Raw genomic sequence first — 271,112 nt, 5'->3', positions numbered from 1 at the left:
AGCATTATAACAAAATTCAAGCTTGCTCTTCTTAGCCTTTCCCTTCTGCATTTTTCATGCAGTCTGTACTGACAATTAGCAAAGGAGATTCAACAGCCAGCACTCATTCATTCATTATTTGCTACCTATAATTTCTACTTAAAAAGATCTAATTGTCTTGCAATTGGTCTGTACAGAAATCTATGGCTCTCCATCAGCTACAGCCCCAACACCTCAGCTTTTTATTTTAACATTTTTATGGTGATTTTTTTACCTTGCATCTATGCACCCATTCACTTTGCTAATGTTATAAGTTTGCATCTGTCAACCAAAGCTAATCTTCATGATCCCAGAAAGCATTAAAACATTCAGCCTACAATTTCAGAAGTGGTTGGGAAAGGAAATGGGCAAAGATTCTCTCCACTATGCATCCCAATGTATTTTCAAAGCACTCATTTCCAAATACAACAAATTAAAATGAATAATTGAGAACACATTCAAATGAACGATTTTCAGGGGAATTTTTCTCAATGGGAAGTGTTGACTATGAAATATAACGGACACTGAAGGGGCCTATCTACTACATCCCAAAAGTCAGCCATGTCTGTCTTTATTATATCTCTAGTGTATCAGAAAGATTGGGTTATAAAGTAGATATCATTTTTTTTAAAAAAAATATGTTAGCTAGAAAGGTTATGCTTGGGAGGAAACCAGAACTTATCATATAGCAATATTTTCACTTGATCTCCTTATTTCCTCTGAAGACTGCTCACTTACTGGGATGCAATTATTCTATTTCCAAGGGCATTGTATCAGGTAAACACGGTGTATTAGAAATTTTGCGCAAAAGACTAGATTGATATGTTGGTTCCAAGAGTAGATACATTTCCCCCTTATGCAGATGCTGTAGTGGTTAAGAGCAGTGGACTCTAATCTGAAGAACTGGGTTCAATTCCCCACTCCTCCACATGAAGCCTGCTGATTGACCTTAGGCCAGTCACAGTTCTCTCAGTAGTCTCTCTGCCAATACAGAAGCAGGCTATGGCAAACCACCTCCGAATGTCTCTTACCTCAAATGTCTCTTACCACAGGGTCACCATGTCAGTTTGCTAGATGTGCACATAATATGCATTCACTGAAATAGAAAACAGATTTTTCCCCCATGGAACTGCTTCCAAATCATATTAGAACAGTCTGAACGACATAAGAACATGTTTAGAAATCTACACAATCAGGAGACAGCTGCAGCATGTGTGAGGCGTTATATGATGTATTTATCTTGTGCGGAAAGGGACAAAAATAGATAGATATGCCTATGAGGCTAAGCAGAACTGATGTCTTACAACAGTGAGAACAAGCAGATGGATTAAAGTTTTGTGGACAATTACATGAGTACAATGGATAAAAATAGCAAAGAAAGGATAAGATGCAGCTGCAGCTCATAACAAATTATACTAGGGAGTGCAAGCTCATGTTATTACCTGAATGATTATGTTCAACTGGTTAATGTGGTGTTTCACTGGTACAGCATTACCTAATGAGCAACAGTGTTGCCTCAGTTACTGATTTATACCAAGACACTAAACATTCATTTCTGGCTGAATTACTCCTCCTGCCATTACACACATATAGCTATATTCTTTTTCAAAAAGATATCAATTTAGTGGTTGAGTTCATGGTGTGTTGGGATCTTTTTCTCCTGGTCTGCTTAGTATTCCAGTATTTTGGACTACTGAGGATATGCAGATTGCATGCTGAGCCACATGGGACTAGACACAGGGTCAGGAGATCCACCCATCTGCTTGGGGTACCAAGTTGAAGAAAGCACTAGGCTCAGGGTACATCCGTCCTGGTGATCTACTCAGTCATACACTGTACCAGTTAAATGAATGGTGTGGTGGTAGAAAGTGCAGCCAAGTCACTACTATCTTATGGTGACCCTGCAGTGTAAGCTGTTGAGCCCCTCCTCCTCCTAAGGGGTGCCATGAAGGCATGGGGACCAAAGACTGGCTTAAGAACAAAGCATTGCTTCTCACAAAATGGATGCCTCTCAGAAAGTTTTGGGATTCATTTTGTGTGTCAGGCATGGTCAGGAAGGCAGTTGACTGCGAACTTTCCCCCTGGCCTGAAGGTATGCATGGCTGAACAATGGCAAAATCAATAATTTGTCAACATGGGAAAGTCAAAAATTTTCTTTGGCTAATATCATGTTTTGGCTAATATAATAATTTGATTATTACTCAGACCTCAACACAAGTTCTCTTTGTAAATAGTTTGGCTGGGTCACCCTAAGGCACAGGTGTCAAACTCGTGGCCCTCCAAATGTTGTGGACGACAGTTCCCATCATCCCCTGCCAGCATCATGTACTGTAGTCCATAACATCTGGAGGGCCACAAGTTTGACACCTGTGCCCTAAGGTGATGTAATCAATGCTTTGAGCAGACCCAATCTGCACCCATTCCAGCACTCAATCAGTATTCAGGAGACTATCCCAAACATTCTCTTGGGTTCTCCAGACTCATCAAGCCTATCTTATCTTATTGTTGGAACCTCAGAAAAGCAATCAATTCTTTGTCGCTGGCTTTCTTGCCAGCTTATCTCATACCACTTTGGAGTATAAATTTTGGTTTGGCTATTGTTAGTGTGTGTGAGCCTTAAGTCCGTGTATGGGTGGGCTTTTCCTTTCGCTCCTGGAAATGCTAGTCACTTTCCTCTTCAGCACTGCTTTTCCTGAACATCCCTTCATGACTGGTAACTATCACCCACTCTGAAACCCTATCCACTTTCCTCCTTTTTCTCTTATTCATCTCATGTATGCTTTGTGTGCATATGTTCATTACTTAAAATATATTTATTGTTTTATTATTTTTATTCTTTAATATAACCATATTTTAATTATACAACTAGCTGCTCATTTCAGAGTTTTCACCTAAAACTACACTGGTATACATAAGTTATAGATCCCAATCATTCTCTCTCACTCTCTGGCTGTTTCCACACAGGCGGAATACAGCGTCCCAGGGACACTAAAAGCAGTGTCCCTGGGGTGGGGTTCACACGGCTGCCACTGCTGCATTGCAGCAGCGGCGGCCTCGCAACCCCCGAGCGACGAGAAGCCGCTGTTTCCGAACCTCGCTGCCTGAGGAGCGGCTGGAAGGCACCATTTCCCCCCTTTCCCGAACGCCTACCTTGTCTCCTGGCTTCCGGCTTGTCGCAGAGGCCAGGAGACATGCCCCCCTGGCCTGCGACTCCAGAGCTGTCACTCCAGGCTGCAGGGGCGTGTCCCCTGGCTTCTGCGATGAGCTGGAAGCCAGGAGACAAGGTAGGTGTTCAGCGACGGCACAGCCTGTGTGAAGGCTGCGCCGCTGCTTGCCACCCTCCTGGGACTGTCCATGCAAACGGGCCCTGGGGGTGTGTGTCGGCATTGTTTATGCTGACGCACCCCCGCACCGTTGCAGTGTGAAAAGGGCTTTCTGTCTTAAACTAATTCCTACAACCAAATTTGAGACTTCCTACTTCGCGTAAAAGTAGAGTTTTCAAGGCAAGAGATTCAGAGGTGGCTTGCCATTGCCTGCCTCCATGCCGGCTGAGAGAGTTCTGAGAGAACTGTGACTGGCCCAATGTCACCCAGCAGACTTCTTGTGGAGGAGTGATAGATTGAACCTTGTTCTCAAGATTAGAGTCCACGACTCCTAACCACTACACCATTCTGGCTCTTGAAGTAAATAGTACGAACAAATTGTTTTCACTCATAAAGCTGACAATGTTTTGTTAACTTAAAAAAAATTGCATGAAATTTTACAGCATCATCCATTCAATAAAGGGTGTGTGGATGAATAGCTGTGATGCCATCAATACTATAAAATAATTGCATCAGGCTCCATCCTCTTCTCAGCTGAGACACTCCAATTTAATCCCCAATCTGCTCTTTTGAAGGGCATCTCCTTGAAATGGGAATAGGTTTCAGAGAGTGCATCTGATCTGCCATATCTAGATCACATTCCAGCATGGAGGCTGAATGAATAAAGTGTTTACATATCCCACCCCCAGCTCCAAGGCATGTGTAATACAATCATATCCCTACTTCAAGGGATACTTCATCAAAGCAATATGAACCATTTCCAGTTCACGGGCAACCCGTAAATATCACCTCCAATCCATCAAAGCAGCCTAACATCTGATCAATTCAGAATGAGTCGTTTTATCATCATTTCACACATGGTTATTTGATGATATGCTAAAACTTTCCCACTTGGGAATGTCAGGTATTACTTTCTATCTTCCCATCAGTTCTTTATGGAAGTTACCTTTAAAGAGCCTAGTATAATTTAAGCTTCGCTTTCTTGATCCATTCATAGTCCTGGGAAAGCGGGTACTCATGTTGAGCTAAGGATTTTTCCCCCATAAAAGGACTATCTCTGGTCAGTGGAAAATGTGCCAAGTTCTCTCACTCCCTGAATACCCTACACAGCCACTTAGCTGGATCCCCTTTTTCTCCTTAACATTCTGCAGCCTAGGACTTCTGCTTCATGGACTCAGCATGATCCATGATCCCCTTCTTCTTGCAAACTTTGGATCAGGTAACATCATACTTCTGAACCTCCTTCCCGCCCTGTACTTATATTTCCCCCTCATCTTCACCTGATGCTTGCTGTGTGTGTGTGTGTGTGTGTGTGTGTGTGTGTGTGTGTGTGTGTGTGTGTGTGTGTGTGTGTGTGTGTGTGTGTGTGTTCTATGGAAGGAAGATTTTATCCTTGGTTTTACTTGTGGTTGTATTTGTGGTTTTAAAGGTTTGCAATTTTGATTTGCTTCTAGTTGTGCATTTGAGTGCTAGTAAATAAATATTTCACAGAGTTTGAATCAGTTGATCTCTGTTACCCTTTCTCTGGAGAATCCTTCATGGGAATAAAATGTCTGTATATCTGGCCATACATCTTTTGTCTGGCTGCAGACCCTATAACAGGCTAATTTCCCCCTTTCTGGATCCAGTATGGGTAACAATTAGACATCATGAGATTAAAAACCATGCAACAGTATTATGAAATCAGCTACAAAAGATATTGAGAAGGGGGGGGGATTAAAGATTTTACTTAATTTCTTTTTGACATTAACATTGCCCTGAACAGGAAGGCAACGCAAGAATGGACATAGTACACTGGTTAAAATGGTTTATTTAATTCATTGGTACACTGCTTTTCTTGCCAGTAGGCACCAAAAACAGCTTAAAGTATTCTCCTCTCCTCCAGTTTATTTTTACAACAACTTTATGGGGTAGTTAGGCTGAGAGAGTGTGACTGGCCCAAGGTCATCCAGCAAGGTTCCATGGCATAAGTGGGAATTGCAACCCTGATCTCTTAGATATTATTCCAACACTCTTAGCTACTATACCACACTTATTTTACCTATATCAGTTGAATGTTGTTATTTATGCTATTTTGGAGTGGTGCACAAGCATTCTAGCAAACAGGAATCCCTAAATACCTTTTGCCTTGGAACTCTGTTCAGAGAATGTACAGTTCCTCCAGCACATACATGTGTATGTGACGGTTCCATCTAAAGATGAGTTCCACCTTTCTATACCTGCCACAAATCAACAGAATTATATTTTGCACACTTTGCATGCCTGCCTCAAAAAACCCATGTGTTTCATTGATGTATCTGTAGCAAACACAAGTGCCATTTAAAGAATAGAGCTGCTTTTACTGCAAAGTTGTAGAGATGTAAACAAGCCCTGTAAACTTGCAGAGTGGAAAAACCAAGCCAAGTCTGTGTCAATGTTTATTTCTTGATGCAGTAAGAGGGACCTTTTGTTTCTGTGCAGTGTATTTGATCAGCTGAGACACCATTTTGAAATGTTTAATCTCCCTATTGATATCACCCAGTACAGTGCATTGCAATGGCACTAACACGAGCAACTTCTTAAACAAAACACCGATTGCTTTCTGAAATATTTTAAACTTTTCCCTGAAGAACTGACCTCCAGAACAACATTTTTAACTTAAAACACTGGAGGATATAGTTTACATGAATGTCAAATAAAATAAAAAAGTCATATGAGAAATTATCACAAGCATTGAGACATTTTAGTCTAAAATTAGTTTTTATGACATTTCAAGTACAATAACATATTAAGATTGTAGTAGACCCCTCCCGAAACAGATTAAAAGTTAATAGGCTGAAAGCAAAGCATTGGGGGGGGGGGGGGTTGCTTTTGATCAGCTCACTTTTCTGTGTGGTGTTTTAGGTCTTTGGATTGTTGACATGACTTTGCTAGTAAGTGAACAAATACTAGCTTAAACCTACCGTAACTTTTGTTATAGCCTGTTATTTCCATGCTTTTCTCTTCCTCTGTTTGTAACTCATAATGGGCAATAACCAAAAGGCCTGCTGGGAGACCTCTCTAGAATGTTTTCATAGGTTTTTTCAAAGGTCTGCATTATTTTGTAACTTAGTGAGGTAGTGCTGCTTCTGTCAATCAATTCAAAAAGGTCTTTTGTACAAAAATTATGAGTCAGCACCTCATATTTAGATCAGTGATTACATTCAAAGAGGATTGTTTTCTCATAATGGATTCCATTCTGTTGAACCCTATAAAAGGGTACTTGTTTGTGTGTAATACAATTACCCTGGGACTTTTGAAGTAGCAATTGTAAGACTAAATGAGGCTGAAATTATTTGAATCAACCAATTGATGATGCAAATGATTTTATTCCCATTTTGTTATGTCACAGTGCTGATGCTGCCTTGACTAAAGTTTATAGTTGCATCAGTTGCATATCACTGCTTATATGGTAAATGAGTCTTCTGCTCAGTGGAAGAGGAACAAATACTGTATTTTACATAAAAACTGTGCTGGATACTCTGAAGGAGTACATTATGATATCTTTTGGCCTAATATTTTAGTGATGGTTTACTGGAAGATATGTCCTCTTAATATTTTGGGTATTATTCCATTCATATAAGTATACAAAACAACTCAAGGAATAGAGACATGCTTCAAGAAAAGTTTTTTTTTCTTGTACAGGCAACAGTTAGGTTTTGCTTACAGACTGAGAGCACAATTCGTCTTCAGCCCCTGCTGACAACCAAAGGAGAGAATGAAGGGGATTTGGCAATGAGGTTTGCTGACAGATTCATTTGGGGGGCAGGAATAGGGTTTTGCCTACTAATCTCTGTCCAAAGTGGTCCTCAGGCAAAACTAGTTGCTGACTACAACAACACATTTTATTATGGTCATTGACCAGCAATATACATTCTGTTGCACCAAGTGGAAATACTCCCAATATAGAATATACTCCCAGTACTTCCAATAGAAATACTCCCAATAGAAAAATACAAAGAAGTTGATTTGAAACATATGTATAATTTTAAAATGCTAAAACTACCTACAGCCAGCCTTTGGGGTACTATAAAATTAATCATATTTAAATATATGTTGTTCCTTAAAGCAATTTATTTCTAATTTTGAAAACTGTCCAGGTGAACCTAGCTACCTTTACAGTAATATCATAATTCTTACCTGAAAGTAAAATGGACGTTAGAGCCTTTCTGTCTCTGCCTGGATATCTCTCTATAAAGGAATCAATTAATGTCTTCCTAATGCAATCATATTTTTCACATTTGTATAGGATATGATCCTGTGTCTAAGGCTCCTTTCTTGCATGGACAAATGTAAGTTGTTATTGAAGAGCCATTATATTTATTCTGAAGAGTTGTTGTAGGCAAGGCATTGTATTTTAGAAGAGTTAACCATCTCCAGTATTCAGGATTATCTATTTGCCTAATATATGATGCAGGGCCTGTTTTGGATAATGAACCTCAATCAAACATGCCCTGTTTGACTCTATTAGTGTCGTTCTGTCTTTCAATATAATGTATTCGTTGGGTAATTAATTGTTTACCCTGACAGTAGTCTTGATTTAACAGGGCCTGCTGGACAGGCCACCATACTGTCTGATTTTAATTTCTACCATTTTTCATTTGCCAATAAACCAATCAAGGCATTACTTGAATTGAACATTCTTTTCCAATAAAGAATGCTCTCAGTCCAAATTTTTGCCTCTATGGAAAGCATTCCTGTCTCTAATCTAACAGAGACATTTGAAACTATGATGGCACACTCATAATTGAGCTTAAGAATTTGGATTGAACCCTCTCGACTTTCTGTAAGTTAATGTCGATACAAAGCATACCTCCATATAAAATTTGTGCTAGGGGTTTGGCTACAAACATTTTAAGAGCAGCTTCAATATTTTGGCCACCCTTAGACCAGAAGAACCTTTGAATGGCACTGATGTTTTTAAGGGCCTTAGCTGCAACATGTGTCACATGATCTTTCATTTTTAAAAAATCCCTTTATTTAAACAGTTTTACTTAAAACATTACAGAAATGGAGAAGATTCACATTAGTGTAGAAGTTATGTAGGAATTATACAGAAATATAAAAAAGAAAGAAGAAAATAGTGACTAAAGACCTTCAAACCCCTCCTAACCTCCCCCGTGAATACCTTAATCATAAAAAAGCTAACTAAATTAAAAACTATGAAGTGAGCAAAATAAAGGCAAAGAAAAGACAAGAAAATATACATACACAAAGAACTTAATAATCCTCATCTAAAACTTAGCCTCTTTAAGCTACATTATTCAAACATATAATCTATTAAACAGGTATAATATTCCTTAATTCTATTATAACATATTGTTACATCAAATTGTGCTATTGTCATAATTAGCATTTATATAATATCAATTTTCTACAGTAGGAATTCCTTATATATTATATCTTTGTTTTATATAGTCTGTCCAGGGGTCCCATTTTGATTTTTCAATCTTAAATGTTTTAACTTCAATATAGTTGGTGCTAAGGTGCTGCGAGATTCTATCTACTGCATTGAATTCTTGTACTTTATGCACCCAGCCTTCTATAGTAGGAATTGCCAGCAATCTCCAATTTGTTGCTAGTAATAGTCTTGCAGACAATGTCAAACACAGAAAAGATATACGTTATTTGTGGAGAGTTTAAGATCTGTAAATACAGGACTCAAGAGGTAAGTTTTCATGGACATCTAAAATTGCAATCTAAAAATTCTTTGAATTTGTATATGAATTTTCTTTCAAAATCTTTTTACTCTTTTACAGGACCACCATACATGAATTAACAAGCCTATTTTTAAAAACCACTTTTCCAGCACATCGGTGAGCACCCTTTATACATTTTGGCTAGTTTTTTTTTGCAAAGTATGGTACCATCTTTAAAATATTTTTAAATTATTCTGTCTCAAAATAACACATGGAATAAACATATAAATATTTATCCAGTATTTCATCCAACTGTCCAATTGTATGTTTCTTCCCAAATTGCCCACCTATTTAATCATTGTTTGTTTCACCATTTCTTGTTCAGTTTTATACTCTAGTAGAACCTTGTATATTTTACTAATTTGTTTTTTCTTCTTTTAATAAAATTCTATCCAAAGTGTTTTCCTTCATATTAAATCCCCATATATCTTTGTCTGATTTAAAACAGCTTTATAGTTGTTTGTACATATACCATTGACAAACTTTGTCATTAAAAATGATTAAATCTCTGGGTTTAAAAGATAATCCTCCCTTTTCTTTCTTTATGAGGTCTTTATATCTTGGCTAGTTTTTGCCTAAATTAGTGTCTCTGATTTGCAGTGTTTCCATCCTAGAGACCCAACTAGCTAGCTTATTGTAAAATGTATTGTCAAAGGCTTTCACGGCCAGCATCACTAGGGTGCTGCTGTGTGGTTTCCGGGCTGTATGGCCGTGTTCTAGCAGCATTCTCGCCTGATGTTTCGCCTGCATCTGTGGTTGGCATCTTCAGAGGATCTGATAGTTGGAAAGGAAAGCAAGTGGAGTATATATACCTGTGAGTAAAGGTCAATAGGTGAGGGCATCTGAATAGAAGTAGTCTGGCCTTTGTTCCCTTTGATTGTCTATAGTCATCCTGTGTCTGTGGAGCTGATTAGTCACTGTCTTGACTCTAGTGTTTTTCAAAACTGGCAGCCAAATTCTGTTCATTTCCAAGGTTTCTTCCTTTCTGTTGAAATTGTCCATGTGCCTGTGGATTTCAATGGCTTCTCTGTGTAGTCTGACGTAGTGGTTGTCAGAGTGGTCCAGAATTTCTGTGTTTTCAAATAATATTCTGTGTCCAGGTTGGTTTATTAAGTGTTCTGCTATTGCTGATTTTTCTGGCTGAAATAGTCTGCAGTGCCTTTTGTGTTCTTTGATTCGTGTCTGAGTGCTGCGTTTGGTGGTTCCTATGTAGACTTGTCCACAGCTACATGGTATGCGGTAGACTCCTGCAGTAGCTAGAGGATCCCTCTTATCCTTTGCTGAATTTGTTGAATTTTCTTAGTGGGTCTATAGATTGTTTGTAGGTTATGCTTCTTCATCAGTTTTCCTATGTGGTCAGTGGTTCCCTTGATGTATGGTAAGAACACTTTCCCTCTAGATGGCTCTTTATCTTTGTTCATGTGGCTTGTTCTTGGTCTTGCAGCTCTTCTGATGTCTGTAGTAGAGTAACCATTAGCCTGTAGAGCCCAGTTTAGGTGATTCAATTCATCTTGAAGGAGGTGGGGTTCACAGATTCTGTTTGCATGATCTATTTTTATGGTGCTCCTTTTTTGTCCTGGATGATGATTGGAGTTTTTGTGTAAATGTCTCTCAGTGTGTGTTGGTTTTCTGTATACTATGTGGCCCAATTGTTGGTTTGGCTTGCGGCTGACTAGGACATCTAGAAATGACAGTTTTCCTTCATTTTCTTTTTTCATAGTAAATTGGATGTTTGGGTGGATCTTGTTGATGTGGTCCAGGAACTTGTTTAGTTCTTCTTTTCCATGGCTCCAAATGGTGAATGTGTCATCCACATAACAGAATCATATGGTGGGATTTTTTGGTGCTGTTTCTAGGGCTTGCTCCTCAAAGTGTTCTGTATAAAAATTTGCTATTACAGGGCTAAGAGGACTACCCATGGCTACCCCATCTTTCTATTCATAGAATTCATTATCCCACTGGAAGTAGCTAGTAGTGAGGCAATGTTGAAACAGGGCTGTGATGTCTTTTGGGAATTTCCAGTTGTTGAGTGTCATGGTGTCTGCTATGGGGACCTTGGTGAATAGGGAAACCACACCGAAGCTGATCAGTTTGTCATTGGGGTTGAATTTAAGATTGCTGATTTTTTCAATGAAGTGCACTGAGTCCTTAATGTAATGTGTAGTAAGTCCAATATGGATTTGTAGTTGTGCAGCTAGGAATTTTACCAAATCATATGTAGGGGATCTGATTGCACTCACAATGGGTCTGAGTGGAGTGGAGTCCTTGTGGATTTTTGGGAGTCCATAAAGTCTAGGAGGGTGAGCTTCAGATTTGCAGAGACGTTGGCGTATGAGGAATTCTTAATCAAGGTGTTGGTTTTTCTGGTGATTTTGTTGATTGGGTCCTGTTTTAGCTTTTTGTATGTTGTGAGGTCCAACAGTTGTCTGATTTTTTCTTTGTATTATGCTGTTTTCATTATTACTGTGGCATTACCTTTGTCTGCTGATAGAATGATGATTTCTGAATCAGAATTGAGGTCTTTGATGGCTTTTCTTTCTTTCCTTGTTATGTTACTGGAGGGAAGTTTTGCCTTTCTCAGAATCCTTGCTGTTTCCCCTCTTACTTCCTCTGCTATCATCTCAGGGAGATGATAGATTGCTGATTCTACATTAGCAATGATGTTTTCTAATTTTGAAAAATACTAGAGTCAAGACAGTGACTAATCAGCACCACACAGACACAGGATGACTATAGACAATCAAAGGGAACAAAGGCTTCAGATGCCTCACCTATTGACTTTGCTATCTCCATTGTTACTCACATGCTACACTTCATTGTTACTCACTTGCCAGGCCACTTCTATTCAGATGCCCTCACCTATTGACCTTTACTCACAGGTATATATGCTCCACTTGCTTTCCTTTCCAACTATCAGATCCTCTGAAGATGCCAGCCACAGATGCAGGCGAAACGTCAGGAGAGAATGCTGCTAGAACACGGCCATACAGCCCGGAAACCACACAGCACCTTATTGAGTTTGAGATCTGGAACAGCTAACCCTCCTCTTAGTTTATCATCAATGATATTAGTGTATTTAATACGTTGTTTTTTCCCATTTTGCATGAATTTCATAATTTCTTTATTCCAATTAGTAAAGGGTTTTCCTGTTTCAATTAATGGGATATTTTGAAATAGGTACATGAATTTCAGTGGTATACTCACTTTAATAAATGAAATTCTTCCCAATACAGATAGTTTAATTTGATTCCATTTATTTCACTCCAATTTAATCTTGTTCCATAAATTTATTATTATTATTATTATTATTATTATTATTATTATTATTATTATTATTATTATTATTATTATTATTATTATTATTATTATTAATTATATTTCTAAACCGCCCTCCCCCGAAGGGCTCAGGGCGGTGAACAAACAGACAGATAGAGCACAATAAAATCAATCATTAAATAACGGCTCTATATACTTAAAACCAACCCAATTAAAAATGCAGCGTTCTAACATCAATATATCGATGGTGTCCTATTAAAACATCCCCTAACGGAAGAGGGGAAGAAGAGGGAAAGAAGAGAGACAGCAGGGTCCACAGATGTTAAAAGGGGCCATCAGCGGGTTGACTTCTCCAAAAGCCCGGTGGAACAACTCTGTCTTGCAGGCCCTGCGGAAATCATTAAGATCCCGCAGGGCCCGCATAGCTGGAGGTAGAGTGTTCCACCAGGCAGGGGCCAGAGCTGTAAAGGCTCTGGCCCGGTGGAGGCCAGCCGCTGGCCATTGAGGGGCCAGGGATCACCAGTAGATTGGCCTCTGCTGAACGCAGAGGTCGCATTTGGGACGATGGGGCAAGACGGGTCCCTGTGAGGTACGGAGGTCCCAGGTCGCTGCTAGGCCTTAAAGGTCAATACCAACACCTTTGAAGATGATTCGAATTCAACCGTAACCAGTGCAGGCTTAATTTCCAACACAGGTGAAATATGATCTCTGGCGGCACCTCCTGTGAGTAGGCAGGCCGCCGCATTCTGGACTAGTTTTAATTTCCGAATCAGCCGCAAGGGAAGGCCCGCGTGAGCGAAGTTGCAATAGTCCAGCCTGGAGGTGACCGCTGCATGGATCACAGTAGCCAGATCCGCTTTGGGAGAGGAAGTGCCAGCCGCCGGGCCTGCCGGAGATGAAAAAACGCAACCCGGGTTACATGGGCCACCTGGGTCTCCATTGAAAGAGACGAATCCAGGTGGACCCCCAGGCTACGTACGTAGGAGGCCGGTGCCAATGTAGCCCCCCTCCCACACCGGGCGGCTGGAAGTCCCCAACCCCTCCCCCCCGCCCCAGCCAAAGGATCTCCGTCTTTGATGGATTCAGTTTTAGCCTGCTCTGCTTCAACCAACCAGCAACCGCTTCCAAACAATGCTGGAGAGCTACAGGGGCGGTGGCTGCTCCCCCCTCCATCCACAGAATGAGCTGAGTGTCATCAGCATATTGATGGCACACCAGCCCAAAGCTCCATACCAACTGAGCAAGGGGTCGCATATAGATGTTAATAACATCGGGGACAGCAGCGCTCCCTGAGGTACACCACACTGAAGTGGGCACTTTCGGGAGGTTGAGTCCCCGCGACCACACTTGCTGGGTCCGATCCCGGAGAAACGAGGCAATCCACTGAAGGACAGTGCCTCGCGACCCCAGAAGCGCCAGGCGGTGGGTCAAAAGATCGTGGTCGCACCACATCAAACGCCGCGGTGAGATCTAACAACACCAGCAGCCGATCCGCCTTTGGTCAAGTTGCATACGGAGCATGTCTGCGACGGCGACAAGAACAGTCTGCGCCCCCTGCCCAGCACGGAAGCCGGACTGGAAGGGATCGAAGGCCGATGTGTCCTCCAGGAAACCCTGAAGCTGCTCCAACACCACTCTCTCAATTACCTTCCCCAGAAACGTAAGATTCAAACGGGCGTAATTGGCCAGGATCTCCAGGATCTAACGATGGTCTTTTAAGAGTGGGCGACCACTGCCTCCTTCAACCCAATTCGAAAACTCCTGGCTCAAGGGAGCCATTGATGATATTCAACAGGTGGGTCGTAGCTCCGCCCGGCACGCTTTAATAAGCCAGGAGGGGCACGGATCCAGAGGACAGGTAGTAGGTCTAACAGCAGCCAGGGCCCTGTCGACAGCGGCTTCAGAGAGCAGGGAAAACTGGGCCAAACAAGGGCCAGAAGACGGCAAGGGAGCCTCCAGTTCACTCATTGTCTCGAAGGCGGAGGGAAGGTCCCATGGAGCGACGCGACTCTTGTTCGCTAAAAGCTCATAAATGCCTCACAGCTGATAGTCAATTGTTGATTTATAGAGCCCTCAGACAATGAGAGGTGAGTGACCGAATAATACGAAATAATTGTGCTGGGCGAGAGCTAGTAGATGCAAGAGAAGAGGAGAAGAATGCCCTTCGCTTCTTTGTTGCCATCTCATAGGCCTTCATAAACGCTCCTATAAGATGTTCGCTGCTCCATCACGAGACTTCCTCCACACTCGCTTCTAGTCCGCCTGAGCTCCCGTTTCATGCAGCGTAGCTCCTCAGTATACCAAGGAGCCAGCTTTGATCGGGGGCGCAGAAGGCGCCGGGGAGCAACAACCTCGATGGCATCGGAAAGGCGGGAGTTCCAGTCTTCCACCAGGCCATCAAGGGTGCCGGTAGGTTCAGGGTCCCGCAGAGCATTCAGGAAACCAATAGGATCCATAAGTCTCCGCGGGCGGGCATAAATCCGCCCGTCGCCTAGACAGGGATGTCGTGGCACGTCCATCCGGACCTTCAGGGCATAATGGTCAGACCATGGCACTCTGTCTGTAGAGGATATGACCATATCAATCCCCGTCCCAAAGACCAAGTCAAGCGTATGCCCAGCCTCATGAGTGGGGCCAGAACTTACCAAGGAGAGGCCCAGCGTCGCCATGGATGACACTAGGTCTGCAGCCGCCACACACGAGGCGGTGTCGACATGGACGTTGAAGTCCCCCAAGACAATAAGCCTGGGGAACCGCAACGCCCAGTCAGCCACCACCTCCAGCAGCCGCAGCAGGCTGTCCCCCGGTGCGCTAGGCGACCGGTACACCAGGAGGACTGCCAACCTCTCCGAGGCCATCCACTCCAGGCCAACACATTCAAGACCCGTGATCTCTGGGACCGGGACAGCCCTAAAGGGGATGGTATCACGAATGAACATTGCCACTCCACCCCCCCGGCCCTGTGTTCGTGACCGGTGGAGGCATGCGAAACCTGGTGGGGACACCTCGCCTAAGGCGGTGGGGACACCTCGCCTAAGGTGACGGTCTCCCCTTCTCGCACCCAGGTCTCGGTAATGCAAGCCATTATATAATTGTTCTGAAATATGTGGTGATTGTTACCGGTCAAAATATATATTTTATTTATTTATTTATTTATTTATTTATTTATTTATTTATTTATTTATTTCTCAGTCTTATAGACCGCCCAACCCCGAAGGGCTCTGGGCGGTGAACAACATAAAATAACAGTTACATAATAGACTGTAAATAATTTAAGTTAAAATGCAGCAATTAAGAACGACTAATAACACCAATGCCCGCAACAATCCCTGTTAAACTCTCCCAGAAGGGGAGAAAAAGAGTGGGCCCATAGATGGTAATGGGCCCAAAATGTAGGAGGAGGCGGGGGCACTTATATCAGCGGCTGGACACTCCAAAGGCCCGGTGGAACAACTCTGTCTTGCAGGCCCTGCGGAACTCACCAAGATCCCGCAGGGCCCGGACAGCTGGAGGAAGAGTGTTCCACCAGGCAGGGGCCAGGGCTGTAAAAGTCCTGGCCCACGTGGAGGCCAGCCGCATCATTGAGGGGCCAGGGACTACCAGCAAATTGGCCTCCGCTGAACGTAGAGGCCTAGTAGGGACATATGGGTTAATGCGGTCCTGAAGGTATGAGGGTCCCAGGCCGCGTAAGGCCTTAAAGGTAAGTACCCATACCTTGAAGATGGTCCGGAATTCAACCGGGAGCCAATGCAGGCGGCGCAGTATTGGTTGAATATGATCACGGAAGGCGCCCCCCGTGAGCAGCCGGGCTGCTGCATTTTGGACCAGTTGTAACCTCCGGATCAACAGCAAGGGCAGGCCCGCGTAGAGTGAGTTACAATAGTCCAGCCTGGAGGTGACCGTTGCATGGATCACAGTGGCCAGGTCTGTGTGGGAGAGGAAGGGAACCAGCCGCCGGGCCTGCCGAAGATGGAAGAACGCCACCCGGGTTATATGGGCCACCTGGGTCTCCATCGAAAGAGACGAATCCAGGTGGACCCCCAGGCTGCGAACTGAGGGGGCCGGCGCCAATGAGGCCCCCTCCCACACCGGCGGCTGGAAATTCTCACCCTCCCCCCCACGACCAAGCCAGAGGATCTCCGTCTTCGATGGATTAAGTTTTAACCTGCTCTGTTGCAACTAACCAGCAACCGCCCAAACAGTGCTGGAGAGCTGCAGGGGCTTATGACCACTCTCCATCAACAGAATGAGCTGAGTATCATCAGCTGCATTCGATGACAGATCAGCCCAAAGCTCCGCACTCAGCTGAGCAAGGGGTCGCATGTAGATATTAAATAACAGCGGGGACAGTAGCCCCTGAGGCACCCCACAATGAAGCGGGCGCCGCCGGGAGGCTTGGTCCCCACACCACACTTTGCTGACCTCCGATCCCGGAGGAACGAGGCAATCCATTGAAGCGACAGTGCCCCATACCCCGGAAGCTGCCAGGGCGGTGGGTCAAAAGATCGTGGTCGACCATATCAAACGCCAAGCGTTAGATCTAACAATACCAACAGCCGATCCGCCCTGGTCAAGCTTTCGCATACGGAGCGTGATCTGTGACGGGCGACGAGCGGTTCTCCGCCTCATGCGCCAGCACGGAAGCTGGACTGGAAGGGATTGAACGCCAACGCATCATCCAGGGAAACCCTGAAGCTGCTCTAACACCACTTCTCAATTACCTTCCCCAGAAACGAAAAGATTCGAGACGGGCGGTAATTGGCCAGATCGCCAGGATCTAAGGATGGTCTTTTTAAGAGTGGGTGGACCACTGCCTCCTTCAACCCACCGGGAAAGACTCCTTGCTCAAGGGAGTCATTGATGATCTTCAACAGGTGGGGTCGTAACTCCTCCCGGCAAAGCTTAACAAGCCAGGAGGGGCACGGATCCAGAGGACAAGTAGTAGGTCTAACAGCAGCCAAGGCCCTGTCAACAGCGGCTTCGGAGAGCAGGGAAAACTGGGCAAAACATGGGCCTGAAGACGGCAAGGGAGCCTCCAGTTCACTAATTGTAGATAAAGAGCGGGGAAGGTCCTGGCGGAGTGATGCGATTTTATCCGCAAAAAAGCTCATAAATGCCTCACAGCTAATAGTCAATTGAGAATTTGCAGAACCTTCCGATAAGGAGGTCAAAGACCGAATCACACGGAACAATTGTGCCGGGCGAGAGCTAGCAGATGCGAGAGAGGAGGAGAAGAAAGCCCTCTTCACCTCCTTCGTCGCCATCTCATAGGCTTTCATAAACGTCCTATAAGATGCTCGCGCCACTTCCAGACATTTAATTGTCACATGATCTTTCTTATGGCCTTTAGTATGGAACATTACCCCTAAATATTTATACATTTTAACTTGTTCTACCTGCTTAGAATTGATAAACCAAGGGTGGATCCTGTTGCTTTTAGAGCATGCTGTGATTTTAGACTTTTCATAATTAATTGATAGATGATTCACCTGGCAGTAACTTGTAAAAGTGGTGAGCGCTCTCTCAGTCCAACCAGGGTTCTAGGTAGGATTCCTGTACCATCTGCATATAGCAGAAGTGATAGATGTTGGTCAGCAAGCTTAGGTGGATAGTGTGTGATCTTATTCATAACTTCTACTAAATCATTGATGTAAAAGTTGAATAGTAAGGGGGCTAGAATGCAACCTTGTTTTACCCCTTTGTTATGTTTAATTGGCTCAGTTATAAAACCCTGAGGGTTGCACCTTACTTTTGCAACTGTATTCTTATATAGTGTTCTCATTAGGAAAAGCAATCTTCTATCAATATTGGATTCAGCTAATTTGGCCCACAACCTTTGTCTTGAAACTGAATCAAAGGCCATTTTAAAATCAATAAACGCTATATACAGCGAAGTAGTTGAAGCAGCAGAATCTCTGGCAATGAGGTTATCAAAAATGAAGCTATGGTTGGCACAGGAGCATTTCTTTTTGAAACATATTTGTTCCTTCACAAGACCTCCCTGGCTTTCCAGCCAATCTTCTAACTTCCAGAATGCATGAAGTCTGCTCATAATGCTTAGCAGGTTGATTGAGTGATAGTTTGATGGAAGATCTTTATTTCCTTCCTTGTAAATCGGCACTATTATAGATGTGCCCCAGTCATTTAGTATTTTACCTGATCTATCGATTGCTGTAAAATGGACCGCAAGAACAGGTGACCACTATTCCATATTTTTTTAGAAGGTCAGAATGTTGATGCCAGGGGCCTTTCCACTTTTCAGAGAACCAATAAGTTTTTCTATCTCATCCGGCATCACCAAGGGCCACCTAGGCAGGTTTTCGATGTCATCGTTTAGATTTGAAGGCGGTTCTTTGGAGGTGTAATTTGGGTTAAATAGTTTTACCAGATTGATACCTATTAGGATGAATGGTATCTATTAGTTTGTTAGTTGGACTATGGCACATTATGGAAGTTAACTTCCAAAATAAGGAGTTCTTATTATCTATTGATTCCTTTAATTGGCACTATGCTTTCACAGAGGCTTCTCCCCCTCCCCCTTTACAATTATTCTACATCTGTTTTTGAGAATGTTCAATTCCTGCAAGTCTTCCTCTTTATCATGGAGTCTGAAACTTCGATAGGCTTCATGATATGCTTTTTTGGCTTCCAGGCATTCTTGGTCAAATTGCTTTTTAGAGCACTGTTTAGGATCTTTTTGAGAGTTTATTTGGGACCTAGTCATGATCTCTCTGAGATCTTTTGTTAATTATTCTCAGTCTTCGAGGCAAATATTAATGCCATCTTGTTTTGTAATTTTCCAGGCTAAGGCTTCAGAGTCAGGAGAATTTAAAATGTTCTTGGTTAGTATTTCTAGTTCCACCTTGTCCAACACCTTTTATTTTTGTATTTAACGTCACTTATGTATCTATCAGTTATAAACTTGAAATTTGATATATTAAATTTCAGTTTAATGGGGATGTGATCACTGTCATAAAAGGAGCAGACTTCAAATTCCATTTTCAGGTTGATTACATTATCCAAGACTGTTATATAATCAATCAGACCTTTCCTATCACTAGCCAGAAATGTATATTCTGCAGGGTAATCTGTTGGGAGGGCGCCACTGAGTATATATCCTTTCATCATCTTCGCCACTTTTATGAGTTTGAAGCCAGCAATGTTTTGCTTTAAATCTTTAGAACACCTTTTGGATAGGAAGAATTTTGTTTCACTATATGTTGAGTGATCTTGTGTTGGGTTCTTGAAATTGCCAGTTCTGGCATTGAAATCATCTCCAATAATAACAGAGTAAGATTTAAACAAGTGGTGAATATAGGTTTCAAAACTACTCCACAATTAATCTAAATTATCTTTTAATTTTAGCAGGGGCAGGTATACATTTACAATGAGGTATGTATGCCGAATTTGTTGTATCAAGATTGACATAGCATACTGCCTGAAGGCTTCTAGTTCAACTACCTGCAATTTAATATTTGTGGCCATTATAATACACACACACACACCTTCGGCCATTATAATACACACACACACCTTTGGCCTTCCTTTTTTGGAACTTTCTGCTGGAATATCATAAGTTATATATCCTTCTAAGAAGGGCTTCTCTAAGCATTACGTTCCTTGGAGGAGTAGCACATTAAGAGTTGAGAAGAATTCACATGTATCCTTGTTGAGGTATCTGCTACTCCAGTCCACAACGTTCCAAGAAATAAGTGAAACTGGAAGGTCGGAGGAATTGATTTCAGAAGTAATCTTGCCTAGTCAGTCTCTGGTTATCAGATCAAGAGACCCTGTCCTTTCCAGAAATACACAGTTGTTACCTTCTGTGGGGATTGGCTGTGGGCTGGTTTGTGGATGGGTTGCTCGGTCCTTGTGCAATAAGTCTCCGTGGCAGATTGTACCCACAGTTGTAGCAGGCCATTATCCCAATTCAGCTAGTTCTTGTGCCCAGGTTTTGTCTTCATGTTGACCATTTTATCTTGAAGAGCTTTGGTCAGACGAGTGTCAATATCAATGTCTACCAGTAGAGGCTATGAAATATTCTGGCCAGCTGTTGTATGGATACGATCTTTGCCACTTGTGTTACTGAGGAAAGGTGATCCATTTTGATCACTTTTACAAGTATGTTTCCAGTAACACTAGGTTTAAGAGAAAACTGGTCCCCCTTGTTAGTGGAACTTGTTAGTGGAACTACTTAATAAAAGGCTCCTTGAGGTGTTACTTTCACTTACAACAACATTATCCCGCTCCATGAAGGTTGAATATTGACTCTTACTATCAAGTAGACTTTTCTTTAAAAGGGTCAATCTTTCCAGGATTTCCCTTTGTTCATGTTTCATGAGTTTCAAGAAGGAGTTCCTAAGATTATCTTCTATCCTTTAATTATCTGTTTCTGCGCTGTTTAAATGGGGGTTTGTTGAAGGAAGGTCTCTCCATTAACGTCCTTATTTAAGGAGTCTGCCTTTTTCTGCGAGGGTCAAACATGTTGCTTTCTTGGTTGTTATTAATGCTAACAAGGTGTCATTCTTGAACACCCTAGTTAAAAACTGACCTTTAGAAGCGTGGCAGGCCCTTGAGCATAACAAGACTGACAGCAAATACTCTGAATTAAAAGAGGATAACCATCTGAGCCTGAGGAGGGGAATTCAGTATTTCTACCTGTCTTAACTCCCTGGAATTAATATTCCTTTTTAAAAGAGTTCTTAAATGCCGCAATGCTGATTGCTTTGTATTTCAACTTGGAATGCACCCCCTGTAATTGCAGATTGTTAGACACACGGTTTCAGCTGATTAAATCAATTTAGTGTTAGTGGAAGCAAGCTGCGCAGAGAGGGGGCTAGTTTTATGTGGGAGTTAGAGGTTTAGAGGAACCCTTAAGTCTGTGGATTCAACAGCAACATTGTTGGAAACTCCACTTGAGATGGCATGCCCTTTATCCATCTCTTTTGTCTGCAGCTGCAGTTTCTTAGCTAAGAAGGCTATTTGTTCTTTAATTTGTCCGATTCCACTGTAGGCTGAATGTAGTTCCTTTCAAATAAACTCTACTGTTGTACCAGTTAGTTGAAGTATGTTAAGGATTTCATTGGACCTATGGTAGGGTTCTTTCACTTGCTCTTCTGTGGCTGTAGTTGGAGAATGGTGGTTGTGTGAGTGCTGCTGTAACAGATGATCATCACTATGCTTAACAGCCACAGACATCCTGTCTGTAGCTCAGGGACGTAGGTATAGATTTTTTTATGGGGGAGGGGTTTTGGGGGTGGGGCCACCCCCCACCCCCAGGGCATTGCCATGCCTCCCCAAGCCCCGCCCCTGGCCTAGCACTTATGAAAACAGCTCTCCGAGACCAGGGAGGGCAGACCCCCCTCCCCTGTCCCCCCCAGCTGGGCTCCCAGCTGGCAGCCATCAGTTCCTTCTGCCCTCCCCCCCTGGGCATGGAGGGAAAATGGAGCCTGGTGCAAAATTTGAGCCCCCCCCCCCAGGCAGCTGCTGTGATGCTGGAATCCATCTTCAAAAAGCATCACTCTCAATGGTGTTTAAACTAGAGAGCCCAAATTCTCCTTTTAAATCCACCTTAAAGGGAGAATCTGGGGTCCCTAGTTAAACAACATTGAAAGTGATGCTGTTTTGGGGTGAATTATCCCCCACCCTGAAACAGCATCACTTTCAATGTGGCATAGTGGTTAAGAGCAGGTGCATTCTAATCTGGAGGGCCCGGGTTTGATTCCCTGCTCTGCCACTTGAGCTGTGAAGGCTTATTTGGGGAATTCAGATTAGCCTGTGCACTCCCACACACACCAGCTGGGTGACCTTGGGCTAGTCATAGCTTTTCGGAGCTCTCTCAGCCCCACCCACCTCACAGGGTGTTTGATGTGAGGGAGGAAGGGCAAGGAGATTGTAAGCCCCTTTGAGTCTCCTACAGGAGAGAAAGGGGGGATCTAAATCCAAACTCTTCTTCTTCTTCTAAACTAAGGACCTCAGATTCTCCCTTTAAATCCTTGCTGAAGGGGGTGGATTTAAAAGGAGAATCTGGGGAAATTTGGGGGGTGCCTGCTGTCAGGGGTGCAATTGTTAAGCTAGAAGAACTAACCTTCAGAGTATCGTTAGGAGACTCTCCTAATGATAGCACCCAGGTTTGGTGAAGTTTGGTTCAGGGTGTCTAAAGTTATGGACCCTCAAAGATGTAGCCCCCATCTCCTATTAGCTCCCATTGGAAACAATGGGGGATGGGGGCACCCCCTTTGGGAGTCCATAGCTTTGGACTCCCTGGACCAAACTTCACAAAGCCTGGGTGGTATCAGTAAGAGACTCTCCTGATGTTACCTCCCTAGTTTGGTGAAGTTTGGTTTAGGGTGTCCAAAGTTATGGACCGTCAAAAGTGGAGCCCCCATCTTCTATTGGCTCCCATTGGAAACAATGGAGGATGGGGCACCCCCTTTGGGAGTCCATAACTTTGGACCCCCTGAGCCAAACCTCACCAATCCTGGGTAGTATCATCAGGAGAGTCCCCCAAACAATCCCTGAAAGTTTGGTGCTGCTAGCCCAAATAATGTGCCCCCTGCAGGCCAAAAATAAAAAAAACCACTAAACGTGTTTTGAAAACCCACAAACGGAGGGGCGGAGCTTCGGACAGGAATGGGAGGGTTTTGAATCTGAGAACCCACCCCCTTACCTACGTCCTTGCTGTAGCTTTTAGAGCTCTCTTTAGAGCAATTCGCTAATACTTCAAAACGGTTGGCTACAGGCAGTTGAAACTGAAAGAAGTCTGTCATTTTTGACTATTTAGGAGAAGGTAAAATGAACTCCTCATTTTCTCTCTGCTGCTTCCCACCTCCCATTAGAAAGCAGGCTGAGGGAGCGGTCAATGTACTCAGCAGTTAAGTTGCAGTCAATTAGAAAATTTTGTAGTTGGGAAGCAAAGAAACTCCAACAAAAACTCAAAACAGCAGATAACAGAGTCTCTAATCATTTAGGTTGCAATTTTTTTTCAATTCAATTTTATTACGGTCCAAGACCAGTAAATACAATAGAAGAATACCACAGTATGTCCATATCCTATTCACATAGTGTAAAATAATATAAGTAAAGTGAGATAAAATTTGATAAACCCACCCCTTCAAAGTTTAACATCGGTATCAAGTTACATAATATAAAAAGTGTAAAATAAATTACACAAAATAGAATAAAATGAATAATTTCTAATTCCACCCCTTATTTAAAACTTTGTCATTTAAAATTTTAGGTTGACATCCATAAATGAGATTTCTTTCTATCTTATTGTCTCAATAGTTCTCTCTTGGCTTGATAACAGATCTTAAGCATATAGGCTGAATAGCTTCCTATGTTTCTTTATATGAGGAATTGTACTTGAGCTATCAGTAGTAATTATTTAAAATCTGTAACAATTGTGACATATACCTTTCCATTTATGTATCTTAATAATAAAGGCACTAAATTTGGCAACTGTTCTGGTCCAGCTTGGATTGTTGCCTTCTAAAAGCTTCCTTATGCACATCCTATTTTATTTAATGTGGGGTCCGGAAGTTTAGATCTCCTTTCTTTGAAGAGTAGAAAGTGAAGAAGAGTATGGGCTACAGTGTCCATTTCAGCTAGTTCACATGAGCAGATTCTTTCTTCTTTAGGGATATTCCTGTATCTGCCCTCCAAAAGCGCTGATGGCAATGAAGCGCATCTCACTAACGCAAATGATTTTCTTAGAGTTTGTTTTTCAGTATTAAATAGATATGGAGCTGGGAGTTGTATCTACATGATGCTGAAAGTATGAAGCTGGGATGATCATTCAGATCATGCTATCTACCCATATCTTGTATTCTTTGTTTGAGTATCTGTTTTGCAGTAATTGTATTTTGCTGTATTATTGTGTCTAGTGATAATCCCATTTTGATGGCTTCTCACTTAACTGCACACTTTCCTCTGGGTTGAAAAGAATCATTGATAATAAGTGGCCAGAGATCTTTTTCGTTGCTGTGGGCCTTTAGCCAAAGATAAGCTGTTTGTAGAAAAAATTCTATTTTTGATTCTCATTTGTCCTGTCTCCAATTATAAAAAAAGCATTAGTAACTCCTGGAAAATGGCTCTTAAAAATTCTGTTTGGATTCTTTCCAGGATTTTTATATTTGCTTTTGAGGAATTAGAGTAAACTCAAAAGTAAGTTGGGGTAATATCTTTGCCTGATACAATTTACATGCAGCTGGTAGGTAGAAACCTCCCTTTGATTGAAAAACTTTTAGTACAGCATGTGAGGTTCTCTCAGCCTGATCTACAAGTAATGTTAGATGTTCTCCATTTGAGCCTGAGGACTGTAATACTACTCCAAGATATTTAAAATTGTTGACTTGTTCAATTTTATTTCTTTTTATTGTCCAGGTCTTTTGTGGTTTTTGCTGCCAAATGCCATAACTTTTGTTTTAGTAGAGTTTATCACCAATTCCTCATTTTCAAAGTATTCTATGAATGACCCGAATGCTCTCCTAAGCCCCACTTTAGTTCTGGATAACAATACTGCATAATTAGAGTAAAGCAATATTGCCAGGTGTGAGATACCAGTTTGGGTGGATATGTATCTATTGTACCCAAATGTTTTACAATTCCATTAATGTAGTAGTTAAACCAAGTGAGAGCTAAATTAAGATGTTCTAAAGACTTTTGTCTCAAAGAGGAAGAACATAAATAGTGAAGATATTTACTGCGCTTGTTGTTACTGCTGAGTCCTTCGCTGCCGGAAGAGTCTTATCCCAAAAGTATTGCTGACTAAGAACTCAGCATCTGACAGTGTTAAAAACTATTTAAGCCATTTTAATTGGTTTTGGAATAGCCACCACTGTAGTATGTGAAAAGAATATTAAAGTTGTGAATGACCATGACCTTTGAGCTAATCTGCCATTTGAGGCTAACACTCAAATTCTGGAAGTGGAATTCTCTAATCTTTGCTTTTAGGAAGGATAAGTTTTCATTTCATGCACTTTTCATTTGTGAACAAATTCTGGCAGTTGTTTGACAATGTGCTAGCAAAATTTTAAATGGTGTCTCAGTTTTGGATGGCATGAGAGATAGGAAAGACTATAGGAATGAGGAATTTATTTTATTTGTATTAATTGAAAATATTTTTATTGTGGTCTTCTCTTCAGTTCAGGGTCACCAAGGCAGCATACAGTCAAATAAATAGTATATAGATATAGACAACAAAAGCAATTCAATATAACACAAACACATAAACATATGAATTTGAACTGGAAGGTGGTTGAGTATGATGGCATTATACTCTGTATTCATTTCTCATTTATGCAAACTTGATGCTAATCTATCTGACATTTCCATGAGACCCAAGTACTCATTAGCCTACTGATTAAAAACAAGTTGAATAGAGAAGGCCTTTCTGCATGTTTTTTTTCCTTTGGGGGTGGGATGGGTTCTGGCCCAATATTTCTTTGGGTTACTCCCCCATTTCCACACAGATTTTTGTGCCTTTAGTTTTCACTTCAGCTTTTAACATTTCATTTTGTTCCCCCCTTATTCGTTCCATTTCATTTGAGACCACTTTTACCCTGATGCTTTTCTGATTATTTTCTGATGTGTAATGTTTGTGTCAGTTTTTTTTTTTTTTGGGGGGGGGTTCCTTCTATTCCTAACCACCTCCAGTCCACTGTGGTGGCCAAACTACTCCCTCTCCTCCACCAAGATGAATAGTTGTTAAAAGGTCCTAATGTATCAATATATCTGTGTAGTGTTATATAATAATTTAAGCAGGATCTCTGAATTCCCAGCTTACTTTTCTCTAGCCTGTTCCCTTGCAGTAATATAAAGAAAAAGGTATATCTCTGTGATAGAAGGAGACAGAGACTTTTAAAAAATTGAGCCACCAAAAAGAGATCACTGGAGGAAAAATTCCAAGGGCCCAAACAAGCTGAAGCCAAAGTCTTGCCACATCCAGCTGAATTACTTTCTAGTGATTTTCCTTTTGATGCAATTCTGGCTGCAGCCACTGGAATGCAGGGAAATCTGAGCACTGTAAAAGGCACTCTTTTCTGCCAGACTTACCTTTCTGCAAGACTGAAGCAATGTAAGAATTACTGTGTTGCAGCGAGATAAAATAACCTTTCCCTCTCTTTCCCTTAATCTCTATCCCTCTTTTCCACTCTTTTTTCATTTGTCTGCCCCTCCACCTGATTTTGCATGTCTGTTCCCCCACTCCCACTCCATTTATTGGCCTCTTCTCATCTCTATCCTTCTTGTCAACAGAAAGTTCTGAATGGTATTAAAATAGCAAACTTTTGTCAATATTATGAACAGAAAGGACCCATGATCTAACAAAGTTGAAAAATGATGTTTTCCCTCTCCTCCACCTTTTATATGTATGGTATTAGGATATTAATCTATTTTAGTGGTTATACATGTGAAACAGAAGTTAAAAGTCACAGAAGTTAAAAGTCACCGTTCAGGCCTTGGGTTATTATTTTGTGGAAGAGATAATAGTCCATTGTGAAGGCAACATTTTTATATGACTACTGATGCAACTTTTTAAAAGTCACTAAAATTAAATATATAACAAATTAGCGGTACCCGGCCATGTGTTGCTGTGGGTTATTGTGGTGAAATGGGAAAGGAACAGTAGCAGCAAGTCAATTGCAGAGGCCAGCAGTACGTGCTCATGGAAACGCGAAGCCTACTGTGCGATGTCATTGATGTGTGTGACTGCATTCCTTGGGGGGGAATGGAAAGGCACCCCTCCCACACGTCTAGGCTGGCTGGTCATGATCCTTTACCTAGGAGTAAGGTTGGTTGGTGGCAATGGGTGTCGCTTCTGAGTAAACCCTCTGAGGGGTGCGACTCTGCCATTTAAAGTATGTCATGGTTGCTTTACCAAGCTTACTCCTGAGTATCGCGTGCCTCAGAGGCAACCTGGTTTTCTGAACTGTAACAGCAGTATTCAGGGAATCTAGGATGGCTGGCTCCTCCCTCCCCTCCCTTGCATGCCACCCCTCACTCTCTCCCCTCCCTCACTTCTCTTCCCTTGCATGCCCCCCCTCCATCCCTTCCCTCTCCCTCCCTCCAGCTGTCTTTTACATTCAAGCTTGTTCAATATAGGTGTGGAATATGGGTCAGGAAGTAGTTAAGTGGTGGTTGGATGTGAGGAAGGGTAGAGTGAGGAGTGTGAGGATGAGCTGAATGTGTATGAGAGTATGTGTGTTGGGTGGTAGAAGTGGGTGAGGCACAGAGAGTGAAAAGTACCTGTGTGTGAGGGGGGGAACCCCACCTGACGTCTCACATGGCAACGTGTGTATGTGTTTCACTTCCACTCGAGTTATAACCTATGTACTGTTTCCACTGCTCATATCTGGCCATCTGAGCAAACATTCTAAGGGCACGAACATTCAAAGGGTGACAGTTACACACAGGCAGCTGCATGTCCTTCACCATTGAGCACCAGGAAAAAGGCATTTTACCTGGGCCAGGTGTGAAATTTCAGGTATGTGAACATCTAAAAACACTCTTGCCTGGCTGACTACAGTGGCTGGGAATTTTCAGAGGATTTGGCCCAGCAGTTCCTGTGCTAGACCATCAGGAACTAACTCACGGTTTGCTTTATATATATATAGATATCATAATCAATCTTTCTCCTCATTGGGAATCCAAAGCTGTATTGTTCTTTGGTCTTCCATTTTATCCTTACAAAAACCCTGTGAGGTCGGTCTGACTGAGAATGTGTCACCCAGCAACCTTCTATGGTGGATTGGGGATATGAATATTAGAGACACATGACAGGTTGCTTACAAGCTTGTTGTTACAAATTGCCTGTTGTGAAGATAACTTGGTTCAAGGTTAAGGATGCAAGCCCCCAGGTGGGACCTGGGGATCCCACAGAATTACAGCCTATCTCCACAATAGAAAGATCAATTCCCCTGGAGAAAAAAAGAGTATGCTTTGGATGGTGGACTCCATAGGATTGAACCACATTGAGGTCTCTGTCCTTCCTAGGCTCCTCCCCCAAATTTCCAGGAGTTTCTTAACCTGAATCTCACAATCCTATTTAGGGTGTTCCAATTCCCTTCAATTTTTTGGCACTGCAATTTTGAGTCTCCTAGCTTCAGTTTCTGATGAGTTACATCTGCCATAATTGTAGAGATGAACCGAAAGGTCCATTCTTTTATTACTAGAAATTTATGGTAACAGCAAGCAAAGTGGTTTGTTTTGTTGTAATATTGGGCCAGGATCAGGGTCATATTGTGTGTGTGTGGTGGCGGCGGCGGCAGATGGAATCTTTGTCCAGGGGCTCTCAAATGAAAACTGTGAAAATTCAAAGAATCTGCTTCAAATATCATTAACTACTTAAACTATTATTCACAACACTTAAAATCACAGTTTAGTGAATTACAGAAAGCCCCATGAAATGCCACCATCTTATATGCCCTGCAAAGCACCAGCAAGTGTATGGCATTCTAAGAGCAAGTCTAAACAGGTCCACTAAGAACCCTACTCAGGCTTATAGTGGGGTGTGCACTAGGAAAGTGTTCCTAGGACTGCATAATCTATGTAGCTTCTCCAGCGGATTGTCAGGCCACACCTCGTGTATGGCCCTGTGCAGTTATGTTTATAAAGAATGGTAAGGAAATAAACCCAAGAATCAAACTTTAAAACAGAAAGAATTTTTTTTTTTACTGTGCAGAATGGGTATTTCACACACCGGGTGAGCTCTCTAGAGGAGAGTCACACCACACCATACAAAAGACCTCATATTTTATAGTTTCCAAGAATACATACATCATAATTCATAATCATACCTGCATACATAACCCATATAATCATTTTTTCTCATACATGCTTTCTTTCTTAGCATTAAAATCAAATTGGCTAGTTTGCCTATTTCTTGTTACACAAATGCCGCCATAAACTGAATTCTGTCTTTCTGGTTTTCAATCAAGATAACCAGTTCCCAACATTCCTAAGTATCTGTTCTCCGAGAAAGAGACCTCTCCAGGGTAAAAAGATTTTACATACAACTTATTCACTTTAAAAGTTTAAAAATGATTCTGACAAATATACTGTGTGATTCTAGTAGAATAGTGTTATATAGATATCTCATTATCATTTCAGTGTTCATTAAAATATAGGAAAACACATTTTCAATTATCTAATCAAATTCCTTTCTATTCTGATTTCTTTATTGCTATGTTTATTTCACGCAGACGATCCTATATAGCTAGTTATGCCAATCAAGTCTACAAGATATGTCTTCTGTCATGCCTTGGCCCTTAGTGACAAGATCTTTATAGATATAATATTTTGCTTGCTTGCATAACTGCTATATAACTGCTGACAAGCTGACCTAGAGAGAAAACCCTTTTAAAATCCTTTTGTTTCTATAAATCCCTTATTCTTTAATATCAAATACAATTTTTAGACATATGGTTCTCCATCCTCACCGGACCATTTCACATAAACAGAATTAGAAATGGAGAAAGTACAGGCTCTAGCAGTTGATACATCACCCAGCCAAATAGAAGATAACATCAGAAGTGCCAGCTAGGAAATTAAATGCACAGCTGTACATATTCACTTCAAATTATTCTCATATTACAGGGCAAACTGTGTACTGAACTCAGAGAAGCTTCAAAAGCAGTTTGAGGGTTCAATGGACTATCTTCTGTATGGGGAAAAAACTAGAAAATATTTGTGGGCAGTTGGACAATACGGTGCAGCCCTCCAGTTTTCAGCTTTTCATGTTTGTTAGCTATGCATATCTGGTAAATGCATGGGGATAAGAATAGTTCAGATTATGAAAACAGAATTGAAAGAGGCCAGTTTTTTCCATCAGTTTTATACCCCTCGTGCTGTATTTAAAATATATAATTTTCAGAGGATAAAGAGTGCATCTGTCTTTCCTCCCCCTCTTTATTTATAGTAATGGTTATTCATTATGGGAATTTCCAGAAACACTCAGAATGACTGTCCTGCAAATTCAAGATAATCAATTCCCCCCCCCCCCCAGCATATTTATAAAGAATTACAATTTGTTTACAAATTGGTATGAGTGTCTTATTATAAGAGGCTAATGTAACTTGCCATCTTTTATCTGTCTTCATTTGTTTGACGGATACCAGCAGTGACTGTGGGATGCTCTTCAAATTGACCCCATAGAGGCTGATATTTTTATTTAATTCTATACTTCATTCACTCATTTGGTAGGTCCAACAATCTGTAAGTGTGCTACATGGCTAGTGATTCAGATACTACATAAGAGGAAAAGTGGAATGTTTTCTGTTACCCACTTGCTCTCACCTCGTTTCTAATAAAGACAAAACCAGGTATTTGTTCATGGACAGAAATATGCTTTCTAGAATTGTTTCTAGACCATACTGAACACAGCTGTATTTCTGACATCGTACAGAATTTGTGTAGTAGAATATATTTGGCTTCCTTTGTGTTTGAAATGCAAAATGCAATGCCTTTTTATTTTCTAGAGCTGATTACATTTCCCAGTCTTTATCATTCTCTCTTCAGGGACTTGCAGAATTTGTTAATGCAATTACTGCTGATCACTTTGAGGAAAATAACAATACTGGTCTTTTTATTAGCAACCCGAGATTGTTTACAATCATGCCCCCTGTATTCTAGAGCTGTTCTCTATATCTTTTACAATTCTTAAAACACTGGTACCTGTCAACCAGGTTTCATGAGTACACTGCCAAGAGCTGTGGTGGTGGAAAGTGCCATCAAGTCACAGCTGACTTATGAGGACCCAGTAGGCATGAGAAAGAAAAATAGCAGTTAAACCAGCAAGCCTCATCAGGCCACAAGAGTACCAGTTTAGCCTGCGGTGATCCATGGCCTGTAGGGATCAGGGACCTGAAACAAAGGTGAAATGGCATCCTGGGAATACATTCTTGCTCTCAGCCATGTGAAGTTCACGTGTCAATTCATTGCACAGGAAGGAAGATAAGGCAGTGTTCAGAAGGTAGCATTCCCGATCATGGGGAGGAGGCATATGCCTGGGCATTTTCTCTGTGTGTCCCTGTCCTGTGCAGATGACAGCAGTTGAACAGAAGTAGGGCCTACTGATTCTCCCTGCACAGTGAGTTATCACAGGGTTTCCCCACAAGTGTAATTTCAATTAGCTGTGTGCCTATACTGTATTGTTGAATTGTTGTTGTTTCCTTTTCCATAAGTTTTTCTCCCTCTAGTGGTCACTTTGATCTTTCATAGCTGTTTCTCTGGGTTTTTTTATGAGCAAGTACATGTCTGCAGTGCTAAATATGTGGAGGTAAATTCCACTAAAATTAATAAGACTTTATCCTGAATAAAAAGTTAGGATTGGACTGTAAGCATTTTACTTGGAAGTGAATGTCACTGAACTTAAGAATAACACTCATTTACTAATACCATATTTTTTTCAGATAAAGGCATAGGTTAGTAGTTTTATTTTAAAATATTAAAGTTCTATGAAAATTTGCAAGTTATTCGGAAAAAGATTGTTGCCTAGTTAAAAAACAAAACACCCCCCCCCCCCAAATGAAACAGTATTTGATTCTTATAAATGCTCTAGTGCTGGGATTGATATCTAATAGCAACATACAGCTTGATTTTTTGAAAAATCTTCAAAAGACATCAAAGCATCTCAGAGGCTGAATCACAGAGGCTGAATCTTTAGGTTAAAAGTGCAGTTACAGTAGCTCCATTTCTTTGAGTGTCTGGTTTAAAATATTGATCTCTCAATAACTTAGGATGATGGCCAAGAGGTTTTCACATTTTTAACAAGAAAAGTGTGCAGGCAGTATGCATAATTAGACTTCTAGTTCTTGGAAGAATAATAGCATATACCATTGCATATCTACAGCCAAACTTATTTGGTCCTCAGAGTCTAAGAGAGTTTTCTGGACCTGTAGAAAATCCTTCCCTAATTATTTTAAAATTTCCATGTGTCGGATAACATTAGGCCCATGGCACCAAGGTAAATGTGAGTATACCTGTAGTCCAGCAGGGGAATATCAGAAAAGAGTCCAACTTAGATGACCACCAGAAATCAAAGAAGAAGATGGCATTCTATCTGACTGAGAAGAACTTCTGCCCTAGAAGACACACTTAGACTTGGTTGGCCTTTATAGTTTTATGAAGATCCAGAATGAGGAACAAAGCAATGAACACATTCTTGAAAATTAAGCAGGTGGAAATTTGATAGGTTTCAACCCAGAACAAGAAGAGGACCCTGTAAATGTAATTCTTTCACAGCATGAAGACAGCCTGGAGGAGAGAATTCCCTGGATGACAGGTGTTTGATTAGTGAAAGGAATAACCCGCTGAGCAATTACAGCCACTCTGTACCATCTATTCTCTATCTCAGTTTATACTTCTTTCCTCAAGGAGTTTTTTAGGTGATCCCAGCACTGGAAGGATATTTCTGTGGGCAAATCCATTACTACTTTTCTCTATACCTCAAGCATCCTGAAGGAATAGAGCTGGGAGGGTGATTTATGAGGATTGATGAGAAGAACTAAAATCAAGGTTTAAGAATTCTGTAACCCCCCCCCCCCCCCCACCCCAAGTCTGGGCACTTAAGTAGTTCATAATGCTCTCATGTATTACATAACAAATATCATTTGAATTATTGTGATTAATGTCATTACAAATCAAACATCATTTCCCCAAGAAATTTTGCTACTTGAAATGTAAAATGAAATTCAACACATGTACAAACTGACTTTTAGTTTAAGCTTACTGTTTGTCCAAGTCACAGACACTAACCCAGAGCTAAGCAAATGCCCCCAAAGGAAAACTTTAAAGAAGGAACAGTGGGCAAGCTCAGGGGAGCTCTGAAACCTAGACGGGGTGGTGGGGGTGGTCTGCAACCTCTCAACATGTCTGAGCCTGCTCCTTGCAAGAAGCTTCCTAACCCAGATCACCACAAGGCAGTATTATGTTTTCTGTTCTCTGGGCATATTTTCTCAACCTTTTAAGCTTATGTTGCAGAGGCAAAAAATGTTCTTCCCCAAAATCCCAGCAAGATTTTCTATTTTCTGTCCAGTTATTACAATGAAGCATATGAATCTGGATGAAATTGGGAATTGTCACATCAGCTGAGTATCCACTAAGCATGCTTAAAAGCTTTTGGGTCATGGTTCAAAGAACTTTCTAAGCTATTCTTTGCTGCTTGGCTCTATTCCCATTGAGCAATCTCATCACTCCTACCATCAGTTCCCGAGAATAGTCTAGTGACAAATTTCTGGAAGGAACTGCACTGCAAGTCATATGCATGAGGGCATTGCAGTGCAGCTCAGAGAAATGCATGACTGAAAGACAATGCTGGTGCCCATGAGCATCTAGGCACGTGCATTCATAGAGGCATTAGATAACATAGAGATGTCTCTCTTGACTTCCACATCTCACTTTATGGCAGAAATAATGATGCCATACTTTGACAAAAGGTTATACTTGGGTGGACCATCTACAGTTAAAAAGATCAGGAAACATGTGATATGAAAGACCTTTACCTGAGATTTTGCAGAGCTACTGAATCAGAATAGACTATTCAGCATACGGCAGCTTCATGTGTGCAAGTGGAGAAGTTCTAGGATGGTCTGCCTCATTGTCTTTTATGGGTAAACATATGAAATACTTTACATTTTAATCCTTTTATGGCTTTACGAGTGGTATAATTTTAAGAACTTTATAAGATGTCTTTATTAATGACACTTTATTTTTAGATTCAAAAAAGGGAACTGATACTCTTTTTGAGTATAATGAGATTAGTTAAAGATGTTTTTCTGGAAGCTAGCTGTAGGTAAGTTTTCCAACCAAGTAATTTGTCAGAGGAGAAAAAACACAATTATTCTATTTTTTCTAGTGCACAGTTGTCCATGAGAATGACATTTTTTGTCTTTTTGTCTTTATTTGACTGAATTAGAAAAATTGATATGGTTGTTAGAGTGGAAAGGAATATTAAGAATATATTTTCCACTTCATTTATACTTATTACTAGCGGAGCCCAGCCACGCGTTGCTGTGGCAATTGTCCTTCTCATCACAGTCCACAACCCACACAGATGTCCATGCAGGTCCAATGATCCGCAGCATAGCCTTTTGGGGTGGTCAAATGGAATCCCTCTTTCCCTTTTCAATTCACATTGTTATATGGTGGTGCCTTGTGTTTTTAGTATAAGGTAACCCTTTCCATTCCACAATGGAACTGTCCAGAGTGCAAATCCCGCTGTCCATGGGGCAGGTTGACATGCACAGTCCTGGCTTGGGTAAGGCAGAACTGGGGCAAGGAGGCTATCCCAGTCAGGCAGCAGAGGTGCAGGGAGTGGTGAGGCGCTCAGGATGTCGAGGCCAGCTTCCCCTGGGTTCTTAAAGGGCCATGTGCAAAAAAGAACTGGAGCCAGTAGTGTTGGTTCGATCCTCAATCCCCTGTGGATTTTCTTAGAAGAAAAAGGCAAACTCCAGCCTCAGCTTTTAGTAAAAGAGAGCTGTGGTGAATATAGGTGAGGAAGTGGGTAGAAGTGCGGGTGAAGTTTGGATGTGAGGGAGGGCAGAGTGAAAGGGGACCAATGTGTGTGAGGGATGAGCTGGGATGTGGGATGAGAAGTATGTGTGTTGTGTGGTAGTGAGTGGGTGAGGCACAGAGAGTGAAAGTTGCCACCTTGCACATGTGAGGGGGGGAACCCCACCTGACATCTCACACGGCAAAGTGTGTATGTGTTTCACTTCCCCTCGTATTACCTAACAGTATTACCTATTTACTGTTTTCACTGCTCATCTCTACCCATCTGCGTGAACATTCTAAGCCCTCATACCAACCCCTCAGGCCACAGACAGACAGGCTGCACGAACATTCTAAGGGTGACAGTTAAACAGAGCCAGCTTCATGGCCTGATGCGCCAGGAAAAAGACATTTTACCTGGCTCAGGTATGGACTTTTGGTGATTTGAAGGTCCGATTACCTGCCCGCAACAGGGAGGAACGTCATGTGAAAATTTGGGGGCGATCTGTCCAACCGTTTCGGCGTTAGGGAGTGACTAATAAAGTCACTGTTTGCTTTTTATATATATAAATAGAAGCTACATGATAAGAGATTTAAAACAAAATTGATTTGTATTAAGCTGTACAATTAACCATTATAAAATGAAATTAGTATATGACCCAAATATAAGCTGAATAAAATATGCAGAAATGTCACACATGTGAAGGGAATGTAATCCAACACACACTCTTTTTTTACAGCACAACAAACTGGATCACCTGTGCCTGAAAATTTTTCATAAGTCCAGTTGTACAAAGAAAAGGAAAGAAAACATTTTCCTATATGACTTTCCTACAGCTTTCTCCATCTGGCACTTAAAGAATGTTCACAAAGCACTAACATTTCACAGTTAAAGTGTAGTCCTAAACAGAGTTTAGATCAACTTCAGTAGGCTTTGAAGCTCATTTATTTAGGATTACACTTGCAGTGAAATCCTAAGAGCAGTTTCCTCAGAGTAAGTTCCATTGAATAGATCTGAGTGAGATGGGAAGCCCAATCCAGAGCCCTGGGCAGGGGTAGGGCTTGCTGTCATGCTGCCTGTCACCTCCAGAGAGCTTTTTGGAAGCATGGGGAGGCAAACAATAAAACAAAACTTCCCCACTACTGGAAAACCCTCCATTGGGATACATGGACTTACACCACTCAAAAGGGCGGCATGTCGGAGGCCTGGGGTAACTGGAGGCAATGCCAAGGTAGAAGTCAACTAACGTCTCTGGAATACCCCCACTATGCTGATGGGGCTGGCAGTGATGCAGGAGTGCTGACATGGTGCTCAGCACCCGTCTGGGCATCCTGGAAGGTTATGGCAGGCACTCACAAGTGTATTTGCCCCTGGCAAGTAAGTGCCCTGGGGAGGGCAAATCAACCAGCACAGCCCTGCACTACCTCCAGGAGTTGCTTCAGCCTCCCATCTGGATTGGATTATCAATAAACAAGTTCAGTAAACTTGTTTAGGATTACCTCCTCAGTGACTTGTAGGTCTGTTCCTTTTGATTGTCTGACTCCATGTTTGTTACAGGCAAAGACAAACCGACTGTCTAGATCCTAAACCATTTGTACGGGCATATTCTTGTTCTGTGACATAGGCGCTGTAGTTATTTTCAGGGAAAGGCCTAACTTTTCTTAAGCAAGCATGTGGGTCTTGTCCTATATCATGATTCATGCTGGAAATATTTTTGCCTGTTTGCCTTGTCATGAAAGTCAATTATAGAGTGTCTACTATATGAAAATTAGAGCGATTCGAAATTGTTCTGTCTCCTAAACCTGGCAAAGGAAATGGCAGAAAAGCTGGGAATACGTCTACATTGACAAAAGGTATTCTTCAAAAAGCCAATAGTATATTGTAACTTACTTACACCTTCTTTTTATCCCCTCCAAAAAGCTGACAAATAGGAGCTTTCTGTCTATTCTTCGAGTTGCACAAAGAGATGATGGAGTTGGAGCCAGCAGTTGACACCACAATTTTTTACCGGGTTAGAAAAGGCAACAGATATGGCCAATCAATGCTTTTTGTTACCCAGAAGGCACAAGGATATTAAGAGCATCATTGCCCAAGCTATTGATTCCAATAACTTGCTAGCTTACTGCGCAAGATATAAGAGCTTGGCTGGATATAGGGGCTCTCTCCAGATTTAATCATAGCAGAGCTGTAGTTGTAAACAGCAGCTTAACAGTCAGTTTCAATTAAAGAATGATGTAATGAGAAATAAAATGGGAGGCTTTCCCTCATTGGTTTTTCCGTGAGAAAAAGATATCTAGATAAATCAGATCTACTTTTACTTTTTTTAATTAGGATAATCAGGCAATGAAGAGTAAATCTTGATTAGCTGAAGCAGAAGGTTGATGGTGGCTGGCATTTTATTTCTTATTGATTAAGCAATATTCACAAATGGATCCAGCACCCACATGTGAAGGATATTATATCTGAACACCTAGAGGATTTGTGTGAATTATTGTGGCAGCCAAGCTTATAGATCTATAAATGCAGCCCACTGTGAAAGTGTGTAGTAGATGTTGTGAAAGGCAACGACAGCATTCTGCCACAAACAGTTACTTTTATCTCAAAGAAAAGGGCTAGTGGCTTTTAAGGTCAACCATTTTTAACTCTGCTGCATATAAACATCTTGCATGTGATTAGTGCAATAATTTTTCTTTTGACCCACACGTGAAATGTACCTACACTATACAGAAGAAGACAGAGTGTTGTGCAAAGATATCAGCTATGGAATGTGGCTCCTTAGTTAATTAGTGACCTGGGAAAATCTCATTTTGTAAGCATAAAGAGAATATTCTCACATTCAATATTGATGAATTTCTTCATAATATTCATAATATTCTATATTCTTCAGTCTGATGAAGTGGTCAAAAATTTTCAAACTCATTCCAAAGATTGTTTAAAAATTTGAACAAGCAGAATAAAACATACAACAATGTTCCCATGGACATAGTTGAAAGAGTGACAAAACCCATATTTGGTTTATACCTTTACCATCTTGACAGTATAAAGGGGGAAAAAATTAAAGAGGTGTACACATGAATGCATCATAAAATGCAGAGCTGTGATTTGATTACATAGTGATTTGTATAAGAGCTCATTTGCATATTGTAATTTCTGTGTGACACTGGCATCCATTATAGTTCTTTAGGAATAATTTACCCAAGAGCATATATGTCAAAACATGATCAATTTGGATAACCCACCTTTTTTACTTTTTTCAGGTTTTCTTGACCTATCTTGATAAGAAAATCCTATGATTGTTCTGTGCCAGTTGTTGTTACTCAATGGATACATCACCATAACGTAATTGTAATCCTTCCTCTTCCTCAGCAAAAAACAACAACAAACAGTTGTGACAACTGCTAACTTAATAACATTGACAGCCACTCTCACAATATCTATGCTAACTTCATCACCACCCATCAAAAATAGTACGGTACGCTTGAAAATATATCAATATTTTCCACATCTGGAATAAATCAATTAATGTAGGGTGATGAAACAATGTCCCTAAGATATCACTCTACCCTGCACAAACTGCTTTCGCATGAGCTAACAGTGAGAGACCACAGTATCTGCACCCTACAGGAGAGATGACAGCAACAGCAGATATCTGTAAGTACACCTTCTAGGCTTTTCCACAGACAGCAGTTCTGGCAACTCATACATTTAACAACCAGTATTTGAGTACTAGACAATGACAAAGAACTGACATTTTAATTCAAATAGGCAACCTAGAAAGTCTTCCACATATGGGGTTACATCTTAGCTAATTCTCACACTATGTAATGAAGACTTAAACACTTGTTTTGCTGAGGTGAACTCTAGAAAGTGCAGCTTTTTTATTCTTAGTGGCTAATTTTCTTTGGACAAGCTGAAGGCCTGCCTAGTCATGCATGTTTAAAGTGCTGTCAAGTAGCATCTGACTTACAATGACCTTATGAGATTTTCAAGGCAAGAGGCTAACAGAGGAGCTTTGCCATTGCCTGCCTCTGGCCCCTCCAGCATGAGCCAATAAACCCAGGCTGGGGATGGGGGAAAACCCATTTTGAGAGGAACTTCAAATGGCTCCTGCCGCTAAAGTGAGGCTGCCCTATGTTTTTACCCCTGGGACGGGTTGTTCGAGAATTGCGCTATCTGCGATTCTCTCATTTTAATGTGGAGTGCAGCCACTTGTGAGTGAACGGCTGCCCTGGGAAGTGCTTACTTCCTGGTTTTTAAAAGTCCTCCCCGTGCAGCTGCATAGCTATATGGGGACACAGGAACATCTCGCAGCATTGCGAGACATCAGCATGGCTGTGGGGACCATACTTGCCCTCCCACATAGCTACGCAGATTGGGAGGTGAGTTTTTTAAAAAGATGCACCTTTGTGCAAAGGTGCAATGGGACCCTGCAGTGCTTCTATGGGACAGCAGGAGAGCGGGTTACTTTATCTCGCCTGATACCCGCTCTCCCTGTGCTGTGCGGAAGGGGCCTCTGTGGAGCAACCCTGGAGTTCTTTGATGGTCTTCCAACCTAGTACTAACTATGGCCAACCCTGTTTATCTCTGAGATTTAATGAGATCAGGCTAACTTGGGTCATCCAGATCAGTGTGCTGCCTACTTACCCTTGGAGATATAAGATAGACATGGATGCGTTCTGCACAGCATAAAAAAATCATCCAAAATAAGATGGCCAGGGACATCTTAAAAAGAGGTTCCGTTGTGCTTTCCAGACACCAAAAGCATCAGAGGGGAAAAGGAGTGTTTCTCACAAAACCATTTTGCTTTCTGATCAGTTTTATCCTTCACTTGTGCCCAAGATTTTGTGTGCTAGTGAAGGGATTTTCGCTGCCTCCATTTGCTGAAGGTTGTCCTAGGATGTTTGCTCTGCTGGTCTGATTCTGGGCTCCTTTTCAGCCCCCCAAATACACAGTATTTGAAGATATACAGACATACATAACAGAATCTATCTTGCGGGAACTCCCATTGAAAAGCACTATCAAGCAGATCAACTTGCAACAATGGAACTAAAAACAGTGTGTGAAGTTCCCTTTTAAATACAAACCAAATAGGACATAGCAGCAGCAATGACTATAAACAATTGCAATAAAATCTGTGAAACAGTGGAAGGGAAGGCTTTTTGTGGACTTGTCACACCCTTTAAAATGGTAGTTTTTGCATCAAAAATCAACTAATGTAGAAAATTAGAACAGCACAATGGTATCTCTTCAAATTCTGCCAGTTCAGTGGTATTTAGTTTCAAGCCCAGTGGTGGGATCCAAAAATTTTAGTAACAGGTTCCCATGGTGGTGGGATTCAAACAGTGCCGTAGTGCCAATGGGGCTGGGCGGGGCACGACGGGGACGTGGCCGGGCATTCCGGGGGTGGGGCATTAATAATTTCTCTGTTACTGAAAAAAAACTCTTACTGTAAAAAAAAGTTCCTAATTTCCATCTGGTATCTTTCTGTCCATAATTTAAACATTATAGCAAGTCCTATCGTCTACTGCCAACAGAAACAACTACTTCTCCTCTAATTGACTGCCTGTCAAATACTTAATACTTTCAAATACTTAATTTTGTTTCTAGAATTCAAAAGAAGGATACTTTCCTTAAAGAAGGAACTTTACCATATTTCTAAAACATGTTTTTAAAACAGCCCAACAGGGAGAATTATCCCGTTTTCTACCTTTGCTAACCAGCCACATAGGAAACAACAGGACTTTATGATTTTTGGACCTAATGGAATTTCTAACGGAAAAGCAGACCCAATTAGTAACCCCCTCTCGGCACACACAAATAATTAGTAACCCACTCTCAGGAACTGGTGAGAACCTGCTGGATCCCACCTCTGTTCAAGCCTATCCTGATTCAGTAGTTGTAATTTAAAGTGATATCTAGGCTACTTGTGCTCTATTCAGGAATCTTTTCTGAAGATGACCAAAGTACCTATACAGAGTTTGAGATGTCCATGAGTTACAATGAACAGGCACATTTAAATGTGCAAAAGATTGTATTGCAAGACTCAGAGCCGAATGGGAACATTCAGAAACACTTTGAATGTGGTCCTTCTTGAAGCCTACCAGCTTACCCAAAAAGTTGGGAACTGCAGGTTGGAATGGTCATTCACCTGAAAACTTTAGAGCATGTGATGCTGAGAATTTGTGGATCTCTGAAAGTGAAACTGATCTGCAAAATGCTGTAGTGGCACGATGTTGTAGTATGGGTGGGAGGAGGCTTAATAATTCTCCCTTGCATCATTTCCAAATCAGAAATGTCCATATCTGGTCTGTGTTAAGTCTGGACAGGAGAGAAAGAGCAAGCAAAATGTGGGTAACCCCCCCCCCCCCCCCAAGCTAGAAGAAGCCTGAGGGAGGATTTTTGATTAGAGAAACAGTTCAGGGCATCACCATGGCACCAATATATATTGCCCTCTTGTATTTGCTGTTTGCAGTTTAGTTCTACACCTGGAGACCTGAACATGGACATCCGATGTCACATACTATTTATTCTTGTGCTTTACCCTGATGTGTTTTGTAGGCAGGCAGGGGTTTTTTTTCTTTGTGTGTGGTGGTGACATCATTTAGACAGGCAATCTCCCTGCCTGGATAGGCTCAAGGGCATCACTGTGTGTTATTCTGAATATGTAGCATAGCTGTTCTTGAAGTGCAAACACAGGTGCTCATGAGTGACCTTCATCCGATTCAGGTATTGACAAAAATTAAAAAGGCTACGATTGGGAAATAGTTGTAGACACAAAATTTTATTGAGTTTCATTGAGGTCATTTAGTTCATTAATATTTTTATTTGTTATGATTATTGCATCTGTAAGAATTCTTTCTTCTGTTCTCATTGGTTTGAATGGAACAAACATATCAGTTGCCAGGTGTCTACTGCTTTAACAGGCAGAGTGCCCTTCCTTGCTTCTCCTTGGACATGTAAACCTTTCAACTTTATTAAATAACACTGATGCCCATTCTCCCAGCCCTCCATTCGATCTTGGTATCTTCCCGCCCTGGATCAAGTCTCATCCAGTTTCCAGTTTGATTTAGCCCCAAGGATTCACTGTCAGTCCTTTGAATTCCCAGACAGTCTGCAGAATGTTCTGGCCCCTTGCCCTTTGGGCCCTTACTCCTCTCCAGTGAGTTCTCCCTTCTGCCATGGGGGCTTATGCGTGCATGCCTTCTTTCCCTTCTCTAGCACTGAGTGACCCTCTAGTTTTACAGTAGCTGTTTTGGACATTGGAAAGATGGCTCCTTCTTTTCAATCTCTTGGCTCCATCATTGCTCTCACTGTTTCCTGAGAAGTGGTTCTGTTACCCTTCAAGGCTGCCAGTATTCCCCTCGCAAACCTTGTCCCTTGACTGTCTGCTCCTGGTTCATTGAGACAGTCTTTACCACAGTGCCTACCTTTCTTGCTGTGGTGCTCCTCACCAAGTTAGTGACAGCTTTTGCAGCAGCTGCCTTTCTGACCCTGGCCTCTACTTCAATGGTTACTTCTCCAAGCTGCAGCTTGCACCACTTTTGCTGGTCTTCCTGCCAGCTTTTAAACTTTCCATCCATCAGGTCAGTTCCTGCCCTTCTATCATTATTAATGCACCACTTCAAGCTTGGCCGTTTTTACTTATGATCAAGATGTGAGAGGCCCCCAGCTGCTGACCAAGTCCTGCAGGACTACCTGGTTGGCCACACACCCCTTCCCCTATGGTGTGACCTCCTCCCAACATCTGTAGGTGCCATTTGGGAAAAAAATCTGCATTTGCTTAATGTTGCCCAACTGGATGCTGCATTTTAAAGGCATATGACTGAAGGCCCAGCATCCACCCTTCCTCAGGAAGTCTGACGATAATATCCTACTAGGCCCAGCAGTTGTTGAATCCATCCCTTAATTGAGAAATAGGATACCACTGTAAGGCACTTACTTTATTTCACTTTTCTTCCTGCCACTTGACAAGCCAGGTATTGGGTCTGGAATCTTGCTACTGTGCACTTGCTTGCATTCAAATGTAATCTAGCTTCCCCCTATGAAGTGAAATACTGTGTATAGGTGTTGGAGACCGAAGCTGAATCACATAGTCTATAAAGGCAGCCACATAACTAGCCTCTGAAAGGTTGCTACTGCCCTATAGAGTTCAAAAGCTATGGTGATGAATTTGTATGGGCCACATAGGGTTGCAAATGTGGTTTTCCCTCTATCTTGTGCCTTTAAGGGGGCTTGTCACTATTCCTTGATCATATCCAAAGTTATTAAGAATTGGGCCTCAGTTGTCCCAGCAGCTGTGGTATGCAACCCAGAGCTATTGGGTGGGTACGGATGGTGCCATTCTGGCACTGCCCTGCCCCGTCCAGGGGGCTTTCCCACGGTGTGGGAGTCCCTAAAAAGTTTTTTTAAAGGGAAAATTTCCCCCTTAGGATTTTTGGGGAATAGACTCTGGCTCTCTGTGGATGATCTAATCCTTCGTTATTATTTTTGGGCTTTTATCTGAATCCCTGCTCAGGGAGGGAGACTGCCCAGTCTAATGGTAGGAGGGGGTCAAAGCCCCACCCCAGCCTCTGCCTCTACCCACTTCCCAGCCCTCTGTATCCCTGCCTGCCATCAGCCAGTACAGGAAAAGCACTGCCAGTGCAGCCCCAGAAAATTTCAGAATTGGAGACTCAAATTCCTATGTCACTAAGACAATGCAAGTTATTATTAGTGGAAAGTAGAAATTCTGTGGATGGAAATGCCAATTGGAGTGATCCTGATCAACAGGAAAACTGGCATATTTTGATCAAATGATTTCTTATCTGCTGAGTCCCGCTTTCAGCCTTCATTCTCTCTTTCCCCCTTGCTGCATTATGCCTCATGAAACAGAAATAACATCAACAAGGGATCAGCTAATATATAGTTAAACTTTCCACCATTATTTCCCAATGTTGTTTATTATTCCTTTCATATTAGTTACAATGAATGGTGTTCGGTTGGATTTGATTAATTTATGTCCAAATACATAACCTATTCAAAGTCATATATACTTCTGTCTTCTAAACATGTATAAGACTTCTGCTGATGGCAAATTTCACACTGGTATCATTTTGCTTCATTGGGGAGATCAAATTTAACACATATGCGTATGTAAGTTCATCTTTGCATCTTCAATACCTGCAGCTGTTATTCTCCTTTCATTAAAATGTCTGTAAAATACATAAACAGTACTTTAATTTATTAAGAGTGCAACTAACTAAGACTATTCTGTGTGTATTATTTGAATTATTTCTGTTTATGAATCTGTGAGCCATCTAGTGGAGTTAGTTTTTGTTATTGTTAGAAATTCCTCAGCACAGTTTCCTAAAGGAAGTGCATGAGAAAGGGAACTGAGCTTTATTGGAGAAGATTACTACTTTCATATAGACTTCACTACAGAAGCAAATTCATTCATTCAGGAAACGAAAACTAAATTAGGTTAATTTGAGCATTCAAATTAATCATGATGCTTATTGTTATAGGCTCTTTTTATCAGCTGAAGGGACTCACACACGCTCTGAGGATTTTGGGAACTAGGTTTGTTTTGAACTGTAAACCTTCCCCTCAGTTGTAAGATGTTCTTAGGGTAGCAAGTGTAAAGGCTGTGCACTCACTTTTGTGAGGTAAGGCTTGTAGTGAGCAAGAAAAAACATGGAGATCACTGAGACAGGTGTTGTATACAAATAAAAAAGAAGATTTAGTTATTTACAGTATTTTTTTAAAAAAATAAAGAACAGATCAGCAAAACAGATCTCCACATAGTCGGAGGAGAAACCTGGCAGAGGCACATGAATTTAAGCTAGTTATGGCTTCAGAGTGTGGTCTGAATTCTTTTTAATGCTTTTGGGTACAATTAGAAAGATCCATGCATTGAGCGTGATGGACAGTGAATTATGAGTTGTTCACTTGAGTGACAGGAGGTTCAAAAAGTAACCCCACCCCCCAAACCTGAGAATTATACAAGTGGCAGTTAAAAGAGACCACTAAAGAAGCTGGGACTTGATAACTGACAGCTGAAGTTGACAATTGAGGCTGGCAGATAGAGTGAGAGGAATACAGTTGGTTAGGATCAAGGAAGATACTATGTGTGATGGAAGTTCTAAGGGAAATAGTTAGGGATCCCTAACCAGTTTTAAGGAAGAAAACTGGGGGAAATTGCATTTGTTCCTAACTCCTTCAACTTCAGATATATCTCAGTAGTCATCCAAAGTATCAACACCTGTCTGTGAACTACATCAGATCAGTCCTGATTACAAAATATCTACTGTTTATAAACATTTCCTCATTCCTGTTGCTTTGTTAATCTACCCAGTTTATGTTCTGAAATCTCCCTGCAACCCTGACTTTGCAATTTCCCCCAAAGAAACAAATAAAATAGTTTTGCGTTTTTATTTCTTTAAGCCTATGCCATATGTCTCACTTTCATAAAGAAAGAGGGGTTTGGGTGGGGGCAGATCCCCAATCATCTTAAGTGTGGAACAGAAAAACAACAAGATACAAACCACAGGTTTCTTGAGTAGTAGTAGTGGTTGGTGAAGAAAAAAACAATTAAAACAAAAGCAAATCCGTCATATGGGGAAAATAATACTAAGGTGGTGTCTGGTGAATTTTATAAAAAAGAGTTACTCTAGGATTAGAAGTATTAGAACAAATAGAAATGAAAATCATTTTAGAATTTTTTTTTGTTTTCTGTAACATAGGCTTCGCAGTGGATTCATTTAATCTCATAAATAGTAGTGTGATGGACAGGAGGCTGTCCTGTACCTGAACAGGAAAACAGCCACTCAGCTATTTCATTTCTGACCTTAGGAGTGTGCTGCTCTAGCATCAACCTTTCAGAGGGGAATGGAATGATGGAGGGAGGCTGCCTCAGGGAGAGAGATGTCACAGTTTGAGTCTGGCCCAACAAAACAGCAGACAGTTTGAAGTCTAGCTCTGCTTGGTAATTTGGTAAGATGTTTAACTCGACATGTAGGGAGAGTTTAAAATACCGGTACCTGGACGGGAAGCCTTTCTTTCCTCTGTGCCATCTTCCGAATCAGTCTGCTGCCTCCCAACCTGCATTTTCTACTGTTCATTGGAGCCCCAGTTTCATTGGCTTCTTTGTTGCTCAGTTCCCCTCTATTTATCATATATACATTTCTATTTTCCCATGTTTCTAGTTCTCATTTGTGATTGTGGAAATTCTGAAAATCTGAGAACAGACTGTGGCCCCTTCCGCACACGCAAAATAATGCGTTTTCAAACCACTTTCACAACTGTTTGCAAGTGAATTTTGCCATTCCGCACAGCTTCAAAGAGCACTGAAAGCAGTTTGAAAGTGCATTATTGTGCATGTGCAGAATGAGCCTCTATCATTAAACAGCATTTATTCAAGCTTAACATTATTTTTCTTTCCCAATTTTCTTTCTCTTCTGCAGCACATTCCTTGCATAATTTGTAGTGGAAGCCCTTACTCTTCAAACTAGGAGAGTTTAGTGAAAATGCTTGTTAGCTCATTCTCTCAGCATCTTTCCCTCCCAATTACTTTTGAGCATACATAGAGTCTACCATTCCAGATGCCTGTGTGCCTCTGCACACAACTCTTATAATTTCCCCCTTCTGCCTCCCAGCTTTGATGTCTTGAACTCTAAACAAATAGATGGAAAGAGGGTGACCTGAGAAACAGGAGAGTAGCAAGGCTTACTGAGTTCCACAGCTTCTTGGCAGTGGTTGGAGCAGAATGCTAACTTCCATCAACTGGACCAATCAGGCTTGTATTTGCCTACAGCCCATCTGAGGTCAGGCAGTTACTTCTTGATGGTCCCTGCTGGGTACATGGTCACCATAAACCTCTGGAATGTAACATTTTGCCTAGGTTCATAGGCACTTAGCAGAAGGAGAAGGTCTACTGTGTGGAGCAATGGTAGGATTTCTGAGTAAAATAATTACTGAACTTGCACTTTGGGATCACAACCAACAATAGAGGGGTTGGGAAATGTGTAGGAAGGAGAATCAGAAGTGAGTCGATTTCACTGGGAAATATCTACCTTTCTTGGTCATTGTCAACTAGAATTAAAATATGATGTATAAGGATCTCTTCTAAATTAATTATGGTCTCTATCTACAAGGAATGCATTAAAAGTGAAGTCATGGAGTGTTCTATTTTCAGTTGATGGAGATACTAGTCAATTACCATATACCATTAGGACTATAGAATGTTTTGCCAGGGCTGGTTTCCCAGTTCTTACTTCACATTTGTAATGTGGCCCAAAGCCAGTGTTCCAAGGACGTATTACAGGGGAGCTTCCAAGTGGGTGTTTTTTTTTTAAAAAAACTATGAGTCTATACATAAGCATGCAAATATAACATAGAAAGAGTGATCCATAAATTTCTCTCTCAGAGAAGATGTGTTTCCAAAAATAACTTCAAGTAAGTTATGAAAATGTCCCTGCTGTCCTAGGAATAAATGTATCATACTTCCCACACTACATTCGGCAGAGCTTGGTCAGTGGAAATAGTCTAAGATAAAAACCGATTTATGATGGGAAGATTGCAGCTACACCTTCCCACTTAAATACAAGTCTTTTTTTTCCAGGTATGTATTTTATTTCAACTTTGCAGGAGCCATATAAATATATGTATCACATTAATTTAATGCAGTTTAAAAAAAAGTTAGAACATTTTACAAAGTTCAAGAACCTTGTAAGTGCACACAGCAGTATGTTTTTCTGTATTTTGTAAATTATAAATTTATAATAATTTGACTGAATACAAAATTAGTCCTTAATAGGATATAAGCATCTTTTAAAAATAGCTCCAATTGCTCTTTTCTGTGACTCAGCAGAAAGTATTCATCATCTTTCCAAGGAGCCTATTTTTTAATGCATTGTTATTTAAATGCTGCAGCTGAAATTTGTAATTTAAAAGCTGGGCTCAGGAGACACATTTCCATTTAAAAAAACTTTGCCTTTGATTTGGAAATAAGAATATTGATGTGTTCAAAACATGGAAAAGGAGAACAGTCTGCTTCTTAACTTCATAGCCATCATTAATTATTTCTTCCAAAATGACTTAATTCTGATCAACTCAATTTTCATTAGGCTGCAAATGAGTTCATTCCAACTCAGAAGAAAAACGGCATTGGAAATTGACTTTTTACAGGATCTCTATTCTTATTGAATTGTCTTGTCAAGTTTTGTCAGCATAGACCTTGATAGAAATGAAAAGCCATGTTAAAATACTACATATATATATAAATGGCTTGTAAGGCCTTTTGAACCATTGAAGAATGATAAATAAATCCTTCTCTTCTGTAAGAAAAATGCATTGCAGGACAAGCAAAATGTATAAATTCTTTCAGCAGAGTGGTAAATTTATGACATTCCTTAGCCCACTGTTCCATAGGGCTTGGAAGAAGCTTTTTCAAGAACTGTAGATACTTAGGAGGTTACCAGTTCAAATTTGCTAGGTGGCCTCAGGTAAGCCAGTTTCTCATCTGTGGTTCAAGTTTGATGATAATGGTCCAATTTACAGGGAACTTGCTGTAATAACAGCTCACTTCCAGAAAACAGTCCTCAAAGATTAAATAATGTCACTGCAGGACACAGTTTTCAGAGGGAGGAAATGGTTCCAGTCAGGCCAGTGGAGACAGCAGGAAAGTATAGTCTTATCTTGGAGGCTGTGGACATTTCTTGCCTCCTTTCTTAGATGGAGGCTGTATTTAGCATAATTTCTTGACTGATACTACTGGACGTTGTAATTTATGTTTTATTATGTTTTAGGGTTGCTTTTTCTATGTAAGCAGTTTTGAACATTGAAAGAGCAGCATATAAATATTTCAAATAAACACATAAAAGTTCTTTCAAATTTGCAATAATATATAAATCATGCATACAGATTAATAGCAGAGCATTTTCTGTTTTCTTTGAACAATATAGGACACATTGGCCAAACCCCCCCCCCTTCCTTAAGAAATGTATTCAACATTATAGAAAGCACTTTTAAAATATACTGCATCACTAATACATTATTGTTCCCTTTTCATTCCCCTGCTATTCTAACATAACATAAATTTGCAAACCAGGAAAGTATGATTGCATAATGAAAAAACCTTGTTTTTTCCTCACAGTTTGACTTGTGCTTTTATAGTTTGCTATTGAAGCTGGGCATTCTTAGAAATAATTTCAAAAATAGGAATGGTGAATGTCAGGATAGCTGCAGGGCTCAGCCTAGCACCATGCTTCCTCATTCACGTTCAGCCTGTCACCATCAAAATAACAACACAATCCTCAAGGGGGGAGCTGAAAGTGCTCAGGAGGCTGTCTGATCCTGGTGCCAGTGTGAATGTCCCTTGTGCCAGCATAAGGGGCATTTATGACAGCCCTGGGACACCAATGATGATACCAGGGAGGAGTGCAACAGCATGATATATGGATATCAGTGCAGCCACCGAGGTAGAGCATCCCCTCCAGCAGAGAAACCTGTGCCAGCACCAACGGGAGTGGTTCTGGGGCCAGGGCTGACATTAGTTGGCATCCTAAGCCCTTTTGGGCCAGGACTGCAACTTTTCTGAGTACAAACATAGACCAAAACCATGGTGCATCCCATTGAGGTATGCTAAAAGTTTGCAAAAATAACTCCCCTCATCAGTACAGCCATGCCTCCATGGTCCAAGGCAGGTATGGGGGTTGACAAAGTGTCTGGCCAATAGGGCATGGCCAGAAGATGGCCAAGCCCCAGTATCAGAACTCAATAGCAGAACCCCACCACCTTTAAAAACACCAGTCCCTCCACACACACCTTCTGACAGGTATGGTGTGCAGCTCAGAATGCTATCTAAAATCCATGAGAAATTCCAAGTTGGAACATGAACTGGATATTTGTGGTGGCAGTATTTTGGTGTGGAGGGTGCATTTTGCTTCATCAGTCTGACCCACAGTACTTTGTCTGAAATAGACCATCACACCCCTTCACAGAAAGCAAAGTCCTCACTCCATGTGTCGAAGAGCCCTTCCAGAGGGTTTATTTTACAGATTGAGACTCTGAGCAGTCAGCAGGCAGTGCCCACACAAAGCCACCTGACAAGTGAGATGCCCCCTTCTCAGACAACAAGATGTGCCACAATCAGCTGCCCCACCACATAGTGCCACTGACTCAGCATCCAAGGCACCCACAATAGACCACAGAGCAGACCAACAGCCAATGCAAGCACCCAACAGCCAGGTCATAAACCTGAGTACACATCTTGTGAGCATTAGCCAGTTTCCCAAACAGATGCCACACTATTATCCATTAGTGGAGGCTACCAACTATAACCTCCCAGAGCAGCAGAAGTGGAAAGTGGACAGAAGATCAGGAAGGTAGGAGGGCAGTGTTGAGCTGACAAAGGCAGACATGGGGCCCTGGGAACTTCCATAGAGCAAATCCTATCAAATAAAGATTTGATCAACCTGCCAATGATAGGGCTGGGGGCAGGGACTGGAAGCATGTGGCTGGAGTGAGGTGGGGTGGGACAGAATAGGTCACTGACTATGGAGGGGGTGAGAAATATGACTGGAGGTCCTCACCAACCGCAGCTGCAACTGTCAGTCTGCTGCTGAAAATCTGTGACACCTTTGACAGGGGGAAGGAGAAGAAGAGTACCATAGGACAATGGACAGTCCCCAAGAGGGCAGTCCAATTGCCAGTCGGCCAAGGGGCAAAGGCCAGTAGGCACCCTGACTGAAGGGAAAGTCCAGCCAATATCAGGCAGACTTGCAGGACTGGCAGCAGGGTGGCCAGGTGGCCACGGCAACCTCGGTCCACACAGGCAAAAATAGTAGTTGAAGCATAGTGTGGAGGTAGGTGGGGACAGTCCCTAGACCACATTAATGGACCACTTCCACCAGGAAGACAGATCACCCATCAATGGAGACACCATCCCAATGCCAAGGAACAGGGGACGATGAATACACAACATTCCATCCCCCACCAGAATGGGCAGCCTCCTCCTAGAAGCCACTGTACTATGTATTGTCAAAGGCTTCTACAGGCAGAATGAACTAGCTACTGTTTCTGGGCATGTGGCTATGGTCTGGAAGTTTTAGCTCCTAAAATTTCACCTGCATCTATGGACATCATCTTCAGAGGCATGTCATGGTAAGATGGGTTTCTCTCCATAGCACTGTGTGGAGTCCATTGTGGGCCCACTCTTCAGCCTATTTTGCCTAGTTTCATCCATGTCCTCCCCTCCCCTCTGGATCTCCCCCTTCCTCCAGCCCGCTGGTGACCACCTGTCACCCTGATTGAAGGGCTTCTAGCTCCATCCCCTGTGCTCTGGTGCTGCTGCACCAGCATTCCAGCTCCTGAGGTTGTATGGTTTTACTGCTATTCTGGGGCTGGCCAAAGCATATATATCCAATTTGGAGATCTCCATTATGATATTTCTGCACCATCCCTGACCATGGTATAGTTCCCCCTCCACCCTCTGCTAGATTCCTCTGTAAGTCATCTGGTCTCAACTCAGTTCCTTGAAGCTATTAGTTTGCAGCAGGAGAACCATCACACAGAACAAGAAGTCTCTGTAGAGGAAATGACTAGGATCAATCAAGCATAAAGACTGAATCATCTGTACAGGTGATGGCTTAGCCAGTTCAAGAAGAAGGTCACCTGTAAGGCAATCTTGCATTACACAATTGTTTGGTGCTCAGTAAATCAGAGAACAAATAGAAGTGTCCTCTATCTATACCTCAGCTTTCATAAGCAAGATTTTTCCTGATTTTTTAGAAAATTGTTCCCTACACACAGAAGAAATTTCTCCAGTGTTAAATTGTTACTTACTATTCACTCTTGCATGAATTTGAGCTTCTGAGATAATCCCAACACTTTCTGAATGCTGTGTGCTCTATGCACAGACACATTGACCCTTCCCCCTTTCATACAGAGCTCCTGAAATGTTTTCAATCCACCTCTTTTGTTCACATTCACCCCCTCAAAATGATTCCTGGCTGTCATTGGTCGAATCCCCACTTGAAATTTGCACGCAGATCCAAACCTGTTTGTTGTGAAACCATGTCCTCTTCATCAGAATTTCTCCCTCCCCACCACAGCGAGCACACAGAAGACACACCCAGTTGCAGAACTCTTAGCAATCCCCACTACTAGGCAAGCTTGCTTCGCCAGTCTCCCCTGATTGGCTGGCGTGCCTTGATGGGGCGGGACCTTTTCCCACTGCGGAAATGTACATTGTAGGGGCATGATAAAAAAAAACCAGTGTGTAAAAGTTTAATGTTTAACTGTTTAACTGTGCAAACAGTTAATTGTTACCTGTGTAAACCATTAACGATTCAAAGTTACATATTTGACTGTTTAATGTTTGTGCCCCCTTCTGCTGGTCGATCACAAAAGCGGAAATGAAACCAAGGAAAGGCTGCGTGCGCATCGCAGCACTGATTGGTTGCCCGAATTCTGCGTCACACTCCAGGGTGGGAAACGAGTCAGGGTTTCAATCCTCATCCCTCCCCTTGGATCAGCTCTGAACCGTGTTAATGGGGTCTATGCCACTTGCAACGAGGTCCTGCCAGAATGCAGATTAACAGGGAGAACGAGCACCAGAAACGGAATCTGCCACACAAGCAAGGGGGAGGTCATCCCTCAAACCTGGTTGGTTTGTGTTCTGAAACCTGGCTAAGATGGTAGTGGGGATTCGACCATTAAGTGATTCCCTGCCCCACATTTTGTTCTGTGTTGAATTGATGCCTCAATGCTTCACAGTCTTGTTCTGTATTCTATATTCTTTCTATACTTGATGCTTCGAAGATTGCCCCTCCCCCAATACTGCAAATAAACAGGTGAGGAGGAACTGAGTCGGCTCAGAAAATGCTGCTGAGGAGGAAGTTCAGGCAAACAGGAACATGGGAAATGTAGTCAATATGTAGTCATCAGCACAACTGATGATGTTTTCAAAATGTTTCAGCCAGAGAATCATTTTAAAAGGAGATTCATTTAAAATGTTTTGAGGCTGGAAATAAAACTTTTGGGGGATAAAAACAATGGAGAACTCCATGGAGGAAATGTTTTATTTCCTGCCAAAATTTTTTTTAATGAATTTGAAAAGCCCATGATCATCCCCTAGAATGGGTCCCTGCTATTGGAGGTCAGGTCATTCCAAAGGAAAGCTGAACCAGAGGACAAAGTACTACTCAACCAGTTGTTGTGATATTAGAGTAGCATTCTTGAGGAAGCAAACAGATTGTCAGTAAGCATAAAATCAACTAGATTATTGCCTGCTGCAAGTGACTTGGAAAAGGAAGAGCATCTTCATCTGGAATCTAAAACTCAAAATAGTAGGCTTCTAGTGAAGAAATGCAGGGGGGAAATTCCTCAAGTTAGATGTCACAACACAGAATATTTAGTGTCTTTGCTGATTTCCCACTGTAGCGTAGAAGCTGAGGGCAAGCCTCTGCCAGAGATCAGTCAGGCCTCTACTAGCAATCAGCTTATAATATCTTAAATTTCCTGTTCTGTTAATCTATTTTACATATGTGGTGTATACTGAGACTAAGAATATTTTTAAATATATTTATACATTCTGTTGTGGGTAGGTTTGTCCAGTATGCAAGTCTCTTCATAACCAAGGATGAAATTTTAATATTTTTGAACTACTTCTTTTTACAGTGTTGTCACTCTGCTCTGGTGATTTTACTGCAGTTTAGCAAGGAGAAATGAAGCAGATGATGTTCTCTTCATCACTTGTTTCTGTGCCAAGAAAAGCTTCATTTCTCTATTTTGGATTACCTTCATTGCCTGGGCAATTTTGCCCGCTGCCTGAGCCCACTTCCATGCTAGAACCATCATCAGACCCACAGTTCCATCTAGCAATTCCAATACCGCCCCCCCCCCCATCAACTGATCCTTCTCCTCTACCTGCATAGGTATATGAATGGCATTGGGTGAGTCACAGGGGGGAAGTGAACAACAAGCTCTTTCAGCCAATGTGAGGAAGGGGTAAGAAAGGCTTAAAAAGACCTGTGCCAGCATGTTGGCATTTTTGCCTGGTAGAACTGCAGCTGCCTTGGTAAGCAACATTTTGCTGCTGTATGCTTAGAGAAGAGAAGGATTTAAATCTAGGCAAGCAGTACACTTTTCATTATATTGATGAAAATATTTCATGAGTTAAAGGTTTTAAACTGTTTTCTCTATTTTAAAAACTGTATCTTTAAGAGTCCCCATGTTTGCATCACACAACATCATCTTTGTGTTTGGTTTGTTTCCTCTTTGTACAGGAGCCCATAAAAGAAGCGCCACATGGTGGCACTCTGGTTGTGTTCCAGTTAATGGTCACTTCCTTTCAAAGCCACAAATTCCTTATAGTACAAGCAAAAACAAATCCATTATCCCACTTGAATGTCTTGCAAGGTTACAGCAAACACTTATGCTAAGCTAGTTTTCTCGTTTTCTTAGAGTGTACCTTCTCCTCCAGCCTTCCCGGGTAGCAAAAGTCCTTTACTTTTCTGCCAGCAGTGGCAGCTGCTGGTGCTAAATGAGAAGCCACACTGGTGCTTCTGACAATAATGCTTTTCCAGTGTTGAACAATGGGAGATGGCTTTCATAAAGCCCAGAGCCCCTCCCCTTGCACTTTATTTCTCTCCAAACACAACGAGCCATGTACCATGGACAGAGGAAGGCCTTTTGCTTCCCTTCTGACATTTCCTGCAGTGCCAAGGTTTCCTGATTTTTTTCCAGTGGACTCTTGCTGCTAAATTAGAAACTGTAATTAGCTAAAGGGGACTTTAAAAGGCTGATGATCACCAGAGATCTGGGATGCAGTTCGCTTGATTTAAAGCTGAGTGACATTTAACTCACTCCTCTAGGAACGACCAGTCCATATGCTTCCCTGAAGTATTATCAAGTTCTGTCCTACTTGTTTTTGCTTCAGGGTGCAGTTTTAAGGACTCTTGTGAAGTGAAGATAAGGTGCAGGGACACAAATTCCCTTGAAAATTTAAGGGAGAAAATTTGGTGCATGTTTCATGGTAAATGCATTTAAGGTAGGTGAGCAAGGAAAGGGGCAAGCCATTTCTGTAAAGGTGTCAAAGAATTGGTAGTAAATGGTAGGGATTATTCCATTTCTACAAATAAAGCATTTAAATTTACCTTTTTCATAACATTTTTCTTTTGAGTCAAGCACCTCATCCAACCACACTGTAGATTTGTCTACAATTTATTACAAGTAGTTTCTGTCTGGTAATATCCATCATGGTGGCTGGCAGAATACATTTTATTAACATATGCATGTTGGACTCATATATGTTAAAGGATAATCATGTGCAAATTATTTATTATTTAAAATTAGGTCCACATTGAATGCTTGAACTTATACCTCACGGAGGTATAAGTGAGGTATAAGTGATATTCATCATGTTTGTGAATGTTCAGCACTTAGTTGATAGAACTACAGTTCCCAGCCAACAGCGCAAGAATACAAAATATATTTACCATCAAACAGAACCCTAGATTGACATGAGCATACTTGGCTTTAAGAGTCAAGCTGGTATTACTGACCAGGCTAGGATGCTATAACTTCAAAGTAAATCTGTAACTAAGAAAACACATTGTCACATATAGATGTCATAAACATCTTTACATGTCTTATATGTTTCAAAAATATTTTAATATTAATATTTTAAAACTTTTTACACACCTGCAAAGTGACCTCTAATGCCTACATGAGACCAACTGTTTTTTTCTTAGCAAATATGTATCACTGTCAGATGAATCACAATATTAGATTTTTAGTTCTCATCAGTATGTATAATGGTTACCACTGCAGAGACCCAGATTCAGATTCTCATTTGGCTCCGAAGCTCATTGGGCAATCTTGGACCAGTCACTCTCTCCCAGGCCCTTTCCGCACAGGGCCAAAAACAGCGGCCCAGGGACAGAAAAACACTGGTCCCTGGGCAGCCGTTCGCACAGTCTTGTGCGGCCCCGAGCGGCATGAAGGCGCCACTTTCCATCTCCCTTCCCAAGGGAGGTTTTTGGAAAGCGGCGCCTTCCCATCGGCGCTGCTTTCCCATCCCCCCCACTCACCTCGTCCTCCAGCGTCGGTCAGGAGGGCTGCTGAGACCCGCCCACGCTGCCCTCCGACCCCTGGAGGTTGGAGGGCAGCATGGGCAGGTCCTGCAGCCCTCCAGACTGATCCTGGAGGACGAGGTGAGTGGGGAGGACGCAGAAGAGGTGGCTCCGCTGGCCTCTGCAGGAGCCGCTCACACACTCCCGTGCGAACGGCCCCCTCCCCTCCACCGGCATAATTCCTGCCGGTGGAGGAGCGCCCTTTCCGCTGTGTGGAAAGGGCCTCAGTGTAAAATCAGAGCCAAATCATACAGTTGGATAAGCTGTCTGTTTCTCCCTGAGTAGATATTGTTGTTGCAGATAGATGCAGCTGGAAGAGGAGGTGGCCAATGATTTGCCAGGTTCAAAGAGAAGCTGGAATAGTTCAAGGATATCTACTGAGCACACTTATTCAATGCACACTGGGGATCAAACTAGATGTTACAGTGACCATGTGTCTGACTCATGGATGTTGACAGCATTTTAGAACTGCACTAATTAAAAATGTTGCAAGGGCCCAATCTGGATTGGTTGCAGCATGGTAGGACCAGGTGATTGTTTCTCCTACTCATATATTTTCAAGTACCACTGTTTTGGGTGCTGGCTTAGACCCATAAATACTATCATGTTTAGTTTGACTCTGCATAGAAGGTGGAAGAAAGCAGTGATGGATGGAAGTGGTGTCACTAAACTGGATCAAGGAGCCCCAAATGCTATGCCTGGTTTGAGTTTGTTTCATTTTGGTGTCTTAAAAATTGAGACCTATTATGTCTTGTTGAGAACAGGAAGGAAATAAACTCCGTATCTTGTCTATGAAATGATGAAAAAAGAACAGACTGATTAGAAACAGTTAGTTGTGTCCTAATACGATTTCTATTTGGATGTTTCCCTATAAGTTTTCAATAATTAATTTACTTTGAAGTATCCTTATTATTTAATTTGGAGTTTCAGGGGAAAATATCTAAGATGTTAAGCTTATTATCTCCAGACTTTCCAGGTGAAAAGATGTTATTTCCTAATTGTGTGTTGCTTAACATTTGTACTTCGTATTGGCCAATGTGACTGTCCACATTTCTACAAATATTCAAGATGAGGCTATTCATCATACAGAAAGCAGACGATATATCACAAATATGCATTTGTACTTTTGGATGGACGGTTTCTTTTTGCAAGAAATGCAATGAGAAGAAAGCTTTCAATTTCTGAAAGTCAATTAAGGAAACAAAAGGGTAACCCACATAAGTGACCTGGTCCAATAGGACAAAATACCTGGCAAACATACCTCCGCATAATTTCCATGGCTGGAAGGCCTGGTTTACAGAGTTTACAGGAAGGCCTTACATGGCTGGAAAGCCTGGTTTACAGAGACCTTTAACAAATGATTAACATGAAGATAATATGAGCTGCTCCAGAGCCCTTCGGGGATCGGGCGGTATAAAAATCAAATAAATAAATAAATAAATAAAATAGGCTACGTTTTTTTTGTCCAGAGAAACACCTGTGCAACATTCATTGGTGCATGTGTTTCATACAGGGGCCATGTGTTGTTTTATTGTTGTAGAATGGGGTTAATTCATCTCTAAAATAAAAAATAAGACACTAAATATGGAATAACATAGTTACTGAACTACAAAAAAATTGCTAAAAGTCATTTTTATAGTTTTGTGGTCTGCAACTTGATCACAATGTTTAGTCTCAAGTGACATAGCTTAGAAGCAAATCTGTACAGTTTAAGAGGAAAGTCACATATTCCTAGTCCTCTGAAAGCTGAATTCTTTTCTCAGTCCCAAGAAGATCTTCCTCTCTCAGAGGAGGAAAAACCCTGGCCACTGCTCATTTGCATGTTTTAATTCACTTAAAGAGCTGCAAATTAAAAAAACTGGACTACTGACAACTTCATAGAGAAAGCAGAAGGTTTCTTTCTACATTTTGTATATCTTTATTTTAATCATTGGAACAAAGTAGAAAGAACATCACATATACAGATTCTTAAGTGCTGGTCAGTGGCCACTGCTATCACTGTTACAGCACAATTGATGGGGAGGGGATACTAAAAGAATTATGGATGCAGCATGGGGGTATATCAACTTGAGTGCCCCTTATGCTGGCAAATGGGACAAATGAATCGGGGGGGGGGGGCGGAATATGCCAGTGGTGGGGTGCTGTGCAGCTCTGTGGTACCCAAACATGGAAGATGCCACTAGTGCTCTTCCACCACAGACATTTGCTTAAAGGATATTTTCACTCCGTGCATCATCAATGCTATCTGTACTCTGTGTAATGATGACTGAATACAACTTTATGACTTCTAAAAATAAAAGCTGATAAGCACAAAACATAAATTGGTGGGAGAGAGGTGTATACTTTGAAATGGGATTGCAGTATTCTTTGGAATCCCACTTACTGCTGCAGAAAATCAGGTGTCAAAGACCAAAGTCCAGTATTAAGATTCATTGCAAATATTCCAAAGAGAGAGTCAGTATCTCAGTATCTCTAGGTCATTTCTGAAAGCAAATGACTATTCTTGTTTCAGCCTACTAGACTAAATATAAGCTGTCAGTCCTACAGATTAGCTTTTTTGTTAACATGGAATGTGTCCTGACATATTAAGGCATGATGGGAGAGGGTTGGCAAATGATTGAGAACATGCAGCCATAGTGAGTGAGTATTAAAGACTCAAAGAGAAAGCAATTAATCCAATAGAGATGAGGAGTGAAAAAACACTGATGGAGATTAGCATGATTTACTTTTAAAGAGGCTTGAAAGAAGAAACTCTTTAGGTTCTGATAACACAAATACCTCCTGTGAAAATCATTCAGTGTGGGTCCCCAGAGGGCAACAGGACATCATAATTGGCTTCTATATCTACCTGAGACTCAAAACCAGATGCAATGGTTTTCCTTGAGAGCCAGCATGGTGCAGTGGTTAAGAGCAGGTGGATTCTAATCTGGAGAACTGGGTTTGATTCCCCACTCCTCCACCTGAGTGGTGGAGGCTTATCTGGACTGTGTGTTTCCACACTCCTGCATTCCTGCTGGGTGACCTTGGGCTAGCCACAGTTCTTCAGAACTCTCTCAGCCACATCTACCTCACAAGGTGCCTGTTGTGGGGAGAAGAAAGAAAAGGATCTTGTAAGTCACCTTGAGTCTCCTTACAGGAGAGAAAGATGGGGTATAAATCCAAATACTTCTCTTCTTCTTCTTAATTGCCTCTTTATTAGATTTAGCAAAGTCTACACAGGTTTTCTCATCAGGACAGTTCCATTCATTTACCTGCTTGTGCTCTCTTGGAATCTTAGGGGTTTGAGCTGTGCCTCTGCCTTGGGGGAGTTCTCCTAGGCCTGCCCCAGTTTGGTGCCCTTCTCTTGCTCCAGATCCTAGCTCATTCCCTCCCAGTTTTGCTTGGCTTGACTTCCTCACCTCCCCCCTTGTCTCTTATGACATTTTCCCTTTTATCCCTGGGGTTCTGCCCACCCTGGCTATGCTTAGCACTGCCCTCCCTTCTCTGAGTCTTGTCCCACCATGTCCTGGAGCAACTGCTGCCTTGAGCCCAGTAGGGAAGGCCTTCTCTGGGGGCTCTGTGTCGCACAGAGAAAGGTCTATATTGAAATAGAAGTATGGAGTATATTGAAGTATATTGTTGGAATATATGGAGTATATGGAATATATATTGAGTATATGTTGGAATATATGGAGTATACTCCATGTGGATTATATGGAGTATATTGAAGTATATTGTTGGGCTCCACATCCCAGAATCATTAGCTATATCCTTCAATGATATCTGAAATTTTGATATCATAGGCACTCTGGACAAGTCTTGTGGAAAGCACTTGGCAATATATCAACTTTTTAAATGTCATGCGAGTGAACAGCCATCACCCAGAGCATTTTAAGAAGCCCAGAGCAGGGAAAGCCCATTCTCATAACCAAATGTTCCACTTCCAACTAAATATGCCACATGTGTTCCATTTGAATAGCTCATGTAATTATTCACTAGTTAGTTATTTACTATTTGCCTCTGAATATAGAAGTTCCTTGCAGTTGCCATGGCTAGCAGCCACTGATAGATCCATCCATGAATGTGTCTGTCTACCCTCCTTTTAAAGATGTCTGTGCCTATGGCAATATCCTCCAGCAGCAAATTCTAATTTTAATCATTCACTGTGTAAAGAAGGATTTTCTTTTGACAATTCTGAATCTACTGCCCATCAGTTTCATTGGATGGCCCCAAACTGAACTTCCTTTGCTACATTATTGCCTACTCATCCAATATGAGGAGATTCTCCTGGAGCTCTTCATATTCAACCTTGGTTTTCACCATCTGCAAATGTAGCCACTGCACTGCTTGCCTACAGCTCCTGACCACAGCCAGGGAACCCTACTTGAGCTGAAAGGCAACATAGGAATGTTTAACATAAAATAAATAACTATGTTCTGGCTTTTTAAAATTTCAGATAGATGGAGGTTCTTGTTTGTTATCCCCAACTTTTCTGGAGTTGTGCCTGCTAGGAAGGAGTGAATACAATTGTTTTGCTTGTAGTCTCTGAAATGCAAGTGGTAGGGATGGAATAAAGGTAGATGCTATATCCTGTTAAAGGGAGCCATGAGGTCTCAAATGTACATTGAGGCTGTACACTGTTATGCCTTGATCTGCTTGGCCCAAACTAGCTTGATCTGATCAGATCTCATAAGCTTAGCAATGTCAATTCTGGCTAGTACTTGAATGGGAGACCTCCAAGGAATACCAGGAATGTGGACACACGCAATGGCAAACCACCTCTGTTAGTTTATTGCCTTGAAAACCCTACTGAGTTGTCATAAGTCAGCTGAGACTTGACATGTATATTTATATTTTTGCACCAGATTTCAGCTGCACTTTATAGTTTAATGGCAATTAAGATCCTGGACAAGAAATGAGGCCGAAGAGATTTTATGCTTCTCCATCATCTGTAGCATTTCTCCCCATGTTCCATATTCAGCATCAAAAGAAAACATTAGAAGAATAATGGGGTTAATAAGCAGGTCAGATTTGCCAAATGGCATCTTGCTTTAGATCTTTATTCATATTACTACATGGGACAAATTGTAAAATATCTGTGTGCAATTTCTATTTTTTATAAGGAAATAGAAACACAATGCAGCACTGGGAAAGAGTGCTTGCTTTTGGTTTCAATATTCATCCACACATTGTAAAACAGGAATTAGATCAACTCATAACAGAGCTCCAGGGAATAATATGTTGGATTAAAAGGTGTATTTTACATTAAGAAAGACTGAGATTGTTTGTTGTGTAAATTCAAGACATTTTCTAAGTATTTCCCTCACTAACTAATCCAGGGACCGCATAGTGATGCAACATATATCATATACGTTAAAATCCTCAGCAAAATTATTAGCATCATATATGAAGAGAAACTTCTTATCTAGAGAGGAAGAAGATATTCTGAAATTCTCACAATTGTCTATAAATGTTGGAAAACTGAAAAATGACACAATTATTGTTTGTGTGTATGGGAGAAAATCTGAAATCTTCAGTTGTTTTTTTTACTTGGAGGGCCTATAAACCCTCCCTAAAATTTCTGAACAACTGCAAATTATGTTCCTGCCCTACAAACACAGTTCAGCAGTGGGTTGCTCAAATATTGCTATATGTATGCACCTGTGCAGTGAATGTGTGAAAGGTGCTACCAAATCCCCTTCCCTCACTGCTTATGGTGCTGTCAAAGATACAAATGTGCCAGTGATGACCAACATGCTGTGTGTTATAGTAATCCAACCAAGGAGTTACAAAAGCATGGATTAGGGTCAGCTGAGTCTAGGTCAGTTGAGTCTAGAAAAAGACAGAGCTGGTGAACAAGGAACAGCTAGTAGATGGCATACTTGGTTATCTACTGACCTCTTTGACAAGCATCAAGGCAGGATCCTTGAGCATGTTCTCTTCACTTGTTCTGCAAAAGGCAGCTCTTCTTTATCCAAGGCAAGTTGGTTTAGTCCCTTTAAAAGATGCTTCACATCATGTTAGTCAAAACAGAGGTGTTTATTCCCAAGCAGTAATTCTTTATTTTGTATGTAAATAGTTCCTCAGTAAATATGTTTGCTTTATTTTCTCTGGAGTCCATCTGGAGGAATAGTATTACTACTTTTACTATTTTTACAGATATGTTCTGAGTACAAAAAATCTATTCGTTCTGAATTAAGCACCTCACAGATTTGTTGTTTTATGTTTGCTTCTATTTTGACAAAGTGAATACTAACTACAATGTCCTTATTGTAATTTTTCTTTTTTTAATGCATATTTGTCCACTTCCTTTTTCTTTATGGTTTAAAAAATTAATAATATTTTAACCATAAAATGTTTATATGTTTACAAAAAAACTTTTTTATTTTTCTTTTCCTCTCCTTCCTCCCCTATCACATGCTTACTGTATGTACTGATTGTCCCTGCATAAGGCTGCTGCCACCAACTTGCAGAATCAACTGTCATCCCACTGTGGAAATGAAAGTATTTCTGGCTGGTTACTAGCTTCTCAGAAGCTATACATCTGTGTACACGTACATATTACATTTCTTTGCCCTGTTAGTGCAGAAGTTGGGAAAAGGTTGCTGCCTACCTGTTGAATTAATCTGTTTTTATGAAGCAAAATTCAAATCTTTGCAAAGAAATGCTCCAGTCCTCAAAATACTACACAGTCTTAAGATGCTTTTAAGCAGATTGCTTCAAACCCCAAATCATACTGGAAGAGAGCAAGAAATTCAAATTTTCACATTTCATGTAGGCTTTTATTATTATAATTATAATTAAATTTCTAACTCTCCCTACCTCAGCCAAAGGCTGGGCTCAGGATGGCTTGCACGTTGTCAGCATCTACAATCAATATATCAATGCAATAATGAATACAATAATAATACAATCAGTATAATAATCAATGCAATCTATAAATAATATATAGTACAAAAAGCAATGTAACTACATATGGATAAATTTAAATAATAAATAAGAATTCCCATTAAAATATACTAGCTTCCCCCACCTTCCTTCTCCAAATATAACATGTCAGACAAAAAAAAATGGGAAGGAGGTGGCCCAAACAATCCCCCAATGGGCAGTCCCCCTTCAGCTGCGGCCTTGATTTGCTTCTGCATCATAAGTGGCTGCCCAGCCTTGCCCTCTCCAGGTGTTGCAAATTGGCCAGAGTGGGACACCCAATACTTCTGGCTTCTGGCCATAGTTCCATAGGTCTTGCAAGCAGGTCTTCCATGCAGGCAGCAAGATGGACCACTCTGGCAGGCAGGCACGATGGAAAATTCTTATTGCCTGAGCAGTCCTTAAGATTTCTTTTAACTGGAAAGTTACACTCTGCTCTGAGCAACATGTTATTTCCATGTAAAATACCTACTTTGCCATTTGTAAAACACTTTGGTTATTACATTTGGTTATTACATAACCAACTTTAAATTTTTTCTCATAAGACAGGTTTGTGATGCTGTATGGGACTATTTGTGGATTTTGATGCTCTTCAACATCAAGCTAAGAAGAAAAAAATCATGGGAGTTATTTGAAGTGGTCAGTAGTGTTCAAAACCCAACTCAGATCTTTGTCTTTAATTTGTTCAAAGGCGTAGGATGAAAGATAATTCCTTTTAAAGAGCTTATGAATGGTTTTGCTGAAGCATAGTGCAATTAAGAAAAAGAAGGCCTTCTTTTTTCTCTTTCATATCAACTAATGTGCTTAGTATTCCCAAAGGAAAGCAAATCAAAATACTGAAGCATTAGTTTGTTCCTCAAAAGCTCAATTATAGTCTCTTGTTTTTAGTTCAGTACTATGATGAAGACATGAACCTCTGAGTATCTGTTAGGATTCTTGTTAATTTCCTGACACATAGCAACAAAAAGTGTAAATGGTACTGATGTGAGAGAGACTGAATATGCACCAAGGGAATAATTTCAAGGACAGATAGCTGCTAGAGTAGCAGGGAGGTTTATGTTAATAATCTGGAAGCCTGCTTCACGGCTCAGCTCAGCTCATCCCAAACCAACGATAAGCTTTCTGTGTAACCATAGATGTCACTGTATGGCAGATCTGTTTACCGTTTGTAAAAATGGAGCCGTGCACCAATTAACAGGGCTTCTCGTTCGAACAGGCTAAACTCAAGTCTCATTCAAAACCATCAAGAGCAAACATCCTTTTTGGAGGGTCTGTGCGGTGTGCCATTCCCCTCTCAGTAAGCAAGGGTAATGGGGCAATTGCCTTTGGCCTCACACATTGAGGGAACATATCAGCATTGACAAACTGTACTATGTAAATGATCAAGTCCTTGTAGCTCTAAGGTGGCAACACTGTTCAGTACAGTCCAGGACCAGGAGTAATTTCAGACTTTTGATGTGCCTGGTGCTCCATTTATTGACCATTGATAGTAGTGGAAAGACTTGCTTGTGCAGGTCCTGTTTGATCTGTGAATTTCATCAATACATTTCCAGGGACAGGGCTGCCTCCAGCAACTGGCAGCCTGTCCCACCCCCTCTTTGTCACAAATGCCTCCCAGGGACCCTGGAGCACCCCACAACTGACAGGCCCACCCTTGGACTTACCACAAAGAGCAGGGACCTCCAGGAAGCCAGCAGCAAGAAGGTATAGCAGAGAAATGACAGGAGAACCTGAGCAACAATAGCAAGCTTCAGCAGTTCCAGGGAACAGGGGAGAGGCAGCTCAGCCCTGGCAAAGCTTCAAACAACAATCCACAGCAGCTGTAGAGAGGGTTGTGGGGCTGGCACAGTCCCAGCCAGGCTGAAATGAAGCAGAGGGGCCAGGTAAGCTGAAGAGCCAGTCTCAGACTGACAGGGCAAGACTGACAGCTCACCAGCCACTAGGAGGCTGGAGCAGGGAGCTCTCAGGAGGGAGGGAACCTCCTGGGATGGATAAAAAGGAGGCAGGGCAAGAGAAGGGAGGTTGGTGTGGTGTTGGAGCTCAATTTTGCAGGGGTGCTGTTTACTACCTGGCAGAAGTAATGAGCATATGAACAGAAGTCAGAGTCATGTCCTCTTTGTTCTAGAAGGGTAGCTGAGCTCCTGCAAGGCCGAGGTGCATACCCTGCAGGATTGGCTGGCAGAGGGGATGCTCACAATACATGATCCATTAATTCCTTTCCTCACGCTCCCAGGCACACCTATAGTTTGTGAGGTTGGGCATATTAAGACAGATCAGGGTCATGACAAGAAATGTTACCCCCCCCCTTCCTTTTCAGAAATCTAGTAATTTTGGTGGGGGGCATTCCATTTGCAGAAGCAGTCTTGTGAATCTGATAAAATTGTTTCCTGCAACTGCATAGAACTGCTATGAACATGTTCTGCAGACGAGCAAGCTATTTTTGCCACTGTGATAATTCAGGAGCCAAGCCTCAGATCTCCCCACCTTACTGCCATCCAACTTGAGCTGCTGTTGAACAGCTTTGAAGGCTGTATGTTAACCCTGTGGTGATGGAGTCCAATTTCTTTCTGCCTTCTGGTTGTTTTTATATCTGCATTGAAGGTGAAACCGATTCTCTCCTAGGATAACGTATGGCCACAGACAAGCTTATTAAATGGCAACTGGGTGTATTACTTTTATAAGGGTGAACAAAACCATGCACGTCTGAAATAACAGTGACAACATGGTTTAGATGAACACCAAACAGAATGTTTAAAAGCACATGGCTGACTGCTTTGTTTGCTCTTTATTATGACTGGCTGTGAGCAGCTTATAGCAATGACAAGTCTTTGTGTGGGAAATGAAGGGAGCAATCCTAAGCAAGCATTCTCTGAAATAAGTTTCATTTTCCTCAATGGCACTTACTTCCATGAATCAGCTTTCAGGATTGCACTGTAAGACTCTCCTTGGCTTTATAAGCTCTGCAGTGTTACAGACTGCATTGTACTGTACTTTTAAAACATGCTGAAAGTGATAAACTTCACAGCTGCTGCTCATGAACAGCTGAACTAGTCAATGAAAAACTGGCTTCCATTTTGTAACTAGTAAGCAGAATGTGAGATAATCCTGGGGGCTTTTGAGCAACCCCACCATTCTGCTCAGCTAATGACAACATGCTCTTCTGGTGCAAGGGCTACAGTATAGTTGCACCAAAGAAGAACATTACAAATAGGAAATTGCCTTGGTCCAAATGATATAAAAAAAGCAAACATCATTTGGACACAGTCAAACTTATCTTCTTCTTCTGCCACTATCCTTCCCCTGGGTGTCCGGTTTGTCACCCTGAGGGTAGACCTTGTCTCTCTTTATTGATGTGAGCCACTCTGGAGACAGAAGGCTGAAGTTTAGGATCACAGTATGGAATAACACACTGGCTGGCTCCTGTGTGGATACTAAAAGCAGCAAAACAAAACTACCCACATGCAAGGAAAGGATCTCTGCATGCTCAAGGGATTCCCTAGGTATTCAGAAAAATATGACTGTAACCTAACCAAGAGAAGATCTTGTTCAAAAATCTTGATGAGGATCAAAAGTGTTCCTAATAGCTTAGAGCAGTGATGGTGAACCTTTTAGAGACCAAGTGCCAGGGGCGGAGCAAGGGGAAACTGCACCCAGGGCACGCGTGCATCCTAAGCCCCTGCCATGCCCCTGTCCACCCCGCCCTGCCCTGGAATGCCCCCGGGATGCCCTGAAACACTGCTACCATGCCCCCGGAATGTCCTTGCCATGCCTCCGCAGGGGTGTGCGCCCAGTGCATCGCACACCCCTCATCCCCTTGGTGCTATGCCATTGCCGAGTGCCCAAATTGGGGCGACGCCATGCGTGACCACAAAGAGGGCCCTGAGTGCTACCTCTGGCATGCATGCCATAGGTTCTCTCCCACTAACTTAGAGAGTTCTGTGGGGGGAAATTTGGGGAGGTGTGAGATTTCAGTATTTGTGGCTAATGTAAAGCATTCTATCACCTTCTGCAGCAAGAACTGGAAACTGTCAATAATAAACAATGCACTTATTTTCTTTTCTAATAGGGATCCCTTCTCTGCAGGATAAAAATTATCTCCCCATGTTTATCTGAAAAACATTTTTTACTGTGGAAGTTGTGCTAGTGGCATTATAGATGGAATAACCCACCACCTCCTATTTTGGGTATATTTAACAACGATCTCTTTTGGAAAATGTTTAAAGCCTGTCCATTTTTTGTTAAAGCTGAATGAGTCACTTACTGGAGTCTGCATGTTATTAAAGCTGAAATTCACAAGATTCTTTCAACAATGTTACTTTTCTTCTCTTACATGAAATTAAACGTAATTTTAAAAATCAATGGACCACTAGTATCCTGATAGTAAAATTTTGAAACCACTCATCACACATCCCAGATTTCATAAGAGAAGAACCAGACAATATGAGTGAGCACCAACATAGGGCTTGGGGAGGCATTCAGAGGAGAGGAGGGAGTTTCCCTTGTCCAAAGACTGGGGAATCCAAGGTCCCCTAATCAGCAAAAGAAACATATACCCAGATTTTTAAAGGATCCTTTAGCATACTAAACATTTAAGTGCATTCTATTTTAATAAAAAATAGATTTGTCACGTAGCCTTAGAATTCCATGTGCTAGTGCTTCACTACATCAGTGATGTTTAGTTTAGGGTATCAATGTTATTAGACTTATTTTGAGACCCTTCTTTAGTCCAGTTGAAGGAACCTTTGCCATCATAGCTAGCCACATGTAAAACAGACCTTTAGATGATTGATGGAATCAGACAGGAGGAAGTTATGATCTCTGAGGCAATAGTGAAGCCAACGGAGATTTTACAGGGAGCTCTCTACAGAGAGAAAGTAACATGCCAAGGTGATTTTCAGGACTGTGGACAGCTCCCAAGTAGACAAGTTTCTTCTACCAATCTACAAAGCAAAACTTCCTCTTAGATTGCCATATAGTCTCTGCAGCTTACCCTGCCTCACCATACTGAAGAATGGCTATTTTAATAAATTTTGTTATGCTCTGCAGCCGAAAGTATTCTGATCTGTCTTGGTCAACTTGTTGGCTCTCAAGAAAGGGAAAGGGTGAATGTGTAATCTTGGAAAATTGTAACTATAAAGCAGATCTTAGTGGGACTTTTTCATTTTTTGCTGGAGTAATTGTACCATTGGCCAGATATCCATGGCCCAGGCTAGTCAAATCTTGGAAGTAAAGCATGGTCAGTCCTGGTTAGTACTTGGATGGGAAACTACCGAGGAAAACAAGGATTGCTAAGAGCCAGGCAATGACAAACCACCTCTGTCCATCTTTTGCCTGAAAATCTGATGGGATTGCCATAAATTGGCTGTGACTTGATAGCACTTTCCACTACCACTAGTTTGGACATTGCAGGAGTTTTGTGAGATACAGCTAACTATCTCTTTCCCTTTGTCTGTACTAGGATCCTCATTTATCTCCTTGTGCTGCTGTAGTTACAGCAAAGAATTAGGGGAGAATGATTAGATACTTCACTTGAATCATATTATCATTTCCATGATTCTTAATCTGACAACAATCTCTCTCTCTCTCTCCTCTACTTCAGTCTTTTATATTAGTACCATTTACCTGTTATATATTTACAGATGGATTAGTTCCCAAGTTGGGAGACGAGGTAAAAATAAAATCTGACATGAAAATATGAGTCTGAGTTGATGAAAATCCATGAAATTTGGGTTTTCAAAATGGATTTACTGTTTCACAGGTTTCATTGTGTTATGAACTTCTCAGAAGGGAGTCATGCTGGGAACTGTGATTCATCAATAAGAAACTGTGAATAGTTAGACTCTGGAAATACATAGTACACAGACAGTCTGTTCTTTACAGTTACAGTGCAATCAATTTGTGGATCTGCACTGTGGGGGCCCAAGGTGGTGAGGCACAGGCAATGCCATGCCACCTCCATAGGGGCAGTTGGTGGTGCACTAGGGAGGAAAGCTTGAAATCCCTCCCACTGCCCGAATCACCCCATTGGCCACAATGGCTTTCACCACACATAAGTGCAGTGTAACTTCTAGAGCCAGAGGTTCATTGTTCCCAGCTGGAACACCGGTGGAAGCTGACTAATGTTGGCTCCGCCACCAGAACCACCCTACCCACTCCCCCATGGTGGTGTCTGCCCAGGATGCCAGAGCAGCTGTGTGGTGCTCTAGAACCATGCAACACTGCCCCTATCATGGTGGAAGGGGCAAACATATCAGCATCACCCTTCATCATTTTCTCTGTAGATTCAGCCCCCTCATCTGGACTGGGCTGCCCATGATGTCAATGGAATTCTGTACCTCCTTGAAACACACAAGACTCAAGGTCTGTCCTTCTGGTACAAACCTACAATTCTTGAGATATCTTTCAGCATACTGGAGTTCTTTAAATTATGGATTCCCTTTCCCTTAATGGGAACAATTTCATGTTTCATTCTTTTTTCTGCCATGTGAATGTATACTTCCTTTTCTTTCTGAATGTATACTTCCTTTTCTTTCTGTCTTATAATTGCCAGCCATTTTTTTGGCTGGCAATATATCTGAAAAGACATATGCAAATGAATAGCAACTAGATTTTATAAATTTATTTTACACAATAGTTCGTTGAAACACCTGTTTATTTTACAAAGGTATGATTACTAACTACCTACATTACTAACCGAGCAGCAAAAAAACCCACTGGTATGCCAGTCAGGCAGCTGATAAGAAGGTTGCTTCATTGTTCCATGGACTTGCAGTTTAACCTGGATCTATAATTTAGAGAGGGTGGGCTGATATAATGAAGCCTGCTGGATGCCCTTGGGCTAGTCACAGTTCTTCAAAACTCTCTCAGCCCCACCTACCTCACAAAGTACCTGTTGTGGAGAGAGGAAGGAAATGAGTTTGTAAGCCCCTTTGAGTCTCCTTACAGGAGGAAAAGGTGGGGTATAAATCCAAACACCACCTCCTCCTCCCAATATACATTAAAGATTTAATGTGTGGAGTGCCACATCTTGCATGACAATCTGAATGACACTTCCCTTTCAGCATTAAACAAAAAACTATACTCAAGCTTATGTAGCCTTGGTGTAGGTTTTTTTAATGATTGATTGTCTAGGTACCTGTTGTGAGGGGGGGAAGGTGATTGTAAACTGATTTGAGACTCCTTTCAGTAGAGAAAAGTGTGGCATAAAAACCATTGTTCTTTTACTTTCAGGACTATCATCCAGAATGTGCCTTAGTACTCTGCTTGCATTTAGAATGATGCTTAACAAATCCATCCTTTTTTTCTTGAAACAGTAGCATGCAAGATTTTTAAGTGCCCCCTAGTGGAAAACCCTTCATGATAGAATTTCTCTTATTGTTTTACTACTGTCCAAATCTATTTTAAAATACTTTTCATATCTTATACAATACAGTGCTAATTACTACATCAATAAATACAATTATATATAGCATACATAATATAACCAACTCAGCTGTCAGAGTAGACAATAATAAGAAAAGATGGGCCCACTATTCTAACTTAGGCCGTTTCCGCACGGAGGCGGAAACGCCCGGGTCGGCGTTCATGCGAACGGTCCCAGAAAGATCTGGGACAACGGCGCCGCAGAGCGCCGTCGCCCGACCGACCCGGCATGTCCCCTGGCCTCCGGCACGTCGCCGAGGCCTGAGGACACGCCCCCCTGGCCCTGCGCACCTGCTCCAGCGTCGCAGGGCAGGGGGGCGTGTCCCCAGGCCTTCGTGATGCGCCGGAGGCCCGGGGACAAGGTAAGTGCAGGGAGGGAGGGGGGGAAGCGCCGGGAAGCTGCTGCCGTTCGCACGGCAGTGGCTTCCAGCCGGCATTTCCAGAAAAGTGCACTTCCCAGCGCACTCTGGAAACGCCGGCTCAGCGCCGGGCGGGCGGTGCGAGGGCGGTGCGGCTGCGAAGCAGCTGCACCCCCTGTGCGAATGGCGGCCTGGGGACGGCGTTTTTGCCGTCCCCAGGCCGCCATATTCCGCCCATGCGGAAACGGCCTTAGTGTAAGGCAGCTTCAGAGGACTTCAGCATTGATTCAACCATAAGCAATAGCCTTGCTGTATTGTGAGAAGTGGCACAATAGCCTATTACTCAGGTAACATTTACCTCTGGTCTTTTAGCTGCATGGTGGGGCTGAAGCGTGGTCTCGTTGCGTTTCTCTGTTTACACACGAGGAGGTGGCCTAGTCATCCCCTGCAGCTAGTCTCAAGGGGCCTCTGTTTCCTGATTCTCTTAACTCCACCCCTCTTAAAGGCACAGATCTCATAACACTCAGTTGTCCCAATACATAAAGCTGGTGTTCTCTCCCCCACCTCTCCTCTCCTCTCCCCTCCCCCCCTCTCTCACTCTGCTGCTGCAGGAGAGAGGATTGTTTTTAAAAAGAGGCTTGTCTGAAAAAAAGTTTTTTAAAGCCCTCCCAATCATTAGGGAGGTCATAAGCAGAGCGAGGGAGGTGGGCAGAAGCCAGAAACAGACATTGCTTATGCTGTTCCTTGCAAAGGCCAACTCTGTTATATTGCTAAATTGAAATTAGTATTAGAGAAGTAGCATGGAATGGGGCAAGGGGGAAGGCATGGACAGCAGTGCGAGTGGGAAGAGTGGAGCTAGGTAGCCTGGCTGTGGGCAGAGGGAAGAGCTCCAAGGCTAAGCTGTGCTCACTGGCAAATCTCCCCACCATGCCAGTGAAGCAAAATTAAATTTTGCCAACAAGTGGTCTTGCTTGTTGTGAGGAGACTAGAAAGTGAAAGTGCGGCTTGAGGAAATACATCCCTACAAGAAATCTTGCTGTGACAGACATTCGCGCCCATCGAGCAGCAGATGTGCATAATTGGCCAATATTTCCTTTCAAATTTCCACTGGAACTTATTATTTTCTCATTTTCACTTTATTTATTCTACTCCTCTTCACATGAAGGGGATACAGGGGATACGGACTACTTCTGTATCAAGGTTAGTATTGCATACTCAGGTTGATACCAATTATCTGAAGTCTCAAGTCAAGATGTTTCATGGGAATTTAATGTGGTACCTTCTGCAGGTAAATTTATCTATCATCTATTTAATATCTTGCCTTTCTCCTTGATGCAGACTCAAAGTGGCTTACATCATTCTTTCCCCTTTCATTCAAACCTGGCGCTGTGCGCTGTGTCAGCCCTCCTGCACTGCAGCTGGCCCAGTTGATACGGGTGGAGTGGGGCAGGGCATTCCCAGGGTTGGCTCCCACCTAGGCTTTTGAGCCAGGAACTCCATGACCAGGGCTTCAAACTTACACTGCCCTCTGCTAAGCCCTATGGAGGACTTTTCTGGTGGCTGGGTTTTCTCCCCTTTTTTGCTGCGCCACTGCACCACTTGAAAGCCCTCTGGAGGTGATGTGGTGGTGGAGCCATCCCCAGCCACAGCAGCTTCCGGAATGGACTGCCTGTGATGCATGATCCTTTACAAAATACTGCTCTGTAATTTATAGATACTCTCATGTAATTTCCCCCCACTTTGTCACTTAAAACATATTCAGAACACATTTTTATTTTTTGTATTGCTTTTTGTAATCCATCAGCATTCAACTGTATCATTGCCTCCTGAAGCACATATCTTAGAGTGAAGTAGTTATATTGTAGTTGGAACTACTGAGAAAAACCAGATGTTTGACCAGTATTTCTATAATTTACTGCATATATCTGATAGGCTCAGATGTAATCTCATAAAATAGATCACAAAGCCAATGAGTAGAATCTAGAGGATTCATCATGTTCCAACGATGAAATGTGTTGGGAATAAGCAACAGTGATTTGAACAAATCTCAGACAGACCAATTACATATTCAAAATCATTGTCCCAGCCTCAATTCTCCATCAAAAACTAGCTAATCTATTTCATAAGATTTTTCCAGGGCTAGCTAAGATAAAGATCTGTTATAGATTCATACTATGCCTTGGGTCACAATACTTCACAAGCTGTGTTGTAGTAGCCAGACAGGATGATGTTGTCAATTCTTGGAAAATTCTCTGTGGGCAAACATGATGTAAATCTAGAGACAAGACCAATGGTTTACTAAGCTCTTCATTCTCTGGAATGTCTTTCCTTCTGATACTAGTTTGATGCTACTCAGGATAACAGCTATATGCTGTGTGGTTTCCGAGAATCAGATCCTCTGAAGATGCCAGCCACAGGCGAAACGTCAGGAGAGAATGCTGCTAGAACACGGCCATACAGCCCGGAAACCACACAGCACCCCAGTGATTCCGGCCGTGAAAGCCTTCAACAATACATTTAACAGCTATATGTTGAAATAAACCTTGTAGAATGTATAACTGAACAAAAATGTTGGAATTGTAATTACTGATATTTCTGATATATGTTGATTTATTTCATGAGTCTTGATTTATTCCATTAGTCCATGAGGGAAATGTTTGTAGGTGGGTTTAACTATCAATGAACTTTGGAAGACGTACATATTCCTTAGGAATAAAGAGTACAATGAAGTCTGTTTAACTGATGAAACAGTTGGCAGACACTTTTGTAAAGAGGGGGGGACATAGTGAACAAATCCTATACTACATTATACTATACTACATTCTATACAACACAAATATTTATGAAGGAAAAATAAATGGTCAAATATTTCCGAAAATAGTAAATTGTCTTCAGATGCCATATTTGCTAAGGATCACAGACTTGATAACTATTAATATTACATGGTCAATCATTTGAAATTAGCTCAGCCGTCTAACAGTAGCCTCCAATGCAAAGTTAACCCTTCTTAATCCACTTAAATCAGTGGTTTTTAAATGGTATAGTAGCTTTAGATGACCCTGACAGACTCTTGATTTACTTCAGCTATGTTTTTAAAATGTGTCGCAATGCATTAGTTGGGATGTTTACCAATGTGCCAATATACTAAATTATGGCAGTTAGAAAGCAGTTATAATTAGAAACTTTTTTTACTGTTTAGATTTACTAGTGAATTTTCAGAATTCCTGAAATTTCCTACCAAATGAACACTTCCTAAATTTCTGACTTGCATGTAAGTATTGTTCAGTTTATTTTAAAATCTTTATCTGTAGTATATGCACTAAGGCTATTGCACTGTTTGGGAAATCTCATTTGTTGATCTAATGTGTCTTAAATCAAACTGATGATCAAATGATATGAAAGTTCATTTGATACATTGTGCGAACACTATCATCATATTCGGGACTAGAAACATATTTCTTTTAAAGTATAGCTTATCTTGTAGAAAAGATGGTAAAATTTGTCAAAAAGAATGAATGAATGAGACATTGGAAAATGAGTTTTATTTAACACAAGTTTCATCCCTTTCCATTTCCCAGATATATTACCAAACTCAGTGAGGGCCAGACTCAGTGAGGCTTGATCTTCTATTTATTTATTACTGTTCTTATACTCTGGTCCTACCCAATTTATCTGGAAGTAAATCACATTGATTTTAGTGGAACTTATTTTCAATTAAACATGCTTTTTTAAAGCCTTATTCATGCAGTGGGGAAACACAGGTCTAACAACAACAAAAAGCAACCCCTTCTCTTTATTCAAAGTAGATACATAGCTTTTTATGCTATTATTTAAAGAAGAAGAAGAAGAAGAAGAAGAAGAAGAAGAGTTGGATTTATATGCCCTCTTTCTCTCCTGCAAGGAGACTCAAATGGGCTTACAAACTCCTTTCCCTTCCCCCTCACAACAAGCACCCTGTGAGGTAGGTGGGGCTGAGAGAGCTCTGAAGAACTGTGACTAACCCAAGGTCACCCTGCTGGCATGTGTTGGAGCACACAAGCTAATCTAGTTCACCAGATAAGCCTCCACAGCTCAAGTGGCAGAGCGGGGAATCAAACCCGGTTCTCCTGCTTTTAACCACTACACCACGCTAGCTCTCATATGTGAGAAAGTATGGATATTAACTTAACAACAAATTCAAGTCTTCACCTCATTGTTTTCCTTATTTAGCACCCACCTGTCATTAACAAATTGTTATAGATAATCAGAAAATAACAGTTCTTTTATAAGCATTATATTCTGGAGTTCTTGATGTGGGTATAGTGACCTGTTTTCCTGATACTAATATTCTGTACTTCACTTTTAAAGGTGCTTACAGTGACCATGTATACAATATTTATGGATATAATGTTCCTGTTTTCCATTCTTCACTACTCTGTGACCTTACATCTGTTTTAAACATAAAATAATATCAGCATTGTGTGGCAGTGCTGAGAAACACCCAGCTAGAGATCATTATGTTGCTGTTTCTGTAAAGGCACAGTGTGGCTGCATACCCATATTTATTTAATGGCTTTAAACATCACATCAATACATTCAAGCTGGTTGGGAATGTCACTTGTCTACAAGGCAATAAATTCCAAATAGCAAGTAGTACATGTTCCCTAGAAAACAAAAAAAAAGGATTAATACAAGCGACCCATTTCACTGGAGATGTGGGGAAGCTTCATTCACATGGAAGTGGAGATAGCTTTTCCAGAAGAAAACACTATTCACCTAGATGACCATTTTTGTTCATTGACTGTGTCTGCCATAAATCTGTCTCTCTGAATTCTATGGGTTTTTTTTCCCCAAATAGTCCGTAGAAAACAAAGAAGAATGAACATGAGCATATTTGTTGCTAGAAATACTAGTTAAAAGTTTACCAATCACTCATTGTGGTAACTTGCTCCAAGTCTATCATTCATTTCTTTACAATATCTTTACCCCACCACTTCAGAGCCCTGCTTGAGGTGGCTTGGAATTAACACCAGTGTTTACAAGCCATTAAAAACACAAGCCATGAGACATAAGCAGCATAACACTGTCCGTAAAACAAAGACCAAAGTTGTTTCCATTTCAAAACCAGGACTGAATCCAGATTGAAATGGGCCTTGGTAATCTAACTTCTCAGAAATAGCCTGAAGTAGCATAGCTACTACCCACTTAAGCACTTTGTTGAAGAATAGAATGTTAGCTATTAGCCATTTTAGTATTTGTTTAAGTCATTTGGGTCCAATGTCTTCTTCAGGAAGGGTTTCACCACTGTTTCTTTCAAAATGGTTGGAATTTCAAAGTGGCTGGAGCCCTCCCACAGAGAAGTGAGCTGTGACTCATAAAAGCTCATATTCTACTAGAAAATGTCAGTCTTTAAGGTACTACTGAACTCTTGCTGTTTTCTACTACTACAGACTCCTGGATTTTGTCAATCAACCCTGCTGGGCATGATACAAGGTTCAAGACTAGATGTGGTGAGTCTCACACTTGTCTACCCTATCAGCCCTCACTGAAAGTCATCCTCCCAACTAAGACCAAACTGCTCTCCAATACCATTCTAAGACTGAACCAATCCAAATGTGGTGTCTAAGTCACGGGGGACATGAGCAATTTTATCTGCAAAATGCATTGCAAAGGAATCACAACAGGCTTGTATGTTTTCCAGTTCAATGGTCTCTGGGGCATGAGATAAAAGCCCCCGGACAAGTTGGAAACACTTTGCTACATGGCACTGTGCCAATGAAATGGTGGCAGAAAAGTAAGCTCACTGTATTGCAATCACCACCTCAGAAGAGACATAATAATGTGCTCTCAACTATGTTCAGTAATATTTGCTTTGAGTTTTTCTCCACTTTTACTTTGTCTGCCCAACTTTTTGTTGCCCAAATTTTGCATCATGTGATGATCCTCAAGAAACCATTAGACATTCTGGCCTCTATGGAAGGAGAAAGGGCACTCAGGAGTCATCCATCTCCAAATTCCACAGGTCAACTAGGCCAGTCATGTTCATGTCACACAGGAATCATGTTTGCCTATTGTTATGCCAGTGTTACATTCAGGGCTGGCCTAACCACTAGGAGGAAAAGCCAAAGCAGAAGTATAGTGTGCCAGAACAGCAAAACTTAAAGGGAAAAACCAGAACCACTATACAATGTTACAACCAACTGAGAAACGTGTATGCTAACACACAAATATTTAATGTATATAAACAATAAACATACATGCAAACATTGCAGGTCTGAATCCTGTAGGTCTAACTAGTATACAATTATATCAGCAATCCAAAAATTAAAGACAGAAAGTGACCTCAGGGAACAAAATCAAATGCACACCGTTTTGGAATCAAATGCACAAGTTCAAAATCCAATGTATGCAGTTACACAGTCAAATATGAAAATTCAAAATTCAGACCGGTTTGTGATGAGTTCCTATTTTGTGGATTGAATAGTGGTTCGGGTTTATCCCCTTTAAGTTTTGCTATCCACTAGGGGGCCACAGGCAATTGCTTATGGTACCAGAGCCAGAAAGGTGCACCTCTGCTCATCCATGGCATTGTGGTCTACCTCAAAAGATGCCCCTGGCCCCATCCGGTAACCATTGGACTCTGATCCCTCCCTGTGCTAGAGATGATGGGGTGGGAGCAAGGAGGGTAGGATCAGCCTGATCCACATCCCTCCACTGTGCCTTTCCTGATGGTGATGAGTAGGGAGTGATGAGGTGGGCTGAAGCTTTCTGCTGTACCATGAGGTTGACAAGGATGGGCATGCCCTAATGCTGGGCACTGCCAAACCCCATAGTGAGGCCTCACCCCACTGCTGGGGATGAGGAGGCTGGCAGCTGCTTCTCACCATGGATCAGTGGAGGAGGGGTGAGTAGGGCAGGCACTATCTTCCTGCCTCTCCAAAGTGCAGCAGAGGGAAGGGAGGTGGGTGCTCTAGTCTAGGACTGGCCTTGAATACATCTCTTTACATCAATATTCCCTGCAGTAAAACACATTACATTTGGATGTCAGATATGTATTTCAGAGCTCTAGAGTACAGGGCCACAATTAGTTGCAGCTTCTCAGTGTCTGTTTACCATATGATGAGAGATGTTTGTCATTCACATTTTATGTTACTGTATGAAACACCAGTGTCACATCAATGTAGCTCTGGCAAGTTGCATGAAGTGACAGTCATTTGCCCCAAAAGATCTAAAAGAATTTTAATCATCTTCAGAAACTAGCATCTAGTTCAGGATCCACATCCTGACTAGTTCAGGATCCACATTAGCTATATCCATTGTTCTTCTACCAACAAACAGTTGACTATACAGCACTTACAAAAATACAACATACTGTATATTTTCTTAAACCTCCCCAACAGTATGCTATAGAGAAAACATTTTTCAGCTTGATTGACCATGGGGACAAACATCTTATCTGAGTTCCTGTTATCCCTGGCCATGGGTAGACACTATGAAAGCATGGAAATTTCTGGCCCTACTTTAAGTGAGTACTTAACTGCAAGTTGACTACAAATCCACAAAATGTCACCCACTGGCTTCTTATATGCATATAACCATAGGAGAACCATAAGATGGATCTTTGTGGGAAGATGCTAGGCAGGAGTAGGGATGCTGTGAATTTTACTATTAACACATTTAACTGTCGAACTTACCAAAGCTGGTGATCAGATGTGAGCTGATAATTCAATTTGTTTGTTTCATGCTGAGCAACTGTGAATGCCTCTCAAACCAGTTTGCATGGGCTTTCCCAAAACTGAACATGCACAAAGATGGTGCTGATTCAAACTGATTGGCAGCCATTAGCATCACTGAGGAACACCTGAGGGTGGGATTTTATTGGAACACAGTATTTATTGATGACTGATTTGTGAGTGATCTAATTGTCCATTTAAACAGTAGTCTGCCAAGTAGGCCAGTTACACATTAAGGTTGGGAGGAGGCATAGCACTCAATTGGGGTGTATAAGAATGCACAAGTGCAAAAAGCCAATTGCTGTGTATGACATGGCAAGTAAGGAATACAGTGAAACAACCAGCTGATCACCCACAAACATATCAAGAAACTATTGAACAAAACACTGAAATATCAGGTCTCTGTTTGCACCTGGCAAACAAAATCCAATCCAGCCTGACAGGCAGAGGTGTTCCTCCCATTGGGCAAAGTGGGCAGTTTCCCAGGGCGCCTCCTTGTGGCGGGCACCAAAAATGCAGGTTTGTTTGTGGGTTTTTTGTATTTTCAGTGTTTTTTCGTTTTTGGCCTGTAGAGGGCGCAGTTTCTAGGCTAGCAGCACCAAAATTATAGGGATTTTTCGAGAGACTCTCCTGATGATATCACCCAGGTTTGGTGAGGTTTGGTTTAGGGAGTCCAAAATTATGGACTCCTAAAGGGAGTGCCCCCATCCCCCATTGTTTCCAATGGGAGCCAATAGGAGATTGGGCTACACTTTTGAGAGTCCATAACTTTGGACCCCCTGAACCAAACTTCACCAAACCTGGGTGGTATCATCAGTAGGGTCTCACAAAGATACTCTGCAATTTTGGTGCTGCTATCTTAATAATTCCACCCCCGACAGTAGGCACCTCCTAAATTTCCCCAGATTCTCCTTTTAAATCCATCCCCTTCCTGCCAATGCTTTTCTTTCTTTCTTTCTTTCTTTCTTTCTTTCTTTCTTTCTTTCTTTCTTTCTTTCTTTCTTTCTTTCTTTCTTTCTTTCTTTCTTTCTTTCTTTCTTTCTTTTATTCCCTCAATGCCTAATAAAGGTTGTTGTTGTTGTTATTGTTGTTGTTGTTGTTGTTGTTGTTGTTATTAAATCCACCCCTTCGGCATGGATTTAAAGGGAGACTCTAAGGTTCCCAGTTTAAACATTGAAAGTGATGCTGTTTCCCCCAATTGGGGGAACTGGATACAACACCATAAATTTTTTTCATAGCAGTAATAAAACATTTTGAAAGCATTTTGAAAAATTTTTCAAAAAAAATATTTCTGCTGTGTGGCATGGCTCATTGATGTTCAGATTTGTGAGTTGGGGCATGTTCTATAATGTGATGGTGACTTTGAAACGACCTGGTGGAAAAAAATCATTGTTTCATCACGGTGGGGGAGGGCGGCTGCCCATGGCGGGGGGGCATCAAACTCAGGTTTTGCCCAGGGCTCCAGTTTGCATAGGTACGCCACTGCCAGCAATTATATGGCATCTCTGGGCAGGAGAAGAATAAGAACTACCCATCATAATTGTGTAATCTCATCACTAGGAATAATGATAAACATGCAAGAAAAAAGTCTATGAAAAACCATCCTCTCAAAATTGTTCCACCAATATCTTGTGATCAATATCCCTGTTTGAGAGTTACATGAATGCACAGATGGATTGTACCAGCAGGGTTCAGCTCTTACTTCCATGCATTCAGGGATTGCACAGACATGAGATCTTTGATTGAAGGCTCATATTCATGTGACTGAACAATAGTGAATCCTGAATCACTTTCATAGGAGCCTACATGCATTTGGCTGTAAGTGCATGGAACCTTCTGAGGACACATGCAATGCCATTTCTCCTCCATGTACTCATTTGTCTTCATGGCTAATGGCAAAGGCTGTGGAGAGATTTTACAGTGTGGTTTAATTTTCTCTGCCAATTTCTAGGCACAGATCACTGGCAAAAAGCTTAAAGTCTCAGTTTCATGCCTGGTTAAAAAAAACAGCAACAATTCAATGGCTGGAGTTCTGGAAAGCAAAAAGCATCTAGAACTGACCACCTGTTGAGCAATCTTTCCCAAGAACAATAAAATCTGAGATGGTGTAAGATGTAGTTTATGGCACATAGATTTTTAAAAACAATTATCCAGACTCAAATGACTATACTGCCCTTCCAAAGGGAAGCAGAAAAAGCTCCAGCAAGAAAAGCATTGAGCTCATTCCAGCTGGCTTTCACCAACTAGGATGGGCAAGAGTCCACCTCACAACTGGCCATTCACATCCTGCCAACAGCTCTGCATTGGCTGATGACTTAATGGTCTCTCCTCACTGCATCCCAGGACAGCAAAGTCTTTTAATAGCATCCCTATGGAGGCAGAGGATCAGAACAACTGAAACAAATACATGATTGACACTCTCTCCTCCCCACTAACTGGCTGTATAAATCAGGAGGAGGTGGGATGTGTATGTGCATGCAGCCATGGCTCAAAGCTTTTCTGAACTGGAAATGTCTGCCAGTTTGCCATGAGAGAAGTTAAACAAAATCCACAATGAATTTCTCCTATTCAATTTCTTTATTTTTCTTTGCACTGCTTTCTATTCATCCTTAATTCTCATTTAATTAGAACATTATAAAAAAAAATTAATTCCGAATGATATCACATGAAGGGTGCTGGATCTTTTGGTTTCTTCAGTCCATTTATACCTTCATATGTTCCAGAAGCACATATTTGCATTCATAAAACACAGCACCTTGCCCCCTCCCCAATTGCATCATGATTCTTTTAGTAGATAGTGCTGGGGAAGAATCAGTGGTCATGGTGCATGTTGTGATGAATGATATGGGGAAATGTAAAGGATCTTTACAAAAGACAAGAGAGAACCCCTCATTTCTGCAGGAGTCTATCACATACCCTGCAGCTGTGGAAAGGTCTACATAGGAACCACAAACACAGCATTCAGACTTGTATTAAGGAGCACAAAAGACACTGTCGGCTTAACCATCCTGAAAAATCTGCAGTTGCAGAACATGTCTTAAACAAAACTGGACATAACATTTTATTTGAAAACACTGAAATTCTGGACAATTCAGAAGGTTACTTTGTCAGACTGCACAGGAAGGCCATTGAAATTCACAAACACCAAGACAACTTTAACAGGAAAGAAGAGAATTAACAAAGCTTGGCTACCAGTACTTAAAAATACCAAAAGCAAACCCCTTGGGCATGCTAAATTCATGAACAATGGACTCCACCCAAACACAGGATTTGCATTCATCAATACTGCTGCTGCTGCAGGGCATGAAAAGGTGAATTACTCACTGGACTGATAAGCCCCACCTGCAACACAATACTATCAACCACATCTTTGCATAACAAGTTCTACCTAAACATTCTCTGATTGGTTCTCCACCCTGGGACATGGACAATATATACCCCAAACATTCCCTTCTCTCTGGACACAGTGTGTAACAGACTTCCCTCTGTGATACACCTCTGAAGATGCCAACCTCAGATGCAGGCGAAACGTTAGGAACAAGATCCATCAGACCACGGCCACACAGCCCAGAAAACCAACCACAACCAGACTGGAACATGTTCTGTCATGGCTGAATCTGAACACAAACCAGAATATTATTAGAATAATAACAGCTGGTGTCTGAGATATGTTCAGCAGAAAGAATATGAGAATGATAGAGAATCCTTAAGTGGAGAGTGACAACAACAATTAACTTTATTCTGAGTTCAAACCTTGACCAATCATGACCCCACCATGTGGCCCTTGTTGAGAGGCTAAAAATTATCAGAATGGCCAAAATCCCACAATGGTCAGTGAGGCTTCCATCCTAGTAAGTGTGAATAGGGTCACAGCCTACATTCCTCCTGTCCTCCTGCCCCCAAGGAAAAAATATTTAGTTTTTCTGGCCTTTCAGGTTATATTGTCAATGTTTTTTTTAAAAAATCATGTGTATTATTGCTCCATTCAAAAAAAGATAAAGAAAATTGGGATATATTATCAAGATTTTTTCCACCTCAGTTGCATCCAAAAATTGATTTAGGAATAGGTCCCCTCAGATTCACTGGTATTGTCTTCTGAGGAAGCATGGGCTCCTCACTAGTGCAAAACTCACACAGCATTTTGTATAGACACTCATATACCCAGTGATATCTGGAAGTTCCCCCTCCTCAGCATGCAACTGGCAAGGAATATCCTGCAGCACGTGTGGAGTGATGGTATTTTGTCACACTCTCAGCCACAACTGTGGAGCGGATCTGGGCTAGGGCTGAGGCAACCCATGAAAAACCCTTTCCCCATTTGAAGCGACAACCGGCCAACTTGACACCTGCTGCCACGTGTTCTTGAAGAGAGCAGCGAAGACAGGCGGGCTGCGCTCAGTCCTTCTAGCTGCAACAGCCTTTCAGGTCCAGGGCCTGAAGAGAGGTCCAGCTTGTGGCAAGAGGCATCATCTGGTCCCCTGGAAGTCAACAAAAGTGGCAAGGCAGAGATGGGCGGGGGAGCAGCGTTGCCACGGCGGCGGCGGCGGCGCTGCCTGGAGCCACTCGGGACTCTTCGCTCTTCGGGCTCAAGGCGGGGGGAATCCCCCCTCCTAGCCACCGCCTCCTGCAGCTGGCCCTGTCGCTCATTTGTTGCTCCAATAAGCAATAATTAGGTCCTAAGCTAATGATGTGTCAGCTGATCTGATGGGAGGCTAGAAGAGGCAGGAAGGTGGAGGGGGGAGAGAGGCTAGGCTAGACCGGGAGGAGTCTCCATGGAAACGCTCCCCTTGCACGCCCCTCCCCCTCCTCCCACCTGGCTGTGGCTGAGAGGCTCCGGAGCTGCCTCATCCTCCCCCTGCCTCCCCTGCGCCACCTTTGCCCGCCCGCCGCCGCTCCGGCCAGCCCCGCCCGTGCGGCGCTCTCCAACCTGCAGCCGCCCGGCTTGCAGCATGCGCACTGCCCGGCATCCCTAAATGGGACAATTCTGTCCGTCACGTCGCCGCTCAGCCGTCTCCACAGAAACTTTTGTCCCGCTGGCCAATCAGAGGAGGGCGGGCGAGGAGTGGGGAGGGGGAGAGGGGTTTAGCGGGGAGCTTTGCTCGCGCTCCGCTCGCGCTGCCGGCTGTCAGTCCCGGTTCTTGCGCCGCGAGACCTTCCAGTGGAGTCACTGAACAGAGAGAGGCGGGCAGGGAGGGAAGGAAGGAAGGAGGGAGGGAGGGAGGGGAGGGGAGGAGGAGGAGGAGGAGGCGGGTGAAGCAGGCGGGCGCGGACCATTTTGCAAGTGCCTGCCTGGGACAAGACTGAGGCGCGGCGCGCGCAAGGTGCCCAGACCATTGCTCAACCTCACGGCGGCTTTCGGATGGAGGGAGACCCGCCGGGAGTGCGGCAGAGCCATCCCGCCCCTGCCCCTGCCCGCCTGTGAGCTCGAGGAGGCTCTGGAAGGGATCCGGGATTGGGAAGCGCGCGCGTGCGCGCGAGGAGCCGGGGCTGGACGGGACCGCGAGCCATGAGAGAGCCCGCGCCAGGGAGACCGAGTGGGAGTGTGTGGCGGCAGAGAGGAGGATGGGAACTCCCTTCTCCGGGCGGCAAATAGATGTCGGATGGGGCAGGCGCCTGCCGCCGCCTGCGTGGAGGGTGGTCGAGAGGCGCTAGCGATTGGGCTCCCGAGGCAGGGGGGCTCCGTGGCCTGGGCCCGAGGGAGAGACAATAATCCAGACAGCCGGGAGGCGGGGGCTCTGGGCGCGCCTCCGGACGCCAAACTTGCTCGCCTGCCTGGCCGCCGCCGGAGAGAGGCCACAGGATAGTCCAGGCAGGAGGAGGCTGACGTGAGCCAGCGCCGCTATTAGGCACGCCGCCCCAGCGACAGCCGACAACCGCCTCCTGGGGCTGATCTCACCCTCCTTGAGTCCCAACCAAGCCTTTTCCAAAGAGATCAGCGGAACATCAGCCGTCCCTTCAGAACAAACAGTCCCCTGAGCACATTTTCCGATTTGGAATCGGACGACCCTTCGAAGGCTCCACCGAGGAGGACTCTCTCCATGCTGCGCGTTGGATTCCTCGAGCACAGAAGAACTTTCTATCCCACCGCCGTCGCACCTACCCGGGGCCCGGAGACCAGATCTGGAATAATCAAGGGGGGAGAGACCCATTTGCCCTTCAGCGACGCCTCCATCCTGCGCTGAGAGGTTGCTTCAGGGAGAAGCAGGGTCCTCCAGGATAGACACGGGAAGGCGGGCGAGGGTTGGCTGGCTGGGGTGGAGGGTGGGCTTTTCCCCCCCCCCCCCCCCACCCAACCTGCACCATCCAGGCTGAAGCGGATGCCCGAGAGAGAAGAATCCGACTCCATGATATTTTATTTTCTCCCGCTTCTCTTTCGCGATTTCTGAGCCGCCGCCGCCGGGGGCCGGGGCTTCGGCACCACGGAGGCAGACCCCTCGAGAGCCGCTGGCCGGAGACGTCGGGATCGTCCTGCTTGCTGGCACAATATTGAAGGGACCGGTCACGTACCGTAGAAGGCACAGGCGAGCCCGGCCAGGTCTGCCCGCCTGCGTTGGGAGGCACCGAGGCGAATGGGGGGTGGGGTGGGGTGGGGTGGGGGAATCAAGTTGACAAAATGATCCGGACTGCTGGGGAGCCGCTCTGGGACTGATCGCGCAGCCCTCCGGGGAGTGGTTGCCGCGGGACTTGCTCCTCGGCGGTGGCGGCGGGTGCCTCGGCGGGATCCTTTCCCCATGAGCCCGGGCTGAAGCGGTGCCGCGGAGGCGTGGGGAGCCGGCCCGGGTCTGCTTTGGGGGTGTGTGTCGCGCGCAGCAGGGATTATGGAGAGCGGCGACCGGGACATGTACCGCCAGTTTCAGGACTGGTGCCTCCGGACTTACGGGGACTCGGGCAAAACCAAGACGGTGACCCGCAAAAAATACGAGCGGATCGTCCAGCTCCTGAACGGCTCCGAGAGCAGCTCCACGGATAACGCCAAATTTAAATTCTGGGTCAAATCCAAAGGCTTCCAGCTGGGCAGTCCGGACGAGGTGGCTGGTGGTGGCGGTGGTGGTGCGGCCGGTGGTGGAGGAGGGAAGCAAGTCCTCTACGTGCCGGTGAAAACCACGGTGAGTAGCGAAATTGTCTGCCTTCGCGTGTAGCCACAGCAGGGAGGAAAAGTCGGAGCGGCGGCAGAAGCCCCGGAGCGGCCACCTCCACCCCCTGGCTGGCTCAGGCTGCCGGCTCCATCGCCTCCCTTCCCAAGTCGCCCTCCCCCGAATGCTTCATGTGGCTTGGCACCTTTCCCCCTCTCCTAGGGCTTTGTGATGCTTCCTTCCTTCTACACAGCAAATACACAAAACACACCCCCGTGGAAATGTTCTTGCCTTTCCCTCTCCTTGCTTTTGGGGGGGGGGGAGGCGGGGGGGGGGAGGCGGGAAGACGGTCTTATGCCGTCGGTAGTTCTAGAAGGGGGAGGGGAACGGTGGCGGTGTCCTCCAGCCACGCTTTGCCCAGGCTTAGACGATTTGCGATCGATAGAGCACAGTAGATCCTTTTGGCACAAAGCCAAGCAGGAAGGGCTGGTGGTGGATTTGGGAGGGGGATTCCCCAGGATATCAGCTTCTTCCTTTTCATTGTTAGCCCACATCTCTGGGCAGCAGGGGCATGCCTGGCTGAATGCAGAAAGAGGAGGGCAGGGTAATCAACAAAAGAGCCAAAGGCTTGCACATGACCAAATGGGGAAATCGCTCTCTCTCTCTCTCTCTCTCTCTCTCTCTGAGCTTGCTCAAGTCTCTCACTTGATGCCATCTCAGAAGTAGAGCAAGCCTTCCAGAGGCACAAGCTGAAAAGCTAGCTATTATGCTGGGTTGTATTGGTGTCAGATGCTACAGAATTTACGGTTTTAGAAGATGGGAACTGTTGGTTACAAGTAGGTTGCATTCACATCTCTATTCTTCACTAATGCTTGCATTTTGGATTTTATATTCCGCTTTGGTTTGTGAAAAAGTCTGCAGTGGGGGAAAATGCAAGGGTTTGTTAAAACAGTCAGGTGCCAGTTGAATTTTCACTTTGGACTAGGGGAAATGTTTGGGATGATAAAAAAGATTGCTTTTGGCTTATTGATAATGTAGCTAGGTGAGTGTTATAGAGGAAAATGCCATAATCTGATGCAAGTGCCATGTTCAGTCATAAGTTCAAGGTACTTTTCTATGTATAAATGTATTGAAAGTATAGATATGAAGCTGTATTGAAAAATAGTTTACATTTTGAGTATGGACTGCAAAAGTGAATATATAGAATGGTATGTCTCTTTTTTTTGCTGGCTTTAAGATTTAAGTTTACCTATGAGAACACACTTTGAATACTGAACATCATATTAGTCTGTGTAAATTGCTTGGTTTGAGTCCATTAACTGAGCACAGCTCCTGTGCAAAAATAATTTATTCCAACAATGAACTTCATCAATTATAAAGTTCTGACTACAATATTTAACATGGTCGAAATATCACTAGTCACAACACTAAAACCATAGATGTATAAATTTGTTTTAATCAGATTTATTTTATTGAATTTTCCATTTATTGGAATAGGTTTTTGTTTGTGAGGAACAAATTTTATTTTTCTTAGTGGGTCTCTTTTTACTACTATTTAAAGCTACCAAAAGACTTATTTTTCAGGGACAAGATGTAATAGATAATTTGGTTTTAACAATAATGTAACAAGATGAATTGGTATTTGGGGTCTTCAAAAGTTGTGTATGTCTGTGCCAATTACATATTTTGTGTCATTTCTAAAAGTATATGGAGTGACCCAGTATTTAGCCTCTTGATCCTGCCACATTTCTATGGACAGACTCTTTTATGATTCACCCAGTACTTGCTGTTTCACCTAAGGTTTATCTTGATGGGCTGCAAAACTATGTACTTGTCACACACATTTCAAGAATGTATTCTTAACAAGAAGAGCAATCCTGAGCAAGTTTACTCAAAATCCTATTCAACTCTATCCAGTGGGGCTTACTCCCAGGAAAATGGTCTTAATATTGCACTGATAGTTTTGCAAATCACCAGTATTGTGGAGATACAAAATACTAATAATATATCCTGAAAAATTTTCACCATTTTTGTACTCTTCATTTATTGGCCATCATCTAGTGCAGTCATGCATGCAAACATGCATATTACTCTGTATCATGCTCAATATGTGGTTCAGCATTCCTTGCAAAGGTTTAAAAAACCCTGATTTCATCCATTTCAGCATTTAATTTTTATAATTTGTTCCATTACAGCATAAACTTCAAACAGAGTGCATAGCACACAATTGGCTACTGAAACACAAACTTCATACCTTTGGGCACAGCAAGCTCTAGTATGACATTTTCAGCTTGATCTAAGGCAGGGGTAGGGAACCTGCGGCTCTCCAGATGTTCAGGAACTACAATTCCCATCAGCCCCTACCAGCATGGCCAATTCGCCATGCTGACAGAGGCTTGATAAGGGTGGACCCTGGTCCTATTTCTCACCTGGAAATTCTGATATCTAAGAGCATACTGCATATGTTTGATTTTCCAAAGTAATTTTAATTCCTTCTTGCAGTCAAAGTGTATGAGAGTTATCTTACATTACTCTCTGGCACCATGGACAGTTGCTTTAGCTGCTTTCTCATTCATCCCACAGCTGCTATAGAAGACTTTAGTCATTTATGATCATTCCTCGTTGAAGTCAGCTGCTGGTTACTGCATTTAGCTACTACACTGCACAGGACAGTTGACTGGCACCATCCTAAACTTATGATTTTTTAAAAATCACAATTTGAAAAGTCAGTGTGACTAAAATATATTCCAGTTTACAGTAATTCGCTGTTGACACTTATATTTAAAACAGACACACCCCTCAAAGTTCAACAGGAGACATGAAAGAACAATTTTAACACCCGCATTTGACTAACAATAAGCAAATGGGCTTAATTTTCATTGTCTGGAATTTTTCTTTCCTTGAAGCTTTAAGGTTTGTTGTTAAGCTTTGCTGTCAGCCAGAGAGATTTGTTCCTGAAAGTTCTGTAATCCACTGCTGCTGGTAATTAGACATCATTACTGCTGCATTAAAAGGAAAGAGAGAAGGGGAGAGGACAGGCTGAGGCTAATTAACTACTTGATTCTAATGAAAGAAAGAGAGACTGATAGCAGGTGGGAGTTTGCACTGGAACACACTAGACATACAACCCAGACTTCATTGAAGCAAGGGCAACTTGCAGGTTTTCAGTAGCAGACCTCTAGTTTGTTCACTAAATGGCTGGACAGTTAATAAATCACTTGCTCATAGAGTTCATCTTTCTTTGCCTTTTCCTGCTTGGATAACAATCCACAGTTACAGGGTTATGTTACCTTTAAGGAACATACAGAGGAAGGGAACATCTAGTTTGTTAAATGTAGATTTAATCATTTCAATGTCTTGCTTTTGGAGAGCAACAGAAGCAAGTCAGTCTCCCAGTGCTCACATCCCTCTGTAGTGTAGGAGATGCACAGTTGGTCACCAGGCAACGACATCCTGCAATACAGCCATTTTAGGTCTACAGTGGGACAACACACAGTGGAGTATTCATATGTACAGCTCAAAGAAAATATATCTATGTGACTGTTTTCTTTTGGTTATATTTGTCATCTATTCTTTTTAATTAAGGCCAAACTGCACTTTATAACAATGGTAAAACCATGGCTAACCAAAAGGCCTTACACTAAAGTATTAGACTGAGAAATGTGCCAAATGGTTGACAAGGATTATTATTATTATTATTATTATTATTATTATTATTATTATTATTATTATTATTATTATTATTATTATTATTATTATTATTATTATTATTATTATTATTAATTCGATTTGGTAAACCGCCCTACCCCCAAAGGGCTCAGTAAAAAGTTGGTATTCACTATCACTTAGCAACATATAGCACTACCATCACTTAGTGTAAGTAACTGACATTGTGCAATGAGCTTCTTTGAGATCTCTGATTGTTCAGTGCATTTTCGTCTGAAAATAAATCTAGAAAGAAAGAAAATTCAGTAATGTTATGTGGTAGAGGCATGAATTATTTTGTCAGTTTGAAGCCAAATGTTCTGTTTAAATCAGTGAAGTTATTCTTTAAAAGGCTGTAAAATGTTGTAGCCTCTATGTAGAACATACCTAACATAAATAACAACTATTATTTGGTCTTTATTTAATATCTTTAGTGTCAGTCTATAGAAACTATGGAAAGCCAGTTTGCTATATTATTGAGATCCACAAATATCAGAAGAAATGTACAGGTAACAGAAGAATAAGTCTGTATCAATACATTCAGAATCTTTGCAAGCTGGGCTAGAACTTTCTCATGTCTTTATCCATGCTGTTCTCACTCAAAAAAACAAGAGTGACCTTTACTTAAAAATAGTCTCAAGAAACACTTGGGCGGATTCCGCATGGACCAAAAACAGTGGTGTGAAAATGGTGTAAAATGGTTTAAAATGGTGTAAAAGGATTTACACTGTTTTCACACCATTTCACACTACTTGTTTGGCCCATCTTTGAGGAGATCCTATATCTATACAACCAGTATAGTTCTTTCCTGACAGTTCAAATATTTTTAAAATATGTGTGTAAGAGACAGTGAGGTTATCATCTGGTTGTCAAATACAAGGGATGGGATAAGGGGCAGGAGACAAGGCAGTTTTCTTGATCCTCCCATCTGGGAAATAGACATGTGTCTTGCTAAGGGAGTTAGAAGACTTGTTCATTGTGTATAATGAAGGTAAAATTGATACATTTGTCATTTTGAACACAGGTTTTTGTTCTGGTACATGCGTTGGGAAACTAAATCTTTAAATTGTGGGCTAAAATGAAACATATGCATTAATGCTATACAATTAATGGTCCGGGCCTAAAACTTACAGTGTTTAACATGAGAGGTAGTAGGTACACAATCAAATCTAACAGTACACATGAAATCATGATGGTGTTGCTGCTATTATATGATGCTATTACAGGCAGCCACCCCCTTAAATGTTTAGGATGGAGTATTAGTCATATACATAACACCATATGTCAGTGTAAAAGCATGGGTTATAGAGTTGCTCATCTGGAGACCTCCCAGAATTCTAACTGATCTCCAGACTACAGATAAAAGTTTTCCTCAGAGAAAATGACTGCTTTTGAGGGTGGCATTATACCTTGCTGAGGTCCTTCCCCTCCCCAAGCCCCTCCCTTCCCAGACTTCACTTCCAAATCTCCAAGAATCCTTTAACCAGGAGTTAATGACCAAAATGCATGATTATTATAAACTTTCATATATAACTTCCAAATATAGCACTAAAGACTGAAAGAACGTGTGAAATGCATATGCGTATAGAGAACAGTGGAACCTTAGCTAAGGACTGTTCATGCCATCAGGCTTCACACAACAAGAAGGAGAGCAATTTCACTGTGAAAATATTTCTGAAGATTTGTGTAAATATATCATAGGGCTCACACACAAAATCTACTCAACTCAACTTTACCTTTATTGGCATTGAGACAAAAAAGTCAGTACAATTATTATAAGGTGTTCAGTTAAAACATCAAGGAGATTAAAAACTGGCATGCCTAGGTCTGATAAGGATAATCAGGAAACACTACATTCTACTATAAGTTGGGGCTATATGGCTGATAATTTTTCTCACAATATCTGTTGTAAATAAGCCTTTGACTCTCAGAAGAAGCTTTATTAATTTATCTTCTTTTAGACTTTTGAGGCTCTTCTCATTTGTACATTGTTCCGGTGGCAAACATTGATGGACAAACTGTTTGCAATTGAGCAATAAATGTAATAAGGAATCTGGAGTATTGCAGCTGAATAAGCATAATCACTGCTGGAATAGTATCTGTCTGTATTTTCTACTTGTAGCATTTGATGGCAAAACATTAAGCCAGGCAAGCGTAAATGCTCGTTGATGGAGTGGGATATCTAGAGAAGCTAGGTAAGGCATTGAGCAATTGTGTAAATAAGACCAAAAAAAAGTAGAGAGCTCAGATTTTTGGAGTAGATCCTATGAAAGTTTGCCTCTCATGGTCTACTAACCCAGGGATCTGCAACCAGCGGCTCCGGAGCCGCATGCAGCTCTTTCAGCCTTATACTGCAGCTCCGCATGGCCTGGAGGTCGGAGGGTAGTGCGGGCGTGTCCCTCCTGGAAGGAAAGGTGAGTGGAGGGGCAGAACCGGAAGCGGCTCTGTGCGTGAGGGTGCCACTTTTCGCATCCCCTCCACTCACTTCTTCCAGTGCTGCTCTGGAGGGACATGCCCATGCTACCCTCCGACTCCTGGAGGTCGGAGGGTAGCATGGGCGTGTCCCTCCAGAGCAGCTGCCATCTCCCCTTTGCCATCCCTGCAGCCACCCCCCCTTTGCCCCATGGATCAGGTGGCTGCCGGCTCCATGGATCAGGTGGCCCATGGATCAGGTGCCCCATGGATCAGGTGGCTGCCGGCAGAGGGGCTTTCCCTTCCTGATGCCTCCGCCTTCCAGCGCTGGAAGGGTAAGTGGAGGGGCCGAACCCAAAGAGCCATTTGGACCCATTTTCCACAGCCCCGAAGATCTACCAAGCTGAAGGCTGGCATCCCGCTTGAGCAGCTTCTTCAGCAGTAAATCAGAGCTGTGAAAAATGAGTCATCTTTCTTTGAGATTCTAACTATTCAACAACTAGCCACAGAATAAGCTTTTCTTCCAAGCCAACCAGGGAATTTATATCCAACCCTAAATGAAGGAGCATCTTCAAGACAAATTTATACCAGCCAGAAATAAAGGAGTCACTCAACATACAGAACAAGAAGCTTGTTGGTTGAGAATGGAAATGAGTTCTTAACTGATAATGAAATGTTGAGGTCCATGTTCCGTCTCTAAACTTTGTTGATCCAGTTACAGATTGCGGTGTTCATTTAACGCTATTAGGTATGCCCAAGAGCTTTTGAAGTAGATGAGATTGTAGATTTTCCATTAAAAATCTTGATCCAAATTGGAATGCCATAGAGCCGTGGTGGCGAACCTTTGGCACTCCAGATGTTATGGACTACAATTCCCATCAGCCCCTGCCAACATGGCCAATTGTAGGGGCTGATGGGTATTGTAGTCCATAACATCTGGAGTGCCAAAGGTTCACCACCACTGCCATAGAGCATTTTTGGAGTCATTTTTATTGAATAAATTTTGAGCGCAGCTCAAATTTTGAGGCAGATTTTCCCACCAGAGACTGAGCCAGCTTTGGTGATGTGTAATGGCCTTTTAAGTTAATGTTATAATACTATCCGACCCTTAAGAAAATATTTTTCTGGCTTTTTACTCAGTTTCAGGAACTGCTGGAAAGATGTTGAGTGTTTTGTAATTTGAAAACTCCCCTCCCCCCACCCCCGGTAATGGCAAAGTCCAAATAATAAAAATCTTCATTAGATAACAAGAATGGTATTTTTTTTAATGGCAAACATTAACATATGCCTGGATTAAAATAAATAAAAATCAGTTATTTTCACAGGCTTTACAGTCCCATCTGGCGTGTGTGTGTCTCTGTGTGTGAATTCGCTGATGGAAGCAATGCATGGCCATTCTGGCAGATTTGCCCTCTCTGGGGCACTTGCCCTGATGGAGAGGCAAATCCATCAGTGTGTGGCTGCCGCTGCCCTCCCTGGTGGTGGGAACCAGTGCAGGATGCAGTGCCAATTTCTCTGCACTCCCACCACTGACACAGCAGGGGTGGTCCAGGGACATGACTGGAGAGGAGCCAATTATTTGGTTCCCTCTTAGCCATTGGCCCCACTGTGCTGACAGCCATGACTTATGCAATTGAAAAGGTGGCATAAGTCTATTCAGCTCAATGGGGGCTTCCCGGAGGCAAGGAGGCTTTTCAGCATTTTAAGCCTCTCCACATCACCAGGAAACCTCCTTGAGGGGGGTGGGCAGGCTTGGTAGTAGCGCTGCAGCCAGGCACCCAGCCCCTTGGATGAAGTTTTTAAGAATAATAATTAACAATTTGTTTCACAGTTTCTTATTTTTATTTGTTGGTGCTATAATTTCATTAATCAATTCATTGTTTCTATTTAATGCTTCTCAAACGTACTGGGTTCTTGAAGGCTGGTCCCCTTATTTCAGTATCCTGAGCCATTAGAAACCCAATTTACAATCCCGCTCCCGAGTTAACCTTTACAGGTCTTAAACACAACAGACCACGGAATCCTCCTCAGAGCACAATTCCCTTTCTAACTGGTTTAAGGTTATTCTTCCCTGACTAGAATATACATCTCCTTCTTTTCTATTTTTGGGTCTGAGTAGAAAGTTACTCTGCATCCCCACTTCAGCCTTTCCCAATCTCCCAGTTCACATGTCTGTGAACCACTGCTATCAGCATATGCTGAACTCAAAATACTTCAGTTCAGACTCTGTTCCCTTGGATTGAAAAGTCCCTTAGAGTAGATTTCACACACAGGTGAGACTTTTGATGCTCATAGGCAGGATACCAAATTTGTTCTAACTTTCCATCATAAAGAACAGTCTTTTCTAGGTTTTTTTTGTCAGCTGTTTGCTTAGCCAATCAGAGCATAAAGCAGCTTACCACCCAGAGCTGTCCAGCTCTTCACTCTCTGGCTTGTTATTTCTGGCTGCACTGTGAATCTGATTTACCTGTGCAGTCCAACACAGGCACTCTTCTCAATAACCTCATATCCTACAGAATAAGCCTAATATGCTCTATGTTTTGTGACCCACCCTAATTTCCCGTTTCTCAGTTCTAGAACTTTTCATTTAAAAATAAAATAAAATATGGGGGTATGTTTGATCAACTGGTAACTTTTGATTTAACTTGAACAAAAGTAACACTTTATTATGTAATTAAATTGTTTACTAAATCATCCAGGTCCTTCTAAAGCTGTCTTTTAAGATATAACTTACCAAAGGAGTCTTAAAAATGAGAGCAGATTTTCTGAAGAAAAAACTACATTAAAATCTTTCCTCTTCAAAAAATTGCTGTCATGTTTTTATATTCTGTAGCAATCGCAGTTGACCCATAACTGATGATAAATGTTGGCAGAAATACAGACAAAAAGTTCTAGGAAATCAATATGGCAGTTCACAATTACGCTAGCTGAGCTCAGATTTCTGGTATAAGATCACTGCGATGGGAAGGGTCTTGAGAAAGATATAATCACTACATCACTTTCATCCCTATCTATTCATGGCTGATGGGGACAGAAACAGTGTTATTATCAGCCTTTTCCTCAATTCAAAGTGGATGCACAGTGGGAAGAACCACCTGTTTTGGCAATTTTTGTGTCCTAAATATTTACTTCTGATATTGTTAAAATGTAGACCTTTTCCTACACAACATTTCTTTGACATTTGCTGTTATCGCTGCATTCATAAATTACCATGAGGGTATACAGAAATAAGGAATTTTGTATACAGAGAATAGATGTAATCTGAAGAAGATATTGTGAGAATATCAACCTCAGTATGTACTCATCAATGTTTGATTCCTCATAATTCATATCTTATATATGCTCAGTTGTAGAAAGATAATTTGTCTATACTACTTGCTTTGTTCATATTGTTGGTGGATCGTATATCTTGCATTTGCAAATACACTTTGGTAATTCTACTTCTGTGTAATCTGTTAGTCTTACTTCAAGATACTATGTTATGTTGAACCATATGTTGCAGCCACAGTTGGTCATTCTTGTACCTTTTATACCTATCAGCAGAGGCGTACTGGGAGAAAATGGTGCCCGGGGCAACACCTGCCCAAGAGCCCCCCTGCGCCTGCACTGCACCCCACTTACGGCAGCCAGTGCATCTCTCTCGGGCTCCAATGGCTAGCCCTGTTCCCCCACCCTTTCAAGCTTGGGGGGGGGAAGAGGGTCAGCCTTGGACCCAGCTTGAGCCCCTAATCATTGGTAGGCTGGGCTATGGGGGGATGGGGGGAGGGAGAGGGTTGCTCCTTCAGCCGGTGGAGGAGGGTGGCAGTGGTCCCAGGATGCCTGGCAGGGTTGTGCCGAGGGGTGGCCAGTGGCCTGTGGCAGGCTCCCAGCCCGGCCGGGCTACTACTTCAGCTGGTAGAGGAGGAAGGTAGCGGTCCCGGGCAGCCTGGTGGGGCCTGGCTGAGGGACGCCCGGTGGGCCTGTGGCAGGCTCCCAGCCCAGCAGGCTGTTCCTTCAGCTGGTGGAGGAGGAAGGCAGTGGTCCTGGCCGACAGAGGGGGGAATGCCAGGTGGGGCTGCCTCTCCACAGGAGGGGGGGTGTGGGGGGGGATTTTGCACTCCCCACATGATCTAATGGATGGCATCCGGGGACATATGACCCCCACATGTCTCTCTGTTGCACTGGTGGTTTGGACCAAAGGGCTATTTCGTTCAGTATATGAATTTCCAGCCATGAAGCTCACAAGTAATGTGTATGAAAGTTCAATTTTCAACAGTAATGGCTACAACCATTAATAGAGATATCTTTCATATTTTTTTCTAATTCATCTATGGTAGTAGCCATTATAGTACCATGATCTCAGATCACATACATGGACTGTGTGTTGCTTGAAGTGTTATTTTTGTTATGATTGCCAATCTTCAGGTGGGGCTTGGATGTTTCTCAGAATTACCACTATCTTCAGATTGTAGACATCAGTTCCCCTGGAGAAAACAGCTGCTTTGGATGGTGGAGTATATAGCATTATACCCCACTAAAGTCCTTCCCCTCATCAAACCCTGGCCCAGGAATTTCCCAACCTGGGATTTGGCAACTCTAGTTTTTGCTGATCATTACTATCAACAATTAGTTCAAAGATTCTCAGTTCTCGAGAGTTTTATTTGAAAGGCAGTAAATATTTTCTGTTTGTTCCATTCTTCCTAACTTTTTTGTTTGTTATATTAAGACCCCTTCCCCTTGTTTCAGCTTATTTATTATTGTAACCCCTCTATTTCTGTGTTGTCTCTTTTGTGATGGGGCAATAAGGATTTGGGAGAGTATTTCAGATGTGGTTACACTATGGATTGTGTTATAATATTAAAGAACTTGTGATTTTGATTTTAAAATAAAAAAAATTATAGTGCTCAGAGCTAGCATTTTGGATTGTAACTCAAGTGTTATTCCTGTTTAAACAGTTTATACTCCAGAAGTATGTTTGTGAAATGTATTGATTTTTGACCAGTATACATCACTATATTTAATTAGATTGGCTCATCTGTGATTTTTATTACCCAAATATCAAGTTTTGAAGAATAGATGTGTCGTTCACACTTGCCTAGGAATTTTACTGTCCTGAATAATTGTATCTGCAACTCTACTACTTAACTAATCATCCCTTGCTCATTATAGTTTATTAAAGTTAAATGGCATTAATCCCAGTATATATCCTTGAAAGGACACACAATTGACTTCCCCCATTTATCCTTCTCTATGGTTCCTGAGCTTTCAAAACCCATGGCTGATACCTACTCCCTCAATTCAAAACTGCTAAATCTAATTTAGAGATCTTCATGAGGAGCATTTTTAAACACTTTTCACTAGTTCAAGTATATAATCTCTAAATGTTTGTAGACACATTCAAAGATATTCTGCCTCATTTTATACCCCCAATTAGAGATAATGTAGTTAAATACCAGCAGACTGAAAATAGATCTTTGGGAAACTCTAGTGCTTAATTCCCTTAATTGTAAAAACTGGCCATGCATTCCTGCTACCTACTTCCTCTTTTTAAAATCTGTTATGGACCCATGAAATGACTTTTGATCTTATTCAATGTCTGCTAGGTTTTATATATATGTAAAGAAAGGCTCCTAAAAACCTAGCAGACTTCATCACCCTGTCAACAGGCTTGTTGATATCCTCAAAAATTTCCAAAATGTTAATGAACAAAATTTTCCTTTTTCAGAAGCCAGAATAGTTCTTCCACACTAGCCAAATGCCTGTCAAATCTGAGGGAGATGGAAGGAATGAGGATGTCTAGCAAAACCTGCACTATCTTCACTATGTGTGTGTGTGTGTAAAGTGGTGTCAAGTGGCAGCTAACTTATGGTGACCCCAGCAAGGAGTTTTCAAGGCAAGCACAGGGTTGGGGGTAGGGGTTTAAATTCCTGATTGGTGTGTATCAGTGTTTGCATGTGAAGGAAGGACTTCCATATTGCAAAAGCTTGATGCCCAGAGACAAATCACACACCCCTGTCGAATTTTTGTAGGTATGGACTAGACCATTCAGTGTCAGTGATGCAGGAGGGGAAGTTCAAAGCTGCTCTTCTATGCTTAAAAGCATGATAGATTTTCATCAAACCACTGAAGACAAGAGCCACAGAAAATTGGTGATAGAACATGAATTGACAGCAGAACAAGTTGTAAAATGGATTTTGGGTACACGGAAGACAGTTACAAACTTTCAGCACCTTCAAGATCTATGTAGTTTTTAAACTGTCTGTAATTCTGCTTTTTTACATTAGATGTTTCTAAAATTTGGACAGATTAAATCAATTTACAGGTATATTTCCAAAGCCAAATATCAGAAAGTTGAGAAAAATTATCCTGACTTTGGCTGTTGTGGGTTTTCCAGGCTGGTGGTCATGGTCAGGTATCCTGAATTTATATGATGATTTAATTAATTAGTTAATAAATTAATTAGCATATTTATTTATTAGGAATAAATCCCAGGTTACTTTGCACACCAACCTCATAGCTGTGCTCTCAATATTATTTTATATGGGCTCTGCACCTGTATGCTTAATGGGATTAGCCTGAAAGTGGCATTTGACCATATTTTTCTCCTATATCAATAAGTTATTTTGAATATGTTTTGTTTGACAAACAATAAAACTTTTCTTTAAAAGAAGTCAGTAAAAACAATAGAACTGAAATAACCTGCCTTATCCATCTGTGGAGCTGTGGCTGAGGTGCTCCAGCTTGCAGGAAGACTTCAGTCTCCACAGAAGTTTCTAAAATGCCTAGCAAAATTTCAGTGGTTGCCAGGACAACCATTAATTTTAAAAAGTACACTGTCACAGAGAAAGGATTGGTTTTTAAAGTATAGTTCAGAAAAGTTCTCATTTTTTTTAAACTGTCCCATTTTTAAAGGAGGAAATATTATCCACCTTCTGTGTCCATGCCTCCTTCACCTTCCTGGGTTTCTAGTGGGCACTAGAAACTTCCATTTTAAATAATATATGCTTGTTCTGGATTTAATCTCTTCAGTTTTGGCACCGCAATTCCTATGTTTATCCTGATGCTGGCAGCCAGTTTTGAGACCCTAGCTTTATTTTCTGGTGATACTTGTCAGAAACTAACAGATAGACAGACATTCTTGTGTTGTCAAAGGCAGTGGTAGGATTCAAATAATTTAACAACCGGTTCTGGTGGTAGGATTCAAATAATTTAACAACTGGTTGTTTACAAGCACCATTTTAAGAACTGGTTCTGCTGAAGTGGTGCGAACCTGCTGAATCCCACCACTGGTCGAAGGTGTTCACGGCCAGAATCATTGGGGTGTTGTGTGGTTTCCGGGCTGTATGGCCATGTTCTAGTAGCATTTTCTCCTGATGTTTCACCTGCATCTGTGGCTGGCATCTGAAGATGCAGGCGAAACATCAGGAGAAAATGCTACTAGAACACGGCTGTACAGCCTGGAAACCACACAACACCCCAGACAGCCACAGATACCAGCCACAGATGCAGGTGAAACGTCAGGAGAAAATGCTAGTAGAACACAGCCATACAGCCTGGAAACCACACAACACTCCCGACATTCTTTTATTATAATAGATTCAGAGAGCTGTTCCATGAATCTCTTATTAGGCCCCTCCAGATAGGATATGCTTCCTTGGCTGGTCATCATGAGCAGATCACTGCAGTATAGAAATGTGGGCCTAAATTCCAGTATTCAGGGGTTCCATAAACAGATCTGAGTTCCATTTTGGGGAGGATTCAGGAATTATTTGGGTTCTATTATGCTTTATGGAGATTCTTTTCCAAAGGGCAGGAATCACTGCCCCTCTTCAAACAATTCCAAAATTGCAGGAGGTAAGTGCTACCAATCCACTAAAGACTTATCAAGTTTCAAGCAAATTGGACTGAGCTGTACAATTCTATGGGCTAGGCCGGGGTTTGCACTTGGTACAGCCAAACTGAAAAAATTGCCATTAAGTTTTAGCCAACAATTCTAATCCCCCCCAGAAGCAAAAAATAAAAAATAAAATGGTTTTTTTGTGGGGGAGGGTCATTTAGGTATCCCTAGATACAGCAGTAGAAAGGGAAGAGATCTCTTTAAAAAGGAAAAAAAATCCTTTTTGGCATGTTTGGGTCAAATTTTATAGCGCCCCATTTTTCTTCCTTTGTTTCCTATGGAGGATGGATGGAACACCCTATTTGGAGGCTGATAAAATTGGACCTTCTGATCCAATATTTATCAAACATGGGAATCCTTCTAAGGAGAACCACCAGCAACTATGCTAAAAAATTGGGGTGTCTATCTTAAAAGAATAGCCTTTCAGAGCCACATTTTTTGGATTTTCACTCCCCCTCCCCCAAATCCCATACTGGTATGGGAATTATGGAATTTTTGGGAACTCTGAAAAATTTGAGCTCCAATATACCCAAATCCAAATTTCCCCACTTTTTTTGCACACCCCTAAATAGGGTCCCTTAATAAGGTGCCCCCAGACATCCTACTTGTCTCCATTATTTTCTATGAGGAACCATTTAAAAAGCTGACATCAAACACACAAGGGCAACTGCTGGCAAGAACCAACAAGCCCAACAGCCATCATCAAATCAGAGAATCCCAGAAGAGGCATGGGCCAAAGTGGCAAGCCCAACCCAACAAATGTCAAACCAGAGAACTCCTGAAGATCAAACTTAAATCAAAGGACAGTGTTGAAAGATCAACACAACTAATTGTCAAACCAGAGAATCCCACTGGAACCCAAGGCCAATGTGACAAGTTCAACACAATCAACAGCACTTCATTACTAGTGCTCCTGTTCCTTCTCACCCATTTAATGAAGAAATGCAACAGTAATACAGCACACATGAACTTTATTTTTTATGTAATTTTGTGAGATCTGCTTGTGTTTGTTAAAAATTGAATTGCCTGTATACTTCCTAATAACCCTTGTTCAAATTATTTGCAATTTTTCTTAGAGTGGCAAGAACAACATTTTTGGCATTGTGTTTATTCTGTGCACTGAAGGGCTTCCTCTAGCATCTGCTCCCATCGCCTGGAAGAGCTGAATTCCTCTTCCCTCCCATTGGCTGGAAAATTTGTAAATTTGAAGAAAACCAGGCCTGGGAGTCTTAAAATGCCAGTCCTGAACATTTAAAAAAATCCCAAATATTGCCAGAATTTTGGGGAAATGATAGTCTTTATTCCCAAGAACCCTAAATATCATCCAGATTCCTGAAAAGATCTGAAAAGTACCTATTATACGTATGTGTAAATACACACACACACACACACACACACAGAGTAAATATAAATATAACTAGGTAAGAGAAGCTGATGGTGGCAAAAAACTGCTAGCCCTATTTTCTTCATTTGAGCCTCCTTGACATTTGACATACTGTTGTGTCTGCACCCTCTTCTCAGGATATAGTGAGTGCTGAGAACTTGTCTATGAAAGAAGTGAGAGACCAGGGAGGAGCAGAAAGGAGTAGCAATTGATCACTATGAGGAGATCACACTGTCTGTGCACATTCACTATTTGCCTGAAGCTTTTAGAAGTCAAAACCAGGAGATGGTCTCTCTAGAGGAGCATAGCTGAACAGTGTGGCTTTAAAAAACACACACACACACACAATCCCTTCTTCAATTCATTTGAGGTCAGAGGAACTGCTGCCATTGCAGAGGAAGGAATAGTAGATGAAATCAGAATGCATATGTCTCAGAAGTCTCAAGTTCTACCTTTCTTTCCTCTTGTTCATGTTCTGCCAGGAAGTACAGCTAGACACAGCAACCTATCATTCTCTCTTCCCTCTAAGAAGCGACAATCCCTTGGTCACCAAAGAATTCACTTAGACACCCTTACTAATAAGGTATTGGCATGCTCATGTCCCTACTTCCCACCATCATGGACTCCTTGCTTCCTAAAACCAGGGATGAAAAGGAAAACATGGGTTGAAGAAAGAGGCAGTATTGACCCAATCCAAAGGGTGGGAGGAAATCACCATTTGGATGCAGCGATAGATTGATAAATTGATATATCCATCTATTGATAAGATTAAAGATAAAAATTAAAGATTATATCAAAAATTAAAGCACATATACGTGATAGAGAATCTATGAAACATTGGCCTACCAGTTGCAAGCAAAAAGCCAGCTAATGGGTAAAGGCCTCGATGATACGGCTGGCCTCCACACGGGCCAGGGCTTTTACAGCCCTGGCCCCAGCCTGGTGGAACACCCTTCCACCAGCCGTCCGGGCCCTGCGGGACCTTACTGAATTCCGCAGGGCCTGTAAAACGGAGTTGTTCCGCCGGGCTTTTGGAGGATCCAGCCGTTGATGGTGCCCCCCCCCCCCCGTGGCCTTTACATCTGTGCCTCTGCCATCTGGGGTTTGCTGACTTTCCCCGAAAGAGGGTTTGGGAATGGATCTGTTGGACGCCATTGCGTGTTAGTCTTAATCTCTATACCAGTTATTTTACTGCTGCTTTTAATGGTTTTAGTTATTTTATTTGTATACGTGCATCTTTATTTGTATACGTGCATTGTATTGTACACCGCCCAGAGCCCTACGGGGATGGGGCGGTATAATAAATCGAAAAAATAAATAAATAAATAAATAAATAAATAAATAAATAAATAAATAATGCCTGTACAACTGCAAACAGGGCAGTAGGTAATAATGCAGGACATGCCCCAACCAATTTTCTTTGAAGTTGCAGGAACCTCACTGTGCAAAATCATCCACAGTCTTCTTAGTCCACTTAAATGAATGGGTTTAGGATAGTGTAACTCTGTTTAGGATGTCACCACATTTTATTTAAATTAATCTGCTGTGATTTGTACAGGGCTTATCTTTGTATGTGTGTGACAGGAACTATGAAGCTGATATCTCTGTTGTGGTGCTGTGATTCCTCTGACTTGTTGCTAAGGTGACATTATCTGCCTCCAGAAGAAACTGGCCTGCTAATTGTAGTGTTCCTGATATATTATATGGTTCAGGTTATAGTGTGGCTCTAAAATGAATCAGACAAGAAATAGTGAGCAAGCATCTGTTTTGTAAGTGCCACTGGAAAGTGCTTCACCTAATTTCCCCCCCAAACTTCTTGTTTTTGTAGTTGGCAGTTGATTTGTTTATAGAACTAAATACTGCTTAGATTCTTTGTACTTTTAAACACGCTTGATATACTCTTTTTCACTGAAAGATTGCAGTGTGGTCAGTTGTGGTGCGACAGGAAATGGTATGCATCCATAGTAGAAAACTGTCCAGAATGAATATGATAATTATCATTCATTTTAAAGCACTGCCTTTTTCAAAATCATTGTATGCATATTTAAAGACTCGGCAGGCAGTGGGAGCAGGAACCCACAGGGGGAAGGAATATCCCTTGCCGATGACATGGGAGGTGATAATGGTGAGGGTAAAGGAAGCAGGAAGATGAGAAGGAGTGCACAGGAAACTGCCAAATTCACCCACAGCCAGCCCCATGCTGTGGCAGAGCCAGGAAATGCCCCACACCCAGCCTCTTAAAGGGGAAGGAAGGATGTCTGAAGGGGAACAGGGTGGGAGGAAGCAGAACTAGGTGGACACTAGGACCCATGCAGAGAATTCTATGACAAAGAAAGTTCAACATGTGAGGAATTAATATAAAACTATACTTCAAGCTTTCAGTGGAAAAGGGTATAGTCATTTTCATAGTATATCATTTGTTCTTGCATTTGTTCTCTAAGGATTGTACATTGTATTTTGGGGCTCTCTGTTCATGTTTCCTAGAAAATTAACATTATAGTAATTCTTTGCTATGATTGATCCAGTATTTGATGCATCTGAGAAATGGCAATATGTAAGATTTTAAAGAAAATCATACAAATATTTTAACAATTTTTTTAGAGATTTCTGTTCCAGTTAAAGAATTTTTTTCAACAAATGTGTCTAGTCAAATTAAAAGGTTTTGCATATGTTTCTATGCTATACTTCCTGCAGGGCTAAATTAATCACTCATGAAAACCTAAAAAAATCTCACAACATTGCTTACACTACTGCTGAACAGTTAAAAAAATAACTTGGCATATTAACAGTGCCAACCTAATGGTGGGGGGAACACAAATATACTCAGAGAGCCAAATGAGTTTTATGCAGGCATATATCCAAGATACATTGATTAAAGGCCAGTTATGCCAGCACAGGCCTCCAGCATTGCTCCACTACTGTTGAGCACCAGGGTGTACCTGCTTGTCAGTGCAACTGAGGCATAGGCCCCTGCGCTGGCATTGTGGGAAGTTCTGGGGTTGTGGCTGGAATTAATCAGCTTGCCAAGCCTTTTCAACCATCAGAGGTGCAAAGTTGCAGCAGCAGCAGCAGCAGCAGCAGCAGCAGCAGCAGCAGCAGCAGCAGCAGCAGCAGCAGCAGCAGCAACAAAAGAGACATAACCCATGGGTACTAATTGTACTCAAAATCAAGCGCCTCCCCAACTGCCGTGGCCACTCCCATAAGACCCAAAGCAGTTCAGGCAGTCAACTACTGACATGAACAATAGTCTCTCTCCCCTGTATCAACAAAGGCCCTTCACCAGCACCCAACTGCACTCTCCAGCTATGCAAAAAGCCCGGATAGAATGACCCAAAACTCATGAAGCGCGCCCGGGCGTGCGCCCGGGCATCCCCACGACCCCGTGCTCTGCACGGGGTCATCAAAAGGTGCCCTTAAGAAGAGCGCTAGGGATGCCTCGTGCTGAGGGGGCGCAACAGCAGCAGCGTCGGGGCGGCTGTGCTGTTGCAGCCCCTGACGTGGGGAGTGCCGGGGGACCCCGCGGTACTCCTCAAGTAGCGTGGGGCTTAAGTAAGTGGAGAAAGTTTATGGCACAGAATGTTGCCAAGGGACGGGCCCAAGTTTTCAGCTCAATACTGGACTGTAAGCTCATACATTTGCCAGGCTCCCCACCAGACAGTGCACTTTGTTTTTTGGGGGGAGGGTAATAGAGTTCCACCATTTTAAGTGGAGTAGTTTGCCACACAACTCTTGAATTCATTCTCTCATAGGAACAGAGCCCTGGGCAGCAGCTGCCATGGAGGAACTGTTTGGTTCTGACTGCATGACAGAAGCTTCACACTCTTCCCTGCCCCACTCCCTTCCCACTCTATCTGTGGGCCTTTCCCCACTCGTTAGGTCGATCCCTATGCAGCGCTGCTCTCCAGCGTCACGGCATCCACCTAACTGCGCCAGGGCGTCTACGACCCAGCACGGGGTCATCAAAAGGTGCCCTTAAGAAGAGCGCTAGGGATGCCTCGTGCTGAGAAGGTCGCGATTTAGCAGCTTTAGCGTCGAGCGGCTGTGCTGTTGCAGCCCCTGACGTGGGGAGTGCCGGGGGACCCCGCGGTACTCCTCAAGTAGCGTGGGGCTTAAGTAAGTGGAGAAAGTTTATGGCACAGAATGTTGCCAAGGGACGGGCCCAAGTTTTCAGCTCAATACTGGACTGTAAGCTCATACATTTGCCAGGCTCCCCACCAGACAGTGCACTTTGTTTTTTGGGGGGAGGGTAATAGAGTTCCACCATTTTAAGTGGAGTAGTTTGCCACATAACTCTTGAATTCATTCTCTCATAGGAACAGAGCCCTGGGCAGCAGCTGCCATGGAGGAACTGTTTGGTTCTGACTGCATGACAGAAGCTTCACACTCTTCCCTGCCCCACTCCCTTCCCACTCTATCTGTGGGCCTTTCCCCACTCTCGTCGATCCCCCCTATGCCGCGCGCTGCTCTCAGCGTGCGGCATCCCTGGTGCGCGCCCGGGCGTCCCCACGACCCAGCACGGGGTCATCAAAAGGTGCCCTTAAGAAGAGCGCTAGGGATGCCTCGTGCTGAGGGGGCGCGACAGCAGCAGTGTCGGGGCGGCTGCGCTGTCGCAGCCCCTGACTTGGGGAGTGCCGGGGGACCCCGCGGTACTCCTCAAGTAGCGTGGGGCTTAAGTAAGTGGAGAAAGGCCCTGAAACTCCCCCTTATGGCTGCAAGAGGAAGGGCTCTTGGGTGGTTGGATGGATGTGGATAATTGTGCAGGTGCCACTGGTCCCATGTTATGGACATCTGCTACACATAGCTGGGACTCAGCATCACACCCAGGGCTGACCTCACAGTGGATTGCCCCCGCGCACCTCTCCCCAATTCACCTTGTTGGCTGCTGTGTAAAAGGGGAATGGGCCAGTGGATGGTCTGGTGAATAAGTCACAGAGGTATAGTTGTCAAAATGTCAGACAAGGATTTGAGAAGCTCAGGTTCAAATCCCACTCTTGCCAGGAAAACTACCTTGATGCCCTTGGACCAGTCACACGGACTCAGCCTAACCTCCCTTGCAAGATAGATATGAGAATAAAACAGAGGAGAGGAGAATGATGTAAGCCACTTTGGGTCCCCGGTTTGGAGAAGGGCAAGATATGAACACAGTTAATGAATCAAGTAAATAAATGTATGTCTGCTCTAAAAAAGGAGGACTCTGTCACCTTGTGGAAGAGACTTTAGGAGGCATCACTGAGGAACCAGAGTATAGCAGAGTCCCTGGAGTCCACAGCTTGGGGGAGGCAATGCAGTGGCACACTCAATATATTTGGAGGGTGGGGGAGGGCACTGGTAGGGAGGTGAGCAGCTGACTCAGATCTTGGATGCTGTTACAGGGGACTTGAAGCCCTTGTTGGGACCCTGGCAAGCAAGTGGAAGCAGTTGGAGACCTTTCATGGGGGAGGGATGCTTTCTCCCAGGGCATGGAGGAGTTGGCAGCAACTATGGCAGAAACCACTAGGTACCTGGGAGAGGATTTGGATGTCACAAGGAACATCCAGGAAAGTTAGGTATGCTCCAAGAAGGGATATACTAAAACAAATGACAAGATTGCCTATTGGGAACAATGAAAGATGTTAAAATCCCCACTGGATATACTGGGTGCCAGGAATGCGAACTGATTTGCATGAGCTCCACTGAAATACATTACTTTATACTGAAATTGTTAGTGCCAAATGGATTTAGATTAACTGTTCTGTGACTGGAATGACAGCAGTGTGTGCATGCCACAGGCATGAATCCAGCATCCCTAGCCACACACACCCATTCCTGCCCCAAGCTTCTGACAAGCACAGGGCCAGGGCTCCAAGCCTGCCAGCCCCTGATTGATTCTGCCTGCCCCATCCATCAAGGCCCATCCATCACAACACAATACCTGGGACACAGTGGCTAGAGATGCTGATGCACCTGCAGCCTCAAAAATCTAACTACAGCTTCTTTTTCTTGTCAGCTGCAGCCTAACCAAACCGTTCAGGGAGCAAATTGGCTGTGCCACAGTTATGCCATGGCCAGCTGTTGCAGCACAGATGGCCCTTAGGATTGCTCTGCCTGAGTACTATACAGCCAAAGTTAAGGACTTCTAAGGAATGCTGGTCTCAATGGGATAGCGTGAATCACATTCTGGTTTTTCCCATTTAAGTAAATTAGGATTTTAAAGTATACCATGTTTGCTGGATTGCACGCCTGTAGGAATGTGATTTTTTCATACATGTAAAAAAAATGTTAATTTGATAGGACCAGTCCCAAGAACAGGAACAGTCAACAATGATATTACTTTCTTTTCTTTTCTCTGTTGATCAAATATCTTTCCTCCTGCTTTTCTCTTTTTTTTTTGCCAGTAAGTCACATCTGGCTTATGGCGACCCTTGTTGGGGTTTTCAAGGCAAGAGACCTTCAGAGATTGCTTGCCATTGCCTGCCTCTGGGTAATAATCATGGTATTCCTTGAGAGGTCTCCCATCCAAATATTTCAACCTTGTTTAGCTTCTGAAATCAGCTGCGATCAGGTTAGCGTAAACTACTTACTTTTAATTAATATTTTTATTTGGTTTTCTATTTTCTGAACAGACAAATAATACAACAGTAACTCTCCCCAATGATCTTCCCAACCATCCTAATGCAGCAACCACTTAGAACAAGAACTTTAAGAAGAAAGATAGCAATAGAAGTGAAGGGAAAAAATGAAAAGGGTGTCAATAATGGTAGTCTTGCCTTGAATGTCAATAGGAAAGATGTGAACAAATTCTGCTATTTTAGTCTTCATATCATTCCAGAAAACTTCTCCTTGTGCTGAGGAATTTATTCTCCATTTCTTAATAACCAAATGCTGTTCTTTCTTCTGCAGCAAAGTCAAGAAGTTTTCCATCCATGTGGGATAAATTATTGATTTCCAGGTCTTATACTCCCTATTGCATTCTTTGCACTCACAGTTTTTGAGCTGAGTGCAGCTTTCATAAACCAGGAATACTGTCCAACATAAGGATTATAATATAGAATTCAAACACAGATTCAAAAAGAAAATTAGTATATTTAATGACTAATGCCCAGAAAACTATTGAACATGACCATAATATATAAACAAGAGCACTGATAGACATCTTACAGCTCTGACTTTTAAAAAAATCATTTTTAAAACATGGCTGATATCCAGCAGACTTGCAGAAGCATTTTTTAAAAAAAATCTACAATCTCAGGTCTAATGATATTTGCTTAAAATTTTACACAGTTTAGTTCAGACAAATAGTTGAATCTAATTCATTGGACCGTCTGTGGCTTTCTATATGTTGCCCCTAAAGTGAATCAATATGGTATCCTCAAAATTACACAAAATTCTGTCAAGACTTCAGTGAAAGTGTTATGATGCTGATCTAGACACAAGAAAAAATGCAGATGCTAAGACACCTAAACATTTTATGGCAGTGCAAGGGAATGTTAAATATTTAGTAAGTGTTATGCAGAACTATTGCATAAATATCTGATTCTGGCTTCTAAGAATTCATACTGGTTCCTGGGATTTTGGACACCCCCCCTCCCCCTGCTCTTATGTAAGTGGTTCATGATTTATAGGCCACTGATGAAATTCTTTAGTAGTGATACTGTACCATCTTCTGCAAACTTTATACACAGTAATATTTAGTCATGTTGAGAATCATGCTGCAAAGATGCCAGGGGAAAAAAACCTTCTTTGAATTCACTTGATTACATGTGAGCCAAGCTCCTAACTGTGTTACCTTGATGTTCCCTGGTGAAGTTCACCTTGAACACTCCCTTGGTCTGCTGCTTTTACCTAGTCTAAAAACTAAATAATCATTTACAGGAAAATAACAATGATCCCTCGGGATGATGGTCCTTTTAGTTGTTACACTGATTACCTTGTATAAATCTAGTTGGATGTATCTGTAAATGAGCAACATCAACTACCGGTAGATTGCTTTGCGTTTTGCACATCTGCAGACAATGACACCTATCTGTCAAGGGATCACAAAAACTGATCACAAGATTCATCAGGTTCATGGGCAAATACTAAAGGCAGACAGAGTGACTAAACAGGAAGGCTCAACTTAAGAATATTTATTTATTTTGTTCAGTGTATTCCCTTCTTTCGAAGGACTCAGAGCATTGTACAACATCAGTATTACATTGGGCTGTAAAGCTCCCGTTTGGCTTAATGGACTTATTCCACTGAAAAGGTGTTCTAAGTCCAAAGCTCCAGGCACAGGTGTTGAGGCACCAGCTGTATGGAAGCCAACTAGTGTCAGCTCCTCTCCTGCACATGCCTCCGGACTGCTCCTTCTATGACAGCGTTAGGGGTTCAGGAATGCTAGTGCAGTGCTCTGTGTCACATTCGACTGCCATGGAGGGCCATGGCAGCTGCTCACTGGCTGACCCAGTTCAAGGGATTCAAATAATTTCCAGGGATTCAAATAATTTAACAACTGGTTCCGGTGGTGAGATTCAAATTATTTAACAACTGATTGTTTACAAGCACCATTTTAACAACCTGTTCTGCCGAAGTGGTACGAACCTGCTGACTCCCACCACTGGATCCATCCCTCCACCAGGGCAAGTGCCCCAGGGAGGGCAAATCTGCCCTCAGCAGCAGATTTCTCCCTCTCCTTGCTTTGGATAGGGCTGTAAGGGAGAATAAGTAAAACAAACTCACCCTAATTGAGCCCATTCATATTGGGAAGGAAGAAAAAAAGGCAAGAAAGGGGAAGGGTAGGCCCACAGATGAAAACCTCATCACTGTCTTCAAGTATAAGCTTGGCAGAATAGCTCTGTCTTGTAGGCCCTATGGAACTGTACTTAATTCCACAGAGCCCTGGTCTTGCTTGACAGAGCATTCCACAAGGTTGGGGCCAGAGCCCCAAAGACTCTGGCCCTGCTCAAGGACAGCTGGACAGCCTTTGGATCAGACTTATTAAACTTATTTTTTAATTTTAACTGTGAGACTTATTTGAGGAGATGGCAGCAGCAGTGTGGGAGTCTGCTGTGAGAGAGCTGTCTGCCTATGCAGTACAACATGCAAATGGATGCATGTTAATTCATTCTGATGCAACGTAATAGCTTGCTGGACTCTGCTTGTGACTGGCAAATAGGAAGTTAGCCAAAATGCATAATTAGTTGTGGTGTGGGTGAAATATGTCCATAGCTTTGATAATAAGCAATATAAGTAAGCTAACATTTAAAAAATCCATGGGCTAGGAAGAGCAACAAACATGCAGAAACAGGTTGCTAAATATGCAGCTGCTCTAGCAAGAGCACAACAAACACAGCGAAGAGCACATCAAAGTAAACATCTTCATCAGGCAGCATCTTTGCATAAGTCACATTCTCATGTCACCCTGTGAGTTTGTCACTATGGATGCTTGAACACTTGGGCCTCACCCTGTTTACTGGTCATGAACAGGAACTGATCCCTACATAGGTTGCTTCTCTTTTTGCAAATCCGCCCCCCCTATTTATTGGGCTATTTCTGGCATGTTATAAAAGCACGGTACAGCATAGTACAATTAACAGCATTTTATGCCTACATGTACTTCTACGGTCCCTCTCACTACTGATCCACTATTGCTATCTGTAACCAGCCACACAAATGAATAGTGAGAGAATTGTTTGGTCAGCCAATAGGCACAAATGAACATGACACTTCTGAAGGGATGATACTATTCAGTGCGTGACAGTTCCATGTTGTCAATGAGGTTGTCAATGAGGCATGTGCACTCTTCTGGGCCATGCAGCCTCCTAACGCAACAGTCTTTAGATCTGGGGAAAGAGAACTGATCCAACCACCTGTGTGGGCGTGGGAGTAGTCTGCAAGGCAATATGAGATGAAGCAGGACCACCACAATTTGTGTAAAATTGCTTGGCAGCTGCCCAAGATGAACCACAGCAAGGCACAGAGATCTGAGGTCTGGCCCACAGGTGCTCATGGCTGTTGAGCATAATGCCCTCACTTTTCTATTGTAAGATTCACAACATTCCTATTTTTCACTATGAGGAAATAATACTGACACTTGTGCAAGATGGTGGCAACCCCTTTCCCATAAACAATAGACTATTGGGACAGACAAAGGATAATGCTTTGCTTACATGTCAGTGACCACAAATGGTGTTGCAGAAGCTTTGGTGATGGTTCTGAAGTCTGTGATGTAGTTTTATCCCTGCATGCCCAGTATACAGATGGCCCCATGCTCCTTCTAAACATGATGTCTGATGTAATTTTATTTATTTTTTAAATATTATTTGTGCCCACTTTGCTCCCTCCTTGCTTGGGTTGTTAAATGTTTTCCCTGCAAGTTAAAAAAAAAACAGCTACAAAGGTCAAATGTTTCCTGGCTGAAACAGGGCAAGTAGAACCCATACAAGTGCTGTAAAATATCATCCTTATTGGGGGTAGGGTAGAATAGCTAGTCAGAGTGTGTTTCCCTTTGAAAACAATAGAAGCAAAAAAAAAAAACCCTGAATAACTGAAACTATTAGCTTTAATAATAAATGATTCATGTGGTTAAAAAAGAAAAAGAAGCCTATGGTACACCCCAGCAGGAAAGAGCCACTGGTGGAAGGGGATACAGAGAAGGGAGAGGCAGCACAATCACAATGGAAGACTATGTGAATGGTGTGTCAGAGAGTAGTATATGAATGAGTCATGGAACTGGTAAACAGGCATAAGGGACATTACAAACAAACAAAATCTGTGAATATTCATAGGTCTTCATATATTCATAAACATTTTCTTTTAGTATCTTACATGTATGTTTCAATATCATTAATATTAGTATGCATATTACCCATTCTTCACTTCTAAATATTTTATTGCTATCTAAAAATATTATTGTTATTATTTATATTACGAATGATATAATTACTGCAAATTGTCATATGTAGGTACTCTTTAATTCAAAGGTAAATGTCAGGATGTAAATCTAATTAAAAGTTATCTATCTGCATGTTAATTTTTAATTATTTTGCTTAAAATCATATTATTATTGTGCCTAAGTAAATGGAACTTGACCAAATGTTGGTTAAAACATCACTTCTCATATCAGGCCCTGTCTACACACAGCCATCTGTAGCAATAGTACATCTTTCTCTTAACAAAACTTTAGGTCAGCTGAAATAAAGAACATTTTTTATTTCATTAACAAATTAGGACTGAAGATTAGAGAAAAATTATGCAGGGGTGGGGGAAGTTGGAATGGTATAATAGTATTATTGTTGTCCACAATCCTAAAACAAGAACCCCTGTAATATTTTTATTAGAGTCAACCTAAATATCACAATGCAGAATGCTAGCTTTTCTCCAGAATTCTCCATCAAAGAGGATGTTAAGAAAGGAGGGGGGAAAAAAGAAAGAAAGATATCCCAGGTCATAATTTAAAGACCTTTTCATCGGTATCGTATGTAGAATGCTTTGTTGACGTCAATGGTAGTGAAGCTGGTTCCAGATTGCCCCTTGGCATTCTTTCATTTTTTGCTTCTTGTTTATTATTTGTTTGTTTGTTTGTTTGTTTGTATCTCGCCTTGAGTCTTCAGAGATATGGCGGGATACAAATGTAAAGATAACACCAAACATGGGAGTGGCAAATACAATGAAATCCAAATACAATTCACTCCCTGCTGCATACATAAAACAACCAAATCTATATATATAAAAAGCTAACCATCCGTTTGTTGGTGACTCCCTAACACCGAAAGCGGGTAGCTGGGATCTGGATTAAGCCCCCAAATTTTCACATGACGTCCCTCCCTGTTGTGGGCAGGTATTCGGACCTTCAAATCGCCAAAAGTCCATACCTGAGCCAGGTAAAATGTCTTTTCCTGGCGCACCAGGCCATGAAGCTGCCTCTATTTAACTGCCACCCTTAGAATGTTCGTGCAGCCTGTCTGTCTGTGGCCTGAGGGCTTGGTATGAGGGCTTAGAATGTTCGTGCAAATGGGCAGAGATGAGCAGTGAAAACAGTAAATAGGTAATACTATTAGGTAATACGAGTGGAAGTGAAACACATACACACTTTGCTGTGTGAGATGTCAGGTGGGGTTCCCCCCCCCACACACACACATGCAGGTAACTTTCATTCTCTGTGCCTCACCCACTACTACCACGCAACACACATACTCTCATCCACATCCCGCTCATCCTCACACACCTCACTCTGCCCTCCCTCACATCCAACTACCACTTACCCATATTCGCCACAGCTCTCTTTTAGTAAAAGCGAGCTGGATTTTGCCTTTTTCTTCTAAGAAAATCCGCGGGGTGGGGTCGAACCAACACTACTGCCTCTGCTTCTTTTGCACGTGGCCCTTAAAAAACCCAGGGAGCTGGCCTCGATCTGAGTGCCTCACCACCCTGCCTCTGCTGCCTGACTGGGATAGCTTCCTTGCCCCAGTTCTGCCTTACCCAAGGCAGGACGGTGCATGTCAACCAGCCTCATGGACAGCGGGGATTCGTGACTTTGGACAGTTCTTGTTGTGGAATGGAAAGGGTTACCTTTATACTAAAAAACCAAGACAGCACCATATAATAATCGTGGAATTGAAAAGGGAAAAGAGGGATTCCATTTGAGGCCACCCCTAAAAGAAGAGGAGGGAGGGGAGGAGGAGGAGGAAAGGAGGAGGGAGGAGTGAGTTTCGGATTTATATCCCCCCTTTCTGTAGGAGACCTCAAAGGGGCTTACAACCTCCTTGCCCTTCACCCCTCACAACAAACACCCTGTGAGGTGTGTGGGGCTTACAACCTCCTTGCCCTTCACCCCTCACAACAAACACCCTGTGAGGTGGGTGGGGCTGAGAGAGCTCCGAAAATCTGTGACTATCCCAAGGTCACACAGCTGGTGTGTGTGGGAGTACACAGGCTAATCTGAATTCCTCAGATAAGCCTCCACAACTCAAACTGCAGAGCTGGAAATCAAACCCAGTTCCTCCAGATCAGAGTACACCTGCTCTTAGCCACTATGCCACTGCTGCTCCCAAAAGGCTATGCTGGGGGTCATTGGACCTGCATGGACATCTGTGTGGGTTGCGGACTGTGATGAGAAGGACAACTGCCACAGCAACGCGTGGCCGGGCCCCGCTAGTGTATATTTATGAAATTTATAGTAAAGTATCACAGGGCAATTAAAAACAGTGATCACCTACTATATTAAGTATTCAAAATACATTAGAACTGAAAACATAAGTTTAAGATAAGTTCTCATAATATTCTAATCTCATTATAAACAAGATTCTGAAAATCAAGCATAATTAGTCCAATAATAACAAGATGCTGGAAGCCAAGCAGATTCTGTGATAAGATGTCCACTTTCAAGGATTTTCTTCAAGGCACAAGGTCCCCTTATCAACGTAACTTTTGTTGAAGTCACATTGTTTATCAGGATGGTTTGCAGTCTCAAACTCAAGAAAGCATAGGAAGATGATTCATCATAAGTTATGTTATGTATTAGATCAATGTAAACCAAATTTTAGTAATGAAACTTGTTAAGGGTTTTTTTTTATTCACAAACCAAACATATTGGTTTAAAAGCCATGACCAAACAAAAGACCAAACAAAATAGCACCATACAGAAGTTTTTGATTCTTCCAGAATTTTTCAGTGGGCTAGCTGTTCCTAGTGTATAATTTTTTTATCTGTAATAATCTGTAGTCAAATAGGTTATTCTGTAGTCAATCTGTGGTCAAATAGGTTATTCAGATTTTTGTTGTGCTTCAAACATCTGAAAGCTAGTTTGACCCATGATGACAAGTGAATCAAGAGAAATTGTTGTGTACATGACAGTCATCTGTAAATCGCTTTAGAACTATTATACATATCTAGCCTTTATCTAGCCTTTATCTCTTTGGGGCCAAATGATTAATAGGAAATACATATCCTGCTGAAGTCATATATAATCAGATCCCAAAAGATGGATGTTAAATGAAGCAAAACATTTATTTACAAAATTAATCAAGAAGTGTTGTTCAGATAAACAGAACATTTGAGGGCACAGGCTCAGGCAAGATTAAACTCCTTGCACATATGAGAGGGAAGCTTGAAAATTGCTCATTGAATATGGGGGCCCAAACAGAGTTTTAGCCACAACCAGAGAAGAGAGCTGCAACAGACTGCTCCCAAGGGACTGAAACACAACTGTAGGAAACTGCTCCTACAATTTCTCATCCCCCCTCCCCCCAACTATTCAAGTTGGTCTTTGATAGTGAATAACTGAAGAAACATTTGATCTTGTCTTTGTTCTCTCTTCTATTTTCTTATTTTTAAAACACTAGGATCAGTAAAAAGGAGTAATTTCAATTGTTCTGCAGAGCTGTCATCAGCTTCCTGTTACAATAAAGCAGGTCAATTTAATTTAAAGGAATGACGATAGGACTCTCTTGTACAATTTGGCTGGGTACTGTTTAATCTGGATTAATTCAGGGGACTCCTGCTAGATATCCCAAATTAGGGGTCAGCAATATTTTTAAAATTAAAGAGCCAAAGTGCTTCAGAATTCAGAGCAAGAAATCAATTAAGGTCGTTTTTGCATGGTCCAAATATCTCAGGTTGAGCAAGGGAAATATCCCAGTTTGGCCAAGAGTTTCCCATGGTCCCCGGTCCTAAAGTGAGGTTGTCCCATGATATTTACCTCATCCCAGTATTTTCAAAAATCCCACGGTGAACCTGCTACAGTGCAAACACCATGGGAGCAGAACACACTTTATTTTTCCTGCCCAGCTGCCTGATCTCACTGCCCTGCCGCCTGCTCCCCTGATCTCCTGATGTCATGTCAGGCTGAGCAGTTGACTGTTGCAGCCCGCCCTTTCTGAAATGTTCCCCCAAGCATGTTTTCTGCTCATGGTATCGAATGGGTGCCATTTTGCCTGGGTTAATCAGGAGTCCCAAAATGTCCCAGTTTTCTTTTCCATATATGTACTGGTTGCTTGAAGCACAAAGCTAGGGAGATGTGCATGTTGGGCTGAATGTTAGTAGGCATATCACAGGAAGGGGAGTCTCTCGTTTCCCACAAAAATATGAGAACATGAGTGGAAATGTGATGTGATGCTGTACCCCATTGTTTTTTGCTGCCGCTTGCTGTATTGAGGCTTTTGTCGGGCCCTATCCTGAACTGGAAAAAAGAGGGGCTTTGTTTCCCCCCACTCACTGTGGGTCAACCAACCAGAAGTGCAGCCTTTTTGTGGGCCAGCAATTCAAAAGGCAGGGTGGAGACGTACATTCAAGCTGCTGCCCCAAAACAACAGCCAATCAGAATGCAGGAAACGGGGATGTTTGCACATGCGCAGATATGCTTGCGATGTAAATACAAAAGATCTAGGCTAATGCAAAACAAACTGGAGTATTTCCTCCTGGTGTTCATGCAATTACTTCACAGAAATGGGCAGCCATATGAAGGGAAAAACTGGGATAAAATAGACCCAGATTGTAAGATACTAATTGTAACCAACTCCCCTTCCTGTGATATGCCCGCATTGTGCCATGCAGAAATGTCCTAAGAGCCACTATAGTGAATTCTGCACTGCATATTTATGAGTTACAATCATTATACGTTAATCCGTTTTTCTTTTTTCCATTCGTATGTGTGCCATTAACATGTTCAGGAAGCAATTTGAGCCCATGAAAACAATTTGGACAAAAAGACTTATCTCTCTCCCTTTTGTACAACACATGCTTAGCTGCAAAGGCATACAGAAATGAACCTTCATAGGCACACAGTCCAATTGACTGCACCTGCATAGTTTCTCTTGCTCAACACACAAAATTAAAAATAGAGAAAAAAAGGGACTTTCTTGCAACGGCCAGACAATAATGAATGTGTTACTGTAGATCTATGACTGAAATGGCAGTCATACTGCCACAGGGAGAAAACATGCTTGGGGGACTTGTAAAATGGTGGGCAAGCAGAATCTTCCTGACATGGGAGATGGTGGCGAAAACAAAAATAAAAGGGTGGAAGAGTGGAGGGGAGGGGGAAATTGGCCATTGGGTGGGAAAAATAAAGTGTCTCCTGCCTGTTGTGTTCGTGCGGGAGCATCTTCAACCAGTGGCATATTTACCTAAGGGAGATGGGGTACTCTACGTCCCTGGGCACCCCCTAGTGGTTCATTTGTGTGTTTTTGTGTGTTTTTGTATTTTTAGTGGGTTTTTTCAGTTTTTGGCCTGCAGGGGGCGCAGTTTTTAGGCTAGCAGCACCAAAATTTCAGGGATTTTTCAGGAGACCCTCCTGATGATACCACACAAGTTAGGTGAGGTTTGGTTCAGGGGGTCCAAAGTTATGGACTCCCAAAAGGGGTGCCCCATCCCCCATTGTTTCCAATGGGAGCTAATAGGAGATGGGGGCTACACCAGTGGTGGGATCCAAAAATTTTAATAACAGGTTCTGATGGTGGTGGGATTCAAACAGTGGCACCGCCACACACACGCACCTCCAATCCCTGTTGGGTAGGGAGATTGCTTTAGTAACCCCTCCTCGGCACTCAGAAAAAAATTAGTAACCACTTCTAGAGAAGTGGTGAGAATTGGTTGGATCCCACCTCTGGACAAGTCCCCACCTTTGAGAGTTTAGTGATTTTTTGAAAAACCTGGGTTGAGAGGAATATAATGGACTTAAGTTGTTTTGGGCAAGAGAGCTGGGCGAAATTCTTCCCCAAGCAGTTATTTATAACGTCCTAAAAATGTTATATTTGTACTGTGCAGAATCCACCTATGAGAAAGCTCATTTACATTATGGAAAATATAAAACTTAACATTGTTGGAAATTGACATGTTCTTTAATAATATAACTTTATGCCATAATATCTTTGTCCTCTCAGACCTTTTTCAATGAGACTTCTGCAACCACATCATTTTACTCATTCTTTGAAACATATATTGCAACTGGGCAAGCTCAGTTTCATGCAGGCATTGAATTCTCTTCTGTCAATCTTGACTGCCAGCTAGTCCCTCATGGGCAATATCTCTCCACTCCTCAGCCCTCTCCCTATTACAAGCTTCTCTTCCTCCCTCTTGTCAGGTGCCTGCCTCAACTTCCTTCTCTTTCTAGTTCATAGGGCTTAAATATCCCTGGACACTCCAGCCCTCCAGTTTGCTCACAGGTAGCCACATAGCTTACAAGTCTTCAGGTAAATTGAGGGAACACTGCAAGGACCTTCCATGCAGGAAGTGGCTTCTGTGACTTCCTGATGTAACTATTCTCTGTCCCTACCTTATGTGAGTGCCTAAGATTGCCCCCTGGTTTACTGCCATGGTGCATTGACTGAAACAGTGGGACCAGTGCATGTAGTAGGGAGGTAAGTTTGCTTGTCTGCTCGTTGAGTCATATTTGATTCCATACTGCGACACATTAGGAATCCTCTTCTATAAGCATTCAGCACTGTGCAATCCTCTAGTCAATATACAATCCGTATACACACTAGTACAAGCTAGACCATTGCTCAGAGAAAACTGAGGATCATCCCAGTTATGCAAATTTTAAAATACAGAATGAAGCAGTATGGGTAATATTTGGACTTTGCAGTTTTGGCAATCATATTTGTGCTTATGTCTGCTATAACTTTTTTATACTATTATGCTTGCTTGAAAACTTGCAAATGCTTTCAAGGGATAAAATATGTGACCCGTTATATTTAATTTGAGAAATTGATTCTGTATGGGGAAATCTGCCTGCCATTGGTCCAGAAACTAGTAAACATTTCTTTTTCCCCTCCCTTCCTCAAGCCATATGGTCTTGTAAATAACCCCTTTAGGGCTTTGTATAACTATCATTCAGATCCTTTGTTCGACATGCAATTCCAACATGATTGCACTGCAAAAACAAAAGCAAACATTTATCTGTCCCTTACATCTCACCTGCTCTGCTTTCAACATTCAGATAATAACATAGAAGTATTTCTCACACAGCCTGAGTTTGACATACACCTTAGGAGAGAAACAACAGGATGAATCAAAGGGCTTATTGCTGGCAGCTTAGAAGGGGGCCATATGCCACACTTGGCTGCTCCAGTAGTTTCCCTAGGCCAGTCTGACCCTCTGTAAACCTCACAGAGACTTTGGCAAAACAAAGGAAGAAAGATGGCAGTTATGGAACCCACAAGTCTCTAGCACATGAAATGTACAGTGAAGGAAACCAGTCATTCTGGTGTGTGTATAAGTGTGTGCCTGGCTTGGCTATAATATACAAAACTGCTGTGGTGTGACTTGTTTGAGGAGAATGGGTATCTTTATACTTCAGCAGCACTCCTACGCACCTTTGTTTAGGAAGAGTTTAGCGGGATTGAAAACAGACATGCATAGTATTAGGCAGAAAGGGTGTGAAGTAACTGTGAAAGTAGAAGTGTCCCTTCCAGTGGGGGCAGATATATGCATGCTTGATGCCACTGTTTGCCCCTTCCCCTGGGGCGAAAGGAAAGGCTCAAGCTGTCTCAAGAGTGTTTCCATATCCAATTTTGAAAACGCTGCTACCCCATGCCCCTGTTCCCGTTCATTCCATCCCGGTAGGAGCTCCTCTGCAAAACCGAGCGCTTTGGGGAGCTCCCAGGAAGCAAGTCACGGTTTCCCCGAAAGCGTCCCTGATGTCTGAATTGGTGATTTACCCGGCATCATGTGCCTCCCAACTGTGGCATCCCTCCTCGCCTCGTGAACAGCAGCACCCTGCGCGGGGGGAGGGCAGCGAACAGACGCTCCTAATCCACTTCCCCGACACCCCTCCTCCTCCTCCTCCTCCAGCGCGTGGCAAGGCAATGGGCCTGCTGGGACGGGTCGCTCTCCTGGACGGCGAATGCAGAAGCAGTCGGGCTGGGATGGCGGGAGGAGGATGGGATGGTGCCTCCAGGCGTGTGTGCCCGGGCGTGGAGAGGCTCCTGCTGCAGGAGCCAGAATGGCAGCTTCTTTCCCTCCTGGCTCTCCAACCGCATTAATTGATTCCGGGCCTGCACTGGCACTTGAGTCAGGGCATGGAGGAAGGGGTGGGATACTGGGGAGGGGGAGGGAAAGAAGAAGAGCAGCTTTCTCCCACTCGTCTTCACTCTCCCCCCCCCGCCTTCCCGTTCCTATAGTAACCCTGAAATACCTCCAGGACACACTTAGCTGGGCTCCGAGGCTCCTCTCCGGATTGGTGGAGGCAAGGGAGGGGAGGGGGGAGAAGAGAGGAGAGGAGCGAAGCAAGGAGCGCGCGCCGCGCTGGGGCAGGCCCGGCAGCAGCGGCAGAAGGCAGAGCGCGCCCCCCTCCCCCGCACGCGGGTTCCCATGGAGACTGGGGCTGCGAGCAGCAGGAGCCAGCTGAGCAGCACCTGCATGGGCAGCGAGCAACCTCGGCCGAGTCGCTACAGGGAAGAGACGCGCGGGCTGGCAGGAAACACTCCCACGCGCTCTCCCAAAACACACACGACGGGCCGGCACGACGCTGATCACCCCCACCCCTCCTCCTCCCACCACGCAGAGAAAGACAGAGTTGGTGGCGTTGACACGCCGAAGCAGAGAACTGAGCTGATGATGGGCAGACTGGGCCGGAAGTTAGTTGCTCTGCCCCCCCAGTGTCAAGGCAGCTTCACGCCTCATGTTTTTCCCCCTCCCCACATTAAAAACACTTCTGTTTAGCAAAAAAGCGTGAGATCCATCAGTTGATTTCTCAGTTTGATGAGTACACATGACATGGTACACACATGCGTATGTCACTGTTCACATACACAGCAAAATACACTCATGGGTAAACGATGGGCTTTACGAGAGTTTCAGCATTTATTCTTGTTTCTAAGTGCTTTCCAAATGAGAACTATCCTGGGTATTAATTGTAACAATTCAGTGGAACTTCCCAGTTCACAGGCAGTGTGTGCCTTTGAAGACCAGATACAGGGCAGGAGACAAACAGCTTGAAACGGTTGAGTATCTGGCTGGTCACTGTTTGAGTAGGATGTCTGGCCAGGTAGACTTGGGACTGGTACAGCAAGGCAATTATTACATTAATCTTTAAAAGTGTGAAGCAGCCCACACATACTTTGATACTAATTACCCCAAGGAACTGTGATTGAAGGACAATTCACACAAATACAGATGAGAAATATACATGAAAAGCAAGCTTTATTAGTTTTTTGCCACTGATATTGACACCAGTTCACCTGAACTGATATTGGCAAATGCACAAACATCCATAAAGAGACGGTGAATTCACACCCACTCGTTGGTTGAACGCCAACAAAGAGAAGAGATGCAACATCAAATATATTGTTGCTTACAGGGCAATTACTATACAATGTGCACAGTGCATACAGAGAATGTGATGTAGACACAGATCCAGGTATTTATGCTAATACAGATCAGCATAGGAATAAGAATATATCCATCACATGACAATTCTGATCCATTTATGCTGGTAATAGATGATTACGTCAACCCAGACACAGAAACACAAAGTGAAGTGATACATAGAGGCAATGAAGTACATATGAGCACAGAATGAGCCTGTGTAAACAGTAGCAGGATTCAAGTCTGCTTTTATACCATAAAACCAGAAAATCCTCCCCCACTCATCCAAGATGTGTGTGGGAAGTTTGGTTCATAACTACTGAGGGATCTATAATTTGCATGTGCTCTTTATTACTTCATATGTTGAAACCAAATATGTCCTTGCTCAAATGTGTTCTGGACACAAATACAAGTTGTGTTCACAAAATTGCAAAACACACACACACACAGCAACCCCCTTTTATTTGGTGTAAGTGTAAAATGCAATGTTGTCATAAAGGCAAACTGCTAATGTCTGTCTGCATTCAATCTCTATCATGCCATGATGGGAAGACTCTACTGTACTAGAGCTTAGTAGAAAAAAGGTGGCTCTGAGTGATATGACAGCCACTTCTTGAATCAGGATTCATCATGACTAAGCCTTTTTGTTTGTTTGAGCCACTCATCTGGTGATTCAGAGCCTCAGCCTTCATACCATCATTATCACCATCCTTACTTTTTAACAGCCACAGTTTCAAATGTTGTTGGTGTAGGCTTCATCCTTGTGAGCTAGGTTTGTACAGTAAAATCAGGTTTCCCACAAGCCATTGCTGATTGTAAAGGAAGATGTGAGATAAGTGCAAACTTGTCATCTCCTTAGGTTCAAGGATAGGTAGGTGACATAGATAGGGGCAAGCTGAAGGTATGCTACACAGGCAGGATGAAGGTCAGTAATCTAATGTGTAATTACAGAACCAGGCTATATTCCTACAAGCTGTCAAGAGTAACATGGAGTGCTTAGCCTCTTCAAGGCAATATCATGTGTTCTACACTTCCTGGCTACCCTTGTAGGATAGACTGAGTAAGTCAGCAAGCTTTATGTTTGCCTGTACACGAGATTGGCCTTCTACATCGGTTGACTTCTCTGGCCAGGAAGGATTGAGTTATGCGAACCTCCCATTTGGAACTGCCAGCAATTCCTCCCTTCTGCTCTGGGTCACAATAGCAGAAAGTGGGTCCCAGAGCTTTCTGTTTAAGAGCACTGCAGATCCTGGCACCACCCTCAAGGTACCCTTTGGCAAAGAAAACAGTAGTTATGAGTGCAATGATTGTGAAGATCCATAGAAGAACTAAACTAAATGCATGAGTATAGATTGTTTCACTTCACATTCTCCATTTTATCCTGGGTGACACTTTGGCTGAACCCTAATCCTGATGCATCCTTTTTTACTTTCAGTTACAGAGGCCTTTCTGAGGCATAGAGCCAATTGACTCTTTACTCTGAGAATAACAGTGATGGGCTTTCTTCTGATTCTGATGTGAACAGAACAAGGTATATCAGATGGCCATCACGTGGTCTGGTGTAAAGTGCTGCAGCTAGGTTTCAAGATCCCTTCAGATAATTCTTCATGTGGAACAGAACATAGAACTCATCCTTGAGGGATGAGTGATGCACTACTCCATTATGATGACCAGAACTGTAAATATGGAGTAAAACAGTAAATATGATCATTAAATATGGAGAACAGAATTCAGAAAGGCAAGTAGGTAAGAGCCTGGGTTGATCATAGATAGTCTATATTCCTTGCAGGCTGCCAAGACTAACACCGGGAACTCAGCTACTTCAAGATAATGACACCATGCGTCATATACTTCAGGAATTGCTGTTAAGCACTTATCTACAATTCTACAGTTTTTCTTAGATAGAAGCTTTTGTGAGAAGTAGGCTCATAAGTATAATTCTTAGGACTTCCCCACTTGCAGTGGTATGGCTCCAAGGGAGTAATCATTATAGGGTTAGTGTCTATTATGAAGAGTCATTTTGGATCAGGGTGAATTTAGAATAAGAGCAGAAGTGAAAGGGTTTTTTTGTAATTATTAAGAGTATATTGTGTGTGTATGTAAAGTGCCATCAAGTCACAGCCGACCTATGGTGACTCTAACCAGGGGGTTTCAAGGCACTGAGAAACAGAGCTGGTTTGCCACTGCCTTCCTCTTCAGAGTCTTCCTTGGAGGTCTCCCTTCCCAAGTAGTAACCCAGTTTAGCTTTTAGGATCAAGTAAGATCAGGCTATACCATGCTCCTTTCCCTCCCAAAAGCAGATTGTACCCGCAAGAATAGTTGGAGCACTGCTAGGCTTTAGAGAATGGTAGGTATGGATGCTGTTATCTGGGAGAAGCAAGGGCCTTCTACAGAAGCTGTAAATCCCATACAGTGCAGAACAATCTTGACAGACTGGGGGAATAATCAATCTTGCACCATGCAAATTTGCCTGGAGTGGGGAGAGAACTGAACATAAATGTGATACCATAGAGTCCATCCCCCCAATCTGCTATTTCCTCCAGGAAAACCAGTCTCTGTGTTCCAGAGATCAGTTAAAACTCCAAGAGAACTCCAAACCCCTCCTAGAGATTGACAACCCTAGTTGTTCCTATCCAGCTTTCCCACTCAAACCTTCTCCTTACTTCAGCCCTCAATCCACATAGCTTTTGTAAATACAGGTCCCATGATCCACGGCATAGCCTTTCTGGGGTAACTAAAAGAGAGTCTTCTTATTTTCTTACCAGCAGAAATGCTGGTTGGATACAACCCAGTGCTTCCTGGATATAGATATTGTTAGTGTATTAGTTGGGCATCAGAAAATATCAATATACAACATAATGACTGAGATCATGACTGAAAACACAAAAGACATAGTGATGGAATATTGGGTTACACAGGTCAAATGGCATGACTGGATGAAATTGTAAGTCTCTTACAAGTTCAGCTTTTGTGAACACATAATGACATCGTACTTTGTCCGGCAGTTCTGTGAGCGAAGTGTAACTATTCTGAATAGTAATCTGGTTCAGCTAAGCTTCATGTGTTGCTTCCATACTTTTTGTTCTATGAGTAATATGGGTGTCAGGGGGATGCTATCTGGGTGATTGAGATACATTCCCGGAACCATGCAACTGCTTAAAATAACAAATTACTGCTGCTAGAAAGATGGTGTTGGAGCAGCTTCAGGGCTTCCTGGAGGACGCATTGGTGTTCGATCCCTTCCAGTCCGGTTTCCGTGCTGGGCATGGGACGGAGACCGTCCTCATTGCCATCACAGATACACTCCGCATGCAGCTAGACCAAGGCGGATCGGCGCTGCTGGTGTTCCTTGATCTCACAGCAGTGTTTGATATGGTCGATCATGACCTTTTGATCCACCACCTGGCTGCCTCTGGAATGTGGGGTACTGTCCTTCAATGGATTGCCTCGTTTCTCCAGGGTTGGGGTCAGCAGGTATGGTGCGGGGATGAGTCCTCCCATAGGGCTCCACTCAGCTGTGGGGTCCCTCAGGGGGCCTTGCTTCTCCCGCTTTTATTTAACATCTACATGTGACCCTTTGCTCAGCTGGTGCGGAGTTTTGGGCTGGTCTGTCACCAATATGCGGATGACACCCAGCTCATTCTGTTGATGGAGAGGGGGGCGGCCTCTGCCCCTGCAGCTCTACAGCATTGTTTGGAGTCGGTTGCTGGCTGGTTAAATCCAACGAAGTCGGATTGCTGGTAGGTTAAAACTTAATCCTTTGGCTGGGCTGGGGGGAGAGACCGAGGGAATTCCAGCCGCCTACTTTGGAGGGGGTTGTGCTGGCCCTGACATCCCTGGCTTGTAGCCTGGGGGTCCGCCTGGACTCTGCATTATCGATGGAGGGCCAGGTGGCCCATGTTACCCAGGCTGCGTTTTTCCATCTTCGCCAGGCGCGGCGGCTGGCTCCCTATCTCTCCCAGTCTGACCTGGCCACTGTGATCCATGTGACGGTCACCTTGAGGTTGGATTACTGCAACTCGCTCTATGCAGGCCTTCCCTTGCGACTGATCTGGAAGTTGAAGCTGGTCCAGAATGCAGCGGCCTGGCTTTTGACAGGTGGTGATTATTTAGATCATATCACCCCTGTGCTATGCCATCAGCACTGGCTCCCAGTGGAGTTCTGGATCGTTTTCAAGGTGCTGGTATTGACCTTTAAGGCCTTACGCGGCATGGGGCCCTCATACCTACGGGACCGCATCACCCCTTATGTCCCACATAGACCACTGCGCTCGGCGGTGGCAGAACTGTTGGTGACCCCTGGCCCCACGACGATGCGGCTGGCCTCGACTCGGGCCAGGGCCTTTACGGCTCTGGCCCCTGCCTGGTGGAATGCTCTACCTCCAACTATCTGGGCCCTGGGGGACCTTGGTGAGTTCTGCAGGGCCTGTAAGACAGAGCTATTCCACCGGGCTTTTGGAGGGGCTGGCTTCAGTTCTACTGCCCCCCACTGAAACTGCAATTGCAACTGAGGCTGCCTGTGTCCACCTTTTTCCATCCCAGTTGGGCCTGATTCTCTGATACCATCACAGGCCCTCTCGCTCCCTCCCTTTCTTTTTGGCCTTTGGATCGGGTGCTGATTTTAATTAACTGTTAAACAACTTTTGTTGTTTAATTTATATTTGTGGTGTGTAACTGCTGCTCAAGTTTTAATCGGTTAATAGGTTTAAGTTTTATGTTGTGTGATTGCTGTCTCGAAGAACAGCCGTGTTGTGAGCCGCCTCGAGCCCTTCGGGGATGAGGTGGCTTATAAGTTGAATAAATAAATAAATAAATATATGTAACCAACCTGCTATATGTATCCACTGCCATCTGTGCATTCTTTCCTTGATCTTTACTTTATGGCTTCACATGCTTGTAGACAACTAGGCTTCCCCTGTTACCTCTGTCCCATGAGAATTGTATTACATCTGATCTCATAGGGCAGGAAGTCAGGTGGCTTTCTCTTGCTGCTGCTGACCTTGGGGTGCCTTAGTTCCAAAGACTGTTTTTCACAAACTCTTGGGGAAACGGGAAGGGGGCTTTCTACGTGGGATAAAGGGAACTGTGAATGGCAGTTTCATCAGAACTGGCTTTGCCAGGTATGGTGCTTTGATGCCTATTCAATAAACACTACTGGTCAATACTTCAGAGTCCATTTATTGGCTTAAGGTTGCGAGACCTAATGGACCCTTTCTCTAAGTTTTCCCTTTAGAAATTCTAGTTCTGGTTCCAACTTAAGTTGAGTGAGAAAGGTGGATGATAAATAACATAACAACAACAATAATAATCATCTGATGTGTACAATCACAAGATATCTGTGTTTTGTCTTTCAAATACATCTTAGTAGTCTTAATGCTTTGTAGGCTGCTGAGGAATATTTGTGTGGTGAAGTGTCCCTTAGGCCCTTTCCGCACGGGCCAAATACAGCACCCTGGGGATGGCAAAAATGCCGTCCCCAGGGAGCTGTTCGAATGGGGGTGCAGCTGCTTCGCAGCCGCACCACCCTTGCACCTCCCCAGCGGTGCGAAGCTGCCATTTTCCCACCTTGCTCCCCGAGTGAGGTTGTTGGAAAACGGCAGCTTCCAGCTGCTGCCGTGCGAACGGCAGCGGCTGGAAGGCACCATCCCTCCCCCCTTTGCCTGATCGACCTACCTTCTCTGCGACTGTCCGGCACATCGCCGAGGCCTGGGGACACGCCCCCCGGTGAAGCGCCGGATGGTCGCAGAGAAGGTAGGTCGATCGGACGATGGCGCTCCGCGGCGCTGTCTTCCCGTTTGTTACCGGGACCGTGCGAACGGTCCCGGGGGGGGGGGTGTTGGGTCGGCATCATGTATGCCAACCCAACCCCCAGCATGGCCGTGCGGAAATGGCCTTAGAGAAAAGAACAACTGCAGGCTTGGCATCATGAAGGGGACCAGGGGGCTGAAGCCCCAGGCGCAACTTGAGGAGATCAAGTGGGGTGTCTGTTCAACTACCCCCTCCATCCCTTCCCCTGCCCAGGAGTGAGGAGCTGGAGTGTTTGCGCTGTCTGCCACCACCTCCTCTTGCACCCTCCCAGCCCCCCACCTCCCATCTCCTTGGGTTACTGCTGCTGGGGCTGCCACCCACCCACCCTCCTCTGCTGCTGCCAGCCAACTATCCTCCACTCAAGTTTTTGCCGAAGACTGGGCAGGTGCAGCAGGTTCAAGCAGTGGCTGGAAAGAAGCCTTCCTTCCTTCCAGTTAACACAACTAGGATGGCTTGGCATTCCTCTGCTCAGATTCCACTACCCCACTATGGAGGCTGTGCTGGATCAGCGGAGTCTGGGGGACTGCAATTTCAGTGTGTGCTCTGGGTGTCATTTTCTGTAGCTATGCTTCTGACCGCAGACTGTTACTTACACGGCTATTTCAATCATAGTCTGATGAAGAATCTGCAGCAGCAGTAGGCACTTGTGAGGGCAGAGTAGTCTGTAGCATGCCAAACCAGGATAGAAGAGGTTTGGATTTAAAGCCTTACTCTGCCATGAAGCTTACTAGATGACCCTGAAGCAATCGCTGTCTGTCTAACCTATCACAAATGGTGGTTGCGATGATAGGACAAAAAAGAGAGAATTATGTGCACTGTTCTCAGCTTCTTGGAGGAACAGCAAGATAAAAATGTACTACAATGATAAAAGACTAGGACATCCAACAGCAGATTACTCTTTGTGCTCCATGAATTGTTCAGAGACAAATGTTTCAGGGCTCCTGATCTGATTCCTGTTGCACTGGCAGCTGGCTATATATTGATGTCTTGTTTCACTTTTCTAATGCCTTGTTAACAATAGGTTTGTCTCTGATACATTGACTCCTTCTTGAGTGTGCCACCCTTATAACAACAAAGTAAACTCTTGAGTTAGCATCCACAATGGGGAAAACAATGGGGAAAGCATGTACAGGAGCAAATCAGAAGTAGCAAGACTGGCTCAAAACATCTGTGGGGCCACAGACAGAGATTTGCAGTGTGTCGTTCCCATGCAAGGCAATTATCTTTGCCTTAGAGAGCTTGCCACTATCTTCACTTCCACAATCTGTATTCTATCCTTCTTGCTATTTCAGAGCTCACTTTGATGAATCCTTCAAACGCTCATGATCTCCAAAGTATGATCAGCAAGTGATAAAGAACCATGTGATCAACCCTGTCCTGGCTTTTGGATCCAAATGTCATTCAGAAGGAAGTGGAAAGAAGTCACCTAGAAATGTCTTTCACATTGTTACAATTAACTATGAATTGAACTGATGTTGCAGTGCTATACCCACTTACTTGGGAGTAATGCCTGCTGACTACTGGAGGTTTTACTTGCAGACAAATATGCACATGCTTCTTAGAATAAACAACCTAAATAGACTGTTTTCCTTACATGATTTTATATCCTGGTGATATATTTAACAGCGTTCATGAGAACACTACGCTCCCTCCCCCTCTTCCCTTTCTGACTTCTGTATCATCCTCACAGAGACAGTAAAGCTTCTTCAATGAATTTCAGCAGAACAGCCAACTCCCTCTACTGGAGGTTGCCTGTAGGCTAACAGGGAAAAATGTAAAATTCTGCTGTTATGCATCTTATAATAAAATCAGTTGAAGGGACCTTAGCAAAAATCTGAAATGAAGTCTAATGACACATGGTCATGTTCAGGACTATATTTATTAGCGGTTCTGAATTGTGATTTTAAATCTTGGTTTGTAGGTTTCCCAGCGTATTTTGTTTTATGTGTTTTATCTATTCTGCAAGCTTCTTTGAGCTCTATCAGGAAGAAAGGTGGCTAATATAGGTTTTTAAATAAACAAATGTATAAATGTGATCAAAAAGCCACATGAAGCCCTTTCTTGCACACTGTTTGCATCTACCTTTGTTTGGTAGGGGTGGATTTTTTCATACGTTCAATTACCATCTTTTTAGTTGGTTAACTAATGAAACAACGTTGAGCTACATTAGCAAATGTCTACATTGACAAACTAAATTATACATTCTAACAGTAATAGCATTATATGTTAACTGTCCTTACAATGATGTTTGAGACATACATCACCAGCTCTTTTTTTTCTCAACTACTGTTGGTTTGAATAAGCATCTACATCATTTTCTTAAAAAGGGCTTTCTCTGAAGCTAAACTATTATGGTATAATACTAAGCCTGTGGTCACCAAGGATCTTTTAACACCACCTATTGAAAAAGGTTTCATTTCTTTCTTTGTGAATTGTAGAGAGGGAAAACAAGGCTGTAGTTTCCTTTGTCATTATAAACACCATCTGGTTAGAATCACTTGTCCAGTGTCTAAACTGTTGTTTTGTGTGGCAGGTGTACTTCATTGAAGATGCTATATTTCCCCCCTGTGCAGAAAACTTAGCATTTTATAATGCTCATGCACTTAGCATTGTTCTAAGTTTAGGATACATGATAGGATGATAAATATGATGGCCTTTTCAACCTAGGAATGATAAGTGATATTCTTCACTAAGCAAACAATTCTGGAGTTCAGCTCTGTTCTAATCTAGCACATGTATTCATAATTTGGATTTTGCATCAATGGAACACACAAGAAAGCAATATAATTATGAGCTATCTGTGTAGTTGTGCAAGAAGAAACCATTTTAAGGGTAACGTTGGAGCCTCATCCTCAATTTAGACCAATGGAGGCTTTTCAGTGGTGGCTCACAGTTACACTCAAACTGAAGCCCAGTGTTACTTTAAAGACATAATTTATTTCAACATAATATTTCATGAGTCAGAATTCACTGCATGGATTGTACATCCATAAAAGTTATATTTGTACTTTGAGTTACAAGTGAGAAACAACAGAAAGTTGGGAATGGGATTACAGAGACAGGCCAGTTAGATACAACAACCAAGAAATGAGAATTTGCTACATTCAGAATGGGTGAAGGACACCGCCAATGTTAGGTAAAAGGGCATACTAGGATACTAGGATAAAAATAAAATCAGATCTAATCAAGGAAGCTACAGTGGGAGACATGATAGGCTTGAATGGAGGGAATTCGCTTTGTTGTTTCTAACTAGCTTCTCATTGTAGCATCTATTTTAGGATGAATAGATCTTCTTTACATTTAGTAGAACCAGGGGGCATACATTGAAAATGCTGGGGGAGGGGAATTAGGACTAATAAAAGGAAACATTTCTTCACGCATTGTGTGATTGGTGTTTGGAATATGCTGCCACAAGAGGTGGTGATGGTCACTAACCTGGATTAAAAGGGGCTTGAACAGATTTATGGAGGAGAAGTCAATCTATGGCTACCTATTTTGATCCTCCTTGATCCTCCCCAATAGAGGTGGGGAGGCTGGCAAAAGCCGGTGCTGGGCTGGCAGCCTGCCACAAGCCCACTGAATTGTTATTGGCATGAATGTTAGTACTTCTGTGTATACTTGCTAATGCACAACATGGTACTTTGAAGCTGTTGTCACAACCATACTGCTTTGGAGAAGTGGGCTGTTTACCCGAGTTGTTCCTCTTGACCATAATATAATATGGAAGACTACTTTTGATGAAATTGCACTCCACATTAAATGTCAGGTCCAGAACTTGTGACTGCTACTTATTTGATAATGTGCTGGATGTCCAAGAGGCATCTGTGACTCAGAGTGCCAATTTTATCAATTTTGATTGTCCAAGTGTATTCTTTCCTGGAAAAGGGATATCTTATCATTAACTATAACTACAACAAAAGGCAGTGATTATGTTGTGAAGTAGGCAGATCTTACCACTTTGAACATATTATCTCTCCAGTTTTCCTCCAAACATAATTGAGAATTTCATGTAGACAGGTGAGATAGAAATGTTGTAAATAATAAAAGCAAGCTATAAATAGTCAGATGCAGCCACTTATATAGCATGGTGCTTTAGCCAATCATTAATCTACACATAGCACATTGTTTGCTTAAGCAGTTCTCAGAACTGAGCCTCAGAACCTGATTGCAGTAGAAGATGTACAGTGCAATCCTAAACAGAGTGTTTCTACTATGGAATCAACAGTATAGGATAGCATATGTGTATCATGTAGAACAGTGAGTCAGCATGATGTAGGGGTTAAGAGTGGCAGACTTTGCTCTGGAGAACCAGGTTCAGTTCCCCACTCTTCCACATGAAGCTTGCTGGGTGACCTTGGATCAGGCACAGTTCTCTCAGAACTCTCTCAGCCCACATAGAAGCAGGCAATGGCAAACCACTTCTGAATGTCTCTTGCCTTGAAAACCCTGTGAGGTTGTCATAAGTCAGCTGTGACTTGAAGGCACACCCAGACACATGATGTAGATCAGACTGTACTGGCTAATGTAGTATAGTGACAAGATTACTTCCACAGTTTACGCTCTGCTCCTTTCCCACATTTTATTCTTACATAACCTGCAAACTAGGTCTGTGTGAGAGTTACTGGTCCAAGGAAGCTCAGCGAGTTAAATGGCAGAATGGGTATTTGAATCCAAGTCTTCCCATATACACCCACGTTCTATATTGCTGTCCTCTTTGTCCTGGAAACCGCAGAAACTATACTGTGTGAATATGACACAGATGACTAACAAAACTCTAAGCACCCTTGCCAAGCTGAATTATCAGGAGAACATTAGGACTATGAAACAGAAAAAAACCAACCTGATAAAAACTTATAATGCAGGAGTACAAAATATCTGTTTGCCCAGACAGTATCAAATGAATGGCACATATTTCCTCTTTATGATGATGTCAATTTGTTCTACTTAACCACAGGAGAGCTGGGGAGGTTCCTCAATGTTTATTTGAGGAAAGTATTCTGTTAGATCCGCACCTTGAAATTCATATCTTTTCCATCGTGCTTACTAAGAATATATCCAGGATGTGTAGTAGTTTAGCAGTCACTGCCAACATAGTCCCATTTTCATCTAATTCCAAAGTACAGCAATTGCTTCCTGTTGTATCAGTAATAAAAGCAGACCCTGTTGAGAACCAGAATCAAGGGTGTGCCAAACACACAAAAGGTCACTTAGATCCTTTGTCTTCCTGCAGCTTCAACTATGCTAGATACTGAGCTGATTGACATAACGCACTGCCCTTTTGGTTTCTTTGAGACTGCAATCATAGGTGCCAATTAAGAGTTTGTTGCAGGAGTAGTTTTGAGAAAGAGACAGTTGTCCACTGGGAACAGTGCTGAGACAATGAACCTGTTTACAGCAAGCTGCCAAGCAGCTGCTGCATGACAGAATCATAAATGGAGATGATTAAATCATCTGGCTCTGACAAAACAGGACTTATCCCTCCAGCTCAGCCTTGCCAGAGAGGCAGCCAAAGAAAATGTGCTGTGTAGAAGTTTGTGACCCATCCTTGCCACATTTTTGTTCAGAGTGCTCAAAATATTTTGCTGTGAAGGTGGATCTGGGGAGAAAATCTGATACTTACCGAGACCCTGCCTAAAAGTCGAACAGTTTAAAATGGATATTTTCTAGGGAGGAGTCAGAAGACCAGCTTGTCAGAAAAGTTTCTTTGCTGTTGCTGGACAAACAGCCATTGATTCTCTCACAAAAGTTTGATTCCTTCAAAGTAATTAACATTCTGTATATACTGATAGAGGCCCAAAAAAGAATGGGCAGTTAATGTGTTTTGCTCCTATTTTTTATTTTGTTAGCTTACAACCCCCTTTTTTCTTTGTACTAAACAAAACAGTCTTTTGAGTTTAAACATTATTTTAAAACTTCTGTTTACATTGATGAAGCAAGATGTTTCTTATTTTGGGTGTATGTATGTCAAATCTATTTACAATTTGTTAGCTGTTGCTTTTCTGGAGAGTTTGCACTGCTATCAATAAGAGTTGTGTTTTTCCTTCAGAAGATTTCTGTTTAGATTTGTATTGAAATACTTAATTTCTTGGACACTTTATCTATGATTTTCTATTTGCCAGTACCCATAAGTTGTTGACTTTTAAGTTATACTTTAAAAAACCATAAGAATAAACCCTGAATAGCAGTGAACCTAATTCTAACATTCGTTTTCTGTACCTACCCATTCATTACATCATGTCACTTCTAGTGTTTTTTCTGAATCGTTCTGGCTGAAATAGAATATATTCCAATCTCTCTTTCTTTAGCTCCGTTTCTGAAAATGGCAAAAATAATTCTGCACATTCACAGCTAAAACAGCAAGCACCTCATAATGTCTTTAATATAATTAAAAACAATAACAACCCTAATACTAAATCATCCAACTAGGATCCATTTTAAAATATCTCTGTCCACATCAAAGATAAAAACAGGCAAAAGGTGTCTAACTGGAGAACTTCAGGAATGTAATCTGGATGTGCACTCCTAGTTTATCTCACTGCCATGAGGTAAGAGGCAAATCATGAGCTGTCAAAGCACTATTGATTTCTCTGGATGCTTTAATTTATGCCTACTGAAGATCCAATGGAAAGTGCATAGTTCTTTCTGTTTCTTGCCTACTGGGATGGGTTATGTTCAGATAAATCTGACAAAATTCCAGCCATCATATATATTAAACAATCCCAATTCATGTGGAACATTATTCACCTTAATTGTTTCAGCGAAAACAGAAGAAAGAAAAGACCAGTTAATGATAATTTTATAAGTCATGTTTGCAGCTGTATTTGAGCTGGTATCAATAGTGAGACAGGTAGATACAGAAAAAAAAATGCATCAGCAAATCCATATTTTAAAATGTTATGGACCATGATAATTTCAGTTTCATCTGTTGACTTAACTATGGTTTAAAGTTCAGTTCACTGAAATACGTGAGATTGTCTGGTGGAAATGACACTTCCCATAAGACCTTGGGGTTCACAAGGTCTCCTGGGAAGTGTCATTCCCGAATCCCACCAGGTCATTTTCAGCCTGAAGGGAACAGGCCGCTTCTCCAGCCTGCACTGTTTCACTAAGGTAAGTGGGGTGGGTTGTCGTGAGGGGTGGGGGTGATTTTTTGCCCCCAAGGCGTGCGCCCGATGCAACGTGCACCCCCTCCCCCTGGTAGCTCCACCTCTGCTATGACAATTCAGCAGTTTAATGAGATTAAATAAGTTTTTCAAACCAGTAAATCTGAAAGGACATGGAGATATTTCTTAATAGATTTCAGTCATGTACGCTGCATGTGCATTAATGAGCACCTACTCTGGAAATTTGCATAGACAAAAGGTCAGAGTTTTCAACATGTTCAATTTTTTAAAAGTTTTATTCAAAAACAGGTACCTGTGTTGTATGTTCTTTACAGTTATATTTGAAAATAAGCCTCATGTTCTAAAATGGAACAAACTTCTAGGAGAGTTCCCTTTGGATTGCACCCTAGCAGCCCAATTCTGAGGGACTGTGGTGGACATGGGTGGCTGCCAGTCCAGTAATGCTGCCACTGGTTGGTTCCCTGAAGACATTCTGTACAGAGGAAAACAACCCATGCCTTTCTGCAAGGCATAGACAGAGCGAGTGTGCTGGAGCCCAGTGCAACACCCCCAGTCAGGCAGTGGCACCTGATAGCTTTCCTCAGAGTGGCACACACAGGCTCAACCAGCCATTACTTCCTGGTATGGTCACTGCCCCCCACCATAGAACACCAGAGGAAAGGAAGGAAAGACGCAGTGGAAGTGCAATCCCAACAGAGGCATGTGGCCTGAAGAGCCTCCCGTAGCCCATGAAGAGTGCCCACACAGCAGAAAGGATGCCCATCTGTCCTGTGGCAGAGGTCTGACCAGCAGCAACAGTGCTGGCCACATGTAATCATGGCTGCTCCAAGAGACAAAACACCACCACCACCACCACCCAAAAAAGAAAAGAAAAGGGAGAGGTCAGGCTTGAAACTTCAGCCCCGGACCCAGAACCAGCAACCAGGAAACCAGGCATGCCATCAGGAATTAGATCTGCCTAACTGAAGCCCTGATATCACTACAAGCCCTTTGGGACTAGGAATTCAGCCCAGCTGAAGAGTTGCCTGGATAACAATCAATGTGGCTGAGATACTTTTTCCTGTCCTTCCATGTTATACCCAATACATCTTACTATCAACCTGCATGGCTCATCAGATGCTGTGGGGAAGTGTACAACTCAGAGACCTGCCCCCTCTGTTACAGCAGAAGCATCTCCCCTTGGGTCATCCACTAGCCTACTCCTAATGTAAGCTGTACACAGTAGTCAGCAGAGTGTGTGAATTCTGTGTGGTTCTATGGGCAAGTGGCTATATCAGCCTGTTGCAGTTATCTCACTGTGACACTAAGTGCATTTCCCACCACCACCATCACAGTGGAATGTTGTGTGCTCTGTATGTTCATGTCAAAAACCTCAGAGACAGAGTCATGTGATGTGCCCCTAGCTATGGGACATCCTGGCTCAGATTTATGTAGTGCTATAGGGGGACACACAATAAGCAGATCTATTCAGGAGTAAGTATTTTGTTATTCAATGGAGCTTACTCCCAAGGAAGTGTTCTTAAGATTGCACTGTTAATTTTTGCATTTATTTTAAGGCCAGAGAATATTATCTAGAAAGGGACGTTTAATAAAGCGAATGGTCATTTTAAAGAGAAAAACTTTTTTTCAAGTACTATGTACAATACTAAGAATATATTTTAAAATTCTACAAGTGTTTCACAAATTATGCTTGGGGGAAGATAATTTTTATGAGGCCTATTTCAAATAGATATACAAGCAATATTATAGCTTTATTTCAAGGGAAAGCAAACACATTTTTAAGCAATTTTTTATTTTTGTATTTTTGTATTTTGCTGGAAGAAACAACCTGTTGAGTTGTTTAGTCCACAGTCACATTTGTCCACTCTGGACCAGAAAAAAGTGAATCCTAAAGATTTACATTTGGAATTCATCGTATGTGTGACTCTGCCAGGAAAAGGAATTCAGAGTAGATATAATGGGAAAGTGGCATAGTATAGCCCATCTCATCAAATCTCAGAAACTAAGCCGGATTGGTATTTGGAAGGGAGATTGCCAAGGAAGACTCTGCAGAGGAAAGCGATAGCAAATCACCTCTGCTTCTCATGTGCCTTGAAAGCCCCTTGCTAGGGTCACCATAAAACAGCTGCGACTTGGTGACACTTTACACATACATCTGCCATTACATTTCATTATTGTCCCAATGCTGGCTCAGCATGTGTTGAATTCTATTTTGAACACCTTTTGGTTTAATATGGAGAATTTCTAAACTTAATTTTGGAAATGACTTATGTGTTGTTTGCTGTTTTCATATCACTTCTTTTTCTCCCTTACACATTTCCAAGGTGTGTGAGCACATTTAGACATATATATAATAGAAAAAGGAATGAAGAAATGGTAATATCAAGATATTTCCACCATGAACCTTTTTTTTTCAGAAAGAAGTATCTGACGAAGTTAACATACCAGCACTCTTTAAAAAAATTAAATGTGGAGAATGGGGAAAAAGAAATGAGATTTTTTCTTCTTCTTCCCAGCTGATTGGTCACTACCACAACAGTGTAGAACAACTAAGTTGTGTTGGAAGTTTATGAAGCTCCATGAAACTTCTGATGGCAACATGTGGAGCCACATAGGGTTCCAATCCACTTGAGTACTCATAGTCAGAGCAAGGCACCTTGAATAAGCCACCTTGAATATTATTTGAACAGAAAGACTCTAAGCAAGCATTGTTTCAGCAAAAACATTCATAATTTTCAGTGTCTTAACCATCTTCTTTACTTTGTGTTGTGTGTATAAATAATGTTTTTGTGAATCTATTAAAGAAAAGAGAGTTTGTGGCTATTTTTTTTGTTGGTCAAGGACCTTTTTTGTTGATCCAAGCTGAACTTCTCTGTATTGTCGGCATTATCGAGAGGCTTTAAAAGCACAGTAGAATCCAACAGGTGCTATGTGGGAGCTTTTCTGGGCTGTATGGCCGTGTTCTAGCAGCATTCTCTCCTGACGTTTCGCCTGCATCTGTGGCTGGCATCTTCAGAGGATCTCTGAAGATGCCAGCCACAGATGCAGGCGAAACGTCAGGAGAGAATGCTGCTAGAACACGGCCATACAGCCCGGAAACCACACAGCACCCAACTGAACTTCTCTGCTGGAGGAATATAAATATGAAGACTTGGGAAAAACTAGAAAAAAGTTCCTTCCAGATTCCAGGGGATAAAAAATTAAACATGTATCTAGTTAGCCACCATGTGAAAGGCTACAATAGATGGATAGTTGATTTGATCCTGCGTGACTGCTGTTATGTTCTTAACTGAAGGAGGGGAGAGTAGATATGTTTTTGAACCCTTAATTTTTTACCTAATATTTTTAATTTTTTTTGAGATCTCATATTGCTGTACAGCAGATTAAAAACTACCTCGGCAAATACATACATACAATAGAGAATAACTGAAAGAGGAGGGGCAGGATAATGGTCTGGAAGTTTAAGGCTTCTGTTTCTTTAATGAAGTTCATGCACTTGATAGGGAAGAAAACAGGAAGCAAAGCCGAAACTCTGTTCCTTTCCAGTAGGGCACATGAAACTTGTATAGCTGGAATGGATGCATCATCAGGGTTGAGCGCTCCTGCGGCCAAGTGAAACATGTATGTGCATGTATGTTTCACTTTCTCAAGTGAAACATGTATGTGCAAGGAATGGAGGAACAAATTTAAAACAAAAACATCAAGACAGAATGAAGATGCCAGCCATAGATGCAGGCGAAACGTCAGGAGAGAATGCTGCTAGAACACGGCCATACAGCCCGGAAACCACACAGCACCCAAATCAAGACAGAATGTTTTCTGATATATTTATTAGAGATTTACATGTTTATCCTTAGAGGTTAATCAGTGGTGTGAATTTTGTATGAGAAATGCATGAACTAGTTACAGCACTATGTAGAAAAATGAAGGAATGAATAGCTGTCTTTGCTTGCTAGGTGGTTATAATATGAGCATCAGTTGCAAGGTTTTGAGATGTAGGTGGCATTGTTAAACATGAAATGTTCAAAGTACTTTTCTCATAAAAATGAGTGATGAAAGAAAGCTCCTCCTTATTGCTGATGAAGCGCTGTGTGGATTACTGTGAATCCAACAGCCTGACAATTAATTATGAAAAACCAAGGTATTGGTCTTCTCTAGGCGCTTTAACAAGCTCACATGGGCAATGAAAAGGACCCAAATTGAACAGGTTAAGTGCTATAAATACCTTGGCCTCTCATTCTCCTTTAACCTTTCATCGGCAAACCAGAGGAAAGCCGCTCTCCTAGCTACATCTAACAGTATGTCAGCATTACTACATTTCTTTTACAGCAGTGGCCACTCCTTTATCCCTCCTGCCCTCAAATTTTTTCAATGCCAAAGTTAAGCCTCGAGATTGCTTCTTTTATCGAGGAGTCCCAATTTGGATTCAAGCTATTAACCACCTCCTTGAATTCTCTTCAATCCAATTTTTTTTCTACAAGATAACTGGACTCCCCAAATTGCGTACCCTATATGCAGCCCTTTGTCTGGAGTTAGGGTCAAAGAAACTCCTTGGAATCAGCCACTGACTGAGGACCTTTTAGATTCTGGCTGCAAATTCATTTTCTCTTGGACTATAATTCCCTGGTCCACTGTCTGCTCTCTGACACCCATTCCAACCCCTGGTTTTCCATAATTGAAGAAAAAATTGCCTCTATTGGACTGTCAGTGGATTCACTTTGTCCCTTGTCCTATTCAGAAGCTTATAGGGAATTAAAAGGTCAACTATTGGATAGAGAGTTCTCTACTCTAATCACTGCAGCCAAGAAAACGTGCTCCCCCCTGTATTTTTATCTCCCATTTGAATGGGGCATCTTGGCACACTACCTGTATTGCTTAATAAACCCCGTTCAAAGGAGAGCCATAATGCTTGCCAGGTTTAATGTTATGCCTTCTGCCTTGTTGCATGGCAGATTTAATAAGCAAGAAAAGGCTAAAAGATTGTGCCCATGTAACGACGGCTCAGTTGAATCTCTGGCCCACCAATTACTACACTGTCTCAGATTCAAGGAAATCAGATCCAATTATGTGAATCTTACTCCTTTACATTTACCCCATCTCCCTGATTTAATTAGATTACACTACTTTTTGGACAACCCTGATCCTTCTCTTTGTATGATAGTGGCAGACTTTCTCCTGGAAATTACCAAACGCCAGTAGATATCCTTCGACCTAACATTTATTTGCTGTTTTGTATATGCTTTTTAATCCATTTTTTATTATTGTTGTACTGTTGTCTATGCCAATAAAGGCTTGCTAGCTAACTCCTTATTGCTGGAATTAGAGAAAGGCTGTAAGGTCAGAGATTGGCATTTATAAACAGATTTGAATTCTTCTCTACAAGCCAAGCAGATGAAATTCAACACACTGTGAAAATATCTGTGGCAACATGAAGGCAAAATTTTTGTTCAGTTTGGTCTGATATTATTGTACAATTCCTTTCTCTTTATGCCCATAATGGATTTTATACATGCTTGTGGTAAAATATTCTTTCACTATTTTTATTGTTTTGCATGTGTTGATTTAAATACTTGTATAATATATCATTACTATGTAGGGTTACCATTTGCCTGCTAATGGCAGAAAACCTCCAGTTAGCCAGCATGATGTAGTGATTAAGAGTGGTAGACTCTAAGCTAGAGAACTGGGTTTGATTCTCCACTCTTCCACATGAATGGTGGTCTTGTGAATCCACTGGCGTAATGCCCATTGGGCAAGGTGGGCAGCTGCCCAGGGCATCACCTTGTGGGAGGCATCAAAATGCTGGGTTCGTTTTTGGGTATTTTAGTGGTTTTCCATTTTTGGCCTGCAGGGGGCGCTGTTTTTAGGCTAGCGGCACCAAAATTTCAGCGTATCATCAGGAGACTGTCCTTATGCTACCTCCCAAGTTTGGTGAGGTTTGGTTCAGGGAGTCCAAAGTTATGGACTCCCAAAGGGGGTGCCCCTATCCCCCATTGTTTCCAATGGGAGCTAATAGGAGATGGGGGCTACAGTTTTGAGGGTCCATAACTTTGGGCCCCCTGAACCAAACTGCACCAAACCTGGGGAGTATCATCAGGGCAGTCTCCTGATGAGGCCTGGAAAGTTTTGAGACTGTGCCTTCAGAAATGTGCACCCCCAGCCTGCAACCCCCCATTGACAGCAATGAAGAAAACTCAATGCAGAACAAAGATTTTTGGGCAAATTTCTAGGATGTTCCTGCAGGGGTTGCATTTTTTGATGTATTGGCACCAAAATTTCAGGGTATCATCTGGAGATGATGGCACCTCCCAAGTTTGGTGCAGTTTGGTTCAAGGGGGCCAAAGTTATGGACCCTCAAAACTAGCCCCCATCTCCTATTAGCTCCCATGGGAAACAATGGGGGATGGGGCACCCCCTTTGGGAGTCCATAACTTTGGACTCCTTGAACAAAACCTCACCAAACTTGGGGAGTAGCATAAGAACAGTCGCCTGATGATATGCTGAACTTCTGGTGCTGATATGTCTAAAAATGCACCCCCTGCAGGCACCAATGTTCTGGTGCAAAAGGAAATTTGGTCGTGGTGGAGTGGCCGCCCATGGGGGGGGGGGCATCCAACTCAGGTTTTGCCCAGGGCTACAGTTTGCCCAGGGCTGCCTCGTTACGCCCCTGTGTGAATCAGTTTTGTTTCCCCACTCATACACATGATGCCTGCTGGGTGATCTTGGGCTAGTCATAATTCTCTCAGAACTGCCTCAGCCGCACCTACCTTACAAGGTGTCTGTTGTAGGGAGAGGAAAGAAAGGAGTTTGCAAGCCATTTTGAAACTCTTTACAAGAGAGAAAGGCAGGGTATAAATCCACACTCTTCTTCTTCTCTTCTTTCTGGAATCTCAGTTCTTTCCCAGCAGAACTGGAACCAATATTGGAGCTCTTAGCAAAACTTGATTGGAGCCCCAAAATCACAGTCAGCCTGGTGGGGGGAATCAGCTGAAGAACAGATGGGAGGCACCATCTTACAACTGATCTCTTTCCCTTGTACTGTCTGAGTTGTGGGCTGGGACCAGCTAGAGGTCAGTTAGAGGCCCCACTGCCCTATAGTTGCTTACCCTCTCCCTACCTGATTCTTAGGTGGTATGGAGGATCAGAGATGACTTCATGATGGCAGAAGCTTCATGGGAGCAGTTGGGGCAGCCGGCTACAGGGAGGTGAGAGCTCACAGCACAACCCTCTCAAGCATGGGGCCCAGGGCAGCTGCCTCAAAAACCCTGTGGATCTTCACTGGGCAGACAGCTAAAACCTCTGCTTTTTTATCCTTTTCCACACTTTTTGGACTCTTGCCTTCATCGGTGATAATCTGTTGCACAGTGTGTGTGTTTCTGTGTGTGTTGGAGGAAGAGGGAGAAATATGTACCTAAATGGAGGCAGTTTGCTTGGCATCAACAGTTTCCAAATGCTGTTTCTTTATTTGACAAGTTTGAAAGTATTTAACTTTTTTCCTTTGAAATTATTACCATAAAACCAAATTATGTATTTTAAAGATTAATTCTATACTTATTGTCTAAAAATATTGTTTTGTTATTGATTGAGTTACTAAATACTAGTCTGGAATAGTGATTTCCAGCTGTCAATACAAAGGTCTTGATCTAATCCTCTAACTAAAGGTATGTGTGTTTCTTGGTAGTTTATTCAACATTTGCTTGCTATCATTTGTTTTCTAGGATGGAGTTGGTATAGATGAGAAGTTGTCTTTAAGACGGGTAGCTGTTGTTGAAGACTTCTTTGACATTATCTATTCCATGCATGTGGAAACGGGGCCTAATGGAGAACAAATCAGAAAACATGCTGGACAAAAAAGAACATACAAAGCGGTAAGTAGAACAATCTCAACAAAAACATTGATATGCCTATTTTTGCAAGCCTTGTGTATTTTTTTCTGAACGATTCCCATTTATTAGTCATATGATTAAAAAAACTCTTTGTAACATTTCAGGTGTAACAGGTTTTTTTTCTGGAGGAATGTTCATAGTTTTTTTCCTAGTTGTAGCCATCTGAATTTAACTTCCAAAAATTAATAACTAATCAGCTCACTAGTCTTCAGCAACCACACTGATTCTGTGGCTTAGTTTGTGTACATTCCAATGATCACCAGGCAACACAGTCTTGGAGCTGAGTCTTGGTTTACTTTTTCCAATGTTCCTGTAGCCTCTTTTACCAGGCAAAAAGAACCATCCATGTATATCTGGGCTGATCTTTACAAGTAGCCAACTTCTTCCAAAATCACTTTTGTATGAAAAAAACAAATATAGTAACAGACCTCCCTTTTCTTTCTTTATCCCTTCTTGTGTTTTCCCTTTAATCCACTTTTTGCCAAATTTTCTTCAGTTCTTTAAGATTCCACTCCATTTTTATAGCTTCCCAGAGAAAAGAAGTATCTCACCACCAAGCTGTTTAACTTCAGTGTTGATAAAGTCTCTATAAGACCTATAAGATCTTTATAAGATCAATTATCCTTCAGGAGTTAAGACATGAGGGTTGGTCATGCTTAGTTTCCAAGGTTAGCTCTATTGTAGCCATGAGCAATGAATCTCCTCCCTGTTTTCTGGCTCTCAATTCCAGAGTGAGTGGCAAAAACCTCCACTTTCTACGATTTACTCCAGTGGAGAGCATCTTGAAGCAATGTGAGTTATCTCCCAATCCCAGTTAAGTCCAGAGTGATTTGCTCATCTGAAATTACCTTTCATGCTGGCCTTCTCAACTATGATGTTCTTCTGCAGCTTCCCAGAGACATCATATCATCATATCATTTCAATCTTTAATTTCTGTCAAACCCCAAAATGATATAATACCAGTCTAGGGCCCTTTCCTCATGGGCGCTGAGGGGGTGTGCGTCGTTCATATGGACGGTTCCGCTGGAAGCGGTGCCGGCAGTGCAGCCTTCGCACCGGGTGGAAGCTGGCGTTTTCCCCCCAGCCCTCCCAAATGCTGCTTACCTCCAGTTGCCTTCTGTCTTGTTGTGGAGGCCACGGGACATGCCCCCCCTGGCCAGAGCGACGACCCTGGAGAATGAGGCCAGGAGGACGTGTTAGGTGGTGTTTGCAAACACCGTTGGGCGGGAACCGAGCGCTGCTGCAGCGATTTGGCAGTGGCGGCTGTGCAAACGGTCCCCACCAAAACGGTGTTTTACCAGCCCACCGCCGCCACTTTTGGCCAATGCGGAAAGGGCCCATTGGAAACCACATGGTAGTTTCTGCTCAATCCTAGAACAGTGTTATATTACTTTGGTTTCATTTGGCCTGGAAATGACTCATGTCGTCAATGTGACAGCACTTTCTTCATGTCTCTGCCTTCCAGTCTCTGGTTGCCAACCACTGACTGGCAGTGGCAGCCCTAAAGCAAACAGAATTTTAGGTCAGGGAGAAAACATTTTGACACAGGTATTGGATTATATGCTTTATCACTACATTAATTGCCTGATCCTATATAGTCCACTATACCAGGTGGCTACACAGCACAGACTGCCACCTCGAAACTTTAGAATTGGTAGTCATGATTTTAAATTATATGTTTAAATTTGTATCGTATGCCTATTTACTGTTGGGAACTGTCCTGAACCCAGCCTGGCTGGGAAAGGTGCAGGGTATAAATCAAATAAAAAATATAAATGGATACAAAAAACTAGAACACTAGGATTCTTAACACCTGGGTAAAGATAAGGTAGAGTTCTTTGTCACTTTAGGGATCCCCTGTGTATGCACAAGCATTTGACATGATAAATTATCTGAAAGGGATACAATTTGAAAACACTTCAGTGTCAGTTAAAGGAAGAAGGGCAGCATGAGAGAGCAGCCTGCTGAATCCCCTGAGGTATTAAAAATCCTGGAGGGGAAGGGCTGGGGATGGTGGAATGGGATTTCCAAATTGTTCCTCCCCGCACAGAATTCTTCATGAGCCCCCAGTTTGTAATAGCTATGATAATGACTGGGACTTTTAAAATTATGTTTTTTATTAGTTAGTAAACAAAGTCTTTCATTTGCAGTTCTGACATTAGTAGAATCTTACCAGATCCAACAAGGTTTTTATATGGCAAATTCATATTTTCCCAATATGAACGTAAGTGCTGAAAAAAATGTTGCGTGAAGGTCTGACACTTGTTGCCACAGCTGCAATGATTGTTCCAGCTACTGAATAGAAAGGAAAATATGGAAACCACTTAGAACTGGAATCTGAAAGTTTCCATTAATTGTAAGTTCTTCAAAATTTGATCACAGTTTGTGATCAAACAAATAACTGGACAGTACTGTTACATGTGTCAGATAAACTGATTTGATAGTGTTATATGGGAACTGTCATGCCTTCTAACAATGTGCCTGCCCTAACAACTGAGTTTCTCTGTTTGTATAGCCAAAGTGCAAGCAACACACCTGCTTTTTCAAATCAGACAAGCTCCTTTATACAAATTATGTCTGACAGGTTCAAAGGGAAACAAAATGGGTTCTGATTAGTAGACAGAGTCCTTTCCATTCTCTCCTACAGCTTTCATTGTCTGGCAAAAATCAAAAACTTGCCCATTTAATTCCAACCTATACATTTTTATTCTGGCTTCCTACTACCTATGGATTTTGAAATTTGTGACAACTAGGCTTGAAAACTCTAGCTTGGAAAATTTCTAGAGATTTGAGGACAGTACCTGGGGAGAATGGAGTCTGGGAGCAGTAACGTAATGTTCTCAAGTCTATCCTGTAAGGCTGCCATTTCCTCCGGGGAACAAATCTCTTTCATCTGGAGAAATGTGGTAGTTCCAGCAGAACTCCAGGCTCCACCTAGATGTTGATGACCCTACTAGGAACACTTTCCTGGAAGGAAGCTGCACTGAATACACTTAGTAGGTTCCTAGTATTGCTCTCCCCAGATGCAGTCCATTCCTTTCAACTTATTTGTGTGAGTGCTGCAAAAAGAAAATGAGGATATTCTTCCTGCTTTAAATCCCATGTGAATTTTAGCAATGCATTCAAAGCCCACAGTGCTAGTACAATGCATAATATAAAGATATTACCTCTGTGTTATGATGGCTGTTCAACACCTTACAGCTACAACATAGAAACATAGAAATTATTCCGCACCTATCTTATGGTAAACTGCTAAGATGGAGCAGCTCACTGTATGTTCAAAGTTGTTGGCAGATATTATTTAATATTTTTCAAACTCAAAACAAATATTTCAGAAAGGCTCAGATGTATGTGGCCACTTATTTTTACCTATGATAAATGCTCCTATGATAAATAAATATGAAGAGTTTACGTGTGTGTGTATGTTTTATATGCTGTCAAGTCACTTCTGATTCTTGGCGACCCTATGAATTCATGACCTGCAAAATCTCCTATCATTAAAAGCCATTACTGTTCAGTCTTTCAATTTTCCCAAACCTACCTCTAGCGTAAGTCAGCTTGCTTCTCCCCTACAAAGGCATAGGATGAAAAAATAACACCTGGGGCAAAATGGTGGGGCAAGGGGAAAGGGGGAGGGATCAGCAACGGCTCCCCCTCCCCCTACCATTTTTTTTTGCTGGTAAAGCAGCTGGCTAAAAAAAGCTTTTTCAGCCAGCTGCTTTGCCGCCTGAGGAAGCAGCCTGGCTGGGACGGGGCGAGGGGAGAAAGGGAAGGGGTTGAGGGGACCTTCTGTTGTGCTGAGGCCCAGCAAATTCCAGGAAGGAGGAGGGGCGTGGCTGGGCCTCGGTGTGACATGCACATGTCATGCTGAGGCCCAGCCACACCCCTCTTCCTTTTTGGAAGTGTGTGTGTGGGGGGAGATTTTTGCACCCCCACGTGACTCCCACGGGGCGCCTGGGACGTTTGTCCCCAGATGTTCCCGTGGCAGCTACACCGCACTGAAGATGAAACAATGAAAACAAAGTTGCACTTCCTGTAACTGTCGTTCATCAAGTGTCTTTTATGCAAACACGCATCCTTCCCTCCTGACTTGCTGTGGACTTCTGACTGTTGATGTTCCTACAGTGACAATTGGAGAACTGAGAAAGAACAGCTCTCCCCACCTCCGTCACATGATGATTTGGGCAGGAAAAAGCCTGTCCTTAGCCGAATGGTGGAGAGGGGGAATATTCCTAAGGCACTGAAATTTCTGGAAGCTTGTAAACCCTGTGGCTGGATGCACCTATACAGTTGTATGCCTGCCTGCACAGAAGACACTCAATGAACAGCAGTTGCAGATGAGTGCAACCTTGGGCCACTCCCCACTTACCTCTTCTGATTGCAACCCTGCAGGGACCCCGCGTAGAAAAGCCTCCGTGGCTTTTGACCACGGAGACATTTGTTTCCCATACTGTTCAGGCTCCCTGGCTTAGGCGAGAGGGGTGCCGAGGGAGAAGCGCTCCCCCAGACCTGCTCTTGCGGCCGCGCACGCGCCCCCCAGCCTGGCCCTCACCCGCCCGCCCGCCCGCCCTCTTGCTCGCGCGCCCACCGCGGCCCCCACCGACCTGCCAGGCTGTTGTAGCAGTCGGCCTCTGCTCGTCGCTGAGTCCAGCATCGGTGTCGCAGCGCTCCTCCTGGGCCAGCAGCAGCAGCAGCCCCTTCAGCTCCAGCAGCGCCCGGTGGTACTTGCCGCGGGGTTTTTGAAAAGGCTGCTCTTTCTTGAGGACCTAATTTGCCACTCGGCAAGGAGGTGGGAGAGCGGCAATTCCAGGCAGCTGCGCAGTGGGCGCTGGTGACGTGGGGAACGTCCAGGATCCCCGTGTCTTTTAAAGGGGTGACCCCGCGGCTTATGGTGAGTGGGGAGTGGCCCCTTGTTTTCTAGGCTTTGTCTTGGGAAGAAGGGGCAGTTGGAAACATTATGTAAGCACCAAGTCATTACTGACCCATGGGGCGATGCCACTTCATGATGTTTACTAGAAGATCATGTAGCAAACTGGGTACTAATTTTACCAACCTTGGAAGGCTGGAAGGCTGCATCAACACTGAGCCAGCTACATGAGCCAGCTACCTGAAACCAGCTCCCATCAGGATGAAACTTAGTCAAACTGCTTGGACTGCAGTACTGAAGCTTACCATTCTGAAGCTTACTGAAGCTTACCATTCTGTTCCACAGCTCTTTTACCTTGGGAATATTACTGTACTTTATAATTTGACCCACTTGTGATTGTAAAGCCTTTTAAAGAGCTTTTGAGGTCATGAAGAATCCTGCTCTCATTACAGATGGGTAATACAGCAAAATTTTAGAGAAGTACTCTGTTTTTACTAAGGAGAAGCACATGTCTTTTCAAGCACTGACTTCCTCAGCATTCCAGAGTACTGGAGAGGAATGTATGTAAATAGAGGCTTTGCCTCCAATTCCATTTCCCTGTCACCACACTTTTATCTGGTAAAGGGCAGCCCAATCCAGATACGTGGGGGGTGGGGAGTGATGCTGCTGCATTTGTCCCATCCTCTGGTGTAAGAGGGCAAGGATGCCAGTGGCCAGGTACCTCATAGCTCAGAGATGTTGAACTCCAGAAGAGGCTGTGGAGCTATGCTGGCATCCAATTGGACACCAGTGCAGGGAGGGTGGGCTGGAGCATTCCTAGGGGTGGAGCCAACTGTAGTCAGCTTCCACCTGAGTTTTAGAGCCAGGAATGCTGCAACCAGGGCTTTGGGCTTATGCCTCCCTAAAAGGTGGCATAACTCTGTTAAGTCCAATGGAGGACTTCCAGGTGGCTAGGTTTTTTTTCTTTTTGCTGACTCCCCTCGCTGCCTTGAAGACCTCTGGGGGTGGCAGTGCAGCCCAGTAGACCTGCTGTCCCGGCAACCTGAGCCTGTGAATTGAGCTGTAATTAGCAAATGCATTGAACACATCTTGTGTTCACTTGTATATTTGTATCTGTTGTGTTGGTTGTGTGCAGAGAGTGGAGAAATATTACTCTGGATCATTTAAAAAACCACAAAAAATTATTCCAGAATTGTTAGGCTGACTGAAATAAAACATGAAAATACTGAAAAGGCTCTGTAGTTCTACAGAATGCTTCTTTAATGAGCTAAGTAATATTCAATGTTACAGAGAGGGTAGTTAGCCAAGGGTAGCGTTGTTCAGAAAAGAACCCCTCTGTGTTTGTCTGAAACTCTTTTTTTGAATTCAGAAATTCTTTTTTTTGTGTGTGTGGATAAATTTAATGTAGTTAAAATGTAAAAGCAGGTTCCAGTCAATTGGAAGAGATATACACTGGTTGTAGTCATGGATCTATTATTTCCCATGAAGGATGTCTATCCTATTTGAGGATCCCAAATAAATGCTTGGTTAAAATAAACTATCTTCCCACCCCAAATCCATAGGAGTTCTCCATTAATTTCAATACAGCCAAACTCTGAATATGTTGAAACTCAGTCAAATAATAAGAACATAAGAACATAAGAACTAGCCTGCTGGATCAGACCAGAGTCCATCTAGTCCAGCACTCTGCTACTCGCAGTGGCCCACCAGGTGCCTTGGGGAGCTCACGTGCAGATGTGAAAGCAATGGCCTTCTGCTGCTGCTGCTCCTGAGCACCTGGTCTGCTAAGGCATTTGCAATCAGAGATCAAGGAGGATCAAGATTGGTAGCCATAGATCGACTTCTCCTCCATAAGTGTGTCCAAGCCCTTTTTAAAGCTATCCAGGTTAGTGGCCATCACCACCTCCTGTGGCAGCATATTCCAAACACCAATCACACATTGTGTGAAGAAGTGTTTCCTTTTATTAGTCCTAATTCTTCTCCCCAGCATTTTCAATGAATGCCCCCTGGTTCTAGTATTGTGAGAAAGAGAGAAAAATTTCTCTCTGTCAACATTTTCTACCCCATGCATAATTTTATAGACTTCAATCATATCACCCCTCAGACGTCTCCTCTCCAAACTAAAGAGTCCCAAACGCTGCAGCCTCTCCTCATAAGGAAAGTGCTCCAATCCTTCAATCATCCTCGTTGCCCTTCTCTGCACTTTTTCTATCTCCTCAATATCCTTTTTGAGATGTGGCGACCAGAACTGAACACAGTACTCCAAGTGCGGTCGCACCACTGCTTTATATAAGGGCATGACAATCCTTGCAGTTTTATTATCAACTCCTTTCCTAATTATCCCCAGCATAGAGTTTGCCTTTTTCACAGCTGCCACACATTGAGTTGACATTCCCATGGAACTATCAACTAAGACACCCAAATCCCTTTCCTGGTCTGTGACTGATAGCACTGACACTTGTAGCGTGTATGTGAAGTTTGGATTTTTTGCCCCTATGTGCATCACTTTGCGTTTTGCTAAATTGAACTGCATTTGCCATTTCTCAGCCCAATCACCTAATTTATCAAGGTCCACTTGGAGCTCTTCGCAATTCTTTGTGGTTCTCACCACCCTACATAATTTGGTATCATCTGCAAACTTGGCCACCACGCTACCCACCCCTACTGCCAGGTCATTTATGAATAAGTTAAAGAGCACTGGTCCCAATATGGATCCTTGGGGGACACCACTCCCGACATCTCTCCATTGTGAGAACTTCCCATTTATACCCACCTTTGTTTCCTGTTCCTCAGCCAGTTTTTAATCCATAGGAGGACTTCCCCTCTTATTCCTTCATTGCTGAGTTTTCTCAACAGTCTCTGGTGATGAACTTTGTCAAAAGCCTTTTGGAAATCCAAGAAGACAATGTCCACTGGTTTCCCCTTATCCACATGCCTGTTTACACCCTCAAAGAACTCTAGTAAGTTTGTAAGACAGGACTTGCCTCTGCAAAAGCCATGCTGAGTCTTCCTCAGCAGGTCTTGCTTTTCTACATGTTTAATAATTTTATCTTTAATGATAGATTCTACTAATTTACCAGGAACAGATGTCAAACTGACTGGCCTGTAATTTCCTGGGTCCCCCCTAGACCCTTTCTTAAAGATTGGTGTGACATTGGCCATCTTCCAGTCTTCAGGGATGGAGCCTGATTTCAGGGATAAGTTGCATATTAATGTGAGAACGTCAGCAATTTCATGCTTGAGCTCTTTAAGAACTCTTGGATGAATGCAATCTGGGCCAGGGGATTTGGTAGCATTTAGTTTATCAATGGCTGCCAGAACTTCTTCCTTGTCTACCACTATCTTCGCTAGTTCCTCGGATTCACCTCCTAAGAAGCTTGGTTCAGGTGCAGGAATTTTCCTCACCTCCTCTTGGGTGAAGACAGATGCAAAGAATTCATTCAGCTTCTCTGCAATCTCCCTGTCATCTTTTAGCACACCTTTTGTTCCTGCATCATCTAACGGGCCTACCGCTTCCCTAGCTGGCTTCCTGCTTTTGATGTGCTTGAAGAACTGTTTGTTGCTGGTCTTGATGTTCACAGCCATGCATTCCTCATAATCCTTTTTTGCCTCCCTTACAGCTAACTTGCTTCTCTTTTGCCACCACTTGTGTTCTCTCTGGTATTCTTCATCAGTTAAGTTGGACTTCCATTTTCTAAAAGACATCTTTTTTCCCTCATAATTTCCTCAACCTCCCTTTTTAACCATGGTGGCTTTATTTTGGACTGGGCGCTGCCTTTTCTAACCTGCGAAACACATTCCAGCTGAGCTTTTAAGACTGTGTTTTTAAATAACCTCCAAGCACCTTGGACATATTTGACTCTCTTGATTTTCCCTTTCAGCTTCCTGTGCACTATCCCCCTCATCTTTGAGAAATTTCCCTTTCTGAAGGCAAATGTAACTACATTAGTAGTTGTCACTTGTTCGCATGCAGAGATACTGAATCTGACAGCGTTGTGGTCGCTGTTCCCTATTGGCTCAATAACACTGACTTCCCGCACCAGGTCCTGGGTCTCACATAGAATTAGATCTAGGATCACATCTTCCCTGGTTGGTTCTACAACCATCTGCTCTAAGCCACAGTCATTTAGCATATCCAGGAATGTTCTCTCCTTACTATGACCTGAACATGCATTTTTCCAGTTTATATGGGGATAGTTAAAATAGCCCATTACCACTACATTTTTGCTTTTGTTGACCTCTCTAATTTCTTTTTCCATCTCAGAATCCTCTTGTGCGCTTTGGTCAGGGGGATGATAATATATTCCTAATGTTAAACTATGCTTCACCCCTGGTATTGATATCCACAGTGCTTCTGTAGAGGAATCAGCTCCCCCTGCATTGTCTATTTTATGTGACACTATGCTCTCTTTGATGTAGAGGGCCACCCCACCCCCAATATGCCCTGTCCTATCCTTCCTGTAGAGCCTGTAACCTGGGATAACAGCATCCCACTGGTTCTCCTCATTCCACCATGTCTCTGTGATGCCCACTATATCAATGTCCTCCTTCAAAACTCTGTACTCCAGCTCCCACATTTTAGGTCGAATGCTTCTACTATTAGCATAGAGACACTTGTATACTCTGTCTCTGTCCCTGGGATTTATGTGTTTTGCCCTCTAGCCTTTTGTAGACACTATCACTTATCACATTGCTATGATCCTCGCTTGTATGTGGTTGATTTAGAAAAACCTCCCTCTCTGTCTGCATCCCCATGGACTCTGTATTCCAAACCGAAGTCACCTCAGCTCCTGTCGGCTTTCCCCCAAGGATCAGTTTAAAAGCTGTTCTGCCACCTTTTTAATGTTGAGTGCCAGCAGCCTGGTTCCTCTTTGGTTAAGATGAAGCCCATCCCTTTTGTACAGGCCTGCCTTATTCCAAAAGGTTCCCCAGTTCCTGACAAATCTGAAACCCTCTGCCTTACACCACCTTCTCATCCACGCATTGAGACCCTGTATTTCCGCTTGCCTAGCTCGCCCTGAGCATGGAACAGGTAGCATTTCGGAGAATGCCACCTTGGGGGTCCTGGATTTTAACCTGTTTCCTAGCAGCCTAAATTTAGCTTCCAGAACCTCCCGGCTACATTTCCCAATGTCATTGGTACCAATGTGGACCACAACTGCTGACTCCACCCCAGCACTGTCTAACAGCCTATCTAGACGAAGCGTGCCATCCGCAACCTTTGCACCAGGCAGGCAAGTCACCATGCGGTCATCACGCCTCTCACAAACCCAACTCTCTATATTCCTAATGATCGAATCACCCACTACAAGGAGTCCTCCATCTCCTCGAGGGGTATCCTCAGTACAAGAGGATATCTGACCACCAGCTAAGGAAGGGGTCCCATCTAAGGGAGCATCTTCCACCACCTCAGACTGGCACCCTCCGTCACCCAGACTCTCATTCTCCATGACATTTGAAGAGATGTCACCTTGGGAGTGGGACCCGGCTGTTAGGTCCTTAAAAGCCTCGTTTGTTGCCCTCTCTGCCTCTCTCAGCTTCTCCAGGTCTGCCACCTTGGCTTCAAGAGAACGCACACGTTCCTTGAGTGCCAGGAGCTCATTGCAGTGACGGCACACCCATGACTTCTGTCCTAGTGGCAGATAGTCATACATGTGACACTCAGTGCAAAACACTGGAAAGCCCCCATTCCCCTGCTGGCTTCCTGCCTTCATATCTAATTTTGTTTAGATATTCAAATACTGATTTTAATTAGTGCCTCCCTCTTAAGGTTTCTATACCTTCTACTATCCTTTAAAATATGTTCTTATTAAGTAAAACAACTGCGCGCGCCATTAGGCATGCGCCGCTGGTTCCAGAGACTAACTAATATATTTGGGCTCTAACTAAGTTCAGTCAGCTTTATAGGTGTGAAGGTGTAAATAGCTGGCAGAAATATGTCAGCATACACTGTAGCTTTTGTAATTGTTCCTTGCTAGTTTGGAACTGGCAGGATAGATGCGTGCTTGGAGGCCATTTCCCCTACTTTTGACATCAGCATCTTTGTGATGGCTATTGCTTAGTGAAGGGAAGGGTTTATCTGCTCAGGTGTGTTCCAGGCATGAGGGATAGAAGCCTGGCTGAACGGTTTTTTAAACCATAGCATCTTCAAGAATGATATATAAGATTGTCAGAATTTCCTGGTGAATACTGACAATCTCCATCTTGAAACTTTCACAGTAAAATATGTCGGGTACAGGAAAGAATTTTACATAGTCTTCCTTTTATATGAAGAAAACCAGATTTTGGAAAACCCACAAATGCCCATGACATTGCTGATATGCATGCATGCATGCGTGTGTGTGTGTGTATAAACAAAAGCTACGTCTTTTTGAATTATTGGTGTGTTGTTAAGTATCCTTATTTGATAAGCAGATAAATTAAATTGCTGTTTATTGAAATTCTGTGTATCAAGTAGGGCATGCTTTCATGGTACTTTCAGGAATTATGATATAATATCCCTTATTCACAAATATAATGATGAGTTCTGTTAAATCATGTTCAACCAGTTTATATAATGATTGCTATATTTGAATATTCGTTTCAGATTTCTGAGACCTATGCCTTTCTACCAAGAGAAGCGGTGACACGTTTTCTAATGAGCTGCTCAGAGTGCCAGAAAAGAATGCATTTAAACCCAGATGGAGCAGATCATAAAGGTATCTTCAGTGTCAAACAGTAGCATGTAAAGCAATTTTATTCATAAAGCCCATTTATATTTTCTTGGTTTAAGACTAGAATGGTTCAACAAGTCTTATAATCTCATTTAATTCAGAATGTAGAGGTTTCCTGCATTATCTGAAAGGATATGTAATTACATGTTTCTCTGGAAAAGAAGATTTTACCTAAGGGAAACATTCCGTTTTTCTCCTCCCTTTTTTATATGTACAGTTAAAAGGAGGATAAACTTAATGGATAGCCTGCTTTCAGATTATCAAAAATTGTACATGCTTTCAAAAGATGCATTTTTTACTACTGGTATTTTTTTTCCTATGGGTTGGGTCCAGTGGGATTCAAGTGGGATTCAAGTAATTTAACAACTGGTTCTGGTGGTGGGATTCAAATAATTTAACAACTGGTTGTTTACAAGCACCATTTTAACAACCGGTTCTGCCGAAGTGGTGCGAACCTGCTGAATCCCATCACTGGTTGGGTCTTATGAAATGTAAGTATATGGGTATGCATGGAAATGGATTGTTACTTCCCTCAGAAAAAAAGCTGTGACTCCCCCAAGTTGATGCAAGGGATACATAAGAAAATAAGAACTCAAGAGGAGCCCTGTTGGATTAGTCCAGTGGTCCATCTTGTCCAGAATCCTGTCTCATACCCAAAGGCCACCTCATACCCAAAGGCCACCAAAGGCCACCTGGAAGTCCAGCAACAGGGCACAGAGGCTGAGGCCTTCCCCTGATTTTTCCTTTGACCATGGTATTCAGAAGTTGACTGCCTCTGAATGTGGTAGTTCCTTTTAGTCACTATGGCTAGTAGCCACTGATAGACCTATTCTCCATGGATCTGTATAATTCCCTTTTAAAGTTTCCCTTTGGCCATCACTACATCCTCTGGCAGTACATTCCACTTTTTAATCACTTAATCTTCTACCCATCAGCTTCATTGGATGCCATCAAGTTCTAGTGTTTTGGGAGAGGGAGCAAAAGGTCTCTTTGTCCACCCTATCCACACTATACTAAATTTTATAAAGCTCTTTCATGTCCTTCTTTAGTCTTCTCTAAAAATTCCAGACTCTTCAGTCATTTCTCGTAGGATATTTGCTCTACCTGCTTAATCATCCTGGTGATCTTCCTCTGTACTTTTTTCAGTTCTGCAATGTCCTTTTTGAGATATGGTGACCATAACTGCACACAGTATTTCAAATGAGGCCAGCCATAAATCTATACAGGGGCATTTCAGTTCCTTTTCTAATTCCAAGCATCATCGAGGGATTCGACTCTCTTGTGTTCAACTTTTAACTTCCTTTTAACAATTTCTTCATTTTTCAAAATTCCCTCTTTTGAAATCAAATTTTTTTTTGGACTTTAGAGGTAGCTTTCTGTTGACCTGATCTCTGAACTTAATAGCATTGTCATCCCTGAACATAACAGCATTGTGGTCATTGTTCCTAGTTGGTGTAACAACATCTGTATCACCAGGTCTTAAGTCACACTCAGAACCAATTCCAAGGTTAGTACCCCCCTCTGACTGACTCTGTTTCAATGCACAGACTAATTTTAAAAGCATGACTTAAGCACATTTTAACCTAGTCAGTGCAAGGGTAGTTGAAGTCTTCCAGGCCATAACATTATCTGCTTTAGTCACTTCCCTTATTTCCTTGTCCATCTCATGATCAGTCTCTAGGGCTTGATCAGGTGGATGATGTTCTATCCCCGCTTTCTAGTAACTTCCCTTAGGGCCCAGTAGTTCTACCATGTCACTTCTGCTTAGGGAATTCATTCTCCTAATGTTTTCTAATGTATTTGATTCTACGCCCTCTTTGTAATACCATCCCCCAACCCTTCTTTCCCTGTCTTGTATATGGAGCTTATTCCCATGAATGACTGTATCTCAATTATTTTTCCCACTGATCATGTTTCAGAGACACTGACTATATCTAAATTGTCATTTACCACCAAGTATTCCAGCGATCACATCTTGACTTAGAGGCTTCTAGCACTGACATATAGACAACTATAATGCATTTACCTCTCTAATAATCCTCACATTCCTTGGCCCCTTTGTCACTACACATGGCCTTCCTTCACCATCCTACTCTCACTCCCAAGAAAAATATTCCTGTGCAGCCAAGAATGCTGTACATTTCCCGATGCTAATGTGGGCCTGCCCCAGTGTTGCCCCATGATATTTACCTTAGCCCAGGATAACCAGTTTGTAGGTTCTTTTAAAAAATCCCAGTGTGACCCTGCTTGTTCCTGCTACCATGCAAAAACCAATTGGGAGTAGGACTGGTTTATTTTTCCCAATCAGCCGCCTCATCACCCAGCCTGATGTTCATTCAAGCTGCCACTCAAAAACAACAGCCAATCATAATGTGGGACACCGGGCATGCTCAGATATGCTTCTGAAGTAAATACAGAAGTCCCAGGCTTTTGCGGATTAAACTGGACCATTTCATCCCAGTCCTAACTCTGCTCCTGGGAAGAAGCAGGGAGCTGTGCGAAAGAAGAAGCAGGGATAAATTAGACATGGTATGTAAGACCCTGGTTCAAACCTGGTATAACTGTGCCATGTGGAAACGGCCTGTGTGCCTACCAATATCACCCAAAGTGTTTATACTGTCATCTTGTCCTGAACCAAAGGGCTCCACAGCTCTTGTTATCTTCCCTTCAAGATGAGTTTAAAAGCTGCTCTGCCACCCTTTTGATACTAAATGCCAGCCAACTGGTTCTCTTTTGTTTCAAGGTATGCCTGTCTCTTCTATACAGCTTCAGTATGGCCCAGAAAGTTCCTCAATCTGTAACAAATCTAAACCCTTCCTCCTGGTAACACTTTCTCATCCATGTGTTAAGTCCTCTGATATGACCTTGTCTAGCTAGCCCTGTGCATGGAATTGATAACAGTTCTGATAATGCAGTCTTTGAGTAGAGTTATGCCTTATGGCATAACAAGACCTCATCTGACAAAATGAAGGAAAGGTGATTTTGCCCAGTTCCCCCTCCTCACTGCAACTCAAATCAGCATTTTGTTCATGAGAGTCACCTGACTCCCAGTATCAGTTTTAGGGGTCACAATGGGCTGTTGGAGAAAATGGAAGGTGGGAATGAGCCACAGCTTTTACTTGCAACATGTAGACTCCGACCCTATGAATGTAACAAGAAGGAGCAATCTAAAATGTAATTAGGATTACTTTGAAAATATTACTTCAACAAATTCAACCCTATGCTAGATTTATGTTTTGAGTCTACGCACTTACCTGATTAACCACAGAATTTCTTATGATAGCAGCCATATATTATCACAGTGGAATTGCCATTAGAATTCCAACTACACTAGGGCTATTCATCCTTCAGGTGGAGAACCTACAAAATTTCACCAAATCATTTTTCAATAAGACTTTTGCAGTTGACTGTATGGAAATTCTGTGAAGACTGACAAGCATTAGCTTTCGAGGAAGTGGAAACTCTTATATGCAACCTTTTGAATTAATTTGTCTATGAAAAATACAATAACTACCCATATTATAATTGTTTATTCTTACAGATAATGGAAAGCCCCCAACATTGGTGACCAGCATGATTGATTACAATATGCCAATCACAATGGCCTACATGAAGCACATGAAGCTGCAGCTACTAAATTCTCAACAAGATGAGGTAAATATCTATGACTGGCATGAAATAGTGATGGGCTAATATTCCCCATAGTTACCTTATAGTATCAGAGATGTGTCTTATTTACCATTAAAAGTAATGCTTTTTTAAAAATGCACAATTTAACCCCATTATAATGATAATATTTCTATAGAATTTCATTGTAATGGTTATTGGGGGACAGAGGGGAGACATAGTTGTGTCCCCAGCAGGGAAAACTCATATCAGAAGCCTGGATTTTCCAGTTGAAACTGAATGGTCACAAAATCTAGCATTCTTTGGTAGCACCAACCAAGTGTACTTCTGTATGCACATGCATATTTCAGAGGTGGCATGCTCAAGCCTTGGTAAAAATCATTCAAACTGCACAACTGATTCTCTTGGTAGTCAAAGGGTTGAACCCTTTAAAAGGATTCAGGTGGCTTCTTATCCTAGCTAGCAATAATACTTCAGCCTGGTTTAAGAAATTTGGTCCCAGATAAATTAAGTTTTTCAAAAATGAGGCAGTGCTTAAATTTACCTCAAAACCTTTGAGTCTAGGTTTATGAGAGTAAGATTTAAGAATGTGCTTAAAGCTAAGCATTCTTAATAGCTTTCCTTACTTGGGGCTTTCTGAGAAGGAAACACAGAATGAACATATATAGAAGAAAGAGTCAATCTGCTTTTCAGAGTGAATTAAGGAAAAACTGATCTACCGATGGTTTTATCACATTCTGCAAAAAAGCCTAAAAGGTCAACAGCATAGCTAAAGCAAAACAATAAGATCCAAATTTAACTTGGATAAGGTAACAAAATGTAATGTAATCTTTTTACTTTTATTAAATAGTGATACATTATTTTTTCTAGCCAGAAATATTAAATTTGCTTTCAAGGTGGTAGAAGAAAAACCAGATAATAACTCGCTGAGATGTTAATGAAGGAAGCAAGCAAAATAAAGGCACATCTTCCAGTATTTTTCTCTGTGCCTACAACCTTTCATGATAAAGTGTGTTTAATGACTGAATGACTGTTAAGTGGAGGGGGGAAGAAGATAGAAATGTCACAACAGAACATCTCTGACTGGACAGCAGTAGCAGTTTTTTAATAAAGCTTCACAGTGTACTTGAGCAGAAGCAGTAGAAGAAACCTCAGCAATAAGAACTTGAAATTTCAACAGTAATATCTTTGAAAGGATAATGCCATTCTTAACACTCCAGATTTTACCAGTTATTCCCGTTCACAAAGATGGGGTGCCCTTTGAATGTACGCAGTGCCAAAGACAGGCAAATGATGACATTTCTAATGTATGCCTTGAAATTCTTTCATATACTATAACCCATTTTGAGCAATCCATTCCTGGATTTGCATTCAATTTCTCTTTCCAAGAATACATCAGTCACCCTGTATACATATGTGGGTTGAAAGGTAAAACTCTGCTAAATATGACAGCTTTCTTGTACACAAGGCTAACTTAGAAGCTTAGCACAGAAGAAATTGCAATCAATATATTTAATAGCCAAGAGCTGACTCCTCTGCAGATAGGCAGATCTATAAAATAAGGCCAGCTACAGCTACTATTGAGGGTTCTACAAATCAGGGGGAAACTCTAGATTTACAGAAAAAATCTTAGTTTTAAACCCCTCCACTAATTTTTAGGTAACTGTTTCCCAAAGTTAATAGTGGCGTATATGCAAGTGCAGACATTACAAACAAAAACCTGCTGGAGTTTGTGCAGCAAGCAACATTAATCTTGATTCAAACTGGACTAAATATGTTCATTTTAACCTCATTTAAACCATTACAATCTGTGGACCTCATTGAGCTTCTAATGCTGGGAAATTCCTGGAGATTTAGGTGTGGTTCCTAAGATTTCAGGGCAGGGTTTCAGGGAGGGAAGGGATCCCAGCAGAATATAATGTCATAAAGTTCAACCTTCAAGGAAGTCATGTTTCCCAGGAGAACTGATTTATGTAGTCTGGAGGTGAGCTGTAATTTTGGGGAATCTCCAGGTGCCACCTGGATGTTGGTAATCCAGAAATCCTGATCCAGAAATCTTGAAAAAATTATATAGCACCCATAATGTTTCACAGGACTACAGCCACACTTTCATTGTTTCTAGTTTTTCCAAACAAGTTGCAGGAAACAAGGAAGGGAATCCCAGGCAACAGTATAAAGGGTTATGCTGGGGTTGAAATAATTACAAGAGGTGCTGAACCTTCAGAGAAGTTTGGCCATGGCTCATAATTAGCCTGGAAGTAGTGAAATGGGAAAATGCATACTCCAACTTTGAGTTCAAAATTATCTATTTGACCTTGTTGACAGCATCTTTGGAAGGACCTTTCATTGCTTGAAAGGACCTTTCATTAATTCAGATAGTCATGTCCTTTCCATAGAAAATGTAATTCAGATCCCATTTTCACACATATTAATGGGAGTTAAATGTAATTGGACGTAATATTGCAGTCAGTTAATTACTCTCGTGTAGATCTCTTGACAATTAAAAATAATTTAAACATTCTAGTTCTTTTTGTTCTAAAATTATATTTTGCAACATGTGGTAAGGCAAGCTGTAGTCCACTGTGAACACTGTGCCTAAAATTTTGTAAATCTGTTCCTAATATCAGTCTAGACGAGACTGAGGCACAGTTGGTCAATGACAAATTTGCTTGAGGATTGAGGAGTCAGCCTGGTATTAAGGAGGCTGCCCTCCTCTTGAAAGAGCAGGTTCATAGCTTTGGGGTACTGCTGTTGGATGCTCAGGTCTCCTTTATCAGCTTTGGTGGTATGACTTTTACAGTCTCAAAAAGCACGACCTCAGTGATCATATCCAGGTTACTGTAATGTGCTTAAAGGGTTTGCTTTGAAAACTGTCTGAAAATTTCAGCAGGTTCAATATGCAACTGAGAGGCTACTGCTGGGGTAGAATACTAGGATCATATTACTCCTGTGCTGAAAGAACCACACCAGCAGCCCATGTGTATCTGGACACAGTTCAAAGTGATGATTTGTTCAAAATGCTAAGACCATAAATGGCTTAGGACTAGGAATGACTTTCCCCTTGAGGCTTGCCTGGAACTTAGCTTACTCTCTTTCAGGCACCAGATCAGTTTTTATGTTTTTTAACTCAGGTTTCTAATTAAAGGATTGCTCTTTTACTGCCCCATCTGGTGGAGGAGGAGAACTTAGGGGAACAGTGCGATCTCATGCTGGCGCATTTGCTCCTTCTGCCACATAAGGGGCACCCTACCAGTGCGGGGAGCAAGTGTGCTGGTGTCTGGTCACCCCTCAGCTCTGCAGAAATGATACTTGGAAGCCGGGGCTGCCATGGATCAATGCTGGCGGTGGGGGGGGGGGCAGGGCATTCCTAGGGAGGAGCCAATGTTAGTTGAATTCAACCCAAATCCTTGGACATGCCACTCTGAGCCCTAGGGAGGGCTTTCCAGCAGTTGGTTTTTAAAAAAGATGTTTCTGCTTCCCCCAGCTGCTGGAAAGTCCTATGGAGATGATGGGGTGGTATGGCAGCAGCACCATCCCTGTGAGCCTCAGGCTTTGGACAGTCTGTTGCTAGCCCAGAAGTGTTTCTTGAGACTCATTTTAAGCTATGCATTGTTTTATGCTAAATTTTCTCAATAAACAAATAAACTACTATGGATTTTGTTTTTTAGGATGAAAGCTCTATAGAAAGTGATGAATTTGATCTGAGTGACTCCACCAGGATGTCTGCAGTAAACTCTGACCTTAGTTCAAATCTTGAAGAAAGAATTCAAAGTCCACAGACTCTCCAGGGCCAGCAAGATGGTGAGTTTAGTTTTTTAAAATGAAATCTTCTTGACCACCTCCCTTTCTATTGTTCATATCCTTTGACCTATGGCATACTTCTACTACTGTATCATTTATTATGAACATATGAACTTATAGTACCCAGAATCATACCACTGATCTAGTTCAGTATTGTCTACTCTTTTTGGCAATGGCTCTCTAGGGTGTCAACCAGGGAAACATCTTGCCTTCCAACTAGTCTAGATTTGTTAAGGATTGATCTAGGAACCATGTACACTTTAAAATGTTTCTTACTTGTCTTTCCCCCTTTCGATAATTCTCCATCTACTTTAAGAAGACTTTTCCAAGGCATTTGCCATAGCATCCCAGTTATATATTTTAAAAACTCAGGTCACTGTTTCATTGTTTTTCTGCTGTTACAATTGTTAATTTTAGTGGAGTTTGTTGGCCTGTAGTTGTTTTTTAAAATTAATTTTAACTAGTTGTACATTTTTTCTTTGAGCCCCACCTATAAAAATAGAATGAGGTGATAAAGAAATGATTAAAGAAATTAGGTGTGCACCATACTCTTATTTGCTGTCAACAACGTTGGAAACTTATGGACTGCTGACTAAAGATGCATTGCTTGAATGCACCAAAACCTTGGCTAAAATACATCCCAAATTCTAGTTAACTGGGATTAGCAGGAAAAAAAATACAGGTTGTTTTTATGGATGTCAAACTTCCTGCTGTAGCAGAAGACTTCCCAGCATCCTGCTGCTTTACCGACTAGTGCCTCAGGTGCTGGTGGGAGGAAATGGGGAGGGAAAATGGAGTATTTGTTGGTGTTGTGCTGACGTCACTTCTGGTAAAAAAAAACTCTAGAATTTACAAAAAACTACAGTAAAACCATAGCTTTTTTTGTAAATTTTAAAGCATCTAATGTTGTCACTTACGGGTTTTGCAGAAGTAATGCATACCAAAGCAACACCAGTGCACCAGTTCCCACCCCTCCCCCCATTTTCTACTGGAGTTGCCAGCATGGTCTACTACTTGTCAAAAAGTGGTGAAGAAATGGAGTATCAGACTCTAGTGAGATATCTCCTTCCATCGCCCAATATTAACATTAAGCTGTTGCCTCCTCATACCTGGTTTTTTCTAATTAGCTCAGCTTTCACTGTCAATACACATTTCTATATTTCTGCCCCTAGCAACCCTTTTAGGCAGCAGGCCTGCTATATTCCCAATTCAGTTACTCAAGCATTGACTGTCTTTCCTGAAGCTTCCTACCCAACTGCCTAAACTAATTCATTCTGATGGAATCCTCTTGTTGCTTACCTACTAGCAGCTAAGGCTCTGATTCACTTCTCTTGTTTCTCCTTAGGATATTTCAGCTTGTAATATTTCATGTCAGACCACTGGTATCTCAAAGAGGAACCTAAAAGCAGGGTTTGCAAAATTCTGTTTCTGGAAACAATGATTTTTACAGTCTTGTTTTTAAGTTGAATTTTTTGAGTAGAAGTATTTCCTTATTGCACCTTTGAAGACAATTCCCCTTTAAATCTCATTTCTGAAAATATTAAAAGTTTCTAAAGGGTTTGAGAACTGGACACTCGCTGTGTCTGCGATGGTGACAAATGGCCATATTTTCCTAAAGACTATTTGTTGACTCACATGGATAGTTCATATGGCCTGGTAATTAAAATATTTTTATTCTCCTTTTAGATCACAGAGCATCTTAAAAACAATTTCAAACATATTCTTCCGTTAACCAACACCACCACTATCATTTAATAAAACTTTAAAGCCAGCAAAATTAAAAACGTTAAAGCCTGTAGACGTGATAGAGCTACTGGAAACAGGAAAGGTTAAGAAGTGGAGATCATCAGCAGCACATGCTGATTATTAACTCTCAGACAGCTGAAGAAGTTGGTATGATCTTTGAATTAAAAGTTATATCAAGGCAGCAGCATTCAGGATAGTGAGATTTTGAAAGAAAATTCAGTCAGAGGTTTCTAGTGACACCAGAATTCCAAATGCCACTGCAAACTTAGAGGGCACCTGTCCTTTGTCAAGGGTCAAGGGAATGTGGAAACTGTAGAAAGGGGGGTATTTTAATTCATACCTTTAAAAAGAAATACTAATATTATTGAATTCAACAAGCAATGTAAGTTTTAACAGTTTTACCTTTTGTCTTAGAGTATAATAGAAATGCACGTTGCTTATTTTTCTGAGACTACTATGGCCTCAATCCTTATATGAACTCCATTCCTTGTTCTGTGCTTGATCAAAATGGTATGCTCATGCTGCAATGTTTGTGTCATGATTTTATATTAATGCCATGTATTAGGCTTCTGTTATTTCCAAATCAGATATCTGAAGACTGCTGCCACAGGTTGTTGCTCTAAGAACACTTTCATTCAAATATCTCCTATTAATATCAATGGGATTGAATGGATTGCCAAAGGCTTTCATGTCTGGAATCAACTGACTGTAGTGGATTTTCTGGGTTGTGTGGCTATGGTCTGGTAGCTTTCTCTCCTAACATTTCACCCACATCTATGACTGGCATCTTCAGAGGTATGTTATAGTGAAATATGTTTCTCTCTCTGGTAAAGTATGCAGTGATTATATGGTGGGGTATTATAGTCCACCTCACAGGGAGGTGAGGCACATTTGCATGTGCCTGAGTGGAGTTTATTTTACAGTTACATTTCTTGTTGCATTTGCAATCACATTCACAACTTCATTTGCATTTGCACTTGAAGCTGCATTAGCAATTTCACTTGCAACTTCATTAGCATGTGCCTGGGTAGAGTTCATTTGCAGTTGCCTTTGAATGTTTCTGATTTTTATTTTTGGTATTTTTTAGTACTGGTAGCCAGGTTTTATTGATTTTCAGACTCTTTTCCATTTTGCTGAAACTGTCCTGGTGTTTGTTGATTTTAATGGCTTCCCTGTGCAGTCTGACATAGTAGCTGTAGGAGTTATCAAGATTTCTTTGTTTTCAAATAAGATCCTATGTTCAGCTGCCCCAACTCAAGGTTGAACATTCTCTTTGATAAACCATTCAGTGCTGTCGATATCAATGGGAGGTATTTGCATGAAAGTGTGTTTAGAGCTACAACCTGTGGCAGTACCCTTCAGATACCTGATTTTGAAATAACAGAAGTCTAATACATGGCATTAATATAGAATTATGTAAAAAAAAACATTGCAGCATACCATTTTGATCAAGCACAGAGTGCTGCTGGTTCACCTGAAGGAATGGTTCTTTTGTATTAGACAAAACCTGTCTTCCCAGTTTACAGAGGGGAATATATTCAGATCGTGAGATCTGTTGCATACAAGTCAATCACAGATCAGACAGCCTATTTCTGTCTCCAAGCCCAGTTCCAGGTTTTGGTGAGCACTGTGCACACCCTCTGCCTGCCACCATGCCCCACTTGCATCTCCATACTCAACCATTCATCCTCCCTCACAGGACACGTACCTTAAATATATGCTTTGGGCATGTCCAGTCATTCATATTTTTCTGGGAAGAAGTTGTTACTCATATCTATTTTGTATTAGAATATTCACTGATTTTTGAGGATGTCTGTGTAAACTATTTTAACGTTTTAAACCATTTGCCTGTCTCTTTGTGACTAACCAATGGCCAACAAAAATGGACCCGCTGGACCCTTATTTCAGCTAAAAGATACATATTACAGCACTGGAAAGAAAAAAGCCCACCTCCAGTAAACCAGTGGATTGGAAACCTTAGAACTTGATCAATATTTGAACACATGGCATATGGACAATTGTACATGGAGTTATTGCTAGATATCGAGAAACAGTTTACAGGTGCTGATCCGCCACTACTGTTATATTTTTGTCTTTGTATATATCTTTTTAAAAGTTTTTAAGAATTTTTAAAAGAAAAAATGCATTCTCCCTCCCCCATTCCCTCATTTCCCAACCCTCCCAGCTCTTACATATCCTTTGAGAACCATGCTGGGGAGTGTGAGTAATTTTGAGCATTGCTGCTGGAAGTATTGCTGCTGTTCACCTCCTGCCTTCTCTTGCCCTAGCAGTACTGGGCAGTGTGTGTGGCTAGGAGTGTGGCTGGTGGAAGGGTTCACAAGCAAGCAGCTGGATAGTGTGGAGGTAAACAGGTGGGGAACAAAGGCAGTAGACTCCACTGGAAGACGTGGGCTTTGGCAGCTGCCCCAACTCAAGGTATACTTATTTTGGCCCTGTCCCATTCCCCACCCTTTCCAAATTGCAGGGGCAACTTTGACTAAGTAGAAAGAAAACTACATGATTAACACTTGGGCCTTTCTGCACAAGTCACTTATAATATTTCCAGGATAATAATTAAACATTTCCTCCATGGTGTTGTGGTTTGTCCCTCACACCCCATTGAAATTGACAGCAGTGATGAAGAAGAGCAGCCAGCTGACAATGAGGATGAGACGAGCCCCACGGCTCCACCAATGGAGAACTGGCATTTTGGACCTGCACTATCAACAGACCCAGAAGTGTCAGATAGCACAGATGATGATGTCCCCAGTCCATCTTCCATGACCAACAGCGATCCTGGACCAGTTCAGAGGGTTCCACCAACAGAGGGGCATGCAGCTGTCTGGCCTCCCCTCTCCACTGGACCAATGGCTCTGGCGACTGCACTTGGAACTAGCAGAGCATAGGATGTCTGCTAGATTGGCTGCCCAGTGACTGTAAGTTAGCCACAGGATCTCTGCCAGCTGTAAGTTAGCCACAGGATCTCTTCCAGCTACTTTGCTGAGTATAGCCACCTGCCCCAGCAGAGTATAAAGCAACAAGGGCTACCAATTTCTCTGCAGAAGCAAGATATGTTGCTGGTTTTGCTGATGCTCTGCTGTGGCCCTGGTCCAGTACGAGCTACCCTGCACTTGTTACCTTGCCTTGGACTCTGCCTCTTGGACTATGCTTTTGGAATATGTTTGGACTCTGATTCTTTGTGCTTGACCTTGGACTGTTTGACCTGTGCTCGTGTTGACTAACTTGGAACTGCCTGTTGGTCTGGTCAGTTGCTAGTCAGTGACACATGGACTTCTGCATATTTTTCCTCGTTTGGTTCTGGAAACATTTCCAAGCACCTTTTTCTCCGCCGTTTCTGAGGATACTTTCACTGTGTTGTTTTTGCTAAAACATTTCTGAGCTAGTTTCCCACACATTGCAATCATACTTAAAACAATTTTTATTTCCCGCCAAATTGGTGAGTCATTATCCACATTCCCTGTGTGGTCGCCCAACCTCCCTTTTGGTGCTTGTTCCACCATTTTATTTGTCTCTCATCTTGCTGCTTCATTCTCCTCTTCTTAATTTCTAATTTCTTGCCTTCCCCCACCTCAATTTTTGAGTCAATTGAGTCAGCGGTGCTATGAATCATTGCTGGTGTGACCCCCCCCCAAAAAAAATGGCTACGAGGAAGCAATATTTGGAGGAAGAGAGTGTAGATGTACTTCATTGTAAACAATGGGATCGAAAACACTTGTGAAATTGGGTAACTGTGGTGTGAGGAAAAAGTCTTAAACTACCTAAGATGGATTCCTTGGGCTTTGTGGACCAGAGACAGCTGGCTTTGGACTTCAGCAGATCCAGCATATTAATTTCCTTATCTGAGGCAAGTTGGAAGACTTATGTGAAGAAGCTCCTTACTTCTTTTGTGTAGCATCAGCTTTGAGAATAAAAGGACATTTTCTGCCTCTAAGACTGTCAAACTGCCCCCTTTCCCAGGAATGGAATTCCTTTGTCAGTAAAGGAAAAAAGAGATAGAACATTTACATCTGCATGTCTGAGAATAAATCTCAGGGATGAACTGAAAATTAATTAGAGTGTTACTTCTTTTCATGGCAAAATCACAAAAGTTTTGTCAAACTGGGAGTAAGTGATACCACTGTATTGAAGAAAATTAATGCCTTTGTCACCTGTGAAGACTTTATGTGGAGCTGGTATATATCATGAGTTCACTGGATGAAATTATACTCAGCTGCTTTAGAGTAAATGCCCATTGAGCTTTTTGAGGTTCAGTGTACTTTTCACATATTGAAAGCAGTAAAGAAAGAACACATTAAATGGGAATTACTACCAATACAATGGTAGTATGCAAGGATTACAGTCAAATATATAGTGACTTTGTTGGGGCATGTGTAGTATTGTTCATACATGAGGGGATTCCAGTGACACCGGAATGATTATTCAGTTGGAAACTGAAAAAACATGATTGATAAATCATTAGTAAGGTGACCAGATGGTCACCTTTGTGATCCAGGACGGGACGGGGAAGCAGCTGCACGCGCGTACGTGCATGCGCGCGCAGGGCCGCAGGAGCACACAGGCTTCTGGGGCTTGCCGTTTGCCACCCTGTGACAGAGCGGCAAACGGCAAGCCCCAGAAGGCCATGCGCTCCTGCGGCTGGGCGCATGGGAGGCTGCCGCACTGCCTTGTGCCCCCAAGGCAGTGCAGCAGCCTCCCAAAAACCGGGACAATTTGTAGAACCCGCGGGACGCGGGACAAATTGTCCAAAGGCATGACGGTCCCGCCAAAAGCGAGACGGCTGGTCAGCCTAATCATTAGGGATCTGAGAGTTTCATGATCCTGCAGCATTTCTAGTTGACAGTGTAATTGCTAAGGGTTGTATGTAGAGCAGAATGAGGTTCTGCTTCATGTGGGTTTGAGGTCGCTAACTGGCCAGGAAGAAAAGTCCAGTTTCTTGCAACAGAGATTTAATATGCAGCAGTGGGCCCTTTCTGGGGCCCTGGGCTGGGCCCCTAATATTGATTAACTGGAAGAGGAGAGAACCATGTGTGCTGCCCTGTACTTCTTGGAGCAGGAAGGATAAAAATGTGATTGATATACAGGGTATGTACAAACTTCCCTGCAACTGTAACTGGAATCTTACACTCAGAACTCTCTAACAGTTAACCCCATCTTTACTCCTGTAGTTCTCTGGCATGTCTGCAACTGTAATGTTTGCAAGACTATTTTTAGTCATGCTTAAGCACTACTTGAAACAGCAATCTGTTCACAAATACAATATCCATTATGATTTCTGAGCATACTTCACAAAGAGCTCTGGGGAAATGTTATTACCTCTTTAATGAAGTACCGATTCCACCAAAACAAAGCTATAGGCAGAGATACAGCATAGCAGAGTGGTAGTCAGCCTTCTTCATTAGGTGGGGCTACCATATTTCAAAGCATAGCTTCAAATAAATCAGTGGGAAATAAGTGGTTTCTTGGTAATAGTCAGAAAGGGCTCCACTCCTGTTCTGTAACTCCATATGTGAGTTTTAATATCAATACATAGTTAACATTGAATAAGAACAACTTATTTATGTTCTGAAGAAATATCTTCCTGAAATAATAACAACTTACTTCAGTTACCTTTCTGCCTCTTATGTACTGTGCTATTCCCACAATCTTTGGAACTAAAGGCAGATTTTTTTTACAAGTATAATATGGACGTTGGGGCATTTGAAAAATCTAACCTGGATCAAGGGAGTGTAATGGGGCAGGTTAGGTGTGTGGAACTAGAACCGCTGCTACTTGTATTAGGAGACATCATCAACCTCTAATTTCTTTTTTAAAAAATCAGAAATATTCTTATTGTTATAACAATGTTGCCTACTTTAAATAGGAGTTATGTCACAAATTAGACTTTTTGAAAATTCCTCTTGTGGGGTGATTTAGTGCACTAGGTGGGTGATATACCCACTGGCTCTGCTGTGATTGCAGCCCTACCCCATGCATCAATTCTGTATAACATGGCCTACCAGAAGTGAGGGAGGGAAGGTGACATGCTATAGCCCCACCTTGTCAACTCTCAGAAGCTAAGCAGAGTCAGAACTTGGAAGGGGGACCACCAAGGAAGACTCTGCAGAGGAAGGCAATGACAAACAACCTCTTCTTCTCACTAGCCTTGAAAGCCCTTTACTAGGGCCCCCATAAGTTAACTGCGACTTGACACCCTTTGTACATATGCACCAGAAGCAAGCTGCATGAGCTGTTTCTGGTCTATCCTGAGAAAACAGTCTTGGTTCTGACAGACACAAACATTAGGGATTAAATCAGCCCTTACCCAGGTTGTTAACAAGATATGGTTCTGCAAGAAATTGTTCTATGATGCCACTAGACTTTTAGGAGATATTGTAATTTTTAACACATTTGTTTATCCATACATTGTCTTGACCAGACCTGAAAATCCCTGTTTCTATGGTGGGCTTGATGTGGCTGAACAGGCTGTTACTATATGGTTGCCAACCTGAAGATGTTGGCTGGAGATATCTGGGGATTACAACTGGTCTCCAGGTGTCAGAGATCAATTCACCTGGAGAAAATGGCCACTTTGGAAATCAGTGTTTCTTAATAGGCAAAACTCTGGCCTAGAAAACGCAGTAACTTAAACATTAACAATGCACATGCTATATTCAGTGTGAACCACCTTGGGCATTAGTTTATGTAGAAACTACTAAGGTTTGGCACAAGAGCAAGTAGAAAGAAAAAATGCAATGAGCAAACTGATAATCCTGATTTACTAATTATACAAGTTTGTTGGTTTATTTTAAAATTGTTTTTATTATTTTTTTTTAAAAAATGTGCTTGTTCATATTTTATATCATTTGCTTTCAGTGGACTCAGATGTTATGAGACACAAATTATGCATTTAACAGATGCAATAGTGAGCTCTGACTGCCCATTGTGACTGGGAACAATCACATTTTCCACACCACCATTCCAGCTGCACAACTGTCACTTTCTATTACTTTTGCCTGGAACAATTGAATGTGTCTTGTAATGACAGTAATTGCCTCAGAATTGTTTGTCATGTTTGACTTGTTAGCAACAATCTACTAACAGTTGGTTACAATCAAGTTCTTGGTTATTATTGCATAATTACGTAAGTGAAGATTTTAAGCCAATAATAATACCCAAATGAAAATGATCTCTCTCTCTCTCTCTCTCTCTCTCTCTCTCTCTCGCAAACAGCTCAGAAATGGTTGGTACTTCAGTTTAACTGCTGTGAATGACTTTATCTCTGTGCCAAGAACTAGTATAATGCCTATGTATTGCTAAGCTAGCAAAATAAATCTAAAAGAATGATTTTGTGTTGGCCCTCTCAAGAATTTCAGTCAGTGGAAATATAGAAAGTTAATAGGAGGATTTTCTCCTTCAATACATAGTTATTTAGCTGAGTCAGTTTTTTGTTGGGTACTAAATAAATGCTAAAGCTAATTTAAAGCTTACTGGAAATCACAAAGTCAGAAAAATCCACATTTGGTTTCTTTAGGATTTTTGTTCTTTCCTGTGAAACAGTGGATTGATTATTATGGGGCATTAAATAGTGGAGCTTATGGGCTCTGAGTTCTCTCCACTTATGTGATTTATGTGAGAACTGTTCTAAATCGATGGTTTCTGGGTTGTTGGGTGTTGTGCTGGATTTTCACCACGGATAAGTACCATGGAGACATTAGGTCTTGAATTACATTTTATTGTCAGCATTTTAATTTTTCATGTATTTGCAAACTTGCTATTGGTGTGCAGTTATGTATGGATGCAAGCAAAGAGGATGGTGGGACAAGATAAAGATATTGTTGGGAAAACAGACAATCAGACATTCATAGATTCAGTTCACATTCTGTGTTCACCAGTTGTCAACAAGGAACCTTTTTTTCAACTGGCTTTTCAGGAGTAATTTGAACTAGTTAGTTGGGCTATTCAAACAATACAGTATTCTGCAATCATCAGCATTTCATGCATTCGTGTTCTTACACAGTCTGAATCCTAGTCCCTCCCCCCCCCCCTTGCAGTTCAGTCCCTGGCAGTAAATTGCATAAGTAAACAATGAGCAAATAATCATTCAGCCAATGACTGCCAATAAACACTTTACTGTAAAAGAAAGTCATATTGTATGGTGATAATTGACATGTTATCGCCAAGGTTATTTGACACATGCAATTTTTTGCACAGACTTGTGAGAGTTGCAATCCACCCCCACCCCCCCACCCCCCACGCTACTGAATTGCCTAACCTGACCATCAATGAACCTGGAGGAAAATCAATTTCACCTATTGCACAGAGGCAGAAGTGGCTGACAAGATGGAAGGAAATGAAATGGAACCACCATAACTACTGTGCAGCTGCAAAGCTGTTCCATAGCTGTTCAAGGAGGCTGAAGGACAGGCAAACAATCATGCATGATTGCAGTTAAACACAGTAAGGTGGTCTTCTGAACCTGTTTGACATATCTGCTGCAATCCTAGCTGAGAGAAGCCAAACAAATTGCCTGGGGAGGCAGAATATATCTTCCTCCTCACAGTAACTGCCATAGAAGATGGTTGTGCCTGTGCATTTACCTCACTCTGCTGCAGAATATTCCCATAAGCAGAGGACTTTGATCAGCTGATACCCCTGGAACCACAGTGGAATTGTGTTGGCTGATAGTAAGTACTGCTCACTTAGCTTAGTGAACATAGCAGGCAGACAACAGAATTTTTACTATCAAAAACTTTTACAGCATCCTTTCGTCATGGATCTTCTTGCTGACAAGCTCCATGGAGCCTCTGGGAAGAAAAAGGAAGGAGAAGAAGAAGCAGAAGGGACAGGGTCCAGTGCAAGGTTTTCAAAGTGAGAAAGTTTAGAGCATTGAGAAGGGAGGCAGAGGTGGGATCCAGCAGGTTCTCACAGGTTCCCTAGAGTAGGTTACTAATAATTTGTGTGTGCCGAGAGGGAGTTACTAATTGGTGATTTTGCCACGTGATTTTTGCCTTAGTTACGCCCCTCCTCCACTCCTCAGCAGTAGCGTGCAGAACTTGAAGCATCTAGCACAGGGGTCGGGAACCCGCGGCTCGCGAGCCGCAAACGGCTCTTTCGAGCCTGTGGTGCGGCTCCCGGCCCCTTCCTGGGCAGCGTGGGGAATCCGCCCCCTTCCCGCCCCCCCGCACAGAGGGGGGAGAGAAAAAAGCGGCGTCGGCCAGTGCTGCGCCGCCGTCCGTCTGTCCGTCCGCCACCCAGAGACGGGAAGCGTCGACCCTTCCGGCCGCCCGTCCGCGCAGCCCCAGCACAGGAGGAGAGAAAAAAAGTGTGCGTCGGCTCCTTCCGGCCGCCCTGGGCAGAGGAGGAGAAAGGGCGTCCGCGCTTCCGCCCGCCCCCCCCCGCGCAGAGGAGGGAGAGAAAAAAGTGGCGTCGGCCCTTCCGCGCCGCCGTCCGTCCGCCCCCCCCCCGCGCAGAGGGGGGAGAGAAAAAAGCGGCGTCGGCCCTTCCGCGCCGCCGTCCGTCCGCCCCCCCCCCCCGCGCAGAGGGGGGAGAGAAAAAAGTGGCGTCGGCCCTTCCGCGCCGCCGTTCGTCCACCCCCCCCGCGCAGAGGGGAGAGAGAAAAAAGCGGCATCGACCCTTCTGCGCCGCCCGTCCAGTTCACTGCTGCAGCGGAGAGGAAAGCGGCGCTGCCCCGGCCCTGGCCGCTTATCGCTGCACGAGGGAGAGAAAGCGGCATCGGCCCTTCCAGCGCTGCCATTCGATTCCGCCTTCGCCCCCCCGCAGAGGGGAGGTGCGGCATCGCCATTCCGACGCTGTTCGTCCACCCCCCCCCGCATTGCAGAGAAAAAAGTGGGGGCGGCCCTTCCGCGCCGCCGTCCGTCCGGCCCGCCCCTCGAACGATTAAGTTGTTTGAACTGGAGCTCAAGGATTTAAGGGCCAGGTAAAGAGAGGAGGCAGATCCTTGGCATCACCCATAGAGGCAAATGATAGGATCTCCCCCACTCCACCCACTCCCTCCCTCCCTCCCATCCTGACCAAAGACAACGAAGTTCCGTGGCATGATAGGAGGTTACGCATACAGCACGCTCACTGTGTGTATGTCTCTGCCTCACGAGAGATTGCCCCCACCCCCCACCCCTGGGGAAGGTAGATGGAGAGTTAAGCGCTGTCTGATGTGCTGGCGGGTGGGGGGTGGGGTCACTCCCCGAACCTCCGCTTTGTCCGGGAAAAGCACTTGGCTGAACTTGGGAGGGGGGGAGAGTTTGCTGTGAAGCTGCGCTTAAAACCTGCACCAAAGGGGTGGGGGAAGGTAGGGGGAAAGCCAACTTACTTTGCCCTTCGACTTCCTCGTGATGATGTGTGCCCAGGAAGGTGTTGTGCGGGGCCACATGAAAGCGGCCGCCGCGCCACTGAAACCAAGCACCCGCTTAGGTAGAGGGAGGGGAGAGAAGAAAGTGGTGTCGGCTGCCGCCAGGTCACCACTGGCTTACGTGGGGAATCTCCCCCCGCCCCCCCCCCCAAGGGTGCGGCTCCATGAATTTTCTTTTCCAGGGAAAATGGGTCCAAATGGCTCTTTGAGTCTAAAAGGTTCCCGACCCCTGATCTAGCAGGAGGTGCACCGGCGTGCGTGGCAGCCTGGGCCTGTGTGCATTCGTTTCCCGCCCAAGGATCGAGCCTACAGCAGTGGCTGCTGCTGCCCTGCTACAGCCCCCACGCTGCCAGCAATGCCCTCACGCCTCCCAGAACGCCCTCCAGCTATGCCCCCCCTGTCCCATGCCCCCGCCCTGCCCAGCCCCATTGGCCCCACGTCACTGTTTGAATCCCACCACCATGGGAACCTGTTACTAAAATTTTTGGATCCCACCACTGGAGGGAGGGTATGGATAAATGACTGGTAAACAGATGAGGTGATCTGGCTGCAAGAAGTGGGAGAGTAAGGAGGATGAGTGGGAGATTGGAGGGAAAGAGTGTAGAGGGAGGAAACAGAGAGGGGAGAGGAATAGACAGTGAGGGAGGTCAAGGGTGTTTCTTCCCTTGACATCACCATGTTACCCTTTGCAATTATTTTGTGGCTTTGCATAATACTCTGCATTTTTATTTGAACCTGCTGCAGCTGGATTCCAGAGCTATGCATTATTGAGAATTGTTCACTAGAATTAATCTAGAAGTGGCTTACCAATAGCCTGGGCTACTTACACCCAAGAGCTTCACTGCTGACTTTGTGCCAGAGGCAGTTCTGCATGTGCTTCCCAGTTCCTTTCCATGTAAAATGTTGGACTGAAGCCACACTAGTGCTATATTAATAATGCTCTTAGCATTAGCACGAGGCTAGATTGATATACTGTAAACCTGATTAGAGAACTGAGTAACTGAACTTAATATTACCTTGTATATAGCAAACATAGAGATGCCATTCAACTTTTCTTTAAATAGTGTTTTCTTTAAATAAATGTTTTCTTTAAAATAAATGTTTTCTTTAAAACAAAAACCATGTTTTTTTGACATTAACACAGTAAAAATTAACCTGCACCTTTAACAAGAGGAATCTAAACTGCTGTTCATGGTAAAAAATTAAATGTAAATATGATACTACTATACTTGGCTTTAATCAGGGAAAGTTTGTTTTAAATATCTAGTTCCCTGTCTGACAGTTTAATGAATAGTTTTACTGAATTGTTACAACTAAAAATCACTGGATTAATAAAAGCATTGTATCCCTTGAAACTAGTATTGCTCTTATATACATTGCCAAAGCTTTGCAACGCTGGTGTTTATCATTCCTTAAGTAGCTGCATTTATTATTTTAAAACTTCAAACACTTAAGAAATTATTTCTTTAAAAAGCATGTATATATTATACATGTGACAATCACAGGTTTTAAAGTTTGTATTCTTTTCTGATAATAAAAAATAACATCTAAACCCTCCCCATCTTCACAGAAGCTAAACAGGAGTAATAATGGTGCCATCCTGTGGTGAACCTTGTGAAATGCAAGAATGGTAAGCAAACAAAAGAGTTTGCCACTCAAAACCCACTGTTGACCCCCTATGCCACCATCTACAGCCAAGACAGTATGCATGGTCAGTGGGCCAGAGAGAACACAAGTCACAAAAGGGAACAGCAACATGAACATGTGCTTGCACAAGCAGACAAACATGACAGTTACAGATACCCACAGCTGAACAAAATATCCGTGAAATGCCAGTATGAGAGTCGTTCTACATGCACAGTATAATTACACAATGAAGCACTTGTTAGAAATGGCAACAATGGAGACAGAACAAAACAATACAAATTTATTAAAAATAATATTTGTTTTGTTTACTCTCTTACTTTTTTACTCTCTTACTTGGAAATGGCATTCAACTTGGTCATGAGAATACTTCGAGCGGAGACTGTGGGATATTACATCAGCAAATCTTTAGTCTCATTCCCAAGCTGTCTGCTCTCCAGCCTTTTTTCATATAAACTACATAGCCCATTATTGCTGTGCAAATTATCTGAAGACATTGACTGTTTCTCATTTTTGCAGGCTATTTACAGAAGCAAAGTTAAATATATTTACAGCAGAAAACCTTTGTGGTAGGTGTACAAGTGTTCCATACAAGTGGCCTTGCAATTTCCAGGACACTGAAACCCTGCAGCACATTCTTTTATTTTGTAAGTTTTACCATCATGAGTGCCAACAAAGCATTCTCTCCCTACTGACAAATCTGAGAGGAAGTTCAGTACAATCTTGCATTCACTATCTGCTTGAAGACAAGAAATTCAGGATGACACTGGAGAAGGCAAAATTTTGGGTGGAGGTACTCAGAATTAAAAGTCAGAGAACCCCAGAAGCTGATTTCTTGTATTAATAGTTTATTCTTTTTATTTAATTATAAAACTCATTTTATTATTTAGTTCATTGATTTTGTATTATAGTTTGTAACCTGTATATGATTGCTTGTATGAATCAGTTAATGAATGAAAGAAAGAAAGAATATGAAGGATTCATGAAGGATAGTCAATGGCTATTAGTCATGATAAATAAAAGGGACCACCATACTAACAGGCAGCAAATGTCTCAGCACTAGGGGGTAGCATCAAGGAGAGGACATGGCCTCTGTGCTCTGCTATGGTACAGATGCATTACACCCACTGTTTTGGCTTGTGCCCTATTTGCCATTTACAAATATAAACATTACTTTTTGATGATTAGTTTGCTAGTTCATTGATATGTCTGTGGGTACTTAGCAAGTTTTTCCCTGTTTTCATTCCTAACCGAGCCCTTCGGGGAAGAGGCGGCCTAGAAATCTAAAATATAAATAAATAAATAAATAAATAACCATACAGTACAGTTGAATTGGCTTTTCAATCATGCCAGTTCTCACACAGTTGAGATCTACTGTCTCCCATCCCTTCTACTAAACTAGCGGTTCTCAACCTGTGGGTCGCGACCCCTTTGGGGGTCGAACAACCCTTTCACAGGGGTCACCTAAGACTCTCTACATCAGTGTTCTCCATCTGTAAAATGGATAAATGGGTTGGGGGTCACCACAACATGAGGAACTGTATTAAAGGGTCGCGGCATTAGGAAGGTTGAGAACCACTGCACTAAACAGTTCTACTCAGCTGACAACGATCTAAATGGACACTCACAAATCATATAAATCAATCTTCAGTATGTACTGTATTTCAATAAAATTCTACCCTTCAGTGTCCATCCAAGTTGTTCTCAGTAATGCTGATGGTTGCCAATCCTTTTGAATCAGCAACATCTTTGCACATACACAGTTTTGGGAAAACCCAGTGTAAACCTGTTCAGATCACTCACAAGTCATAAATCAGTCATCAATAAATGCTGTGTTGGTATCTGGCTTAGTCCTTAGTGATGCTGATCAATTTGCATTGGTAGCATCCTTACGCATGCACAGTTTTGGGAAAAAAGCATGCAAATCAGTTTGGTAGGCATTTGTGGCTGCTCAGCATGAACCAAACAGACCAAGTGATTGGCTCACATCTGATTGCTACCTTTGAACACAGTAACTTTGATCATCAAATGTGTTCACAGTGATGAAATTTGCAGCATCCCTAATAAGTTGGCTCTCCAGGGGAACTGGTTGACCACCATATGAAAAAGGATGATGAACTAGATGGACTACTTGTCTGATCCAGCAGTGTTCTTCCTCTCTACTCTATGAACATAGAAGGACTGCTCAGGCTTCCTTCTAGTCCTTGAATATTAACTACAAGTCACGATGTTGAAATATTAACTACAAGTCACAGTGTTGAAATTTGCAACCAAACTTACTTTTAAAGGCTGACTTTGTACATGCAGTCTTTCACTTGCAGTTTGACGTGGTATAATCCAGTAAGAGATGCATCACAGAATTCAGGTGATCTTGTGGCTTAGCTCTTCTGCACAGGGCAAGCAGATCTATAACATTTAAAGGAAAGAAAGAACTGCAATAAAAGTGATATCTCCTCCCTGCCTCCCTCCTTGTCCAGCCTCCAGGTGAGACATTAGTTCATTTGCAAAAAACAACAACAACCCAGCAGCTCCAGAGCGTGGACTCTGCAAAAAGACCACTGGCTTAGCAATTTTCGAAAATCCCTGTTTGAGGGAAATAAAATAGGGCAAACTCATTTTGGGGGTGGGGCCTGTGCAAAGTCCATCCCCCAAACAGTTTGTATTGTGCTCTACACTCCTTATATTTGTCTTGGCTGGAATCGACTGTAGAAAATTAAGTTTGGATCCTTGTTTGAATCCCTGGGTTGTTCTGTTTCTGTTTAACTTGCTCAGACAAAATACTATACCCCTAGGACCATTTCAAATTGAGAAAACTGCTGGGAAGGCTGAAACACCTTCTCAGTGTTTGCTATGGTCCTAATATAAATCAGGCACTACACATGGGAACTGAGGACTTCTATCTCTGATTTTTACATTTATTTATTTACTTTATTTATAACCCCCTTTCCTTTTTAATGTGGACCCAAAAGATAAGTTATCATTCTCCTCTGTATCATTCTCCTCTCCTCTATTTACCTTCACAACAACCTTATAAGATGAGTTAGGTTGAAAGTATATGACTGGCCTAAAGTAACCCAGTAAACTTCCATGGCAAAGAGGGGATTCCAACCTGAATCTCCCAGATTCTAGTTCAACACTCTATTACATCACACTGGCTCTCTACATTTGACATAAAATGGGGACCCCCAGATCTCATCTGTGATTTTTACAGTGATTTTTTACAGTGGCATCCTAAGAATACTTTCAACTGAGTAAGCCCCACTGAATAGACTTGAATAAGACTTTGAGTAGACTGCTCAGGATTGCTGCCTTAGTGTGTGATTAGAAATGTAGTTCTTAGGAGTAGAACTGTAGGAGTGCAGATAATAGTTGGATTGTTTCTTAGGTGCTATATTTCTGTATCACTTCTTTTTTCTGTTGATAAACACAATGATTTTCTAAACCAAACCAGTAAAAAGAAAGAATCATTTATACTAATAGCCACTAGAGGTCTGCTGTTATCAAAATTTAGGCAATGCAAATTATTTCTGCACCTATTATGAATTTGCCACAGAACTGAAAATGAAATAGCTGCTATTAAACTCTCTGTGTTTTCTTCTTAATGCAAATTGTTTTAATTTTATAACTTCTATTTGTTAATTAACTAGTATATCACATTAGTAAATTAAATAATTGAATATCTTTTCAAAAATCTTTGTAAAATAAAGGAGTAAGCAAAATACTACCGGGTTGGAATTATATAAACATTACATTCTGGTGTCTGCAATGTTTTTGATTAGCATCTAATAAGTTTACCATATTCTTTTACCTAACATTTCAAAACTGTTTTTTCCATAATCCAAACATCTTACTCCCCAATTACTGGTGACATTTTCCCTTTTGTATGTATATTTTCTGTATTAGATCTTTTCTTCAATGGTGAGAAATGTTTTAAATGCAAACTTTAAATATTTCTCTGTTTTAATTACATAGCTGTATTGAGTAGTATCTTCATGTGTACTAAGTAAAATCAAATAATAATATAGTCTGCACAGTTAACTACTGACCTGGTCCCCTGTGACTATTCAGCCAGCTAGCCCTAAACCCTTTAAGATGGGAGGCAAAAGCTTGTATGTGCAAATTCCTTAATGTAGGCCTATATTTAGAAAGCTTTCTCATATATGTTGTAATGCTGACTGATATTCTGCAGGCATGGACAGTGATTCTGATGTAGAGGAAGATATAACACATTTGACTAGCAGGGTCTTGCATATCTAGAATCAGTCTGAGAGCCAGTCTGAGGAAAACAGATGAAGTTTGGAGAAGAGGGTTGAGTGGTTCCGTACCTTGAAATGTTGATGACTTTAAAAAAAAAAACCTGTCTTGTATTATTGATGCATCTAGCCTCGTGACTATCAGCATTTCTGCAGATCTTACTCAAGGATTTTTCCCTGGCCTTGTCCTAACAAGTCCTGAATAATATGGGACTTACTTCTGAGTAGACTTGCTTATAATTGCTCCCTAAATTATTAATATAAGTAACTGAGGAAAAAATCAGCTATGAATATTTTTTCTAAAATTATTTATTTTTATTTTTTATCTATTTTATCATAGTAAATATAACAAACAAATCCCATGTAATCCTACCACCCTGCCTCTCCCTTCTTCATGATCTTTGGAACCCACCCCCAATCAAATTGTGAGACTATTTTGAGCATGGGTTACCCACTGGGATACTGTATATTTGACTGTTGGTAAAATCCTTTACCAATTTTGGAGAATGGGCTGTGTTATAGATTGAGAACCATGTTATGGGTGGTTATTGAACTGAAAGCATATGGTAGAAATACAAGGACAGTTTTTAAGGGACAAGTCAGTTTTTAAGAGACATCTTAAAAGGACTTCCTGCTGCCTCGTGTTCTTCGAGCACCCTGACCCTGCCCATGTCGGTGACACATGGATGGGGTCAAGGCATGCGAAAACGAAAAGGCAGCAGGACTTCCTGGTCTTGCGGGGGCCGATTTTGTGCCCCCATGTGACCAGAAGAGTGGCGCACAGGAACAAGGGGTCCCCTAGGTAGATACACCACTGGATGTCAAAATTGGAGCATTTCAAATCACCCCCACCCCAAATTTCCCCCTTCCACCCAGGGGAGCAACAGTGGGTAACAGTCATCCAGAATGGAACCAGTTTTCCTTAGTGTAAAACCATGTACACTGGAGCATGTATGCTGTCTTAATTTCATTTATGCACTGATGAACTCAGGTCTGTTTGCTGTTTAGGTCATGTGATAAGTTTGGTATTTGAACAATTACAGATATATCTTTTCCACTGTCCTGTGATCTTTAAGGATTATGTACAGCAGATTTAATTTAGATCATTAACTTTTGGAGGAATTTTACATTTTCCCTGTTTTGGTTTCAAGCAGGAATAAGTATGAGATGGAAAGGTCTCTCTCTGTTTTCTGAACCATCCACAGGATCAATTTTTATTACAGTCTTCTCATTTACACTTCTGAAACATATAATATCTAATTAGGCTTACAGCAAAAGGGCAGAGGACAGAATGCAAATACAGAATAATAAAGAAAGCAAGTCTAGATTTCTCAAAAATAAAAATAATTAAGTAACATTAACAGGTAGTGAATATGTGATCTATCAACTTAAGGTTTTTACAGTTATTCTTAGAATTTCTCTTATATCTTATTTTTCCTTTAATTTTTTTTGCAGGAGCTTCTTTAAATTGTGATGCGAAAGATTCATAATTAAGTTCTCCCATGGTTTTACTGAAGCTAATTAGCAACTTCACTCCACTGTCTGGCAAGTTGACAATGGTCACTGGGGAAGGAACGTTTAACCATTTCCTCCCATGTGTTCCCACTGACTGAAATTATTATTGAAGCTGCATTTAGTTGGAGTGAGGGGAGAGGCAGAAGGACAGATAGAACTGCTGTTACACATCATGTCTTCAACTATCCTATTGCTGATAATCTATGTAGATGCATGCATCTTACTCACTTTGTAACTCACTTTGTAAAAGCCACAGGACCACCTAATCATCAATCATTTCTATTTTATTTCAACCCTAAGGGAGTCTTTCATTCAGGAACTGACCAGACTGAGATCTGCTTAGCTAATAGCAACCTGTGTCTTCAGACCCAGGATTGCTGAGAGTCAGCATTGCCCCCAAGTTCCAATTCATATCACCCTGAGCTAACCCAAACATGAAAACAAATTATATGACTTAATAGACTAATAATTGGATCTCTATGTGCACCATACATTCCGCATTCATATGTACCACTTTGAAAAAGTGATTTAGAAGTGTTTATTTGCAGTAAATGAAGATCAGTGATCAACGGTATGCCCTCCTAAGCAGAGTATGGTTCTAAACCCATGAGCATAGAATTCTGCTTAGGAGGGTACTGTGACTGAGACTATTGCTTTACTAACGCTTTCTTTCCCCTTCACTTTTGGGGGTCCTAATACTTATCACCTCTTGCAATATATTTATGGGACATTGTTTTCTAATAATCCCTGAGGCTGAACCTTGCTGAGAACTTATATAAAAAACAGTATTAGGGATAGTAATGCTCTTAGTGCCCACACAAATGCAACAGACAAGGAAAGCACTCCTTATATACATATTGTAATCTCTAGGGTGTTTTTATCATCAAGTGCATGACAAGATACTATTAGCTGCCATTACTTACCATCAGAATTTAAAATCCAGTTTGACAGTTTCACAGTACAGCTATAAGCAGCCCAGTCAATAGAGATGTTTTGAGTAGGTCATTCAAATGTTGTCACTCCATATATACAAAATACAAGGCTCAATACATTGAGTCAACAGAAACAGAGAGACAATCCAGTGTCCGAAATATTTCAGGTTTCAAACTATTGCAGCTATAGTGATCTCAACGTATACAGTGTTATATCCATGGGCAAAATTATTGATGGGTATATGTAATTTTTGTAAAACATATTTAAGAATTAAAGGCTTGATTTGTTGCTGTTATCTACAACACAGATTTTACTACATACCCAAGTGTTCAGAAAGCTCTTATGTTATTCCATGGTTATGATTTTTATCACTTGTATTTGTATTTTTTCCCATCTTCTTGTTTCCTTCTTACTTAATAGGGAAATCTCAGAAGTATTCTGTATGCTATCTAGGCAGTTTATTGCAACATTTCTGATAGGATGTAAAATTGAAGTTCTCAGCAAAAGTCTCCTCCTGTTCTGAGCAGTTGTATTTTGAAGATTTGCTGAGCCAGGGTTAACACAGTTGTTTCCATTTTGTCATTATTATTCCTAGGCAGTTAATCATTTAAAAATGAACACTTTTGGAGTTCGTATTAATTTAATACTATTGACTCAGGATAAATACATCTACCCAGCAGATATTCACATTAGTTATGAGATTCAGTCAGCATACTGAAGTGATTTCCACTACATGCAAGATAAATAAAAACAAAAATTATACCCATGCATTTCCCCCAGATGTACCTTAAAATGTGAAATTGTGAAGAAATAGTTAAGCCAATGTAGGCTGTGATGTCTTTCTCATTCCTAAAACTTGTGGCAAGACTTTTAAATAACTGCTTAACTGTCATAAGGAAATTTCTCATCCCACATTATTGAGAAGGGTGCTGTGTATTTTGCTTGAGTTGGGTATTATTTTTGTTGCTTGAGCAAGCCTTTCTGCCTATATATGCAGACCTTACAACACAATCCCTCCTGTGGTGTGGGATACTAGTAATAGGCAGACACTAATTTCCAGCCTGCACTGTAATCAGAAGAATAAGATGTGGTATTCATATTAATTTAATGATGGATGAAAAATACCCCACACATTGATAGCCTGACTAGAATCTTTGATTTAGTCACAGTAATTCAATGCTCAGTACAAGACACAATAACACAATTTTCTATTGTAGCAGACTGATTTTTAAACATATTGGCCTCACCAGAAAACGAGATTGGTTTGGTGGCAAATATATTTCATGGAGCACTGCTCCCATCTACAAGCAAAGATGCTGTTTTTAAAATGCTATTGTTGTCATCTGTCCAGCAGTTAATGCTAGATTTCTCATTATCTTTTGAACAATTTCATTACTTGTTTGTTTCAATGCACCAAAGGTAATAATAGCCTACTAATCTTGAAGTGAGAAACCACTTCAATTATGAGAAGGTTTGCATAGACTTAGATACCATCTGGAAAGCAAATCAGAAATAGATGATCAGATATAGAGTGGGAATGGAACATGGTGTTAAGGGGCCCTCTGTGTTTTCCTGTGTTGTCAAGGGGGCACAGTAGCGTTGATGAAATTTGCTATCTGGAGCAGAAGAATTCTTACCTGCTCCATACACTTGATACAGGCCTTGTCACACTGCATTAGTTCAAACTTATCTAACTGCATGGTCAGTGAAGATAACTGACACCTGAAGTTCCACATACTCAACAGTGTCTCTGTTACATAAGAGCTGTAGCTGCCATAGCAACACCCAGGCTCACTCTACATTAACCTTAAATTGTCAGCAAGCCAGATAGCCGTCTTCATAACTGTCAGTGAAATGAAGCTTGGAAAGATGTCATCATTGGCCATTTATGCACTTGTTGTCGCCATCGCATTGAGTGTACATTCCCTTCAACTTTGATTCTCAGTTACACCCATACTTTTCTCTCTTCGGCAGTCACCCCACCTTCAAATCAGAGAATCGCTGTGATTTCCAAAAGCTCTGAGTTTTCCTCTCCCTTTGCAGGGAACATGAAGGAGATCATCATGCATTTATCATTCTTTGGGGTTTTTTTGCTCCTCTCTGCCTCTCCCCACAGCAGTCCCACTCACTCTCTAGACCAGGGCTCAGCAACCTTTAACACCCAAAGAGCCATTTGGACCCATTATCCATGGAAAAAAAACCACTTGGAGTCGCAAATATTTTTTGATATTTAAAATGAAGATAACACTGTATATATATATATTTTAATTTTTATGCTTTGTATAAACGATTATAGTGTGTTGCTTGTGAAATCCATGAAGTGCTACAGAGAAAATTATATTTTATTTATGTAAAGAACACATTTTGAACTTTTTGAACTTTTAAAAATAATAACAAAAAAACCATGCTGAGTTGAAGGTCTCTTTCAAATGAATTAAAAAGCTGAACTTAAATTATCCATGTAGCAAACAAAAAATGCTGTGAGCTGTCATCCATCATCCAAGTGGGCGGGATAGGCAGCGGCGGCGATGCCAAGGATGGCAAATTGCACTTGGGACGCAGCGAGCGTGCCTCCTTCCCCGGCCCCTCCTCCCTCCCTCCCTCCCTCCCTCCAGCGTCCTTTCCCCTCTTTCCCAGGCACCAGATGAGGGAAGGAGGGGAAAGGACGCCAGAGGAACGAAGGAATGAAAGAGGAAGGGAGGGAGATCTGGGAAAGGAGGTGCGCTCGCTGAGTCCCAAGTGCAACTTGCTGTCATTGGCGTTGCCACCTCTGTCTATCCCACCCGCCCACTTGGGCGGGAAGCAGGTTATACAGCAGCAGTGACGCCAACGACGGCAAGTTGCACTTGGGACGCAGCAAGTGCACCTCCCTCCCCTTCCTTCCTTCCTTCCTTCCTTCCTTCCTTCCTTCCTTCCTTCCTTCCTTCCTTCCTTCCTTCCTTCCTTCCTTCCTTCCTTCCTTCCTTCCTTCCTTCCTTCCTTCCTTCCTTCCTTCCTTCCTTCCTTCCTTCCTTCCTTCCTAAGGAGCAGCAGTGGTGTAGGAGGTTAAGAGCTCGTGTATCTAATCTGGAGGAACAAGGTTTTATTCCCAGCTCTGCCGCCTGAGCTGTGGAGGCTTATCTGGGGAATTCAGATTAGCCTGTACACTCCCACACACGCCAGCCAAGGGACCCCCTTGGCTAGTCACAGCTCTCTGAGCCTCTCTAGCCCCCACCCCACCACAGGGTGTTTCTGAGCAGAGGTGGGAAGGGGCAAGGAGATTGTGTAAGCCCCTTTGAGTTCCTGCAGGAGAGAAAGGGGGATATAAATCCAAACTTCTCTTTCTCCTTCTCCTTTTCCTTCCTCCTTCCTCCTTCCTTCCTTCCTTCCTCTTCCTTCCTCTTCCTTCCTTCTCCTTCCTCCTTCCTTCCTTCCTTCCTTCCTTCCTTCCTTCCTTCCTTCCTTCCTTCCTTCCTTCCTTCCTTCCTTCCTTCCTCTGGCGTCCTTTCCCCTCCTTCCCTCATCTGGTGCCTGGGAAGGAGGGGAAAGGATGGCAAGTTGCCTTTGGGACACAGCGAGCGCCCCTCCCTCCCTTTCTCCCTCCCTTTCTCCCTCCCTCCCTCCCTTCCTCTGGCGTCCTTTCCCCTCCTTCCCTCATCTGGTGCCTGGGAAGGAGGGGAAAGGATGGCAAGTTGCCCTTGGGACACAGCGAGCGCCCCTCCCTCCCTTTCTCCCTCCCTTTCTCCCTCCCTCCCTTCCTCTGGCGTCCTTTCCCCTTCTTCCCTCATCTGGTGCCTGGGAAGGAGGGGAAAGAATGGCAAGTTGCCCTTGGGACGCAGCGAGCGCACCTCCCTCCCCACCCCTTCATTCCTTCCTCCCTCCCTCCAGCGTCCTTTCCCCTCCTTCTCTTGTCTGGCACCTGCTGTCACCTACTCGTCTGGGGGTGTCCTCCGTAGACAGCCTGGGGTAGTTGCGCACTTGCTTATTATGGCAAAGCATGGTCCTCAGGTTGCTCAGGTCCCAAGCCACATGGAGCTGCAGTACAAGGATGAAAGAGCCGCATGTGGCTCCGGAGCCGTGAGTTGCAGACCCCTGCTCTAGACAACCAAAAGGATCAGAAGGGCTTTTTTTGTTTCACAGTGAAATTGACATGGTCTAGCAAACTAATGCTAGTCTAGACCAAAGATGGCAAGAAAAAAAGGTCACAGTTAGACCTGACACAATTCTTAGTTAGAATATAATTTGGCCACAGCCTGTTCATTAATAACAACATAAGAAGCTGGGCGAGCATAAGGAGCATATCCTGGCCGCCAAGCAGCAAATGCTGAACCTGGCATACCGCTGAATCGAGGCCCTTTGGGCAGCAATCGCTGAACCTGGCACAGTTCCCCAAGGGGATTGGAACAGAAAGTTACTAGGTGCCACTTGAGCATGTACCCATTTAGTGACACCCCTTCCTGCCGGGAATAGCGAGCTCTCAAGCAGAGCCCCAAGGCTTGTGCCATTGAGCCCTCCACTACCCCCAGAGCTTTTATTAAGACCCCCACCATGGGAAGGTCCAGCATGCAAGCTCTGCCTTCTTGATATGGATGTGCTCCAATGCCCAAAAACCACCCAAGCTGTGACAAAGAATTAACAAAGCACAATAACAATTAATGGGAGGGTGTGGAAGGAGGCCAGGTGCTGCCTTTTATAAACACGCCTGGCTCCCTCGTGACGGTCCCCCATCACATGACTTTGCCAACAATCGGCATCAGGAGGATGGCTGCCACTCACTCCTCCCCTGCTGCAACGGCGCACAAGTCCTGGAGTGCATTTTATTGTAACATGGGAAATAAGGCCTTAGGAATTTAGTTTGGAAGCATCTCTTGAAAACTAGTTGCTTAGGCCTTAATGGTAAATCAAGCTCTTTATATGTGATACTAGTATTGTGGGTGTGTACACACATTTAAAACAAAGATCACAAAGAAGGCAAAGATTGGGTTTGGTATGATACTTTATGAGTGCATATCTTTTGTGGATACTTTATGAGTGCATATTAAACCTTAAGAATAACATGTAATAGCCACATTACAATAAAAATGTAACAAATTCAGAACTGGCAATTTTGCTGAAGGAAGCTGTGACATCCCAACCATCTTCTTAAGAAGTTAATCTCAACATGGCTAAATACATAGATAATTAAAATCCCAGGCTGTCAGTAAACTTGGGAGAATTAAATCCTAGAGGAAGAAACCTTAGCCCTGGAGGAAGGCCAAGTGCATGTCTCCTTGTCATCCTTGTGGTCCATCTCAGTTGTCCTACTGCTAGAATATGTTGTCATAGCAACACCATCTCTTGGTTCATACAAGAAAGATTAGCTCTTACTGTGCAGTGGAGAGAATTTAGGGGAAGTCAATCTAATCCCTGGGTACCCTGCAAGAGAAAGGTTGGGCCTCGCCTGAGGGATGCTGTATCTGCAATGATAGAATTGGCCTGCCACAGACTCTGGAATTTCAGTTGGAGAGCAGAATTTACAGTAAGTGCCAGCTCATCCCAAGTGGAATATTGAATCATGGTTTTCTAAGACTTACTGAAGAATGTCCCATGTACACAGCTGAATGACATGATGTAGCTAGGTCTAGCATAACAATATGTCCACTAGTTTGTGGCATTCTAAGTACAAATGCAAAGTATTAATTCATAATACAATCACTGAAGTTCAGAATGAGAAGTGAAAAAGCATATGAAAACCTATTTGAATATACAGCAGTTCACAATTCTCAAATGCTGATCTACCCGTTTTGAACGTGCAAGTTTAGATATTCTTTTAGCAGTGATTTATTATCTTTATTTAAAAACAGCATAGAAAAGGGCAAACATTAGAAATACCAGTTTTTAAAGACATAATGCTAAGCCCTTTGAATAAAGTGTATGTTGTCTGGTATTTTTATGATATAATACAATATGTGAAAGGTCAAGACATCTCTTTACTGTAATTGCAGCAGGTTAAAAACCAAACATTTTGATTGTTCATATTTTTTGAGACTTCTCTGCTGCTCCCAAGAGCAATTTAGGCTTTCAGCTATAAAGTTTACAGTAAGCTTTGGGATCAATGAAGTTTTTACATATTTTATTTATTTATTTTATTAAAGTTGATGATGAGTGCAAACAAACAAGCATTAAGCAAATCCATGGCAGAAACTTGACTGAAAAAAGAATTTTTAGTGTATGAGGGTGAGTGAGGTACAGTTGAAATATTCATGAACAACTATACCAGATATTAAGAAGCTGAAATACAACACAGGGATTATTTGCTTATTTTTCATCTACTTATATGGTTTGAAGTCAGATTTAATATGTTGTCTTTTTATAAGTCAAGATGACAATTTGCTTTTTTAACAAAAATGATACAATGGTAAATGTTAACAGAACTAAAAATGCTATTGATGAAAAATTGAGAAAATAATTTCTAAGTATCCATTCTAAATTATCTAGTGGTTTTATAATATAATACAAATAATCTTGATAATTAGTATTCTGTTATGGGGAATATTCTACCATCACATCATCATAGTTGAGATGGAAGCAATCTAAACTAATGTCTACAGATGAAGGATAGATTTAACTATAAGTATGTAGGTAAAGCAAGTATACATCTAAAGATAAGACAAAATTTTAAAACCATATTGACATATTATTTATTTATTCATTCGATTTCTATACTGCCCCTCCCCTTTGGTGCTTGGGGCAGTTCACAACAATAGACAAGCAGAAATCCCCGCCAACGTTCCAGATAAGCCCCCACCGAACCGGGAGCCCCGCAGCTGGAGAGTGTTGGGGGTGGCCCCCGCGGTTGGAGCCTGGAGAGTGCAACATCAGGGATCGGTGGTTGGGATTTTCCCTCGTCTTTCGGCTTGGATTCCGCCGCCTCAGGAGCCCTGCTGGAGGGAAAAACTGGGTGTGATCGGCTGGCGCTTGGGAGGCTTTGCTGGGAGACGGGGTGAAATCGACTGGCCCCTGCAGGTGGCGCTTTGCAGAGGCTGGTGTCTGGGTGGGACGCGAACCGTCTCTTCTCTGGTCACAGCTTCGGAAATCCATTCCTGGACGCGAGCATAGGCTATACTCCATATACCCGCAGGAGCAGCCGGAGGGGAAAGTATTGGAGGTGGATCGGGGAAGTTGGATGCCCTCATGGCTGTTACCAGCCACAGTCGACGCAGACCTGCTTGTGAAGCTCTGACTGAACGGGTGTGGGGGGGAGCCAGGGGGGAACTAGCACCTAGTAATATTACTGCCGGGCCTCACGCCAGGCAAATCCTCAGTGCGTGGGAGGGCTGATTGGCTCATACTGGACATCTTTTAAATGACCGCGTTTTCATCCAGAAGAAGGGAGCTGTCTAGGGAGGCTGGTGGCAGCGCACCCTGGCTGCCACTTCCCGAGCTGTATGCTTCGCGGTTGCTGCTGCCCCCAGCCGCATCTGTCTTCCCAGTAGTTCCCGACACTCTGCGCGCAATGAGCAATTTGGTCTGGGTGGTGTGGAGCCCCATTCCCGCGTGGCCCCTCGTGCAGTAGAGATTGTATCACCACTCTCATTGACTTTACTGGCGGACCACGTTAATATCATCCTTTTGAAGAGAGGGTGTGGAGGAGAGCTGAGGTGGCAGCAGCTCCTGAGTAAGCTATCTAATGCCCTCTCTTTGACTTTTGACTTCTGTCTCTTCCTTCTCCTTAAACTCCCTTTATGTGTTTAAATTGTGTTTATAATCTAGGATGACCATAGTGAGAATATATAGTAGGAAGTGTAGTAGTTTGGACTTGTCATAGATTGTAATTGATTGTATTAGTGTTGGAAAGTTAGTGGGTAGGTTTATGCAGTTAGTTTGCCCGGAAGCTCGGTTGTAGTTTAGGTTTTGTTTAAGCTAGTAATATTTATTAGTAGAGCTGGGCCCACCTTTAGTGGGGGGTTGAAGTTTAGCTCAGGCTCTGGGTGGGGAAGTTGGCAGAGTTATGGGGCACCAACCTTGGGGCTAAGGGGATCCCAGTGCTGATGGGACGGGGAAGATATTGCGGTAGGCGGTGGCCATATGATAGAAGGCGTACGAGATATGGTCATGCCTCGTTCGCCTCTTCTGACCTCCGACCTATCCCGGGAAGGACGAGTGGTGGCTGGAACAGGGATTCCCCTGCTTCCGTCCTTGGTGTGCTGGATCAATGCCAGGTCCATTAACAATAAGACCAAGGTGCTCCAGGATTTTCTTGGAGCCCAACAGAGTGGGACCTGGCGTGTGTCACCGAAACCTGGAGTGCGCCAGGCGTGAGAGACCCGCCGCCTCTGTGGCGAGGTCGGGCGCCACCAGGTTTCAAGCTGCGGTGTCCCCTCCACCCAAATCGCGAACACAGGGCCGGGGAAATTCAAGGGTGGCTTTGTTCACCGTAAGTGAATCTATCCCGCTTTAGGGCAGTCCCCGTCCCGGAGATCGGGCCGGCATGGAATGCCTACTTAGCCTCGAAAGTGGTTGGCCGGTGAGAGGGCTGGGCCGTTCTCCTGGTGTGTACCGGGTCGCGCCCTTTAGCGCACCGGGAGACGGGCGCCTGTCAGCGGCTGCTGGAGGCGTGGTGTCGGACTGGGCGCTATGCGGTTCCCCAGGAAAAACTTATTGTCTTGGGGACTTCTAATGTCCATGTCGACGCGCCGCCTACTATGTAAGTGGTTGGGAGCTGCGGAGCTAGTGTCATCCATGGCTACACCTAGGTCTCTCGCTTAATAAATTCCGGCCCCACTCATGAGGCCGGGCATCACGCTGGATTTGGTCTTCGGGTCGAGGGGTAAACTTGGTCGATCCTTCTGTCAACAGAGTGCCAGCTTGGTCCGGACCCATTATGCCCTGAAGGTTCGTGGTGGACTCGCCGCGACTCCATGACCCCTCTTAAGCTCTGAGGGCTGACGGGCTAATTTATGCCGCGCCTCTTGCCGGAGGACTTATGGATCCACTTGGTTTCCTGAATGCTCTGGCGGACTCCTGAACTCCGCCGGGCACACTCGAATGAGCAGGTGGAGGGGACTGGAATTCTGGCTCTCCTCGATGCACATCGTAGGTTGTTGCTCCCCGGGCGTCTCTCTTACCCGTTCCCGGCGCGTTCTTGGTACCAACGGATGTAGAGTTGCGCCATATGAAACGGGTGCTTAGATCGCCTAGGAAGTGCGAAAGTGTGGAGGAGAATATCTGCGATGACGAGGGCTGCACGTAACATCTTATAGGACGTTTATGAAAGCCTATGAGATGGCGGCGATTAATGGCAAGAGGCGAAGCAGGGTTTTCTTCTCCTCCTCCCTCTGGCGATCGCCAGCTCTCGCCCGGCACAATTATTTCTCAAGATAATTTCGGTCTTTAACCTCCCTATCGGAGGAGTATTCTTCAAATCCACAATTGAACATCAGCTGTGAGGCTTTTATGAGCTTTTTTTGCGGACAAGGTCATAAGTCGCTCCGCTTCAGGATCTTCCCCCCACGTTGGCTACAATTAGTGAACTGGAGGCTCCCTTTACCGTCTTCAGGCCCTTTGTTTGGCTCCAGTTTTCTCTCTTGCTCTCTGGAAGCCTGCTGTTGACAGGGCCTTGGCTGCTGTTAGACTCACAACTACTCTGCTCCTTCTGGATCCGGTGCTTTGCATCCTGGCTTGTAAAAACTTTTGCAGGATGGAGCCTACGCCGACCCTGCATCTGTTGAGTATCATCAATGGCTCCCTAGAGCAAGGAGTCTCTCCTCTGGATGGAGTTGAAGGGGAGGCAGTGGTCCGCACTCTAAAAGACCACCGCTAGATCCAAGGGATCTGGCCAATTACCGCCCTGTCTCCCAAATCTTTCGTTTCACTGGGAAGATAATTGGTAGGAGAGTGGTGTTGGAGCAGCTTCCAAGGCTTTCTGGATGACGCATCGGCTTTAGACCCCTTCCAGTCCGGCTTCCGTGCTGGGCATGGGACGAGAGACTGTTCCTGCCGCTGTCACAGAGATAATGCCCAGTATTCAGCTTCGACCGGGAGAGCGGATCGGGCGCTTGCCTGGTATTGTTAGATCTTACCGCAGCGTTTGATGTGGTCGCACTCACTCTCATTCCTTTTGACCTCCACCGCCTGGCCGCCTCGAAGCGCGGGGCACTGTCCTTCAGTGGATTGCCCCTCGCTTTCTCCGGGTCGAAGTCAGCAAGTGAGGTGCGGGGATCAGACCTCCCCGGAAGTGCCCGCTTGATTGCGGTGGTACCCCAGGGGGCTCTACTACTCCCCGCTGCTATTTAATATCTATATGCACCCCTTGCTCAACTGAATTGTAATGGAGTTTTGGGCTGACCTGCCATCAGTAATGCTGATGACAGTACGCAGCTCATTCTGTTGATGGAGGGGGGGGGGAGCGGTCGCCGCACTCCTCGCTGTGCTCTCCAGCACCTCGTTTGGAGGCGGTTGCTGGTTGGCTGGGCGTGCAGAGCAGGTTAAAACTGAATCCATCGAAGGACGGAGATCCTCTGCCTTACAGCGCCGTGAGGGGACAGGGATCTTCCAGCCATCCGTGTCAATGGGAGGGGTCTCATTAGGCGCCCGACCCTCCGTGCGCAAGAGTTTTCCTGGGGGTCCACCTCTGGATTTTGTCTCTCTCAATGGAGACCCAGGTGGCCTTCCATGTAACTTTCCGGCTTTGCCTTCTTCCACCTTCGTCCAGGCCCGGCGTGCTGGCTCCTTTCTCTCCTGCAAAGTGCCGTGACCTTAGCCACTGTGATCCATGCAACGGGTCACCTCCAGATTGGACTATTGTAACCTCGCTCTACGCCGGTCTTCCCTTGCGCTTGATCCGGGAGACCAAAGTGCTGGTCCAACACGTGCGAGCGGCGCCGCTTCTACTTACGAACGGCAGCCATTTCAATGCGCATCACATTCAGCCTGTAAGGCGCCAGCTGACATTGGCTCCCGGTGGAAGGTTCCGGGTCATCTTCAAGGTGCTGGTGTTGACGCTTCGCTAGGCCCTACTGGCGGCCTGGGGACAGCCTCAAAGATCTTCGAGACCGCATCACCCCATAATGTCCCCTGCACGGCCTCTCCGCTCGGTGGAGGCCAATTTATTAGTGGTCCCTGGCCCCTCAATGATGCGGCTGGCCTCCACGCGGGCCAGGGCCTTTACGGCCCTGGCCCCAGCCTGGTGGAACACTCTACCTCCGGATGTTCGGGCCCTGCGGGACCTTGGCGAGTTCCGCAGGGCCTGCAAAACGGAGTTGTTCCACCGGGCCTTTGGAGGGACCAGCCGCTGATATGGTGCCCCCCAGTTGGCCTTTCCATCTAGGCCACCACCTAACATGACTTGCCGCTCTCCTCCCCCCTTCTTTCCTGGGGAGAATTTTAAAGTGGGGTTGGTCGGACGCCTCTACTATTATTATCATTATGTTTGTATCGCTGTTTTAAAGATTTTAGTAATTCATTTTATTTATGCTTGTGCTGTACACCGCCCAGAGCCCCTTGGGGATGGGGCAGTATAAAAGCCGAAACAATAAATAAATAAAATAAAATAAATACAGAAACAAGATAATACACAAACATCTAATAGCCACTGACAAAGTTCAGAAGACTGTTTAGGTGAGTGCAGGTTTATTTTCCAAACAACTTGATATCATTTCAGTGTTTTCAATCAAGTCAGATGTGACATAGGGATGTTTCCAAGTACTTCTGCTGACATCTTCAGATTTATAGTGGAATTATGGTGTGAGTTAATTACTAAGAATAAATCATGAATCATTAGCTGCCACAACATACTGACTCTTTTACGGTAACTTAAAACAATATGACTCTATCAGGTTTAGAAATGAGAAGATCTTCATTGTTTTCTGTTTATGAGCATCATTATACATACACTTGTTGCCCAATATGCTACTTAGCATGGTGGGTTTGATAATGATGATGATGATGATGATGATGATGATGATGATGATGATGATGATGATGATGATGATGATGATGATGATTGGCACATAAATGAAGCTAAAAAAACCCCTCAATTATATGGGGTAATATTATGATTTGTAAGCTGCTGACTCATGAGGAAAGGCAGGACATAAATATTTAAATAACTATTTATATCTTGGAATTCTCACAGAATTACAGCTGAGCTCCAGATGAAAGAAAACTGTCCCCCATGGAAAAAATGGCTGCTTTGGAGTGTGAATATGGCATTTATCCCCAAATCCTGCCTTCCTTACACTCCATCACAGAATTTCCAGGAATTTCCAAACCTGGAGCTGGCAACCCTCACGGTGTCTATAGGATGTACAGATTTTTAAAACCGTTGCTTTGGCAGTGGCTGCCAACGCACCATAACAATCTTCACCATTTTGTGGCTGGCTCCATTTCCTGCAGCAGCTGCCTTGTGGGAGGCATCTTGTGGCTGCATGCACCATGCTATGACAGAATTCTGAAGGTGACCACAGTCTCAAAAGGGTTGGGGATTCATCAACCAGGCTATGTTCATGTAGACTATGTATCAAGGGTGTTCAGTGCAAACTTTTTGATCACTATATCTCTGATCCCGCCTCAGCATGCATTATTTTCCCTTGAATCCAGGACAGTATTTTTTATACTAGAAACCAGTTTTATACTAGAAACCAGTGTGCAATTCTTTCCTGAGGTCTGTAAAGATCTCAGTGGTGCTGAATCTCTTCACAGCCGTTTGGCCTTGACTGAGTTCCCTGGCACGGGCGATGGGCCAGAATCCGCAGCAACCACACTGTTAGAGGGCTTATCTCATAGAGTGAGATGAGAATTCCGTTCCCATGAGAATGGGACTGGAGACACCGGGAGGGGGATGGGACAAGGGGGTTATATTCTGTAGTTTAAGCGGGAGGCCCCATTCCAGTCATGCCGTGTGTGTGAGCTTTCTAAGATGTCTGAATAAATGGTCTTTCAACCAAAAGCCTTTTATTTCTGCCTCGTTGGAATTCCTTACATTATGACTGGAATCCATCTTTATTTTTCTTTTTAACACTCAGTGGATCTCTGGTGTTTTAACATGCAGAGATTGAATATTCCTGAAACTGTGGAAGGCGCGGTAGCCCCCATAGAGGGTTCCGAGCCTTCCCTTCCTGATTCTGAGGAACCAGTGGGGGAACGGGTCTCGCTGGTGACTCTCTCCCATCCTCGTTCCAGCATGAGTCTTCCCCTACTTCGTTGGGATGAGGGATGCGGATGTGACCATGTGGATTTGCATGAGTCATTTGGGGCGCTGTCTATGGATCGAGCGCCTGTGGATCGGATCTCTACCCGTTTCCGTGTGGATTACAAACCCCAGATGCAACCTGTTTCGGAAGAGATGGGTCTGACTACACTTCATGCAGCCACCCAGGAGTCAATTGAACGATTCCTTGACTCATACTTCGATGATGCTCCCAAGGATCCCCAGTGGCATAGCACCGGGGCCCGTCCCAAGTCCACAGTCGAAACCGGGACGTTGACGAGATCAGGATCGGTGATCGGGAGGGGTTTCCGTGCCGGTTCCCAATCCAGCTTTCCAGCCCCCGGGCCTGTAGCAATTGATGTGCCAGAGGCGCCCCATGGGGCCGTCGGAGGACTGGAGGAGTTACCAACCGGAGAGGAGGAATCCGAAGAAGACCTGACTCCCCATCAGGATTTATTTCCCCTCCCGTCCAAAGAAAGTTGGGACGATGAAGTGGCCAGACTGCGCGATGCTAAAGAGGCATGGGACCGGGAACGCAGACTCTGGGAGGAGGAACGCGAACAGCTGCAAAAAGATCGTGAATGCCTGCAAAGGGACCGAGAACAACAACGCAAGGACGTCCAACTCGAGCTGAACCGGGCCAAAGAAGCGTTGCAACGGCAGTATCAGCAGAACTTATCGATCCATGACAAGGTCTTGGATCACTCCAAGCTGGATCTGGAACGCCAGCGCGAAAGCATTAGGGCCATCCAAACGCAGAGCGAGTTGACTGCGGCCATTCAACGTGATGAACAAGCAAAACTGGATCGTGAAAAAATGGCCTTACATGCGCATCAAGATGCCTTAACTCGCAAAGAAAGAGAATTGGCTGCCTTGGAGCAAGAGCTGAAGAGGCAGCGGGATACGATGGCAAGAACCCGGGTCGGTGCTTACACCTTTACCAGAGCGCCTACCACCGCTCCCCCTGCCATGGGGTCGACGCTGCAAGGTCCTACTTCAATCCCGGCTGCCTCCTTTCTTGCCGGAGGGACGACGGTGCAAGGCCCCGCTCTACCTCCTCAACCGGCGGTAACTCAGCCGGCCCCTGCTCTCCCAGCCCCACCACCCCAGCCGTTGCAACCACAGCCCCAGCGGGCTCCAAGAGCTGTTGAAAGAGGATATTATAGGCCCCCCATCCCTGCCCGTTTCGACGGGACCGCCTCTAAACTCCCCTACTTCATCCTGCAACTTGACGCACATATGGAGGAATTTGATGATTTGTATCGTTCTGAACGTGAAAAGATAATGGGACATCGGGTCCGCCTTGGATGGGGTGGCTGCTGACTGGTTTGTGACTCTTTATGAATTGCAAGCTGATGATACTCGCACAGTGGCCGGATTTCTCCAAGCCTTACGTGCCCGTTTCCAAGATCCGGATGCTGAAAACGAAGCCATTCATACCATAAAGTCCATTCAGCAGGGCAACCGTTCTTTTGCCAAATTTGCCCGTGAATTTCGTGCGGCGGCTACTAAACTTCCTCCTGACTGGCCTGAACGCATGAAATGTGAATACTTCTTCGAGGCTATGAATTTCAAAGTTCGTGACAGTTCTCCCTCATCCGCATCCCGCGCACCGTCGCTGAGTGGATTGATCTGGGAGCACAAGTAGCAGCCCGTCTAGAGTACGCTCGTGCCGGGGGTCGCCCACGTCCGAAAGCCACCACGGTTGCGCCAACAACTCGCAAAACCAAGCCCAGCCGCCTCCACGGAGACCACATCTGAACGCCGCCGTCGTTTGGGATTATGCCTCTATTGGCGGTGGTCCTGGCCATCTGGCTGCCAACTGCCCCAAAAAAAACAGAAGTTCGCCGTTCCGGTCTCACGCCCCCTCTGCCAAGCCTCCACGGAAGTCTGGGCCTCCCCCCCCCAGGCTCGGTCCAAAGCTGCCATCGAGGAGGACTTCGAGGAGGGGGAAGTGGCGGTTTGCCTATCTTCGGCGCCCATGGACATGGGTCCTACTCCAGATTCGGTGAGTGAAGGCAGCGCGCCCATTACTATTCAAGCCTCTTTAGCCAACCCTGCCAAGCATACACGTATTATAGCCTCCGCCCTCGTTGATTCTGGCTGCTCCCACTGTTTAATGCGGCCACAGGTAGCTGAGGAACTTGGCTTAGACCGAATTCCCCTAGTGAAGCCCATTCCGTTTACTCAAATGGATGGCAGCCCACTTGGAGCGGAAGGCCCGGCCCGATTCAAAACACAACCTGTTTTGCTCCGTTGCGCTGACCATTGGGAAAAAATTAGTTTCGTTCTTGCTCCAGTGGCCAAACACTCCATTGTCTTGGGCATGCCATGGTTGTTATTACATGAGCCGAATATTATTTGGAAAGAGCGAATTCTAGAATTACTGGACCCTGCTGGCAGCACATGAAGTGGGGGAAAACCCGCCTCCAAATGACATTGAACCGCTGGCTTCCACCGCCTTACACACGTCGGTGACTTCTAATCCCACCGATATCCCACAAGCTTATAAAGATCTGGCCAGGGTGTTTCAGGAGCAAGAATGCGATCAGTTGCCCCCTCATAGGGATACCGATTGTAAAATCATTTTGCAGCCCGGAGCTCAACTGCCCAAGGGTAGAATCTATCGCATGAGCCCCACAGAAGAAAAGGAGCTCCGTGCTTTCTTGGATAAGAATCTGGCTCGCGGATTCATATGACGAGCCACCAAACACACCCATGCCAGCCCTGTTCTGTTTGTAAAGAAAAAGATGGCTCCTTGAGACTTTGTACTGATTACCGTGGATTAAATGCTGTTTCCATGTCCAATAAATATCCTTTTGCCCTAATCAAAGACCTCTTAGATGCACTGGGCAAGGGCCGGATTTTTACTAAGTTGGATTTAAGAGAGGCCTATTACAGGGTCAGAAATTGCGGAAGGCTATGAACATTTAACAGCCGTTTAATACTAAATTTGGACAATATGAATACTTAATAATGCCATTCGGTTTGGCTGGAGCCCCGGAGCTTTTATGGCCCTAATCAATGAGGTTTTGCAAGATTTATTGTATAAAGGGTGGTCGTGTACTTAGATGATGTCTTGATTTATTCACAAACTATGGAAGAGCATGAAGCCCTGGTTCAGAGGTGTTACAACGTTTACTTGACAACTCTCTCTTCGCGAAATTGTCAAAATGCTGTTTTCATCAGTCCTCCATAGACTATTTAGGCTATCGGATCTCACCCGACGGCTTAAAAAAATTGATCCTGCAAAAGTAGACGCAGTACTTCAGTGGCTGGCCCCCACCTACAGAAAAGAATTGCGATCCTTCCTTGGTTTTGCCAATTTCTATCGTGGATTTTATACCCCAATTTGCTAAACTGGCCCTTCCGCTCACAGATCTCTTACGCACTAAAGGCAAGGATTCACAGGCTGCTAAGCCCGGGGCTCCCCTCCCTTGGTCTCTCAGGAATGTCAATCGGCATTCCAGCATCTGGAAATCAGCTTTCACTACCGAACCTATTCTGAAACACCCCGACCTCTGACCTTCCTTTCGTAGTTCACGTGGATGCATCGGACAAGGCCGCGCAGCCCTCTTGCAGAGAAATAAAGATGGTAAACTTGTGCCGTGTGCTTACTTATCCAAAAGTTTTCTGGCCCTGAGCTCAACTGGACCGTAGGGGATAAAGAGACTGTTGCTATCAAGGTGGCGCTATGCACTCCTGGCGTCACTGGCTTGAGGGGGCCAAACACCCCTTCCAAGTTTGGTCGGATCATAAAAATTTGGCCGCCCTCTCTACCCTCAAAATGTCCGCTAAGCAGCTACTGCCATTGATTTTTTCTCCCGCTTCTCCTTCACCGTCCATTTTTTTTCCTGAAAACCAATAAACTGGCTGATGCGCTGTCTCGCCTTTCCCGGGAGGGGAGGGGGGCGGTTCTTCGTCTGGAGATATCCCGCACCGTGCTCTCCCTCCCAGCTGGGTATGGCTGTCACTAGGTCACAGACCTCCGCTCCTCCTCCCCCTTCGCCCATTCTGAGTATCGTCTCCCCCTTCCTGCGGGAACTCGAGGAGGCGGGGCTCCGCGAACTTCCAGCGGAGGAAGGAGACTCCCAGATACGCTTGGAGGATGGCGTTTGGAAATGGGGATGTTGGTACGTGCCTCCCCCCCTCCGCAAGCAGGTTCTCGAAGCCTGCCACGATGCCAGGTCGGCTGGACATTTTGGCTTCCTCAAAACGCTACATCTGGCCCGCCGCCAGTTTTGGTGGCGCGCTATGCGCAAAGACATTGAGACTTATATCAAGGGATGTTCGGTCTGCGCTGAGGCCAAGTCCATTCCGGGAAAACGCCATGGGCTGTTAAAACCTCTCCCTGTTGCCTCCCGTCCCTGGGAGGTTATTTCAATGGATTTTATTACGGATTTGCCGGAAAGCCAGGGAAACACTGTTTTATGGGTAGTGGTGGACCTGTTCTCCAAACAAGCACATTTTATCCCCTGCACCACCATTCCCTCTGCCCCTAAATTGGCGCGATTGTTTATTCAACATATCTATCGCCTACACTCCTCCAAGGTGGTATCCGACCAAGGGCCCCAATTGCCTCTCAAATTTTGAAGGCTTTCCTGGGCTTGTTGGAACCACCCCGGGCGGTTGCCGCCCCTACCACGCCTTCAAAGTGACGGTGAATCAGAGAGGACTAACAGAACTCTAGAGCAGTATTTACGTTGTTACACTAACTACCATCAAGACAATTGGTGCAAGTTAATCCCATTTGCAGAGTACGCTTACAACAATGCCATTCATAGTAGCACACAGAAAACCCCCTTTGAAATTGTGTCTGGGCGCTTCTTTCCCACCGCTGCCCCAACTGCCCACGGAGGCGCTTACATCCTCCAGAGTTCAAACAATGGATTACATCCCTGGCTGAGGGGTGGAAGACAGTCCAGACTGCCCTGCAACAAGCCAAGGACTCACAAAGTTTCAGGCGGATAAACATCGTTCTGACTTCCCTTTACGTGTGGGGGCTTGGGTTTATTTGTCTACTAAGAATCTTAGAGACGCTCACAAATATTCAAACTGGGCAAGAAATTCGTGGGTCCGTTTAGAATTACAAAAGTGATCAATGATGTTACTGCTCATTTAGAACTGCCTAATTCCTTAAGTAACATCCATCCCGTCTTTCATTCCAGTTTGCTCAAGGAGGCTCCCGCTTCATGCCTGGCACGGGACCCTCCTGAGAGACCCCACGACCATAATTGATGGCCACAAGCACTATGAAATTGACGCTATTCTGGACTCTCGCTTTAATCGCAATCGCTTGCAATACTTAGTTTCCTGGGTGGGATATTCCTCCGGCCATAATCAATGGGTCTATTCGGAAAATATCAATGCCCCCTCCCTTATTTCTGCCTTTCATCGTGCTTTTCCACTGAAACCGGGGGGGGGAAGGGTTCTTTCTTAGGAGAGGCAGAGTGTAAAGATCTCAGTGGTGCTGAATCTCTTCACAGCCGTTTGGCCTTGACTGAGTTCCCTGGCACGGGCGACGGGCCAGAATCCGCAGCAACCACACTGTTAGAGGGCTTATCTCATAGAGTGAGATGAGAATTCCGTTCCCATGAGAATGGGACTGGAGACACCGGGAGGGGGATGGGACAAGGGGGTTATATTCTGTAGTTTAAGCGGGAGGCCCCATTCCAGTCATGCCGTGTGTGTGAGCTTTCTAAGATGTCTGAATAAATGGTCTTTCAACCAAAAGCCTTTTATTTCTGCCTCGTTGGAATTCCTTACAAGGTCCTCAAACAGAGGCAGGGGAAGATCACTGTTCATGGCTGAAAAAAGTAAATGTTGTCCCTATCCAATCTTTTCATTTTGCTTTCACATGGCTTCATCATGATGTCAGGTTGAGGAAAAAATGGGTTTGGGCACCAGGGTAGCAAGTTCAGTGGGCAGCATTCCACAAATCCACTTACCAGCTGGCCAAGGGCAAGTATATTTTCTCACCTGGGCTGCTTGGGAGCAGTACTAAAGCTATCTGCACACACAGATTTATAGCAGCAAAGACAAGCAGAATTGGTTGCTAAAGTGATGGGTGTGGAGCCAAAACTGAATCTGGGTGTTCTGCAAGTAATGAAGGCAGCAGGAGTTCTGGGTAATTCCATTTATCACTACATTATCTTCCTTACCATTTGATCTCTTGGCAGCTCATTCGTGGACAGTGAGGGGAGGAGTAACGGGAAGCAGCAGCAGGATAATCTCCATGGCAGTAGGTGGGGTTGATGAGAGAGGTCTGCAGAGTGTGTCAAAGAGCTTTATTTCAGAGAGCTTCATGTCAGAATGGGAATTTAAATCCTTGTCCCAAGGTGACCACTGTAACCACAAGATTACACTGGATCAGCTCTACACTGGATCACCCCTCCCAAGCCCCCTTTTTGGCCCCACTCTCTACTCCAAGATTTTCTCAGTTTGGCAGTGGGTTTTCATAATTACCAAGTCTCTGGGGATGGAAGCAATTGCAGCTTGACCTGGTTTTATGTAGTTTTGATGTGCCTTCCCAGTACCCCTTATTTTCTTTCCCTCCTCCATTTATTCGTATGAGGTTTGATTAATCTAGGGGTTATGTTTTTGGCCATTTCCGCATGGGCCAAAAACAGCTGCCTGGGGGACAGTAAAAATGCCGCCCCCAGGCCGCCGTTCGCACAGGCGGCGCTGCTGAAACACAGCAGCGCCGACCTGGCTGCCCTTCCCCTCCCTCAGGGCGACGTCAGGCCGCCCTAAAAATCAACCCTTTAAAGGGTTGTTTTTGAGGGAACTGCATCTTCCCGGCGGCGCCGTGCGAACAGCACCGCCGGGAACACTTTCAGTTTCTTTTCACTCTCACCTTGCCTTTGTTGCCAGCTGGCTGTTTCTCGCCTCACTGTCCCTCCAACCCTCGAGGTCGGAGGGCAGTGTGGGCGGGGCTTCGGGAGGCCAGCAGGCCGGCATCGCATGGGGACAAGGTGAGTGGGAAAGGGAGGGCAGAGGCGGCTCCATGTGGAGCCGCCTGTCGTCTGCCGGCCTCTCCTGAGGCTGCCCGCGACGCCTATAAGTGCGAACGTAGTTCCACCCCATCACCGGTGAATTCTTGCCGGCTAAGTAATTGGGGCCGTGCGGAAACGGCCATAGTGATTCATAACATTGTGGTGACCTTTCATAGTAGATAAGCAGAAATCAATACTTGACAACAAAGGAATTTGACAATTGACAACAAGCTCAGCAACAGTTTGTAGATTGTTGTGATGGTGGGGTAGGGTTTAGTTTTTTGATTGATGACAACCTACACCTTGCCTATTTTGCACATGAATGAGGGATTATCTTTTTTGCCTCTATATCATGTGGTGATGCAATTTGTATTGGATAAAAGTTGGAGCAGATTGGCACTTTTACACCACACTTCGAACTGATTGATCTCTGATCCTTAACAGTTTTCTCTCTCATGATTTTATGAAGCTGCCTTATATTCAATCAGACAATTGGTCTATTAAGGTTATGGTTGTCCACTCTGACTGACAGTGGCTTTTTAGAGTCTCACATAGTCTTTTATGTGACCTACCATCTGATCCTTTTAACTGGAGGTATTGGAACGTGAACCTGGGACTTCTGCATGGAAAACAAATGCTTTCCCATTGAGCTATGCCCTCCCCTAATTTGATGATTTGATTCTTATTTATCACAGATTTCCTGCATTTTATCTGCTTATGTTTACTGTTGGGAAGTTAGCTTTACTGTCTGCCTGTTTTTGCTTTTCTAATGCAATATTATATAATGTGTCTGAGAACTGAATATTTGCTAAATTCGTATTTATGGTGAACAACAGTGAGTTGGATCCTACTGTAATTTTCTGCTGGAGAAAGATGAACGTCTGTGGTGCAAAGAAGGCAATTTGATTCTCCCATTCCATTGTAATCTTCACCACCATGCCTAATGCTGTTTCTAATGTTCTGAGCCTAGGGCTGTCAACGCTATCTTTGGAAATTCCTGGAAATTTTGGTGTGGTGTCAGGGAAGGGAGCTCAGAGGAGATATACCATACAATTTCTCTTCCAAGGCTGCCATTTCCTTGGGAACTTATCCATGTGGCTTAGAGGTCAGTTATAATTCTGGGAGAAATCTGTGTCTCACCTGGAAAATGGCAACCCTACCTTAGCCCCAGGAGCAATGTTTCAGGGAGTACAGTTGGAAAGAAAATGGAGAAAACTGTATTCTGTTAGCAGTGCTCCCCTCACAGTTGATTAAATCCAGACCTTTATTTCTTCATAGTCATTAAAATGAGATTTACAGTTATGTAGTCATACTTTTTCAATATAGAATTTATTTTTACTTTTCAGAACTGATGTGTTTGTTCTAAACTTTTATAATTCTCCCCCCCAAACCATGTTTCTACTTGATGTTCCTATGCAGATTTTTTAACGTTTCATTGGTAAGATTTCAACTTGTGAGAATTTTAACTATACTAAAGTCTCCTTTATCTTTGTTATACATGAATTGCCCGCATGCTGACTGAGGTTTTAACAGCAATTCTCTTTAATGCATTGCTAACCACAGTTCACCTGACATTAATCATCCAGAATCTATTTATTTAAATTAATACATAAATTCACATTCCTGGGTGCTTAGTAAGGCAGACTGAAAAGTGTACCTGCAGCTGTCCTGGGTTGCCAGTTGTCCACAGCCTTGAGCCATCTTTGAATTGGGAGGCTAGAATTGTGTAAACCCTTGAGTCCCTAAGAGCCAGGTTCAAAGTCTAGGATGATTCTAATAAACTCCAAATATAAATCTAATTTATTAAAATACAACAAAAAGCATGTGTGAAAACATTTCCCCAAAAGATTAACAGTGATTCACTAACCACTGTTTTATAGCAGAGTCCTCTTCACGGTCCTTTACAGAAGGTACAGACAACATTGTGTGTTCTTCTTGAGACCAAATCTGTAGCAAAGTCCCCAAAAAATCAAGCAAGAAATTAACATAAGGAATAATCCTGGGGATGCTTTTTTAAAACCTACTTTTATCTTTACTGATTTAGAAACAACAGAGGGGCCAATTACGCACACGTTTTTTGCTACGCGGTGGAGGTGAATGTCTGCTGTGGCAAGATTTCTTGTATGAACATATTTCCTCTACCCTACTTTCACTTTCCACTTTGTGGCAAGCATAGTCACTTATATCACAATTTTAATTTTGCTTCACTGCTAGAGTGGAACAGATTTGCCAATGGGCACAGCTTTGCCCTGGACCTCTTCCCTCAGCCTGCAACCAGCCAGTCTAGTCTTACCACCACCCCACACCCTTGCACTTCTTTGCATGCTTTCTCCCCTCCCTCCTCTCTGTTGCCAACTACTTCCCGCTTCTTATCCTGCCATATCATTTCTACTGCCCATGCAGTAGCTCCTGCATATCGGTATATCTTTAGATTTTTTTAAAAAAAATAACCATATTGATAGATTAATAAATCAATACTAATAATAAAAAAGTAAAAATAATAAGACTAGTTGATCAGTCCAAGCACCCAATTGGCTCCTGCATGTGATCAACAAACTGGGACATCTCATAGTGTTACACACAAACAATCAGTAATTCCAGACCACACCAGGAAAAGCCCATTGGTCTTGATGCTTGGATTTACAGCACACTGGGAGACTGATGATCATGAACCTGGGAAGTTTAGCAAACAGTAGTTCACATTGTCCTTTTGTGGTTTTGCAGTTTGCATGCTGCCATTACTCCCTCCTCACTTCCTGCCAAAAAAGAGAATCAGTGTTTGGGCAAAGTGTACAGATTCCATATTCAAGACTTTTCTTTAACAGTTCATCTTTTTATGTCAATATGTCAATATAGCGATCTATTGATAGATTGATATATCGATCTATTGATAAGATTAAAGATAAACATTAATGATTATGTTAAAAATTAAAGTACACATGTGTGATAGAGAACCTGCAAAATATCTCCTCCGCCCCCAGACATAAGCAAAAGCCAGCTGATGGGCAGTGCCTGCCCCTCTGAAAACAGGGCATTGAGTAATAATGCTGAACATGCCCCAAAACAAAGACTTTGCAACCAATTCCCTTTAAAATCGTGGGAACCTTGCTGTGCATAATTGGCCAGTGTTTCTAAATTTGTGTCCATCACTGAATGAGCAATTAAATAGCCAACAAAGTATTACTGATATCACACATAATATTACACTTTGCTATAGAGAATACTAGAGCAATGCCAAAAAGGTTGAATTTTAGAAAGTGCTAATGAACAGAGATACTACTTTTACCGCTGTAGGACAAATAAATCATTAATTTTTGGGGGAAAAGCATGTTAGAGATACTGCTGGAACTGATGTTTCTTTACCATAAATGTATCAGAAGAAGGGATTTTTAGGAAGTGCTTAGAGAACCAAATATTTAAACTGTAATTTGTGGATGACACCCAGCTCATCTTTATGATGGCTGGCCACCCAACCTTGGCCCCGGAGGTTCTCCAGCGCTGTTTAGAGGCTGTGGCTGGATGGTTGAGGTTGCGGGGAGTGACTGGTGGTCTTCAGTCTGCCTACTCTAGACCACGAGGCTTTACATCTGACCTTGTCCATCAAGAGCCCGGGGGTCACTTTAGACTTGGCTCTTTTGTTCGAGTCTCATGTAACCAGGACACCTCAGGTAGCTTTTTACCATCTGCGGCAGGCACAGCAGTTGGCTCCGTATCTCTCCTGTTCTGATCTGGCCACAGCAATCCACACAATGGTGACCTGCAGATTGGACTATTGTAACTCACCGTACACTGGCCTACACTTTGTCTGTGACCCAGGTATTGAAGCTCGTACAGCATGCGGCAGCCAGGCTCCTTACTGGAGCATTGTATAGGGATTATCCTATATAATCTGCACTGGCTGCCAATCGAGTACCGGATCATGTTCAAAGTTCTGGTTATGACCTTTAAGGCTGTGAGCAGTCTTGGACCTGCACACCTGTGGGACTGCCTCTCCCCTTAATGCAGGGGCGTAACGAGGCAGCCCTGGGAAAACTGTAGCCCTGGGCAAAACCTGAGTTGGATCCCCCCCCCCATGGGCGGCCACTCCACCATGACCAATTTTTTTTTTGCACCAGGACATTGGTGCCTGCAGGGGGTGCATTTGTAGACATATCAGCACCAAAATTTCAGCATATCATCAGGAGACTGTCCTTATGTTACTCCCCAAGTTTGGTGAGGTTTGGTTCAAGGAGTCCAAAGTTATGGACTCCCAAAGGGGGTGCCCCACCCCCCATTGTTTCCAGTGGGAGCTAATAGGAGATTGGGGCTACAGCCCATAACTTTGGCCCCCCTGAACCAAACTGCACCAAACCTTGGGGGGTGCCATCATCTCCAGATGATACCCTGAAATTTTGGTGCCAATACATCCAAAAATGCACCCCCTGCAGGAACATCCTAGAAATTTGCCCAAGAATCTTTGTTCTGCATTGAGTTTTCTGCATTGCTGTCAATGGGGGTTGCAGGCTGTGGGGGGCACATTTCTGAAGGCACAGTCTCAAAACTTTCAGGGTCTCATCAGGAGACTGCCCTAATGATACCTCCATAAGTTTGGTGCAGTTTGGTTCAGGGGGGCCAAAGTTATGGACCCTCAAAACTGTAGCCCCCATCTCCTATTAGCTCCCATTGGAAACAATGGGGGATAGGGGCACCCCCTTTGGGAGTCCATAACTTTGGACTCCCTGAACCAAACCTCACCAAACCTGGGAGGTAGCATAAGGACTAAGGTAGCATAAGTCCCCTGATGATATGCTGAAATTTTGGTGCCACTAGCCTAAAAACTGTGCCCCCTGCAGGCCAAAAATGGAAAACCACTAAAATACCCAAAAACGAACCCATCATTTTGATGCCCCCCACAAGGTGATGCCCTAAGCAGCTGCCCACCTTGTCCAATGGGCATTACGCCAGTGCCTTAATGCACCTTAAGATACCTCTGTTCGTTGGAGGAAAATTTGCTAGTGGTCCCTGACCCAAAAGATATCTGGCTGGCCACCACAAGGAAATCTGAGGCCAGCCAAGCCTAAGAAGCATGGGGTGTATATATAATAACACAAGGCAATGAACTAATTGATATATGCAATTAAATTGAGTATAAAGTCAATAGATAAGTCATACACCATTCATAAAGATATATTGTGATTATATTATAAGTAATGTGCAACTGGATATAAATGTAATAACAAAACTTACAATGAGGGCACTTAGGCAACCTAAGAAGTGTAATGGGACAGTACTTAGTAACAAATTCTCATAAACATTGTATAAGATCTTATAAACATTGTACATAAGGCAAGAAACCATATTGATACAAAGATGTAACATGTATAATGTCCAACACAATTTAAAATAACATTTAAAATGGCAGTATGGATATTTATGCAGCTATTACTACTATATTTACCTGAATGCACTGAAGAAATTACTGTTGAAAACGTGGACTAGCGCGCAACGCGTTCTGTGAATGTGGCTGCTGCCACCGTGGTGTCTTCATCCACTTGCTGGAGCTGCTGCTGTCTACTACAACCTGATTCGCTTTAATATTTTTGACTCATTGAACATTGGTGATTCTGACTCTTTCAATTTATTGGACCGCAATATGAATGTTACAGGTTTCTTGCCTTATGTACAATGTTTATGAGATCTTATGCAATGTTTATGAGAATTTGTTACTAAGTACTGTCCCATTACGCTTCTTAGGTTGCCTAAGTGCCATCATTGTAAGTTTTGTTATTACATTTATATCCAGTTGCATATTACTATAATATAATCACAATATATCTTTATGAATGGTGTATGACTTGTCTATTTATACTCGAATTAATTGCATATATCAATTAGTTCATTGCCTTGTGTTACTATATGTACAGTCCATGCTTCTTAGGCTTGGCTGGCCTCAGATTTTCTAGTATTGGTTTGACTGTATATATTTGTTGTTTTGTTTAATATGGCCACCACAAGGGCCAGGACCTTTACAGCCTTGGCCCCTGCCTGGTGGAACAAACTCCCCAGCAAGATCAGGGCCCTGCAAAACTTGAATAGTTTCCGCAGGGCCTGTAAAACAGAGCTGTGGCGCCAGGCTTTTACATCTGGCCAGCCATGTCTGAACTGAATCAACTTGTTGTATGTGGTCTCCCAGGGATGTATAAGTGTATGGGATGGCACCATATATTGTTAATGTTTTAAAGCTATTTATGCTATTTATGCTTTTATAATTATTATTGAATTATGGGAAGGGTTAGGGAAGGGCGAGTTATAAATCAAAATAGAAATAAATAAATAAATAAATAAATAAATAAATGCTGATTTAACATTTATAATTAAAGTGATTCCTAGACCATGAATGTATGCATTCAAGGCTACTAACTAGGCTACTAGTTAGTATATACTCTTGATAGGTGTTGTAACTAATACTAATTGTGGTAATAAGTAGTGTGATGTGTATGTTTATACACGTCTCTCTCTCTATGTGTCTGTATGGTGTGGGCATCATTGCATCTATATATTTTAAATGTATACAAAACGAAAATATAGTTTGTGTATGCCCGGAAATGTATAGTGTGGGGGTATCCTTTGAGACTTAAACATTACCAAAAGATATTAGAACTGGCCATTGAGAATCCATTAATATTGAAGACCATCTCGGAGGCATGGCTAACTTAAAGTTGACTAACTTAAAAAAAGAAAATAATTGGTACTACAAACATGGTTTAGAGTACCCATGATATAGGATTTCTCAGTGATTGTTCATTACAGTCAGTTTCATTATTCATGAAGAAGATCTGTTTGTGACTGAGTTTTGAGGATACAGCATTAAGATTAGGGGGAAAAAACCCTTGTTATTTTAGAAAAACAGTTTTTCATCATAAAATAGACCAACTGCCCCAGAATGAAGTGTGTTAAAACAGAGGAATTAGTTACCTTGGTAACATGGGGGGGGAGGGGAGTCTATCATGGCTAAACACTATTTTTATTTCAATTGGTTTATGATAATATATGGCTATATTTATATGAGGAAAAGTCTATTTTCAGCCTTTCCTGTGAAAATTATTTTGAATGCATAAGATATATAAGGTGAAACAGGAATAGTTATAGGATATATCTCAGGTTTTTTATTTTGTATTATAGGAGAGAATTGTATAAATATATTCATGGAACTAGTCTAGTAACAGTATCACAGCAGATGCACCCACATTTCAACAGATTTGTGGGTGCTGTTTGTGTCATTGTGCAGAAATTATACACTGAAATGTATAATTATAAAATTATATTTTAAATCTTGTGGTGAAATTAGGCATGCAAAATACATTTTACTTTTTCACAAACTGTAGAGAGAATTGTAATTTACGGCATTCCATAAGCATGTGTTTATATGAAAACAGCATGGGATGATGGTTTTTTTCTCTGCCTAGGTATTAGCCAGTATGGTCTGTGGAAAATTTCACTCATGATTCTTAATGTATCTGTTAGTAATGGGCACCAGTTATACAAAGATTTTCAGTTGTATTGTTAGCAATACTGGATAAGTTGAAACAGGTTTTGTTTATAAAAATAGGTATAGAGAGATGTTCTTTATGTCATGCCACTGACAATATGTAAATCCATATGTTTCATAGATGATTCAGCTGCAGAGAGTTTCAATGGAAATGAGACTGCAGGACACAGTTCGAATACTTCAGGGGGAACACACTGCAAAGAAATAGCAGAAAACAACAGTAATGGCAAAACAACTCTGGAATCGGATGAACAACCCCTGAACCTGAGTGACAGTCTCTTCTCTGCTCAGCTGACTTCAGAATACAGGTTAGATGACCAAAGCAGTGATGGAAAGAACAAGTACAAGAACCTCCTAGTATCTGATCTTAAGATGGAACAAGAGGCAAAAGAAAATGGAAGCAAGGTAAGATGCTTCCATGTTCACAAGTTATTACAAGTGCACACTGAGAAAGGAGAAAAGTTTAGTATGAAGGTTCACACTTTGCAAACTAGGAAAATAGAGTAACAGTTGGCCCCTAGATGAGGCTACTGTTTGGGGGACATACAATATGTGTTTCTATTATGCATTTGAATAGCAATACAAGTATTTTTCTACTAGAAATATGATTTGCAGATTTTTAATTTCCGACCAGAAATATTTTGAAAAGACATTGTGAAATCATTTTATTGAATGAATAACAACATAAAGCATACACATATGCACACATTCTTTTATTCACTATATATGAATACCTTTAACAAATGAACAGGGTTGACTTTAAAGCTCATCATTGCTATTTATATATTATACAATCCACATACATGATCATGCCTGAAATAAATCTGGCAAAACGCTGAAATTTCTTGAGATCTGTTTTGTCCTGTTCCTGCTATGTTAATTTGAAAAGGGTATGGTCTTATGTGAAGACAAATCCAGGTGATTAAATAGCTAGTCTGGTAGCAGAGAATTTGTCATGAATGTGTATTGAAAGAAGAATGAAGACATGAACTTAATCTAATAGGCTACTTTTGTTCTGCTATTATTGCTGAAAATTCCAGCTTTTTAAAAATATCATATAATATTTTAAAAATATTATTGAATTATCACATGTCCATATCACTGAAACTGAGGATTGGACACAAGTACTTTTAATGGGTGAGCAATAACTGTCAGTAAAACACAATATACATTACCTTGATAGTTCATTACATTCCACAGTATTCTGTTGCTATCTTTTGCACAAGAGTGCAAAAAAAAAAAAGTTTAAGCGACTGGGAAAGCTGGAATCCAGAATATTTAACTTTTTACTTCAAAACATCATTTCAAAGCTCTATTGCTTAGAAGGATTGTTTGTATGATTTCAAGTCCATGAAAACCTCACAGGAAGAGATGTTGAATTGCTACTTGGCACTGAAACCATAAGATTTAAGCTATTGGTTCAGATCCACAGACCTTGTTCCAGCTGTTTCTGTGCTCTGAGACCAAAAAGATAGATTGCCTGGGGAAGGGTTTGTGCCCCCAGAGCAACCTGGGCCTCAAAAATTTTGTACTTGTCAGGAGTCCTACACATCATTTTCACTTTACAATGATTACTGCATTATGCCACTGGTTTTAGAAGGCATTATGGATCTATACAAACATGGATTTGTTTTGAGTTATTTCTTTCTCAGTAGGTCTACCCACAACCTGATGAGGGGGTTGATGATGAATCCCAGATTTTGCTCTTCCAGCAATACAGTATTTTTTACTTACAGACTGAAGGAGAGGTAGTAGACACCGAGGCTTTAGACCCCAGTGTAGTGAAAAGTGAGTTGGCATGCATGTATGCATGCACATGTATCTCCCCACCCATGACAAAGTATTTAAGCATCTCTGTGGGAATAAACTGCTGATTTTGGATTTGAGGTCTCTTACATGTCATTATTGTATTTAAACACACTGGAGCCATGAGTGGTCCAGTGTGCACAAATATAGACATTTACATGGAAAAGGTGAATCTATTTTTCAACACAATTGGAGTTCACAGGCAAGAGGAGCCCCTTTGCTTCCTTCACTGCTTGCCTTGCTGCACTCCATTGTTTGAATAACATTTTCTCCCAGTCAGACTCTGTCAGCCAGGCTAGTGAAATATATGAAGCACTGGAGTCAGATCCCTCAGGCACATATTATAATGTTTTAAAAACTCCAAGAGACTCCAAATACAAAGAGTGAACACAAACTTCTGCTTTTATAGAGTTTTTTGCACTAGTCTGTGTTATCTCATCCCTACCTGACTACAGTGAGGTCATCTTAAACCTGCCCTCTGTAAAGACAGGCTTTCTATAAAGTCTTAGATTAGGTGAATCTCCAACTGAAAGCTGAAAGGGGAGGGAGCAATGTTGCATTTGCAGGTCACGAGAGTGACTGCGCATCAGAGGCGTATGGGGGAGAAGTAGTGCCCGGGGACAAAATGCCCTCCATGTGCCCCCCATGGGTCGCATAGCCCCACCCCCACACATTGTGTAACCCTGCCCCCTGTGCATCCCTGCTGTTGGCTCCTGCTCTCCCCAGGACCTGCGAAGGGCAGAAGCCTGCCTGCACGGACCCTGGGAGGGTGGAGCAGAGGCATATCTAGGGGAAATGGAGCCCAAGCATAATCTGAGTTTTCTGGAGGGTTCCCCCCCCCCGCTCCATTTCCCCTAGATACAGCGGAGGGGAGAGAGAAGTCAAGCCATCTGCTGATCTCATGGAGGAGCATCCATGTCTACCACTGGACAGGTAGGAAGGGGCCCAGGTCTACCACTTGGGAAGGCTGGAAGGGGCCCAGGTCTACTGCTGGCCAGGCCGGAAGGGGTTGAGATGGCGTGCTCGCATGAACTCTGGCTCCAGAGGGTCAGTGCCCACCCTCCATCTGTGGCACCCACTTTAAAGGGAGAATCTGGGGTTTAAACACAATTGACACAATAAACACAGTTGAAGGTGATGATGTTTGGGGTGGATTCTCCCCCACCCTGAAATAACATCACTATGAATGTTTAAACTGGGGACCTCAGATTCTCCCTTTAAATCCATACCGAAGGGGGTGGATTTAAAATAAAAATTGGGGGGAATTTGGGGGGTTCCTGCTGTCAGGGGTGCAATTATTAAGCTAGAAGCACCAAAAATTAAGGGTATCTTTAGGAGATTATCCTGATGATATTGCCCAGGTTTGGTGAAGTTTGGTTCAGGGAGTCCAAAGTTATGGACCCTCAAAGGTGTAGCCCCCATCTCCCAATAGCTCCCATTGGAAACAATGGGGGATGGGGTCACCCTTTTGGGAGTCCATAACTTTGGACCCCTTGAACCAAACCTCGCCAACCCTGGGTGGTATCATCAGAAGAGTCTCTCAAAAAATTTCTGGTATCTTGGTGCTTCTAGCCTAAAAGCTGCACCCCCTGCAGGCCAAAAACTGAAAAAACACTAAAAATATAAAAAACACAAACGAACCTGAATTTCTTGCACCCCCACGTGACCAAATGAGGGGTGCCTGGGGACATTTGACTTCCTATGTCCCCATGGCAAATATGCTCCTGCTGCACATGCGCTTTGACAAGATCTTGGTAGGCTGACAAGACACCCCTCCTGTTAGCTTCAAAGACACTCAGGATCATGTGACTTCTACAGAAAACTATAAAGGTTATAAAAGTTCGACTTTATATAAAATACTCAATTATTTTTCTCAGAATGCTATTTCTGCTATATCAATAGCTTTCTTGATGGCCAGAAACAAACAAACAAACAAACAAACAAACAAACAAACAAACAAACATAAAGGAGGAAAGTTGACATCACAGGAGTTTGGGAAATTCCTCCTGTATTTTGTGTTCAGGAGAATTTGCTTTGAGTAGAACAAAGCGGGGGGGGGGGGGGGGCTGTGAGGCAACTAAGCTGAATGAAGATAAGAAGAAAAGAGGAGTTTTATTTGTAAGATGACGGTTTTAGAAACAAAGAGGAGTTCTCCTCAGAATGGAAACTGAAGTGGAAATACACTGAGCTTCAAGTGTCCAATAGAGGGACAGCAGAGCAGGAGAAATGAAATGTTGTATGTTTGATCGCACAGCAAGGGAAGATGTTTTGAAAATGTTTCAGAGAAAATAAAAATTGTAAAGGGGGTAAAACATGGAATTATTTTCAAAGTACTTGAATCAGTTCTGGTAGGGGTTCTCTATAACAACTTGTGTTCACTGCTGCCCTTTATCTTATTTAGGTTTGATAGCAATAAGTTCTTTTCGTTAAACTCAGTTACAGTACGTGATGTACTTTCTCTTTTGTTCTGCATTCTCAAGTGATACATCTGTTTTATTTTTTATGTTTGCAATATGAAATACTTACACAAAAACTAAAAACAAAAAGTACTGCAGAGTACTAAACTAGGGATAAAATCTATGCCTTCTTCTTGGTACATTTTATATCAAAATATTTCTTTGGTCTTTCTCTTTCTGTCATAAGAAAAAATCAAGTTAAATACAGGGAAAGTTTAATCTCTTTTATCCCAAACAAAGGAATGCTGGGTTATTTACAGTTAACACATACAACTGCTTAAATGTGTTAGAATTACCTCAATATGCTAAAGGGAAGAAATATCAAGGATTTTAAGTATGTTTTGGTTTTACTGCAAGTGATGCTTGAGGAGGCAAAACACAATTCTACTGTTAAATAATCCAGTTTTCAACACTTTGGGCAGCAAATGAACAAGCTGTGCAGTTCCCTTGTGCGCGTTGCATCACAATTTGCCATGTAAAACATAAGTGGATTCCGCACAGAATATGCAATTACAAACATTTTTTCAATAGCTCTCAATGACTGGCAATTGCATTAAAATGGGTAAACCAATATGCTGTCAAAATAACAGCACTCTATCCAATTCACAAATATATAAAATATTAAAAATGTAAAAATGGCCTGAAGAAAACTATGTGTCCATGAAATAATTCTTTTTGCCTCATCTTTCTTTACATGAGGCTAATACAAAGAACAGAAAAGTAAAACAGAATCAGAATTATTTGCTTGACTAGTGTGCATAACATTTAACATGAGAGTAATGGGACTTGTTCTTATTCCCATTGATGTCAGTGAGAGATTTGCCGTGAGCTTTCTTGCAGCCAAAATTTGGTTTGTTCCTTGTAGAAATGTAGAAGAACAAGAATGACTCCATTTATCAAAATTCTTATGCTTCAAGAAAGGTGGAGGAAGCAGATAGTGAAGACATTACTGAAAATGAATCTGAAGCTAATATTTTAGAGTTTGCAAAAGTGGAGTCAGGCATGGGGAATATACCAGCCTCCACTACTGTATGGTGCAGAAATGGGAGGGGTGGATGTAAACCCTTACTGGTGGGTAAGCTTGCCAACCCCTAGGTGAGATGTAGAGATCTCCCTGAATTGTAACCTCCATGCTACAGAGATTAATTTCACTGGAGAAAATGGCTACTCTGGAGGGTCGACTCTACAGCATTATACCCCTGAGGTCCCTCCCTCTCCAGACCCCAGTCTACCCAGACTGTACTCCAAATCTCCAGGAATTTTCCACCCCAGAGTTGGTAGTCCTACTGGAGTGTGATGGGAGTGGAATTGCCATGCTCCTTCTGGTAGCTGGGGACCCCCTCCCCTTTAGCATCCTGCCCTCCATTTGCTCAACCAGTGGGGGTAATTATGGGCAATCAATGTAGTCTTAGACCTCTAGTGTCTGTGTAACCTCAGCTTGTGGGTTCTGTGGGGCAGTACTTGGAATGAGTTGCAACAACAATTTTTAAACAACAAAATGGTTTACTTTTCTTTACAATTAACACTTTTAAAACATCAATATTTAACGTTACAATTCAAGGTCCTGTTCAGGTTGCATTTCAAGTCCTTCTATTTACAGTCTACTGATATTGCCAAGTCCAAATTCTTCTTTGCAAGTTGGCTGGCTCCTGAAGACTCCAAGGGCTTGATGAACAGGTTGCAACATGATGAAGGTCTCCAGGAGAACTCTCACCCATTACAGCCACAAAAGAAAACCCTGAAACAATAAACTCCAACATTTACAACATAGCAAAAACAACAACTACCTTCCCAGTAGTTCCCAACAATATTGCAATTACCTTAACAAGGTGTTAAGGGCTTATAGAAATCAAGGTCCGAGTCTGGTACCCTTGTCTTCTGCAAAGAGCTCTTTCAGCCTTTCTGCTGCTCTGAGTCTCCACCCCCTTACTGGGTCAACCCATTCTGGGCCAATCCATTCTGGGCATGGGGGTTACATCTGCATTTCTGGTGTGTACTGGAAGTCACATCATCACAATTCTGATGACCATAGGAATACTCTGGTATTTGGGCAAAATGCTATGGTAAAAATGACTTCTGCTATGGAGTCTTACTCAAATACCAGTGCATCCCCACAGTCTTCAGCAATGTGATGATGTCACTCCAGTGCACACGGTAATAATGTTGCCCCATTATGGATGCTGGAAGTCTCACACTATGTTCACTGCTTGTAAGTTCTTCCCACTCCCATCCATCACCTATTGCCAAGAGGTACATGCAGACATGCTCATACATTATAAATTAGCCACTCAGACACTGTATGCCTGTAGAGTGCTGCAGCGGTTGGCTGCTCCATTGCTGCCGCCTGCTGCTCACTAGTAAGGCTTTGGCTTTCCTTTTCACAGTATCGTAGAGGGTGGGCTATTCCCTTTGCTCCACCTGTTAGGTGTTTCTGACTTGCAAAATTCTGAAGGTTCATTACAGAAATTAGTGGCCACAAGATACATTAAGGACTACTATTTGAGTAGATAAAAGCTAGTGGCCAGTACCTACGTTTATATTTTGTCTGTTGTGAATCTACTGACAATCTATGTCATCGAGTGGCCCAGAGTTCTTAATACTATAACACAATTTAAAAAAACAATCTTTCTAGATAGTTCTTGATTTTTTCCAACTGAAAAAGTCTCTTCAGCCCCATTCTGAGCAGAGTTACTTAGAGGGATATAATTCTGCTTAGGATGGTACTGTAAATGTTTTACTCTTTTCTCATAAGAAATGTTTTGAAACCAGCTTTTACTAAATTGGAATAACCTTTAAATTAAACCTTAAAAATGCAACAAAACAGTGGCCCCTTCCGCACACGCAAAATAATGCGTTTTCAAACCACTTTCACAACTGTTTGCAAGTGGATTTTGCCATTCCGCACAGCTTCAAAGAGCACTGAAAGCAGTTTGAAAGTGCATTATTCTGCAAGTGCGGAATGAGCCAGTGTTTCTCTCTTGGCAGTACAGGAAAAACTGGGACTGAGAGACCCATGCCTGATGGCCTACTCCAATTCTATTTGCTCCTAGATAATCTAAGTTGCCAAGGTGTCTGTTTTGCAGCTTAATTGATCTTTAGGGAAGGATATTTTGGGATTGCCAGATTTTCATTCAGTCCCAATTAACCACCACTTTGGCTGAGTTATACACACACTCTACTATTTACTATTTACTAGTAACAAGCATTCAAATGTCAGTGATCTTTTATCCCATAGACCATACACCAGTATGCCTATAAAACAGTAAACAAGTAGTTAGATTCAACCAGCTTTTGTACTCCATCACATACAGATCTCCTTACTACAGTTTCCATCCCAAATGGCTTTAGGTCCCAAGACCTGCAGCAAAGCCTTTTGGGGTGGTCAAAGGGGAAAAAAAGCTGGTGGATCTAGCCCAAGGATTAAGTTGGTGATCATTCTGAACATATTAAATTCATCAGTACAGAGTTCTTTGACTTCTGTAATTAAATATCATGATTGCTTCAAAAATCATATGACTAAGCATGCAGTTATGCTCCAGCTAGCCATTGGATTTGATGGAAACACACTCCATTGCAAGTTATATTCCTTTCAATCAGTTAACCTTTCAGAAATTTGTTAAATAAATTTGTCTGTTAGGCAAGAAGAGTCATTTTCAGAAAAATTACCCTATCAAATCAGTTTCATGAAAGAGTTATTTCATGCCTTGAACAGATTTTATATAACCATCACTTTAGCTTTTCTGGCCTTCGATCAAGCTGTGAAGTGAAATTATATTAAATAAATATGGAAAGATTATGCCTTAGCCCTGTGTTATATTGTGCTTTGCATAGTAATGGGAAGGCACAAAAATTACATTAACTCACATTTCTAGAAAAAATAAAGGGGCACAACTGCAGAATATTGTAATTTATATTAATATGTTGACTTCTTTTTTGCGCTGCTACATACTTTTAAAAAATTTTATCACCTGCAACTATGTGCTATATCTTATTATACCTTATTAACCAATGATTTGGTATAAAAACAATTTAGGAAGATGTTTTATATGAGTTTTATCCTTGTGTTTTATACAGTTTGACAGGAGTACATAATTTCATTTACAAAAGAAATTATGTCTTTTGTTAGCTATGGTTACTATTTGTATAGGATCATCCGAGTGAAATGAAAGGCTGATTTATTGCAGTAAGGGAGTACAATCCACCTACCAGACACCTCTCATAGATTAATATAACTGCATTACAAAGATTCCTCCCTGAAAAAAGTGCACATGAATTTTTCCAAAGTCAGTGGCCTACGTTGCTGAGTAAGGAGCAAAGTGAAAGAATTATTTGGGGAAAAAATAGTGGTTCTGAAGGTTCAGGTGAAATGCACTGCACAAAACGTTTGAGGGATAACCAGATTCCACATTAACAACAGCCACTGGCTATAGAATAATACAACCACTTATCAGACCGTCTGACTATGGAATGGACTGGGGTGCTGCCTGCCTAATCTCAGAAGGTTGCATACCCAAAGCAGGGCCTCCAAAGATCACCATAGGAAATAAACAGTCCTTTGAACATATTGATGCCAAGCCATATAAGGTGTTGAAGGTCAACACTAGCACCTTGAATTGTGCTTGAATTGAATATTGGAAGACAGTGTAAATGGGCCATGACTGGAGTGCTATTGTACCTATGACTCACTCCAGTCAACTACATGGGTGCAGGATTCTGAACACTTTTCAAGAGCAGCTGCGTGAAAACCCTACTGAGGTAATCTAACCAAGACAGGAGCATGTCTAGAGTATATGGCGGCCAGGGCAAGCAGTCAAATTGCCCCTCCCCCCAAATCTGGCACTCATCTTTTAGTTATCAGGAAGCGAGTGGGGCTAGATAGGCTTTACCCCTTCAAGGTTTCTAATTGACTATTGGAGATTGATTGGTTGTGCAGATTTTCCAAAATGATGCTTTGGCAGTAGTTGCCAGTACAGCTACACTGTTACTGAAGTTAAGCCATAGCAATCATTTTGGGTCCAGCTCTGCTATTCTGCAGCAGCCAGTTTGTGACAGCAGGTCTGTTTTGTGACAGTTTGTGCCAACCATGTTGTAACAGAATTCCACATGTGTCCACAGAAACAAAAAAAGATTGGGGATCCCTGATATACAACATCCCGAGCTCCTTTCAGGAAAGACAGAACTATATTATTATTGCTTTTTGAAATATCCTGACCTTCATCCAAAGCACTTGGGGTGGTTCACACATAGGGTTATTTCATTTTCACAACAATCCTGCCATACAGGCTTAGGTTAAGAGCATGTGATTGGCACCAAAGTCATCATTGGGCTGAGCAGGGATTTCAACTCCGTCTTCTCTGTTCCACATCTACCAGTCTACCTCTTATGCTATATAGCCTGAAGTGGACAACTGGGGTCTGGGAGAAACCTTGTCCTGACCTGAAAAGCTGAAGAGAGGGATTACAGGGGAGGGCTGCAGAAGGACATGCAAGCCTCCCATTCTGTAGACTTCCCTGCTTGAGCTCTTTATCCATCCTTCTCCTCCCCACATTTTTGCTAGAGATGGAGATCTTGAGGTTGCTGCAAGCCAAATTAGCACACCAACAGCATTTATATACATGCATATAGACAATGTTTGTGAGTGCAAGAAAACCTCAAAGTTGCTTCTAGCATTGCATGTGAATAGTAGTTACATTGTAATTCTACTGGGCAGAATAAAAAAGGGTGACACTTTAAGTCCTGGATCAGACTTTCCACTCACCAATAGCACTTTCATTTTGACAAGACTAGTCTATAGTTTTTTACCCTGCATCTACGCCTCCAGTCGCTGGGTCAGGGTTCAGCCCCCATGGGATCAGCTGGAAGTGTAAGCTAGAGTTGAGTGTCATCCATGTATTGGTGACAACCAAGCCAAAATTTCTGGATGACCTGACCTAAGTCCTTGTCTACGAGTTGTTCTTGGGGATACTGGCAGGAGAAAGAAGGCAAGTAAGGCAGGAAGGAGGAAACCATTTTATATGACTGAATGACACCTATGCAGAACAATAGCCAACTAGCTCGGCTGTGAAATGGTGCCTAAGAGAAAGACCTAATCAAGCACAGCCAGTTCTGCAACTATATTCTAAGCATCATGCTTTGGTCTTTTCAAACAAAACTGGGTGAGCAGTCTCGGACTCGCATACCTGAGAGACTGCATGTCTCCATATTGCCATGCCAGGTCCCTCCGCTTATCGGAGGAGTACCTGTTACAGGTCCCCGGCCCTAAAAGTGTCCGACTGGCCTCTACGAGGGCCAGGACTTTTATGGCCCCGGCCCCCATTCCTAGAGAAGTAAAGGCCCTGCAGGACCTGCAGAAATTTCACAGGGCCTACAAAACGGCTCTGTACACCCAAGCTTTCCCAATTGGCCAGCTGGGGAGACTGTAATCCATCTATTGTCTCAGCCTCTCCTGGGTATGGAGGAAGGGGAGTGGTTTTTGTTGCCATCTGTTTTAATTAAGTATTAAATTGTTTTAATGAATTTATTCAATTGATTTTATGTATTGAAGTTATATTGTTGGTGCTGTAGTGTACTCAGCCCTGAGCCCTTCAGGGGAGGGTGGGTTACAAATGCAAATAAATAAATAAGATATAAACTGAAGTCTAAGTTTTATGATATAGTCTATATTCAGGTTCCTGTATCCAACTAAGAAAACATTAGTAAATTGTGCTGGTTATAAGGGAACAAGAATCCATAGATTACATTGATGGTTCTTGCATTCAATAAATTTATAAGCAACAAAATATTTATTAAACATAATTTTGAAGACCATCAGAATCTATAGATTATGAGAGGCTGCAAGTAGTTGAGGCAAATATTAAAGGCAGGCTTGATTCCAAGACAGAACTGAAAAATTCTTATATGTCCAAATCAAAATGGACCATAGCAATTGCATTTTCTGGTTCACATGTTTTGATGCAATTGTCCACAATTAATTGCTGTTTCTTCTACTTAAATCCTGCATCTCCATACACTGCCTTGCAAAGAAGCGTTAACTATTCTTCCTGGACAATGTTTCATTTTAAGTCATAATTGAGAATCTGTTGATTTTTGCAAAAGGCTAGGATTTGGGGAAGCAAGGCAGACTCTAATCTGACACATTTTACAAAATGCATTATTTTATTCCTAGTCACCTGCCCATAGCTATTCAAGCTATGATTCTGGCAAAAATGAAAGTATGGACAGAGGTGCTGAAGACCTTTCCCTCAACCGGGGAGAGGAGGATGAGGATGACCATGATGAACATGAAGATGCTGAAAAATCTACTGAATCTGATGGGGTGGAAGCTGAGCGGCTGAAAGCATTTAATGTGAGTTGTCTTTATCCTTTTCTGAATTTTGTTTAAATTTTGGGCTATTGTTTATGGGTAAATGTTGTATTTAAAAGTTACATTGATTTTATTTATGAAACTCTCCCCGCAATCCCATTAGAACACTTAGAAATCACCATATTAGCCTGATTTAGAAGCTTCTTTAATGTAGGGGAATTCTCTGCTGTGTGTTTTTTGTGTGTGTGTTTTGGTGTGCATGTTTGCCCAATGGACGGAAGCAGTGGGACGAGGGCCTGCAGATAGATTTTCAAAAAAAGTCTTGTGATCAGATATTTTCTGTGGTTTTCATTTTATGTAATTTTGCATGACTACATGAAGAGTTGTTGCCAGCAAGGGAAGAGTTATAGACACAGTTCAGTAGAACAATGCAGCAATCATAGCACATTGTTAATAAAATACATGAAGCCATAGCTATTTTCACAATCTGTGTTATATTTCCTTCACAATTTCTATACACTATAGTCTAATCTTTTCTTGTCTTTTTTGTCAGTCCTAAAATAAAATCCTCGTTTACTTAAAAATTTCTGGCTTTCCATTACAAAGCTCTCCACTGTGTAAGGAAAAACAAACAAACATGTCTTCCTATCTGCAGCTGAGACAGGAAGCTTAGAAACAGAAGAGAGCATCCCTCCAAATCCTTCTCCTCTGTCTCCCTCTTGCCAACAGATGTTTGTCAGGCTGTTTGTAGATGAAAACTTGGACCGAATGGTCCCAATCTCTAAGCAGCCCAAAGAAAAGATCCAGGCTATCATTGACTCATGCAGGCGACAGTTCCCTGAGTATCAAGAGCGTGCCAGAAAGCGTATACGTACTTACCTCAAGTCCTGCAGGCGGATGAAAAGGAGTGGTTTTGAGATGGTGAGTTTTGATCTAAAACCCAGCCCTAGTTTCCATCAAAACCCCCATATGTAAATCCATGACACTATTTTGTTTTCATCTTAGTGTCTCTTTTTATTTTTATTTTTGATAATGTCAGGTCAGAGGTTTTGCTCCCTTTTCTCATACCACCTGGATTTTTTATCCCTTTGTTGAATGAACTTGAAATGCCTTAAGAAAATATAGATCACAGTTACAGAGATCACTACAAGATAAAAAGAAGAAGAAACACAGGAATAACTATATTTTGGTTAGCATTTTGACACCTGTACAGAAGACATATTGGCCCCAATCCATGGATAGTAGTTCACAGTTTTACCTGCATATACAGATATGCAATTGTACATACCGTACTTGTTGATTACCCTTTGGTGGAGAGGAGTTGAATCCAGAACTCCTTCCTGCCACAGTTAACTCTATAAAAGCTAACAGAGACTATCAGGGCTGTGTGTGCATGTTCCTGATCCAGCAAGGCTTGATGCTTGGTGATGCAATACAGCTAGGGGATCCATGTACATGCTAGGATAGGCCAATTAATTATTGCCCTGGTGGTGGTGGAGTTGCTATGAATGTTTCTGCTGGATAGCTTCTTGAGTGATCTATGAAAATCTGTTGGAGAGATTTTTAGGGAAGTTGTTCAGCAAATGATTACAAAAAATTATTTAGACCCAGCAAAACACAAACTCGGTGTGAATCCAGCACTGTTAACTTTTTGCCTTGGTGCCTTTTAGCCCTTTTAGCCCATATTGTTTTTAAAACTCTATTTTTGGGACTAGTAAGCAGACCTACACTTTTCTACTGAAGTCAATGGGGTTGCAGTCCCTATGGCACTGCAACAGACTTACAACCCAATCGGGGGATGGTAGTGGTGGTCTTTGACTCTTGGATGCTGCATGGATCCACGCTGATGGATTTGCCCTCCCTGGAGCACTTACCCTGGCAGAGGGGCAAAAACACCAGTCGGCTGATGCCATGGCACTCCTGGGCACCATGTCAGTGCTTCCGCAACACAGCCAGCCCCATCAATGCAGCAGAGGCAGGCTGGAGGCATTCACAGGGCTTCCAGTCCACGAATGCCATCCTCCCCAACCTCAGACATCCACCATGAAAAATGTGACACGCACCCATTGTCCCCTATGAGGGTTTTTTGACAGCTGGGTTCCCCCCTCCTTTTTTTTGCCTTGCCACACTGCTAGGAAACCCATTGGGGCATGGGGATGTGATAGCAATGCCTTCCCTGACCACTGCCAGTTCTGGATTGGGCGGCCTGACTGTAGTAACTCTGCATATATTTGCACTATTAACATTATCAAGAGGGTTTTTAAAGCTTTAAACCTTTTTGATAGATGTTCATTTGGGTACTTGTAGGATCTCTCTGAGAAAATAAGAACTAAAAACTGGTGAGTCTGCATGATGCAGCCTCATTTTGGTTTAAATGATTTAACACTTGCCAAAATTTAAAAATAGTAAATATATTTTGTTCCATTTTAAGTAGAAAGGAAGAACTGTGTTGCCGATTATTACTGTCAGCATTTCCATGAAAAGGCAATCCCTCCCTGTCTTCATAATTCCAAACATCTGCTTTTATCATTTTAAGAATTAAATAAAAATCATGTTTTATATCTTTCTTTCTTTCTTTCTTTCTTTCTTTCTTTCTTTCTTTCTTTCTTTCTTTCTTTCTTTCTTTCTTTCTTTCTTTCTTTCTTTCTTTCTTTCTTTCTTTCTTTCTTTCTTTCTTTCTTTCTTTCTTTCTTTCTTTCTTTCTTTCTTTCTTTCTTTCTTTCTTTCTTTCTTTCTTTCTTTCTTTCTTTCTTTCTTTCTTTCTTTCTTTCTTTCTTTCTTTCTTTCTTTCTTTCTTTCTTTCTTTCTTTCTTTCTTTCTTTCTTCTATTGTCCATTTATTTGTTTCAGAAATATAAATGGTTGTTTTACAGAAGAACACATCTATTAAAATCATTAGCTTGGGGAAAAGAAGTAGTGTGAAACATTACACAAGTAACATTTTTTACACTTGTTTAGCTGAGGACAAGCAGTCAGTGGTAAAAAGGAAACACAAAGGGAAAGAGACATTGAGAAGTATTTGTACAAACTGCATAACAAGATTTAAACGTATAAAGCATTTTAAGCTGTACATTAATTTGGAATTATTGAAATATCTTAACTCCAGTAAACAATATCATGAAGCATTTATTTGTGGATAATATGATTTAGTAGATGAAATTGTCCATTGAAACTATTTGATATTGGTAAGTTTTCTGACTTCTGTTGAACCAAACTGTACATGACTAGACTCAAACAAGCCTAGCCTCAGAAGGGTCACACTTGGACACATTGCAGCATGGCCAAGAAATGTCAATACAGCTAGAGAATGGGACAATGTGAACAGTTTTTCAGATCTCTGATCTGTGATCTTATATCACAGAAGTGGGTGTGATTACCAACTCCTCCACATGAGTGGCCAAACCATATTTGTTTGCCACATCTACATTCCTGCTGTGTGATCTAGGGCTAGTTACAGCTCTGCAGAATTTTCTCAGCACACCTACCTCACAACAGTGGCAAAGCCACCAGGGGACGGGGGGTGCGCAACGCACTGGGTGCACCAATTCTGGTCACGTGAGGGGTGGAAAAATCCCTACCCCCCCAATGCCCCCCATGGCGACTCCCCGCCCCATGGCGCACCCCCCCATGGAACACCCCCACTTACTTTTAGGAATGGAACATCCCAGAGATGAAGCCTGCCTGCATTGCCTGGGCCTGGAAAGAACTACGTTTTGGGACGGGGGCGGGGGGCAGGGGCCTCCAGGGGGGGCAAAAAGCCAGAGTGTTCACCGGGCGCACTCTGGCCTAGCTGTGCCTCTGCCTCACAACGTGTCTGTTGTGGGAAGAGGAAGGGAAAGGAGTTTGTAAGCTGCCTTGAATCTCCTTCCAGGGGTATAAATCCAAACTCTTCTTTTTCTTTTTCTCCTAAGTGGTGAACAAATTAAAACATACAAATTAAAATTTAATCTTAAAAGTAATTAATACAACCTTGAAAATACATCATCGAAAGGAGTTAAAACCAGAGCTTAAATTAAATGTAAAAGATAAAAAGCAATTAAAACACTGGGGAGGATCAGTGAGGGAATGCCAAGCAAAACCAAAATGTTTCCATCCACTGATTGAAGATGGCAACAGAAGGTTAATTTAGTTAGAGCCTCCCAAGCTGAGTAGCATATCGGGCAAATTTCCTTGGGGTGAGAACTCAAGAGACTTGGTGCCCCTACTGAGAAGGCCCTTTCCTGGGTTGTTATCCAACTAATCAGAAAAGGCAGAAGCACCAGAAGCAGGGCCTCTGAAAATGACTTCAGTGGTCAGCTAGGTTTGTAAGGGAGTAGGCAGTCATTCAGGTATATTAGTTTCAAAAAAATATGGGACTTGTCAGCACGGGCACCTTGAATTGTGCCCAGAAACAAATTGGAAGCTAAGGCTGAAGTGATATGACCTACTTCTGTCAACATCCTGGCTGCAGCATTCTGCACCAAGTTTCTGGACACTTTTCAAAAGCAGCTCCACGTGGAGCGCATTGCAATAATCTAATCTAATTTAGCAGGAAAGGCCACACACTCCTACCCTGCCTTTTATCCCAATGGAATCGTTCTCCATTCCTCTACTGTATCATAACAACAATTTGAGGCAGGATAGACTGACCACGTGTGACTTGCCTAAGGTTATCCAGCCACCTTCCATGGCAGAGTAGTGATTTGAACCTGGGTCTTCCGGATCCTAGTCTGACTCTCTAATCGTTACAACACACTGGTTTCCTATGAGGTTATGATTTGCAATCTCTGTGTATGTAATTTTGCTACTTTTACAACAGCAATTGGGGCAATTTGTGGAGTTTTCTTTCCTGTAGCCCTTGAAAATTTAATCCCAGTTGAATTTCAGGGAAAGGTTTAGTTACAAATGCATTCTGTTGAAACCAGTGAAAAGAAAAATGAATGTAATTAACAAACATAGATAATTATCAACATTTTGAAAAAAATAAATAAACTTAAATTAATTGAAAACAAATGTTGATTTTTTAATGCACATTGATAAACAAATGATGAAAACAAGGAGTCCTGTGTCATAAAGGTAACTGATAGCTGTCTTATGGAAGCATTGTAGAAATGAGAGGCTTTCTTTGGTGAGTTTTTGCTATTATGGGCCTTAAAGAATGCTTGTAGCACAGTCATAATTCTTTACTTTGCGGGTCAAGGTGTGGACCCTCCCACTCGGGCTACCTAGCATAAACCATGATGAAATAAACACATAACAACATTGTGTGGGTAAGAATTTGGCCATAGCCAGAGGTTTTATTGACACAAAATAGAAGAAAGCAAATGGCACAGCATGGGAAGGGTGATCCAAGCCTCTGGGCATCCTGAGTGCTGTCCCCGCCTGCTGGAGGAATTGACCGCAGCAACAAGATTAGAGTGGGCATTCCAGGTGGGCCGTGTGCCCCTGTCTGGTGCCCCTTTCCAACTGCCGCTAAGGGTGCAAGCCACCTTAGCCTCCGCCAGGTGTTCCCACCGTTGGCTTGCTCCACCCTGACTTCTTATGGAGGTGTCATAACAGGAGAGCTCCCCCAGCTTCCCCTTCCCAGTGGATCACCCCCCCCCCCCACCCATGCACAACCCGCCAACCTGGCTATGACAAAGTATGCAAACAAAACAATTTCTTAACTGAAATACAGGGACTGGGTGGGTGGGTCACGCTCCGGCTTCCGGAAACAGAGTGGGCTCTGGCCATAACGCAGGCCCTGCTTGCCCCACTCTGATGACACATTCTCCCCTGTTGTCGCAAGAGCGCCTGACCAATCAGGACCTGACTTTCACGCATGCGTGAGCTGGGTTCTGAAGCCGCCCCTGCCCTTAACTGGGCAAAACAACATGGCCCTCGCTTGGGCCCTCCCTCCCACTATAATGATCCTTAAAGAATGCTTGTAGCACAGTCATCGTTCTTTACTTTGTTCAAGGTGTTCAGCAGTTTTATCTAAAGTCATTCAAAACAATTCACAAACAGGCTGCTGGTTCTATCCTATTTTGTTAAACTTCATCAATGGGCAGTATTCTACAAGACAAATAAATCAATACTCATAAATACACAAAGAACTTGAATACACCAGACTACTACCATGAGCCCTTTCCACAACGCACAAATAAAACATTATGAAGAAAGAAATAAATGTTTCCTCAGACCAGCTCTGTACAGCTTTTAGCCCCAAATGTTTTGGAAACATTTTATTTCTGCCTCAAGCAATTTCCCCCCCAAAAAACATTTTCAAAATGTTTCCTGCTTGCTGTGTGGAGATCAGAAAATGTTTTATATCTCCTGCTCAAGTTAGAAGCTCCCACTTTTGTTTCTCTGCTGCCCACCATTTTCTCCCGCTTCAGTGATTGTATGCTGTCCACCATTTGTTGAAGTTCCTTATGTATGTTTTCTCATCTGAAATCATGGTTACCCACCATTTCAGTCATTTCTGAGCACTAATAAATTCATTTTTGCCTGCCAATTATGCAAATGCTCCATTTTTCTTTTAAAAAATTGTGAGGTATATTTGATGTTATGTAGCTATGATATTCAAATCAGCAAGGCTGCACAGATTTCAAGTGGTTTTTTTAAAAAAACATTTTTAACAGAAACATTTTATTTTTCTGGGCTAGGCAGATAAAATTATTTTCAACACGTTTCCAAAGTGTTTGGCAGATGTTTTGAATGTTTTGTGCAGAAAAAGCTCCTGATTCACTCACCACATTGGACCATATGAGCTTTGCAGCGATCTTAAGATCTACTACAAGAGCTCTCTTTGAAACAATCAAAATGGTGCTGGTTGTTCAAACCAATGTTCAATCCAAATAGAAATCACACCAATTAATAAACAGTAAATTACAAATAGTAATTTGTTAGTTTGTTAGTCCTCAAACTTAGAGGTTCATGATTTTAAAGGGACAACATATTAATCCATTGAAAATGAAATGATTATATGAACATTAATACCTTAAAACATCTTATTTTCTTAACTTTACTGAATATTAACAATTGCAAGAAATTATTGACTTAATTCTCTGTCTTTGGATTCTACATTAACATTACCGTATATGCTCGTGTATAAAGCTCGAGCCCATACATATAAGTCCAGAGGTACACCTAATTTTACCCACAAAACTGGGAAAACCTTCTCTTTGACTCTGCGTATACCGGTCGAGGGGTGGGAGAGAAATGTAGCATCAATTGGGAGGCATCAGTACAGGTTCAAATGCCCTTTTCTTTCACGAATATTTATTTCAAAGAAAAACAGTAAACTGGGCTCCTGCTTAGAGATTGGAATTAGGAAGGGGGTCAACAAGAACAATATGGTATCAACAATAACTTTAAAAGTACAAAAACCTTAGCTCAACCAGCAACCAAGCTAAAACACAAGAGTTAAAATCCTTCAAAACTGGATTCCTCATCATCATCTGTATGTCCAAATGTAACCCAACTTAGATTTTAAGAGGGATATTATCAGATATGAAACATCTACTAGCTTCCATTGTAAACAATGGGGATGGAGACACAGCATCCCCTTTGGGGGTCAATAACTTTGGATCCCCTGACCAAACTTCACCAAACCTGGCTGGTATCATAAAAAGACTCTCCTGATGAGACCAGCCAGGTTTGGTGAAGTTTGGTTCAGAGGGTCCAAAGTTATGGACCCTCAAAAAGGTAGCCCCATCTACTAATAGGTCCCATTGAAAACAATGGGGAATGGGGGCACCTCATTTGGGGGTCCATAACTTTGGATCCCCTGAACCAAACTTTACCAAACTTGGCTGGTATCATCAGGAGAGTCTTCTGAGGGTTCCCTGAAATTTTGGTGCTGCTAGCATAAAAACTGCACCCCCTGCTCGCCAGCAAAGTAAAAACACAAAAAATTTTTAATGACCCACATATAAGTCGAGGGGAGCTTTTTCAGCATTAAAAATGTGCTGAAAAATTCGACTTATACATGAGTATATACGGTATGTTCATTTCACTTATACATGAGTATATACGGTATGTTCACTTATACATGAGTATATACGGTATGTTCATGAAGTAAAATCATGATTAATAAGCTTTATATCATGTGATCACTCTACACAGTAAATAAATTGCTGATTTGTTAGCTTTTATAACATGGCACATAGTGCTTTATAGTACACTTTTTATATCTGTTGCATCTTGTAAGGTGTCACTTTTCTTTTGTAAATTGTGGTGTGTCTCCTCTGGTAACTCTGCTGGCATACGGGGTCCGGAGGGCAACTAATGTTGGTCCCGCCCTGGAATACCCTTGGAATGCCAGTGTAGCTCGGGACAGCGCAAAGTCAGGCATCACAGCTGGGTGTTGTGGACACTTCAGCACCTGGGTGCTGGTGTATTTGCCTCTCCGTTGGTGTAAGGGCATTTACACTACAGAAGCTCATGCTGCATCCAAAGTGGGATTCTGGATTGCGCTGTCAACTTGGACCCTGTAAGCTTTTCAGTGATCTAAGATCTGCTCTAAGAGCTTTTGGTCTCTTTTTCACAATCAATATGGCAATGATTTTTCTAATACAGTACTCACTCTTAATTCTACTATTTGGAAATACATAGAGTTTAAAGTTACATGAGTAACTTGTATTTACCAATATAGCACTTTTGTAAAATGTAAAGCTTTCTCAAAATTACTGTGTGTTGACTAGATGCACAAAATTATCAAAATAATATTCTTGGTTTGGGTAACCCATAGATTAATAATATATAGACTTAATCATTAAGTACAGTAATAATTTATAAACTATGATCAGTGATACATTACACATTGAGTAAAATGTTGATTTGTACGCTCCTATGACCAGTAATATGACTTTTAGTGCCTATTTCTGTGTTTTCATGTTGTATGTGTAGTAAAAACACAAGCCTGACAAAATTCTCTGGCTTTGGGTTCTACATTAATATTATACTGATTACCTTACACAATAAATAAACTGCTGATTTAAGCGATTTTATAACCAGTGATATGGCACTTGTCTCTTGGTTTGCCTTTTATGCACAGTCCCGTTATTAAAAGCAAAATTTTCTACATGATTCATATGAATTTGTTTTCTTTTTGATTATGTAGGAATAAAAAGAAATGGAAAGTGTTAGAGGACATGTGGCATATGACATTAAAGCACTAATAGGGAACAGTTACTGTTGCTTAGTGCTGTGGAATTAAATGAAGATGTAAACACTGGATTTAATTAGTGGAAGACTGTGATGATAAATGGGAATGTGCCCTAGATTGCCATCTGCAATCCTAACCATACTACATAATGGAGGCCAATTGTAAGCCCAAAGCGATGGGAAAGGTTCTGTCTCATGGGGTTTCAATGTACTCAGTTCAGTATTAATGTCATATTTTTAAATGGTGATGATCGCGACTTCATTTGCGCATATGACATATTTATATTTTCTTGTTCAGTGGCTTTGTCTTCATTTGAAAATCTTTATCACAAAGAACTTTGTGTTTCTTGCTTCTGTTTCCTTTTGATTGGTTAAATAACAAAAAGTGAACAACATGCCATTTTATGGGATATTACTATCGTTATATATGCCTTAATTTTTTACCAAGGGTTATCTTCTACTTTTAGAACTAACCATCACATAAATATATAACATATAACTAAACTGAGTTTCTGTTTTATATATACAATTGGACTCCCCAACATTATTTTGAACAAAGGTATTTTTAACTACATATTGACTAATCTGCTGAAAAATAGAAAATTTAATAAATAAGCTATAATAGTAGACTCAAGTGCACAGCTGATTTTGAAACATTGGATGCTATCACTGATGCATCCTTCTGCAATATTTTTCTCAAACCATATCATATCAATTGCAATAGAAAAATCATGAAGAAATCAAAGATAGTTAGAATTTTTCTTTACAAAAATCCTTCAGCATGTAACAAACAAATCTTAGTAAATCAAAATTTCAATAGCAGGCTCCAGCACACACCTGGTATTGTGATTATTAGTGGGCTTATTGTCCATGTTTTACAATCCAATCCAAAAGCAGGTTTCCTCAGTTCTACTGTGCTTTGTGCAGCTCACTCCTAGGTAAATTGAATAGGATCACAGCCTTTGTAACATAAAATATCCTGATAGTCTTCATAGGCTTGTTTAATGAAAGACTAACATGAACCAAGCAATCCTTTTATCATCGTTAACATCTTAAGTAGACTACTTTCAACGTATCCCTATCAAATATGATCCCTATCTATCGGAGGGTTCAGTATGTTCATGAGGGTTCAGTAAATTCTCAATTGGCTATTAGCTGTGAGGCATTCATGAGCTTTTTTGCAGATAAAATCACGTCGCTCCGCCAGGATCTTCCTGCCATTTTGTCTACAATTAGTGAACTGGAGGCCCCCTTGCCGTCTTCAGGCCCATGTTTGGCCCGGTTTTCCCTGCTCTCCGAAGCCGCAGTTGACAGGGCCCTGGCTGCTGTTAGACCTACTACTTGCCCTCTGGATCCGTGCCCCTCCTGGCTTATTAAAACCTGCCGGGAGGAGTTACGTAACCCCACCTGTTGAATATCATCCAATATTCTGGCTCTCTTTGGAGGCAGGAGTCTTTCGAGTGGGTTGAAGGGAAAGGCAGTGGTCCATGCACTCTTAAAAGAAGACCATGCGTTAGATCCTGGAGATCTGGCCAATTACCGCCCCGTTTCGAATCTTTTCGTTTCCTGGGAAGGTAATTGAGAGAGTGGTTACTTGGAGCAGCTTCAGGGGTTTCCTGGATGACACATCGGCTTTCGATCCCTTCCAGTCCGGCTTCCGTGGCTGGAGCATGGGGACGGAGAGCAGGTTCTCGGTCAGCATATCACAGATACGCTCCATGATACAGCTAGACCGAGGCGGATGCGACGCTGCTGGTATTGTTAGATCTGACCGCCTTGTAGCGCTTTGATTAATGGTCGTATCAATGACCTTTGACCCGCACCGCTTCCTGGCGCGCTTCCGAGTGCGGGGCATTGTCCCTTCCAGTGGGATTGTCTCACGTTCCCCGCTTCGGGACCGGGGTCAGCAAGTGTAGGTGCCCGGGAACAAACCTCCCAGAAGGTGCCCACTTCATTGTGTGGAGTGCACTCAGGGGGCTCCTAATATCCCCACTTGTTATTTAACATCTATATCCTGTCGACCCCTTGCTCAGCTGAAATTACGGAGCTTTTGGGCTGATCTTGTCATCAGTATGCCGATGACACTCAGCTCATTCTCTGTCAGATGGAGGGGGGAGCTGTCAGAATCAGCCGCCCTAGCGTGCTCTGCTGCAGCATTGCTCTTGGAGGCGGTAGCTGGGTTGGTTGCAGCAAGAGCAGGCTTGGAAACCTAAATCCATCAAAGCGGAGATCAGCTTTGGCTTGACCGGTAGAGGGGGAGGTTGGGAACTTCCAGCCGCCGGTGTGGGAGGGGGGGTCTCATTGGCATGCCGACCCCTCTGTCCGCAGCCTACAGGGGTCCACCTGGATTCGTCTCTTTCAATGTGGGGAGACCCAGGTGGCCCAACATACAACCCAGGCTTTGCGTTTTTCCCATCTTTCCTTCCAGGGTCTCCGGCGGCTGGCTCCCCCCTTCCTCTCCAACGCGGATCCCTGGCCACTGTGATCCATGCAACGGTCACCTCCAGGTTTAGACTATTGGCTAACTCGCCTTCTACGCTCTGGGCCTTCCCGCCGTTTGATTCGGAGGTTAAAACTGGTTAAGCGCTTGTCATGTGGCGGCGCGGCTGCTCACAGGGGGCGCCTGATGATCACATCCCAACCTGTGTTGCGCCACCTACGCATTGGCTTCCAGTCGAAGTTCGAATCATCTTCAAGGAATTCAATGGGTGTTGGACCTTTAAAGGCCTTACAGCGGCCTGGGACCCTACGTGCACCTTCGGGACCGCATTTACCCCATATGTTCCCTACTCGAAGCCTCTGCTGTTCCGGCAGAGGCCAATTTGCTGGTGGTTCCTGGCCCCTCAATGGTAGCAACTGGCCTCCCACTTTCGGGCCAGGGCCTTTTCAGCCCTGGCCCCTGCCTGGTGGAACACTCTTCCTCCAGCTGTCCTGGGGTTACCTCGCGGGACCTTGGTGCGGAGTCTCCGCAGGAGCCTGTAAGACTGAGGTTGTTCCATGGCGGGCTTTGGAGTGTCCAGTCGCTGAGAGTGCCCCCCCTTTGGGATCCACCTTTGTTACTTCCCCCCTCTGGGAGGGTTTTAATTGGGGTTATTGCGGGACGTCATCTTTATTTATTAATTTTTATCACTGTATTTTAATCTAATTTTAATGGGGTATTTATATGGGTTATTGTGCACTGTGTAGATGGAAATCTTATAGACATTTTGGCCTACAATCACTCCAAGAGCCCTTCGGGGGGTAGAGCGGTATAAAAAACCCATAAATAAATAAATAAATAAATAAATAAATAAATAAATAAATAAATAAATAAATAAATAAATAAATAAATAAATAAATAAATAAATAAATAAATAAATAAATAAATAAATAAATAAATAAATAGCTTCCTTTATATCTTTTCCTGGTTAAAATCCGTATTCTGATGTGAAGCCTACTAGTTGAACACAGGGCAATCATTCTCTCTCATCTTCTCCTATCTTACAGGTTGTTCTTAAGATTCAGTAAGGAAGACAGAACCATGTACAGTACAATGCTTTAAGTTGAACTCTATAGAAGGAACCCTCCCCTCAAACCTCGTATATGATCCTTGGGGGTATCCTTTAGAAACGTGTTCAGATTCAACACTCTCCATCAGGAAGTTATCCAGAAATCTGCAGGTCATCAGAAGGAAATTATTTTGTCATTTTAAAAAAGTGGTGGTGGTTCTGCAAATTATTTTAGACCCACATGATTTGCACTGGCAAAAATTATCTGGCTTTCAGTTAATTGTTTCATTATTCTCTTCCTACAGTGGGGCATATGAATCACAGATGTTAAATAAAAGGCCTTCTTTCTCATTATCATCTGTCCACCATATAGGAAAAAATTAAAGTTGATGATGGAGGAAAGGACTGAAAATATACCTACCTGAGATGAGATTTGCTCTAAATATCTTTCAATAATATTTTACACCTCAAGAAATAATGTCATGTTTGAGTAGACACATCTGATGACCGTGACCACCATCTAATTAAAGGCTAACAAAGAAGTTAGAGTTATATTTCATTTGTTTGTCACTTCAAAATTTTAAGTCACATTCTTTGTATTAGAAGTAATACTCATCATGCTAGAAAACCAAATAGCAGTTTCCATTGATTTCGTTAGGAATGACATTTCTAGATGTTGCTACATTCATTTAGTTTGAAAAAGAAATTCCGAGGGATTATGCCCTTCTCTAAGGAATTCTTCTTACCAAATTTCAGGTAGGTCCCTGTTCTCCTTTGCACAACAGATATTGGCTGTATGAACTGGGAAGTTTTCTGTCCTTTTCAGGAATCCTCAAAATTAGGTAGTTTAAAAATGTATCACACAGGCAAGGAAAGTCAACCCCTGATCCCCCCCCCCCAAAAAAAACCCCAGTGCTTCATTTCCTGCACTCTGTTTCCTTCAGGATTTTTGCCCCAGTTTGGCTGACTTTCTTTATTGCATCTGGCCAGGAGAAAATAAGCTTAAACAATGAAGTTCAGCAATGTAAGCTAGTGGGGAAGAATCTGGTTAATTCCTGTACTATATGTACTCAGGTTTCATTTCAAAATGAATCTTTTTGCTTTGCACACACAAAAATGAATCTTTCCATGGTTCACAGTGCTTTAAAATAAAGATAACCAAGAGATCTCAGATCCTGAATCTTCAGATATTTCTTTGTCATCAGTGGTCTCTCAGTTTTCAGTATGTATGTGTGTATATATGTTTATGTTTGTACTTTGCTACTGCTGGTGGAAAACCTTAACTGTATCCCCAGCCCAAACTACAAGTCTGTTTATTGCCAAGAGTGAGATAAAGCTTGGGTCACTGCTTCTATTCCACCAATGTTTTTGCACCACTGCCTGTCAACCAGTATATACTACCAAAGCTTTTATCTTTTTTCCCTGTTTATGATGGGTTTCTGGGAGTGGAGGAGGCAAACCTGAGCTTCTGCCCATATTTCCCCTTCATGGGCTTACAGCATGCACAAGCCTCAACTTGCTGTATGGAATACTAATAAAATGAAAACAACCTATGTTCTTTCATGACTGCTCACCAAAAAGGTCAGACCTCCCCCTCCCAAAACCCACTGTCCCCAAGATCTGTTTATTTCTTAAAGCTGAGTTAGAAATTCTAAATCTCGCCCTCTGCTGGAAAGTTGGAGCACACTGTCTTCCTCTCCGCATGGGCCCAGATGTGTAAGGTCCCTGACATTACCTTTCAGGCTGCCTTTCTGGGACTTGAGTTAGTAGCACAATTTGAAGCACTTTGGCTTAAAGTTGACTCTGTTACTCAAAGGCAGATGCTCATAAGCAATAACAGAAGGATCTAGTGTATGCATTAGGGAGATACTTCATCTATTCACTACCATACCCATCCTGTGTTTCACTACATATCTTTCTGCTTGTGAATCATATATGATTACAGAAAAGATGAGTTTGTGGGTTATAAAGGGAGACATGATGTTGATCCATAACAGCAACCTATGTATCCTGGCCATTGGAATGCAAGAAAGCTGGGATTCATTGCCAAATACTTTAGTTTGCACAAATATGTTAATAATTGCAACTGCAGAAATATTAACTTTTTGGACAGCTTAAACTAAATTCCATTTAGATTAACACAATTTATTGCCAAATAATGTATCTCAGCCTGATTGCTGGATAAATTTCTCCATGAGACAGGACACATAAAAATCAAATCAATTTAGTTTACTACTGACTTCATAAATAAATAACACATGATTTTCCCTGGCCTTAACTAGAGCGGTAATCCTATGTGCATTTATTTGAGAATAAAGCTCACTGGATTCAGTGAAACTAAGTAAACAGAACCAGGACCAAGCAGCACAGCTTTTAGACTGATCAACGCATGACAAACAGGTGGTTTCTGATTAACCTTGGGAAGAATCGGTTCATTTTGCCGTATTCCTACTCCACATGATATTCTGTATTCATTACCTGTTGACAAAGGCTGCTTGCCAAACTCCTCTTCACACTTCCCTGCCTTTACAAACTACCAGCTTTGTTTGAACATCTGTCTCATGTAAAAATCACATCAAGGTATTAGGAAATCCTAAAGCACAACTCACAAGAGATACACATGGCATTCTAGCCAGCCCTTGCCCAGTCAAATTGTGTATGCCTTTACTTTACAGGTAGTCCTACCCATTTCAGTGAGACAGGAATAGATTGGATCTGGCTTTGACATTTTGAACCTGCACAAATAGGAATTGCCCAGAGTGTGCTTGTTGTCTGTTCTCTGTAAGTACAGATTTTTGCAGAATGATCTTGGGCAATTATTACTGTTATGTGTTGATATGGAACAAGAGAGACTTCTTCTAAATGTGTGTCTCTGGCAAACAGTCCCCCTTTCGGGACTATTATAAACAACCAACAATAAGAACAAATTAGAAGCAAAGTGAACTGTGTCTGAGTTAAATGGATTGCTGCTTTGAAAATTAAAGTTGCTGTTTTTTCAAAGTAATGTGTTCAGTAATAATCATATTAGCTGCTCAAACCCCCCCCCCCCCCCGCCAGCAGTTGCTGGGAGATTTTTTTAAATTTCTAATCAGAGCAAGAATGAATGGAAAATATTAAAACCAATGCCAAAACACAAGGCTACAAGCATTAAAATGACAAATCCTTTTATATTTACTGAGGACATGAGGGCATATTACATTAGAACAATATCAGTACATCCAATAGAGTGCAGTGCTGTTCTTCAGTTTGTAATGTGGGATGTTGCTCAAACATGCATATTGTGCTGGTTTAAATTGCATGTTTCATAATAAGGGAGAATAGCTTAAACATATGCCACTATTGTCAAGGGCCCCTTCCGCACACGCAAAATAATGTGTTTTCAAACCACTTTCACAACTGTTTGCAAGAGGATTTTGCCATTCCGCACAGCTTCGAAGAGCACTGAAAGCAGTTTGAAAGTGCATTATTCTGCATGTGCGGAAGGGCCCTTCATACCGCATAAAAATAATGCGTTTTCAAACCACTTTCACAACTGTTTGCAAGAGGATTTTGCCATTCGCGCAACTTGAGAAGAGCACTGAAAGCAGTTTGAAAGTGCATTATTCTACGTAATGTGAATTCGTTTCAAAGTACCACATTCTTAATTCTGTAGCAAGATGTTGGTGAGTATATTTATGTGGAAGATATTCAGATTTCATTGACAGAATATTATATTATTCATATGAGATCACTTAGTAAACTGAAATATAAATAAGAATGCACTGTGTATCCCATAGCTAATATTACTGAAAGTCAGTTATTTTCTCTGGGAAGTGTTCCATGAGGAGAACTCTGAGGTTAACGTTTAAATGTCTGAATTCCAGATAGGTTTGCGTTGGTGCAGTTGCTTTGGAATGGATAGCGTTGTCAAAGTACAAGCACATTTACACTGAAACTAAATTGAAAGATCAGAACTTAATATTATCTTTAGAAGTGTATTGATGAAGCTTAAAAGCTGTCACATAAAATCTGCATAAGATTCAGCCTTAAACTTGCCTTCTGATACAAAGTGTAATTGCAAATTATTACCCCATTTGTTATTGTTTTATGCAATTTATTCTTATTCCTTCCTATCTAATTACATAACCATTGTCTCTAGCCAACGTGCTATAGAAATTTCTGTGCCCTTTGAGACACTTTTAAAATGTATTACTTATTACTTATATTTGAAAGCAGCTCCTGATTTACTTGCAATGCTAAACATGTCCAATTAGAATTCTATGCAACTGTATTTGGGACTTACTGCCAGAACAGTGCTTTTACAACTGCAAGTTATTATGTTAGTTTTACCCAAGATATCCAGCATAATAGTTCTTTTGACTGATAAGTATACATTAATGTCATGTTTAGGCACTTATAATTTTAGTTGTTAAGGGGGAACATGATGGCTATGTTTAAATATTTGATGGGATGCCTTGTCGAAGAGGAGCAAGCTTGTTTTCTGCTGCCCCAGAGACTAGGACAAGGAGTAATGGATTCAAGATGCAGGAAAAGAGATTCCACCTAAACATTAGGAAGAACTTTCTGACTGTCAGGGCTGTTTGATAGTGGAATTCACTGCCTCGGAGAGTGGTGGAGTCTCCTTTGGAGGTTTTTAAACAGAGGCTGGATGAACATATGTTGGGAGTGCTTTGATTGTGTGTTCCTGCATGGCAGGGGGTTGGACTTGATGGCCCTTGTGGTCTCTTCCAACTCTATGGCCTCTTCCGCACACACACTTTCACAACTGTTTGCAAGTGGATTTTACTATTCTGCACAGCTTCAAAGAGCGCTGAAAGCAGTTTGAAAGTGCATTATTCTGCATGTGCAGAATGAGCCCAAGATTCTATGATTCTTGAATTACAAAATACCATTCAAGAATTTGACTGCAGCTATTGATTCTATCAGTGTTAATGTTTTCAGCATATTTGTTCTGTGAGGGTTGAAGTATATGGCTGGATAGTTTAAAAGATCACTTTTATTTTTGCATTATTTGTTCTTAAAACATATGGCTTGAAGGGGGCAACATCAAATTGTGTCATTTGAATGGTTTTAACATTCAACTGGTTGCTAGTCCACCGTGATTTGTGGAATTCTGATTTTAAGGCTCATGTGGAAGAAATGTCATATAAATCTGCATTTAATAAATTTAATAAATAAGGTGATCACTTACAATTCAGTGAAAAAATTTGAAAATTAAGGCATGTTCAGAAATGGAGAGACCATATTTTGACTGATATCTTCCCATCTTTTTATGGCTTGAAACAGAAAGCCAAAGAGATCCCAACAACTTCCAACATTTGAGGGCCCACCATAATAAATATAAAAATAATGACACATGAAAACAAGGGCAGCAAAAAAGAAGAAGAAAGAATGACAAAATCATTCATTTCAGCAAATTGTATATTTTATTCACTTGTGAGTGCAGCTCTAGATTGAGAGAGTCTGCCACATTTTGGACTGCTAGAGATGCATATAAAACCATGTTGGAAAATTTATCAAATGCCAAAAACATCAATAATATGTTTTTGAGCTTGAAGTCCCTTTTGAGCTTGAGGCCCTGACCAATAGGCTCTCCTACCATGTCTCCCCTACCCTCCACCCCCGGGCCCTGGCTTTGAAACAAACATTCCTCAAATAAGATTGCAAGAAGGTCTACTCAGATGTAAGTCCCATTATATTCAATGCCTTACTTTCAGCAGAGTGTTCCTAAGATTATAGTCTTAATTATGTACTGAACACAATACTCAACAGTTTGCAGGGTTTTCACTTTCTTATTGATGTGTCATATTTCAATAGATAACATGCTACTGATTTATCATCTGCTAATCAAAAACCTCAAGACTAAAACTAATAATATTCAGTCAATAGAATGACTCACATTCATTTCCCCTGACCTTTGAATCAGTAATTTACATTTCATCTGATTTTTGCCCTTGTGCCACCAGCAGGTATAGAACAGCAGTCTAGAAACTGATTTTATTTGTGTGGTAGACATGCCTTTGAGTATTTGACTGAATGGCTTTAAGGCAATGAATAACAACGGAGAAAAATATTTTTATTGAAAATATATCATTTCAAAACTAGGGAAGCCAGCCTCCAGGTGGGACTTGGAGATCCCTTGGAATTACATCTCATCTCCAGACTACAGAGATCAGTTCCCTTGGAGAAAATAGATGCTTTGGAGCATAGGTGTCAAGCTTGCAGCCCTCCAGATGGCAGAGGTTAATGGGAACTGTAGTCCATAACATCTGGAGGGGCGCAAGTTTGACACCTATGCTTTGGAGGGTGGGCTCTATGGCATTGCAGCCCACTGAGGTCCCTGTCCTATTCAAAATGCATCAGGATACTATTCAGCTGGTATTCAGCCTTTGCATAGATGTTAAATGCCATAAATTAACGAGCCATGCAGTGAGTTTAATAAAAAAAAATTACTAGAAGGTAAAAGCAACTGTGCCTCTCAGAGTTGAAAATGGAAAGATAGTCCAGTTTCTGAAATGCTTAACAACAAACATGCAACAGTAATGGAGAGATTTCATTATCCAGAGTTGCAAGGCCTTGGGGCCTCAGTCTGAGTTTGAGGGAAGGTGAGAAAATCACAGTTTTATTTGTATTGGCATATTAAATGCATATATCATTTTGCAAAAAGAAAATTTTCCAAAAGTAAATAGTCAATAATAATATGTGACTTTGAGAAGCTGATTGAAAAAGAAATATGTCCTTGTCTACAGCCCGCTCACACAGAGCCAGGCAAACTGCCAAACACTTCCAGTGTAGAGAGCAACTGTTATAGGGAGATTAAAAAGGAAGCAGATGCCCCCGAGATACCTAGAATAGTTCTGTTCAAGAACAAAGACGAGCACACTTGTAATAATTATTGCTGTTGTTATTTAAAACATTTATGCCCCACCTTTCTGCCTTCATCAGGGCCACCAAGGTATCTAACAGATTAAAAACACGTATTATGTAAAAATCTTAAAAACCATTAAAACCAAAACTCAAGTACATCATAAAAACAATTAAAAGCTAAAATGCACATCAAAAAACTTAAAATCAACAATTAAAATATAGGGCATCACTGAGAAAATGCCAGATGAAACAAAAAGTCTTCATTTACTAGAGGAAGATGGCAAAAGAAAGGGACCGGTGATTCTCTCTGGGGAAAGAGCTCCATAGTTTTGGTGTCACAATCAAGAATGACCTTTCATAACTGCTACTCTTGTAATCTCAGAAGGCTGGGCCACTGAAAGCAGGTTGTCAGAAGATGACCATAACAGTTGGGTAGGTTTATAACAGATTAGGCAGCATGCTAGTCCCAAACTATATAGGATTTAAGGTCAGCATCAGCACCTTTAAATTGCATCCAGAGACTGATTGGAAGCCAGTGACAAGGAGCCAAGACGAGCGATATGGTACCTATCAGTTATCTCAGTAAACATCCTGCCTGCAGCAATCTGCACCAACTGAAGTTTCTGAACACTTTTCCAAGGCAGCCCTATGTAGAATGCATTGCCGTAAGCTAATCTAAATGTAACCAGGGCATGTACCACGGTGGCCAGATCTTTTCTGCCCAGGAAAGACTACAGCTGCCTAACCAATCACAACTGGTAAAGGCCATTCCTTGCTACAGTTGCCACTTGCTTATAAAATAGTTGGCTTTTTTTCCGAAAGCATCCCCAAACTATGGACCGTTTTGTCAAGGGGAGTGCAACACCATCCAGAACAGGTGACACAGAGTGAGTGAGATCTTTTGCTCAATTTCCATCATGTTAGGATTAATCTTTGGTTTAGTAGTCTAAAACTGTTTCTGGTTATTAGAAATTTAAGATTAAAAACAGGCTTGCTCATATTTCTAGCAACATACTGATGTCATTTTCCCAGTGTAGCCTTAGTAACATATAGGAACATCTGTATATAAATAAATCAGGGAGGGGAGTCAGAAAACACATATTTTAGGGACCTGTGGTTCAAATACAGGCTTAACTTCTAACTAGTTTTCATTTTTCATGTTTATAGTCTCCATTTTCACTTTTCATTGATATGAAAATGCATCTGAATGAATGGACCCTCCTGCATCTGTTCTAATTATGAGCACTGTTGTGGATTTGATAATGATCCTAGTATTTTCTTGTGTTTTCTCTCTCTCTCATAGTCACGACCCATTCCATCACACCTTACTTCAGCAGTAGCGGAAAGTATCCTGGCATCAGCCTGTGAAAGTGAAAGCAGAAATGCAGCAAAAAGGATGCGGCTGGAAAGACAGCAGGTACAAGATAAACTGGGGGGGGCAACCAAATAGAGTGAAGAACGTGCAGTCTTCAGAAAGCTCTTACTACCTGTTAGGAGAGAGGAGTAAATTCTCTGTGAATTCTGTTACATATTTTTAACCTTTTCAGGAGCACAGTGATGCATTTGGCTGGAGATAAGTGGACCCTAGTTCAGTGGAATTTACTCCCTAAAAGTGCTCTTTGGCTTTGCAGAGAAAGGCATTGACAGACCACCTCTGCTTTTCCTTTGCCGTGAAAGCCCCTTGCTGGGGTCGCCATAAGTCTGCTGCAATTGGATGGTACTTTACACTCCTGCTCATGTTCTCTGGATTCTATCATGAGAACCTTATTTCCATGTCCCTCTCCAAGCTCCATTTGTATGTTTAAAGGAAGAAAGCTAGCAGGCACATGGTTGATTTGGGGCTTTCAGATAGTATCTAAAACAAACACCAAGATAAATGAAGTCTGCCAACTATTGCCTCAAGGGAAAGAAGTTTGAAAGCCACCTTGAGTCTCCTTACAGGAGAGAAAGGTGGGATATAAATCCAAACTCCTCTTCCTCCTCCTTCTTCTCATCCGCCTAACCAGGCAATTGTCAAGTACCCAGGAGAAGACTACTGAGCTGCATTCATTTTTCTCAGTCAGAAATTCTGCAATTCTAATGTAAACATCTAATGCTCAAGGATCTTATCACTGGTATGGTCTGCAACTTCCTATATTGAATGTTGCATTGGAAGTGCGAGCATACCTGATTGAATTTTAATGCACCAACTCTAGAGTGTAATCCTTGGAGAAGTGATCTTGTCTCTGTCTCAGTGCTTCATCTGTAATTGAGCACTGTAGAGTGGAAATAATATCAACCTGATCCCCACACACAAAAAAGAAACATCTGATGTGCGTCCCTTTTTTTTATTCTGAAAGAAACAAATTCTGTGCTGGGGATTATTGGAAAGTGGTTGGAAGCAAAATATGTCTATATTTGGAACATCTGATGCAGTTCACAAACTCAGCAGGAACATTGTAGCACTGAAACAGTTGCAGAAAGGGCAACCAAAACTGGCAAAGTGTTTGGAGCTTTTTAATTTGGAGAACTGGGTTGAGGGCATGCTATTACTTTTTTAAATAATATATGGTGTAAAGCAAATGAAAATAAAAATTTCTCTCATTTCCTTTTCATTCAATGAAGAATCAACTTGTGGGATTCACTACCATGGTTTTAGTGGTGGCTGCTAGTTTAGTTGGCTTTAAAAGATAAATTCATAGAGGATAAATCTATTAATGGCTGTAAATCGAACCTCTATATTCAGAGGCAGAAAATCTTTGCATATCAGTGCTGGAGGCTTTAGACTCCATCTTGTGCTCTGTGATCTTCCACGGATGTCTGGTTAACCACTATGTGAAACAAGAAGTTGGAATATATGGACCATTGGTCTGATCCCACTTTGGTCTGTTTTTACATTTCTATGCATGTCTGTCCCAAGCCATTACCATACGCACTGTGTGTAAACAATGATACTAAGAGAAATGTATGTACATTTATTTACGTATCATTATGTCACATTTAATTAAAGTAAAAAAATGTACAGCACTATAAAGAGGAACACAAACAACTATGATTTATGTAGAATTGGAAAAATCCATAATGGCAAAAGTTTCTGAAAAGTTGTTTCAGTTAAAACAATTGTAGTGTCAAAACAGTTCTAGAGTTGTTAAACAATCCTGAAGAGTCAACAGGGTAGAGTGGTTAGAAATATGTACTAAAATCTAAGAGAGCTTGAATTGACCTCACTCCCTGCCTAATCTACCTCACAGGGTTGTTGTGAGGATAAATGGAAGAAGGAAGAGTAATGTTGAAAGCTGCAAGAAAAGAAGGATTTAAATTAAATATCTAAATAAATAATGTATTATTGTCAACTATAACATCATTTTAACATCATTTGCAGTTTAAGTGTTCTCGAGGTTGTGTCATTACCAGGAGCTGGCCTTTGCTGGCATTACACTGGTAGCCCACACTTCAGACTTAAGCTGCCAAAAAGGCATAAGTCTCTTGAGGCCCATAGAGGCTTCTTGCTGGTGGGGAGGCTACTTAGCTTTGTGAGCCTCCTGTTGCTGCTGGGAAGCCTCTGTGGCCTCCATGGGAAGAGAGTGGCAGTGCTGCCTCTGGTTTGGATGGGATTTTCTGTAAGCTAATTTAAATGCATGGATAGCAGAATTTTTACAAACCTTTTCCATATTTATACACTTAAGTCACCACTTACATGCAGACCGTTAGTTTGTTCACACAGGAGGCAAAAATAATGCTTCTACAACATAGTGAAGACGTTTAAGGTTGCAATTCTTATAAACAAAAACCAACCCTGTATTTTCTGAGCTGTTTGTCTTACTTGCTAGGCCTTTTTTATCGTCTAGAGCACAGCCATTTAGAATCCTCTATGCATCCCTACTTTTTAAGAAGCACACACCTGCATGTCTCTCTCAGAAACAATCTTTTGGTCAACTAGAAATGACAGGGAGGATCAGCTTATCAGTCTGAAGGTCAGAACAAAGACCTCAAAGACACAATCAAGAAAATACCATTTTCACGCATGCGGACGGCCTCAGCAGAGGCCGGTGACAGAAAGCGGCTGAGGCGGCTCCCAAGCATCGGGAAGTCGCCTCTTCCCTGCCCAGTCCCGCTCACCTTGTCCCGTCATCACCTGCTGGCTGTTGAAACCAGTCCGCTGCCATCACTTTGCCCCTCCGACCTCCAGGGTGGGAGGGACGGCGTCAGACGGCCAGCAGGCGACGACGGCTGGCTGAGGACAAGGTGAGTGGGACGGGGCAGGGAGACAGCGTGTTCCCGGCGGCGCGGTTCGCACCGCGCCACCGGGAAGACGCTTTCCCCCCAACAACAACCCTTTAAAGGGTTGTTGTTTAGGGCGGCCTGACGCCGCCCTGGGGGAGGGGGAGGGCAGTCAGGTCGGTGCTGCTGCGTTGCAGCAGCGCCGCCTGTGCGAACGGCGGCCTGGGGGCGGCGTTTTTACCGCCCCCAGGCCGTCATTTTTGGCCCATGCGGAAAGGGCCATTGTTTGTAACAGGTTAAAAGTATAGGTCTATAAGTAGAGTCTATAAGTAGAGACCTCAAAATTAGCAAAGGCTGGCCTCTTTTCCTGAGGAGATGACTCTGCCCGCAGTCCATCTCCTTCCATGGCAAACAAGTGGTCTATCAAGTAATTACCTTCTCTCTGTATGACTTTTGCTTTGTTATCCAGCCTGACTGGGGAGTCAGTTTCAGTTGTGTTAATTGCCTGTTATCTGTCAATTGTTGAATAAACTCTGCTTTGGATGAGTGCTTGTTTCTATGAATCTCTGGGTAAGGGGAGGTAGTGTGGAGATTTTTCCTAACAGTGTTAATTCTGTTCCTCTTGGAGGATGGGTCTGATCCACCATTCCATTGACAGGCTGCAGCTATGTAACATGATAATTGAGAGTACATTCCACTCAAGAGCCTAGCAGCTCAACTTTTGTGCAGTGTTAAACTACTTGCTGCAGGACACTTTTGTGCAGTGTTAAACTACTTGCTGCAGGTCACCCTTGTATAGTAGGACCAGCCCTAAAACACCAGCCTAATTTTCATACCTGATACAATGTGAAATAAATTTTGTTAGTCTTTAAGGTGGAACTGGATCTTTTTTGTTCCGCTGTTATTGACCAACCCAAGGATACCCGTGCAGAGTGTCTGTGCTTTATTCCAACACCTGATTGTATCTGAAAAAGTCATGCTGTGTTTGATAGGGGAAAGGAGAAATAAAGAAACAATTATAGTAGACTCCGAAAGATGAGTTTCCAGAGTAATCAGAGCCAGAAGGATGATTTTATTATAAAGGAATAATCCATCTATCTGGTTTAGGTCTTCAGAGGCCACCGTTCATGGTTCATCTTTTTAAAACTGTGGGTTTCATATAAGTTGATGCATTCTCTGTTTAACTGGTAGTGTTAATACATTTTTATTCTGGTAGCAATTAACGACCCTCAAACACTTAATGTTAATGGGGTTTAATGAACCAAAGCAAAAGGCAAATAGCATCAAGTTCCTGTTTAGAAAAAACCCCACTGCTGATGACATCGACTCTGTAACCTTATTAAAACCGAAGGAATTTATTGAACACTTTGATATACCAAAACATGATTTAATAATTTGAGCTTTCAAGTTTACTGCTCATAAAATTTTAACTGGGTCAAGCCCAGAAAGATCAAAGCTAATGAAAAACACAATATTAGGCCAAAATGATTCTTTTGCTAGCTTACATATAAACCATATGGTGCTATGAGACAAGAGAATACTAAATAAAATATCCCTTTCCCAGTTCTCATCATACCCAACAACCTTTCCCCAAAACTAGAAAACTTTGATAGGGAATCCACCTATAAAAGCAAAGAAAATGTTCCTATTTAAATTGTTAACAGAAAATATTAAAATTTGTGTCAAGACAAATTCTGCTTCAATGCAATAGAACTGGCAATGTTGACATTATATATAAAGCACCTAAATCTGCATGTGTTACCTATTTAGTTTCATCTCAGATAACAAACTTAAGTGGCAGTAACCTTTTCCCCCAAGAAGCCAAACCAAAATGAAGACTGCCTATAGCCCTTTCTGAACATGCAGAATAATGTTCTTTCAGTTCACTTTCACAATTGTTTGCAAGTGGATTTTGCTATTCTGCGCAGTAAAATCCAGCTTCAAAGTGCATTGAAAGTGGATTGACAGTGCATTATTCTGCATGTGCAAAAGGGGCCTATGTGAGGTGTGCTCATTATACTCAACATATTTAGAGAAAATACTAGTCAGATGTGACATCCCCTGATGTATATTAGTGTAGAGTGATGAATTTTCTCCTTTGCATGGGTTTGCTCAGCTCTAGCTTGTAAAATTCCTAGTGATTTGGGGACAGTGCCTGGGGAGGATGAATTTCTCAGAGAAGGATGTTCAGCAGGGAATCGATCCTAAAGAACCTGTTCTCAAAGTTGATGTTTCTTCTAGGGAAAACTGATCTCTACAGTTTGTATTCTGGAGATCACTTGTAATTCCAGAAGAACTCCAGGTTCCACCTGAAAATTGATAATTCTAGCTCCGTTCCACATTCCAGAATTGTTAAAAAAATTGTCCCTAACTTATTCATGCTGAATATTCTTTTGTCACAATGGAAAAGCTGCCATGTCCACTGTTGCTAGAATCATTCTTTTCTACTTCCGAAGAAGTATTGGATTGGCTGTACTTTTTCATTCAAAGAATAAGGATCCACTGTGCAAAATTATTTACAAGAATAATGGTGGCTAACTAGGAATGTAGAGATATTTGAAGAGATGCATTAATATGAGATAAAATGGTCCAGATAATGGCAGGTAGCTAATCTGTATGGGGTTTTAATGTATGTGCCCAGTGTTGCAAGGCATGACCAAGCTTTGGGGGTTATTTATTGCTTATCAAGAAAAAATCCCAATTAATTATTGCAGCAAGAAAACTGGCAGTGTAATAATGTCTTGTTGTCTCCTATTTTTAGATGTCTACAGCTTTGGTTTCCTTGACACAAACAAATGCTTTGAGGCTGTGAATATTGATAGATTGGATGGAACTGCCAATATAGTAGCTACTGATAGAAACTACAGTGTCATTTATAGGATAAGCCACAATAATCTCACAGTTCCTTTCTGGCAGATAAAGTGTCAATAGTCTGTATTGCGCTTGTTTCACATTTTCTTTAACCTGTTGTGAAAGTAGTGTAGGTCCATCTATTAAATAACAATGCAGTGTGCGCTTCATTCAAGGAAAAAAACACAGTAGTGATTTGACATTGACACTCTCCATTGAACCATTGTTCTTCCAGGATGAGACTTCTCCAGCTGACAAACCATTTAAACAGGAACCAACCCAGGTCACTTATTCAACCTCAGCTGTTTCTAGCACACAGGAGGTGTTGTACATAAATGGAAATGGGACCTACAGTTACCATAGTTACAGAGGGTTAGGAGGAGGTTTGCTGAATCTCAGTGATGCTTCTAGCAGTGGTAAGTATTTTTACAGACTTATGCATTTATATTTGCATGCATGATTTTCTCACCCCAGCAGTATTTAAGATGAAAATTACTGCCTAATTTTATTAAAGATTATAAATCTGCAAAGTATTCAGGATCTGTGGGCTTACATTAACAACTTCTCTACAACAGATTACTTGAGTTATTTTTCAGCCTGTACATTTGTGTATAATAACAGCAATACCATCTATCTGAAATTTAAAGAGAATGCTCTTTGTATATCATATTAGGCATAGAAAAAATATTTATAATAAAGACACCCTTAAAAGGACTCATGCTTAATTATGTCCACTAAACCTTTCCCTATAAAAAAATTCTTGTATTGTGATCAGAGTTGGATTTCTTCTAGTTCCAAAAGGAGGGTGCTCCATACTTGGAGGAAGCACTGTGTAGGCTGATTCTCTGCATACTCTCACTCTTCATACTACACAAAGGACTTCATAAAAATATGATCTTAGCAGGCAATAGCACCGACATGTATAATCTCTTTGGTTGCTATGAAGTCACTCACCACAACAATTAAAAACCATGACTATATGCACTGGCCTTTTCTGCACAAGCTCCTGGAAATGTTTTGAAAATGTTTTCACGCCCCACCCCCGACCATAGTTACTCCCTCAAAAAGCCTTCCTGGCTGCCATTTTGTGGTTGTTCCAGTAATTTTTTTAACAATCTGTAGATCTGGTGCTACAAGGCTTCAGAGCCTCACACTGGGATTCTGTAGGGGTCATGTCTACATAGCTACATGACTACCCGATTTTTTTAAAAAAAACCTTACAAAAATACAGCACAAGATGGCTGGCACAAGCTCAGAAAATGGCACCAACAAGGAAGTCTGGGGACTGCAGAGTGGTGTGGGAAACCGTTTTAAAAGATCTGCACAGCAAGTGAAAACGGTTCCACAAAAGAAACACTTCCAGAAAACCTTTTTCAAAAGGTTCAAAAAAATCATGCAGAACTCAATGGAGGAAATGTTTTATTTCCTGCCTCAAATCATTTGTGTGGAAAGGGCCTCACATTTTACTTCTTGTTAGAAGCATTTTGTCTACAGAAAGGAGTCCATACAAATGGAATTTTAAAAAATGAATGGCATTTCAAAAGTTAATACCTTTCAGGGTTTTATTTACTTGGAATATTGTTAAGTGTCTTTCCACCCAAACTAAAGGTGAAGTACTACAAACTGATAAATCTGTAAATTCAATAAATGTATAAAATAACATAAAATTAGCAGTGACGTTAAGAGTAAGGTAAATTCATTAGCCATTTTTATTCAAGACTGAATGCATTCCTAAAGAGAAATGTCTACAATCCCTCTGGAAGACTTGGAAGGACAGGACCTATCTCCCCTGGGGAAGGGAGTTCAGTAATCCATGGGATGCAATTGAAAAAACCCTCTCATGTGTTCCAGCCAATCAAACTTAAATAGTTTCCACTGGAGAACATTATTTCTGGTCCTGGAGCAAGGGAGGGAGTAACTGCTCAGAGGGGAATAACAAAGCTACCACATAAGTAGAGAAAGAAGAGGCCACAACGTTTACTGGAAACAATAACAGGAACATCGATGCAGCATGCAGCATGGATCCAGCATCAGAAACCTGCATTTTGACTGATAATATCAATCATCCACTCAGCCTTCCTGCTGGAGAAGCCAGTGCAGATTATATCAAACCCTGTAGTAAGCCCATGGGTGCAAAACTCTGTGTGGTTCTCTTGCTATCAGAGAGTGAGGGCCATGTAACAACCCCCTCTTATGAGTGTCCCCATGCCTGAAGAAGTAGGCTTGTCCTCCCACCCCCACCCCCAAAATTGGGATCTGGCCTGATGCCCAACCTTCTTGGAAAAGCTGTAACAAAAGAAGCATGGAACGAGGAGTGATATAACACCAATCTGCAACAGCCACAACACTGCCCAAACAGCCATAAGAGCTGGACAACCACCCAAAGTTCCTGCAGTGAACAACTTGGAAAGCAGGCTGTCCTGGATACCATGAAGACAAACTTCCTGTCCCTATTTGGAATGGTGCACACCGTCTTCCCAAAAAAGAGCCATGTCCCAAAAAGAAATGTGTGGAGACTGTGTGGCAGAACCACCAGTTGCCTCCACAAGCTGTCCTGATGCCCTGGATACCTTCTGCCTTTCCTGGTCGACCTTTGCGACTTTGGAAGTCCCTATAAAAGAGGAGCTTGAAGGTGATCCAAAATAAGCAACCATGAAATCCAGTACACAAACTGCTGGCAGCTGCCTCAGAAGCCCTTTAAGGACGCTATCGTAATGGGTTGGCGGGTATTCGGTGCTGGTAGGGAACCCCTTTTCCAGACTCAATGTGCTGCTGCATACTTTATAAGTTACAAAAATTGGTGACACTGAGGGCCTTGCTATGGAAGGAGGTGGCTCACAAATGAATGTGCATAGTTTTGAGGGCCACTCCTTTTCCCTTGAGGAGGTTAGGAAGTGGAGGGAGCTTCTCTGCCTTCTGGCTTGGAGAAGATGAGGAATGTCACAGTTGCATGGGAGACTGCACCGACTGGAGTGTGTGATGGAATTAGGGTTGCCACCCTCCAGGCAGTGGCTGGAGATCTCTGGGATTACAACTGATCTCTAGGCAACAGAGATCAGTTCATCTGGAAAATGGTTGCTTTGAAACGGAGACTCTATGACAGTGGCGTAGGAGGTTAAGAGCTCGTGTATTTAATCTGGAGGAACTGGGTTTGATTCCCAGCTCTGCCGCCTGAGCTGTGGAGGCTTATCTGGGGAATTCAGATTAGCCTGTACACTCCCACACACGCCAGCTGGGTGACCTTGGGCTAGTCACAGCTTCTCAGAGTTCTCTCAGCCCCACCTACCTCACAGGGTGTTTGTTGTGAGGGGGGAAGGGCAAGGAGATTGTAAGCCCCTTTGAGTCTCCTGCAGGAGAGAAAGGGGGGATATAAATCCAAACTCTTCTTCTCTATACCCCATTCCTCAAAATCTGCTCACCTCAGACTCTGCTTTCAACATTTCTAGGTATTTCCCAACTTGAAGCTGGCAACCCTAGATGGAACTGAGTACTCGTTAAGTGATCACTCATCACCAAGAACCCATTCTTCCTCCCAGAAAGTGGTCTTGGTAAAGGTTTATATCAGGGGCCAATACTACTCCTTCTGAGTAGACTCTGCAAAGACCACCCCCTGCTGCAACCTAAAAGGTGATTTACCCAGCCTTGGGGCTGGCTTGTGCAGCATGCCTTTGGAGTGGGGTTTGGAGTCCCCTGGGGTAAATATAGGGGTGGTGGCATCAAGCCTGGACAGTGCTATTCTAGGTGGAAAGATAATCTCCTTGGAGTAAAAGGATGAGCATGTGCATAATAAAGATGAAAGTTTAACCCACAAGAAAGAGGCATTTTTTCCAGTAACCAAGCGCCTTTGTTTCTTTGACCCTGGAAGATTGAAAACTATTGGCTGGGATCCAAAGAGCTACTTAGGCTCATGCTTGCAGAAGTCCAGTGATCATTTAATTTCCTCTGCTTGGTACAGGTGTAATTTCCATGCCATACCACAGACTGTTTCTGAAATCACTTTTGTGAACTAATGTCACAGTTCTTTGGATCTTGGCCATTGTTAATAACTTTACATCTCAACACAGATTTTAAAATTATATATTGTAGCTATAAATTATTGTCCATAATATTAATGACCCATTTAAAGGTAATATTTGAATTTACCAGAACCTGTTCACTCCCATCAGGCTATAATCGAACTGGCTGTTCCATATTACCAGAATCTATTGACTCCCCTCAAGCTATTAAGTATAAAACTGGCTGTCCCATAGGAGTAACTGGGATGGATTATTGGAAAGATAACTCACATATGGGTTTGATTCACGTGAGCTATCATTGTTTTTATCAGTGAAATAAGCTGCCATATTATATGTCTGACCAGCATTCTAGAATTCTAGGTAATTGATGCTGCCAATGAGTAATTTATGAGGCAATAACTACCTCATGTTAAATCTTGCAAGTCATTTGTCCAGCAGTGTATTTAACGTCAGGTTTACTCAGTAGCTAATATGATAAATGAATGCCTAAGTCTTTTAGAGGATCCAGAGTGCTTCTAGCATTTCGAATGATTTAGTTAAAACAAGAGCTACTTTACTTTCAAAAATATGTGATACTTATTCAGCTTAAATGAATCCATAAACCATAGTCAAGTAACAAGTTAAATTATAAATGACTGAGTCACCCCACTGATGGCTAGAGAAATGACATTTTCTGAGTATTAAAAATGATAGGACACAGAAGAATGTTGAGCTTATTTTACTGCTGCAGAAGATGCTGAACTTTTCTGCAAATGCGTTAGTAATCCTGACTTACAAAAATATACAATAGCATTTGGTAACTCATAGAGTTGGTAGTATTCCAGTATTTGAACACATGCCCCAGTCACTATACCCAGCTTCCAGCACTGACAATAAATCAATCCAAATTCCAATGTAAGTAATCATCGTTTGGGTTAAATGACTTCAAGATCACATAGAAACAAATTTGGTAATGGAGCATTAAGGGCAGCCAAAACCAACTTTCTTTTATTTTTATATCACAATTTTCAGCTCCTGATTGTATCTGCATATTTTTCAAACGTACAGCATTGGCCACCCTGAAGACATTCCATAAATAAAATTATGTTTTAATAAATAAAATATAAGGATGCATGACTTGTGTATTCTTGAATATTACTTTTGTCCTATTAAAACTGATAGCATGGCTAACATATAATATAGAGTTTCTCTATCCTTGCCTTCCAAACTGGAAACTACTGTTAAACTAGAAAAATGCTTTTCACAAAGAATTCCAACTAGTAACAGTAACAACAATTGATTGTGACAACAGAAACATAACTAATTTGTGTGATTACCTGATTATTCACAGTGAGGTTCTGAGACTTCAAAGAGAATTGGCTGGGGAATCTTTGTTTTGGGTCATGTTCAGCATTATTATCCACCACCCTGTTTGCAGCAGGGCAGGCGTGATCCATCAGCTGGTTTTGTGCTTCCATACAGGGGTAGGGGGAGGTGATGTTTCGCAGGTTCTCTATCGTACATGTGCTCTAATTTTTAATATAATCTTTAATTTTTATCTTTAATCTTATCAATAGATCGATATGTCGATCTATCAATAGATTGATATATCAACATAAAATGGCAAATTATTAAAGAAAAGTCTTGAATATGGCATCTTTACATTTTGCCTGGACACTGATTGTTTTTATGGTGGAAAGTGAGAGGAGAGGTGTAGCAAGGGGGGAAAGCACCCGGTGCATTGGTGTGTCCTCTGCCCCTGCCCTGCCCTGCCCTGCCCTGCCCTGGAACACCCTTGCCACACCCCCACAGGGGTGCATGCCTGGTGTGTCACGCACCCCCGCCCCTTGGCTGCTTGGAGCTATGCCTCTGGAGGGGAGTAATGGCAGCATTCAAACTGCAAAATCGCAAAGGGACAACGTGAACTGACATTTGGTAGGCTCCTCAGGTTCACAATTGTCCGTCTCCCAATGTGCTGTATACCCAAGCATCAAGACTGACGGGCTTTTCCCAGTGTGGTCTAGAATCACTGACTGCTTGTGTATAAAGCTACAACGTTTGAAATATTCCAGTTTGTTGATCAAATACAGGGGCAAATAGAGTGTTTGGACTAACTGACTAATCTTATTATTTTTACATTTTTTAGTATTAGTATTGATTTATCAATCTATCAATATGGTTATTTATTTATTTTTAAATCTAGAGATCTGAAGATATGCAGAAGCAGGGCGGTCATGGGCAATAGAAATAATATAGCAGGACAAAAAATGAGAAGTAAGGAAAGAGGGTGAGGGGGAAGCATGCAAAGCAGCACAAGGGAGTGGGGAATAAGACTAGGTGGGTTGCGGGTAGAGGAAAGTAGTCTGGGGCAAAGCTGTACCCATTGGCAAATCTGTCCCACGCTGGCAGCAAATCAAAATTGTGCTGTAAGTGGATTTACTTGCTGCAAAGAGAGTGGAAAGTGAAAGCAGGGCTATAAGAAATATGTCCTTACAAGAAATCTTGCTGTGGCGGACATTCACCTCCACCACGTAGCAAAAACCTTGTGCGTAATTGGCCATGTTCTTTTGAATTGTTTAAATATTTTAAATGCACTTTATTTTAAATGCTGTTTTAAAGTTGAAATGTTAAAATGTTGAAATGTTCATCACCTTAGAGACCCAACAGGGTAAAAAGGTGCATTGAAATGTTTTAAGTAAAGACCTTGATATTTGAGTAGCTTTTGTTTGCCATTTCCAGGACCAACTGATCTCAGTATGAAAAGGCAATTAGCAACGACTTCTGGATCTTCCAGTAGTACCAGCTCCAGACCACAACTGAGCCCAACAGAAATCAATGCAGTTCGGCAACTGGTTGCAGGTTATCGAGAATCAGCTGCATTTTTACTGCGTTCTGCAGATGAACTAGAAAACCTTATTTTGCAGCAGAACTGAGGTTCATGGCCATATTGCTGACCTAGGTTTACCACAGAATTTCCACTAATGGCATTTTGAATTTCCAGAGCAGATCTTTCCGGTTACAATCTTGTTGATGGGTTAATTGCCATAATGCCACACTTTCCTTGCTGTTCTAGGTGTGTTGAGGTTCTTCAAGTGAACTTGGATCTCTGAGATTTCTGAGATACTTAAATATATCCAACCTACTGCTTTATGTTTGTTTTTATGTATCAGCATCAACAGGAAAAGTGGCTAGAAATATTAGCTTGTTCTAACATGGATGGAAACAGAAGACACTGGGGGTTCAAAATTGGTCCAAAATCCAAGTGCAATATTAGTGGAATGTGCTATTGACTCAGTGGACTCAAAGCTGCATTATATGGCAAAAAGTTGCCAAATGCCCTGTTGTTAACAGGATGCAACTGCAATGAAAAGGATCTTGTATTTTAAAGAAAATGTAATTTTTATAGGAAAAAAACCAAGACAAAATGTTGTTTCTCATTCTAAATTGGTCGTTTTTACTTTGGTAAATTCGTCACTGATTTTTCCAACAATGTTTTGAGGAGTTAGTGATAGTCCTCTTCTCGGAAACTCTACCCCCCTTCACCAATCCACATCCACTCTATGACAAGTAACTTTTTTGTGCTGAGCAGTCCATTCCGTGGTGGATACCTACACAAATATCACTGGAATGATGTTCAAAGGAAGTAGACATTTCCAGAATTCACATCATTCTCATCTCCATTTCATAATGAGTTGCAACTTTATTATCAACTAATCAAGATGTGGGGGGTTCTTTTTAAAAGACATATCATTAATTTTCTTTTTTTAAAGTGATCTCTTAAGAGCTAGCTCATTTAACTCCAGGATTGCTGCTGCTGTCTTGTACAAGTCCTTCTGGTAGTGAGTGGATGTAGATGATTGAATGTGAAGAGGTTGCAAGTGACAATCGGAAAATTTGCACTCTGTGTGTATTTATTTGCTTTTCTTTTAAATTAATATGTAACTGAAAAGGGCCATTAACATTTCTGATGTGATTTTATAATGCTAACGCTGGTTTAAAACCTTTACAGAAATGTAAAGGATACAGCTGCCACTTAAAGCTCTCATTCCCTGATGTCCCCAACCCTCCCCCCATTTGTTATTTTAAGATGTCAAATACACATTGATGGTGTTTTTGTTGTGTGCTAAGGGAGTTTATTTTTACGTATTTATAGAAAAGTATTTTAGTTCATGCTTATTGTAATACCTGTTTGGTTGTTTAGCTTTTGTTAAATAAGTTCCTTGTGCATTCCTGAATTTGCCTTATTTTGTGTACAATTTCTTATGTAATTTGGTTTTTTGAAGATGAGTTTAAGGCATCAGTGATATTTTCTATCTACTTGTTACATATAGTTTTCCAAGTAATAACTGTGATTGTGACAAAGTAATGTGCACTTTTTCTTGTAACTGTGGACATTGCTATGCTTTTTTCCCTTTAGTGTTTCTTGAATTACTGTTGCTTACAGTTATGTTTTAAAGGACAACTTTTGTGATACTGTTAGTGAATATCAATGTTTAAAAAGCCTATTGAAATGAGTGTTTTGGAGGTTCTTAAAAACACAACCTATCTTTTTTGTGGATTTAAACATTCACAAATTCAAATGAAATTTTTTAAAAAATGAGGGCTGGGAAAAATCCTCTGTTTTGTTTGGGTAAATAAACAAACATTTGTGTTTCAGTACAGTTCTGTGAAATAATATTTTAGCATGTGCAAAGGGCAATATTTTTGGAACACTATTCACATTTAAATAAGAAAATCTAGCTTAAAATCCAGTTTAAACCTAATGCTACAGATGACTTCTAATGAAGTGTTGCTCTAGTTGCATAAAAGACTACAGTTTCCTTGAAAAGTCCTGATCACTTTCCATGACTGAAGTACAAAATGTGCACAATCCTGGCATTAGAAATACACCAGCATCATTCCTAGTATACAGCCTTTGTGAGCCATTCGCCTTTGTAAAGGCTAACTTTGCAGATTATGGCAGAACATAAAGGAAAGCTGACAGCTGATATGCTTTACAGGACATGAGGGGAAAATGAAAACAGCTTACCACCATATATTTAGACAAGTCAAAACACCATAAGAGAATGATTGTACATATAACAGATAGAAAGGTCAATTTACTAATATAACGTGAACTTTTTGACAAAAAATGACACTGTACACAATGAGGAAGTGTGGCAAAAACTATTCAACTTCTGTCTCAACAAGTATCTGTCTAGTAAATGAGTAGGGTTAGAAACTCTTTTCTGCTGTGGCTTCTGTGCCTTAAACAACTGTCTGACAAGCAGAAATTCAGAAAATGGTGGTTTGTTTTCCATCTGTGAGATTTAAAAGCATAAAAACTCTCCTAAAATAGTATTCAGGCAGCCCAATCATGTGGGGGGGGGCGAGATCCCCCTCTGGAAGCGGTGTGGGCATATGCTGGTGAAAATACCCTCCCCTGGGCACTTACCCTGGCTGAGGGGCAAATCCACTGGTGCCCAATCACTGTGGTGCCCTGTGATAGCATCCAGCCTCTTGTCAGCATGGTGGGGGCATTCTGGGGGTGTTCCAGGGGGCAGAGCAGGGCTGACCTTCGTCGACCAGAGTCAGATCAGCCCCCATGCAACCCATGCATCCCATACATTGGTGGAATCACCAGTAGAAATACATAATGATTTTCATGGTATATCTGTATTCACCCCTATTGGGGAGTTCAAGGGGAGTCTTTCAAAAAACTTTTTCAGGCTTCCCTCCCTGTGGGAAAGCCCCTTAGTGTGGGCTGGTGGCGCCAAAGCAGCACCATCCCTACCCACCTCACAGTCTGGATTGTGTTATAAAGCCATGTGTGTTGATTTTGTTCAAAGTATTTGGATGCAGACTATTTTCAGAAACCAACACAAATATTCTATTTGTTCTGTGGTATTCAGAGGCCTAATGCAGCTGGATTATAAATGAGTTAGGAAATCAGCTTCTGCTGCCATACTCAACAGTATCTTCATTCAGCTCTTTCCATCTTTAATTTTCATTACACATTATGAACAACATAGGGCCATGGTTCTGACCTACTTACTTCCTTGCATTTTCTGTGAATTTGAGGATAGAATTTGTGATAATGGAGAACACTTTCCAGCTGAGAAGAGCTGCTGGTGCCTAACTAGTAGGAAGCTACGCTGGAGTCCATTTCCTGGAGCCAATACCTATAAAGCAGAAATGACAGAGAGGTAGGTAATATGCAGGTCAGTCTCTCAACAGACACAGCACAGAGCAAAATGTCATGGTATGCTTTGTTCACGTCATTGTTTCAGGGAGTAGCTGCAAACTTAATGAAGTCATAGAAATTACTATTGCTGATAGATCTAATGTGTCCAAGCATAAGACTGGTTTCTGAGATGTGAAGATTTTTACTCGTGAAAGCTGTCTACAAAAAGTTAAACATTTATTAGAACATGTAATGGCCAGGTGTTTATTAAATTTTATAATGGCTGACTGACAAAAAATTAGCTCATTAGCTAAAACTGCTCAAAACTTGGTGACATAGTACCTGGCTTGATTAAAAGTAATGCCCCATTGTTGTTTTTGGATTTATTAATTTATGATAACCTTATAAGAATGCTTGATAATACTCTTCTGTTCTAGTCCCCCCACTCTTTTGCAAACATCTGAAGTTTCTTCTCCATGGAGATTTTGCTCTGGTTTGTTACCGAAACTAGAACAGGTGTTGTTGTTTTTTGAGTAACCACATGACTTTGAGACTATTTGTTTTGTTTGTGTGCTTTCCCACGCTTTGCTCCAATCTTTTCCATACCTAATTTAATAAAATCTTTTTGAAAGATTGCAGTCAAAGCATGTTTGCACACTGTTTAAGTAAGATTATCCATATTTTAAAAGGTGATTACAGTAAATCAATCTAGCAATTATTGGGTTTTTTAAAAAGCCCTCCTCCCCAAGGCATCCAGGGGTGCAGTGGAGAAAAATACAGGGAAAATGGCAATGGAGGAAAGTGCACACAAGATTGCTATTCAGATGCTCATTCACCAGTATGAATGCTTTCGTATAACCCAACAAAAATGATTAAAAACAGAATCATCTTCTTGTATTTGCTAATTGAGTTTCCCAAGTTTACAAGACTCTCAAATATTCGCACACAAAGATAGCCAGCAGATGGCAATGAGAGCTATAGTTACAATTCAGTGATGTTACCATTAAATGCATAGCTGATTATGGGTTTCCTCTTAATATTTATTGTTGCTCTGTTTATTTTAATTTATTGCTGCTGTTATCTTCCTATGTGATTCATGTTACATTCACCTTTTCGGAATATATTTGCAACTGTATGACTTGCCACTGTAATATCAGCACTCATCATATAACATTCCGTAAGATTGCTAAATGAAGGGCACACACTCTTCTTTACAAATTTCTTTTTTCTGCATCAACCTATTTTGTTTAAAAATAAGAATGTTCCTGTTAAATATTAACCTCCATAGAGGAGATGATCCAGCATGTCTTGAAGCACTGGTTATTGATGGGCCTGAATAATGCCTTAAGTTGATTTAAAATAAAACTAGAGGCTGAAAACAAGAAGGGCACCAAGAAGCAAGGAAAAGGCACACTAGAGGATTTACAATTTCTTAACAATATGTTTTGCTTTCAGATATGTACATGGTTTTGCTTAGGTCAGTGCCATGGAACCTGACCCTCTAACTTGCTCCAAAACATCCTGATTTCTGTAGCTGTGAAGGTGAATCAGACTGGAAAGTGAGCTTCACTCACAGAGATGGAAGTTTAATATAAGTGATTTATGAGGAGTCCCCACAGCTTCAATGCCCAACTCGGCTCCATCTCAGCCCTGGTGCGTGCTCCCCCCCTCCCCCCGCATTTTTAAAAAACTGGCAAGAAGCTACACCTTTTTGAAAAATGCAGGCCAACGCTGCATTGCCGGGGAGGCAGCAGAAAAACAATACAGTTCATTTTTCCCACCCTAAGAGGCATGCACCAATCAGAGTGCAGTGAGCTGGGCACAGAGCGTGCGAAGGGGTTTTGTTTGTTTTATGCTGGTTGTGGCTTCTTAGGCATGAACCTACAAAGAGAAGGAGAGCTAGCGCTGAGTGTGTGTACCAACGAAGCCACACAGCCAAAAAGTTAAAAAATAGAACTTCCTATGTTCCTATGAAGCTGCGCAGCTAGAATTATTTTTTAAAAAACTTCCTCAAACAGAGGGGAAGGGCTGCAGGGTCGCGTTCCCGCCCCAACACAACAGCCGATCAGGAAGAGCCACAGAGCAGATCGAGGGCTTGTGGAAATAGTTACAGTTTTTGATCCTGAGATTAACTTTGACCCCCTCAACAGATGCACGCTGTGGTGGGGAGGCAGAGACTGGGATGAAAAGGTGCTGTATCTTACCAAGGGGGGGGGGGCAAGGTTTATTTTCCCAGTGGGAATTCGCCCTCTGTTGCTCTGTGGGCAAAGTAAGTAAAACTTTTCCAACTGGTAATAATTGATTACTGGATTCCTAATTTTGTGACTATAATGGTAGTTGTGTATGCTGGTTTAGCTATTTAATTGGTTTATGTATAATTTATTTTAAGCCACTCTGAATAGGGAACAGTACAGAATATTAATTCTGAAATATACTGATCACCCTAACAGATTAAAAGTGGGTGGTTTTCTACTTTTTTCCCCTTTTTTTAAAAAAACCATCTGGAATAGAAAGAGACAAGGGCAGGGGTCACAGCCAGTTTTGTTATTCTACCCACTCATGTACCTCTCTGTTCCATGAGAGAAAAGAAAGGAAGTCATTACACTCTTACACAATCAGCCATAACTGACTATAGAAATGAAAAGTATTTTAGGTGGATGGAGTCAGTTCATGGTTCTATTACCAAGATAGACAACAACTTATGACTGTCTTGGCATAGGCAGCAATCAGATGTGGATCACAATCTCTCCAGATAATACCTTCTGAAGTTTAATTAGTTAGATCAGCCAATATTTGAATTGTCAAAGGCCTTCATGACTGAAATCAACTGCCTGTTGTGATATCTTTTGGCTGTTTGGCCATGGTTTTATTTCCTAAAATTTCACCTGCATCTATGGCTGGCATCTAAAGATGGCTGCCATAGATGTGGGTGAAACATTAAAGCTAAAATTGCCAGACCAGGGCCGCACAGCCTGAAAAAACCACAACAGCAAGCCAAGGAGGTTTTGTTTGTTTGTATCTGGACTTTTGCTTAAGAAAAAAAATCTCCACTTGTTATAACAACATGGAGGAAAAACTGGTTATGTTGTAGTTCCTGGGAGGAGCAGGATTCAGGCAAGGATTACACACACTTTCTGTTTCTCCTTAGTTGGGACCAGAATGAGAGAAGGTGGAGGCTGAAAGACTTCTGTACAATCATATTCCCATAGAGTTTCTTTAAAGACTGACAGTATCCTACCATATAAAAGGCAAGCTGCATTGGCGATGACTCACTTCTTATAGAAAGAGTCTGGGCAATGTAGTTCAGAGGCCAATAGTTCTCTTGCACAGAGGGACCAGTGAGACAACTCCCAGACCTCTTCATGAGGGTGTCGCAGGGGAGGGCTCTGGAAGCTGGGAGGCAGTTTGTGGTGACAGCCCAGCAGGCAGCAAGAGGGCTCATCAGGGTATTTCTGAAGCAGTCTTCATAGTAAGTGGGGGTCCAGGGGTAGTTATATGAGTGGAGAAGCAGCTGCTTGAGGCTGGGGGGTTGGAGAGACATAAAAGGCCTTTCCCGAGAAGAGTGAAGGCATAACTGTCTGAGGGGGATCTGGTGAAGGGAGAAGGAGCATGAGGAGATTTTTGATTCCTGAGTGGTGAGCCTGAGACTGCAACAGTTTTCTAGACTGGAATGTACTTCTCTTCCTTTCTCCTGTCTCGCCACCCTCCCTCTAATGGCAACCTCCCACCACCCCTTCCTCCACTGAAGATAGCCTCTGGAGCCCCACTGGGCAATGTCATTCTCACCAATCCTGTCCTCCCCTGCTCACACTTCCACACATACGGAGGACCAGCCGGACTCAGGGGACATAAGGCATCTCTTTCCATTTTGGTTCACCTCCCCACTCTCCAATTTCCCATCTGTGGGCATGCTTCCTCCTCCCCATAGCCACCTCTGCTTTTATAACATGCCCCAATGGTTTTTTAGAGCACAGTGTAATTTTCCCCACAATGGGCTTTATTGCTAGTTTTAATATAACATAGCAGTAACACACTTTGAAACAGCTGTGAATTCAAGGAACATAGGCTGAAGCAAAATAAGAGCAGTGTTCAAGATACCTGGATGTTATTTGAAAATAACTAGTGGTAAGATTATCAGAATGTAAGACTTGCCACTTTAAGAAAAATAGCAACTTTTGCAGAACTTACTAAACCTAGGTTTCATTGTTTCCTAACTGGTCATGGAGACAGAATTGCATCCTACCACTATCATATATTTATACATTCATAATCTTATTAGTGCAGAATTAATTTCCCTATAAACTCAAAACAACTAAGTAGCCAGGGTTAGATAATCTCTTTTGCTGAGCAGAGTTCTGAGATTCAAGAAATGGGTAACAGATAATAAAAATCAAGGAGAGTGAGATTTACAGTGCAATCCAGATCAGAGTTACTCCTGTGTGAGCACATTGAAATCAGTGGAGTAACTTTGCTTAGAATTTCAGTGTTAAAGAAATAGCCTATCACACCGTCTATCTCTTTCGCCATATTTTCCTTGACATGAAATTTTTAGTCATGTTTTTGCTAGTGAGGAACAATTAATCCCTTCAATTTCTTTTTTTTTGTAAGTCATTTGTTTTTCTGAGCTCCTTTTGGGGGGATGATTTATACCAGAAGCTCTGGTAGACCTCTTTTCATCATCTTGTGGAACATCAGCCCCTTTGCTTGGCAGTTCAGTGAGTACAGCTATTTCTTTTTGCTTTGTTATACTTAGATCTGAGGAGTACTTATGTGAGTACTTAGGTTAAAGTAATGAATGTTTGCTCTAAGTATCCCATTCATTTTAAAAAGGCATTAATTCACATTTCAAAGATATCATGAGAATTCTACTGGCAGCTATTTCACTATATATCAAAGATGGTGAAGATGGTGAGCTTCATTTTATGCAGCTCTATATGATTAATTCTGTGTAACGGATCTTTTCAAGCAGACCTTCAACACTTCGCAGCATGTGTGATGTACTTGTACTTTAAAAATTCCAAACAGGTAATAGCCTGGAGTACTATACCCAAAGTGACCAATTAAGTCTCACCTGGAGGCACTTAGCATGAGTCTGCACAAGTCAGCTGTAAGGGAAAGTGAACACTGAAGAAACATCTAAAGGTAAAGTTTCGGCTACCTTTACTAAAGAAAAGGCCATTAGAAAATATGACTGAAAGGAGAGGCAGAAAAAATTGTACAATACATTTATCTTTGGAAACAGCTGGATTGTAAGTGGTACTGTTCATAATAAAACATGTATGCAACTTTACTGTCTCTGTTGTAGCCTCTGTTAAGCCAGCATGGTGCAGTGATTGGAGTGTTGAACTAGGATCTGGGAGATCCAACTTCAAATTCCTGCTCTGCCATGGGACCTTGTTGTTTGGGCCAGTCACTCTCAGCCTACTGTGAGAATCAACAGTGAATAGGCAAATAATGTTGTAAGCCACTTTGGTGCTCCATTGGAGACAAAGGAAAGATATAAATATCTAAAATAAAAAATACTGGCCTTGCCCCTTGCTTTAGCCCGTGTTTCTGGTATGAAGAACAGAGCCGTAGGTGCTACTATCCACTCACAGTGAAATATTGCTTGTCCTTGGGGTTTTTTTCCATTCATTTCTTTATTGATTTTAAAATATTGTGAATTACATAGTTAAAAAAGATACATGAGAATTTTCCATAACAAAAAATAAAAGCAAAACTGACACTGTATATATACTCATGATCTTACATTAAGGATTAACCAGATCTTCATAATCATCTTAACTTTGGTATATATATGTCATCTACCCTTCCCTTTTAACATATCTTAATCGTGTCATTATGACTTCCCCATTGGGTTGATTGAGTCTGAAGAATTAAAGAAAAAAATTAACATTATATATCCTACAAGTTATATTTCTTATTTCTAAATCTTATTTCCTCTAAACTTGTTTCTATTATTACTCTAAATATTGTATATCTATACTATCTTAATGTTCCAAACATTTCTTTAATTTTCCATTAACCCACATTCACTAATAATTTGTTTTATTTATTTATTTATTTATTGTTTCAATTTCTATACCGCCCAATAGATATTCCTTCCACGTTTTCTGAAATTTATCCCATGTCAATTCTTTAACCATTACTGAAAATTTATCCATCTGCATATACTCAGATAAAGCAGCCATTCCTCTATTAACAATGATTGTGTATTTTTCCAATTTTTGGCGATTTTAATTTTTGCCGCTGTAGTCATATATAGGAATAGTTCCACATTTTTATGGGGGATCTTTCTTGTTCCAATTCCTAATAGGAATATTTCTGGGGCAAATTCTACTGTCACTTTCAATATTGTTGTCATTTTGTTATATATTCCTTCCAGAATTTTCTTATTTTTCCTTTTTGATGTCGCATTTATTTTTAAAAATTGACAAAACTTTGATAAACAATCTTCAAAGTACTATTTTGGAAAAACTGACAAGAGAACTCCTTCAGAGAGAGAGCGCGAGAGAGTGAGAGAGCGAGAGAGAGAGAGAGAGCGCTACACTGGAAGGACCATTGTAGTCTTTGCTCATGAGTCTACAAATGTTGCGGAAATACACAAGCTCAGACCTATGGGGAATCACAGAGAGAAAACAACTTGGAAATCCCATTCCGCTCCAGAATTTCCCCCTCGGGGATTCTATCAATTCTGCTTGAACAGATTAATCTGCCCACTTTCCCCTCTAACTGATGTTCAGCTGCTCTCACTAATCCATCCCTTCTGAAACATATCTAGTCCTCCTCTGACTCTTGTTGAAGGTTATCTTCTTCTATTTTTGGTTAATTGACAAAATATCAAGTAGTACTGCACATAGGACAGAAACAATAAAAGACTACTGTTGCAGCCAGGAATTGAAGCTCGGCATTTTTTAAAAAATCTTTAAGTATTTGGACTCTTCTTACAGCCCTTACCTTGGTTAAATGTGTTGAAGACATGTACTACCTACTTACCTTCTCCTTTACTTCTCCTCTGTCTACCAGCCCTGTTTTTTCTTGTCAAGGAAACCCTTTAGCTTCTCACACTACATCAGCTGTTTTAAAGCAGTGTCAACAACAGGCCCTCTGATACCACATGTACTATTGTGACTAGTCAATCACATGTTTCATGTACTTTCTAGTTGCCTGGAGGGCTTAGTTGCTTTGTGGTCACTGCCTCTGATGTCACAGAAAGCCTTACAAAATCATAACCTCATAATTGGGTGGTTTGGAACATGTGAAAATCTTTGGTTTTACCTCAAGGGCAACTTGTTAAAACTTAAAACTTAATGCTCACCGTAAATGTCTTTACAATAAAGATTCTTGAACAACTTCTTACACGAGCATATTGCTCCAATGGCCTTGGAACCTTCTTGGGGGGAAAAGACTGCTGCTTATAAAAGTAAGAAATCAGAACATTTGCTATTTGGGGTTACAAGCATAGAGCAACTGCATACCAACATTTTAAAAAAAACCTTTGTATTTTCTTCCCAGAATCACTATTCCTTAGTCCACAGTGACTCTACAGTGATTAACTTTGAGTGAGCCTCCCAAACATTTATGAATAACTTCTGTCTTCCAATTAGAACAAGCACAAGTAGTAGTGATCATGCTTTTAATCTCTTCATTTGGTTTTGCTTTTCTGCTTAGTCTTGTCCAGTTCTCTTCTCTCCAAGCAACTGCTATCCTGCATGGGTTTTGTTCACAGTAATTGTGTGATCTCCACCACTGCCCATTAGCAGTTGTCTGGGCGTGAGTCCCAGTGCGGCGCCTGGACTTGTTTCAGAACCGCGCGAGGCCACAGCTGCTCCCACTCCCGAAGAGGGGACGGCGCGTGACCTCGTCAATCCGCTGCCTCCATGCCCCGATGGGATGCCGCCGCCCCAACACAGCGACTCACCGGCACAAGAACCGGACGCCATGTCAATATATTGACCTGTCGATCCTTCAACCTGGCAATCAGCCGATCTGCCGGCACGAACGTGCCATGTCGAGAGAGTGCAGGGGCAGGGCTCTGAGTCCGCTCAGGCTCACCCAGCCTCAGCTGAGCATGATCAGAAAGGACGGCAGCTGGGACGGGGCAGAGAGATGAGAGGGGAAAAGGGATATAAGGGGGTGGGAAAGGAAGCTCAGGGGCATTGGCTGAGGGAAGAGGGTGGAAGGGAGAGCTGTGTGGAGGCAGGGAAAGAGGACTGTGACTGTATAGCCCTGGAGGCAGGGAAAGAGGACTGTGTAGCCCAGAAGGGCCGGGAGAGGGAGAGTCCTGTCGGCCAGCTGTGCTGGAGAACAAGCTGGGGGACTGGAGTGGCCTCTCAACCCTGTGAGAGCACAACAGGGAAGGGAGAGTTGTGGGAAGCTTAGTGGGCGGACCAACCCTCGCTCAGTGAAGTAACAGAGCGAGGGGAAAGGTGAAGGAAGGGTATCAGGGCATGCCCAAAGCTGAGACACCCTGTGGGTGAGACTATTTAAGACATTGGCTGGGGAGGACAGCCCCCAGGTAAAGGGAGGTGAGACGGCATACTCGTCCCAGCGGGACGGGCAGTCAGGGGAGGCGCCACAGCAGTGAACAGGGAACCTTTCTCCATCCTTCTGATAATCATAAACTGCTAGGATTGTTTTTAATTGCTGGCTTTTGTTTTTCACCTGCTTTACTGGTTTTATTCCACTTGCTTACCATTTGCTAGAAATGTAGAAGTTTTGGAACTCTAAAGCAATAAATATTACTTACTGAAGATAGCATGGCATAATCGGATGAGTACAAGCAGCTTTGAGGGTGTGTGTGATATGTGCCATCAAGTTTCTTCCAGCTTTTGATGACCTTATGAATTAATCTTATGAATTAACAACCTCCCAAATGTCATATTGTTAACAGCCTTGTCAAGTTCTTGCAAACTGAAGTCTATGGCTTCTTTTATCAAGTCAATCCATCTCATGTTGGGTCTTCCTCTTTTCCACCTGTCTTCAACTTTCCCTAGCATTATTGTTTTTGCCAGTGAGTCTTCTCATAATGTGGCTGAAGTACAATAGCCCTAGTTTGGTCATTTAAGCTTCTAGGGAGAGTTCAGGCTTGATTTAACCTAGAACCTACTTTTTTGTTTGTCAGTCCATGATAGCCATAAAAATTGTGTAGTTTCAATCCTTTTTAAAATTAAAATATCTCATTGTGCTAAAAGAAGAAAAAGAACAAGTCATATGGACTTGAATTCTCATTTTACAATCTCAAGCAATGTCATTCTGGTAATTTCCACATGAATATTGGTTTTCCCCTGGCCTATTAGTGCTATGCCAGTTTCAAGCCAGCTTTTCTTTGTGTTTTTTCAGATCACCTTTACATCAAAGTTCCTACCTTCCCCTCCAATGCATACAGATCATTTTTGTCGTGTCTGTGCAGTTTGCTGCATTGCTCAAAACCCAGCTCATACAACATCCCTTTTCTCGACCATGTACCCCTTCTTCCATTTTTCCGAGAAATCTCCATTCTCCCCCACTTTATTATTTAACGGTTTTATTATAGTACATTCTTAATGCACATTTTGGCATATTTTTCATTTTTTATGTGTCAACTTTCCCCCCTTTTATACCTCCTATACTGAATCTACCAATTTAAAGTTGTTTTGAGAGTTATAATTAATCCTGCCCCCCTTTTGATTTCCCTTTCTCCTGTGAGTGCTTTTTCTTGGTAAACCATGAATTTTGCCTTCCCCCTCTTTCTGTTATGACACATGGTCTTTTTTCCCCTTCCCTGATTTGGTAGGCCATTTCTGCATGGCAACAGAAACAGCTGTCCACCGGCATAATTAATGCTTGCATGGTACCATGTGGGTGGCCCCAAAGCTGCTGCGAACTGCAGAGGAAGCTCCATGAATGGTTCATCCCATTAATCTACCTCTCCTCCCTGCGCAGCTCTGGACGGCTGGAGGCACACGTTCATTCTGCTCTCTGACCCACGGGGGTCGGAGGGCAGCATGGGCATGTCCCTCCAGCTGTCCAGAACTGCACAGGGAGGAGAGGCAGGTGAATGGAACACCGGAGGTGCCAAAAGTAGCACCATCACACTGGTGTACTTTGTACCATGCTGGCGGGAAGACGTCGCTTTTCAAAAAACTTGCTCAGGGAGCAAGTTTCAGAAGCAGCAATTTCCCACCATTTGGGGGGTGTTTGGCATGGCGCTGCTGCACAACAACCCAGGGACGGTGTTTTTACCATCCCTAGGGCACTGTTTTTGGGCCATGCAGAAGTGGCCGTAGTGTCTACATGTGCATCCTCTACCCCCCTTCAATGATGTTGTTCCAGTAAGTGGATGCTTTTATTATTGAAACCATTGTTAATATTTGCAATGGAACTTGTATAGTTCCAATTTTTATACCAAAAACCCGCACCACCACTATCATCTTAAATCTGGTAGCCAGTCAACAAAGCTGTGTATTGTTTCACTGGTAAGTTCTGGTAAATGCAATGTAGTGGGTTGCCCCTAAAGATGTGCATTCTAGAATTCCTGAACTGAAAATCTACATAATGCGAACGGTCCCCAGGGGTTGCATTAGCATTAACAATGCTGGTGCACCTCCACTCCCCTGTACGGAAAGGGCCTATGCTTTTTACTAAACGGTTTATAACTTGGTTAATCTATGATTTGATAGCATTACACCTTTTTTGTAATTGTCAAAGGCAGAGTCAAACATGAAACCTCAATGTATGTAAAATCTTCATTTTTAGACACAGTTACCTATCCTAGAAAGATTCTCATTTGACCGTTTCCTCTATTGTACTTTTAATTATTTTTTAACCTGGCTACTGAAAGGCACTTTAAGTATTTTGCAGAAAGAATGTGACCAAACAATGTTAAATAAATAAATGAATTTTGTGGGTCAAAATTCTATTCTAGATTTAGAAATATGCTCAAATAGATACCTAAACATTGAAGATTCTTCTCCATCCAGTAAGCCACATACATGCTTTCTAACTGCCAGTACAAATATATAGATTTTTATCCACAATTAGAGCCACAGCTTCATTCATTCTAAAACTAAAGGTTTGTCCTTCTGAAGAGTAAGTGACAACTTGTGGACTAAACTACTATTCAGCTGTAGGGAGTGACTTCTTGGGAAGAAAAAGTAGTTTAAAATGCTCAGAATAGTATGATTGGGGGTGGGGGAAGGGCTCCTACCTCCTTTCCAAATCATTTTGCCATGCGAAAACCATGCTGAGGGGAAGTTATTTTCCTAAACTTGCTGCAACTTACAGAGTACCTCCACTCTTTAAAAACTTTAACAGTTAGTTTGGCCCTCAATCTGCCAAGTCACTCAACACAAAACAGAAATTCTACGAGCTTTTCCTTGAGCTGACAGTTATGCGTGTGTCTAACATAAGGTGCCAGAAATGCCTGATAGAAGATTTACACAGGAACTGCTACTTTTAATTTGATTTTGGACACAGTGCTGTGGACAATTTTAGTTGTATAAAATGTACATTAGAAGTACTGACTTTTTACCTTAAACCTTCATAATGAGCTCTTTTTCATTTCTCTATAGAGCTTTGTAAAATGTAACCTGTAGTAGAACATACACACTTTGATGGTTAATACATATTGGACTGCTTGCTGCTCTAGGCAGAACTTAAACAAATGCACTTTTATCTCTGGCATAACATGAATAATGTGATTTTAGGAACTGAGGAATAAATCTTCAGAGTGCATAATTAATGTCACAGAAATCTAAAAAAAACCCCATACAGTTGGAAGGACCTCATGGGTCATCAAGTCCAGCGTCCTGCCAGAAACAGGAATCCTTCTCAAAAGACTCCCCACTCTCAAATCCATTTGTAGGCACTTTTGGATGTATGACTGGAATTTAATCCTCTTGCCTTAGGTGGGGAATACAGCTAGACGAATCGAACCAAATGCTTATATAATCAGCTGCTAGGTCTGGTTTAGACAAATAGCCCATTGCATGATGAAACTATTCCTGAAATGTAACACTAGACTGCAAGTGTTGTGTGTTTGACTGTCCCGCCCCCACAGAAAACTCTTACAAAAATAGCATGCAGGTGGAAAGTTAAAACAGAATTCCACTCCCCAATGGCTAGTTTTCTTTGTATATCACATTTGAATGGAGTCATAATCCCTTATCTTCAGTCTGAAGTGATATGTGTTTGTTAGATTGACTTATGGTGACCCTATGAATTAATGACCTCTAGAACTTCCTATCATTAACAGCCTTGCACAGATCTTGCAAACTGACGCCGTTAGGTTGTTTCAGTTTTTGATGTGTTGATCTGTATTAATATATACCCTCTCACACACCAACACATATTTACATTGTGTTTTAAATAAATAAATAAATATATATATATCACATTTGTACTTTCTTGGATCCAAAGCTCCAGTTAACAGTTCAAAAGGAGCTGCACCCCCCCACCCAGATAAAGGGAAAAATCAGAGGAAGATGCATAGCCACTTAAGACTGCCTCTCCTAGCTAGGATCACATGGGAGGGATACTTACTGTTCTCACTGTGACTCACTTGTTCTCACTGTGACTCACTGAAGTAGAGAGGTTGAGTCAGTGGTATTGTCACCATTTCCTGCCAGAGACTTTTCCTATGGAAGGCTACATCCAGGTCATGCACCTCTTATGAAGAAATGAAGATGAAACAGATATCAATAAGAGAAGTCCAAAACCTGTAGCAAGTATAGACATATAATAAACAAAAAGTTTTAAAAAGAAAAAAATTAAACAAAAGGAAATTGTTTTAAAAGGAGAACCTTGGAAATAAAGGTGTTAGAGAGTAATAACTGCTTTGTGACTATAAAAATAAGACTGAGCTTATTTTTGTTTGTTCTCTGGAGCTGGCGGGGTGTCAAATTAAGACTGGAAAAGAAATGACATAAAGGAAGGAAGTTTTACTTAGTAGTGAAATGCACTGTTGTGATCCTAGTGTCTACCTAGTTCTCTTCCCCTCCCCCTTCCGATTCTCTAATAGCTTTAAAAATAGTTTTTAAGCACAGCCTTGGTCAAAAACATGGACCTTTGATAAAATAGCATTTATAGTGCAATGGACAACTATCAGCAAGCCTCGCCAGTTTCTATCAGCAAGCGCCCGACATTTGGAGTCAGCTTCAGTAGGCTCCATGCTGCTGTGGCCATTTTAAAACAAGAGTTTCCTGAGCTTGCAGCTCATCCGAGGGCTATTTTCTTGTAAAAAGTAGATAAATTTGGCCCTTTCCGCACTGCGGAAAGGGCACCCCTGCACCGGCAGGAATTCTGCTCGTGGAGGGGTGGGGGGAATCCGCACGGGGAAGCGTCTGGCCGGCCCCTACAGAAAACTGGCACGGGAGATGTGGCTCCGCACGGCGCCGCCTCTTCCCCATCCCCCCCACTCACCTCATCGTCCTGCGTCGCCCTGCTGGACTCCTAAGACCCGCCCACGCTGCCCTCCGACCTCCAGGGAGGGTCTCAGCAGTCCAGTAGAGCAACGCAGGATGACGAGGTGAGTGGGGGGGGATGGGGAAAACACCGCGCCGGCAGGAACACACTATTTTACAAAAACCTCCCTCCAGGAGGGAGGTTTTTGGAGGCGGCCTGACGCCGCTCTGGGGGAGGTGGAGGGGAGCCAGGTCGGCGCTGCTGCATTTCAGCAGCGCTGCCTGTGTGAACGGCTCCCTGGGGACGGCGTTTTTGTCATCCTCAGGGCACCGTATTTGGCCTGTGTGGAAAGGGCCAAAGTTTGTTTTTCAAAGGTCCATGTTTAATAGTGCACAGAAATATGTTTTTGACCAAGGCTGCACTTAAAAACTACTTTTTAAAACTATTAG

The 271,112-nt window shown here is 42.3% G+C and overlaps 1 protein-coding gene across 4 annotated transcripts; it reads left to right on the top strand.

Moving 5' to 3' along the window:
- The first annotated feature begins 84,595 nt into the window (after nt 1-84,595).
- On the top strand, nt 84,596-255,773 carry NOL4 (nucleolar protein 4). 4 transcript variants are annotated; one of them, XM_048507905.1, is made up of 11 exons: nt 84,596-85,441; nt 141,701-141,850; nt 153,322-153,433; nt 156,990-157,102; nt 160,744-160,876; nt 209,146-209,429; nt 220,452-220,631; nt 221,319-221,510; nt 241,376-241,489; nt 247,358-247,538; nt 253,857-255,773. In XM_048507905.1, the coding sequence occupies exons 1-11, from the start codon at nt 85,154-85,156 to the stop codon at nt 254,048-254,050; spliced, it is 1,941 nt and encodes a 646-aa protein (XP_048363862.1). In that variant the 5' UTR covers nt 84,596-85,153; the 3' UTR covers nt 254,051-255,773. The 4 variants fall into 4 exon arrangements, 3 of the variants coding, with proteins under 3 accessions (XP_048363862.1, XP_048363863.1, XP_048363864.1); XM_048507907.1 differs by lacking the exon at nt 84,596-85,441 and adding an exon at nt 86,133-86,244; XR_007245470.1 differs by lacking the exons at nt 247,358-247,538; nt 253,857-255,773 and adding an exon at nt 235,881-235,986.
- Nucleotides 255,774-271,112: the final 15,339 nt, after the last annotated feature.

The sequence above is a fragment of the Sphaerodactylus townsendi genome, linkage group LG09, assembly GCF_021028975.2.
Source record: "Sphaerodactylus townsendi isolate TG3544 linkage group LG09, MPM_Stown_v2.3, whole genome shotgun sequence".
In the NCBI taxonomy this organism is placed as follows: domain Eukaryota; kingdom Metazoa; phylum Chordata; class Lepidosauria; order Squamata; family Sphaerodactylidae; genus Sphaerodactylus; species Sphaerodactylus townsendi.
The sequence above is the reverse complement of the archived record's forward strand: the minus strand, read 5'-3'. Positions and strand labels throughout refer to the sequence as shown.

Bases quoted from the DNA above. Each gene is read 5' to 3' on its own strand.
- NOL4 (XM_048507905.1), top strand. From the start codon at position 85,154: ATGGAGAGCGGCGACCGGGACATGTACCGCCAGTTTCAGGACTGGTGC. The intron at 141,851-153,321 runs GTAAGTAGAACA...TATTCGTTTCAG, and splicing joins AAAAAAGAACATACAAAGCG to ATTTCTGAGACCTATGCCTT. The intron at 209,430-220,451 runs GTAAGATGCTTC...TTTTATTCCTAG, and splicing joins CAAAAGAAAATGGAAGCAAG to TCACCTGCCCATAGCTATTC.